The 288,358-nt window shown below is 41.2% G+C and overlaps 2 protein-coding genes across 2 annotated transcripts; both read right to left on the bottom strand.

Annotated features, from left to right (window-relative positions):
* Positions 1-61,807: 61,807 nt before the first annotated feature.
* Positions 61,808-184,062, bottom strand: LOC124804804 (DNA topoisomerase 3-beta-1). The gene is made up of 15 exons (XM_047265142.1): positions 183,871-184,062; positions 183,647-183,786; positions 174,560-174,757; positions 162,995-163,162; positions 147,162-147,290; positions 129,602-129,720; positions 123,100-123,300; positions 115,262-115,466; positions 113,080-113,262; positions 110,365-110,574; positions 103,263-103,480; positions 73,552-73,776; positions 63,440-63,595; positions 63,252-63,354; positions 61,808-62,196 (listed from the first exon to the last, which is right to left on the bottom strand). Exons 1-15 carry the CDS (start codon positions 183,959-183,961, stop codon positions 61,987-61,989), a joined length of 2,556 nt encoding a protein of 851 aa, XP_047121098.1. The 5' UTR covers positions 183,962-184,062; the 3' UTR covers positions 61,808-61,986.
* A 75,902-nt stretch (positions 184,063-259,964) lies between these two features.
* LOC124709022 lies at positions 259,965-286,285 on the bottom strand. Its single transcript, XM_047240669.1, has 2 exons — positions 286,031-286,285; positions 259,965-260,378 (listed from the first exon to the last, which is right to left on the bottom strand). The coding sequence occupies exons 1-2, from the start codon at positions 286,283-286,285 to the stop codon at positions 259,965-259,967; spliced, it is 669 nt and encodes a 222-aa protein (XP_047096625.1).
* Between the last annotated feature and the right edge of the window lie 2,073 nt (positions 286,286-288,358).

Below are 288,358 nucleotides of genomic sequence, written 5' to 3'. Positions count from 1 at the left end.
CCCTCAACCACAGTAGACAGAGATGGAAGATCTCTGCCGTAATATTTTTAGACTGTAGCACCATATACGAAACATTTTCATTCACGAGATGCATGTTATAAACTTCGACGAACTGCAGGAGCTCTCGTAAATGTGGTTTTTTTTTCGATTTTATTTTTAAGACCCAAATCGTTGACGTATTATATAGACAAGTGGGCTACTTAATCATTTGGATCTCTAGGAGCGAGTTACAATCACATTATGTGTATCTTCTTATTCTTTGAAACTCTCAGAATCTATTTTTCGGGTGTTTTTATAAATGTATTAGTACAATGTGGTACTACACACTATTCCTAACTCATTTTCCGAACGTAAAATCCAAAACACGATGTCAGTGTGAATGATAATAAGATGACATAATGCTGCATTTACGACAATCTGCAGAATGCAGTTAAATACGCTATCGTTATTATGCATGCATGGAAACATGCGGTCAGAGAAACTGTAAAAATTTTTATGCATTTCAGCTGAGAATCATGGAAATATATATACTGTGCCTGTACTGTTAAGGAGGAGGCAAAGGCAATGAAGGCAGGCACGTCAGCTCGATGGAATGTGGCGTCATCCGTTATGGCAATGTAAACGCAATTTTCGGTACTTGGAAGAATAGCGCGCCTGTGTCGTCTGCTAGCCGCTTTCTGGTCGTGGTGCTGTGTGCGCTGCAGTGCGCATGTGCAGATCTGTGGCCGCTTGCTTTTGATTGGCTTGCGCGACACGAACCGACAACAGCGCTTCGGTTCTCTAGACCCGAACGGTATCGCTACTCAAATGGATACTGAATAATGCAGGGACTCTAATTCGAGTACTAGACCGTTCGGTGCTCTTGAGTACCGAAACGATCGGCACAATGGCGGAAAGATACAGAATAGGCACCCAGCTGCGGGCCATTTGACACGAAAGGTGCCGCACCACACGAGCTAACGCAAGTGTCGTTAGGTGATGTAATGACGCAACCGTGACACATGCTCTGCTCGGCCATGTGTCTGGCAGTCTCTACTGATGACCACATGTTTGCCTCCGTCAGGGGGGAGCGGGGGGGGGTCGGCAGTCAGCAGCTGAAATCTGTATACAATTCTGCTCTCAAGGCGTACTTTGTTGGTCATTACTGGTTTCGAAGGTCAGCGTCTTCCGCCACAGCCCTGTTCTAAGCAAAATATTTTTCGAGGACTGCAGCTGGGACTGGGCGTGTCAGACTTTCCATCTGTCTCAGACTGAACAATGGATGTTTTTCTAAGGCTAACAGCTACATCCAATTTTCGATCCACTTGCAGGCAAACACAGGATGTTGGTCTCAGATTTTTATTTCCTCCCCCCACAGACGTGATACTTTCCTCAAACAGATGCACCAAGCCTGCTTGAAGAAAAAAATACAAGTTATAACTTGCTCGTATGGCACTCTGAGCTCCTATTGGTCCTCTACAAAATAGAGCGTAGAGTCTGAAGCTATATAAAGCTCAACACCCACCACAATCATCATCAGTCTGTGACAGTGTATAGTGTGATTACTACACCATGAAACGCCCAGCCAGCATCGGTGCCAGCGGCAGTGGAGGTGGGAAAGGGCCAAACATGGGTCAATTGCCATGTAAGTGTTTATAAAAAAATAACGAGTTCAAATTGTGACAGTTATGAAATTTCGTAGCAAAGTAATCAAAATTTTTCGAAATTGTGTTACATTTTCGTAACAAGTGATTTTAAAAGTTCTTTTTTCTTACTATTACAGGATTCATTCCCGAAATGCTGTTGGAATTAGAACGCCAGCTGGAGGCTGAAAGTCTCCAGCATGCGGAAGAGGTTGTGCCAGCGTCATGTAAGTACATCTCAACATTCTGTGTGTGATAGTTATATGTTCAGAAAGCGTCTCCTAAAGTGTTCAAATAGTAAAAAGTGTTTATAGCATTTCTACTGTTGTTCTAGCATTAGAGAAGCAGCAACTGGAAACTGAAAGTCCCCATCAAGTGGAAGAGCTTGTGCTAGCATCACACAAGTACATCTCCAAATTCTGTGTCGTAGTTTACATGTTCAGAAACAGCTCTTGATGTATTCAAATAATAAGTGTTAATAAACTTTTGATCTCGCTGTTGCAGCTTTAGAGCAGCAGCCGATGGACATTGAGCTGCTGCTGAAGTCTGAAATGCAGCAAGAAAGAAAGTAGAGTTGTAACGTACTACCATTAGACTTTTTTTATCGTATACAGTTGTGAGGTATATATTCATTGTTGTAGATGTTTCTAATACTCAGGAGGACAATGGGATTCTTGTAGGGGTATTCGTCGAGCAAGAGGACCTGGAGTCATCACTTCCATCTGGTATGAACTTTTTACTTATTTATGTAATTTTTTCGTAGTTATAAACGATATCTCGCTGTAGTCAAATTCAGTAAAATTTTGTTGTTGTTGTTTCTAATAACCAATATCTTTGCCTCACGGGATTAGCCGAGCGGTCTAAGGCGCTGCAGTCATGGACTGTGCAGCTGGTCCCGGCGGAGGTTCGAGTCCTCCCTCGGGCATGGGTGTGTGTGTTTGTCCTTAGGTTAATTTTGGTTAAGTTGTGTGTATGCTTAGGGACTGACGACCTTAGCAGTTCAGTCCCTTAAGATTTCACACACATTTGCGCATTTGAGGAATATCTTGTTTTAGGCGACTTCCGTGAGATGGATCGATGGCTTCACAACAACAACAACAACAATTCCGGCGAGGGTGAGATGCGTGAGTGGGAAAGTGAGATGGTGACTGCTGAAAGACAGTGCGATTCCTCCCTTCTGGAGTGGGGGCTGGATGTATTTGACTGGGTGGGAGAACTGCCAGAAAAATCGACTGAACTGCTCAGTCCTGGGACCCAGAATGTAAGAGATGATTATAATATGACCATCATCATTTAATCATATAATTATCATTCAGGAATGGTGAGTTACTTAATTGACATTGTTTGTTTACAGCATATATTTTTTAAAAATCTTGAGCATTGTGCTGAATTTTCCTCGTTATTCGTATGTTACGGAGGTGACACCAACACCGCCATGACAGGAGATGGCTGTGGCAGGTGCACTTGGAGCAGTGGTTGTGGGGACGGGTCTAACACACACACCCGAGCGGCGTGCACCGCCGTGCCAAGCGCCACTTGTTGTCGCGCGGGAGGTGGTCACGGCTACTGCAGTGCCTACCCCTTGGGTAGTTCAATCAGAGCAACGATCACCCACCTCCCAGGCTGGGGGTGGTGAATGCTCCACTATGCAGGAGCATCAAGGAGCACCCTCGCCGCAGCCTGGATGCGCCCTCAGGAGGTCGCAGCTACAACCTCCTACTCTCGCTCTGACTTCTCGCCTCACCGTCTCATATCCCTGCCCCTTGAAGGCGCCTCATCCCCAGCTTCCTCATCCACTGGCTGGACGTAGTCATCGCCTAGCTGTCGTATTAATGATAATGAACTTGTGGCTAGCGATAGTGCTCTATCCCATCCTGATAGTGAGGGACATAAGATTAGTGGTATCATGACCCCTCTAGAATACTCGGCCTTTGAGGGGTGTATCTCATTTAATGGAATAGATAATCCGGCGGGGGGTAGAGGGTATCGTGACCCAGCCAGGTTTCTAGAACCACGCCTCCCGATGTTAGAAGTGGAGCTCCTGAAAGCCCTAGACGATCTGAGTTATATTGCCATTAAATGTAACGCAATGCTCTGCTGCGAGTTGACTCACCCACCCAAACAGCAGGGTGCTGCTGAGGAGAGAACTTTACATGGCGTTATATCTCGGAGTACATGAGTCGCAGTTGGTATCATGAATCCACCTTGGGTGCTATACTGGCCCGGTTTTCCGAGATGGAAGTAAGAGGGTCAGCTAAAGCACTCATCTAAATACCACATCTCGACATCCAAATTAAAGTCTATGATCCGTTAAATGGAGAGTTCAGTTATATCGACTTCACTGAGGATATTAAGTAGAAGTGGGCTTGCATTAACGTTCAAAATGAAGAAGATAATGCTTGTTTTGCATGGTCTATCCCGGCTTGTGAAATAAAAATTAAACAGCATCCAGAGCACACATCTGGATACGGAATAGGTCTTAACATTTGTGGACGTTATAACTTTGACGGTATCGAGTTTCTCATAAAGATTTAGGACATAGCAAAATTTGAGGCTCAAAATCCCGGCATATTGGTTCGCATTTATGGCCTGAAGAAGAAGCAGAAAAGCAATCCAGATGAGCAGAACAAGCATAATACAGTTTTACCATTCCATTTTTCGAAATACGCAGGTGAGCATGATCTCCATGTAAACATGCAGCTCTTCTCTGAAGGTGATAATCGGCATTACGTATGGATCAGAGACATGTTCTGCCTTCTTTACAGCCAATTGTGGAAACATAAAGATAAGAAACACATTTGCTTCAGGTGTCTAAATAACTTTTCAAAAGAAAAGTATTTAAAAAGGCATCTGGAGGACTGTGAATCCAAGGAACCAGTATGTGTTGTTATGCCTGCAGAAGAAACCAAGTTCATTAAATTCAAGAATGCTCGCCACCAGGAACAATGTCCATTTGTTGTATACGCAGACTTCTAATGCCTTCTTAGCCTCAGATACCACATTCACGTAAAAACGCGTACCGTATGTGGCAGCGCACCAAATTGCATTTCATATTGTCACGCAGAAGACGGAGTAATTAGACGAAGGTTTATTCAGCACTTGCACATACAAGAGTGCAGAGAGAACTGCCTCCAGAGAGAACACCTAAAGTATACATACAGCTACAGAACATTCCAGTACAATGATGTTTGACATTTGTGGACAATTCTAGAATGTATTCGAACCGAATATAGATATTAAAATTTTACACTTCAGGTCAGTTTTGAACTCATGACCCTCCATGCAACAACTTAGTATCATAACCACTACACCACTGTGCTACTGAGTTTTTCCTACCGCACTCCTCCCTCTTTAAATGAACAGAGTCTCGGTGTTACGTCGTCCTAATCGGGGAACATGTCATCGGTCCTGCATACTCCGACACCCGATGACTGATGCTCGCCCTGGCGGTGATCTTAGAACTTCTTTTGCTGCTACGCACTTCGTCACCTTTCTGGTTGTTGCCGGTCGCTAGAGCTTCGAATTTACCCTGGGTTTCAGGATCCTTGTAGGGCTTCATTCGAAGGACATGGACCGTATCTCTGATATTTCGTCGTCTTGGGTTGGGGTCGAAATCTTCAACTTCATAAGTAACGTCAGACGACTGTCTTACATCCTTACAACGCCCAAAGAAGCGCTTGAGGAGCTTCTCAGAGAGACCAATCCTCCGAACAGGAGTGAAGATCCAGACAAGGTCACCAGGCTGGTAAACAACAGAGCGGTGGCTCACGTCATACCTTCGGTGATTGTTTTCTTGAGCCTGCAGCGTGTAGAGTCGAGCTAACTGCCGAGCTTCCTCAGCTCTGGTTAACACCTGGCCGATATAGTCGTCCACGTCATCAGGATGTAACGGAAACTCAATGTCAATCATCGTAGACACCTTACGCCCACGCACCAGAAAAAATGGCGTAAATCCTGTGGTGTCATGTTTGCCGGTGTTGTAGGCAAATGTCACGAAAGGTAGCACCTCATCGAAGTTGCTCTGCTCATCATTGACGAACATTGATAGCATGTTGGCAAAGATCTTATTAAGGAGTTCAGTAAGGCTGTTAGTTTTCGGACTGTAGGCAGTCGTCATGTGATGAGTAATGTTCCACCGACGGTTTACCTCTGTCACAAAATTCAATTGAAAAACTTTCCCCCGATCCGTAATTAACGATCTTGAGGCACCGGGTTTTAATACAATGTCTTCCATGATGAATTTGGCTATCTCGAATGCTTCAGCTATTTTCACGGCCTTTGTAATGGCATAGCGTGTCAGATAATAAAGTGCAAACAATAATCCCTATATTGCCACTAGCAGACTTTGGAATTCGTCCGAGGGGGTCAGTCCCAACACGCTGAAAAGGCGTTTCGGCTGGTGGAATTGGTATGAGTCGGCCATGTGGTTTCTGAGGGACAGCCTTTCTCCTCTGGCTCTCTCGACAGTGCGACACATAGTTACAGTCACTCCTAAATAAACCTGTCCAGAAAAATCTCTTGCGGATTCTATCGTATGTCTTATTAAATCCTAAATGTCTGGCCTCAGGTGTGTCCTGGAATTTCTGTAGAACATCTACGCGCATGTGAGAAGGAATCACAGGTAGCCACCCCTTTCCAAATGGATCAAAGTTTTCTTGCAACTACCTTAAATTGTCCTTTCACATCCTCTGACCGATTTAAGGCAAACATAATTGGAGATATCTTCGCGTCCTTCTTCTGCTCAGCAGAGAGATCCAAGAGTGCAGCGAGACACTCACTCTCTTCATCAATGTCTTGATGGTTTTCCACAGGGTTTCTTCAGAGACAGTCGGCATCTTGGTGTTTTCTTCTACTTTTGTGCACTATGGTAATGTCTTGAAGATGTAGTGCCCACCTGGCGAGTCGTCCTGTTGGATCCTTAAGACCTGTCAACCAACAAAGTGAATGATGGTCTGTAACAACTGTGAATGGCCTTCCATAGAGATACTGTCGAAATTTGCACATCGCCCAGATCACAGCAAGATATTCTCTTTCTATAATTGATTAGTTACTCTCAGCTTTTGTCCTAGAAGCACAGGCTATAACATTCCCTTTTCCATCCGAACTTTGCACCAGAACAGCACCGATCTCATACGCACTGACATCTGTTTGTAGTTCTGTAGGTGCTCTCTCATCATACAGACCAAGTACAGGGTCAGTCGTCAGAGCTTTCCGCAGCACATCGAAAGAAGCTTGTTGAACACCAACCAAAATAAATTTAACACCATATTTTAACGATTCTTGGAGTGGTTTGGCTTTGATACAAAAGTCTTTGATAAAACGACGGTAATAATAGCATAATGCGAGGAAGCTTCTCACATTTCTAATAATATTAAGAACAGAAAATTCCGTTATAGATCTCACCTTTCCTGGGTCTGACCACACACCTTCGTTTGACGCAAGGTGTCCAAGTATTTTGATTTATTTTGCTCCAAAGAGACACTTTCTTGAATTAAGTTTCAGTCTGCCTTGTTGGAGACACGTTTTATATGTTCATCAAATGTCTCTGAGAACACTATAATGTCATCAAAACAATAAAGACACATCGTCCACTTCAGGTGACTTAGAAGAATATCCATCAACCGTTCAAAAGTTGCTGGTGCATTACACAAACCAAACGGCATTATCTTAAACTCATACAGACCCTCAGGGGTGACGGGTGCAGTTTTCTCACGATCAGCCTCATCGTTTTCGATTTGCCAGTAGCCCGAGTACATGTCCATGGTCGAGAAAAGCTTAGCCCCCTTCAGACAATCTAGTGTATCATCAGTTCGAGGAAGAGGGTAAACGTCCTTTTTAGTTATCTGATTAAGCTTCCTGTAATCAACACAAAAGCGCCAACTGCCATCCTTCTTCTTGACAAGGACCCCTGGTGACGACCATGGGCTCTGCAAAGGCTGAATGATGTCATTCTTCATCATTTTCTCTATCTCGTCGCGAATTATTCGACGTTCTGCTGCTGACACACAGTATGCTCTCTGGCTTATTGGTTGATGGTCTCCAGTGCTAATCCATTGCTTCACCATCGATTTGTCTAATTTGCTCTTTACCTGTGGATTGAAGCATTCAGAGAACTCTTGAAGAATGGCAAGTAGCTTCTTCTGTTGTTCCTCAGTGAGATCTGGTGATAGTCGAGCTATAAGATGTTTTCTTGTAGTGGTAGCGCTAATTTCGCCCTCAGACTCGGCATGGGAGGTTTCTATGACGCTCAGCTGTTCTGCAATTAATGGCTCAGCGTTTGCTATGCACATGCGTCTTGGAAGGGCCTGTGGTTCTCGGTGACAGTTAACTATCCACAATTCACCGAATCCGTTCTTAAACGAGACGACAGAGGCTGGGATGACCAAGTTATTCTTCATTAGAATGCTTCTCTCACATTCCACTACAAGATCCATGGGTTGATGTATGGCATTACACTGCTGACTGCAGGAGTGATCACTTCATCCATCGCACATAGTCTCGACACACTCAGATGTGCATCTTCCTGTCCACAGTATCTCATCTCGTCTAACATAATCTTCGAGCGATCACAATCTATAATTGCCTGAGAAGCATTCAAAAATTCCCATCTGAGAATGATGACATGTCTACACTCTTGTAAGACGATGATTCTAAGGGCTGAATGTTACATCTTCCTGTCGGTTTTACATATTTCCTATTAGCCACCTTCAGTAGAGATGTTTTTCTGTCGACGGATACGGTTTTCTGCGACAGTAATTCTCTGAAATGGCTGAATATGATGCTCCAGAGTCCACAGGAGCTTGAGGTGATCAGTCATCCATGAGGATATCGACGTAGTTTCCTATCATTTTTGTAGTGATCGACGGCGGACGGTTTTTCTCTTTGGTGGCCTCACCTCCAAGGAAGGTTGCATCCTTTAGTTCTCCAGGTTGCGGCAGCTAGTGATCGGCTGGAGCTTCTAAACAGCGATGGAGACCTTGCTCGGCGTGTTAGGAGGCGTCCTCTCCAGCGGCTAGCTTGCGGCGATGGTGATCTATGTCGTCCTGCACCCACATCTTCTTGTTCATCTTCATCGTCCCAGAGTTAACGTCGGCTAAGATCGGTCTGCTTTCTTCTGACGCAGGCGTCATCAAATATCCGTCGCCTTTCTCGAAAATAGCCCAACACATCTCCTAACATCAGTATTCCTTGCTGCCCAAACAAGTTCCTCATGGGGCATTGTAGGAACCTAAATTCGCCTGGGTCTCGACTTTTTCACCGTTTTAAATGGAAATGGAGGACGAGAGACTGGGTTCAATGTCTGCTCCACGTCCTTCCTTGTGAGCTCTTGAAGCGTCTCGGTTTTTTGCTCGCCGTGCAATCCAAGTGCCTTCTGAACTTCCTCTCTCACTATCTGACGAAGAACATTTGTGAAATCAGTTTCTTCCTCCATCACAGACATCTACATGACGTTTGGAAGCCGTTCAAACTTCTTGCGTGTAATTCTTTCTTTATGCATTGTCTCGATACACTGGCACCATTTTATGAAGTCATCTGCTGCCGAAACCTCCTTCAGGAGTAGGGCTTGATACATGTCCTCAGCAACACCCTTCATGAGATGTGCAACCCTGAATGTAGGATGCTGTAGTTTCCCCTGGACGCTGTGCTCTGTTCTTTAATTTATCTTCAGCCTTGCACTTCTGTCATTGTGTGTCGCCGAAATACTCGTGCAGTTCCGTCTGGAATACTTCCCAGCTTGTGAACGTCTCCTCGTTGTTCTCATATTATTGCTTGGCAGTGCCTTCCAAGTAGAAAAATACGTTAGCCAAACACATCGTGTCATCCCATTTGTTAAATTTGGCTATACGCTCAAATACCTTCAGCCATTTGTTTGGATCTTGGCCATCGTCACCAGGGAACCCGGAAGGATGTCTCATGTGGTGGCACACCATTGCTGTCATCGTAACATCCTCTTCTTCTTCTGTCTCCGATTAATTCCGATATTTTGAATATCGCTCGAACTCGGGTTTCTCGTCACGTAAACGGCGGCTCTGTCGTGGCCTGAGGGGAGCTACTGTGTCGTCGATAATGTGCGCTATCACAAGTTCTAATACCCAGCGTCTACACAAGGATAATGTCACGCAGAAGACGGTGTAATTAGATGAATGACGAACGTTAACTTCACTTAACAAAGGTTTATTCAGCACTTGCACATACAAGCGTGGAGTGGACTGCCTTTTGGGGAGAACATATATAGTGTTTATACAGCTACGTAACATTATAGTACAATGATGCTTGACATTTGTGGATACTTCTAGAATCTACTCGAACTGAATGTAGAAATTAAAATTGTACAGTCCCTCCATGTGACAGTTTAGTATCATAGCCACTATGCCACGGTGCTACTCAGCTTCTTTTGCGACAAAATGAGTCAAGTCTTAACCGCTATGAATCTTATGTCGGAGATAATCCTGCGGTTTGGTTGCTCACTGATCTTGAAAAACTCCCATGGGATGTTGACAGGCTTTACAGCACCAACATCCCCATGACCGAATCGGAGGAGGATAAAAAATTATACAATGATACAGTTAACTGTCATATTTGTGGGCTGTCATTAGATAGAAAAGCTGAAACTCTATGTAGAGATCATTGTCGTGTTACTGGGAAGTTATGCGGTGCAACACACAATGCATGTAATTTGAAGTATCAGTTACCACGACACATACCCGTTTTCTTCCATAACCTAAGTGGGTATGACGCTCCCTTTCTAGTTGAGCAATTAGTTAATTTCGGTTGGGAGAAAAATCAGGTCAGTGTCATGCCTGAGAGTGTTGAGAAGTATATTTCGTTCTCCAAACGAATGACGCAAAAAATTACGCTCCTCTTCCTTGACACACTAACTTTTATGCAGGCGCCACTCCAGAAACTCGTTGAAACTCTACCTCAAGAGGATATGCATATCACCCGATCTGCTTACCCCTACAAGGAAAAGTTTCAGCTTGTGACTAGGAAAGGAGTTTTCCCTTACGAGTATTGAATAGTAAGGCGAAACTATAAGCAACCAGAATAGCCGATATTTCTGCATTTATGAGTACTCTCACAGGCAATGCCACAACTAGTGCAGATTATGAGCTGGCCGTGATTGTCTGGCGGGAATTCAACATTCCAAATTTGGGTGAATATGCAAGATTATACATCGACACCGAAGTGTGTTTGCTTGCGGATGTTTTTGAAAAGTTCTGGAGTGTATGTATGGCCATGTACTCTCTGGTCCCCGCCTTTTATTACACGACACTGAGTTGTCCTGGGACACAATGTTCAAGAAAACGAGGCTTAGCATCCTACTTTTGACTGATGCCAATATGCTTCTTTTCTTTGAGCACGGGATCCGTGGAGGATTTTGCTAGTGTGTCCATAGACACGCCAAGGCAAATAATCCATGTATGGGTGCGGGCTTTAACACATCTCTCGATTCAAGTTTTATTCTATATTGTGATGTGAATAACTTATATGGGAATGCGATGATGCAGCGACTACCAGTTGGTGGGTTTCAGTGGATGCTCGAAAACGAATTAGAGAGAATAGGTGGACAAATATTGGGTCTGGCAGCTGATTCTGAGGTAGGGTATGTGGTGAAGGCAGACCACATATACCCTGTTAGTTTGCTTGAAGTGACAAGCGACTTGCCGTTAAGTCTAGAGAAACAAGTTCTGTGAGGAAGCACTAATCCTAAACTGATGACTAGTGTTGGGCACAAGCAGAGGTAATCTCCATCAGTGTCTCAGCTTAGGGATGGAGGTAGGCAGAATTACCCAGGCTATCCCCTTCAGTCAGTCCCCCTGGTTGAATGAGTATATTGAATTAAATATCGAAAAGAGGGCGGTCGTGAATAGTGATTTCGAAAAAAACTTTTACAAATTAATGAATAGTTCCATTTTGGGTAAAACCATGCAGAATGTAACAAATGAACGTGATATTTTGAATAGGAGTGAATGGGATTGGCGTTGGGGCGAAAGAAAGTGCATCGCCAGACCAAATTTTAAGCGAGTCACAATTTTCAATGAGAACTTTGTTGCTGTGGAGATGTCCAAGGTTTCAGTAGAGTTTACGAAACCAATCTATTTGGGTATGTGTATACTGCACATCTCCAAACTCTACATGTACCGCTTCCACTATGAAATTGCTTAAACTCATTTTGTGGAACCAAGATAAATTTATATGGATACAGATAGCTTCATCTACTGGGTGAATAACTGCAATCCATATGATGTAATTAGGTGTCATGGTAACGAATTCCATACATCGGGATACCCAGCCAGTAATCCTTATGGTATTGTTCCTCAGAACAAGAAGGTTATCGGCTTAATGAAAGATGAGGTAGGGGATTGCCGATTGTGGAGTTTGTGGGTCTAAGATCCAAAATGTATGCATATCGTACAATAGATGGAGCCACCCAGAGGTGGGCTAAGGGTGTGCGACATGCTGCATCACGCATCCTCATGCACGAAGACTACTTGCAGTGCCTATACGGTGGAGTTCACGGTGCTCCGCCACAACCTCCCACATTTGGTACAGAGAATTAGTATTCGATCGATAGCTCATGAGGTGTACACTGTGCTTCAATCTAAAGTCGGATTGTCACCTCATGACGATAAAAGAGCCATTTGTGATGATGGGATTGAAACCCTCCCATACTCACACTATTTACTTGAAGTGCGAGAGGGGGTGGGGGACTCTCACAGTCTGAATGAGAGAGAGTGAGTGAGTGACTGGCTGAGTGAGAGCTTGTACCTAACAGTATGGCTCTTTTATCATAGTTTAAATATTGTATGTTTGATGTATGGCGTGGCTGAATGTGTGAGTGCTTATGTACATCTGTGTGTATGCTTGTGAGTGCACTTGAGTGTGGATGTCTGTGTAAATATGTATCCCTGTGTGTAAATACCATAATATCTGGGCATGACTACATAAGCGGTATGTGCTGGGAAAAAATTATAAAAAAATTATTAAAAAATCAAAAATGTGCAATGTATATAAAAGGTTCAAGAAATTCAACCAAAATCATCAAAAAAGTTAAAAATGGAAAAGGAAAAAATAGTTTACCGTATTATTTCTTGCTTTGAACTTCATGTGCGTGTGTGAGTGGATGAGTGCATGTGTAAATAGATTAGTTTTTAAGTTTCACCTACAGTTAGCTATCGAAGTCATACTAGTTTTAAGTGTGAGCTCCACCCGTTCATTTTAGTGAAGCTGTTTGGGATGAACCTTTTAGAGCCATCCGCTTCATTGTATTAAATTATTTCAGCTGCTTGAGGTGGAAAATATTTAGAGCCAGCCAGTTTAAAGCATAAATTAAGTCTTCTGTTTGTATGGAACTTCGCAAGTAATAGTATTAGTGTAAGAGAAACTATACCTCTGCAATAGCAGTAACCAGTACTGCAATGTAAAGTACAAAAAAAAATTTTCCAATCGGTACTATTATTTTTAAAAACTATGAACTTTAATAAAAAAATTTCAAACAGTTACAAGAAGTGTGATTTAAAAGGAGTATTACTTCGTGTATGGTAAAAACAAGGTTTGTGGATGTAAAGCTGTATTATTACTGTTAGTATTTATGTCTGAATAAAAAATAGTTATTTGTTACCATACGTCTTTGTTGTTATTTCACAAATCCCTATCCTTACAAATAAATATAAATGTTGTGCAAGATGCACAAGATATTAGTTTAAAGCATGAGGGAGGTGACGTTTAAGATGGATGAAAACAAAATATATGTAATGATTGCATGGAATTTAGCCTATCATGCTGCACATAAATTTTTGGGAACAGGCGGAGCGTTATCGTGTCCGTTTCCAAAGACATACAGCAAACATGGCTGAAATTATATCTCCTGTCCTTGAACAAAGCCACATACATAGGATCTGGGAAAAGCTACGTGCTATGTAAGTAGAAGCTAGGTAGAAAGAAAGAAAAACACAGAATGTGAGGTAAAAAATTAATTTATTTTCGTTAATCCAACTTAATTAATTTCACATTTTCATAAGCAGACACAACACTGTTTTCACACATCTTCTTCTTGAGCTTATGGAAAGCAGGGCACCCGTTGAATTCCAGATCTTGAATAGATGCAAACTTGAAGATTCGCTGCATCCATTCGATCTTCTCCTCGCCTTTGACGTAGACGATGGTCTCAGGATGATCGAATATTCGAAGTGACGTCATCATTTCTTTGTAAGGTATAGCAGGATCGTCCCAGTGCAGTCCATGAAAGAAACTTGTTAGCCACTTTGCACTCCTCCGTGTTTTAGCACAGTTCACATCCTTGAAAGGCCTCTGTGACGCAATTCTTGCTGAGAACGTCTCTATTATACCAGCATCTTCTGTGTATGCTGTGAGTGTAACATGTTTAAACACGAATTGTCTACACCCATTAAACCTTGAATGTCGACAACGCCGTTCAGACTGCAAGTTGTCGTTGTGAAGTACGCTGGGCATGCCACAGCACTTGGTCATTTATACAGCACGCTGCACAATACCAGAAAGTGGGCAATACTAAATCACACAGTCATGTAGAACTAGAGCATATGCTGCAGCGTGTTCTGGGAAATTTGATGAAAATTCAAATTCGATTCGTACACCTATCGGTCCTGATTTAATAATCTCATTCTGCTGAGAACAGTTTATCACAATGATTGGTGCCAGCTCCTTGAATTTCCGTGGACTAAGTAGGCATCATAGCCAGCCGGGGTGGCCGGGCGGTTCTAGGCGCTACTGTCTGGAACCGCGCGACCGCTACGGTCGCAGGTTCGAATCCTGCCTCAATGTGTGTGATGTCCTTAGGTTAGCTAGGTTTAAGTAGTTCTAAGTTCTAGGGGACTGACGACCTCCGAAGTTAAGTCCCATAGTGCTCAGAGCCACTTGAACTTGAGTAGGTATCCTTCCATTTCAACACCTTCATAGTAAGAAGCACGGAATCTTGCATACGTGTCAAATGCTAGACTGTATACATTCCGATCCCACTGTATGACTGTTTTAATAGCCTATGTTTGTCTGCTCGCTGTCGGTAGCACCGGGTACTCAAAAAACCCCCATGAGCTGAAAGTTAATGGCAGATATGTACCGGTAATCAGAACTTTTAAAAGCTTCAAAGGCTCCTTGTCTGTTACAGTGATATGCGGCATTTTCCATATAATTTTCTTGATATTGAGCACTTTGAATGTATGAGTTGGTATCTGTTGCACTCCATACCAGAATAAGGTCCTGTTTAGCATTCATAAAAATTCGATGCATATCCTCAAGGTACCTCATAAGCATTTTTAGAGGTATGCATGCACTAAATCGGCGGTACTCTTCTACTGTTCTGCCCACAGGCTCATCTATGAACCATTCTGCATTTTCTAAGCCATTAAAATCTGAGGGTGACAGTGACAGATAAGTTTTAAGGGTTGATGCTATGCCGACATAACGTGTATGATCAATCTCTACCCCAGTAAGTTCACAACGTATTTCCTGGAACAGGGATGCCAAAGTGTTACGTGGAAGCCTTGATCCCACTGTACGAGTACCATCCTTTTTCTTAAAGGATCCACCCAAATACATGAAACTCTTGCATCGAAGAGTAAAAGCGTCTTGATGCTGGATGACAATTCTAATTTCATCATTCTTGTTAAATGTCGTTGAAGCATAAGGTTTACGCGAGAAGTATTCCTGGCGTATGATTCGTTCATCATATTCCACCAGGTGAGATATATTGAGCGATGACGCCCATATTGTCGTAGATGTAGTCGTACAATGATTTCCTCATCACGAAAGTCAACAAGTTGGTTATTCTGATCCACAATACGCAGCCCCAGATAGTCCAATGTCTGACATGTCACTGGAAGGTATACAGCAGTGGTAGGAGTCTCGACAATCTTATACCCTGTTCCAACTGATGGGAAGAATCCGTAAATTGAATGAACCACTCTATCGTTGAGATATGAGCTCGTTGCAATGTTACACTCAACACGGATTGTACTGTCTTCTTGCTCACCGTCACAGCTCCAGTTGCCTACAACAAAGTCTTGATGCTTGACCCACCCTGCCATGACACCTACTACGTCAGGTACTGTCGTGCAATGGGTTTTTATAGAAAATAGTGAACACTGTGCCCTTTCCATGATACCGACCATTTCAGGTACTGGCGTGCAATGGGCTTTTACGAAGAATTTAGTTAAATGACATAAATTTCTGCTGTTGCATGTTTCCAGTGAAAGAACTGGAGCAATAGCTTTAGTATTTGCAATATAATTAGAAGTAAGAAATAAAAAACACATACATTGTTATATATATATATATATATATATATATATATATATATATATATATATATATATATATTCACACACAGGGTGCACTGCATCAACTGCTTCTTTCTTTATCTTAACGCCAGTACAGAATATAGAAAATAAAGCCTTCTTGTAAGCACAGAATTCAGCATGTATTTCTCTCAAACTTATTGGCAGTGCATTAGTTCCGGCACCATACTGGCCCATTGTTCGATGTCGTCTACATGCACGCTGATCATACTTAGATACTCCGCAATGTCTCTATACACAGCTTTAACACAAGGCAGCCATCTGTTCAGTCTCCCCAACACAATGGATAGCACCATCTATAGATCGAAAAGATTTTTAACGGTGGAGTGCTGTAGATAAAAAGATGTGTCACCTGATTTCAAACGGAGTGCAGAGTCATCGTACACTGTTCTAATGGATAGATATAGAACAGCACGGTAAATGTCCGGAGGAGGACGGCTTGGGTGGAACTCGGCAGTCAACCGCTGCGTGATATACGCTTTTGCACGACAGAGTTCATCCCATTCCAACACCATAAACCGCACTTTAATACTTTTAGATGCATTCTCGATCTCTATCACAATACACCGCTCTCTGTCTATGGCTGCTTGTATACCAACTTGTAAATGTTCTGAACCACTAGCTGTTAAATTATACACTGAAGAGTAGTGGTGCACAATGCTTAACTGCCCTTACGGTATTAGGGCATCCGCGGCCTAGGGAGTCTTTCATTTCCCTCTTTCTGCCTTTCATGGCCCTTGCCCTCTTGCTTCCGATAGCCCATTCTTCGACTGTCGGAGCTCTTTCTCTTCCGATTTCTCTTGAAGTTAGTCAACAGCTTCAACGGCGGACGAGGTCTGGAGACCCAACGGCGAAGCAGGTGGGAGAACCAACTTCAGCAGCATCTGTACTCCATATTAGCAGGGGCTGCATCAGGCGTCTGTTCTCCATGTCAGGAGCAACCTTTTCTCCTACTGGCAGTGGTTCTGTAATGCTTGATGACAGGCTATGTGACGAGCCGACCGTAAAAATTCTGTCATGTTTATGGAAATGTTGTCTACTGGATCCGGTACAAAGGCTAGGGCGTTTCCCGTAGGCGCGTTGTAAGGCCCGGTCAGCGTGACAAATATCCAAGGGTTACCGTCGCACGGGCGGCGACGGCTAAACAACCTAGCCCTCACATCCCATCTTGCAACACTCAACGTCGGCACCATGACTGGACGGTACAACGAACGATCTAACGCACTTGAAATCCGACGCATAGGCATCTTTGCAGTGCAAGAAACATGGTGGAGAGGAAGCAAATCACACGACATTGGATTATCATCCAAGTTTGATGGTTGTTGTTGTTGTTGTTGTTGTTGTTGTCGTCTTCAGTCCTGAGACTTTTTTGATGCAGCTCTCCATGCTACCCTATCCTGTGCAAGCTTCTTCATATCCCAGTACTTACTGCATCCTACATCCTTCTGAATCTGTTTAGTGTATTCATCTCTTGGTCTCCCTCTACGATTTTTACCCTCCACGCTGCCCTCCAATGCTAAATTTGTGATCCCTTGATGCCTCAGAAGATGTCCTACCAAACGGTCCATTCATCTTGTCAAGTTGTGCCACAAACTCCTCTTCTCCCCAATTCTATTCAATACCTCCTCATTAGTTATGTGATCTACCCATCTAATCTTCAGCATTCTTCTGTAGCACCACATTTTGAAAGCTTCTATTCTCTTCTTGTCCAAACTATTTATCGTCCATGTTTCACTTCCATACATGGCTACACTCCATTCAAATACTTTAAGAAACGGCTTCCTGACACTTAAATCTATACTCGATGTTAACAAATTTCTCTTCTTCAGAAACGCTTTCCTTGCCATTGCCAGTCTACATTTTATATCTTCTCTACTTCGACCATCATCAGTTATTTTGCTCCCCAAATAGCAAAACACCTTTACTACTTTCTCTCATTTGCTAATCTAATTCCCTCAGCATCACCCGACTTAATTCGACTATATTCCATTATCCTCGTTTTGCTTTTGTTGATGTTCATCTTATATCCTCCTTTCAAGACACTGTCCATTCCGTTCAACTGCTCTTTCAAGTCCTTTGCTGTCTCTGACAGAATTACAATGTCATCAGCGAACCTCAAATTTTTATTTCTTCTCCATGGATTTTAGTACCTACTCCGAATTTTTCTTTCGTTTCCTTTACTGCTTGCTCAATATACAGATTGAATAACATCAGGGAAAGGCTACAATCTTGTCTCACTCCCTTCTCAACCACTGCTTCACTTTCATGCCCCTCTGCCATCTGGTTTCTGTACAAATTGTAAATAGCCTATCGCTCCCTGTATTTTACCCCTGCCACGTTTAGAATTTGAAAGAGAGTATTCCAGTCAACATTGTCAAAATCTTTCTCTAAGTCTACAAATGCTAGAAACGTAGGTTTGCCTTTCCTTAATCTTTCTTCTAAGATAAGTCGTAAGGTCAGTATTGCCTCACGTGTTCCAATATTTCTACAGAATCCAAACCAATCTTCCCCGAGGTCAGCTTCTGCCAGTTTTTCCATTCATCTGTAAAGATTTCGTGTTAGTATTTTGCAGCTGTGACTTATTAAACTGATAGTTCGATAATTTTCACATCTGTCAACACTTCGGTCTTTCAGTGCTCTGTCAAACTCTTCACGCGGTGTCATATCTCCCATATCATCTTCATCTACATCCTCTTCCATTTGCATAGTATTGTCCTCAAGTACATCACCCCTGTATAGACTCTCTATAAACTCCTTCCACCTTTCTGCTTTACCTTCTTTGCTTAGAACTGGGTTTCCATCTGAGCTCTTGAGATTCATACAAGGGGCTCTCTTCTCTCCAAAGGTCTCTTTAATTTTCCTGTAGGCAGTATCTATCTTACCTCTGGTGAGATAAGCCTCTACATCCTTACATTTATCCTCTAGCCATCCCTGCTTAGCCATTTTGCACTTCCTGTCGATCTGATTTTTGAGACGTTTGTAATTCTTTTTGCCTGCTTCATTTTCTGCATTTTTATATTTTCTCCTTTCATCAATTAAATTCAATATCTCTTCTGTTACCCAAGGATTTCTACTAGCCCTCGTCTTTTTACCTACTTGATCCTCTGCTGCCTTCACTACTTCATCCCTGACAGATACCCATTCTTCTTCAACTGTATTTCTTTCCCCCATTCCTGTCAATTTCTCCCTTATGCTCTCCCTGAAACCCTGTACAACCTCTGGTTTAGTCAGTTTATCCAGGTCCCATCTCCTTAAATTCCCACCTTTTTGCAGTTTCATCAGTTTTAATCTACAGGTCATAACCAATAGATTGTGGTCAGAGTCCACATCTGCCCCTGGAAATGCCTTACAATTTAAAACCTGGTTCCTAAATCTCTGTCTGATTCCTTCTGGTATCTCCAGGAGTCTTTCATGTATACAGCCTTCTTTCATGGTTCTTGAACCAAGTGTTAGCTATGATTAAGTTATGCTTTGTGCAAAATTCTACCAGGCGGCTTCCTCTTTCATTTCTTACCCCCAATCCATATTCACCTACTATATTTCCTTCTCTCCCTTTTCCTACTGTCGAATTCCAGTCACCCATGTCTATTAAATTTTCGTCTCCCTTCACTACCTGAATAATTTCTTTTATCTCATCATACATTTCATCAATTTCATCGTCATCTGCAGAGCTAGTTGGCATATAAACTTGTACTAATGTAGTAGGCGTGGGCTCCCCGTCTATCTTGGCGACAATAATGCGTTCACTATGCTGTTCGTAGTAGCTTACCCACACTCCTATTTTTTTATTCATTATTAAACCTACTCCTGCATTACCCCTATTTGATTTTGTATTTATAACCCTGTATTCAACTGACCAAAAGTCTTGTTCCTCCCGCCACCAAACTTCACTAATTCCCACTATATCTAACTTTAACCTATCCATTTCCCTTTTTAAATTTTCCAACCTACCTGCCCAATTAAGGGATCTGACATTCCATGCTCCGATCCGTAGAGCGCCAGTTTTCTTTCTCCTGATAACGACATCCTCTTGAGCAGTCCCTGTTGTGGCGTAACAAGACAGCTACGCCACACTGAAGTAGCCGAAAGGCACGCGTTAATCTCACATAGGCTAGAGAGAGGTCTGAAACAGGATACGTAATGAATGGTAGCAAGAAAAGTACGTAGCTGCTATAATACTTAACTTTTAATCCATCATTTGTTTACAGCATTCCTTGATGATACAAGTGAGACTCTATCTTAAAATGGTTAATGGCGCCTTGCTAGGTCGTAGCCATTGACTTAGCTGAAGGCTATTCTAACTGTCTCTCGGCAAATGAGAGAAAGGCTTCGTCAGTGTAGTCGCTAGCAAAGTCGTCGTACAACTGGGGCGAGTGCTAGTCCGTATCTCGAGACCTGCCTTGTGGTGGCGCTCGGTCTGCGATCACACAGTGGCGACACGCGGGTCCGACATGTACTAATGGACCGCAGCCGATTTAAAGCTACCACCTAGCAAGTGTGGTGTCTGGCGGTGACACCACATTCCGCCCCCGCAAATCGGCGAACGGTCGTGTTATAAGGCTTCTGCCCGCCGTGGGGAGGACCCCATGCTGACGTATGCGATGAGGTGGGGAGCCTAACAACAGGCAAGGCTGTGCCACCCGCACCCGGCCATTCGGTCCGAGGGGAGCTACGAAACGCCTGAAAACCTAGTCCAGGGTGCACGTCAACATGCGGTGTATGCGCCCGTGAAGAGACAGGAGGGGCCGAAGGGTCGACCTCCATTGCGTCGGGGTATCCGACGCGCGAAAACGCCATGTGGTCCGGAGCGGGCAAGAGTTCCATGGCGGAGGACAGCTGGTCACGGGAAGCGATCGGCGGCGCGTGACCCAGGGAGGCGCTTGGCGGCTGCAGCGAAGCGTCGAATGCGGGCGGCGCCGGCGGGAGAACAGGCGGCGGCGGCGGCGGCTGCGGCGGCGCGTCGCCATGGGGCAAAATGGAAGGCATCGTCGGTAACACCTGGGGATGAGGCGAGCCAGTAGATGGGTCCCCAGGGCGCTGACCGGACGGCACCGTCGCTGAAAGCAGACGGGGAGCGGCAGAACCCGTGCGACGACAGAGGCGCAGCTGATTGAGATGCCGACGCACCTCACCAGAGGCCTCCAAAACCAAATACATCGCGCGGCCGAGGCAGCGAAGAATGCGCCCTGCGAGCCAACCCTGTGAACCTCGATAGTTGCGATAAAATACAACGTCGCCTGGAGCAAAAACAAAAGTCTGCCGCTGCACAGGAACCTGATGCGGCGGATGCAGCAAAGACATCAAGGTTCGATGAGGACGACCATGGAGCAACTCAGCCGGCAAGCGACCCTCTCGGGGCTGAGAGCGATACGAGGACAAAAAGAGCAACAACGCGTCCTCCCGAGAATGTGACTCTTTCAACTTCAACATCTGTGACTTGAAAGTCCGGACCAATCGTTCAGCGGCACCGTTTGACTGAGGCGAAAACGGCGCGGATGTCAGATGTTGAATACCATTGGCCTGGCAGAATGACTGAAATTCTGCGGACATGAATTGTGGTCCATTGTCGGAAACAATAGTCTGCGGAAGACCTTCAATGCAAAAGATAGCAGACAACGCTTGGATGGTGGCGGAGGATGTCGTGGAAGACATCCGAACAACAAAAGGAAAATTACTGAAGGCAATTACCAAGGCAAGAACCAACCATCGAGCATGCCAGAATGGACCAGCAAAATCGATGTGCAAGCGTTGCCAAGGGGAAGTGGCTTTTGGCCATGCAAAGACTTTCCGCAGCGGTGCGGATTGTTGTTCGGCACACGCCATGCAAGAAGAACACATATTCGTAATCGCAGCATCGATTCCGAACCAAGTACAGTGCTGACGAGCAAGTTGTTTCGTTCGCACTATACCCCAATGTCCTTGGTGAAGAAGCCGTAAGACAGAGGACTGTAACGAACGTGGGACCACGACTCTGGACTGATCATTATCAGAACGCAACAACAAAACACCACGTCGAACAAAAAGTCTCTCCTTGTGAGCAAAAAATCGGCGAACCAACGGATCCTCGATCCGAGACTTTGACAAAGGCCATTGCGTAGCAACAAAACGCAAAACGGTAGCAAGGACCGGGTCAGCAGCTGTGGCTGTAGCTACACGACGAAAATCAATCGGAAATGATTCGACCAGTTCACCGGTTTCCGAATCAATGAACATGCAAGCAAATTCGGAAGAATCGAATGCTCTATCCTCAGCAACAGGCAAACGGGACAACGCATCGGCGTTTCCGTGCTTAGCAGTGGACCGATACAAGAGATCGTAGCGGTACTGCGAGAGGAAAATAGAACAGCGAATGAATTTCTGCGCTGTACGTGGAGGTACAGGCTTGTTCAGATGAAAAAGCGATGTCAAAGGTTTGTGGTCTGTGATGATGGTAAAGTGACGACTATACAAGAAATCATGGAACTTAGTAACACCAAACACGAGAGCCAAAGCTTCTTTCTCTATCTGTGAATAATTTCTTTGCGCAGACGAGAGCAATTTGGACGCAAAGGCAATAGGGCGATCATGCGACCCATATTTGTGCGCAAGCACAGCACCGATCCCGAAATCCGATGCATCTACCATCAACAAAAGGGGTTTCTGGGGATCGAATGGCGTAAGGCAAGTATTAGAAAGCAACGCCGATTTCAACTGGCGAAATGCGCGTTCGCATTGCGCACATCCACTCACACCTTGTGAGTCTAAATCGTGTAATGTTCTTGCGACCTCATCACACAATGCGTGAGGAACATTGCGCGCTCTGAAAAATTTCGGTTGCGCGTTGACTTTCAGTTCCAAATGTGCTTCATAGTTCTTAGCGCAACCAAGGCCCGGTGCAAAAATGTCTGCAAATTCTTCACATAGACGAGAAACACTGTCTGAAGACACAGTCTGATTCACTGATAGGACCTGATTTACTATAGACATGTTAAACAATTGAAATAAATCTAAACCAAACAAGTTCACCGCAGTAGAAGAACGAAGAACGTAAAATGACACAAGTTTTGTTTGTCCTTCGTATGCTGCAAGAAGAGTGCACTGTCCTAACACAGGGATCTGCTGTCCTGAATATGTAGTGAGCTTAACAGTCGCGGCACGCAACGGAGGTTTGCCCGGTTGTTTGTACGTGTCGTGATTGAGCAATGAAACTGCAGCTCCGGTATCGAGCTGGAATGGTATGACCTTGCCATTAAAGTCCAAATCTACAAAAAGTTTATTGTCCTGCTGGCGACAAGAGCGACTGTCTCGTGCAATTTGAACTGATACAGGTACAGCATCACTTGCTAATTGACGTGATTTCCGGCGACGTCGATGCACACTTTGTGTGGGACGAACACAGTCACTGTTAGAGACAGTGGCACTGGACGAAGTGGAATTAACTACATGAATGTTCATGGGCGAAGGTTCACGAGCCTGAGTATTCGTGGTTCGATTCCGGCGCGAAGCAAAGGGCCTGGAATGGTTGTGATTGTCTGATCTGAGCTTTTTCTGGCAAACACTTTGAACATGTCCTTTCTTATTACAGAAAAAGCAAATAGCTTGGCGTGACGGCCATTTGTCACGCGAATGTCTAGTTGCACACCACGGGCATGATTTCACTACATTTGTATGTTGGCGCGGCACACCTGGTTTAGAGCATGGCGGCAGCTGCGCGGACGTGCGCGACGGCAGTTTACCGGGCCGTGCAGCGCGCCCGGCGGGCCGGTTAATGTTACACACGGCTGGCGAAGTTGCAAATGATTCCTGAGCAAAGTCAAGCGTGTCTTGTCTATCCAATATGTCTATCACTTGTTGAAGGGAGGGATTAACTAGTTTCAAAATCTGTTCCCGTATGCGAACATCAGAAACGTTCTGTGCTATTGCATCACGTACCATTGTATCTGAATAGGGGAGTCCACATTCACATTCAAAAGCACAATCCCTTGTAAGGCCTTGCAATGTTGCAACCCACTCCCTATTAGTCTGACCGGCCGTACGTTTCGTACGAAAGAAAGTATACCTTTTTGCAACTACATTAACTGTTTCTTTGAAATAGGCGTCCAATGCCGACAAAATTTCGTCGTAGGACAGTGTTGCTACGTCGCGTCGGGGAAACAATTTCACTATCACACGGTACGTTTGCACCCCTACACACGCCAATAAATGAGGCTGCCGCACGTTACCTTGAATTCTGTAGGCGGCGAGATGAAATCCAAACTGGCGTGACCATTCCGTCCAGGATTCTACGTCTGCTTGAAAATTAAGGAATGGCGGTGCAACTGCATGTTGTGGCGGCGGTAGCGATGAAGCGGCGGCGGCCGCATCGTGTTGCAGTGCACGTTGACCCTGGACGAGCTGTCCAAGGGCATCCAATAACGCCTGCGTCTGCTGATTCTGCAAGCGATAAAATTCGGACAGTACATCTGGCGAAGCCATGACACAAGTAAATGTAAGCAATTAGAAAGAACAAGACCCTTTCCGTTTACTCGTCGCCAACTGTTGTGGCGTAACAAGACAGCTACGCCACACTGAAGTAGCCGAAAGGCACGCGTTAATCTCACGTAGGCTAGAGAGAGGTCTGAAACAGGATACGTAATGAATGGTAGCAAGAAAAGTATGTAGCTGCTATAATACTTAACTTTTAATCCATCATTTGTTTACAGCATTCCTTGATGATACAAGTGAGACTCTATCTTAAAATGGTTAATGGCGCCTTGCTAGGTCGTAGCCATTGACTTAGCTGAAGGCTTTTCTAACTGTCTCTCGGCAAATGAGAGAAAGGCTTCGTCAGTGTAGTCGCTAGCAAAGTCGTCGTACAACTGGGGCGAGTGCTAGTCCGTATCTCGAGACCTGCCTCGTGGTGGCGCTCGGTCTGCGATCACACAGTGGCGACACGCGGGTCCGACATGTACTAATGGACCGCGGCCGATTTAAAGCTACCACCTAGCAAGTGTGGTGTCTGGCGGTGACACCACAGTCCCCACCCGGAGATCCAAATGGGGGACTATTTTACCTCCAGAACATGTTGCCCAAGAGGACGCCATCATCATTTACCCACACATTAAAGCTGCATGCCCTCGGGAAAAATTACAGTTGTAGTTTCCCCTTGCTTTCAGCCGTTCGCAGTACGAGCACAGCAAGGCAGTTTTGGTTAGTGTTACAAGGCCAGATCAGTCAATCATCCAGACTGTTGCCCCTGCAACTACTGAAAAGGCCGCTGCCCCTTTTCAGGAACCACACGTTTGTCTGGCCTCTCAACAGATACCCCTCCATTGTGGTTGCACCTACGGTACGGCCATCTGTATCGCTGAGACAGGCAAGCCTCCCCACCAACGGCAAGGTCCATGGTTCTTGGGGGGATGGTAATATCTCTGAAGTGCAAAGATATGATGATCGCCTGTTGAAGATTGTGTACATCAAAAATGTCAGAATAATCCACTTTTTCAGTTCCCACACTCCACGAAATGGCCAAGCAACTTCCATCAAGGACGCATTTTGGAGGATACTTGACGCAAAGACCGCTGAAGTGGCTCCAGAATCGGTGCAGAAAGGAAGAACATATTGCTCACGGTGGGCATGGATTCGGAGAAAAGAATGACGACGGTCAGCGTATCCTCGATTTCTCAGAAGCTCATAACCTGGCAATTCCGAACACATGGTTCAAAAAGCGAGAATCACATCTAATCACGTATTACAGCGGCACTAACGCCACGCAGATCGACTACATCCTCGTGAGACGCCATGACCTCAAAGATGTGCTTGATGCAAATTTCATCCCCTACGAAACAGTTGCAACACAACACGTCCATTGATTTTTAAGCTACGAATCAAGTTGCCAACAAACAAGCACGTAGTTCGCACAGGACCTGGGACAATCAAATAGTGCAAATTCAAGGATAAGGAAGCCGGCATCATAGCCCGAATTACCTTGCCACCAATTACCACAATTGATGAAAGCTGGGAGAAACTTAAAGAGTCTGCTCACGAAGCTACACATCCAACTCTTGGGACAACAAAACCAGGACGATGGAGGGTCGATAGAGATACGTGGCTTTGGAATGACACTTTCAAAGACGCGGTACACACAAAGAAAAAAATTTATCATGAGTTTCTCGCCGTCAAAACACCGGAGCAATGGAATGCATACAGAACAGCCTGAAGAGATGCAAAATAGGCTACAGCAGCAACCAAATCCTCACATTATGCTGCTCTATACGCAAAACTTGACACACGAAGGGGAGAGGGGCTTATATCGACTGGCTAAAGCAAGACATCACAATTCAGAACATGTTCATCGGTTCTACGGAGTCAAGGATGAGACTGGTAATCGGCTAGCTGACGGAAAGGAGGCCAGAGAACGATGGTGCAGCTACTTCAAGAAGATCTCAATGGAAGAGTTCCCCCATCCACCAATACCCACTGGCCATGCTGTTGAAGGGCCTGTAAGAGAAATTGCAGTCAAACAGGTCAAACTGCTTGGAGGAAAATGAAGCCTGGGAAAGCCACCGGTCCAGATGACCTTCCAGCAGAGTTAAGGTGTTCCCATCACTGGAAGGCAGCCGAATCGTTAACAGGACTCTTCAACAAGATCACTGATGAGGGACAATCCACAACCGATTGGCAGCAGAGCATCAACGTGCCTATCTTTAAAAAGGAAGGGAAATCCCGCCGATTGCATGTACTGCGTCCAATTCGACTTCTCTGCCACGCCATGAAAATCTTTGAGCTTGTTCTAGACCAAAGGATCTATGAGATCACACAGATTTCCAGAAAACAAGCTGGATTTGTGAAGAACTACGACACAACTGATACGATTCAAGCTGCAAGAAACTTAGTCGAGAAACATCATGAGAAAGCCAAACTGCTGCATCTAGCATTCCTGGATCTCGAAAAGACCTTTTATCGGGTGCCACACAGTCTCATCTGGCTAGCACTTCTACAGCATGTTGTGCCAGAGCAGCTTATTAAATGGGTTTAGTTACTTTATCCACAGCCAAGAAGTTATGTCCATACAACCTCAGGACTATCCAAGGACTTCCCCATCACAGTCGGGATCCATGAAGGTTCTGCATTATCACCGCTTCTGTTCATTCCCATAATGGACACGGTGACAGCTAATCTGCACCGGCCATTACCATGGACCCTACTTTATGCTGACGACACGATGCTGGCAGCAGAAAACAAGCTTGATCTGCAGAGCCTAACTCAAGAATGGAGTAACTGGTTGGCGCAACACGGTTTGCGCCTTAATTTGAAGAAAACCGAGTACATGACATCAGACAGACATGAAATGGGAACCATCACGATTAATGGTAAAGATCTGACTAATGTGAGTAAGTTTAAGTACCTTGGTTCCACAGTCACCATTGATGGCAGACTCACCAAAGAGGTCAACACCAGAACTCACACAGCCTGAATGAATGGCGAACAACAACCAGAGTCACTTGCTACTGCAGGATGAAAGATAATTTAAAATCAAAAATCTATTGCACTGTCATCTGACCAGTGGCCTTGAGTGGTGGTGAGTGCTGGCCGACTACAGTTGAGACAGAATGCCGCCAAAGTGTAACGAATCCGAAGATGCTAAGGTGGACAGCAGGCCTCACGTTCATAATGATAGCATTAGGAAACAGTTTGGTGTTGCACCGATCCAAGACAAGATGCGTGAGAGTAGTATTCAATGGTTTGGGCAAGTTTAACTAATGACTATTGCCAAGGTGGTTTACACACTTGAAGTCAGCGACTGTAGAACCAGAGAACGACCTAAGCAACGTTGGGCTGATACGATTCATAAAGACATTAAATGCGTGAACATCCACCCAGATGCAGTCCATGATAGAACAAAATGGAGACCATGGACCCATGTAGCGGACCCCGCAGACACACAGGACAAACGCTCAAGGAAAAGAAGAAGAAGAAGAAGATACTGACATCGCTATTAAACCACAGTGGGTCTTTCCCATCCCTTAAGACCTTGCTGGGAACATACTTGTCTAAAGCCCGGTCCACACACAACGATCTGTCTGCGCAGACATCGGCGCAGATGTCTGTACATGCAAAAGATCGCTGCAAATGTGGTGTGTTCACACGACACAAACCCCAATCTACTACTCGCCCGCCATCTGTCGGTGTAGAAAAGAAATATCAGTGGCAAGCGACTACGCTCTCCGTAAACGTCAAAAATTTAATTCAGTTATTTTGAAATATAGAAATGGAGGAAGTTTTGTTGTGGTCTGTGTTCGCAACTTGTGTTGCAAAAAACATTCAGACCAACCGCAGGAAACAGAGAAAGCGGTAAAAATGGTGTAGACAGTGGCTGCTAAAGCGAAAGCAGTTTTCTCACGTAAATTTACTGCGAGAGTTGCAGGGCGAACCTAACGACTGTCGAAATTATTTGCGGATGGATGTCGAAACTTATAATTATCTCTTAAAGCTTGTAACCCCTCATATTATGAGAAAAAATACTTCATGAGAATGGCAATTTCTCCTCGTGAACGGCTGGCAGTAACGTTAAGATTTGTAGCAACAGGAAGGAGCTACAATGATTTGGAATTTTCAACGGCAATATCGAAACAAGCGTTGAGTGAAATAATAGCCAACACATGTGAAGCTATTTACGCTGTCCTGTAGGATGAGTTCATGAAGGCAAGTCAAGTAAATTAAGTCTGCAAAGTTACAGATAATATTTTTAATGTTGTAGACGTGTTTGAAACACAGTAGGCCTATATTATTAGAGATTATATACCTACATGACCAATGAGCTATGGTTTACTTTGTTTCTGAGTAGGCATTTTCAGTTCGCTACTGTGTAGAAGCAACCTGTTACAAACTTTTGTTACAGGATGCAAAACTCCACTTTGAATTCTAGACAGAGTTCGCAACGAATTTTTTTATTACTGTTTCTCTGTTTGCCGTGGCGGCAACTGCCGGCAATTTTTCAATTACAGCATTGTATGCTGCTGTCTTTTTGTCTCCGTCACTATATTCTTTACTTTTAATCTTCCACAAACATGGGTGGTTTATATATATTTCAATGAATTCACTTACAAACTCTCGAGAACACTGACGAGTATCAGCCATTTTAATGCCCTGTGCGCACAAATACAAACACTAGACTGAGCAAACAGCTGTTTCGCGCCAGATTTGCGGCGATCTGTTGTCCACACGCTCCAACTTGTCTGCGCAGATGTGGTTTGAACCCACAGATTTGAGAGGTTTCGCTCAAACCTCCAACTCCAACTTCCATGTTTGCACACACCTCAGGTTGGTGCAAAGCTCCTGTCCACACGCGACGATCTGTCTGCGCAGATCTGATGTGCGCAGACATTTGCGCAGACAGATCGTTGCGTGTGGACGGGCCTTAAGGCATATTGAATATGCTGTAAGTTCTGACCCTGGCGGTAGAGCGCTTCAGAGAAAAGCATCTGATTACCATTTTTGAGCGGCCTTTGATGCTTAACGTCACTCAGATTAGTTCACATTCGGAACCCGTGATAACCCCACTCGAAATTATCGAATTCTTCAATGGATCGCTACCAGCTTCAACCAACATTTGTTCTTCAGTGCCCAGTCTGGGGGTTATAGCCTTCAATAAGCGATACTAATTCTGGTAACTTCCCTCAGATACTCCTGCAGTTTACTAATATGATATTAACCTTTTTGATATCTGATCTGCGAGGACGAGTATTCTCTGAGAACACTGTGGCTGATGCATCGTCGATTTTTATAGGCAGTTCATCTCTGAGCCCATTGGGGAGTTTCTCAAACCTAAAATTGTTCCAGAGCACACTGGTCAGTGTACATTGTTGTATATGGGACTCCACAGTAGAGGTCCCTATGTTTTCCCGAGATTACCAATGTGCTAAATGTGGTGTAGCCTACAGCCTTCGTCTTACAACGATAGTAATTGTAAGTACACTGAATGTCTTAATTGTATGTATAGTGTTTAAATATATTTAAATTTTGTAATTAATTGTTTAATGTTGCAATAAATAAAAGAAAGTGAAAAAATTATGGTATTAGTGCGAATGAAACTGAAGCCGATTATTAAAAATCAGTGCACATGACCATTTGTCTCCAGCTCCAATATCTCAATTAACTCCTCAAAAATCTTTCATACTCTACACCTGCACAATACAGTACATACATTTTCAAAGAAAAATACTGATCTGGTGCTGTAAGCAACATTATACTCACAGCACTGGATGGGCCGACATCACATCAGAGCATGTGCAGTAGGAAACAGATAGCTGCATCCCCTCTCCGAGTTGATCATCACATGGCTGACCACCATTTCAGCACTCAACCCTGGTTTCTAGCTATCGTGCAGAGTGCGCTCAAAAATATATTTCGTCCATTTTATTTATAAACCATCATACATTCAAAGGCAAATGGTGTAATTTTAGTGTGAATTCCAGCTGATATTCAAAGAGAAATGGCATAATTTTAGTGCTGTAGCACATTATAACTGGCCGCCTTTGATATTGAGTCAATGACATCATCAGTTACGATTGTACTGGGCATGAGATAGTCGAGATTGGACATGAATCAATGGAAACATGTCGTCTGGTTGGATGAACCATGTTTCTTGTTATACCAAGCCATTGGCCATGTCTGGATATGCCCTAATCAGACGAATGCCTGCTCAAAATATGCACCATCTCACATATGCCAGTGGGTGTGGGCAGGTATTATGTTACAGTGGAGATTCATTCAGACTTCAGTGGAACCTGCGGTAGTAGTTGATCCACCATGACTGCTATGGACTACATGAACATTATTGTGGGCCACTAGCCTCCCTTCAGGATAAATATCTGATGGCGATGGTATCTTTCAGCAGGACAACTGTCTCTGTCACAAGTCCAGAATCGTACTACAGTGGTTTGAGGACCTTCATAGCAAACTTATGTTGTAGTTTTGGCCCCCAAATCCACCTGACCTGAACCTGATGGAACACACATGGGATGCTGGTAGGTGACACCTCCTCTCCCACAAACCACCTTCCCGTAATTTACATCAATTGCCTGTCCAGTCCATAGACAATCTGTTGTGGTTCATCATCTTTGGTAGTGGTACATACTCTGTGAATCTAGCAGCAATTACATGCTACAGATTTCATTACTCTGTCGATAAGCTGTAAACACCTGCACAAGGCTGCTGTCCACTACCTCTGAAGAAATTTTTATGTAAATTGTACAGATTTGGTGTTTTTGCAGTTTCTATGTGGGCATATATAGAGATAAATGTGGTACCTTGTTGATTTCAGTCAAGTGCGTCGAATTTTCACCTTCATATCTCTTATCACTATGACTGTCTCCAAACATACATTTATCTTTGACCGTATGTTATCAACACTATTAGAGACACCACTATGCTTATGTTATTAGATGTATCTCAAGTTATTGTGACACGTCAGTATATATGGGTTTCTTCTCTGAAATTTTCATTGACTGCACATATTGTCTAAGTCCAGAATTTGAATCAAGAAAAGCAGCCGATACGAGTAACTTAGAAGTACATATCCTCAGAGTTGTCAAGCAACTTAAATCACACTGTATACCAAATAGGTTGCTTTCAGAGTATGCTGATGTAAAAGCTCCATACCTAACAATCATCTACAGTGTAATGCTTGATGAAAGACCCATACCTAAAGACTGAAAAAGCTGCACAGCCCACACCAATGTTCAAGAAAGGCAATAGGAGTAATCCACTAAATTACAGGCCCACTTAACATCGATATGCAGCAGGATTCTGGAAAAAATATTGTGTTTGAACATTATGAATTACCTCAGAGAGAACAGTCTATTGCCACATAGTCAACGCAGATTTAGAAAACATCATTCTTATGAAACACAACTAGCTCTTTACACACACGCTGTATTGAGTGCTATCAACAAAGGATTTCAAACTGATTGCGTTTTTCTAGTTTTCCAGAAGGCTTTTGACACCATACCTCACAAGCGGGTTGTAATCAAATTGCGTGCTTATGGAATATCATCTCAGTTATGCGACTAGATTTGTAATTTCCTATCAGAGAGGTAACAGTTCATAGTAACTGTTGGAAAGTCATAGATTAAAACAAAAGTGATTTCTGGTGTTCCCCAAGGTAGTGTTATGAGCCCTCTATTGTTCCTTATCCATACAAACAATTTAGGAAACAATCTGAGCAGCCATCTTAGGTTGTTTGTAGATGATGCTGTTGTTTATCGTCTAGTAAAGTCATCAGAAGATCAAAACCAATTACAAACTGATTTATATAAGATATCTGTATGGTGCAAAAATTGGCAATTGATGCCAAATAGTAAATAGTGTAAGATCATTCACATGAGTGCTAAAAGAAATCCGGTAAACTTTGGTTACATCATCGATAAATCAAAATGCCATAAAGTCGACTAAACACCTATGGATTACAGTCATGAACAACTTAAATTGGAAAGAAACCATAGAAAATGTTGTGGGGAAGGGGAACCAAAGACTGTGTTTTATTCGGAAAATGCTTAGTAACTGTAGCATATATACTAAAGAGGCTGCCTACATTATGCTTTTCCCTCCTGTTTTGGAGCACTGCTGTGTGGTCTGGGATCCTTATCAGATAGCATTAATGGAGTACATTGAAAAATTTCAAAGAACAACAGCACGTTTTGTATGACCGCGAAATATGGGAGAGTGTGTGTCACAGACATGATACAGGATTTGGGGTGGACATCATTAAACAAAGGCGATTCTACTGCCATGGGAGCTTCTCAGTAAATTTCAATCACCAATTTTCTCCTCCAAATGCGAAAATATTTTGTTGATACAGACCTACATCAGGAAAAACGATCATCATAATAAAATAAGGACAATCAGAGCTCACACGGAAAGATAAAGGTGTTTGTTTTTTCTGTGCATTGTTTGAGAGTGGAATAAGAGAAAATTACTCTACAGAGCATGTCAAAATAATCACAAATACTTAACTTATTCGAAGAGCTCTGATGATGTCATTTATTAATTAAAATGTCAACCAAACAAGCATTCCAGTGCAATCTGTTTTTACAGACTGCAGTAATAAGAGCTAATTTCAATTTAAATGAACTGTGACAAATATCAAGAGCTCTGCTCATTGCCAACTGTATGGTGAACAAATTTACTTCACTTTTCTCTAAATTCTTCACAGCTGGGAAAAATGTTGTTATGTCTATTACGAAGTTTCAGATATTTCAGATGACATCGAACATTTTTTTCTTTAAAAGCCATACAAACTTTACACATTTCTTGATAATTTTATTTCATTCTTCTCATACAAAACAAACAATATAATGTAAATTATGACTACTTGTAGCCTACATTAAGTTATGTAACAACTGTCCTGACTAACAGCATGACATTGACTGACTCTATATAATTCAAAATTACATGATATCCCTTTTTTTAAAAAAAGAAAAATATCATCACAGTCAGGAGTCGACATGTGAGGCATATTCATCTTACCTGCGGCCATCAACTGGATGGTGAAGTCAATGAGATACCCTTATGGCTGACTGGGTGAGTTAAGACTGCCAGTGTCTTTGATTTCTTTCTGTGTTGCTCAAGTAAAATAGGGGAAAAAGCATCATTTGTAGACAACAGATAAACAAACATCTTATAATGCACAAACAAGAAAGCATTTACCAGCTACGCTTTCCTGTTACAATCTGTCTATTCTTTGCACTGATCAAAAAGGCTGTTGAGGAACCTTCTTGCCCATTATACTGGCTCCCTGCAAGCACACAGATCCTGGATTTGTAGCTCTTAAAGATATTACTATAAACTTAAAAGACGCTATACTTCCTGTACTAGGATTTGCACATTTCTTCACTTTACCGAATATACAGGGTGGCGCAGGGAAACAGGAAATTTCGAAATAACGTCATTTCCATGAATAAATTCATAAAATTAGTAATTTATTAACGAAAGTGAATGTATTCAGTATGCCATTATTCAGTATGTCTTTACAATCAAAATGTCCAAACGTATCTCTTTACTTTTTAAAGATGACATCAGAAAGATGTGCTCCCATTCGGCGTTCATACTCTAACAGCCTGTTATGAAAACTCTGGAATGCATGGTGTAGCAAATCTTGGGGAATGGCAGTGATTTCGTTTTCCATGTTCTCCTTCAGTTCATGGACTGTTGCAGGTCGTGTACGGTACACCTTGCCTTTAAGATATCCCCCAGGAAGAAGTCGCACACACCAAGATCAGGGGATCTTGCAGGCCATGCAATGTCACCGTTACGTGAAATAGTGCGTCTTCCAAACAATTGACGAACTGCTGGCATCGATTGTCGAGCAGTGTGTGACGTGGCTCCGTCCTGCTGAAACCACATGTTTTCGACGTTAAGATTAAGCTCGTACAGTCTCGGTGTAAAGAACATTTGAAGCATTTAAACATATCGAGCGGATGCTACTGTCACTGCACTACCATCCTCACGTTCAAAAAAATAAGGGCCGAGAACACCATGACATGATACAGCACACCATAATGTGACCTTGGCGCTATGTAGTGGTCGCTGGTGAAACTCGCAAGGATTGTCCTGTGCCCAATAACGAAAATTCTGTTTGTTCACGAATCCGTTCAGGTGGAAATGGGCTTCGTCTGATATCCATAAGTTACCAAGGAAATTCGCGTCCTCGTTGATTTTAGCCAATATCTGGCTACTAAACTCCATACGTGACGCTGGGTCTCGTTCATGTAAGTGTTGCACGATCTGCAACTTATAGGGATGGAAGTCTAATTCATGCAGTATTCTATGTAAGCTTCGTCGCTTAATCCCTAGCGAAGATGCATGCTGTCGAATGAAGCGGCGAGGACTTCTCTCGATTGCAGCTCTAGCAGCTGCAATGTTCTCTGGGGTACGTACCGTTGGAATGCCACCTGGAGGTTTCTTTTTCAAGGCAGATCATGTTTCTTCAAAATTACGCACCCATGTTGTAATCGCATGCGCAGATGGGACACGTCCATGACGTCCAAGCTGGTAATGCTGTCGAAATGTTCTCTACGCGGCAGTCGCACTATCACCATTTTTGTAAAACGCTCTCACAGCTACTGCACCCTCCACACCAGTCCAATTCTCCATTATTACTAAATAGCAATGCGTTCACATCAATTGTGCAAAGTTTCAAACATCTGCCGGCGCTACAGTGCTGCCAACTGTAACGTTCAAAATTTCCCGTTCCCCTGCGCCACCCTGTATTATCTAATCTATATAGACGACTACTACTTACTTAGAAATGCCCTTTTTTGACATGAGTTCATCTATGATGAAATGAATTATTCATTTTACCGTATTTGTTTTCGTTAGTTAGGTGATATACGCTATATTGACAGCGTGATGTATCCTGTATTGACATTGGATAATATGTTCATTTACAACAGCAAAGAAAATCCCTTCTTGTACGTAGTCTTTGACTTTGCGTTTCAGACCTAATAAATTATCTCACAGATAATGCCTGACTCCACACATCTCGTTACATAGTGTGTCAGTTACGACAATGGACTTTTCTTACGTTATTATATCAGTTTATCCTTAAGTAAATAATGTTAGGCATTATTCAGTCTCGTGCAGATCATACTTGTGATGTCCAAAAAAGTATGCATAAGAACACAAGACCAGAGAAGGTGGTGAAACAACATCGGTCAATGGTGCGCTGATTAGGACTGCACCACAGCAGGAGCGACATCTGCAAAAAGTAGACATAATCGCCCGCTCCTGCCAGCCTCGGTTGCTCAGATCGGCTCTCTCTCTCTCTCTCTCTCTCTCTCTCTCTCTCTCTCTCTTTGTCATCAGTCTTCTGACTGGTTTGATGCGGCCTGCCACAAGTTCCTCTCCTGTGCTAACCTCTTCATCTCAGAGTAGCACTTGCAACCTATGTCCTCAATTATTTGCTGGATGTATTCCAATCTCGTGTCTTCCTCTACAGTTTTTGCCCTCTACAGCTCCCTCTAGTACCACGGAAGTCATTCTCTCATGTCTTAACCGATGTCCTATCATCCTGTTCCCTCTCCTTATCAGTGTTTTCCACACATTCCTTTCCTCTCTAATTCTGCATAGAACCTCCTCATTCCTTACCTTATCAGTCCACCTAATTTTCACCATTCGTCTGTAGCACCACATCTCAAATGCTTCGATTCTCTTCTGTTTTCCCACAGTCCATGTTTCACTACCATACAATTATGTAATCCAGATGTACATTCATAGAAATTTCTTCCTCAAATTAAGGTCAGTATTTGATATTTATTAGTAGACTCCTATTGGCCAGGAATGCCTTTTTTGCCATAGCTAATCTACTTTGATGTCCTCTTTGCTCCGTCCATCATTGGTTATTTTACTGCCTAGGAGATAGAATTCCTTAACTTCAGCGACTTTATAATTATCAATCCTGATGCTAAGTTTCTCGCTGTTCTCATTTCTACTACTTCTCACTGCCTTTGTCTTTCTTCGATTTACTCTCAGTCCATACTGTGTACTCATTAGACTGTTCATTTCGTTCAGCAGATCATGTAATTCTTCTTCACTTTCACTCAGGATAGCAATGTCATCAGCGAATCGTATCATTGATATCCTTTCATCTTGAATTTTAATTCCACTCCTGAACCTTTCTTTTATTTCCATCATTGCTTCCTCGATATACAGATTGAACAGTAGGGGTGAAAGGCTACATCCTTGTTTTACACCCTTTTCAATAGGAGCACTTCATTCTTGGTTATCCACTCTTATAATTCCCTCCTGGTTGTTGTATATATTGTATATGGCCTGTCTCTCCGTATAGCTTACCCCTACATTTTTCAGAATTTCGAACATCTTGCACCATTTTATATTTTCGAACGCTTTTTCCAGGTCGACAAATCCTATGAACGTGTCTTGATTTTTCTTTTGTCATGTTTCCATTACTAACCACAACGTCAGAACTGCCTCTCTCGTGCCTTTGCTTTTCCTAAGGCCATACTGATCGTCATCTAGTGCATCCTCAATTTTCTTTTCCATTCTTCTGTATATTACTGTCGTAAGCAATTTGGATGCATGAACTGTTAAGCTGATTGTGCGATAACTCTCGCACTTGTCAGGTCTAGCAGTCTTCGGAATTGTGTGATTGATGCTTTTCTGAAAGTCAGATGGTATGTCGCCCGACTCATATATTCTACACACCAAAGTGAATAGTCGTTTTGTTGCCACTTCCCTCAATGATTTTAGAAATTCTGATGGAATGTTATCTATCCCTTCCGCATTATTTGACGTTAAGTCCTCCAAAGCTCTTTTAAATTCTGATTGTAATACTGGATCCCCTGCCTCTCTAAATCGATTCCTGTTTCTTCTTCTGTTATATCAGGCAAAGCTCCCCCCTCATAGAGGCTTTCAATGTATTCATTCCACCCATCCGCTCTCCCCTTGCATTTAACAGTGAAATTCCCACCCTTGCGTTTAATTGGCTCAGTATATGGATTAGTGGAAAGTATTCGCGTAGCATAGCACGGCCTAGCAGAGAGTAGTACAAGCACAGTTGGTAGTGATCCACAAATTGTGTGTGTCAACTTGCAGGAACATTGCATATAGCCAAGGACTCTGAATTATACTGCGTGTCGCCCACCGCTGGCGATAACATTTTGTACATACAAGTTAAGTGTAGTCAAATCTGCTTTATAGAATTAAAACTACTAATGTTATTAGCTTGAATTCCGATAACGCAGCATCCCTTAGGCAACCTCTATACGAGACGAGTGGGCAACACCCAAAACTAATAGTTATTTACACTACAGACTATAGGCCTACTCAGCATTTTACCTTTTGGGTACTATCGACGCTGGCAATGATAAGTAGTACAGACCCGCCACTACTGTGTCTGTCATCCAGAACATTTTTACCAGTTTATGTAAAAGACTACTTCTACATAACGTAAAAATACCCCGTAAGAGGTAACCCACTGCACCAGTTCATATTCAGTGATACACAGAAGAATATATAGTTTTAATCTAAATTTGTCACATTAATTGACATTTACTGTCTAGGACTCTTTTGTCATGATCTCGATATCAAAATAATCATGGTATGTAAACTTTCCAATAATATACTTCGGTAACACAACACCTTACTTCGTATCTGACAACAGTCCTAGGCAAATGAATTGGATTTCGTCCTCTGTGTTACACTATTTCCGACCAACCACAGCATACTACTTCATTATCCTGAGACCTCTAGACGCAACAAGATCGACAATCGTCTCTCTCTCTCTCTCTCTCTCTCCCTCCCTATATATATATATATATATATATATATATATATATATATATATATATATATATATATATATATATATATGCGTGGAATTCTCAATACATTCAATGGGACTTACTACATGACATTCCGGATCGTTTTTTCCACCAACACACTCATACACTGTGCGACAGTTTGGTCGATATATGTGTTGTCATTAAACTACACATCTGGCTTCTTAGGATTGACATGTCGTTCAGGTTATAATTTATATCAATTAAATAAAACGCTATTACAAAAAGATTCTTTATATAGACATTATTGCTATATATTACATTAGAGTTATTAATACCGTCGCAGAAGAAGCTGAGTAGCACAATCACTGTGGTGTTGTGGTTATGATACTAGGCTGCATGGAGGGTCGTGAGTTCAAAACTCACTTGAAATGTATAATTTTAATTTCTATATTCGGTTCGAGTACATTCTAGAAGTATCCACAAATATCAACAATCATTGTACTAGAATGTTCTGTAACTGTATATACACCGTATGTGTTCTGGCCGGAGGAAGCTCACTACGCACTCTTGTATATCCAAGTGCTGAATAAACCTTCGTTAAGTGAAACTAGCGTTCGTCATTCATGTAATTACACCTTCTTCTACGATCTACGTGATATTTCTCTGGTGGAGGTGCTGGGTATTGGAACTTGTGATAGGGCACATTATCCATGACACAGTGGCTCCCATCAAGCCAAAACAGAGCCGCCATATACATGACGAGGAACCCGAGTTCGAGCCATATTCGACAGATTGCAATCTATCGAAAACAGAAGAAGAAGAGGACGTTACGATGACAGCAACTATGTACCACAACATGACACATCCTTCCAGGTTCTCTGGTGATGATGGCCAAAATCCAAACAAGTGGCTGAAGGTATATGAGCGTATAGCCAAATTTAACAAATGGGATGACACCGTGTGTTTGGCTAACGTACACTCCTGGAAATTGAAATAAGAACACCGTGAATTCATTGTCCCAGGAAGGGGAAACTTTATTGACACATTACTGGAGTCAGATACATCACATGATCACACTGACAGAACCACAGGCACATAGACACAGGCAACAGAGCATGCACAATGTCGGCACTAGTACAGTGTATATCTACCTTTCGCAGCAATGCAGGCTGCTATTCTCCCATGGAGACGATCGTAGAGATGCTGGATGTAGTCCTGTGGAACGGCTTGCCATGCCATTTCCACCTGGCGCCTCAGTTGGACCAGCGTTCGTGCTGGACGTGCAGACCGCGTGAGAGGACACTTCATCCAGTCCCAAACATGCTCAATGGGGGACAGATCCGGAGATCTTGCTGGCCAGGGTAGTTGACTTACACCTTCTAGAGCACGTTGGGTGGCACGGGATACATGCGGACGTGCATTGTCCTGTTGGAACAGCAAGTTCCTTTGCCGGTCTAGGAATGGTAGAACGATGGGTTCGATGACGGTTTGGATGTACCGTGCACTATTCAGTGTCCCCTCGACGATCACCAGTGGTGTACGGCCAGTGTAGGAGATCGCTCCCCACACCATGATGCCGGGTGTTGGCCCTGTGTGCCTCGGTCGTATGCAGTCCTGATAGTGGCGCTCACCTGCACGGCGCCAAACACGCATACGACCATCATTGGCACCAAGGCAGAAGCGACTCTCATCGCTGAAGACGACACGTCTCCATCCGTCCCTCCATTCACGCCTGTCGCGACACCACTGGAGGCGGGCTGCACGATGTTGGGGCGTGAGCGGAAGACGGCCTAACGGTGTGCGGGACCGTAGCCCAGCTTCATGGAGATGGTTGTGAATGGTCCTCGCCGATACCCCAGGAGCAACAGTGTCCCTAATTTGCTGGGAAGTGGCGGTGCGGTCCCCTACGGCACTGCGTAGGGTCCTACAGTCTTGGCGTGCATCCGTGCGTCGCTGCGGTCCGGTCCCAGGTCGACGGGCACGTGCATCTTCCGCCGACCACTGGCGACAACATCGATGTACTGTGGAGACCTCACGCCCCACGTGTTGAGCAATTCGGCGGTACGTCCACCCGGCCTCCCGCATGCCCACTATACGCCCTCGCTCAAAGTCCGTCAACTGCACATACGGTTCACGTCCACGCTGTCGCGGCATGCTACCAGTGTTAAAGACTGCGATGGAGCTCCGTATGCCACGGCAAACTGGCTGACACTGACGGCGGCGGTGCACAAATGCTGCGCAGCTAGCGCCATTCGACGGCCAACACCGCGGTTCCTGGTGTGTCCGCTGTGCCGTGCGTGTGATCATTGCTTGTACAGCCCTCTCGCAGTGTCCGGAGCAAGTATGGTGGGTCTGACACACCGGTGTCAATGTGTTCTTTTTTCCATTTCCAGGAGTGTATTTTTCTACTTGGAAGGCACTGCCAAGCAATAATATGAGAACAACGAGGAGAAGTTCACAAGCTGGGAAGTATTCCAGGCGGAACTGCGCAAGTATTTCGGCAACACGCAATGACAGAAGTGCAAGGCTGAAGATTAATTAAAGTGCAGGGCACAGCGTCCAGGAGAACCTACAGCATCCTACATGCAAGATGTCTTGGAGCTGTGTAAAATTGTGGATCCTAGAATGAAGTAATGAGATAAGGCTGTACATCTCATGAAGGGTGTTGCTGAGGACATGTATCAAGCCCTACTCCTGAAGGAGGTTTCGACAGCAGTCGACTTCATAAAATGGTGCCAGTATATCGAGACAATGCATCAAAAAAGAATTACATGCAAGAAGTTTCAACAGCTTCCAAAAGTCATATCGATGTCAGTGATGGAGGAAGAAACTGATTTCGCCAGTGTTCTTCGTCAGATAGTGAGAGAGGAAGTTCAGAAGGCACTTGGATTGCAATGTGACAAAAAAAACGAGCCTCTTCAAGAGGTCGTAAGGGAGGAAGTGGAACAGACATTGAACCCAATCTCTCGTCCTTCATTGCCCTTTAAAACGGTGAAAAAGTTGAGATCCGGGCGAAGTTACGTTCCCTCAATGCCGCATGAGGAACCTGTTTGGGCACCAAGGAAGACTGACGTCTGGAGGACCCAGGATAACCAGCCAGTGTGTTTCCACTGCAGACGACCAGGACATGTGGTGCGCTATTGTCGAGAAAGGCGGCGGATATTTGATGACGACCACGCCAGAAGGCAGCACACCAATCTTAGCCAACTCCAACTCCGGGACGACGAATATGAACAAGAAGCTGTGGGTGCAAGACGACGTAGGTCGACATTATCACAAGCTAGCAGCTGGAGAGGACGCTCCCCAATACGCCAAGCAAGGTCTCCATCGCCGTTTAGAAGCTCCAGCCGATCACCTAGCCGCTGCAACCTGGAAAACTAAAGGGTGTGACCTTCCTTGGAAGTGAGGCCACCAAAGAGAAAAATCCTCCGCCGTCGATCACTACAAATGTGATAGGAAACTACGTCGATATTCTCATGCATGGCTGACAAGCCCAAGCTCTTGTGGACTCTGCAGCATCATATTAAGTCATTTCTGAGAAGTACCGTCGCCATTTACAGAAAACCATATTCATCGCCAACAAAACATCTCTGCTGAAGGTTGCTAATGGGAAGAATTTGGAACCTACAGGAAGATGTGTCATCGTGTGTGTGTAAGTGCCCATACACAGCCATTAGAATTCATCATCTAACAAGAGTGTAGTCACGACGTCATGCTCAGATGGAACTTTTTGAATGCTTCTCAGGCAATTATAGATTGTGGTCGCTCGAAGATCATGCTAGACGAGATGAGATACTGTAGACAGAAAGATGCGCATCCGAGAGTGTGGAGACTACGTGTGCTGGATGAAGTGATCATTCCTGCAGTCAGCGCTAGAAAGGTAACTGTCACGTGTCAGGCCATGCATCAACCCATGGATCTTGTAGTGGAATCTAAGAGAAGCATACCACTGAAGAATAACTTGGTCTTCCCAACCTCTGTCGTCCCATTTAAGAACTGTCGCCGAGAACTGCAGATCCTTCCAAGATACATGTGACTAGCAAACGCTGAGCCGTTATTTGAAGAACAGCTGAGCGTCATAGAAACCTCCCGTGCTGAGTTTATGGGTGAAATTAGCGCTACCACTAAAAGACAAGATCTTCTACTTCGACTATCACCAGATCGCACTAAGGAACAACAGAAGAAACTACCTGCCACTCTTCAAGAGTTCTCTGACTGCTTCAATCCATAGGTGAAGAGCAAATTAGACAAATCGACGGTGAAGCACCAGATTAGCACTGGAGACTATCAACCAATAAGCCAGAGAGCATACCATGTGTCAGCAATAGAATATCAAATAATTCGCGACGAGGTAGAGAAAATGATGAAGAATGACATCATTCAGCCTTCACAGAGCCCATGGTCGTCACCAGTGGTCCTTCTCAGGAAGGAGGATGGCAGTTGGCGCTTTGTGTTGATTACAGGAAACTTAATAAGATAATTAAAATAGGATGTTTACCCTCTTCCACGAATTGACGATACCCTAGATTGTCTGAAGGTGGCTAAGTTTTTCTCAACCAAGGACGTGTACTCGGGATACTGGCAAATCGAAGTAGATGAGGCTGATCGTGAGAAAACTGCATTCATCACCACTGAGGGCCTGTATGAGTTTATGGTAATGCCGTTTGGTTTGTGTAATGCACCAGCAGCTTTTGAATGGTTAATGGATATTCTTCTACGTCACCTGAAGTGGACGATGTGTCTTTGTTATTTAGATGACATTATAGTATTCTCAGAGACATTTGATGAACACACAAAAAGACTGAGAGCCGCTCTTAAGTGTCTCCAACATGGCGGACTGAAACTTAAACCTGGAAAGTGTCTCTTTGGAGCAAAAGAAATCGAAATACTTCGACACCTCGTGTCAAACGACGATGTGCGGCCAGATCCAGGAAAGGTGAGATCTATAACGGAATTTCCTATTCCTAAAAGTATTAGTGATGTGAAAAGCTTCCTCTGATTATGTTTTTACTACCATCGTTTTATCAAACACTTTTGTATCAAAGCCAGGCCACTCCAACAGTTGTTAAAATGCTAAATTTAGGTGGGGTGGTGCTCAACATGATTCTTTTGATGTGCTGCGAAAAGCTCTGACAACTGACCCTGTACTTGGTCTGTATGATGAGAGAGCACCTACAGAACAGATACCAGTGGGTATGGGATTGGTGCTGTTCTGGTGCAAATTTCGAATGGAGAAGAGAAGGTTATAGCCTCTGCTTCTAGGACACTTACAAAAGCCGAGAAAAACTACTCAACTACAGAGAATGTCTTGCTGTGATTTGGGCCATGTACAAACTTCGACAGTATCTCTATGGAAGGCCATTCACAGTTGCTACAAACTATCATTCCTTTGTTGGCTAACAAGTTTTAAGGATCCAACAGGACGACTCGCCAGGTGGGCACTACGTCTTCAAGAGTACGACATGACCATAGTGTACAAAAGAAGATGCTGACTGTTACTAAAGAAACCCTGTGCAAGACCATCAAGTCTTTGATGAAGATAGTGACTGTGTCGCTGCACTCCAGGATCTCTCTGCTGAGCAGAAGGACGCCAAGATCTCAAGTTATGCTTGCCTTAAATCGGTCAGAGGATGTGAAAGGACAATTTAAGGTAGTTAATGGATTACTTTCCAAGAAAATCTTTGATCCATTTGGAAAGAGATGGCTACCAGTGATTCCTAACCACATGCACTTAGATGTTCTACAAAATTCCATGACACATCTGAGGCCGGACATTTAGAATTTATTAAGACATGCAATAGGATCCGCAAGAGATTTTTCTGGTCAGGTTTATTTAGGAGTGTCCATCACTATGCGTCGCATTGTCGGAAGTGCCAGAGGAGAAGGGCAGTTCCTCAGAAACCGTCTGGCCGACTCATACCAATTCCACCAGCCGAATCGCCTTTCCAGCGTGTTGGAATTGACCTCCACGGACGATTTCCAATGTCTGCTAGTGGTAATAGATGTACTGATTATCTGACATGCTATGCCATTACAAAAGCCGTGAAAACGGCCGAAGCATTTGAGGTAGCCAAATTCATCGTGGAAGACATTGTATTAAAACACGGTGTCCTAAGGTCGTTAATTACGGATCGAGGGAAAGTTTTTCAGTCGAATCTTGTGACAGAGGTAAACTGTCGGTGCAACATTACTCATCACATGGCTACTGTCTACCATTCGCAAACTAACGGGCTTACTGAACGCCTTAATAAGACTTTGGCTGACATGCTATCAAATTTCGTCAATGTTGAGCAGAGAAACTGGTATGAGGTGCCACTTTTCGTGACACATGCCTGCAACATCGCAAAACAAGACACCACAGGATTTACGCCATTTTTCCTGGTGTATGAGCGTGTCGTAGTCATGACGCTGGACACTGTGTTTCCATTACATCCTGATGACTTGGACAACGACTACATTGGCCAGGTGTTAACCAGAGCTGAGGAAGCTCTGCAGTTAGCTCGACTCCACATGATGCAGGCTCAAGAAAACGATCGCCGAAGGTATGGCGTGATCCACCGCCCTGTTGTCTACCAGCCTGGTGACCTCGTCTGGATCTTCACTCCTCTTTGGAAGGTTGGTCTCTCTGAGAAGCTCCTCAGGCGCTACTTTGGACCTTATATGGTTATAAAACAGTTGTCTGATGTTACTTATGAAGTTGAAGATTTCGACCCCAACACAAGATAACAAAAGATTAAGGATAAGGTCCACATCCATCGAATGAAGCCCTATAAGGATCCTTCAACCCAGGGTAATTTCGAAGCTCCAGCAACAGGCAACAAGCGGAAAGGTAACGAAGAGTGTGGCGGCAAAGGAAGTTCTAAGAAGATCACTGCCAGAGTGAACATCAGTCATTGGGGATTGGAGTATGCAGGGCCAATGACTCGTTCCCGGACTAGGAGGACGTAACACCAAAACGCTGTTCTCTTAAGGAGGGAGCAATGTTGCAGAAGAAGCTGACTAGCATAGTCACCATGGTGTAGAGGTTATGATACGAGACATGGAGGGTCATGAGTTCAAAACTCACCTGAACTGTAACATTTTAATTTCTATATTCGATTCGACTACATTCTAGAAGTATCCACAAATGGTAAGAAGCATTGTAATGAAATGTCCTGTAACTGTATGTATACCATATGTTTCTGTCCAGAGGCAGTTTGCTCCGCACTATTGTATGTGCAAATGCTGGATAAACCTTCTTAAGTGAAGTTAGTGTTCTTCATTTATCTAATTACATCTTCTTCTATGAGACAATATTCCTTGGAGCTGCACACAGCACAGCAGTCTCTTCACTACTTGCGACGATGTCAAACACAGCACTAAGTTCTTATCTTCATGTGAAGTCCATTAGGAATACCTCAAGCAAATAAACAGGACAATCATGACACGACACGCTCCATAGTAAATAATCATACATAATAAAGATAAGATAGTTCTAACTATCAAAATGCCTTTTCTAGTCAACTTCGCCAAATCGTGCAACTATATACACTTGTTCACTTATGTGTGATGTTTTCCTATTAATCAAATTGTTTGATTTTTTACATTCTTACCAATAAAATAGTGGGAAATCTTGTACCCTCTCAATGTTAGAATTTGTAATATTGGCCCTGACCAACAAGATGTCTCCTTTTTAATTGACACTTAATTTCCTTTGTCTTACTCTGTCCTGTCTCCATCATCCAAAGGTTTGCTTACAGGAAATTAACACATTTAAAACTATCCAAACCATTAATTTTACTAAAGCTGTGCCACACAATATCATATGAAACCTAAATTTTAAGTCTTTAGCTACTGATTTTACTCTCTATATTTGACATTTCTTAGATGTTGCCCAAACCCTTAGATTCTCCAGTCTACGGTTACTGCCTTCTTGTGCATTATATCTGCTGTTTTCCACAGACCATGGTTCTTACAGCAAAACTTCTTTGTTCTTGCTTAGGTCTCAAACTTCGTTCATGTGCTCTTACCCTGTCCTAGTCACTGACATGAAATTCTGGTAAACTTGCTACCTGATTACATAACCTTTTCATTGCGTTTTCTCTCAATCACTCTCCGACCTCATCGTGAATAACAATTACTTCTTGGTCACACTGAGGAGGCCATTTCTATTTCTGTATTAGTGGCTATCCTGTGATGTAACTAACAATTACTTCCAATGGTACCTATAGTGTCATGCAGCAATTCATTAGCAACATCTCAAATTCTTTGTGATGCTGACTGAGCCCCCCTCCAACTTAAACAGAAAAGTTAAATTCCTGAAGAAACTGTACACATTGTTTCAGCCTTTCTGATAATAACTTACTATTCATTAGAAGCGATAAGGCCTTACGATCTGTGTAAATTACGGTTTGGTTTCCTGAGAGCACATAGTAGAATCTATGGAAACCCCAGACAATTGCTAGGGCCTCCTTTTCAGTCACAGAGTAATTTAACTCATGTTTATTACACGTTCTGCTAGTGAAGGCAATACTTCTGAGGTTATCCAGGTCATCAGATTTACCTTGGAAGATTTGGGACGAAATTCCATAAAATGAGGTGTCAGACGCCATTTTAAAACTCTCATGGAGTTTAGGGTTATGTAGTATCTTTGCCTGTACTAGTGCATTTTTTCATTCCATTTACTATTTTGCTTTAATAAGTTCCAACAGTTCTGGATTTATGACACTAAACCTTGATATATGTCTATAAAAATCTATGAGGCCTTTAAAAGATTTTAGTTGCCTTTTCGATGTAGGGTGTAGGCAATATGTGATGACCTCAATCCTCTTTGGATGTGGTTTAGTCCCGTCCCTACTAACACTGTGGCTTAATTACTTCACTTTCTGTTCTCCAAAGGAAGGTTTCCTAGATTTTATCACTATCCTCTTTTTCCTAAAAATGTCTAGAACTCATTCTAGAATCTCATTATGTTCTTTCTATGATCTTGCGATAATGAAATCATTATCCACATATATCAACAATTTCTGCAGCAATTGTGGTCCCAAAGCCTAGTCAGGCACTCACACGAAAACACTTACTGGGATATTTAAACTGAGTGGTAAAACTGTAAACTGATAAGACCATCCTTCAAAGAGAAATGTAGTAACTGGTCTTGAGCTGTGGTGTACCTTGACTTGCCAGAAGCCAAAATTTAAGTCTATCTACCTAATATGTATGATCCCCACCAATCTGAGCAAAATTTCTCCTTTAGGGGGAGGTCTGTCTCTCTACTTCTACATGTCGGTTATGGATCTGAGCATTAAGCATCAGTCTGACATTCCCACACAGCCTTTTGACAACAAGGAGGACACTATTGTTGGGGATCCCTGATCTTTTGATTACTCCTTGATCTAGTGTTTTATTGATTTCCCTCCTGGCAGGTCCCTTTAAAACCATGGGAATTGCATATGGTTTCACATAGAAGGGCTTTAAATCTCTAATTTTTAGTCTACATTCGTAATCATGTATCATCCCTGTCTGATCGGAAAATACTGAACTGTATTTGTGCAATATTGTAAGGTCATCCATTTCTTGTCTGTTTAACAAATTGCTGCTCTGTACTGTATCTATGAGCAACTGATTCATCTCCCTATCAATATTATTTGTGTCTTTTCGTACAGAGCTAACATCTAATGTATTACCTTCACCAGGAATTTTTTAAAAAAAACAGGTACTTATCTTCTCTCTCTCTCTTATTACACAGACTACTACAGTTGAATGGTATTATATTCTCATGGTCTGGCATTCTTAAAATTAGACATTTCTCTACAAAATCTAGGACCATTCCTTATTTTCACAACTAAACCAGACCTAACAAAACAGATACATTTAATCAAGGAACTAGCAAAAAGTTATGGTCACTTCGCAGAGTGCAGACCAATAATGGCAGCAATGCTTTTTCTTTAATTGGCTTCCCCCTCATATCTGTAATTCCAGTAACCCTTACTCTGCTAACAAGGTAAGCTGGACAGCCTTGGTTATGGCTTATCTGCTGAATAATTTCTTTATTCACCACACTTGTGCCACTTCCTGAGTCTAATACAATGTTCATCATAACTTTACCTACTTCTCCTAAGATTATGTCATGTATTCGTAATATGACTTGCTTTCCCATTCTTCTAAAAGTTCCTCCCATAATTATCTTTCTCATTTCCAAGTTTGAAAACTTATCCTCTAGGGCATTTGTTTCATTATTCTTGGTCCCACAGAAAGACCCATACTGAAGGACCTGCTTCATTTTCCACTTAAGTTATTTCAGTAATTAATGGGTACTGATTTTTATACCAGCCAGAGGAGGAGGAGGAGGAGGAGATTAGTGTTTAACGTCCCGGCGACAACGAGGTCATTAGGGACGGAGCACAAGCTCGCGTGAGGGAAGGATGGGGAAGGAAATCGGCCGTGCCCTTTCAAAGGAACCATCCCGGCATTTGCCTGAAATGAGTTAGGGAAATCACGGAAAACCTAAATCAGGATGGCCGGAGACGGGATTGAACCGATGTCTTCCCGAATGCGAGTCCAGTGTGCTAACCACTGCGCCACCTCGCTCGGTATACCAGCCAGAAGTACAAATTTCATGTACATTGTCAATGTTCTGACTTTAATTTTCCCTACTGTCATTCACTTTATTACCTTAGGTTTTGCAATATTAGCTATTAATGACCTCTCCTCCTCGTTTTTTTGGTTTGCCCGTTAGCTGAAAAACCCCTGCAACTTTTTCTGCTCCATTCCTCCTACTCTTGCAACAAGTGAAGTTGAGCAAGGTATCACAGCAACCTGTTTTCCTTGCTACAACCTGTAGCAAGCAACTTTGACTATACTGACACAGGTAAACAATTGGTTAACACATGAAGTAATAGCTCTTCATTTGCCAGCTTGTCAAGGAACTTAGCTCCATTCAAGTGAAATTTAAAATAGCACTTGTGGCCTCCCCACCTACACCCTTGTGACTTGGGATCTGCTAATTCTAATGGAAGTTTTTCTTTTTCACCTGTATTCAGTATTCTTTCCTTAAATAACTTGACAAAATTCACACTGCTTTCTTGTGCTCCTCCTCTTAATTTACTCATTGGGAAGTTGATCGTTGCTCCAGGATGAAGGTAGTCTGCTCACAAAGAATTTAAAAACAGAATAGTGTGGACACCATTTTCCAGTTTAAAGGAAGAGATCTTTCTCATCCACCCATTTTCACTCTCAAACCCCCTATCCTTATAAAAATTCATTGCCAGATCCAGACAATTCTTCCATTGGTAGCCTAAGTGCTACTTTTTTCATCATATTTATCATTAATGGAAGTCCCTCCAGAGCTAGGTACATATAAATTTACTCCTGCATATTGTTCCTTTATGCAAATGGTCTCTGTCATGAATATGGGCCTCTGCATTTCAGATTTACAAGCCTAAACCATTTACTTGATTTCTTACGCATTCTAAGTCAACTCTATCACTTTCACCTGGTAACTGGATAATGTGACATTTGCCTGTAAGGTGTCAATGGTTTCATTAAATTTTTTAAGTTCATAATATTGAATCTGTGCCTATTTGACTTTAAATGAGTCCAAACCTCTATTGATTACTTCCTTTATATCTTGGACTTTGTTTATGAAACCTTGTTGGACATCTTCAATCTTTTTCTTTAAAATCAGCCATATAGACAATTTTAAAATAATCAGCTCTTTGGCCAATTTGTCTATCCTGGAATTTATGGCAACATTCTCAGATATGTGCTTGTAACTTCTCATTCATTGTGACTGGCCAACTTTTTCTAATTGTTCACCCAGGGCCATTTCTATCATTAATTAAGCTAGTATAGGCTACTGCCTAGGGCAGCTAATTTTAGGGGCAACGAAGGATGAAAAATTAATTTCAAATGAAACAGTGAAAAAATTGAGCAAATGAGGGGGAAAAAATCGAAAACAGAAAAAATGAAAACAGTGAACTGTTCTCAGAAATATATGGAATACTTGCAAGTCTTCACTTACTTTGGCAACATTAAACACATTGCCTCCACCTACCTCAAAACTACAGCAGGTAAGAAATGGAAACAACCATTCTTGTAATTAAGTAAAATAAGTAACTGATGCAAAATTTTGTTCCACTGATATATTCAGTTCAGTACTAGTTGAAAATTTCAGCACATTCTTCCTATTTCAATTATTTCAAGAAATTTCAAAAACTGAGGAAAAAATAAGATATTGAGGTTATTTGTTGTCCTCAGTCAGTTTTAAACCAACTGAGGACAAAGCATGAAAACCGAGAACTGTCCTCAGAAAATGAGGACATCTAGTCACCTTAATTTAATGATAAAAAGTATAATAGGAGATTTGCTTTGTTGTGACACTGTATGCTGCTCGTGGTGGACCAGACAGCAATATCATGGAGTCTGATGGTAGAATGAAAGAAGGGATGTCATTTTTCTATTCCCACTTAGGGTGACAGAACACTTATCAATGTCCCTTGCATTCACCCACTCTTTTAAACAATTTTCTGCTTCATCATTACAAAGAACTAAATTATCATTTACTCCCTACAATCCGGAATTTATCGTGTTACTACTCATTTGTTGTAAACCTACGTCTATCTTTATTATTACATAGACCCAGATTATCATTGTTTTAAACCAGTATCCATGTTTCAGTTTACTTTTCTTAGCTCCACAATTAACATTTCTATAAGTTCTGTCACCACATGTGAATAGTCAACAAAACGACATTTACTTGCCGTAATGATAATTTATATATACTGGAAATAATCAGTTAAATTAATCTCTACCGCCAGGCTTTCTTAGGGCAGATAAATTAGTTCCAAAATGTGTCTGTACATGGTTACTCACTCCAGCACTTGGATTTCATGACTGCTAGTAAAACACATCCACTCATAAATTTTCTCATCTCAACAAGTTCTCACACTCACCCAGACTACCAAACTAGTGCAGCAGACGCTGATACTGAACACAGCCACTCGCCATGGTCTGAGATTGCCAACTCTGTATTGCTATAGCTGTGCAGTGTTCATCTTGATCAACTTCCTTCTTACATCTTGATATTGACTTCGCTCATCCGAGCAAAACCATGTACTGAAACTTCCTGGCAGATTAAAACTCTGTGCTGGACTGAGAATCGAACTCGGGACCTTTGCCTTTTGCGGGTAAGTGCTTTACCATCTGAGCTACCCAAGCACGACCCACGCCCCTTTGCGAAAGGCAAAGGTCCTGAGTTCAAGTCTCGGTCCGGCACATAGTTTTAATTTGCCGGGAAGTTTCATATCAACACACACTCCACTGCAAAGTGAAAATCTCATTTTGAAAACCATGTACTGCACTTTTTTCCAAGTTTCCATACTCTGGGCTTCTCTACGCTCACACTGCTCATTTACAGGTGCCACTGTATTGGTACAACCTCTTCTGTAGCAGTATGTGCTCTGTAAATCTAGCAGCAGTTAACGCAATGTATTTCAATACTCTTTCGATAGCAGTACACACCCACACAAGGCTGCTGCCCGGTAGCTCTGAAGAAATTTTTATTTAAATTATACAGATTTCATGTTTTCGCAGTTTCAACATGGTCAAATAAAGATGAATGTACCAGCTTAATACAGCAATATTAATTTCATTCACGTGTGTTGAATTTTCATCTTTGTATCTGTCATTGCTATGACTACCTCCAAACCTATATTTATCTCGACATCAAGTTATACATACTATTAGCGAAATCCATATGCATGCATTATTAGACATCCCAAGTTACTGTGGCCCATCAGTACATATGGGTTGCTTCTCCTTAATTTTCATGCACTGTACATGTCATCTAAGTCTATCTGAGTTAATTAATATCCCATTTCCACACACGTTTTCATGAGGTCACTTTGCTAGATATTCTCTTCCTAAGTGAATCAGTGGATTACATTATCAGAAAATGTAAAAATTATCACGTATGGGTAACCCCTCTAAATACACTTACAGTGCCACTTCCAAATAAAAATGTCAATCATATTCGTATTACAGCACAACCAACTTTCACACACTGCAGTAACAATAGATAATTTCACTTTAAATGAACTGTGATCAATATCAAAGATGCTGCTTATTGCCAAGTGCATGACAAACAAACTGACTTTATGTGGTGTCACCGCCAGACACCACACTTGCTAGGTGGTAGCCTTTAAATCGGCCGCGGCCCATTAGTATACGTCGGACCCGCGTGTCGCCACTATCAGTGATTGCACACCGAGTGCCGCCACACGGCACATCTAGCACTCGCCCCAGTTGTACAGCCGACTTTGCAAGCGATGGTTCACTGTCTACATACGCTCTCATTTGCCGAGACGACAGTTTGGCATAGCCTTCACCTACGTCATTTGCTACGATTTAGCAAGGCGCCATATTCAGTTACTAGGAATGTATTCTGAACAGATAATATTGTGAATCATGTACTGTCAAGAGCGACGTTCATCATTAATGGATTCAAGTTAAGTATCAAACTAATAACTTCCACTTTCTGAATTCTAATTCCTTGTCATGTTCCAGACCTCACGTCAGTATAGTTCTTCCCTCCTCACGCCAGCCTGTGTGAGCTAAAACGCGTGCACTTCAGCCTCCACTAGTAACACGGTGTTGGCTCTTATGCCAACACAACACTTTACTTGTCTATATATTCTTCACAATTAGAAAAAATCTTGTTACCTCTTAACAGCCTGAATATTTCAGACAACATCAAACTTTTTTTTCTTTAAAAGCAAGTCAAATCATAGAAACTTTACACTTATCTTGAAAATTTCATTTAATTCTCCTCAAACAATATAAACCACATAATGTAAGTAATGACTACAATGACTGCTCATGCCATTTATTACACTATATTACAACTGTCTTGACTGACAGCTTTTTTTTTTTAATTCATCACAGTTGGGAGTGGGCACATGGGCACATGAGGTATCTTCTCCTTCCTCATGTCATCGACTGGATGGTGAAGTCGACCAGATACTCTTATCACTGACTGGGTGAATGAAGACTGCTATAGTCGTAGATTCCTTCCTGTGTCACTCATGTAACACAGGAAAAAAACATCGTTTATAGATGCGAGATAAAGAAACATTATACTTGGCACAAACATGAAAATATTTAACTGTTACACTTACCTGTTACAGTCCTCATATACTTTGTGCTGTCCAAGAAAGTTACAGAAGAAACTTGTTGTCCCATTACACACATTAGTGCATGATAGCCAGCTACTACTGACACTGACCCAGCGACATCATCAATTAGGATTGCAATGGGCTTGGGACAGCCCAGGCTGGACATGGGTCAATGGAAATGAATTGGCAGTTGGATTTGGATGAATCATGTTTCTTGCCATACCTAGCTGATGGCTGTGTCCCAATATACCCCTTCAGGTGAATGGCTGCTGGTAGTAATTGAAAGCACCACGATTGCTGTGGATTACATGAGCATTATTGTGGACCATCTGTCTCCCTTCATGCTAAATATCTTCCCCAACGGCAATGTCCTAGAATCATACTACAGTTGTCTGAGGAGCATGATAGTGTACCCATGTTGTTGTTGTCCCCACCATCAAATTCACCTGACCAGACACTGATGGAACACATGTGGGATGGTGCCAGGAGCCAGCTCCTCTCCAAGCCACATGCCTCCAGAAAACTACCAAGAACAAAGCAAGAAGCAGACTTTCATTTACAGGAATTCTGAATGTATACAAGGAATGACAGCATGAGTGGTGAAATGGATTTTTTTTTAATCCATAGGAGAGCGTCACGGAAATAGAGAAAAAACTGAACAACCAGATGCTTTAATTCAGACCCAGCACATCACAAAAGCCTACTTACAAAATTTCAAGAAATATTATTAAGTAAGGAATCTAGCAATATACTACAGCCCCATTTTCCTACTAAACAGAATGCTTGCTAATTGAACAAAAAGAGGTTGATGCGGTAGTAAGGCACAGATAAAAGGTTGGTTTCTGGAACAAGCATGCGAGAGGGGGTCACAGTTTCTTACTTTCTCTTTCCCTGAACGGCCAATTCCAAATACAATTTGCTGTCATTCTTATTTTTAATACACTGCAGTTGCCTGGGATTTAATAACAAGAACTTGCTTACACTAATGCTTAGTACATTGCTTTAGCATAATTTACACAAATAATAATAAACACGACATAAAATCAAAGTGTTCACTCAAAATTATCAGTATTTTCACTCCATACTACATCTGTTAACATAGGTCGGCAAACTGCAGCTACGCGAGCATTAAATGAGAGGAATGCTGCTCCTACAGCCATTTCTGACTACAGTCAAGAAAGTCGGGGAGAGAGAGAGAGAGAGAGAGAGAGAGAGAGAGAGAGAGAGAGAGAGAGAGAGAGTGAGAGAGAGAGTGTGTGTTTAGTGGGTGTGCCCTTTTTTCTTGTCTTACTCAACCTCCTGCAGTTACCAGTTTTACCTGTGGACTCAAGAACCATGTTGGATTTGTTGTTGGCAGCAGGCATGGCCAGACCAGGAATGTTCTCTGCAGCCGGTTAAGCTGTGAGTGCATCCATGTGAGCTGGCCCACAAGTGAGCAAATGGAAAGAGTCCTAACTTGGGAATTTAGATATATAAAAATTTAAACAGTTTTAGTACAATACTTTTGGGGAGTGGTGGGCAGGGAAGGAGGGCGGGGGGGGGGGGGGGATGATGGAATGGAAAGGGGGCAGGGAGGGTTGGGAAGTCATGATACCAATGATGACCCTCTCCCACCTGCCTCGGGTCTGTACCCAGTGATGGGTGGGTCATTTGTGAAACAATGTGAGGAGAAAAGGAAGTGATTATTTTGCATCTCCAACCAAGTGCAAGGAAAGATGGAAGAAATTAATGTACCCGCTGGTAAAAGTGTTTCTGTAAAAGATTTTTAATATTTTGCACCTGATGATTCAAATGGTTCAAATGGCTCTGAGCACTATGCGACTCAACTGCTGAGGTCATCAGTCGCCTAGAACTTAGAATTAATTAAACCTAACTAACCTAAGGACAGCATACAACACCCAGCCATCACGAGGCAGAGAAAATCCCTGACCCCGCCGGGAATCGAACCCGGGAACCCGGGCGTGGGAAGCGAGAACGCTACCGCACGACCACGAGATGCGGGCGCACCTGATGAGTAACCCCTTCTCCAATGCCCATGGAAAAAACTTACATGCCCAAGTTCCAAGCTGTAGGAGGCCAAGGCTTCACTTAAGTGAGCAGGTTTGAATGGATGTAGGTTGCAGCAGTTACACAGAGATGAACAGGGTTGCACAGAATGCACTACAGTGGAGAGTTCTTTTGCATAACAAAACAGTCTCAAACACATCTTTATGCAGCTGGGACTGTTTCTCTGTATATAAAAAAATTAATAGAACTGCTGACTTCCAATAGAAACAACATAAAATGTTTCAAAAAAATTTAAAATACAGTGAAGAGCTCCATCAAACCAATCTTAGAACTGTAGACCACAACAACAGCACGTATGATCAAATGTTATTATGTAGAACACACATGAAGTAAGTAGCATAAAAAAGTCAAATGTATTCAAAAGTATTCTGAACAGCTTGGCTCATTGCTGAGAGGAACAGAATAACAAGCCACTCTGAGAAACATCTAATTAGAATCTATATCAGTTTTTGCACATTCAATTCATTGTTTTCTAAACTCAAGAGTAGGTCACCAAACAAGGTAATTTTTGTCTGTTTTCCTGAATACAAGTCACAGTCAGTCAAGGTATGATACACTGTAAGTAGCGTGCCACAAATACTGCGAATTGGAGCACCCTATCTCTGTAGGCAATGGCCTTATATCACTTGGCAATGTTGTTAGTCTTAGCATTGTCAGTCCTACTTCTTTTCATCCTTGTGGCTGAAATGACGATTGCTAGGGCTGTATACTGGGTTAATCTGGTGTAGCTTACTGGTTGTTTTGTACTGCCTGGGGGCAAGCTGTGTAAATAGCATTAAAAATACAGTTATCATTCAAAAGTCCAGAAAATTCTTGTCTAAAAACAATCATGAGTATCAGATTTCCAGTACTCTGTTAGATTAAAATACAGCCTAAGACTTTGCAATAGCCATGGGGATTAACTACATCAGTCCAATGTTTGCAAGGTGCTCCTTTGCCCAGATCTATAACAATCTTACTGCTGCCATATGATATAAGAAAATGCATCCAGATAATACTCACACAATTGAATTAAATAACGTTGACTAATGAGCTGACTTGAATCAATAAGCAGGTTGTACCATAAGTAGCTTTGGAGAGTGATGGCTCCACCACATTGCCACATATGCTATGTGTGGGACTTGTTCAAAAGGCATCTGTAGCTAGCCAGTAACCCACTCTAACATTCATAGGTAAGATCTTCCTGCTCATCGTCCATACACAGGCACAGTCCAGCCACAGATGTACAAACACTTTAGGGAGAGGTGCTGGGGATGAGCTTCCCGTACCTCAAGCCCTATGAAGCAATACAAAAGCCTTTAAAGTTCTAGATTTAAGAACTTTTACGTGAGGCAGAGAGCCTCTCATCAAATATGAGGCCAAGTGTCGTATAATGACGACTTAATGAATTTAATGTTGTTATGCTTAAGGCTGTTGGGAGACATCAAGAGCACTCAAAGACAGGAAATCAGAGACACAATGCAGAGAGTAAGCAAAAGTGGCAGTGTTTAGATTACCAGAGATGAATCATAACACTAGACCACTGCAAATTGCAGATGCCCTGAGCATCTGTCCCAAAGGGAGAAGTTTCACTTCAGAGAATTAACTGGTAACTCCATGCAACGCCTAGACACTGTTGTAAGGCATCACTGTAAAAGAATGCCATGAAAAGGCGTGTCTTAGCAGAGGCAGCACGCTTGATACTTGCTCCTGAGAACTGCAATATCAGTGAGTTTACATGGGTTAGAGTGCTTCTACAACAGTCCCCACCCACAGGAGGACAGAGGCCGGGGCCAAGTTACTTTAAAAACTGTTGTTGATGGCCATAACAGAAGTGGCAGTGATGTTTAGCTTTCAGTTGAATGCTGCTGATACCAAACTTGGAGTCTGTTAATAGAAATCCAGAAGTTCCCTATCTACCGAATAGCAGTAGAGCAATAATCTAAATGTGGTTGGCCAGAGGCATCCTGGAAGAGTATAGTGACTCACCAGATTGGCTGAAGCTTGTTATGTGCTGGTGGATTGACTATAAGAAGGGAGGAATGGTGCACCACCATGATCCTTTAAAACCCATGTTTCGTATTCGGGGGAGTTCTCGGTCAGATCGATGGGGTGCCAACACCGTGTCACATGTGGTCAGCCTCAGTAAGCACCGACAAATCTGTTTTTCTCACTTGGAGTGCTGCTCTCAGGTTTGAACTAAACATGCTACTAGTGTTCGCTATTTCTGTTAGGACCCATCCCCATGGCTTCAGACACTGACTTCTGTTGTGCAACCAATTGTCTCAATTGCTTTTTCTGATGTTTAGAATTAGCCTTCAGTTTATTAGTTAGTCTGATCGCAAATAAATAGTGTTAATCAGACCTATGAGTTCAATGAGTCTCCTGCACCAAGCATACTGTTGAATCAAAGAATCCACATCTCTCATAGGTGCTCTGTGACAGTGTTTTACACTGATCCAAGTCATCAACCTACCTTCACTGGGAATTTGTCTTTTTGCATTTGCTCCTCACCCACTCAGAAAATGTAAACTGACCTCAAATGCCCTGAAAAATTCTCAGTGAAGGCAGGCTGATGACTTGAATCAGCTCCAAATACTGTCACAGGGCACCTACGAGAGATGCGGATTATGGGACTCGACAGAATGCTTGCTGCGGGAGACTCGTGGAATTCATGGGCCTGATTAACATTATTTATTTGCGATCAGACTAGCTAATACACTAAAGGCTAATTCTTAACATCAGAAAAATTAATGGAGGCAACTGGTTGCTCAACAGAACAACAGAAGCCAGTGTTTGAAGCCATGTGGGCAGGTGCTAACAGAAGTAGCAAACTCTAGCATCACATGAAGTATGAGGGTAATCCCAAAAGTAAGGTCTCCTATTTCTTTATAAGTACATATACCTGTTTATTTCTACAATGGTTTACGTCAGTTTACAGCTTGAACATTTAGCTATTTTTCAACATCATCACCATTTCTGTAGACGCTGTGGCAGTTTTTGTATGCCCATGTCATACCAGATCATCGCCACACTGTTCAGAAAGCTATGAACCTCTTCTTTCATCTTGTCATCGGAGCTGAATAGCTTTCCGGCCAAATGTTCTTTTAACTTATGGAACAGATGATAGTCACTGAGCGCCAAGTCAGGACTATAGGGTGGGTGGGTGATTATGTTCCACTGAAACTGTTGCAGGAGAGGAATGGTTTGCCGAGCGATGTGTGGGTGAGCGTTGTCACGGAGAATGTATAGGTCCTTGCTCAACATTTCTCTTCTACAGTTCTGAATTGCCTGTTTGAGTTTTTTCAGAGTCTCACAGTACCTTTCAGCATTAATTGTGGTCCAGTGGGCATAAAGCCGACCAACAATACCCCCTTCCGATCCCAAAAAACAGTTGTCATGACTTTACCGGCAGTCCATGTTTGTTTGAATTTCCGCGGCTTTGGCGAAGAAGGATCCCGTCACTGGCGTGATTGTTGCTTGATCTCAGGTGTAGAGTGGTATGCCCAGGTTTCGTCACCCATGACCATTGAGTCTAGAAAGTTGTCCTGTTCGGCTGCAAGGTGGTGAAGAAATGCGCGGGAAGCATCAACTCGTTGCTGCATGTGGTCCTCAGTCAGCATGCGTGGCACCCATCTTGCGCACACCTTCCGGTAGTTCAATGTTTCCGTTAAAATTCTGTGAGTGGTGCTTTGGGAAACCTCGGAAACCAACATGCAGAGATCATCCAGGATGACCCGCCGATCTTACGCATGGTTTCCTCAACCTTCAACACTGTCTCCTTAGAAATTGACGGTCTCCCACTCCTTTGTTCATCGTGAATTTCGGTCCAACCAGCTGCAAACTCTCTACACCATTTACAAACACTTTCGACATCCATGCACGACTCACCATACACTTCTGTCAATTGGCAATGGATTTCAATCGGTGCAGTGCCCTTTGTGTTCAAAAGCTGAATAACTGTGCGCAATTCGCACTTGGCGATAACATCTAACGGGAGCTCCATTCTCAACGGCTGCCAAGCCAAGACTGAGTGCCTCAGCGCAGCGTACACATGTTTACACACAGCGCATGAAGCACTATTCATAACAGGATGACCAACTGCCACACAAACTGAGTTCTGTACTTATAAAACAACAGGAGACCTTACTTTTGGGATTATCTTCATACAAACTTGAGAGCAGCACTCCAAGTGACGAAAACAGGCATGTCAGAGCTTACTGAGACTGGCCACAAGCAACACAGAGTCAGTGCCCCAGTGGTCTGACTGAGAACTCCCCCGAATACAAAAGCATGGTTTTTCATGGATCATGGTGATGCACCATTTCTCCCTTCCTATTGTCGACCCACCAATCCACCGGCACTTAACATGCTTTGGCCAATCTGGTAAGTTGCTCTGCACCTCCAGCACGCCCCTAGCCAACCACATTTAGATTCCTGCCCTACTCCTACTCGATAGGTAGGGATACTTCTGGATTTTATATTAACAAACTCCAAGTTTGGTATCACCAACATTCAACTGAAAGCTAAACATCACTGCCACTTCTATTATGTCCAGCAAGAACAGTTTTTAATGTCACTTAGCCCCGCCCTCCATCCTTCTGTGGGTGGAGACTGCTGTACTGGCGCTCTAACCTGTGTAAACCGACCGATGTTGCAGCTCTCAGGAGCAAGTATCAAGCTTTGTGCCTCCGCTAAGATCCACCTTTGCGTGGCAATCTTTTACAGTGATGACTTACAACAGTGTCTAGGTGGTGGATGGAGTTACCAGTTAATTCTCTAAGCAGAACTTCTCCCCTGGGGCAGCTGCCCAGAGCATCTGCAATTTGCAGGGCTCTAGTGTTACTATTTAACTCCAGTAACCTAAAAACTACAATTTTTGCCTACTCTCTGCACTGTGTCTCTGATTTCCTACCCTGGAGTGCCCTTGATGGCTCCCAACTTAATTTTTTAAAGAACTGAAAATTATGAATTTTTCTTTGGTTTTACATACTTGAAATACTTACACAAAAAGAGTATACTGAGAGAAGATAACATTTTTATACAAATAATGATCTGTGTAAGGTCTGTTCAAAAAATTGCAGGACATTCATACTTTCACACCTATGGTGTGTTGGAGCAAAACGCAGTTGACATTCCCACACATGCCTGTGTCTAATGTGCAACTTCCAGAAGTTTCATAGTTGTATGTCTGTTAGTTATTGTCCAGTGCTGTATTCAGTAGAACATTGTGTTCCACAGTTTCCAAATTTCGAGATGGCACAGTTTGAAGAGCAACACCTCTGAATTAAATTTTGCGTGAAACTCAAGAAAACCAATTGAAAGGATAAAGATTAGAAAGGATAAAGATTAGAAAGGATAAACAAGATAAAAGAAAATTCGCTGACTGTGCTTTGCAAGATCCAGCTACAGGCATACCAAGACAGCTTCCAGAAGTGGAAAGGGGGCGACGGGCAGACAGTGTATCAATTGTGGAGAAGAGTATTTTGAAGGAGACCATGCACAATAAGTAAAAGAAAAGCATAGAAAAAATGTGTGGACAAAGTTCCAGAATTTTTTGAACAGCCTTTGTATTATCATGGCATATTGTTCAGCAGTGACCAATATGCTGGCCACTGCCGTACCACATTGTACGTTTCATACAGGAACAAATCTATATATAATAAGTTATTTACACATACTGAAACTTCTTCTAAAATACATTTTTTTAAAAGTCAGTGATATCTGACTTCCTGAAAAACTGCTTCTATTAAATATCACAGTACACTATTTGTGTATGTCTATAAATAATATGTATTTGCACAGTTGATGTTATCTATCCATTATAACAAAACACTGACTCCAAAATGAGGTTTTCACTCTACAGCAGAGTGTGCGCTGATATGAAACTTCCTGGAAGATTAAAACTGTGTGCCAGACCGAGATAAGAACTCAGGACCTTTGCCTTTCGTAGGCAAGTGCTCTACCACTTGCCTGTGAAAGGCAAAGGTCCCGAGTTCAAGTCTCGGTGTGGCACACAGTTTTAATCTGCCAGGAAGTTTCAAAACACTGAGTGATACACTGTGCAAGTTGTTCAGTCAACATGTAGATAAAGATGAATGTGGGGTCCATCATCTTTGATACAACATATGCACTAATATTCAGATGGATAACTGAGTGCAAACAGAATTTCAAACAGTGGTCACCTTCACAGCAACAGTTTTTTCTGACCTCAAATATCATCGCTCTGTTGGGGGTTGTATCAACAAACATAGTAGAAATATTAACTGAAGACAAAGTACAAGATTGCAGTGGAGTGAGCTCACCATACACACATATATACAAAATTTCCTTTAGTATATCACGGCCAACCCCAGGAAAATCTTGGGGAAAAAAATCATATAAAACCAAGATAAAAACAATAAATATATTATTTACATCACTCTGATGAAGAATATTACAAAAAGAGAGCTCTTCATACAATAATAGCATAATAAAAGATTTCCACTTTTTGCTTAGCTGCGAAGTATAAAGTTATTACACACAGGTTACAGTTCTTTCTCTTGTTAAATAAATATAACAAAAAATAGTGTTAAACAAAATATGCAGCAAGTTGTGCCATTTTGTCTCTTGGGGCTCGTGGTCGGCCCCGACTTTTTCCTTTACCCCCTCTTCCCCGAGGAGCCCGACTGCCGGCAGGCCTGGAAACAGCACGGTGCTTCTCCACAAGTGCTGTGAAATGTGGCGAGCAGAAAACGCAACCTGTCATTTCCGTTGCCTCACCTGGAAGCCGTGTCTTCTCCTACAACAAAAGGCAGATAACTGTATCACTTGCTGCACAGCTGTAAAGAAGCTACATATGTTTTTCACATGTGGTACAAAATAAGTTCCACACAACAAATTTTCTTTATGAATCATCAATGATAATCTTTACATACTTCATCTTTTTTTCTCTACATTTTGTAAATGAAATAATCGCACAAATTGACTCATCTAGGAAATGCAAACAGCATATAATACTGACTTATGTACATAACAAAAAAAAAAAAAAAAAATTAATGAAGTAGTAGCTATATAATGAAATAGTAATCATATCATGAAATAGTAATTATATATTGTCAAAATAAAAACAAAAGCACCATTAATTAAAGCATGCAACATTCCACAATAGAAAATGTCTCAAAAGGCCCATAACAAATGCTTCATGCACAAACAGTATTAGCTCCAAAAAATTAATGGTTACTACACTACCAAGGAACAAAACCATGAAGCCATGACTTACCTTCATTCATTAAATTAACATATTGGTGCAAACGTACCCTTAATAAATTAAACTGTGGTGCTGAGAACCACAGGGGCCTAAAGTATACTACTGTTGATCTTGAGACTGCATCATGTATGCATGCTCCTGACATCTGCTAATCTAATGGTGAGCCAGGTTTATCTGTGCTGTAGTCCCACGTGACATATATGAACATCACAAAAAACTGTCTCACCAATTTCACTGATATTTACTTCCGTATGGGTCTGGCAATGGTGTGCTTTAGACCATTATGGTTCTCAGTGCCTCAGCTGTTCCTTCTTCTCTAATGCTCTAGTTGGCATCAACATGAAGTTCCCGAGAGTTGTTGTTCTCTAATGCTTTAGCTGGCATCAAGATAAGATTTCAGACCGTTAAATGCGACAACACTATATTACAAATGTCGCTGCCAACATCACTTTTAACCAGCAAGTCCTACACATCCTGCCTTACATCTATCTACTATTGATCATGTACTACATTTCTCATAATTTTTTTTTATTGGGAACAGGCAACAATTTCATCTCTACAATAATGTATAGTGTAGGTTAACCTACCGGTTTGTACTCAACACTTATCAGCTGTGCTCCACACTCACATACTGCATCCTCAACTAATACTTTATGTGCATCCTCAAATAAATGTATGATGACATCACATCTGTAATGAATAAACATCATTATTAGTTTACCTATAATGTTAGAAAAGGAGTGTTCACTATTGACAACTTTATATTACTACTCACTTGTTGCAACCAAGTTTCCATTTTGGTCCAGATGATGGATCTAATACTAAAATACCTCCCTCACATTCAACACAACTTGACATGCCAGTACTATTCAGACTGTGAGGGCAAGTTGGGTGTGTACAAGCATTACAACCACTTCCTTTCTTCATTTGTCTATAACATACAGAAATTCTCATTACAATTTTTATGATTGGTGTTTCTGAATTTTAATATTTTCTTGTAAAGTTTCACTACATCAAATCAAAAATTTTGCATTTAGTAATGTAAGTCAAGAGGATACAGAAAAAGTGGATTCAGGGCAAGAGAGAGGAAAGTGTGAGTGGGTAGGGGGGAATGACACAGAAGCATCAAGGAAAAATAAAATAACAAATCAACAGAAGATAAAGCCAACTATTATCTGAAAGCATTTTGTTGTTCTCATTCATGTCTTTCTGTAGCACAAAACTTCCCTGTACAAAGTGTTTAACATAAGAGACATGTTTAGTTACAAATATTCATATTTTTAACTTTGCAATAGGTCTTATAAATGATAAGAACTAAAGAAAATTCAACAAAATGTATAATATGCTCAGTTAGAGACAAACTGAGAAAGGGAGGTGCCATGACCAGTATAACAAACAATAAGCTGGACCTGGTGTCTGATCGACCTATTGCTACATTCTAACTTTCCCCAAACTAACACTCTTTCCTCCCTGAAGAAGAAATAGTTGAAAGCTAGGACAGCATTTTCTACTTTTATATTTGTCTACCAGCAGTATTTACAATTTTGTCCTCTGAAGATAAGAACCAGATTTTTCTTTTTCTTTTTTTTTCCCCCTCTTTGCAAGTATTTGCAACACACAAACACAACATGACCTATGGCACTCCAGGTTACTCATATCATTACTAACAACACCCTCCTCCAACCTCAGATGAGGAAAGTGTTTTTATGAGATGCAGTTCCAATCTTACAAAGTTTGTTGCCGAGATGTGTTATGAATCTGTTATAAAACTGTTTCAGTAAGAAGATGCTTGGCTTGTCAAACAAGAAGTAAAAAATACTATACACCCCCTCTATGAAGACTCTTAGTGAAATGGTTGATGGTAGTGGCTGAATTTAAAGAAGCTGATACAGTTTGTGTTGACTGATTTCTTTTCATTACCAGCTGTGACAAGCAGACAACTGACAACACTGGCTTAGTTCATATTTGTCTATGAAATCATAAGAGGTGTTCACAAGTTAATGATCACTGTCAAGTTATGAGTAATAGGATTTGAAATCTACTTATTCATAGGCATATTATGCAGACTAAACACAGTACCACTTTACTTCCATCCGCCGCCATACAGAAAGACTCCACAGAGAGAGTGTACAAGGTGTGTTCAAAAAGTAAGGTGACTTTATATTTTTATGAAAAAAATATTTATTTATTCATCAATATTCATGTTGTCTCATTCAAAGTAATCCCCTCAGATACAATATATTTGTGCCAACGCTTCTTCCAACCTTCAAAGCACTTCTTACAAGCACTTTGTGGTACAACCTTCAGTACTTCCAACGATGCAGTTTTGATTTCTTCAATCGTTCAAAATCTTCATCCTTTCATAGGTCTTTTCAGGTTTGAGGAACAAGAAAAAGTTGCAGGGGGCCAAATTCGGTAAATATGATGGCTGAGGCATGACTGTCATGTTGTTTTTGGCCAAAAAATCTCTCATATACAATGATGAATGAGCAAGTGCATTGTCATGATGCAAAAGCCATGAATTGTTTTTCCACAATTCCGGACTTTTTTTTTGCATATTGCTTCTTGCAAACAGTGCATAATGTCAAGGTAATACTCCTTATTGACTGTACGACCTTGAAGCAAAAGTACATGATGCACTATGCCACAGTTATTGAAAAAAAAAAAGTGAGCAAAACTTGGACATTTGATCGAAGTTGGCATGCTTTTTTTGGTCTTGGTTCTCTGGGATGCACCCAAAATGTCGTAACCGTAAACCCCATGTTTCATCACAACTTATGACCCTTTTGAGCAAATCAGGATCATCGCTGACATCATTCAAGAACTCCTGAGTGATGCTCATGCGTCAGTTCTTCTGATCAAAATTGAGAAATTTTGGAACAAACTTCGCGGACACACGTCTCATGCCCAAAACGACTGGAAAAATTGAATGACGTGAGCCGACCGATATGCCAACATCCTCAGCAACTTCTCTTATGGTAATTTGATGGTTTTTTAAACAATTTTCTTCACAGCTTTGATGTTATCATCTGTTGTTGATGTGCTGGGGTGTCCAGAGAGGGATTCGTCATTGGCATCTTCCCGGCCATCTGAGCTTGTACACTTGTAAACATTTTTTTTTTTTTTCTTTTAGAGCAGACTCACCGTACGCCACTGTCAACATTTCAAGTGTTTTAGAGCACTTGATTCCATTTTTCACACAAAATTTGATGCAAATTCTTTGCTCCATTTTTTTTGTAATAATCGAAAGTCTGCCAAGCACACTAAAACACATCTAACCTTTCTATCTGTCAAAAACAAACGAAGCATACTGTACACTTGAAACTGCGTTGAACAGCCCTCGTATGGTAGCATGGCTCATTCTGGGTCTTCCATATCTTAGGAATAATAAAAGCTTGCCACAAATGAACTGAGCACTAACAATGAAGAAATGCAAATGTGGCACAGACCTTTCAGCAAAAAAAAGTATTTTGACAACTTACAGTGGAAGGAAAAGGTACTGAGATCAGGAAAAATGTCCATTTCATCAAATTCAAGTGTACATTTTACCCTCAGCAATAATTGTGATGAGTCAGCATATTATTTTTGAAATTTCTCATAGATATGTTTTTGTTATTGAAGACATGACTAAAATTTATGAGAAGTATTCAGGGACATGAAAATTTTGTTCACAAAATAAGGCAAGGGAAAAACATGAAAATATGCCATAAATATAAGTTTAGTTCAATAAATAAACAGTGTCAGTTTCAGGCTGTTCGAGAATATGCAAGAGCAAGCACTTTTTTCTTTGCATCTCTGTAAACTAGTTCTGAATCAACATTATTCGACAAATATCAAACTGCTGTTGTTTTGTCTCCTGTGGATACTGCCCTTTGTTATACACAATATTATGTGCAATAGCAATCTAGCAGGCACTGCTAAATGCTGGTTTCCATTTTCACTGGTATGTAATGTTTCATCAAAAGCATCATTATTGAACAAACCAAAACATAAGGTGATATCGTAAAATATTTCAGTATTTGTTACCTCCACGTTATATCTCTGCTGTCCGCCCCCCCCCCCCCCCCCCCCGCCTCCGGTAGCTGAGTGGTCAGCGTGACAAAATGTCAATCCTAAAGGCCCGGGTTTGATTCCTGGCCAGGTCAGAGATTTTCTCCACTCAGGGACTGGGTGTCGTGTTGTCCTAATCATCATCATTTCATCCCCATCGATGTGAAAGTTATCGAAGTGGCGTCAAATCGAAAGACTTGCACCCGGCGAACGGTCTACCCAATGGGAGGCCCTAGTCACACGACATTTATATATCTGCTTTGTTAGACCCTTGATATGAATCACAGAGTATACAGCACTTTCTTTCATAATCAGCAACTAGCATTCAAAAATTCAGAAACTACAGTGCAGTTGTTTCAAATAGATGTCCAAAGAGTACAAGGCCATCATGTTTCCTCAAAAAATCTAACTACAACAAACCTGATCCCTACTCCAAACTCAGGCAAGAAGATGTGGATTTAAGTACTATTCAAACTTGTGAAAATACATTGAAATTTGAAGTTAAAACAGTGCCATTTTGCAACAGTGCAACAGCAGAATTTTATGGGATTGGAAAGACACTGTTTCAAGAGATGTGTTAGATGAATGCACAACAAAACAGACCCAGGCTCTCCAGTATCCTGATGAAGGGCAGTCTTCAATTAGAAATAGAAAAAATATATGACACAGTGCGTATCTGACTTTGGCAACCATGGAAATATTTTTTGAAGGCATACATTCTGCTCCACAAATTGCAAAATGAGAATTTTTGGCAGTGGGTAAAGAAATTTGTTGATGATGAGACGTGTTTAAATGATAGTTAAGAGGACAAAAATCAGATTATTAAAGTTTCAACTTTAAAGAATAGAGTAATAATTTGAAACCACTGTAAGTTCTAGTTTCTTTTTAACTTATGAGACAGACTGAATTATGTTTTTGCTTTATTAATGAAGCACCAATGGCCCTGCCATGTTGGAAACACCTGCCCTCATCTGATGACCAAAGTTAAGCACTGTTGGACTCAATTACTAGATGGATGGGTAACTGTTGATGACTGTCTGGATAGGCCTGGTACCTCTGCCTCAGGGTAATGCAAGACTCTGTAGTGGCATCTCACTGAAAGACTTGCACAAATCTGTTGGTCATGTGACATTATTATTATTTACTAATGAAGACTACTGATGCATTAAAAGAACAAAAACACTCTTTAAATGTTTCTTCGCACAGTCAATTTAACATAGGATGCTCGTGTAATAATAAGTGCTCTACAAGAATGTAATAAACAATATGACATAGAAATGGTATAGAGGAAAAGTGTGAACTAATTAAAAAAAAAATTATTGAAGTTACATTATACTCTGAGTTGGTGACACTAGTTCAATTTGACAAATGCTTACTTAAGGAACTTTTGAAGCTGAGCACTGAACTAAGTAACTCAAAGATGGCCTTTGTGAACAATATAAACATGATACTCTAGTTTCTGAAGGAAATGAGAATCAATTTATTTTTCTCTTCAGGTGCTAATATTATGGATTTATGACTTTCTATACCCACTTACATGGTATAATATTTTGAAGCAATGAAGGAAAAGCTTCCACAGTGATGACATGTGGAGACTATGATACGCCAACATTGAATATGCAAATTACTTTCAAATGACAACACAAATTAAACTTTTGTGGGGGCCATGTTTGTTACAAAGCAGGCTAGGTATTTAATTAACATGACTATAATGTGATTCTTCAGTTTTTTCTTAGGGTATTTGTCAATCGAACAGTCCATGGGTGGGTGTACTGTCAGTTAATACTGTCGAAATGGTACTGACAAATCGACCTCCTGCGAGCGCATAACTGATTACTGACTTATATCCCCCCCCAAGACCAATTCTCTATGCAGCCCAGGTTGTGTTAGTGTGGATGCAGTTATTCCATCTGCACTGGATGCCAGAATGTTTTGTTTGCTGAATACATTCTTAATTAGACCCAGTGCTGATTCTGAAGCCTTGCTGAGATTATAGCCAGAGTCCTGGTTGATGAAACTTTCCCTTGTGCACATTTCAGTGGTGTCTCTAATGACATTGCTCTACTATTTTAAAGTTTGTGCTATAATCCTGGTACAATTGAATTCTATTGAATGAGTCTTGGCTAAACATTGCTTTGTGAGAACAGACTACGGATACCTTAGTCTCTGTACTGCTGGTGTTTTCAGCGTTGATGTTAGATGGTGTGCATTGATTGTCTGAAATGACTTGCCATATCTGCACAGAGTATGATATAAATCCACTGTTCCTTAAACACAGGTTACTTTGACACTCTCAAGTATTGCCCATGCTTTACTGGGCAAGTAGAAGACAGTTCTCACTCAATGCTTTGTCAGTATGCGCCTAACATTTCCCAGCAGTGCACAAGTTTATGGTAAAATGGCAGTGGCTGCCTCTTTCTCTGTGTTTTCATCCATCTCCACAGGTCATCCTGTAGTGGTAGGTCATAGAGCATGCCCAACCTGCAACTCTGAGGAACCATTTCTTTTGAAACACAGTTCTGAGGTGTTCGAGTTCCCAGGGAAGACTCTCTCCAACCGAAATGGTGCGTGCTCTATGTACTGGTGTTTTTACTGTCCCCTTCCTTTAAGCAGGGTGGTGGCAGCTGTCTGCATGCAACTGCAAGTCAGTGTAAGTTTTCTTCCGATGCACACAATGGCCTACGGTGCCATCGGCTTTTCTGTTGACTATGATGTCAAAATGTCCAGAAATGGTAGTCTTCTTTCTGTGTCAAGCCCCATAGAGAACTGAATTTATGCATAATAGTTCAGATGTGCACAGAAGTCACAGAATTTGACCCTTCCATGGGGCCAGATGATGAACATGACATCCATATAATGGAAAAAGCAAGTAGGCTTCCCTTCGGAAGTCTTCAGAGGTTCTTCCTCAAAGTGCTCCATACACAATTTGCAATCAAAGGCAAGAGTGGGCTGTGCATTATGACTCCTTCCATTTGTTTACAAAATATTCCATTAAATACAAAACATTTCAAGATCAGGGCATGCCAGAAACAGTTGGTGGTCGTCAAGTGCTCCTCTGTTTAAAGAATGCCAATGTGGTAAAACAGACAGTTCGCACCACCAAAGATCGATGCCAAGAACAAAAGATGAATGCCAAGAACACCAGAGGCACACTCGACTAATGTATCGCAATAAATTGGTGGTTGCAGAGCTCTGTTTGTCTGAGGCAACTGTACCAGGATTTTAGAACAACCTTAGAAATACTTGGACAGCATCATTAGAGAGGCCATCAGAACATACACCAGGGACAGTCTATCAACTGTAACTCTGACTATAATCTCAGTAAGGCTTTGAGAACCAGCACTGGGTCTAATTAAGAAGACACTCAGCACACACAATGTTTTGTCAATCTGTGCAAATGGAGTGGCAGTACATTGCATGGATTGCTACCACAACTGATGCACACTGCCGCACATTGCCGCTCACAGATGCCAGCGCAATCGCATCCTTGGGCATTGATACATGTGCTCCCAAGCAGGGCAGTTTGTCAGCATATCTGATGCGATGATATGTCTGATCACCAAAATATTGTGCCCATTGGTCACTAGGAACTGGTAAAGCACCCGTGGATTGTTTGATCAATATGAATTTAGCATGTTCAAATTGTTGTACTTCATACAAATTGTATTCCAAGCTATAAAATTGCTTGAAGATGTCTTCACTGTTGCATAAATAGGAATTTTTGGTGATGAAACAATTTGACTCACTTAAAGCATACACAAATCCAGTAGAGTTTTTGAAAATTATGCCTATGCTCATGTTTCAAGAACTTCCAGCAGTATGTAGTTGAAGAGCTATTTGCTCTGAATTGTTATCTTTTTCTTTAATATGACTGATGCACTTTCGAAAATAAAAGGCATTTTCATTTTCAACATAACAACAAAATATGTAGTAAGGTAAAAATAGAGTACAAACATCAAAAATAAGTCCTCAGGAACCAACATCATCATGGACAAAAAGTAACACCAAAGTTCCTATCCCTCAAAAACAATAAATAAATAAATTAATTAATTAATAAAGTAAAATAAAATAAATTAATTGAGATGTCAAGACGGTCTGAGGTACCTTGCCACAGTTCGCACAGTTCTCCCCCCATTAGAGGTTCAAGTCCTCCCTCGGGCAAGTTAGTTTATGATCGATTAAGTAGTGTGTAAGCCTTCGGACCGATGACCTCAGCAGTTTGGTCCCTTAGGAACTTACCACAAATTTCCAAATATTATTCCAAGCACTAAACTTTGTGACAACAATGCTGCTACATAAGGTGATAGACTATATAAATTGAGGTCAACTGTCTTTTACACTAAAGAAAAATTCACATCCTTTAAAAGCTTTTGCACTGAAGAAAGCTTTCCCCTTTTCAAATTATGCCTGGTCTTCAAACTGCACAATCGATAAAGTAAACTTCAAAATAAACACATTTGTTATTTATGACTCTGAATTTATATGTTATTCTTTAGTTCATGTAGTCTAGTACAACATTACCCTGTGGGCAATAGATATCTCTCTTTTCAGCATCATGGAGTTAGTTAATTACTTCCTGATGGATTAAGTGTACAATGTATTAAGTCTCTTTCAGTCTCGTCATGAATGGAGGTCTTTGCTGACACATTCAATTTACGCATGACAACTGGACACTAAGGGAAATTGTATAAAAAGTTTTACACTAATTCGACACTTCAGCTCAGTCTGAACGTAATACACTTCTACTAAAAATATATGTCATAATGAAAATGTGTTTAGCGCACAGAACTGGAAAATGTTCAGTCAAAAACTAAATTTAAAAAATAATAAATAAAGTACATGGAATAGAATGATGGATATAGTAACTCAGCTTTTCATGCTCATTTAGAATGAACTTCTTGCACATTCTCTTCCATGACTGCACTTTATTGTTAAATTATTAATGTTAGATATGATTGAAAATACAGTCTCTTTCAACAGAAGAGGTTCAATTATATTGGTTACCCATAGTTGTATGGGAATGTTAGAAACACATTCCCGTCATTTTATTAGCTGTTTCTGGAGTTGGCTGAATAATTTTTATTGTCCAATTAACTAAGTTAATTCTCACTATTGTGTGTACATCAGAGCTTCTTAGAAATTTGAGTAGCATTAATTATGAAATGCTTGTTGAAAAGTTTTGCAAAACTACACACATCTGTTACCAACATTTCATTTACTCCCAGGCCCATCTGCTCCTCTTCATGTCTGGTTATACCCATTTCCTCCTTCACTCTATATCATATTGTCTATATTTCGTTATATGGTGCGATTACTTATTTTCTCTTAATGCATTTCCTTCCATGTCCTCATAACTACCTACAATGTTTTGCAAGAAGTTTTGCAATGATCCACAGTATAAACACTAGCAGTGTTTCAGAGTGACAGTTACAGTTTCCTTTTTGTTTTACAAGGTAACTTTATCCATAAGCAATCCATGGCTTCTTTGTACACTTTGGTATAATGCGAGTTAGTTTTTGGAGAAAGCAGTATTCAATTATTCAGTACTCAACTTTTATCAATAAAGTGTTATGTTTTTCATTCATGCCACAAGTATATGATAGAACCCAAGAAAAATGTCTCTGTGGTACATGTACTGAATGGCTTTGTCAGTCTGAGAGGAAGATGGGAGGAACTGTGAGAACTGTATGGAACCTGCGACACATCTGAAGGGAGTGGAATGATCCCCTCAAGTCATTAATATCGGACTGGAAAATGAGTCAGAGTAGCTGTGCATGGGAATAGTTTATAGAATTTGGGGAAGATACTGACCAATAGGCATTTTAAATAAAGATAGAGACAGATGGGTTGCGCGTGTTACCATATTGTTGTACATGAAAACGCATAAAAATGTAATTTGTACATGATTTTAGCCTTCATGTTTTCTGGGTTTATCAAACAATATAATGCTGTTCAGATGAAGAGAAAAGAAAAGAGCAAGCTGTTTCACAGTTCTAGAGTTAAGACACCACACTAAAAGACTGTAAGTAGAGGCTAAGAATTTTCGAGCAGTCCAAAGAACACTGGAAGACACTGAAGTCTTATGAATGACACTGGCACAAGGTCAGTTCACAAAGTAGATCTTGCCCAATAAAGTTAACATACACAAGAATAAAAATGGAAATTCCTGGATGGAGCAATATGTAAAATAACTGAAAGCCAACCTCTGACCTACAGCAGATTGCTGTGTTGAGCACAGAAACATGTAACAGCATTCAATCTAGCTTTTGAGCACTAGCTCTTTTTCTAGCAAAAGGCACACACACGCACACGCACACATGCGCGCGCTCACACACACACACACACACACACACACACACACACACACACACACACACACACACAGAGAGAGAGAGAGAGAGAGAGAGAGAGAGACCCTAATGCACACATGTGTTCCTCTGTCCACACATCAAACTGCTATAGATGAGTGGTTGCCTTTACCTTACTTTTTATATCAACACACAAGAAGCTAATTTTATGTCATCCACATCTGTTGTTCTCTTGTTTTAGCAGTTGTTAAACAGTCGCTACAGTTTTTTACTGTATGTTACAGTGGTATAAAAATTCAAATGAGAGCGTTAATTTTCCCTGTAATTATGAGATAGCCACCTATTTCTAAGCATGACGTCCACTGTCATTACAGTGTAGTGGCAGTTTGAAACTGAGGTAGTATGCACAATTATAATCCACAAATACACAGCTAATTATTTTCATGTTAGAAAATGTATTTTGCATGTATCTGGCACATAAAAACATCATAAACTATATATTTCTGAGGAAAAAATTATACAATCATACCTGAATGGGGGGTTATTGTAGCAGTATGGGCAGAAAGGATAGCTTCTTCCCTTTGTTCCAGCAGACCATGACAGCAACTCAAAGTCATCTAATGGGCACTTGAGTTCTTTATAAATACGTATACAACCATTCTGTGGTACACTGTAAGTTTCATCACAGTGGGAACAATGCATGCGTGAGGGTTTGGCTTGAATATACTTCATGTAACGTCTGCATTTGCCACATCTTTGCAAAAAGAAGAAAAGGAAAAGTTAGTTTTAGCAAGAGGTCAAATTATTCTAAAACATAGATCGTAAGAACCAATAAAAACAACAAAGTAGAACAGAACTTAACCATAGTAATAAGGCCACATAGCTTGCAAATACTAACAGAAAACAATATGGAAAAATGATAGTTACATTAGTTAGGATACGACATTGCAAGACAGTAGCACACAAAGATACTGACTTGCAAACATCAGTATTGTTTGCATTCTAGGTATTAAGATATGTTAGGCAGTTACTCAGCAGCTGTATCCCTGGCTCCCATTAAACCACTGATAATTTTTTTGGACAAAGCTCCCATCAATCTCAGTATCTACTTAGGCTCACTACTGCATTTACACAAAAAGTATCCACTTATGATGCCCAGGTTACAAGATCCAGTACTCACATAGACAACAAATGGAACATCTTACAAGTGAAAACAAAATTTTAGATATTTAGTGTAATATTACGGAAGGATAGCACAGCTGAGAGAGGAAACTAGGAGAAAGTGAAAGTCCAAGGAGACAGAAGGTGTGCAGCAGCACAAAGAGCAGCAGTACGGTATGGTGCAGTGTCTATAAGCTCCGAAGCATGCAACATATTTTCTATTTCATCTTGTGTTCATGCTGTAGTAGGAAGTGTGAGTAGATAGAAACAGTCATTTTAAATTTTTGTTACACAACTCTTATTTTAGAAATAAATAAATTCAGTTTGGTGCCAAGTCATTGCAGAATGAATTTTGATTTCACACAAAACAATGGAACAATGTGCCAACTTAAACCAGGGACAGTTACAGGCATGTGTGACAAATAATTTCAACTGCTGGTGGTGCTTTTAATAAGTGAATTAATATGAACTATTTAGTGCAGCAACATTAGTACAGGTGGTAGTATACAGCAGTATACACGTGGAAACATGGTGGCTGATACAAACTGCAGCACTTGCATCTACGAGGGACATTCAGTACTTAAACAAACACATTGGTGTAGGAAATAAATATTTATATTTTTAGAAAATAAGAGTCGTGTTGCTTCTCAACATCTCACTACTCATTTTACTCATTCCTGAGTGGTGGCGATCTCGTTTCCTCACTCATTCTTACGTAGTTGACTCTTTGGACAGATGTCTCCATCCACAGCGATCTTCGGCCTTTCTTAATATGACGTGAAGAGGCAGGCTGGTAATCTTCTTCGCTTGATCCAACCATCTGTTTGCTGCTCTCCCATGTGGTCTTCTGCCCTCAATTTTTCCCTGCACAATGGTCTTCTCTAAATTATCCCCTTTCCTTCTCAAGATGTGCCCAAGGAACTGAACTTATCTTTGGCTGACACGAGAAGATAAAAGTTCTTGTGATTTTAAGTTGTTCTATTATTGAAACATTTGTTCTTTATTGTGTCCACGGTACACGCAGCATCCTCTACCAACACCACACCTTATCCTATAGTTGGAGCAGCTCTAACTGATCCTTTTTTGTGCAAAGGAATTAGTCCAGTCTGTGGGCCACTCACTCATTTTCCACACCTTATTACATATTAACTGCGCATACCATCTATATAAGAATGCAGGAAACACCAATGCTTCTATCCAGCGCATCTTTGTTGTCTTGGATATTGCCTAATTCTGCCATATCTTAACGAGTTTGACCATTGCGGCTCGGTCAAGAATGATTCGTTGTCTTATTCCTTTATCACAATTTCCTGTGCAACTGATCAGAAAGGCAAGATATAAAGGGTTATTACAAATGATTGAAGCGATTTCACAGCTCTACAATAACTTTATTATTTGAGATATTTTCACAATGCTTTGCACACACATACAAAAACTAAAAAAGTTTTTTTAGGCATTCACAAATGTTCGATATGTGACCCTTTAGTGATTCGGCAGACATCAAGCCGATAATCAAGTTCCTCCCACACTTGGCGCAGCATGTCCCCATCAATGAGTTTGAAAGCATCTTTGACGCGAGCTCGCAGTTCTGGCACGTTTCTTGGTAGAGGTGGTTTAAACACTGAATCTTTCACATAACCCCACAGAAAGAAATCGATAATCAAGTTCCTCCCACACTTGGCGCAGCATGTCCCCATCAATGAGTTTGAAAGCATCTTTGACGCGAGCTCGCAGTTCTGGCACGTTTCTTGGTAGAGGTGGTTTAAACACTGAATCTTTCACATAACCCCACAGAAAGAAATCGCATGGGGTTAAGTCGGGAGAGCGTGGAGGCCATGACATGAATTGCCGATCATGATCTCCACCACGACCGATCCATCGGTTTTCCAATCTCCTGTTTAAGAAATGCCGAACATCATGATGGAAGTGCAGTGGAGCATCATCCTGTTGAAAGATGAAGTCGGTGCTGTCGGTCTCCAGTTGTGGCATGAGCCAATTTTCCAGCATGTCCAGATACACATGTCCTGTAAGGTTTTTTTCGCAGAAGAAAAAGGGGTCGTAAACTTTAAACCGTGAGATTGCACAAAACACGTTAATTTTTAGTGAATTTCGAATTTGCTGCACGAATGCGTGAGGATTCTCTACCGCCCAGATTCGCACATTGTGTCTGTTCACTTCACCATTAAGAAAAAAATGTTGCTTCATCACTGAAAACAAGTTTCGCACTGAACGCATCCTCTTCCATGAGCTGTTGCAACCACGCCGAAAATTCAAAGCGTTTGACTTTGTCATCGGGTGTCAGGGCTTGTAGCAATTGTTAACGGTAAGGCTTCTGCTTTAGCCTTTTCCGTAAGATTTTCCAAACTGTCGGCTGTGGTACATTTAGCTCCCTGCTTGCTTTATTCGTCGACTTCCGCGGGCTACGCGTGAAACTTGCCCGCACGCGTTCAACCGTTTCTTCGCTCACTGCAGGCTGACCCATTGATTTCCCGTTACAGAGGCATCCAGAAGCTTTAAACTGCGCATACCATCGCCGAATGGAGTTAGCAGTTGGTGGATCTTTGTTGAACTTCGTCCTGAAGTGTCGTTGTACTGTTATGACTGACTGATGTGAGTGCATTTCAAGCACGACATATGCTTTCTCGGCTCCTGTCGCCATTTTGTCTCATGCGCTCTCAAGCGCTCTGGCGGCAGAAACCTGAAGTGCGGCTTCAGCCGAACAAAACTTTATGAGTTTTTCTACGTATCTGTAGTGTGTCGTGACCATATGTCAATGAATGGAGCTACAGTGAATTTATGAAATCGCTTCAATCATTTGTAATAGCCCTGTACATAATCACTCACTATCTCCAGGTTCCTTAAGCATCCTATAAGTTGTTTTTGATCAATGCCTTGGCAATTTATAACCGTTAGTTTGGTTTTTTTCATGTTTACCTCTAGGCCAAGGTTTAGATATCTTTCACTCTTGAGAACAGATCACCAAGTGCTTCCACACTTTCTGCTATGAGTGTAGTATCATCTGCGAAGAGTAAATTGTTGATTTTCCTGCCGCCAATTGAAATCCCTCCACCCCAGCCATCCAGCGCTTTCCTGATTACACACTCTACATAGATATTGGAGAGCTGAGGTGATAGTATGCAACCTTGTCTGACACCATTTGTCACATCGAAAAATTAAGAGTATACACCATCTACTTTTATGATTACGGTATGGCTATTATAAAGACCTTTTAGTAAGCATACCAGGTGTTTTGGAATCCCAGACTCGTTGAGCACATGCCACAACTTGTCCCACATGACACACTCAAAAGCCTTTTTATAATCTAGGATGCAAATGTAGGCAGGGACACAGAACTCATAACATTTTTCAATTATCTGCCTTAAATTCAAGACTGCCACCTGAGTACTTTACCTGACACACAACCCGCTTGTTCTGAGGAAATCTGAGACTGCAGAATTTTTTTTAGACATCGATTTATTATATGCAGGAGGACTTCACTAGCATGTGATATTAATGCTACAGTCCTATAGTTGGAGCAGCTCTAACTGATCCTTTTTTGTGCAAAGGAATTAGTCCAGTCTGTGGGCCACTCACTCATTTTCCACACCTTATTACATATTAAATGTAGGTCATGCATGCCTTCCTCTCCCATTGCAGTCAGCATTTCTCTGAAAATATCATCTATACCTGGGGATTTGTTGCTTTTCAGATGCTTGATGGCATTTTTGATGTCACTGTACAGAATATCAGGTTCTTTATTTGATTCCGTACAAATGTTCTCTTCTTGTATGTTGTTTCCTTTGCAATACAATGTTTCACAATATTGTTTCCACTAGGTATTGCTAATTGCTTGTCACTAATAATAGCACCATCTATATCTTCTACCATCCATGTAAGCGGTTTGAACTCTCGGGTGATGCTGTTTATCTTCTTGATTAGGTCATGTATTTCATTTAGTTTTTGATGTTGTTCTATGTCATCAAAAATACTGGTGAGACACTGAATTGTCGATTCGGCAGCTGCGCTATATTTTGCAGCAAAGTTCTTTCTATGCTGCTTCATCTTGAGCTGTTTGTATGCCACGTTTCTTTAGTTTTCTCCATTCTTCGATGAGAAGTAGAGTATTGTTCGAAATTCAGGGATTTTTCATTGAGGGATCTTAGTGACCTGTTCAGGGAGAGATGAGCTGATCATTTCTTTCAACATAATACCACCCAATACTAATATACTTTACTCAACAATGAACTACTTTTTTCATACTGGTGCAAATAAGTCTTTGTCTGTTAGAACCACTTTCCCATGAATTCCTTGAACTCCTCATCGTTGCTGATCTTTTTTCCACATAATGCCTCCACGAGTTGGCCAAACAAATAAAAAACTGAGGGAGCCGAATGTGAACTGTAGGGAGAATGAGGTAATATCTCCCAAACCATTTTTCAAATGGTTTCTTGTGCCAACTGGGCAGAGTGTGTACGGTCCTTGTCATGTAGCAATATCATGCCTTTTTTTTTTTTTTTTTTTTTTTTTTTTTTTTTTTTTTTTTTTTTTTTTTTTTTTTTACCTGTAATGTTTTTCTCTCATTGATGGCTCTATTTTGTTCATCAGGACGTCTGAGCTGTAGGTACTGTTTATCGTATGTTCATTTTACAAATAATCATAGAAGATAATTTTTTGTGACTATTTTGAGATAGTGAGAGACAATATACTGTGTGGCAATAGAGTCAAATTAATATGAGCCTAGAAATTTACAAAATTAATTAAAAACAATTACTCTTCAAATAACAAATAGCCCTGAAATGTTCTCAACAGTAATGCACATAACTTTTATTGGCATTGATATGGTGTGAGAATAATCATAGCAAGTAAAAGGAATTTTGGAAAGACTATCATTGAAACTGAATGACAGAAAAGCAAAACTTCGATATGCAACATAATTTTAGTACTCAGAAATGTGTAGCATTGAACTGAAAATAACTATTTAAGCACTTTTATTTAGGTTGAAAAGCATAAGCGAAAACCAAGACAGACACAAATAAATTTAGCTCAATATAATAGTGACTAACCTCTACAGATACTGGTGCATTGGAAATAAAAATTCATTAAACGGTTTGAGTAAAGCACTATCTTAAAGGATACAAAATACAAAGGAAATAAAGTTAATGAACATTTCTCATGTCTCTTCCACCCATCCAACACTGATAAGCAAAAACAACCATCCAGACCAACATACTTGGTAAACATACCCTTGTTGCCTGAAACATATTTTGCATAATGACAAATATGAGATGAAAGTTACATCAGTTGATAAATATATTTTCTCTGAAGTAGAATAGATCCATAATCATGGGGACAGCAAGACTGAAAGCTAAGCTACAGCATTCAATACTTATGTGCATATGTACTGCTTAGTGCTTCCTCTGTTGTTTGTAATCTGCCCAATCTGTTACATCTTATTAATTTGGAACAGCAAATCAACAATCACAATTCACAAAATCCTTTAAAATGTGTGCACTATGCAGATGAGGTCTTAATCAATACACTGCTAATGATTTATCAGTAAAAATGAAGGAAAGGAGAGAATTAAGAATGTTCTGCAAATTCAATAAAAGCTGCAGAAAAAAATAATTTTAGAAAATATAAAAATAAAATCATAATGCAGTCAACTTACTTATACCATAAAAGAAGTGGAAGAGAACTGGAAACAGAAATATATTTAAAAAGAGAACGAAGTAAAAAGCCATTAGCACAGATTGGTGGAAAAAACACATGCCAAATTCAACATACAGTGGCAGAACAACAACAAAGATGGCAGTATGTATCTACTCTTAAAAATAAAATAGGAACAATAACGGGATTATACATTGGTGCTTGGCAGAGCATGACAATAATTATAACAACTCCTCCTTAATGTTCTGGAACTATATATAGTTGGAGCACATCAAGGAAATGTTTCCATTTTTGTTACAAAACAACCACTTCAACAAATAAATCAAAACATTGTTGCAATGACAGAGCCGATAAACAACATATCAATAAAAGGAGACAACATATCAATAAAAGGAGAGAATGTAATTACACTATCATAAGTAATCATACTATCATAAGTAATCAGAAGTTTATAAAAACACAGTAACACTTCTACATTAACAAATAATCAGAACTTAAACAACATAAACAATACTCACCTTCATTGTACACAAGGAAGCAAAGTTATTAAACTATACTTAATCTAATATGTAAATAAACCAACAATTTTTCTGATTCAGGACCAAACCAATTTAATGTAAGCAATAAAAAAAATACTGATTACATGAAAAAATGCTCACATGCACCCAGAGAAAGGGTGCTTTATAGAAGAATTCTCAAAATGTTTTACTCCATTTTATTGATTTATTACTTTCTTTATTACTTTCTGAAAATGCATATTATAGTTAACTGAGGGTAAATAAAGCAATCAATTATTGCACACTCTTCAGCAGATATAAAGTATGTATTTTTTAAACACATCGATGTCTCATAATATTCATGGGATTTTTGAAACAGGTGTATCCAACATTAAGCAAAGGCATGTGCATATAAGAGAAAGAACAAAGAGAAAGAGAAAACACAAATAATGAGGATGGCACACTGAGTTTATGAAACTAAAACAGTGATGTCTGAGTATATGTGTAGGTTCCAATATGGCATAAGAGAAAGTGTAAAGCTGAAGTGTATTACATATTCAAAAAATGGAAACTCAAGGGTGGAATATCAACAATATTGTTAGGAAAAGGAGAGATTGCTACTCACCGTAAAGATGACCCCTTCAATCGCAGATAGACACAACAAAAACACTGTTACACTTTGTAGTTTCTGGCCAGAATCCGATCAGAGCTGTCGGTGGTAGCAGTCATGTGAGCATGAGGTGTGTTTTCTTGTGCAAATGTGTTAATGGTGGACTTCTGTATATGTAGCCAAATTGTTTCTATTCTATGCACAATATTTTGACAACTGTCCATGTTGTCTTCTTCATGAGCTACGAGTTGCACTGTTATGTGTACTCCCTCCCTGTAATCCAACCAGACTGTGGTTTCAAGTCACTATTTGTAATTGAGTTCAATTCCCGTTGTCCATTACAGCCTTTAATGTTCTTTCATTTCTCAGAGCTTTCACTGATATTCCATGAGACATATGTTACCTCAGCATTTTCTAGTTCTGGTTCACGATATCTGACAGATTCCAGACATCACTTCAAAAGAGCTTCTTCATCCCAACCTTTACATGTCAGCTACACTCTTGGCAGTTTGTTGGGAATGGATTGACAATATAGCATTGTCATATGCAGAATCAATACAGTTCAAAACGTCTGCCTACCAGAAAGTAAAATTTGTTCACTTGCACCAAAAGCCAAGACAAGATATATGGAACCAAACAAAACTTACTCTCACTGATTAACAGCTGGACAGGGACACACTGAAGATCCTTGCTAAAGGACTAGATTTTACACACAGTCAAAAAAGTCACCAACAGTACACTACAGCAGCTTCATGGAGCATGTTCCAGCTTTGCTCCAACAAAAGCAGCAGAAGAGGTTCGCTGCAAAATCTGTAGAGCACTTATCAAGGTACCAATACTAAGATCCAACATCTTCAAGATAGAAAGAGCAGCACTTTGAATTCTGCTGGAGGACAACAAAAATGTAATTCCGGTGACCAACAAGGCCAATGCTATAGTCCTAACATCATGTGTGGACTAAAATAAGATTTTCAATCTTTTGAATGATACTGCCTGCAGACAGCTAGACAGACGGTAATATTGGTGCACCTAGGTATCAGCTGGCACAATACCTGAAATGCATTCTCAATGAATACGGTGGACAGGGCGAACATCACATTCGTAACTCTGCTTTCTTTGTTCACTATCTCTGTCAACTGTGGCTGCAGGATATGGATATTTGTCATTATTCTGTTTGATGAAAAATATTATGAATAAACTGATGGCATGGTGATGAGTAGTCTGTTATCAACTCTTGCCACGGTGAACTTACACATGGAAGATTTTGAAACAAAAGCGCTAGGGTCTGCCGAGAATACACAGAGTGAAAAAACGTGAAGAGTTCCTGAAGCTTTTAAATTCTATTCAACCTAATAAAACATTCATCTTGGAACTTGAAAAAGATGGCTAACTACCTTTTCCTCAGAGTAAAGGACTCTGGTTCATAAAGCAGAACAGATTCAGACAAGGAGAGCTTTGTCAAAAATTCACACCACCTATGAATAGTGTTCTGATGGAATGGGTACTAAGATTTTCAAAGCGAGCAGGCATTGCAGTGAAAATCAAGAGCAGCTGAGAAAGAGGTTGCAAGTGAGAGAGAAAGAGAAAGCAAGATTCACTTATCTACCTTATGCTAGCCTAATATCCACAAGTATCTACATCTACATTTGTACTCTGCAAATTGCCTGTGTAGAGCACTGCAGAAGGTATGTCCCACTGTACCAGTTATTAGAGCTTTATCCTCTTCCATTCATATAGACCAGTAGACTCCTACAGAAACATGGCATCCTGTATTTCATTTCCATCAACAAAGCTAAAAAGTCTTCTTTGTAAAGTTAAAGACAAGCAAGGTCCCCGAAAGCCGGGTATGTACCATATTCAATGTAAATGGGGCATGTCTTAAATGAGGCATACAATCAGAATAGTTGAGGAGAGATGCAAGTAACATAACCGACACATCCAACTAAAGCCACCAAGCAAATAAGCTACCACCGAGCACTGCGTCAAATATAATCTACAACTTCCTCTATGAAATACTCACAAGACACCATACGGTGCATGGCAGAGGGTACCACATATCACTGTTAGTCATCTCTCTTCATGTTCCATTCGCAAGCAGAGTGAAGCAAAAACAACTGTCTGTATGCTTCCATGTTAGCCCTAATTTCATTCAGCTTATCTTTGTGGTCCTATACAAAATGTACGATGAAGCAATAGACTCTGTCTGCAGTTGTTCTCTAAATTTCCACAGTACTGCCTTGTGAAAAGGACATCGTCTTCCCTCCAGGGACTCTCATATGAGTTCATGAACCATCTCCGTAATACTTGGCACACTGATCGAACCTACTGATAACACATCTAGGAAGATGCCTATGAAACGCTTCAATCTCTTCATTTAATCTGATCGTGTGGGGATCAAGACTAGGACACATTAGCAGTCTGCACACCATCTCCATTATAGAAGAGCTACACTTTCCAAAAATTCTTCCAATAAAATGAAGTCTAGCATTCGTTTTCCCTACTAGCAAACCGACGAGCTCATTCCACTTCTTACCATTTTGCAATGTTATACCCCGATATTTACTCGATGTGACTGTGTCAAGTAGCACACTACTAATGCTATATTAGAAAATGGTAGATTTGTTTTGCCTACTCATCAACTTTAATTTACATTTTTCTACATTTATAGAAAGCTGCCATTCATCACAGCAACTAGAAATTGTAACTAAGTCATCTTTTATCAATGCCACAGTTACTCAATGATGAATGACGACACCTTGCCACGCACCACAGAGTCATCAGCAAAAAAACAGTACCGTATTTACTCGAATCTAAGCCGCACTCAAATATAAGCCGCACCTGAAAAATGAGACTCGAAATCAAGGAGAACAAATTTCCCGAATCTAAGCCGCACCTGAAATTTGAGACTCGAAATTCAAGGGAAGAGAAAAGTTTTAGGCCGCACCTCCAAATCGAAACAATGTTGGTCTACTGTGATATGAGACACAATTTAGGTAGAATAAATGATGATACAGCTACAGTAGTTTGGTTCGAGTCGTAAGCTTAGCAGTTAAGCTTTACCAGGTAGCCATTGCTATGCGTCAGGTGTGCTTCGTCTGGTTTGAATGGGTTGCTTATTTTTCTTTGATCTAATAAGTGCCATTCTCTTTGTTATAGGTGTTTACGTCACTCTAGGCTGAAAGTGCATTATTGTACTGTGTCATGTGTTGTTTGTCGCATTCTGATAGTAAGTGTTTACGACCTGTCGCCGCTCGCGGCATGGCTTGCTTAGGTGCACGCTACCGCCGCTTACAATAAAAATAAAGAAAGGAATTGTCTCATTAGCGAAACAATGGCAAGAGACTGCTATTTGTTGTTAATTATACTGGTGTTTTCTTTGATAATGATCAACAAGAACCAAATAATAGACTGCGTATGATAGATGTTCTGAATGACAGTTTAGCTAAAATTTTTCTCCGTCTGAAAATCTTTGCAGACGCCTCTTTTGTACATTACATTCTGCACAGAAATTAGTCATCTTAGATTTAAAAATCTAGTCAATTGCTGTGCTTCATTTCTGACTGTATCACTATTAGGCATCAGAATTATACGAATATAAACATGACATGATATGTATATTCTTCCGCATTTGCTGCTGTCTCACACTAGTTTCGTAGGTTATTAGGCAGACACGATTTAAATGAGATAGCAGCAAACACTAAAGAATACATGGCAAAATGTTTATATCCGTATTATTCTTATGTTGAAGAAAATACTGCATGTGATTCGCAATTCATAAAAGTTCCTATTAGCAACCATCTCTTCTCACAGGTAGGAAAAAATTCAGAACGTAGAGTTGGCCATATTGACAAACATCCCAAATAGTCTTGCCAGTCGGATTTTCGTAGTACATTGAAATGCTGCTACATTCGAAGATGAACAACACGGAATTTGTATTTACTTCGTTGGATAATGTATGAAAATGCAGTGGTCAAAACTCGGGGCGGAGAAAAAAGCTCGTCTTACACCTTTTTTTTAAAAAAATTTATTTTCTGACGCAGAGGTTTTGGCGCCAGTATTTATCTCTGTGCCTGCAAAGCATGCCTGTGTAGCGCTACATATATTCGACGGCAGAAGTTAGTTCTGGCGGCACCTACCAACATTTTTCAGAACTTCCACTTACTTTGCACTCGATTATAAGCCGCAGGCGATTTTTTGGATTACAAAAACCGGAAAAAAAGTGCGGCTTAGATTCGAGTAAATACGGTAAATTGCTGTTCACCCTGTCAGACAGATCACTTGGGTAAATAAAGAATAAGAGCGATCCTATCTCTCATCATCCATGGTTTGTAGGGTAACATGTGAGAAAAGAGCAAGCTGAATTTTGCACAAGCAACAGTTTCTAAATCCATATTGATTTCCCGGCAGAAGCTTTTCTGTCTCAGGGAAATTGATTATACTGAAACTCATAATGTGCTCAATAATTTTGCAGCAAACGAATGTTGAAGATATTAGTCTATTATTATGTGGGTCTGTTCTTTTACCTTTTATGTTTCATGAAATGAAACATGTGATCAGTATCATGGTCCAAATGCCAAGTTCCTGGGACAGTGTAAGTAAAGAAGCTATTGAAATAGAGATGTCATAAAACCTAATAAAAAAGGGACAGATGTTTCTATCTAAACAAGGCTTGGGTTCCAGCACTCAATTTATCAAGATCTCACCAATCACCACATTCAACAGAGCTTGAGGACACTTACATAATGTGTGTTTCATGGAATATCAGTGCAGACTATGAAAAACAAAAGAGCATCAAAGTGTGTCAGGAATCAAACTAAGTTATAGTGACGTTAGAGCAATAATGCTTCACAATCTGGTTGGAGTTCGAGCTGCAAATACATATAACAGTGTAGCTTGCAGCACATGAAGAAAATGACTGTATGGTGATTGAAATATCATCCAGAATATGGAAACAACAGTTCAGCTGGAAACATGGAAGTATGCCACTAATGAATACTCTCCCTCACACTTTTAAGTCAATATGCTGGATTAAATTCTGAACTTCTTTGAAGCATCTCATGGAGTGAGGGCACATGAAACTGTTGATGCTGACCCATCCGTCAGATGGTGCTATTCAAGAGGAGTGCAGTATGCAGTAGTACTAGATTTCTTTCTCTCCCTTCCCTTCCTCCATAACATCACAAACAAAGCTACACTGTATATAACCACTCATCACAATTATCCATACAACAAAGATACACACTTGACTTTTGTATGCGTGGTTAGAAGAAGGGAACAGTAAACCATCTCCACTGGGACCTTGCCCACAATGGCAGCGTGAGATTTTTGCATCTGCCCCCAATGCCCGTTACTAAAGTATGAGACTACCTGACTTCAATGCATATAAAAGAAAATCAGTATCTCAGATAAACATCAGTAACCATCTAAACAGTAACTAAAAATGTAACATGTAATAATGAATATCACACACACAGAAAAATCTAACTAACTGTAGCAACACCCATAGACACAAAAACAGGCAATAGCTAACATAAATTGTGTAAATAGTGATTTCTCAACAACAAGAGAGACAAATGGCTTTGGGGATAATGCGATAAATCGGGAACTAAATAAGAGGGAAAGTCATCCAAGGTTCCAGATCAAGAATATCTCTCTCTCTCTCTCTCTCTCTCTCTCTCTCTCTCTCTCTCTCTCTCTCTCACACACACACACACACACACACACACACACACAGAGAGAGAGACACACACATACACACAACTACAGTCTCCGGCAACTAAAACCACACTGCGAGCAGCAGTCTCAGTGCATGATGGGAGTGGCGACTGGGTGGGGGTAAGGAGGACGCTGCAGCAGGGAGGGGGAGGGATGGTATGGTGGACAATGAAGTGCTGCAGGTTAGACTTAGGGGAGGGGAGAGGTGGGGAGGGGACAGGGTGGGGGAAGTAGTGGGAAAGGTGAGAAATAAAAAGACTGGATGTGATGGTGGAATGACAGTTTTGTAGTACTAGAAAAGGAACAGGAAAAGGGCTGGATGGCTGAGAACACGGACTAATGAAGGTTGAGGCCATGAGGGTTACGGGAACGTAGGATGCATTGCAGGAAAAGTTCTTTCCAGTCTCCCGCCATGTCCCAAAGCCCCACTGTCTGACCACAGTGGAGCATTCCCCTTGTAACTCAGTATCACCCAGGACTGAAGCAACTGAATTACATTCTCTGCCAGAGCTTCGACTACCCCTCATCGTGCCCTGAAATGAGAAATCTCCTGCCCACTATCCTTCCCACTCATCCCACAGTGGTATTCTGCCATCCACTGAACCCACACAAAATACTCGTCCATCCTTACACAACCCCTACTCCCAACCCCTTACCTCATGGCTCATACCCCCATAATAGACCTAGATGCAAGATCTGTCACATACATCCTCCCACCACCACTCACTCCAGTCCGGTCACTAACATCACCTATCCCATCAAAGGCAGGCCTACCTGTGAAACCAGTCATGTGACCTACAAGCTAAGCTGCAACCACTGTGCTGCATTCTATGTGGGCATGACAACCAACAAGCTGTCTATCTGCATGAATGGCCACCGACAAAATGTGTCTAAGAAACGAGTGGACCACCCTCTTGCTGAATATGCTGCCAAACATGACATCCTTCATTTCAATGACTGTTTCATAGCCTGTGCCATATAGATCCTTCTCACTAACACCAGCTTTTCTGACTTGCACAGGTGAGAACTTTCTCTGCAATACATCCTATGTTCACGTAACCCTCCTGGTCTCAACCTTAGTTAGTCACTGTCCTCACCCATCCAGCCCCTTTCCTGTTCCCATTCCAGCACTACACAGCTGTAATTCCACCAACACACCCAATCTTTTTACTTCTCTCCTTTCAAGCTACTTCTCTCCCCCTCCCCAACTCTCCCCTCCTCCCTGTCCAACGTGCAGCACTTCACCGTCCACCATCTTCAACATACTATCCCCACCCGTTGCATTTACGTGTGCACGTGTGTGTTTTGGCTATTGTTGATGAAAGCCTTAACGGCCGAAAGCTTTATTTGTGACAGTCCTTTTGTTGTGCTTATCTGGGACTCACCATTTTCACTATATCATGAGTAGCAACTTTCCTTTTCATAATATTGTTACATCCCATCCTGGATTTTCCATTGTTTGATTTTATCAAGGATAAGTATATTTAAAAAGATAAGAAAATGGAGGCAATAAGCAATGAAAGGAAATTTGTTCCTAGGTCAGTAGTTGGAACCAACAAGGGGCAAGCAACTATCTGTGAAGTCCTGAAGAAAACTGGTGCCGACAGGAAGGATATCTAACTGCCAACCATGCAAGCTGTTATTCCACGGAAGCAAATGATTTCACAGGGAGTAAGGTCATGAGGAAGTGTCAGTAGAAGAGAATAGGAAACACTTTTAGAGATCGCAGTCATAGGACATGAATCAAAAGCCAAGGAAATTGACTAAAGAGTGCATAGTACTTTAGCAGGACACTGCACAGCTCAGCAGAGGAAAAAGAATATCACCTCTGTAGTGAACAATGTAAGAGTATAGGTAATCACTCACCATTCAGATGAAGTATTGATACAGAGATTAGCTAGTGAAGAACTAGCAGAATAAATAACCTGGTTGAGGTGATGTGTGATAATAAGACTGACTAATGTAGATTTCGGATAATGTCATTCCTCAAAATTAACAGGCTAGCACAAAAGGAATTAATCTCATTACTGCAGAACACCTCAACTAAATGGTGTGTGACCTTTATTTGTATCATTTCTAGATTCCGCTCAGAACTTTTCAGTTCTGAATGTTAGGTTCATTATGATGTGGCCATCATTTCATTAATCATCATAGTTATTGGGGTATTTACCTGAAAATAAGACACACTGTGAAATTAGAAAAAGTTTGTGATGAAAAATAGGGGTCGCTATGATTTTGTGTCTGGTGCATATTATATATGAAGTTTAGTATATATATGGAGTTTTTCTTTCGACTTGGTTGGAGATCTCTATCTGTCAGCAATCTCAAGAAAACTGATCTTATGTAACGCACTCATTTGTGATCGCACCACATCAGCAATAGAGCCAAAGTGAAATATACAGAACATTGCTCATGTTTCATAAATGGTTTGAGATACCAAAATGAGATTTTGGCAAATCATAACACACAAAGAGGAGAGTATTTTTCCAAATGGTTATTGTGCAAAACTTCATTATCTGTTATGATATTCCACTGAGTACAGACATTTCTGATGAAAGAATATAATTTTAAGGGCTATTGTTAGCTGGTGAAATGAAAAATGCTATGGGTTTTGGAACAACATAAGTGAAGTCATTACACATTTATTTTATACCGAGGATGTGGTTTTTCATAAAATGCTGACTTTACTTTTCCCCAGTTCATCATATAGTGAACTTAGTAAACCAGTTTTTCACAACTCTCTCGCAAGTATGTCTGCACAACATGTTAGTTAGGTTAGACTGTGTAAACTCAGCTGAGTGTTAGCAAAAGGAGCAAATTTTAATATGGCAATAACACAAATGTGTAGGTTTTACTCAAACTTTCCCACTCATGACTCTTCTCTGAAAGTTACAAATGGTTAATCAACCACGTGAAAATAAATCACTGCATTTTCAGCAGAATTCTTTTTAGGTACTAAACAAAGAAGAGGTGACGGATCTTTCTGAATGGTCACAATGCAAGTGTGGGTGTGGAGAGGCCCCACTTAATATTTACCAAAAATGTGAGTTTAGGCTTCAGTTTAGAACGGCACTTCCCCTCCAGCATTTGGCATTTCCTCTACAGCACTGTGAGTGACCCCCCCCCCCCCCCCCTCCATCAGCTGCTCTCCCCCCATGATTCCCCAGCCAACTGTGCATCTATCGGTTACAGCATTTTGTGCCACTATACCTGATATGTTCTAAAATGCTGCACATAAAAATGGGGTTTTCTGGTGGTCATCCCTTGGATTCTATTGGTGATAAAAATGTAGGGTCAAGTGTTTTGAATATCTCTTGGGCTAGGAATCATTTGTATACTCAACAGAAGGATCATCTTAGTGTCCCCACCGGATCAAAGTACGAATATTACGCACGTCCTCCTGCTTAGTCAAATGGAGCAAATTGGTCGGTTCTTTTTGCATTTGATGTGGTCTACAGTGGATTGATGGAACTTTGGAGGCAAAATTATTTCATGGGCTGTTCCTCCAAAAACCTTGAGAAAATGTGTCACTGTCACTGGTGAACCAAAACCTAGTTGCAGATTTTGAGACGGCTATATGCAGCAAATGGCTGTAATTTTTCAGACGTGTTCCTAACATCACGATCTCGAACAACCTTGAAAATTTTTGCGTGTTTCTGAGACACAGAGGTTCAAAGCTAGCCTCTAGTACACATAAAATAAGCACGTAAAATCCATTGTGAGGTAAAAACATAGTTTATAAAGTGATGTACCACAGAGAAATACACTGTAAAATGTCTTTGTTATCATCTGGAAACCCCATGTTGAAGCACATCAATTTTTTTTTCTCTATTGGAGCACAAATAAGGCAAATATGTTTCTGTTTATTTTAAAAGATTCTGACTGAAAAATGGGGTACCAATTGCCTCATTTTACCTTCCTTATGCTGAGAGAGAAGAAGACTGTGGCAGTGAGACTGAAAAATAATAAATACTGGAAGATAGTCGAGAGTGGTTGCGTTATAGAAAGAGTGCAGCAGACACTGGCAGTGTGAGAGAAAGAGAGCAAAACATAGTTGACAATGACAAAACAGTGCTAGGAAAAGAGTGAAGGAGACAGAACCACAAGGCAAGGGGGGGGGGGGGGGGGAGATAAAGAATAAGAGAAAATGGAAGTGGATGAGAGCCAGTGATAAAGAGAGACAGAGTACATGAAAATGACAAGGAGGGAGAGGGAGGGAGGGAGGGAGGGAGGGAGGGAGGGAGGGAGGGGGGGAGGGAGAGGGAGAGGGAGAGGGAGGGGGAGGGGAGAGAGAGAGAGAGAGAGAGAGAGAGAGAGAGAGAGAGAGAGAGAGAGGCAGTAGGAAGGAAGGAAGGAAGGAAGGAATGAGATATTAGCAGTAAGAGAGAACAAGAGGGAGACAGTGGGAGTGAGACGATCAGTAGTAGTATGACAGAACAAAGGAGATTGTGGCTGTGAGACAGGAGACAGTGACAGAGAGACACAAAGAAATAATGGCAATGAGTTGGGCTGAATGAATGAGTGAGTGAGAAAAGGCAACTGAGAGTGGACGGATATGATCGACTTACAGTGACAGACTAATAAGTGTGAGCGAGTTACAGCTAGGGGAGCTTGTGGGACTTTGAAGTGAGAGTCATGATAAAAGAAGCACGAGTATGTCAGCGTGTCAAGTTTTTGGGAAAGGTGCTGAGGAAGGCAGAATGAGGCAGCTGATACCCCACTTTTCACTTAGAGTCTTTTAAAATAAACATTAATATATTGGCATTTTTTTGTGCTCTAAAAGAGAGGTTTGGCAGAAGTTTCCTCCAGCAAATTCTCACTTTATTACTGATCCTATCAAGCATGTAAATGGATTTAGTCTCCCCAGAAAACTGAGGATAGCTCTGAATCAATTCCATATAGGGCATGAAAGGTGTGGTGCTTGTTTGTATGACTGGGGGTTCAAGGATGCTCTGACATATCACTGTGGGATAATTGTGCAAACTACACAGCACCTGATTGAGGAGTGTTTGTAATAAATTTCCTGGTGGCCTTTAAGGACTGCATTTGGTAACACCAAGATCTGGTTAAGAGACTTAGCTATTCAGCTACAAAATGTGTGTGTGTGTGTGTGTGTGTGTGTGTGTGTGTGTGTGTGTGTGTGTGTGTGTCTGTGTGACTGCGTGTGTGCGCTTTTTTTAAAATATTACGTTTGTTTTTATACTAGGTATATTTAACCATTTATATAAGAAAGTATAAGATAGTAAAATGACAATATAAATGTCCAGCTTGGCAAGGAAAGAATGTGTAACAAGATCACTGGAAACTATTCAGTTCACTGGAGAACTGTTCATGATAGAGAGAGATTAGTGGAATTATGCAGAGCATTCAGCCTGGTTCTAATGCGAGCTGCTTTCAAATGTACCTAGAAAATGTAACAAAACATCCAGAACATTTAAGCTTCTGAGGAATTTCAACCTAGACTCAGATCACAATATTTGAAGATCAAAGTTTGACTAATTCCAAGAAATATCAAGAAGGTTACTCCCAGAAAAAAATTAAGTTTGACAGATACAAGCTAATGAATAATGAGCAACCAAGAAGTCACTCACAAGTTGGAAATCTTAAACCCAGAGAATGAGAACAACTACAAGGGGTTATAGTCAGAGCAGCTAAGGAGGCTGTCCCACTCATCAAATAAAGATGACATTCTCGGCAGAAATGGAATTGCCAGAAAAATGAACTGAACAGGGTCAACTTCCTAAATGCAAGAAAATCACCTACATGTGGGGTAAAGCATGCATTTCATAAGAATCCATTGGTATCCTCTCCAGAACCTACAGTTGAAAGATTCCAAAGGGAAACTACCTCACAGTGACAAAGTTAATTGCCAGATTCTGGCAAGTTATTCTGAAACTATCTTCAACTGTGTGGCTCCAGAGGCTGAATTTCTTTATGAAAATAACCCAAACATCCATCCACATTCATCTCCAACCATGAACGAAGAAAACAGTAAGATCATTATGAAGGATAATGATGCAATGGGTGAAGAACTGATAATTGCTGGACTTTGGAAACATGCAGTGGATAATGCAATTGATAGACTTTTTGCAGTTAGAAATCTGGAAAAGCAGAAAACCAGTGGATGGCCATCTGCCACAATTCATCCACTACATAAGAAAGGTGACAGAACAGATGTGGACAACTACCATGATATCACTTCCCTGGTAGCAACTTACAAGATGCTCTCAAAAGCTCTGCACAGTAGGGCATAACAGCAAATCAATCCACAATCCAGGAATACCAAGGGATTTTTAGGAAGGGATGATCATGTGTTGAGAAGATTATGAATCTGAAGTCCATCCTTTTATATCTGTAACTCACGATCATGGAATTTGTGGTGAGTTACGTTGATTTCACGAAAGTGTAAAACTCTATTGACTGTACCATCTTATTTCAAATACTTGAAGAGTTTGCCTTAGATAAGACAAAAGTGATTATCCAGTAAACCCTGACCAACACTACACCTAAAGTGATGTTCAGAGGAGAGATGTCTGATGCCTTTCAAATCAGGACAGGCGTGAGACAAGGAGATGGAATATCATCTCTGTTTATGTTTCAGAAAAGGTCATCAGATCATGGCATAAAGTAGCATTTGCAGATGATCTAGTCACCTTTTTCGACTCCATAGACACTGCAGCAAAACAGCTTGAACAACTGAAGACACAAGCAGCAATGGCTGGGCTTAAAATATCCTTTGAGGGGGTGCACTCTTTATGACAAATGCAAAATCAGTGCCAAGAGAACTGGAGGTCGGACTACAGAAATTAAGCATGGAGGAAAGTTTAAATATTCAGGTGAATGGACGGAGCCTAACCTATCAGAGAAAGAAGCATTCATGTCATGCAGCAACAAAATAAAGTGGCATAACAACTAATTAAAGGCACCTACAATAATGGAGAAATATTCTTACATGCCAAAATTAGGCCTCTTGCACTGTTATTTGGCTGGAGGCTCTACATGCAGCAGAGACTTACATTGAGCAAGAAAGGTAATGGATAAACTTGAGGCCATAGAAGAAAAAAAAAATTCAGAAAAATCCTGGGCTCCACCACAAAAAACACAAGAGTACAGAAGGCATCACCACCACAAACTACATAACAATGTGGAGGAGATAATGACACAATGCAAATAAGAAGTATTGTCTTTTATGGCCATGTGACACCAATATGTTTGTAAAGGATATCTAAAAGGATATTAATCTACTTTCAAAATAGGAAAACCATAGGGGCATGGTTCACTGAAGTTGATAAAGATCTACAAGAACTGGAAATTTCGCCTACAGATATCCATGAGCATGATCTGCTTGAGGAGAAGCTACAAACACACCAAGGTTTCCTACAATCCTGGAGGTGAATTTTCTTTCCACATCATGAAAATGTGGTGGATCTAAAGGTTAATTTCTTTGCTGTTTTTGAGATTAGTCAGTAGTTGCTGGTTGGCTAAGACTGTAAGGCAACTCCTGCATGTTACCAAGATAGGTGGTATGTTTGTGCAATGAAGGCAATTAACACAACTTTTTTCTCACAATTTATGTAGAATATACTCTGAGTTCAAACACAATTAAGTATGTCAAACAGGATGACAACAATCATGGACCTCAAAAACATCAGCCATGCAAAGCACATCTAGTACTTTTCTCTCACTACATCCTAAAATCCATGGATCAAGGCAGTCAGATGGATGCAATATTTTTTGACTTCTGGAAAGCATTTGATTCAGTACCACACCAACACTTATTAACGAAAGTACCGCCATGTAGGGTACCAGAGTATGGACGTAGATGTAGACTCTTGGATATAGATATGGCGAATTTCACATGTACCATAAAGCAATCTACCATGATTGGCTTTTATGGTCATATATGCTGGGATATGTCACAACAGCTCGAGCACATTTGCTTCTATCAGTACTCAAGAGTAAAGTTCTTATTAGTTTCACATTTTTTTTTTTTTTTTACCATTGGATTACTTCTATTCCTTGTAATTATTGGCTATACTTAAAAAATATTGCAGATATTTGTCTGTTCGTAATGACTTTCACACTGTTTACTTGTCAATCACTACATTGGCACCCCATGTTTAACTATAAATGGGGTACACATTCCTATAAAGTAACTCATAACTGAAAGCATGATAATGTTACGATGTTTTGATGCATTATCATTACAACTGTGTTGTGAAAAACATCACAAAGCACATCAAAAGGTTGCTATATTAATACTTATTCTGCCAATGACAAGATATGTACAATACTCTGTCACAAATTTAATTTTCCAACAAAATGACTGAAATAATATTAGTCTTATTAAATTTCATTCATTGTGAAATTAATGAAAGAGTATATGAGTATTTCTACCACTCTAGATAATAAAAATGCTTTAGTTGTTACCTGCAGATGCATAGATCCACTGTGGCATGTAGCTTACATTCTAAATATTATTCAACAATTTTGTTATTTATGGCAGTATACATAAGAATTCATACTTTGTAAAAGTTGTCTGTAAGTAGGTATTGCATTTTCTACATTACCTTAGACATCTGGATGATCACACGCTATAAGGACAGAGAACTTTAGTAATGGTGTTTTTATTTTATTTTAAAATGTATTTATAAGCACTGCTATGAAAATACACTTTTAGTAACTGTTATAAAAATACATCACTGTACATATCATAGAAAATGTACTAATGTTTGTGAAAATTGTGGTGCCATAAAGAATAGTCAAAATAAATCCAACCTCCAAAGACATACAGAACAGCGTAACAACAATAAATGATTACGGTTGTAGACAAAACGTACACCTTTATCCGGCAGTGTGTTCTCTTGTGAGTGGAAAAACTGGTGCACACCAAGCTTATTCAGAGGAGGGGAATGTGAATATGTCCCACTTTGGACAAAGAGCATAACATTAACAAGCGAGTTTGAATGGGGGCATAATGGTCAGCCTTCAGGAATTGGCTACATTAAATAATGACATTTGAATCTGTACAGGAAATACTGCTATGAACCTTATGGCTGTATGCATCCAATTGATGCATGTAAGTCATACACAGCAATGAGGATGAACTAGAACACACGAGTCCCAAAGTAAGACAACCACAACCCTGGCTGGACACATAGCCGTAATAGACTCTATAGCTTAATTGCAGTCAGTGGCATGTTAATAAGGGCACTGTGGAGCTGGAGCACCCCCTATTTCCCCTTGATACTACTGAAATGAAATGACAGAGTGTCATTCCTCCTTTAATTCTTTCTTTATATTTGTTGAAGGTACAATTCTTAAGCTTAACCTGTTAGTAGACATCAGTTTACGAAGTTTACAAAGTTCAAATGTGAACTGTATACTTCAAAGAATATTGCTCCATGATGAATTTAACTTGTCATGTAAATGCAAATACGTCCACAAACATAGTTCAACATTTAACAAGTGTCTGTGGAATGTTATTTGTATGGACACCCCTAGTTACACAAGGTGCTGTTTAACTGTATTGTTTTTATTAACAAACCTGTATGGAATGTGCACATAATATCCACTATGCACTCAACAAGGACATGTGATACAGTCGTAATGGAACAGGACATATAACAACAAGATTTTTTTGAAGATGCGATGATATCAGTCTTAACTGTTGAAACTGGCCATTAGGAATAAAGAGTACTGAATGAATCCTTGGTTATTAAATGTTTCTTCTAAGCAAATATAGATTGCTCCTTCTGATCTCTAATTATGAGAAATTTCAAACATTTGTCTCTGACATTATCCCAATGTTCTTCTCAAGGTCACCACAATATGCCCACTCTCAAGAAGCATATGGAGTCAGCACTCCACATCCATTTCCACAAGTGGAACTTCAACATTTGGACCATTAACACAGCTCTAGAAAATTTCCAGCCTTTAAAAAGCAGCCTTACTGAAATTCAGTGGCTGTCTAATGCAGGTTGAACCACTGCAAAGGTAACAGCAGTTTTTTAATTACAATAATTCCAAAATTTGGTTAGAGCTTTTACAGAAGATTGATGCATCATTTTCAAAATTAGAGTGTTTAAGGGGAGTTAGAACGGGGAAATTTTTTTTCACTTTTTTGGATTTTTGTCTCACTATAAAATTTGCAATTTTCACAATAAAATGATTATATATATATATACTCACATGGGAAATATTTTATTTCATTTTTTGAAATATAATCTACACCGGTTAAAAAAATTAGAAGTTTTACGTGCATTACTTCAAGATCTAACGAAATCAGTAATTTAAAAAGAAAGATGATGAAACTTACCAAACAAAAGCGCTGGCAGGTCGATAGACACACAAACAAACACAAACATACACACAAAATTCCAGCTTTCGCAACCAATGGTTGCCTCGTCAGTTCTCCTTCCCTCTTTCCTGACGAGGCAACCATTGGTTGCGAAAGCTGGAATTTTGTGTGTATGTTTGTGTTTGTTTGTGTGTCTATCGACCTGCCAGCGCTTTTGTTTGGTAAGTTTCATCATCTTTCTTTTTAGATATATTTTTCCCACGTGGAATGTTTCCCTCTATTATATTGAAATCAGTAATTTTTTATATAGAAGGCTATCAGTTGCTGTGCTACAAAGGTTAAATTATGTGTTTGTATTGGTAGCACTGTCAGAAACAGTATCGTATCATTTCATAGTATGAATACACATTGCATGTCCAAGTGCTTACATTTTCCCGAGGAAAGGCAACAAATACATTGGTAAATGTCTCAAAAAGTAAAGAATGACACCAAAATGAAGTTTTTTTAAGAAATGTGGTTTTCGTGGTAATAGATTTTTGAGTAAAGGGATACATTGTGTTCAGCAAGTGGCGTGTGAAGTTACAGACAATGAAATACACGCAAACTCTTCAGTATCTAGAGAAACACCCATTAGTACTTCAGAGATTAAAATAAAATGTGATACACAGTTTTCTCAAAATGAAAGTTATGTAAATGGTAGGTTAGGTTATATTCTGATAGATTTACACATCCTAACAAGGATGTTAGGTGAATGAGTGTGTTGTAAAATATGTGGAGGGCCAAAGTTTACAAGAAGACAGTGAGGTATCAAATGGACTAGCCAGGAAACTTATCATTAATTGTGCCAGTTGTAAATATGCTAATTCATTTTGGAATGCTGATAAGTGTAAAGATAATTAATTTGAATCAAATGTTAGTTGGTTTTATGAATTGAGAGCTATTGACAAAGGACACAGTGCAGCAGAAACAATGTGTGCCGTGATGAACATGCCATGCCCACATTGTAAAATCAATAAGTATGCAGGATTTATTGGAGTTGCTGTGGAATCTGTTGCATGTTAGTCAATGAAGGGTGCTGCAAATGAAGCTGTTGGAATAAATGATGGTATGACTGACATACCAGTAGCTTTTGATGCATTTGGCAGAAGTGCAGCTACAGTTCTATGAATTCTGTTGCTACGGTGACCAGTGTAGATACCAGAAAGACAACAGATTTCCAGATTTTAACCAAACATTGTTATAAGTATAAATCACTGAATGAAAAATGGCATATCTGTGACAGAAAATTATGAAGGAACACGTGGTGGTATGGAGGCCTCTACAGCTATTGAAATTTTTAGTCTATCTTTGAATGGAAGTGGAGTGTGTTACACCAAGTTCTTTGGTGATGGAGACTCAAAAGCAAATAACAGTGTAGTGGTCGCTCAGCCTTATGGTTTGAAGATTATCACAAAACTGGAATGTGTTGGTCATGTCCAGAAGAGGATGGGCACCAGGTTGAGAAAGTTGAAACAAAGTCTGAGAGACAAGAAACTTTCTGATGGTAAAACCGTAAGAGGTAGGCTGACAGACAAAATGATGTATGAACTACAGCAGTATTATAGGATGGCCATTAGAAATGATACTGAGAATTTGCTGAAAATGAAGCAGGCAGTATGTGCTAACTTCTTCCACAGACTATCAACTGATGAAAAACCAGTACACCCTTTGCCCTCCTAGACCTGATTCATAGTGCAATTACTGCAATGCCCAGTACTCAAACAGTTCATACTGCCATAAACATTTCACCCCAGCAGCAGTCATGGATATCTTAAAATCTATTTACAGAGACCTGGCAAATCCTGAATTACTGAAGAAGTGTCTGCATGGTCAGACTCAAAATCCCAATAAGTCGTTCAATAATCTTATATGGACTTGCTTACCAAAAAATATTTTTGTTGGAATGAAGACACCGAAGTGGGGGGGTCAGTGATGCTGTTATTGCTTTTAATGATGGTAAGATTGGCAGAGTGAAAGTGCTACAGCGTATGGGAATTAATCCTGGAGCAAATTGCATCAGAGAACTTGAACAGGTGGACAAGGTTCGCATTGATAAAGCAGAGTATGCAGCACAGTTGGCCACTAAGAAGTCCAGAAACAAGAAAAAACTTTGAAAAAGATCAAGAGGGTGATATACAGTATGGCACAGGGTGCTTCTGAGTGACTAAAAATCAAAAGTTGAGCATATATTAAGTGAGTTACAGTCTTTTGAAACTTCAGAACCCGTTCCCGAAATTTTACATTTTCTGTTGCATTTTTCCCTGATTCTCAGAAACCACTTCAAGTAGAGTATTCAAATTTTCAGGGAGTAATAACATACATATCCTCAGTCTACTGAACTAAAAGAAGAACATAATGTTATGTATAATTAAAATTATTTAGGATAACATACAAAAAAGTACACAAAATTTTAACCATGTAATTAAAAAATTGTATTTCGGAAAGCAGTGGCTGAAATGCAATTATTAATTATTCCAGTTCAGCAGACTCAGAAGGTACAGATTAATGTCCTGTAAAAGTTTCATGTCAATGGCTATAGTGGTTCCTGAATTAACGGGAACCCAAGTCACTAAATTTAACATTGTCAGGATAATGCATTCCAACTCTCCTTAAAGTTAATTTCTATATATAAAGGCAATGTCCTGACTGAGTGAATGACTCATCAACACCCAGCCCAAACCGATAAGGACAGAAACTTGAAATTTGGAGAAGGTGTGGAACTTACATTGTAGGCATTTTTTAAAAAAATGAATTTTCAAAATTCTGACCCTTAGGGGGTGAAATAGGGAATGAAGAGTTTTTTTGAAAAATGTCACTATTAAGGCAATTTTGAAGCTAGGCCTATGAAAATTGGTATTTGGTTTCTCAGTGAGAAATAAAAAAATATGTGTTCCAGTGTTTTCACAAATTTAACCCTATGGGGGTTAAATAGTGGGTGAAAGCTCTTTTTGAAAATGTATTATTATTAAAGAACTACCGAAGTATTTTGAAAGCCACATCTATGAACGCTGGTCACTGACCTCTCGCTTACAAATACAAAAATCAGTGTTTTTGGACACTGAACCCCTAAAGGGGTGAAATAGGGGATGAGATTTTTTTATCAAAATATTTTATTATGAAAGCATTTTTAGCTGAATCTATGGAAATTTAAATTTGGAGTCTCAGTTAGAAACAAAAGATACATGTTTAACAGTTGGGGGTTGTACATTTTCTTGTACAAATGAAAACAAGAATGGATTTCCTTTTTAAATGAATAGATCAAGCTCGCATTGTAACAATTTAGGTACAGTAAGGAAAAGAATGTCTGATTTTGTTCTGTTAGAGTTTTATCAATTTTCTCAATAAGCTTTCTTTTACACGTTTTTGTTTCCTTTTACACATCCTTAAACCACAGGGTAAAAATTTTCTGGATCAGTTCCACCACTGGTTTCAAGTATGAGCTGCCACTACCTGCAGCAATGGTTCAACAATGGAGCACTGTAATAGGTGTGTCATAAACTAATAGCTTGCATGGTAACACACAAACTTCCCTCGTCCAAAAACTACAAATGTCCCAGACTGCTGAAGTGAAAGCTGTCATTGATTTGATGAGTGGCTGAATGTATTGTTGCCAATTAACAATTCACCCTCAATGAAGTATCAGTTCATCCTTGTTCACAACAGCAGTCATATACAAGTTCAATCCTACAGTGGACCACAATCCAGCAAGTCTGCATAGTTAGACAGCACAACAGAAAAATGTCAAATATAGTGGTCTCAAATGCCACTAGATATAAAATGTTGACTATATATACTGAAGAGAAACATGAACAGCAACAGCCATATCAGGCAGGTTTTGGGGTTCAAAGCACTGTCTCTACTTTACACAACTTTAAAGGTCATATTACAAAGGGCACTTTTAATCATCTACAGCAAAAATATACCTTCCACTCCCAGGTGGTTCATATCTCCCAAATACATCTTTGTAGAGATTGCTGAATAGTAAGAGCATGGACCATGAACATAAGGAGTAAAAGGCAGAAGTGTGTACTGTCATCCCCCACAGAGCAGCATGTCCAACTGATGAACAATGAAAGTCTCCCTCAAATTGCCTTAAAGGGTTGATGTTCTTTGCGTGTATGCCTTACCCTCTAGTTACAGAATGCAGGTTACTTTGAGCAATTGAGAAAGTAATTAAGAAATAGAACTTACTTTCTAGTGGCATAGTACATATTGTATAGGTAAGTGCATTTGGGTACCAGTCATACAGCTTACAGATGTTAGCGAATCTGTAGGCTGAGACAAAAATGTCAGTAACAGTGGACTAAACTTACATCAGCAGTTACCATTAAAAAAGATAGTGAATTAGTTTGGTTCAAGCTATTATCCTAACACTTCCTGGCCCCATTTGGAAAGAAAAAGGCACGTATTTCACAAAGATGATAGATGGCAATGCTTCTCTGGTCTACATGTTCACTTAACCATGTCCCCACAAAATGGGGCTGAAATGTGTTCAATTGGCAACTTGTTTGTCACAGTCCTCCAGAAAAAGTTTTTAATTCTCTGCAGATCTTAATACAAACCGTGTGAAGAGAGGTTCTCCAGAAGCATATTGAAAGACACTTTGGCTCCATGTCGTGGCAATGAAAGACTGATTGTATCATGAATTTTTCAAAGCAGAGATCATACGCATTCTATTATTCCTACAATATAACAGAAGGAAAGTTGCTACTCACCATACAGCAGAGATGCTGAGTCGCAATAGGCACAAAAAGAAGATTCATATAATTATAGCTTTTGGCCTTACACACACACACACACACACACACACATAAACGCAACTTGCACACACGTCTGTAGTCTCAGAGAGCTGAAATCACACTGCCTCTCTGAGACTGCAGACGTGTGTGCAAGTTGCGTTTGCATGAATGTGTGTGTGTGCGCGCGCGCATGTGCGTATGTGTGTCTACTGCTGACAAAGGCCTTAATGGCCAAAAGCTATAATTGTGTGAATCTTTTTGTTGCGCATATTGTGACTCAGCATCTCCGCCATATGCTGAGTAGCAACTTTCCTTCTGTGGTATTACATTCCATCCTGGATTTTCCATTGTTTGATTCTATTATTCCTACATTTTTGTGCTGTTTTGTATGTAATATACTATTTAATATAAGGGGTAATCACAAAGTTTCCCTTTGGGAGCCTTACTATAACATGTATGCAATCAGCGAAACTCCAATGTGGATATATAAACACCGACATGTAGGGAAGGGATTAGTGGGCTGTTTATGCCTTTCTGATATGCATGCGGTAAATGCGAAAATGTGAACTATGGTGACATTATTACCAAATGCAACAAAACAGAACCAAAATGCTGTCATTCTTTTCATGGCTACAGCAGGACAAACAGTGGCAGACATCCACTGGAGAGTGGAAAATGTATGTGCAGCACGTATGTCGAAAACCACCATTGTGGAATGGTGCGACAAGGAGTGCTGCTGCTTCATTGTAAAGCTTGTCCCCATATAGCAAATGTCACAAAACAGAAGATGCGCCAACTCCAGTGGGAGACACTCGAGCAGCCGCACTATAGTCAGATCTTCCCCCATGCAGTTATCACTCCTTCCGTCCCTTAAAAAAGGTTTTGCAGCATCAACAACCCCCTTCAGATGAGGATGTGCAGCAACAGGACATGGTGCTTTGCCAAACGTGTATTTTCAACCTGGTGCATCGGCAGGATGATTGCCTCAATGCTCACAGCAATTATGCCTGATTAACACACCAATTTGGGATTGTACAACTTTCAAACAGAAACTTTTTGATCGCCTCTTATATTAAGTCACATGTATGACACATCACTGTTTGCAATTTTCACAAACTTTAGTGTAACAAAGTAACTGATAGCCTCATAATTTAGTATAAATTGTGAAAAGCACACAACAGACCTTTAAACAGATATTCTCATGTTAGAAACTTGTTACATTAGCAGTGGCAGAATATGGCACAAAACTGAAGCTGATAAAGCACAAAAATCTGGCACGAACTAAGTAAATGTTGCCAGCTCACACTAATGTACATTTCTAGAAATTGGTAGATTGAAGATAAGCAGTTACAAGAACAAAATTTCAGTTATTACTTGCATGCACAATTATATAGTTCAAGCACAAAATTCAATATCAGTAGCAAAGGTGTGCAGAAATTTGGGTAGGCATGGCCACAAGTAGCAATGTTATTCGCAAAAAGCTGTTCTTCAAAGATTTTAGCAATAAATTACCTGGAGTATGATTTTCCAGAAGAAGCCAAAGGCGAGAATGTCACTTCAAAAAGCTGATCCATTCCTTCAATATTTGTTACAAAATAAAGAAATTTCTGCTTAAATATCTCAACTGTATGAAGAAGAACTGCATTATAATCAGCTTTTCCATGAGCTATAAGATTCAACTGTTCTTCTACAGCAGATCGCATTGTGGGCAAGACCAGCTCCGGATCAATCTAACAAAATGGCAAAAATACAGATAGCTTCAAATATCATACTGTGCTTCAGTTTTGTAATCAGATTTAAAGGCTTCAAAAACAAAAATGCATTCAGCCAACAACAATGAAATACAAACAAATAATATAAAACTGTTAAACACGTAATGTTAAATTCAACATCACATATTGGAGTCCATACAGCCAAAATGAGATGAGACTCCAGTTTAAATGAAACACCACACTTCTCTCTTTTTCTGATACAGGCTGCAAAATGCTTAGACTGCTTTCACAGAATCAATATACCTAAATCACATTCAACAGAATTAATGTTCAGTAAAACACATCACTCTGAGAAATCAGCAATATTAGAACAACATCTGTTGGCTTGCAGCACCTCTCTGCCAAATTTCAAGATGTACATCAAAGTTATTTTAATTTAACAAAACAACAGTCTTTCAGATTTTGATCCCAGATGATAGAAGTTTGAGTTCACAAATCTCTGTTTCCAGTGAGTATTAAATGAGTACACAGTGTCGTTAAATGGCAGTGTACAAAAACAGCTCACAGGAATATCTTTATGGATACTTTAGACCCCCTCCTTTTCTATCCCGCTCTGCAGAAATATAGTACCATTTATGACCATTCACAGCAGAACAAACAAGTGGTTCCTGTGGTCAGTGAACAGATGATCAGAGTGAATAACTGGCTCGGAGCAAAGTCTAGAGAGTAGGAAAAGCTGTTGGAAGTGTGCACAACCAGTCCTCGTAGCAATCTGAATCAGAAAACATAAACATAGACAATGTTGATAACTCTACCATCAATGGCACGTATTGAAGGGTTCAGAGAGTGGTTAGAACTTCTGGATAAGTGCAGCATTCTTGCTTCAGTGGATGGGCTCATGTAACAGGAGAGTGGCGGCATCCTCCACAGGAGCAAGCTGAGGGTGTGATATGAAGCTCGAGTATCTCTGACCTTTCCCACTCAATCAATCAATGCATATGATGACAACACTACCTGTTGCCTGGAATTGAGAGAATTATTTAGTTAACAAGATCTTCTGATCATCCTGGCTGCTATGAAAGTCTTAGCTCATAAAGATATGACAATATATTGAATTGAAATATTATATGACTTAATGACATGCAGTTTTCCTGATGACTGACACTGGAATCTGTGTAGTTGCTTTAAATGAACTATTCATGCCATATTCTTTCAGAAAAAGAGAAATATTTTAAAATGTAACATGAATTTAAGTATTAAACAGTCTTATCTGAAAGTATTTGTCCAGAATGTACCCACATATGAAAATAAAATGTCGATAATGAGTGGCATAGGCAAGAAGAGAGTAGAAGTTGGAAAAATGCTTAAGATTAGAAGGTAGATTGAATAATTAATGAAGAGGTACTGAATTGAATTTGGGAAAAGAATGTTATGGCACAATTTGACTCAAGTAAGGGATCAGTTGATAAAACACTTTCTAAGGCATCAAGGAACAGTCCATTCGGTTATTGATGAAAGAGGGGAGGGGGATAAAAAATGTAGAGGGAGAACAAGTTTTGACTACAGCAAGCATGTACAAGTAGCTATAGATTACAATAAATATGCAGGAATGAATAGGCTTGCAGAGGATATACTGGCATGTAGAACTGAAATCAATCAAAGCCTTTGGACTGAAGACCTCTGCCACAACAATGTACTATACAAAGAAAATCAATCTTTGTCCTCTATTTGAATTATTACTCATGATTTTTTTTTAAATTTTTTATGTTTGCCTTATTGGCTTTACATTTGAAATGAAGATTCATCTTGTTGAGCAGGTATAGGAAAATGGATCAGTTGTGAACAATGAATAAGAGTTTTGACATTTGCACAAGGAATGAAAGGTAACCACAGAAAAATTTGAACTGAAATGTTCAGACAATATTCCAGACATACTCCTGAATGCAGTATCATATTTTTCCTAGTACTGTTTCCTGTTCATTAGGTAAAGGCAAACACGGTCAGGAGGTTGTGAGTAGTTCGTTAATTGTTTTGATAGCACCCATACAAAAAAATCAAAGTTAAAAAAAAAATGTTTACACTATCCACTTATCAACATATGTGTGTGGGTTTAGATGCAGGGGAGGACGAAACTGAGGAATAAGCCTTATGAAACCTTAAACAATAACTCTACTATGACAAGAAATCGAAATTGTAATCAAAATGGCAGTCTGTTCAAAAGTGAACACTGTGAAAGCAAAATCTGCTACTGAGTAATGTTTCATATCATATTGTGTTGATCCTGGCCCCATTCATTGAAACAAGCTCCCATCATCCTCAACATCTTGTCCGCAAGGTGGTTGTGATGTGGCTACCCAAGAGTGTTCCACTCTTCAATAGCAGCCCTCCTGAGGTAATTCACTATATCAGGAAGTATACTGTGAAGACTAATAAGTTTCAACTTGTCCCAAGCATCCTACATGGGTTCATGTCAGCAGGTGCTGTGGGTTGTTCTATTCAGTTGATTTCTTCCTCCTGGAGGAAGGAGTGCACAGTGTGCTCATGCTTTACCATCTTGAAACATTAATCCATTGCAAAAATGCTGACTGCAGGATACTGCACCAACATTTCACAGCCTTCAAATTACTGCCAATAACTGATGAGATGCATTCATGATACTGAACAAAAATATGACCGGCTCACCTCCCTGCTGAACCAGTGGGCCTGCAAAGCTGAAATACGCACTGATCCCTGGCCACCTCCACACTCTTGCACAACAGTCATCGGACATCAGACAAATCCTGCACTTGTCAGTGAAGAGGGTATCACTAATTCAAGTTCCATTTCAGGTGTTGTCTTGCCCACCTCCTTCATGAACCATGGTGTTGGGGCATTTTGTCTCTCATGGCAGTTGTTGAATTTTCAAATAACATCACAAAGCCATGCACTAATTCGACATGCAACTTTCCATGCTGACAACAGTTCTTGTCATAAAGTGACAATGCACATGTGGTCTAAGGTTGAATTGACTCCTCAAGGCTTATAGGAAGACAAGCACTGTACACAGACTGCTTTGTACCATTCACAATTGAAGAGAGAATGCAACCCACCGAACTACTCTGAGAATGCAGGTTGCTTTAATCTCAATAATGCAGGAGTCAGTACATAGTAATTTCCTGTGGTTAAAAGAATATTGAGAAAGCGGTTATCTTTTCTAAACACACACACACCCACACACACTTTATCTACATCAAATCACTCTACACTGAAATAAAGACAACATATATCTGAAAGACCAGTCAATGTACTTAAATTATTTCTGGAAGTTTGACAATAGGATTAACATCCACCCATCTATCAAACTTTTTTAATTAGGAGAAATAACACCATTTCAAATTTACTGAGGCTGTGGAGCCCAGCCAGAAGAAAATGATAGGTGTACACTCGAGCTTTCTTCCCCCCCCCCCCCCCCCCTTTCCTTTAAAAAAAAAAAAAGACCTGAACACTTTGAACAACTAGATATATGACATTCATATTCATAGGACATGTACATTAGTATGCTCTGCAGAAATGATTAGCATTTGAACCATGTCAGAATGCGGGTGCAAGATCAACATTGATTCATGGTGCAACACCACCTACTGGTATAATGTACCTGCACCTTGTTGTGACTCGCCGATCATTCAAAGCGCCGCCGCGCAATTACGCGCGTCCTCTACGTGTGGCACTGTCTGCCAGCCATGTAGCAGCTGCGCCACCAAAGCGGCCAGCCGAGCAGCGGCCGCTAGACTGGGACTCAGTGCTCATTCAAATGCTAACATGTACACATGTCTTGTTTGTCAACTTACACTGTGACTTATATGTGTTGTGTCATTCTGAAATATATTTGTTAAACTTGACGTTATAACACACCTCTCATTGTCGCCATAAACTGAAGGTAATGGATCAGTGTGACTTGAGCAGAGGCACAGGATGCCTCACAGACATAGCACAAACTGTACCTTCAAATCAGTGAGTTTCAAAGAGGGTGCATTATTGGCATGAGAGAATGTGATGCATCCATTCAAGAAATTGCTGCTTGTGTAGGATAAAGCCTTTTGGCAGTGCAACCGGTGTGAGCAGAATGGTTCACGGAAGCTCATAAAACACAACAAGATGGGTCAAGTCACACCACCCAGATAACCCTTTCCTCTGACCTCCCAAGGAGATCGAAACTGCAGGACAAATCTGCATCCTCCTCAGCTCTGGCATAACAAAGGAATAGTGTAACATGTTGTACACTATCAGGAGTGGCAGTCTACCACCATTTACTATGACATGGGTCACGTGCATGTCATCAACTTCTCTGCCTACCACCGAGTGAGGTGGCACAGCGGTTAACACACTGAACTTCCATTCAGGAGGATGACGGTTCAAACCCACGTCTGACCGTCCTGATTTAGTTTTACCGTGATTTCTCTAAATTGCCTCAGGCAAATGCCAGGATGGTTCTTTTAGAGGACACAGCCAACTTCCTTCCCCATCCTTCCCCAATGACGCCGCTGTTTGGTCACCTCTCCCAAATAAACCAACCAACCTCTACCTATCTTTGACAAATGTGAAGAAACATGCTAGATCACAATGGTGTATGGACTGATGTCACAAGGGACAGGAATGGCATTAGATAGTGCTTTCGGATGAATCCAGGTTCTGTTTGTTTGAAAATGTGGGCCACATTTTGGCTTGCCGCAGACAGGGGCAGTGGCATCACAGTGACTGCATTCGCACAAGACCTACATCGCCAACTCAAGGTATTATGGTGTGGAGTGCTATATGGTACATCTTCAAATCACAGATGGTGCAAGCCCAGGGCATCCTTTCTTTACAACACCCCAGATACCATTCTTCAGCAAGACAATGCATCACCAGACTTGTAGCCAATTAAAAATGTGTGGGATATGGTAATATGACAGGTGCCATGCTGTGACACAAAGCAAACCATCACACAAGAATTTTGGAACCAGCTGAACGCAGCATGAATAGCTATACCACAGGATGCCATTCACGCCTTATTCATGTCGATGCCATCATGCATGGAACAAATTATCAGGGCGCATGACGGACCCTGTACTTACTATGCAACAGGAAACATACTGAACTGAGGTGGCTGAAATGCTAATCATTTCTGCAGAACATACTAATGTACATGTCCTATCCCTAGTTGTTCAAAGTGTTCTATATTTTTCTCAACATGATGTACTTAATTCACATTCTCTGTTCAGTTGTCAGTGGTGTTATCCATAGCAATAAGTTATTTTTAATTAATATTCAGTAAATTTTTATTTCTGTTTAAAAATAATGAAGCCTATATCTGCCTCATAAGCAAATACATTAACACGTTAGTACCACACTGGACACAGGTATTTGGCTTGGTTTTACACAGTGGCATTAATTTTTTTTTTCTAAGTAAACTTATTATTTTGGTGTGACTTTGGTTCTTTATGCTCTAACTGCATTACATAGATCTCCCCTCTGACAGTGGATAGTGATTCCAGCTTCTGTGCAGACAAATGGGGGTTGCAAAGTATGATCCAGTCAATGTTCAGATCTGGTAATTATAGGTAACATTCATACAAGTACAGTGTGGTTCAAAAAAACATTTACAAACTGACATGGCACATCTGGCTTACAACAAGGATCAGTAATTACATAAGAACCGGGTGTCACAAATGCCATGATAGGGCACTATAATCACAATACAGTTGGCATCATCAGACAGAAGAGGTTCTGAGAAGTTTGGAAGGTAGGAGACGAGGTACTGGCATAACTGAAGCTGTGAGGACGGGTCATGAGTAGCGCTTGCCTGTGAAAAGCAAAGGTCCCGAGTTCGAGTCTTGGTCTGCACACAGTTTTAATCTGTCAGGAAGTTTCATATCAGCGCACATTCGCTGCAGAGTGAAAATCTCATTCTGGCATCATCGGACACTGCTTAATTGTGCCATACATTCTCTGCATCAGATTTCAGAATGATGGAGCCCCTGCACATTTCAGCAGAGAAATGAGGGTACATCTGCAAGCAAACTTTCCTGGCCACTGGATTGGTCACATTCGGCCAGTCGCATGGGCACCACAATCACACACTCTGTTTCCAATCAATTTTTTCCTGTGGGGGGTATCTGAAGGGCCTTGTGAATGAAACACCTGTTATATCACCGGATGACCTAATGGGCCAGATTGTTGCAGCACCAGCAGCAGCAGTATGTCTTCGAGATACACCAGGTATCTTTGAGAGGGTGTGCTGTTTAATGCAGTGTCGATGTCAGGTGCAACTCGATGTGTCTGCACAAAACTTTGAGTATCTCTTGTAGCGGGCATCAATTGGCAGCACGTGACTTAACAACTGTAATAACATTTAGTAGCCCCAGATGGCCTCTGTGACCTCTGTTTCCTATATGACTACTGATCCTTGCTGTATGCCCAATGTGGTGTGTCAGTTTGTAAATGTTTTTTTGAATCACCATGTATAGGGCTCAATCATATGTTTAGAAGGAAGCTGTCCTTTGGATCGTAACAACACAAGTGATTCAAACTAACAACAAAATGAATATGAAGTTTCAAATGATATTACTATGATGCTACTTGTTACATTGTACATTTTTCTAATGTTTGCAAATGTTCAACAATTTCTGAACAATGTCATGCTGTCCTTATATAAATTATCCACACGTTTGTGCCTGTCATTCTCATTTCAACTGCTACACATATAATGTCCAATTAACACATTTTACTCACACCTAAAATTGAAACACATACACAAAAATAAACATTGAATTTAAAAAATTGTTTCAAAAGGAAGCTGCAAATAAAGAGTTTTTGTACTTATTTCAGGTTTTCTCTTTTTTAAAGTAAACTGAGTGCAGTAGATCAGTAATAGATATACACACCTTCTGATATCCATGTACTAACACAATTCCAAGAGGTGTAGGGATAAGCCTGCGACCAGTTCCCAAAGATACATAATTACGCTGACAAATGTTGTTGATGTGGACAGGAATAGAGGCATCTGTGCCAATCCCATGTTTCTCCATCAGAGTAATTACTTCCGCTTCAGTCAAATAATCAGGTGGGCATGTTTGTCTCTCCACAATTTTTGCCTGAAAAAAGAATAACAGGTTGCACTTAACTAAGAAATTTACAACAGTTAACATCTTTCTAACTCCTCATTTTATGTATTTTCTGTCACTGCTTGGTCACAACACTGATTATCAATATCTTCTCAGTGTACAAATTCCATTACTGTGACTAAATAAAAGGGTGGTTTGGTTGTTTGACACTTTTTTTTTTTTTTAATTTTATTTTTGAAACATGTTCAGTGGTCTATAATATATATTTTGTTGCTTACTATATTAATATATTTCATATATGACAACATTAAAACAAAGAAATTTTTCAGTGTGGTGATAACTCTTAATGAAATTTACTCTCCAGATTTCTCCTCTGAACATGAAAATATTTCGTTGACGCCCACATACATAGGGTGAAACAGTCATCGTAATAAGAGAAATCAGAGCTTGCACAGTAGATTAAAGTGTTCATTTTTCCGCATGCTGTTTGAGAGTGGAACAGTAGAGAAATAGTGAGAAAGTGGTTCGACGAGACCTCTGCAAGGTACTTAAGTGTGAATTGCAGAGTAGTTATGTAAATGTGATGAAACAGTCCTGAACACACTTAAACATACTTTTTTCATTATTTTTAGGCTTAAAACAACTTTTGGTGCAAAAGGTATGTGTTTTAAATAGTTTTTCATTTCACTTGCAATTCTGTGTGGAATAACATAAAAAATATGACATCCTGGACTGTATAGAATATGCACAGTTCCATTGTGGCACTATGTACAAAGGACCACAGAAAATTGAAAGTGGAATAAGGAACTATTAAAAACACAGATAATATGTGCACCCCAAGTAATTAAAAAAAAAAAAACTGTTTTACGCATCATCGTCATCTTCTCTTCAGGTATTAGGCAAGAATTGCCTGTTAGGGTACCCATCTCTGTTGCAGCCTTCCTCTGTCTGTTCTCCCATAGTACTTAAAATTTCTTGCCTTTAAGGGAAGTCTCTCACTCTCCGTCCTTTGTAGATGTTTGTTCCATGTTGTTCTGTAATCTCTAATTTTATCATTGAGGCTAAGGGTTTGCAGTTCTTCTCTAATATCTTGATTTCTTAGCCTGTCTTCTCTTGTGCATCTCTAAGGAATTTCATTTCTTCTGCCTGAATCCAGCTTTCTTGCTTCTTAGTAATCACCCATGTCTCACAAAAAGGCTAAAAACCATGTCATTATGTACTTAATCTATAAATCTAGTAAGAAACAGAATATGTATTAGTAAGTGAGAAACCCGGCACTGCCCGGGTATTTATTTATACCTGTGCCTGATATTTCATATACGTGGGATTTATTTTTGACTTATAATGTTTGTAATAGTCTGACTGGAGACATGAATGAAGGGCTTTTTTTCTTCATTAACAAGGGAGAGAGCCATGTAGAATTGCCTGTGTGAGAAACAATTAACACTATGGTCCATCCCCACAAAATGCAGCATCTATCCTTGCACTTTAGTTATGGTCATGGCATAATATAAGCTCACTAGGAATTGTACATTTCTTGAGCAAAATGGTGAAGAGGTAGGAGGATGCAGGATCGGGGCTATAAAACCTCATTTGCCTGCACAACTTCCTGTTAAAATTTCATCAACTTCTATGATGTCACATTTGAGAGAAGTAACTGCAAATCTCTGAGAGTGAATGGTTCTGAAGATCAGACTTACATCACACCTCGCTTTCTGAAGGAGTTTCAAAAGAGTAAGTTAAAGGCCTGATTGCTCAAGCCACAGTAAATCCCACCTCACAATCTTCATTGGATTCTTGAGACCACACAGTTCTCAGCCTTTTAACTGTTCTGGTGCATTCACAAAGATGTAACCATTTTCTAAGCATTTTTATTTGTAAACAAAACAAAATAAAAATGTAACAAGTAGGAAACGTAACAAGTAGGCACCCAAATCGCATAGCCAACTTATTAAGTTCATTTTTCCTGGAAAATAGTGTAAATAAAACCTATCCAAAGAAGCAAATCAATGTTGTTAAGTTTTTAACACAAAAAGCAAAATCAGCAAATCCATAAATCCTAGCAGAGTAAATTAGCTGCTATTTTGAATTTTAAAGATAAGATTGTTCAGCTTAATTGTGTCACTGACATAAACTTTGGAAAATACACCTGTCAGTGAGTTAAAAAAACACTAATAATGCCATGTACTGGTTCTTCAGTGTATTACACAGTGATGATTAAACATTTGAACTACCAAGCTAAGCACACAATTTTAGAAAAAATGTAAATTTACGATTTTTTAACATGTTTCAATTTTGATGAAACAAATTCTATATTTTGCACTTTTACAATTTTATTATTAGAGTAGATAAGCCACCAAAGATACTTGAAATGCAACCAGCAATCAAACAAACAACATTATTTAGTCACAGCGACAGAATTTATTCACATAGAAGATATTAACAGTTCTTGTAACTGCCAATTAATTTCTAAACTGCTCCAATTTTCTATGTGGAAGAAAAGTACCTCAATAGTAAATGGATACAAAGTCTTACATCATGTATTGCAGCTTCTTCACCAACAGTAAAGTCAGGGATAATTTCATCCTTTCCCAAAGCCTGCCAGTGCATAATAGTTGTGTAACCAGGATCCAACAATGTTTTCCCAGTGCAGGTGAAAATTTCTGTGCCAATAGAAAATGCCACTGTTGTGCTTAGATATTTGCAGTCACGTGAAACCTGAAAGATATATTTCATTAAAAAATAAAAATTAGCAGTAGCTGTAGGTATCAGGACTTGCATACAAATTGTGTGTGTGCACATGTGTGCATTTATTTCAGACCATTACAGTAACAGGAAGTATTTAAGGCAGCAATATTTAATGAAATCCTCCTGGGCTAACCATGAAAAAGTGTTGGATATCATTATCATTGCAGACACAGCCATTATCCAGCTAGAAGAGTATGTCACTTTGACATCAATAAAATGCGCAAAGAAATGGACTGGTAGACATTCAGTAGGTATGTTCTGTTCTGTGTTAACTCAATGGATATCACACGTAAACAATCATAATAAGCTCTGGCTTGTGACATAGCAATCTGAATAGGTTCTGTTTGTCACTGCCAAAGCCAATCTGGAACTTGTCACTGTCCCAGTCAACATGAAACTCAGACTACCATCACTAACGCTAAAATGAAATCTGTTACAATAGTTGAACACAACTGCATGCCATTTGTGCGTCCAATTTCTTCTTTCATTACAGCATAAGAGATAGGCTGCATAGTGACACAGAGTGGCACCCAGCAACCATCAAATGATTCCCAATAGTCCTCTCTGGCCATCTGGATGCAGCAGTGATCCTAATTTGTACTGTGGTCACCATGTGATTAGTCTCGTGACACGTGTCGGGTGTGATTCTTTATACTGTTGCCATCCAAAAACAGTACCACAAGTACGAGCACCACCTACATCTATTCTGTTCTATAGTTGTAACTCTTATCCAGTGTGTTCTTCTTTCTTTATTGAATCATCCACCTTCTCACAGACCCACAACACACTTTCGGTAAAATTCAGTTAACGACACTACATTTGCTTGTTGACACAGTCCTGGCATGTCCACAACATTTTACACCTCTGTGACTCAGTGCACTAGATCACTACTACAGAATATCAAATACAGCTGTTACAGCTTCAGTTTTTTTTGTGTTCTGTAAGAGGTTCCTGCCCCACTCATACAATGGTACTGCCTTTATCAGTGACTTGTGCAAATATTGTTTTTCTATGCCACATATTTAAGATAATCCACTTTATCAAAGTAGGATTGGAGGTACTTTATATACAGCAAGAAGAGGAGAGAAACCAGTATCAAACGATAGGGCATCGAACACCTGAATCTTACTTTAGCAGTGTCCTTTTGAGCGGCATTTGTGTCCCACTGCATAAGGCAAGAAAGTATAAAGTGAGATAGATGCCAGAGAGTAACTAATCCTGCAATGTTGCAGGCAAATGTGACAGGCTTAAACTGAATTTAAAAATGCTGTCCTCTAATCCAACCACCAAATAAGCGATAACTGAACGCATGGCTCTGTCATCAAAGGAAATATTTAGCACGATAATGGAAATTATAGAATGATAACAACAACTGACGTGTGTGCATTTATGTGCAGGTGTACACACAGGGAAGGGATGGTTGCGTGCTGGTGGTGAGGGAGGGCGGATGTGGAGAGAGGAGGGGGTGTGCATGTGTGTGCACAAGTGCATGTCTGAGTTACAGCTGTTATGTACAAGCACATCCCCACATCTATCTGCAAACACATCACACTGGACACTTTGCACTGGATTTCCAATCCAGTACAACTTTAATGTTCTTCAGCACCTTCCACATAAACCTGATCTTACCTTGTAATTCAACTTCATTTCTACAAATTAAAGTTTAGATGAAAATAACTGATTTCCTACAAAGGACAATCTGCTGCAGACAATGTAAAATGTACAACTTCCAGGTAATATGCAGGGAAAAGAATGGACTTCCTTAGAAAGGTAACATGATGAACATGTATATTGGAAACCATTTTACAAGAAGCAATATCAATCAGGCTGTACTATAAAATTTTATCATCATCTTTTGTGGCTAGGTTGGTTTTATAAGTTTTTTGTGGAAAATAATAAGCAGAACATGCAACATAATACATACATTCTTATATAAAAGTAAGTAAACAAAGTTATAAGGCTAACTTACAGTAGCAATGAAGTGCCTTGTTATGTAATCATAAAGTCTCCACGCATCATTGTCCAAGTCGCCCTTGTTAGCCAGTTTCATGGGTGTTATTGGGGGATGGTCACCAGCATCATGGCCTTTACGAGGTTTGTTTATGCCATCCGCCAGTATTTCACGAACCTCAGCTCCCCACACTGAGCTGTGTTGTTGTTGCTTCAGCACTCCCCTGGTTTGTAAAGATATACACGTAGCGTTTCAATATTGCTTCCACTGAGTTATAAGACAAAGTTGGCAGATAACATGCTTATACAACAATTTTTTTATTACTGTTGTTAAAGTTATAAAATTATGTTTGGGGGCATATCTAAAGGAAGCTGGTGCCGTTTAATGCCACTCACAACTCTGTACTAAATTTAACAAATAAATATATTCAGATCTTACTGCTAACAGTGAATATTCCAGATTGAGACATTTGAGGCTGCACTGGAGAGCTTACTGAAATGAACATCTGTGTCAGGTTCAAAGTATGTCTTGGTGTGGGACTTAAACATGCAAGTAATGATCTGCCAACTGAGAACTTGGCACACTTCACATATTGAGACAGTTCCATCCTATCATTAAATTTCTCCTGCTGCTGTTTCTTCTATAATAATCTACCGTTTTATTTGTAGCCCTCAGATATATCATTCTGAAATTAATTATTGGTGTGTGGTTAAGATATCTGCCATCATACTATCTGTTCTAATACTAGACTTGCAAGATTCACAGAAATAGTTATGTGGAATTTGGAAGAACAGATGAGAGTTGGTACCAGATTGAAACTTTGATTAATCTAAGTTTTATACCCATAGACTAAATGGGCCCATGAAAGGCACCAGTTATAATTCATGTCAAACAATTTTAAACGATCAAAAAGACTTGAAGTAAAGTGTTGTTGCATCTTTGCCAACAATCAAGTTTTGTAGAGGGGGAGTAGTGACAGTAAAATATTCAAACACTAGTTATATATTCACTTGATAAAACATTCTCTCTGATGCTGTACTGACTCAGTACAAAAGTTAGTTCTGAAATTTGTTAACAGAAGACAAAAGAAATGCCACCTGCCAAATAAGCTATGCTCCTAAGGGTTTGTCCCCTAGTAACCATAATCATCAACAAAGTAGCATGTGAATATTCTGCAATCTACTTCATTTACAAAGAACTTAATCTTCTTCTCACTTCTTCAAAAGAACCACAGTGTTGAACCTATTTCCCAGAAGTGTACTTACACATTTATTACACCCTCTACGTAGTGAATAGAAGAGAAAGTGTGCTGGCTCCCCTAGTTCACTGGAGCCACCATGATATTTTAGTAACACTTATGGCATTGTGCAACTCTTATTGCTTGATGAACCACATAACCTGCCTCAAGATAAATCAACTTTAATTTGCTGAGTCCATTTCTAGAAGCTTTGGCACATGTTGCTAATCTGACTGAGCTTCTGTGGGGATATGTAGAGCAAACAGTATTTGCTTATAGTTGCTAGTTACAAAACTCTGTCTGTGTTATTTTGCTCCAAATTTCTAGCATTTGGTTTATGTATGTTAACAAGCATTCACTTTTAAGGCCCGTTCACATGCAACGATCTATCTGCGCAAATGTCTGCGCACATCACATCTGCGCAGACAGATCGTTGCGTGTGGAAAGAAGATTTGCACCAACCTGGGGTGTGTGCAAACCTGGAAGTTGGAGTTGGAGGTTTGAGCGAAACCTCTCAAATCTGTGGGTTCAAACCACATCTGCGCAGACAAGTTGGAGCGTGTGGACAGGAGATCGCCGCAAATCCGGTGCGAAACAGCTGTTTGCTCAGTCTAGTGTTTGAATTTGTGCGCACAGGGCATTAAAATGGCTGATAACTCGTCAGTGTTCTTGAGAGTTTGTTAGTGAATTCATTGAAATATATAGAAACCACCCATGTTTGTGGTAGATTAAAGTAAAGAATATAGTGACTGACACAAAAAGACAGCACCATACAATGCTCTAATTGAAAAATTGCGCGCAGTTGACGCCTCGGCAAACAGAGAAACAGTAATAAAAACAAAAAAATTCGTTGCGAACTGTTTACCGAAAAGAGTTATCCAAAGTTCAGAAATCTAGAAGATCTGGTGTAGGAGTAGATCAAATATACCAGTTAACGTTATAGTATTTTGATCTGCTTGGCTTTCTTAAGGTTCGCCCTGCAAATCTCGCAGTAAATTTACGTGAGAAAACTGCTTTCGCTTTAGCAGCCACTGTCTACACCATTTTGACTGCTTTCTCTGTTTCCTGCGGTTGGTCTGAATGTTTTTTGCAACACAAGTTGCGAACACAGACCACAACAGAACTTCCTCCATTTCTATATTTCAAAATAACTGAATTAAATTTTTGACGTTTACGGGGAGCGTAGTCGCTTGCCACTAATTTCTTTTCTACACCGACAGATGGCGGGCGAGTACTAGATTGGGGTTTGTGTCGTGTGAACACACCACATTTGCAGCGATCTTTTGCATGTACAGACATCTGCGCCAATGTCTGCGCAGACAGATCATTGCGTGTGGACCGGGCTTTATATTCACAGTTTTTACCAGATGACAACAACAGTTTTACAGGCTTATAAACACATGTAACTTGTGCAAACCAAGGGCATTTATTACTGATGGAGGATTGTTGCAACTCAGAGAACTCACGATGTTGAAATCTCATTCAAATGGTTCCAATTGAAGTTTAACTTTTCTTGTTCGAAAAATTCAGCCTGCCTGAGCATTTGTATTTTGTTGTTCCCAAAAATAGTTGCCATCTACCTTCACAGCATTTGTATTGATTCCACAAGGGTACCTGATACCCTTTACTAAATTTATGAGGTGTGTTTATAACAGAATAGCAATAATTTATATTTGAGATAATGTTCATATCTCTTTGAGCAACTTAATTTTTAGGAGTATGCTGTAGGTAAGAAACTCATTATAATACAGCATTCACTTATTATGGTATAACTGGCATCTACTTAACATTGTGTCAACTGTGAATGTCTGTTTTTATTAAGTTTAGGACATCTAGGTCAAGGAGATCTGAACAAGCAATCTTTCGTTAAACCCTATCGTGTTGAGTTTCAAATAACGCAGCTGCTCATAGTTCATTTGATTCACGCACTAATATTTGTTTATACAAAATGGATGGCACCTCGTGTATCCTCTGTGACTGTCACAGACTGAATCGATTTTATTTTGCTGTTTTTGCTCTTTTTTATTTAATGCTTTTTGTTAATCTTAAAATAATCTGTATATGTCAAAACTGAAAATATTTAATAATATTTAAATGATAACATTCTGAAAGAATGAGAGTTTAAATATGTATAGATGAGTAGCAGGTTTCAAAGCAATGCCAGTTACGGAAAGATGGTTGTGGCTGGTGGATGGCATAGAAGGAAGGAAAATTTGGATATAACATACCATCGACATGAAGGTAATTAAGAAACTCTGTGCAAGCTCAGACTTTTCCAGGAATATGGAACAAAATTGGGTGTGTACTTGCAAAGGAACCATCTCATCATTTGCCTGAAGCGATTTAGGATAGTCAATGCAGATTTCAACTGTTATCCTCCGGAATGAGAGTTCAGTGTACCAACAACTGTACTGCCTTATTCAGTATGTGCATAGCTGGTGAATTTGTAACCATGGTCATACAGACTGTTTTCCAGTGTATTGTGGACTGTAAAAATAATGGGCAAGGTGCATTTAAATGAACATACCTTGGATTAATTTTCTAAGCAATATTATAAAGACTGTGATATTGGAATAGTGCAAAGAGATATGTCTATTAATGAGACTGTTTTCAAGGGACTCTTTTTGTGAACTAATGAACTGTAGAGCAATGTGAAAGCAGTGACTAAAAGCAGAGGTCTAGCAAGTGAACTGATTTTAATACTGAGCACATACTGTGAACTGTGCACCATATGCAAAAGCTACACCGTTCCAGCAATAGTCACAAGTGTTTATTGCATGCAGTGATGTTGGCAAACATTACATCTTTCAAGACAGACTGCATTTGCTCTGCATTGCTGACCACCAGTGCTTAAAACAACATGTAAATGGTGAGTTCTTTTTACTGGAGCTTCAATCTATCACTTTCAAGATGAAGGCTGCATTGGCATTGTTTAACAAGGCTCACAGTTACTGGAATATGTTTGCGGGCCATCAGTGTGCAATAATTAATCACCATTCCTCATTGTTGTTAACCACTTCATATAACATAACAACAAAAGTGTATAAATAATTTTTCCAAGAACTGCAATAAAACTGAATTCACTGTGTAAAACATTTCACAGCAAAATGTAAATGCAAGTAGTATCTGTTTGCGTTACATTCTTTTAGCACTTACATGCATAGCATATTCTTAATTCTTGAAGTAATACGAAGCATTTTCTTTAATTTTGCTGTTATGATTTATTACATGTAAATTGATAATACTACTGTTTATACAACTGCTCTTTTTTCTGTAGATTTGGAGACACACTGCAGTACATTATACAGTATTTTATTCAAAGTGGTAGTAAAATGTGAGCATTTAAAGTGTTCACCATCAAGCCAGTCAACTCTGACCAGTCGGAGCAGAGTAGGTAGACTTTCAGTACTAGACCATTTATACAGGGGGCAAGCTTTACATCTGACAGTGGTGTGTGAGTAAAGTCTGTTTACACATAAAAACTGTTATGTTATTGTATACCAGAACACTGGAACAACTTTTCTGCTTGTGGGTGAGTATTACTGATTATTCTACTACAAGTGAGAGTATTATTTGGTTCATTCTGGAACAGTCAAATTTTAGAAAATGTTTTAGTTATTCAAAAATTAAATGCAATGGATATTTTTACTAATTTCATTGGTGGGTGATCAAGCTTCTTTGTTTTTATTTAACATTGTTCACCAGATTTCACTTTTATTTAACAGTTTGATTAAATTTTGTTGAATTTTTGCTCAAACACTATCAGTACTGCCAGGGGTATTAATTAAGAAAAAGGGGAGGGGGGCACAATCTTGTTTTTGCTGCATGTCCTATGCTGCCTGTGTTAACACCCAGCAAGTCAGCAAACTTCCTCTCTTCTACACACCACACCATGTATCACTACAAACAGTGACACCTAGGTTTTTGAGATATATCACTGACTCTAATCATTTACAATTGTTACTGTACTTAAATTCCACACAGTATTTCTAACTGATGATAAGCACTAAAATATATTGCATTTAGGCAATGACATTGATTTGATGCTTTTGATTGCCCTGAGTATCAATTTGGTGTAAATATTCTGGAATTTCATACAAGTTCTCATGATGTGACACCACGCAATAAAAGACAATGTAACCTGTGTAGAGTCTTAACCCTCTAGCAGGCGTGCCAATTTTCATAACGTGTGTGTGTGTGTGTGTGTGTGTGTGTGTGTGTGTGTGTGTGTGTGTGTGTGTGTATGTGTGGTGTACTTTGTACACATGTAAGGAATTACTGTCTTTATGTTACAAAGGTAAACATATATGAGCAAAATCACAGTTTAATGAAACAACAATAAACTAAGCTTAGATCATGTGAGCTAAAGCCCTGTTTAAATAAGGAATAATAAAGTAAATTTTCATTATATCACCCTGTTGCCACAGACAGGTGTTACCCCACACTAATGACCGACCTGAAGCATTAAAAAGTGTAGTCGCATCAGATCCTAGCCAGCCACTTATTCGACTACTAATTATCTTATAGACAATTGCCTCATTGTGGGAGTGTGCTCCTAGCTAATAATTTCATGCAGAAACCATAAGTTTTTTCTTGCCCAACTCACTGTTTATTTGCTGCTCACTTGTGAGCAGGACAACACAATTTACCACTGTATTAGCTGAAAGTAGTAATGAAGGAATAGGTATGGGTTCGCAATTGTGAAACAACAATGATATGGTGCAAAATAATTTTATTTGTGGTTGGCGTACTTTATAAATAGGTGTGCCTGTTTGAGGGTTAATGAATCACTTCCAAGTTCCGATTTTCCTTCTGCCTATCTCACTGGAATAGAACTTGAATAGAGACTCTCCCTTCTGCATTCAGTCCAACTGTTTGGGCATTTAGTTTCCATAAGTGAGTCTTTACATTTTACCTTTAATTATTTATCTCCTCCTTGTTGACTCTCACAGAACTCACATCTGACTTGTCCCCTGTACTCATTTTACCATTTGAATCAATGTGTTTGCCATTATGAGCTGTAGCACACTCACTGATACTGATACTTTTCCTCATCTTGACTTACGTTTCCATGCTTTCACTCTGCTCCCAATTATTTATTTTTGCTGCACCTCTCTCACCATCAAATATTAATGAAGTGAGAAAGAAAGAAAGAAAGAGAGAGAGAGAGAGAGAGAGAGAGAGGTGTGTGTGTGTGTGTGTGTGTGTGGGCGCGCTACTAGCATTATCAAAATAGTTTCCCTGCTTGGTAACACAGGCAAAAACTAATTTTACCACATTTTTGAGGTCACTCCACACAACACATTACCCTTAAGTTATTAATCTCCATTATGTTAATCTTTACTTGAGCCAGTGTGTGCAGCATGTTTTTATAGACATTCCCTTTCAGACAGCCCCACAGGAACAAGTCTGGAGATGCTAAATCAGGAGAATTTGGTGGCCATAATCCTTCAGAGATGATTTAATAATCCAAAAAATTCACACGTGAAATGAATCGTTTCAGTAGATATGTGACAAGTTACACAATCTTGCTGCAGCCAACAATGATTTTCATCTACTTCAAGAAATGAAAAACTGCATAATGTTATCTTGTTTCACAACACTGTTCACAGTAGTATCAAAGAAAATATGGCACACTATCCAACAGTGCAGTATGGCACACCACATTCCAATTTGCTGATGATGCAAGGCATTATCACAAAAGACACATGGATTTTCAGTTGATCACATTCTTGTTTTGACTATTCACATGCCCACTACAGTGAAGAAAGTAATGTATAGTTCTGTGAGTCCATGGATGTCAACAAATGATAAAAATCATGTTCAGTACACTAGACGCTTCTTTTATCTAATGGCTTCAATTCCTGCACACAACAGATGTGATATGCATCACTATCTAAGCAATACCATACAGACTCTGAGACTGTATAGATAGTCGCTCGAACATTTTGGAGGCGAACACAGCAACAAGTCACTCACCTCAGAAATTTTATCATCTGTCAAAATATGTATTTTCAATCTTGTTTTCTCCTGGATCTGATGCCTGATGGCGTGTCTTCTTTACCAGTTCTGACTATGGACTATCTCACCATCTCACCTCTCCCTCCAACCTCAAGCTCAGCATTCCTCCTGATAAGGCTTTCACAATTTAACTGCTATTTAATTTCTTCTGGATACACTATTGCAATTTCAGATATGTAACCATTGTCAAGCAAATCTACAGTTAACATATGCATTTCAGAATTACTACATAATTATAACATGACTATTTACACTATAAAAAGTCGTACTGAGTATAATGTCAACATAAAATGCAAAATCAAACTTTCAATAGTGTTCCCAGAAGAAATAAATAAATAAAATAGTGAAAGCATTATGATTTAAGATAATTCTACATGACTGTGACTCTTTTCAGCTTCAAACAAAGGGATATGCAAGTTCAAGATGGTATACTGTCCATTGCTAAAAATGCAAATTGTATCTCTGTAAACCAACTGCTTAATCCTGCTCAATTTTCCTAAAATAAATATTGCACATAGTTTTTGTAAAGGGAACTGAAGTAAGTATTCTGGTGTCATAAACCTTAAACTGGTTGCCCTTACCATATACATATACTTACACAAGGTCAAAATTCTCTGGGTACTGTGTAGTCTCTGTTCGAGGATAACTTATGTACCCTTGAGTGTATAATTTCTCAGCAATCTGCATAGCATGATGAGGCCCAAGACCAAGCCCAGAGCTAGCTACTCTCATAAGTTCCACAGTGTTGAGTGCCTGTGGTCGAGCCTTAACCTTCTCCTTCTTTGTGATACTTGTTACTCTAGAATGAATCACAAAATTCATATCGTAAAACACTGCTCCTACAAACAAGAATCTGGGGCAGTTTCTACATCTAACTTGGACAAAACAAATAATTTACCTATATTAATGAATATAATCTATTACAAGAATTGTAAACAATTTTTCTGGAAATACAGTAGTATCTTTCATTTTACAGTTAATGTGGTAAAACATGAAAAAAGTGGTGAAAGCATTTTCAAATACTGTGTACCTTCTCAGTTTTTTATATTAAATTTCTTGCAATAATGAAATAAGAAGAAATACTGACTCACTGAAAGACCAAACAGTTTCTTAAATGGTGTTACACACAGTAGACATGAATACAATATAATCAATATACGTAACTGACATATCTATAAACACCTCAATTAACAGTGAAAAACACATATTGTCATTTATTTGCCATAATTACTCTTTCTCCTAATCTTCCTTGTCTCATTTATTTTCCTTTACTACAATATGAATTAGAGAGGTGGTGTTGAATGGTAGAAACGCACAAAAGTGTACTTTTATATGTGGTCATCAACTACTCAATGACTGCGTTATGTGGTGAGTGAAAATCTGTCCTTATTCATATTGTTGTTATTCCATCCCAGATTTGTTTTCCATTTCTGCAAAAGAAGTATCTACTGTCACTTGAGTAGTAGTAACATATCAATATTATCTGTGCTTCCTGACTTCTAACTTGCAGAATCTTGCAATTGTCTGAGTTCAGAAATAATCGAAACTTTAAGTTTTCCAGTCAGTTTGTATTTACTCAAGTTGTCTCAGAAAAGAAAAGAAAAAAGAAAATGGTACATATAGTTTTCAGGCGGAAGCCCACAGCATACAAGTTTACATTGATACTACTGGTTTGGATGTTTCAGCCAATATCCTCTATTACATAAATTAATCATACAACTATGTATTATATTTTATAATCATTTGAAGCTGGCCAATCATACCTGAAAGTTTGTTATGAGGGGCAGTCAAATGAAAATCACTCTACACATTCTTCTAGCATGGCACCACAATAAATGTGCAGTGCTTTAAAAATACTTTGCAGACATTGCAATGTGCCATAATGTCGAAACACCCAGGAATGCTGTCCAAAAGAATCATCGTGTTGCAAGATGACACCCACCCCCACACAACCAATCAGACAAAGGCTTTGCTTCAGCAATTTGGTTGGGAAACACTGCAAAAACCTCCATACAGCCCAGATCCTTCAACAGGTGATTTTCACATCTTTGGCAACCTGAAGAAAACCATGCAAGGACATTGGTTTCAATCAGGTGAGGAAGTGCAGAAGTGGGTGCGGTTGTGGATCTGTCAGCAACTGACCATGTTCTATGAAACAGAAACTGGTCGCCTCATCTCTCAGTGGAATAAATGTCTTAATTTGTATGAAGATTACTTTTGAGTGGAACCATTCCATGGTCCCACTATGGTGGATGTGCAGTTCTCACTCAACTGCCTCTTATAATACGAAGCATTTTACTATGAGTACATAAGGTTTGGCATGAAGATAATTACCGATGAGTCATTAACTCATGTTGTATAAGACGGAGAAAGAAATCAGCTGTCCCCTTGTACAAAGAACCATCAAGACCTCAGCTTTCCGTCATTTAGCAAAACAACATAGAACCTACATCAGTATAGATGTAACATATCTTTTCCTCGGCACTATGTGTTCACTATTCAGTCTCCTTGGCCAGTTCCTGGCTTCTGGGGGAAGGGATTATTATTATTATTCCCCCCCCCCCCCCCCTATATGTAGATGGTAGTCCAGTCTTTCCATAATCTCCTAAATGTGTTGTGGGTGGAACTTAACAAGGCTGGCTTACAGATATGTGATTTCCCATGAGGACCAGCACTTTCTGATACCTATTACAGAGAAAGTTGTAACAGTCCTGACAAGTAGCAGCACCTCACAGAAGCCTTATTAGTGGTAGACGGAAGTGGCCAATGAGAATGCCTACATTCTGCTGTCAATTATAATTGGCTAAAAATGCCTCATGGTTAAATAATTTTATAGTGCAGTCTGGAGATTATGAAATCGAGGAGTTGACCTGCAATCATTGCGGAGTGCAGAAGTGCCCTCTGGGTCAGAGGTGGGGTTTCCATATCTCAAAAGTCAGAAGAAGGTGATCCTTTGTGACCAACCAAGTTATTTTTTGCAGAGTGGAAACTGAGAGATTCTGAAAGTGCTACTTCATGTGCAGTCATCGATTTTGAATTCAACCATTCCAATTTTTTAAGCGAGTATTGCCATTTTGTGAATGTGCAGTTGCTCCATAGGTACAGACACTAAAATAAGTAGTGTAGCCAAGTAGCTACGTGCATGGTGATGCTTTAGTGAACGAGGCACATTTGTCGAGGTTTTAACAGAAAACAATTCCCTTTTGTTTGTTTGGTTGGTTGGTTGGATGAGTAAAAAGACCAAACTACTAGGTAACCATTCCCTTTTTCCTTGAACAGACAGGTCTACATGACTGTACAGCAGAGATGATCTACCATGCAAAACCCAGAGGAAGAAAATCCCAAGGTCTGCCAAAGGTCAATGAAGGCTAGATAAGGGACAAAAAAGCAAAAATGGAAAAGTAGGGAGAAAGGCAGGTGAGATGCCCCACCTAGGGAGATGCTGGAAGCCCCCGAAAGGTGGTAAAAGGCCCCCTCATGAATAAAACGTAAACGAAGTTCGCCACTGAGGCATCGTCTCCTAACACAAGGGGTAGCAAGTCAGGGAAATTACGAGTCCGAGGCAGGGCGGCGAGGTTGGGACAGTTCAGTAAAATGTTGACCACTGTCAAACAGGAACCAGAATGACAGTGGGGTGGGTTCTCACAATGCAGGAGAGTCCTTGTGGGAGGACTGCATGGAAGACCTCCGCAGATTTGTAGTCTCCTGTATCGTCTGTGGTTGTTTGATGAAGCCAGAGTGAGCCATTCCATATCTAGATCCCTAAAACCTGATGACATAATATCAATGAGACGGCTGTTTCCATAATAGCAATATCAAGAGTTGACTTACTTGGCCAGGCTATCAGCAGGTTCACTCCCCATGATACTAACGTGGCCTAGGCTCCAGACAAAGGTCACTGAATGTCCACATTGTTCAATGGCATACAGGGAATCCTGGACAGTCATTTCCACAGGATGACAAGTGTAACACTGGTCAAGAGCTTGCACACTGCTCATTGAGCTGCTGCAGATGAGAAAGGACTCACCCGTGCAGGAAAGAATATGCTCAAGAGCATGAGAGATGGCTAACAATGTCACAGTGAAAACAATACAGCAATCTGCACTGGCAAGGACTGCAGTTCTCTATGTCCCACTTGAGTATAAGCACAGCCTACGTGACCTACTGAGCCATCGTGCATACTACTTCTGTACTCTGGGATGTGCCAAGGATGGAGAAAAAATGGTGGGGAGAGCCTCAGGATGAACGGGATCTTTCAGGCACAGGGTAAATTCAAGATCAAGTTTTTGGCAGGAGATGCACCAATAAGGTGTGAGTGGACCCATAGGAGAGGCTGTAGAGGAAACAACTAGCGCTAAGAGAGAAGGAACCATCATGGATTGAGTTTGTAATCCTTGGTCTGAGCCACTGTTGTGGGATATGGATTTCCATGTTTGGAAAGAGGAGACTGTAGTTTGGATGCTTGGGAGAGCTGCAAATGTGTGTAGCTTAACTGACAAGTTGTTGTTGGTGCCTGATCTGCAATGGAGGGACCCCACCCTGTGAGTAAACTGTTCACAGGGCTAGTCTGAAAGGATCCTATCAAAAGCGAACACTGCAGTGGTGTGTTGGATCGAGTATCTACAATGCTGAGGGCAATGATAAACCACATGCCAGACTCCCATAATCAAGACGGGATTGTATCAAGGTGTTGGAAAGTTGAAGAACAGTAGTGCAATCTGCATCCCAGCTCGTGTTACTCAGGCAACAAAGTGTATTTAGGTGCAACCAGCACTTTCATTTCAACAGGCAAACATGGGGAATCCACATCAACCAAGCATCGAAAACCAATCCTAAAGAGCACCAAGTCTCTGCCACATTGAGTAGCTGGTCATCAATGTAAAGTTCTGGTTGAGGGCAAATGGTACAACATCAACTGAAGTGCAAGACACAAGTCTTAGCAGCTGAATACGGAAAGCCATGGGTGACGAACTGTGCCTGCACCTTCCGTATGGTGCCTTGCTGTCGATGTTCTGCAACACCCACACTAGAGGAGCAATAGTAGAGGCAAAAGTCTTTAGCATAAAACGAAGATGATACTGAAAACACCACAGCTGCTGTGGACCATTGATGATTACTAGAAAGAGGAGGACACTCAGTACAGAGCCCTGCGAGACGTCATTCTCTTGGATATCAGGAGAACTGTGGCAGGCACCAACTTGAACCTGGAAAATACAATGAGACATGAAGTTCTGGATACAAATTGGAAGCAGATCCCAGAAACCTAACTCGTGTCAGGTAGTGAGGATATGGCGTTGCCATGTGGTGTCAATGAGCCTTGCATGTCAAAGAAGACAGCTAGCTATAAAGCATTGACATCAGACAAAAGCTGTTCGGATGGCACGTTCCAGCTAAATCAGATTATCAGTAGTGGAACAGCCTTGGCAAAAACTACCCTGGGATGGTGCCAGAAAACCCCGGACTCAAGGAGCCATCACAGTTGCCTGCTGACCATGTGTTCAAGCAACTTACAGAGAACACGGGTGGGACTAATTTGGTAATAAATGTCCATCTCTAGGGGGTGCTTACCCGGTTTATGTACTGGGTTAATCATGCTTTCTCGTCATTGTGATGGGAACTTGCCCTCACTCCGGATGCGGTTAAAAACCCCATTTGTTTCCATGGAACTTTGAGTGCTGCATTTCTATGAGACTTTTCAATGTGTTGACTTTCAACTATTTTCCTTCTTTGTTGGTGAGGTAATTACTGGTGGGAGTTGCTAGTAAACAGTTGGAGGCAACATACTAAACAGTTAGTGGTGCCTATCCCAGACCAGTGGTCAGATCTGAAATCTTGTCTGCGAGTAGTTGGACTGCAAGGGGGCATTAATTATTTGACTATGGAGTAGTCCTAAAACATACGTTAATGCAAATGAGCAGGAAAAACATAATGTTTGATTACAGCATTGATAGGGTACTGTCATGTCGATTACTCAGACGTCAACAATGCAAAGCAGTCTGAAATGGAATGAGCATGTAAGGATGGTAGTAGCACAAGTGAATGGTCCCGCAAAATGATGGATGGGTCCTGTACAAAATGTCACCACTTCTTTCTCTAAGCTAGTCGCAGGCTGTATTCTAAAAATGAACAACTTAGAGAAAAAAAAGTGGTGATACTTTCTGCTGGACTCGCCTATCATTTTGCCCGACAATGTTCGGGCGCATATAGTGGAAGTTGTGACTGATTTGTATGAAATGGGGCTAGAAAGTGCTGTAGCACCCACCACATTCCCCAAACTTAGGCCCTTGTTACTTAAACTTGATTCCTAAGTTGAAGGAAGCACTTTATGGCATTTGCTTCAGAGGTGGTGCAGAGACTTGTCGGGCAACTGACAGCTCCAGTCAAACCATCAATACAACTAGCACTGCTAAGGGTATCTTATGACTTCCACATCACTGACAATGGGTACACAACATTGGTAACTACTTTGAAGGACAATAAAACTTTGAAACACATATTTATTTTTTGTACATTGTAAATAATTGTTGTTGTTATTAAAGTTCCAACACACATAGTACCAATGTTTACAGCAACAAATTCACTACTAAACTTGTCACCCTCTGTCCGCAAAGAGACCAGGAAAGAGTATTATACTTCTATCATCAGATAAGAATGGACAACATGTCAGTAGAGAGTACTTGACCTGCTCGCATTCAAAAACTTAGTTATAATGGGAGGTCAGTACACCATAACACCGCAGACAGTGAAGCTACTCATCAGAGTATGAAGGATTATGTTACCATGTGATGAGATATGCAGAAATATGTAATTAATTGAATGAATACTACTATGGCTGCTGAAAAATGGCCGTTCAGACAAACTTATTATTCTCTGTCACTGCTTATAAAGAACTTGAAGTGTCATGTTAATACTATACAAAAAGTAGCGAATTTCCAAAATTTTTGGAAATAGAATCTCACCAGAGTTATTCAAACTCATAGTCCAGAAAAGCAGATAAGTTTAAAAAGGTATCAAGGATGAGAATTTAAGATATCTAAATAAGTAGCCTACAAATAATTAAACTATGAATCTTATTAGACCACATGTAATTAAAAACTTACAGGGCTTCCTTAAACTCTTTGACTTGTGACAGGAAAATGTTAGCTATCTCCCTCTCAAAGCATCGAACTCTCTCCCAGTCCAAAGTATATTCCCGTCCATCTGCTCCTTTTACTATAACCTATAAAAACATAGCAAGTTAATTTAAATAATAAAATAAATATTTTTTGCATTCAAGCTCATAGCAAAATGTTGTGCCAGACATATTGCACAACACACCAACTGTAAACCGAACATTTTCAAACTGTCCTCCTCTGATGAGAACCCAGAATACAATTGCTGTTACTGATAGCAGAACAACATCTTGGAATCACTACAAATACAGAAGCAATGACTTCTTGGGTACCCATTCACATACTTAGCAACTATTAACATTACTTCAATGAATAGCACAGCAAAACATCAAAGCAACTGCATCATCTGTAAACTCAAAAAGACTGTTACATCAGAACATACAGCATAATCTCTTTCAATACAACACAGAACTCATTTGTTTGCAACATCTGTTTCACTCTTTTTTGTCAGGTAACAATTTATTCTATCGTAAACGTGTTTTCAAGGCACTGCAGGCTCACCATCATGTTTATGGTAGAATAAATCGTATCAAAAAACTAAAAAAGTGACTAGTTACATATTTATAACCAGATACATCGCCAAAGACATTCACTTTTCTCTGGGTGCTGTCACTGCCAGCTATCGAATGCACCACTGCAATAAAGCTGCATCACCCACTGTTGGTTAATTGCATTAAGTCAAGAGTATTTTGCCATGCTCCATTTGATTTAAAAACGAATGGTCCATGATACGGTTCATCAGATTCACTTTCCAAAGCCAAAACATAAAAGGAGGTATATAATTTGCAGCAGCAGCACGAAAGGACACAAAATTTATTATTAGACTGCTACAGCAAAGAGATGGGGAAAAAAGGCTTACTCCAATCCATTACACAGTCTAAATTAAAAACTGCTACCACATAGGAAAACACATGCCCCGTCTTTTTAAGGCTGAGCAGTTTTTCCTGATCTCACCCATAGGAATCACTTGGAACACTTAGGAAGAACAGGTTGTATCTTGTTATAATCTATTTTTTGTAAATGTTGTGGATTGGCAGGAGAGCCAACCCAGGAATATTAGAGGAAGCCGAAAGGCATGCGTTTTAGCTCATGCAGGCTGGCGTGAGGTCTGGAACAGGACAAGGAAATTAGACTTTAGAAAAAACGGACCTAGCTGGTGGAATACTTAACTTTAATCCATTAATGGTGAACGTCGGTCTGACAGTACGTGATTAACAAGATCAATAGCAACTGATAATGGCGCCTTGCTAGGTCGTAGCAAATGACGTAGCTGAAGGCTATGCTAACTATCGTCTTGGCAAATGAGAGAGTATTTTGTCAGCGAACCATCGCTAGCAAAGTCGGTTGTACAACTGGGGCGAGTGCTAGGAAGTCTCTCTAGACCTGCCGTGTGGTGGCGCTCGGTCTGCAATCACTGATAGTGGCGACATGCGGGTCCGACGTATACTAACGGATCGGGGCCGATTTAAAGGCTACCACCTAGCAAGTGTGGTGTCTGGCGGTGACATCACAGTAAATATTCATTAGTTCTTTGAAATGAATGTGTATTAGCTCCCAAGTGCTTTGAAACACTGATCGAGCATGTTGCTGCCAATTTGCAATTAGTAAAGACTACTTATACCCCCCACAGCAAAAAAAATAGCACATCACACCAGGGCTACTGGAAGCAAATATATAGGATTTTTCTGTTTTCCACCCCCAGCACACCTCGTGCAAAGTGCCAAACTGCAGTGCACACAAACTAACATTAAATCTACACCTACATCATACTCTGCAAGCCATCTAATCGTGTATGGCGGAGGGTACTTTTGGTACCACTATCTGATCCCCCCCAACCCTATTCCACTCATGAATAGTACGTGGGAAGAATGATTGTCGGTAAGCCTCTGTATTAGCTCTAATCTCTCAAATTTTCTCCTCGCGGTCAATATGCGAGATGTATGTGGAGGGAAGAAATTTGTTGCCTGACTCCTCCTGAAAAGTGCTGTCCCAAAATTTCAACAGCAAATCTCTCCATGATGCACAACGCTTCTTTTGTACATCTGCCAGTAGAGTTTGTTAGCATCTTCATAATGTTCTCTCATCAGCTAAATGATCCCGTGACGAAACGTGCCGCTCTTTGTTGGATCTTCTCTATCTCCTATCTGATAGGGATCCAAGATATATGAACAATACTCAAGAATCAGGTGAACAAGTACCTTATATCCAATTCTTACGTGAATGAGTTACATTTTCTTAAGATTCTTCCGATGAATCTAAGTCTTGTGTCTGCTTTTCCCACTATCTGTTTTATTTGGTCATTCCACTTAAGGTTGCTCTGGATAGTTACGCCTAGATATTTTAGGGCAGATGCTGTCTCCAGCTGTTTGTCATCAATAGTGCAGGTATACAGTAGTGGATTTCTTTTCCTATGTATGTGAAATATGTCATATTTATTTATGTTCAGGGTCAACTGCCAGAGTCCGCACCATTCATCAATTCTCTGCAGCAGGTTATTCTGCAAATTCTTACCATCTTCTGGCATTGCTACTTTGATACAGACAACTAAGCCTTAAAGAGCATCTGACACTTTCTACTAGATCATTTATATATATTGTAAATAGCAACGGTCCTATCACACTTCCCTGTGGTACTCCAGATATTACCTTTCCACCTGTCAATTTTGTTTCCTTAAGAGTGATGTCTTGAGTTCTATCTGCAAGAAAGTCTTGAATCCAATCGCAGGTCTGCTCCGACACTCTATAAGATTGTATTTTTTTCATCCACTGTGCTGTGGATCTCATGGAGGAACAGAGCGAGCTGAGTTTTGCAGGATCTCTGTTTGTGGAATTCATTTTTCTTTTTATGGAGGAAATGTTCATTCTCAAAAACCTCATAATTCTTGAGCATAAAACATGTTCCATAATTCTACAACAGACTAACGTCAATGATATAGTTCTATAATTGTGTGGGTCTTATCTTACGGCCTTTCTTAAAAACAGGAATGACCTGCACTTTTTCCAGTTGTTAGGTACCTTCCGTTGCTCAAGCAATCTACGATAAATTACTGCTAGAAGGGGAGCAAATTCTTTACGATAATCTTTATAGAATCTTATAGGTATCTCATGTGGTCCTGATGCCTTTCCACTACTAAGCGATTATAGCTGCTTTTCGATTCCGCAATCGGTTATCTCAATATCTGCCATTTCAATGTTCATACAACTATGGAAAGGAGGAACAGCATTATGTTCTTCCATGGTGAAACAACTTCGGGAGACCAAATTCCGTATTTCGACCTTCTCTCTGTTATCTTCCGTTTCAGTGCCGGTGTGGTCGCTGAGAGAACGAATAGATGATTTTGTACCACTTACTGATTTTACATACGACCAAAATCTCTTAGGGTTTTTAGGGTTGGGTTGTTTGGGGAAGGAGACCAGACAGCGAGGTCATCGGTCTCATCGGATTAGGGAAGGATGGGGAAGGAAGTCGGCGGTGCCTTTTCAAAGGAACCATCCCGGCATTTGCCTGGAGTGATTTAGGGAAATCATGGAAAACCTAAATCAGGATGGCCGGACGCGGGATTGAACCATCGTCCTCCCGAATGCGAGTCCAGTGTGCTAACCACTCTTAGGGTTTTTACTATGGTTGGTTGAAAATATCTTACTTTCACAATCTTTGAATGCTTCTCTCATTGCTCTTCTTACACTTATTTTCGCTTAGTTCAGCTTTTGTTTGTCAGAAGTACTCTGTGTACATAGTGCTTTTCTAACATGGCTATTAAACCACAGTGGATCTTTCCCGTCACTCAAAACCTCACTCGGAACATACTTGTCTAGGGCATAAGGAATTATGCCTTTGAATTTTTTCCATTTGTTCTCCACATCTACGTCCTCATCATCAAATATTTGATGTCGACTGCTGAGATATTCTGAAATTTTTATTCTGTCACCCTTGCTGAGCAAATATATCTTCCTACATTTCTTAACATTCCCTGTAGGACCCGTCGTCATAGCTGCTGTCACAGCTTTATGATCACTGATACCTTCTTCTATGTTAATTGATTCGGTACGATCATTGCTTTGTTGACAGGAGGACTAAGAAGTTACCCTCATGAGTTGGTTATCTAACCATCTGCTGAAGGTAATTTTCGGACAAGACATCCAGAACAATGCCACACGATTCCCTGTCTCTGGCACCAGTATTGATGGCATAATACTCCCAATTCCTACCTGGCAAGTTGAAGTCACCCTCTATTACAATGGCATGATCAAGAAAATTGCTAACGATATTCTGCAAGTTCTGTCTGAAGTGCTCTACAACTACAGATCCTGACCCTGGTGGTCTATAAAAGCATCCAATCACCATTTTTGACCGTTCTTTGATACTCAATTTCACCCAGGTTAATTCACATCCAGAATCCGTGATAACTCCGCAAGATTTTATCAAATTTTTTACTGCAATAAATGTGCCACCACCATTGGAGACTATCCTATCCTTACGATAATCATTCCATCTGAATGTAGGATTTCATTGTCATTGACATCTGGTTTAACCAGCTTTCTGTTCCCAATACCATCTGTGCATTATAACCTTCAGTACGTGATACTAATTCTGGGACCTTTCCTCGGATGCTCCTGCAGTTTACTAAAATCATATTAATCTTTTCTATCTCTGATCTACGAGGACCAAGATTCTCTGAGGTCACTGTGGCTGATTTTAAAGGCAAATTGTCTTTGCTCCCAAGGGAGGGGTTCTCTAACCTAAACAAGCCCCATGTGCATGCCACACATGATCCGATCCCTAGTAGCCACACCCTGCATGTAGTGCACACCTGACATATTAAGGGGAACCCTACAATTCTGCACCCGATAGCGGAAGTCAAGAAATTCACATCTGATACCATTGCAGAATCATCTGAGCCTCTAGTTTACACCTTCCACTCTGCTCCAAACCACAGGGCCGTGATCAACCCGGGGTACAATGCAACAAATAGACAGCTTAGCCAGCACCCCGCGTGCGTTGCCAATTGCCTTCACCAAATCAGCCAGCCACCAAAAGGAGCTGAGGATGGCCTCAGAACCGAAGTGGCAGGCAACATTCATGACGAAATATGCCACTACATGCAGACGGTTGCATCCTGTGATGAAGCAAGCTGGGACAGTTTTAATTCCCACCTTGGTTTGCCATAACCTTCAACACGTGATACTAATTCTGGGACCTTTCCTCGTTATGGAGCTACCATCAGCTTGCACAGTGCCTTGTTGACAATTTGGGTTCATGGCTTTATGGGGTCTGCACCACACTTGAACCCTACCATCAGTTCTTACCAACCGAAATCGGGGCTCATCTGACCAGTTTACGCTTTTCCATTTGTCTAGGGTTCAACTGATCTGCTACCGAAACTCATTAATGCTAAATTTTGCCACAATGTCTCAACGCATACATTCATCTTACATTCCACGTTGATGTCTGCAGTTACTTCACACAGAGCTGCTCATCTGTTAGCACTGTCACCTCTACGCAAATGCTGCTGATCTTGGTCATGAAGTGAGGCTGTCAGCCACTGCATTGTCCATGGTGAGAGTTAACGCCTGAAATTTTGTATTCTTGGCACACCCTTGACACACATGACTTGAGTGGGAATGACCTTTGTTGGTCATTCGGTCAGTTGTCTCAACAGACGACGTGTATTTGGTCACCGACGGCTTCCGGGTTTTCTGTGTGTGTCGACTTGTAATTCCTCCAAGTTGTTCCACAGTGACTGGTTTTAGTATTGTTCGAGTTGTTTGTGGAAGTGTTTTGCGGAACTGTGTGTAGCTTGAGTGGTTTTGACTGAGGAATTATTTTAATGCTGTCTGCGCACTGGATTGAGTCAGTCGCGAGGCCAGGCCAGAACTGCTGGTGGCGTGCACGCGCTGTCAAATCATGAGGCGCTAGCTGCGAGAGCGACAAAGTTCATTGCCCACCGAACCTGGACGCTGAAGATGAGTGATCAGTTACCTGTTATGAAACCTCAACTATTGTGACATTTCTTCGTTCATTTGCAGGTTGTTGCTCTCTGGGCCGTTCGGGCTAGTAGCAACATATGATGTGCTGGAGTCGGCAAAATCTTGCAGCAGTCTCCCTATATGGTGATTAATTATTAAATTGACTGTTACTTGCCAGTGAAGTGCGCCAGCGGTATTTTCTGCCCTGTTGCCGTTAACGCCCCAGTTACCTACCCTGGTCGCTAGCGTACTTTTCTGGCAGTGTGCCTTTCCTCGTCGTGTTAATGCTGTCCGGCACGGCGTGTAGTTCGACAGCTTTTTAAGTTGTTTAGTTCATATTTGCTTAGAGTGGTTATTGTTCCCTTGGCTGGTTTTAAACGTCAATTTCTGAAGACGTAGTGCTGTTCGTATCCTAGTCCTTGGCCCATATTTTCCATCGTTGTGCAATTGGTTAAATTGATGGTCAGCCCTTGGGCCATCCCTAGTTTGGGTTGCCATCCGATAATTCAACTTCAATTCTTGGCTGCCTGTCTCACCTCAACTTACGTTTGAGCTACCTTCTCAGGTCAACCCCTGGAACACTTCTGAGCACCACTTGTTCTGTTTGTTTCAGAGTGTGATTTTCATTTTCGTTTCCATGTGTATTCTTTAAAGGAAAATTTTTTTATAAGAAGGAAGGGGTTTATTTTAAATTGTTTGTCTGACTTGTTGTTCAGGCCTTCAGCTGTTGTTTCAAATTTGTTTATGGCCTTCAGGCGTGCAATAAGTTAATATTTCTTTAATTCCGCTTTCGGCCATTCTGTTGTAAGTTTAAAAAGAAATTTCTTGCTTAAGAAAATTGTTTATTAATGTGTTTTAATTATAATTGTACTTCAGACATGTAGTGTAGGCCTTCAGCCGCTAATTGTTTTCAATGGCAATTTTTTTAAAGGAAAAAAAATTACCTTCTATTTTAATTGCTTTTTATTTCTAAGCCAGGCCTTCAGCCGTTCTTGTTTTTGGTGTGGTTTTGGGCCTTCAGCCCAGAATACATCAAGTTCTTAACTAGGGTTTCAGCCATATTGTTTTGTTGTTATCTTTTAAAGCAATGTGTAAACGAGAGGTTCTTAGAAAAAAACATTGTGTGTCTGATTGTGCAACTCTCAGTAACTGTTTACGGCTCCATCCACAATCATAACCTTATCCAGTGCGCGCTCTGAGTATCTGCCAACCAGGTTGTTAACAATGAAATTAAAGTACTATGAAACACAACTATACAACTGTGCACCTGTCAGCTACATAATTTGCAGTAGTCAGTGTCGGAATCCACAACCCATTTTCTCAGCCTGTATAGCAATGCGGAACGACGATACCGAGGGCAATCGACAATCAAAACAGGAAGAATAAGAAGCAGAATGGACCGCTACAATCCACTGTGCTCGACAGCCGTCAGCAGGGCCTCCTCCACAGCACGAATGAGACCACCCAGCAAACATACCGAATGCACACTGGAATTCTTTCCCGCCTTGCCTGCTATCTCCCTGAGGGTATCCATCACCCACCTAGCATTGGAGTTCCCAATGACTAGCATACCCACCCTCTGTACTTGTTTGGACTGGGCAGGAAAATCGACCGCTGGCCCAACAGGAGAGGCATCCCATGCTGGCTCAGAGTTATCATCAACACTGGGTAGCACCTCGTACCTGTTGCTCAGACATAGGGAGCCAGCCACACAGCCTGCTCTCTCTTTGGTCTTCCGCCCAGTGACACGCGAACCCACCACTGTCTGCCACCCACTCTGGAGTGAGGACGGACCGGTCAGATGTTGTGTATCAGAAGTCGCAGCGATGTGCAGGTCACCAGGGGATTCCAGTGGCACCAAAGGTGTCGCAGGTCTCATCACAGGTGCCTCGATGTCACAACAACTTCGAGCATTAGCTAGAAGCTTGTATCTTTAAACAGATACAAGTGATGTGAGCAAAACGGAATTTCATTTTAAGAAGCACAGTGGTACAGGGGACATGACATGAAAACTCCTCAGAATCCTGGTGATGCTTCCTTTCTGTCAGCAACTTTAGAGGTCTGGGAAGGACACTGCAAACAAGTGCAACAGTTGAGAAGAGAACTGGGAGTAGATGGGGTCATGACAGCTGCTATGAAGGAACTTTTTTCACTGTGGTTTGAACTGACAACTCTCTGGACACCTAAACATCGACACCAGTGAACTTCGAGCAATCATCCTACACCTATTTTCATTTTATATTGTTGTCAATAAATTTTATGTGATTTGCAGCTTTAAGTCTCCTAACTGAATATGTCAGTTCATAGGGATAATTCAGTTTCTCTTTTTAAAATTCAGTCTTGATCACACCACGTATGTTACAAGAACACATCACATGACCATCATCAGACCCATGGCATCCTTCGAGGATGGTAGGTGGAGCTCTCTTCTCAGCTGCTGTGATGTCAACTGATTTTTTATCACTGTTCTGAAAATGTTTATTAAAATATTTCAATTTCCATTACATAGAACATTTTGACAAACTATACTTCCACATGTCATGTCTGCTCACGTAAAGGCACAAAACACAGGTAAAGATGCCAACACTGTGAGAAGAAGTTGGCACATCCCCCCTCTGCTTCTCTTCCTGCGACAGTCTATGAATATGTGGATCAGGCATCCTTCCTTTCAGTCCCGACAGCAACCATGCAATGTGTCTTCCTACTATTGACAAACACAAGTAGCTGACAGATCCAGAGAGATACTGAACATCTCTGCCTCACCATAAATTTAATGAATCATGAGATGGAATTGTTGGCCAGATTATACCTTCAGGAGGCAAACTGTGTAGTACTGCTGACAGCCTTCTGAACTAATACACTCAAGACAAAAAAGAATGAGGCACCACGAAGGAATTATCACAGTGGGATGGAAACTGATACATGTGATGAACATGTTCAGACATACAGTTTATTCAAGAGAACATGCTTCATAAATTGAGCAAGTCAATAACACGTTGGTCCACCTCTGACCCTTATGTAAGCAGTTATTCGGCTTACCATTGATTGATAAGACTTACTGGATGTCTTCTTGAGGAATATCATGCCAAATTCTATCCAACTGGAAAGTTAGATCATCAAAAATCCCAAGCTGGTTGGAAGGCCCTGCCCATAATGCTCCAAATGTTCACAATTGGGGAGAGATCCAATGACCTTGCAGACCAAGGTAGGTTTTGGCAAGCACAAAGACAAGCAGCGAAATCTCTCGCCATGTGCAGGCAGGCATTATCTTGCTGAAATGTAAGCCCAGGATGGCTTGCCAAGAAGGACAGCAAAATGGGGCATATCTTTGCTTGTCATCAGGCCTCAATTCAAACCAGAACTCACTGTGAAGAGAATTCTACTCCAGTCAATGAGATTCCAGGCTGAAGACATGTCTGGAGATGCCCCAGGCAACTGTGGAATACCAAACTGAATGGACCCACCATATGGGCTGATGACCAGGAGTGATGGCCTGGATTGCTATTTCTTTTTGTTGCAGGAACCCTTTGGCTGTTATCCACAGTACCCTCAGAGTAAAGCAGTACATCAATGATATTTTACACCCCACTTTGTTGCCCTTCATGGTAAGCCATCCTGGGCTTACATTTCAGCAAGATAACGCCCACCCGCACATGGCTAGAGTTACTACTGTTTGTCTTTTTGCTTGTCAGGCCCTACCTTGGCCAGTGTGGTTGCTGGATCTCTCTCCAACTGAGAAGATTTGGAGCTTTGACAGGCCTTCCAACCAGCTTGCAAAGTTGATGATCTAATGCAACAACTGGACAGAATTTGGTATGATACCTCTCAAGAGGTCATCCAACAACCCTATAATCAATATCAAGCCAAATAATTACTTGCAAAAGGTCCAGAGGAGGAGCAACACTTTACCAACTTGCTCAATTTGTGAAGCTCTTTCTCTGGACTAAATCATCCAGTTTTTCTAACATTTTAATTATTTGTTTGTATGTACATGTACATCACATTTACTGATTTCCATCCTATTAGAATAATTCCTTGGTGGTGGTTTCTTGTCTTACGGTATAGTATTTTCATCAGGAAGGAAATAGAGGCTGGAAAGTTTACTCTTTCAAAATCCATTTTCTGCAGTACTACTCCAAATATGCAGCTTCAAAGATTTTGTACATAGTATTTCTGAATGGTGGAACTGCAGTGTACATGGAAAATATAAGGTAACAAATGACAATACAAAAAGAAACAAAACATTTCATGTGCCATTCATGTTTGAGGCACAGTGATTTGCTGGTAGTGTTGCACAACACTCCAAAAGCAAAGTGAGCAGTTTCAAAGCTATGTTTCTTCAGTTACAGCACTGGCTACACCTATTGTTAACTATTCGTTAATTCCAAAACAAAAGCATTTACAGACTGTGTTACTTGCCCAAAATTCAATGAACAATTACAAAAGAAGAAATTAAATGAATATGAAGTCAGTTCTCATCGAATGCACATGAAGATTGGTTCTAAACTTACTTCCTTCAACACCATTCATCATCCTTCACTGCTGGTATGTGTGTTCTGACTTCTTTGTTTATTATTATTTCTTACCCCCATTACTTTCCTCTGATTTTGCATTAGATTAGGTTGTTCATAAGTTTATAGCATTTTTCCATAAGTTTAATAAACACAACAGCTACACATAACAGAAACTTTAATCATTAATCATATATACTCCTTCACTATTTGTAACAGTCTGCCAGTGCTGGGTAAACTTTTTAATTCTGAAACTGTAAAAATCACATCGTTTTGAGGTGAAGAATGCATCAAGCTGTGTTCAGGGCGCATTTTCATATGGAAAGGAAGTTCCTTGAAGGTTGTTCGATAGAGAGCACAAAGGGTACAAGATTAGGTGAATAAGCTGGGTGTAGAATGACTCTTCAACCCAAATCCTGTACAATGATTTTTGTTAAACTATCAGAATGTGGGCGGCATTATCATGGAGTAGCATCTCTTCACACATCCTTCCTAGTCATTGTTCTTTGACTGCATATGCAAGATGTTTCAGTTGTTGACAATAAATGTCAACAGTGGCAGTTATGCCTTCGGGAAGCAATTTGTTGTACACCACACAGTCGCTGTTCCACCATTTGCATAACATTATCTTCTGTGGATGCACATAGGTCTTTGTACAGGGAGTTGCTGCTATGTTTGGGCTGAACCATTCCTTTCTTCCCTTATGTTAGCATAAAGGCACCATTTCTCAGCACCAGTAATGGTTGGTGTTGTTCAAGAGCCAACTGATGAGCAAGTAGAGATGCACATATGGTCACCTGCTCATTTTTGTGATTTTGGCTAACAGCATGTGGTACCCAGACACCTGATTTTTGAACCTTCCCCACTACATGCAAATGTCACATGATGGTGGATTGATCACAGTTCATCACATCTGTCAGTTCTCAAATACACTGACATGAATTATTGTGGATTAATCCACTTGAATGATCTTTTCCAAGCCATGAAGGTCTTCCTGAATGGCGAAAGTCACCAATGTCAAAACAATCCTCCTTAAAACAAGAAAAAAATTTCTTTCCATGCTCTGTCCAATGGCATTACCCCCACACACAGCACAAATGTTTCTTGCTGTCTCAACTGCTGTCACCCATCTAGTGAACGTAAACAGAAGCATATGACATAAACATTCCGATTTCTCCATTTGGCAATCCATTTTCTAGTGTCGACAACTCCACTCACTATCTTCAAATGATAAAACAACAATATGTAAACTCAAATAGCTGCAGTGAACCACAAATAAAAATTGACAAACCCATAGCAACCAGAATACCAACATGCAAAACAAAAATGCTATGAATTTATGAACCAGCACAATAGATGTAAACCCATTTTTGTTCCTTCACTTGATTTCGGGTCATGCTTCCACTTCTTACAGATATAACAATGCACGGATCTTGTACTATAAGCCTTTATGATGATTCTTCAACAACCACAAACTAAATAAGGAAGGAAAGATGGTTTCCATGACATTATTGTCACAAGGGTTCCATGTAATACCAGCTATTTACACAAAACACAGTTGCATTAAACATCCAGGTCAAACTGCTGATTCCAGAGTAATTTTACAGTAATCTTAACATTTCTGCACACTTCTGTAAGTAAATACGAATACCTGACTATAAGATATCCCCTATACAATCTTCCAAAAATGTACTTAAAAACATGAACAGTAAATTGTAAAACAAGATAAATGTTTGCTTCCTAGGAGTGACTGTAAAACCTCTATCACAGATGACGAAAAAAAGTTTAATCCCTAGGTATTGCAATGTTTTTAGATTGCCATGAACAAGAGATCCAAAAAAAAATGAAAAAATGGAATGGCATATGCACAACTGCTGAAGCAAAGGGGAAATAACTGCTAAATCAGCAGGTGCAGTGCACAATTCAGCAGCTGAGCATTTTACCCTCTTTCTCCTCATGCAGTATATGATGCTGTTGTTGTCTTCAATCCAAAGATTGGTTTGATACAGGTCTCTGAGCTGATCTGTCCTGTGCTAGGCTCTTCATCTCTGCATAACAACCATGCACTACAGCCATTCAAATCTGCATACTGTATTAAAGCCTTGGTCTCTTTCTCCATAATTTCTGCCTCCCATTATCACACTTCCCTCAATTACCAAAATGACTATCCACTGATGTGTCAGGATGTTTCCTATCAACAAATCCTTTCTATTAGTCAAGACATACCATAAATTTATTTTGTCCTCATTTTGTTTCGGTATCTTTAATTAGTTGTCCTATCTATTCATCTAATTTTCAGCATTCTTCTGTAACACCACATTTCATATGCTTTTCTTTTCTTCTTGTCTGAACTGCTTATTGTCCACATTTCAACTCCACACAGTGCTACACTCGAGACAAATACCTTCAGAAAAAGAGTCCCTAACACTTAAATTTATATCAGACGTTAACAAATTCCTTCTTATTAGAAATGATTTTTGTGCTATAGCCAGTCCACATTTTACATCTTCCCTACTTTGGCCATCAGCAGTTATTTTGTTGCCCAACAAAACTCATCTACTGCTTTTAATGTTGCATTTCCTAATCTAATTACCTCAGAATTGTCTGAGTTAATTCCAATACATTACATTACCCTTGTTTTTTTTTTATCCATGTTCATCTTATAATCTCTTTTCAAGACAATCTATCCCTTTTCACCGACTTTCTTAGACCCTACCTAATCTACATCTAACTGAATTACAATGTCATTGGAAAAATGAAAAGTTTTTATTTCTCCTCCCTGAACTGTAATAGCCTTTCAAAATTTCTCCTTGGTTTCCTTCATAATTTGTTCAATGTACAAACTGGGTAACATCAAGGATATACAACAACAGTGTTTCGCTCCCTTCTCAACTATGGCTCCCCTTTCATGCTTTCAACTCTTGTAGCTGCAATCTGATTTCTGTAAAAATTGTAAATAACCACTTGGCCCCTGTATTTTATTCCTACCAACTCAAAATTTCAGAGTGTGGTCCACTCCACATTGTCAAAAACTTTCTCTAACTCTACAAATGCTAGAAAAATAGGTTTGCTTTTCTTCAACATATCTTTTAGGTGCTACTGACAAAGGATTTAAAATTGATTCTGTATTTCTAGACTTACACAAAGCTTTTGACACTGCACCACACACGCAGCTTGTAGTGAAATTGCGTGCTTATAGAATATCGTCTCAGTTATGTGACGGAATTCGTGACTTCCTGTCAGAGAGGTCACAGTTCGTAGTAACTGATGGAAAGGCATCAAGTAAAATAGAAGTGATTTCTGACATTCCCTGAGGTAGTGTTATAAGTCCTCTGCTATTCCATATATATATAAACGATATAGGAGGCGATCTGAGCAGCCATCTTAGGTTGTTTGCAGATGATGCTGTCATTTATTGTCTAGTAAAGTCATCAGACGATCAACATAAATTGCAAAACAGTTTAGGAAATATATCCGTATCGTGCAAAAATTGGCAATCAATCCTAAATAATGAAAAGTGTGAGGTCATCCACATGGGTGCTAAAAGGAATCTGTTGAACATAGGTTAAATGATAAATCAGTCAAATCTAAAGGCCGTAAATTCAACTGAATACCTAGAAACTACAATTATGAACAACTTAAATTGGAAAGAACACACAGAAAATGTTGTGGGAAAGGCAAAGAAAGACTGTGTTTTATAAACAGAATACTTAGAAGATGTAACAGATCTACTTAAGAGACTGCCTGCACTATACTTGTCCATCCTCTTTTAGAGTACTGTGGCGATGTGGGATCCTTACAAGACAGGATTAATGGAGTACACAGAGAAAGTTCTAAGAAGGGCAGCACATTTTGTATTATCATGAAATAGGGGACAGAGGGTCACTGAAATGATACAGGATTTGGGGTGGATATAATTAAAACAAAGGCGTTTTTCGTTTCAGCAGAATCTTCTAACGAAATTTCAATCACCAACTTTCCCCTCCGAATGAAAAAATATTTTGTTGATGTTGACCTAGGCTACATTGGGAGAAATGGCCATCGTAATAAAATAAGGGAAAACATAGCTCAGATGGAAAGATATAGGAGTTCGTTTCTTCCACGCACTGTCTGAGATTACAATAATAGAGAATTATTGTGAAGATGGTTCGATGAACCTCTGCCAGATACTTAACTGTCAGTATTACCTGGTGTATTGCTACATTTCTCAAACACTGAACTCATCTCTGCCAATTTTGGACTCTATCAGCTTTTTCCACTCTTCTGTAAACAATTCAGGTAAATATTTTGAAACCATGACTTATTAGACTGATGGTTCAGTAGTATTCATACCTGTCATGAATTTGAATTATTACATTCTTCCTGATGTCTGAAGGTACTTTGCCTGTCTTGTATCTTGTTAACTGGGTGGGATAATTTTGTCATGGTTGGCTCTCCCGAGGATCTCAATTATACCTTGTTTTCACTCACATCTTCAAGTGCTCTGTCAATTTCTTCACACAGTATCGTATCTCATATCCTATCTTCATCTACTTCTTCTTCTCATTGTATAATATTGCCCTCAGATGTGTTCTCCTTTATGAAGGTGCTCCTAAATATTTGTTCTAACGTTCAGCTTTCCCTTCTTTGTTTAGTACTGGCTGGCCAAATGAGTTCTTGATATTCTGTTTTCCCAACAGGTCTCTCTAATTTTCCTACAAGCAGCATCAATCCTTCCCTCTAGTTATGTATCCTTCTACAGCCCTGCATTTTTCCCCTACCCTTTCCTGTTTAGACATTTTGCTCTTTCTCTCAGTTTCGTGTCTGTATTCCCTTCTGCCTGCTTCATTTGTTGCCTTTTTCTTTTCATCAGTTTATACTGGGCCTTGTCTGTTTACTTATGTGACCTCCTGCTACCTTCCTTATTTCATCTCTTAAAGCTACTCATTTGTTTTCTGTTCCATTCCTTACTTGTTTCAGCCCAATACTGCATATCAATCCCTCTCAAACACTCAACAACTTATGTTTCCTTGAATTTTTCCAGGTCTCATTTCCTTAAATTCCTACCTTTTCACAATTTCTTCAGTTTCAGTTTGCAATTCACAATCAATAAATTCTGTTCACAGTACACCATAGCCACTGCAAAAGTCACATTTTAAAATGTGATCTCAAAATCACTGTCTTAGCATTACATAATCAATTTGAAACCTTCCAGTGTCCCTAGGTCTCCTTCAAGTATACAACCATCTTTCATGATTCTTATAGCAAATGTTAACAATGATTAAATTGTGCTTTGTGCAGAATTCTACCAGGTGGCTTGCTCTTACATTCTGTTCCCCCAGCCCATGCTTCCCTCCCATTTTTCCCTCTCTTCATTTCCCCACCCTTCACAATGAAGTTTTCACCTCCTTCAAGTCTCTGAGTAGCTTCCTTTATCTCACCATACATTCCTTCAATCTCTTCATCACCTGCAGAGCTATTTGGCATATCAACTTTTATGGGTGTTGCCTTCACTTCTATCTTGGCCATGATAATGCATTCACTATGCTGTTCATAGCAGGATATCATATTCCTATTTTCTTATTCATTATTAAGCTTACTACTGCATTACCCCTATCTGATTCTGTGCTGATAACAAGTTACAACTTATCCACTTTCTTTTTTTTTAAATTATCTAACATACCTATCAGATTTACGGATCTAACATTCTGTACTCTGAAAAGTATAATTATAGTCTTGTTTTTCCCGATGATGACATGCTCCTGAGGAGGCCCCAACCAGAGATTCAAAGGAGTGACTATTTTACCTTCGGAATATTTTACTCAAGAGGACGCTTTCATCATTAAGCCATACGGCAGAGCTGTTTGCCCTGCTTTCAGATGTTTATATTACCGGCGCAGCAACAACATGTTGATTAATGTTACATGGCCAGAGCAGTCAGTCATCCCGCAGCCATTGAGAAGGCTGTTGCCTCTCTTCAGGAACCACGGGTTAGTCTGGCCTCTCCTCGTAACATGGCTACCTGTATCATTGAGGCACACAAACCACCTCACATCAGCAAGGTCCATGGTTCATTAGGGGGAGGTGACCACGCAGCATGTATGGCTCTGAAGTAGTCAAATATGTAGCTTTCTGTGGCGTCACCGCCAGACACCACACTTTCTAGGCGGTAGCCTTTAAATCGGCCGCGGTCCGTTAGTATAAGTCGGACCCGCGTGTCGCCACTGTCAGTGATTGCAGACCGAGCGCCGCCACACGGCAGGTCTAGAGAGACATCCTAGCACTCGCCCCAGTTGTACAGACGACTTTGCTAGTGATGCTACACTGACAAATACGCTCTCATTTGCTGAGACGATAGTTAGCATAGCCTTCAGCTACGTCATTTGCTATGACCTAGCAAGGCGCCATTACCAGTTTATATTGAGATTGTAATTATGTATCATCAAGAGCGATGTTCTCCAATTATGGATTAAAGTTAAGTATTCCAGAAGCTATGTACTATTTTTGGCTACTATAATTACTTTACCTTGTTCCAGACCTCACGCCAGTCTGCGTGAGCTTAAACGCGTGCATTTCGGCCTCCTCTTGCAACGCGGTGTTCGCTCTTCTGCCAACACATCACTTTCATGCAGTATATGACTCTTGAAAGCTACATATTTTCAAGTATATAAAGTTGTCTGTTTGTCAACATTGCTTCAGTTAACTATTCCAGCAATGATGTAGTGAACTTCTATCATGAATGTTGCCAGTATTTTCTGATTATTTCTACAAAAATAAGAACGAAGTCATTTTATGGTTAACCTACCCTCCCTCTCATACCCCCCCCCCCTCTCTCTCTCTCTCTCTCTCTCTCTCTCTCTCTCTCACACACACACACACACACACACACACACACACACACACACACACACACACAGTCAGTCACTGTCTGACAGATATTAAGTTAGAGACCACCATTAACAAAAGCTACATTTACATCCTCAGAAATTTAGCCCAAAGTTTATAGATAATAAACAGAAATTCATAGCTTACCACAAGCACCCAATACGGTTCTGGTTTAAATGTTTGGATTTCATCATGCCTCTGAACACAGAATCCTAATGTAGGTGTTTGGCAAGGACCATAGGAAATAGTAGAAGCATCTAGGTCACCATACTTTCCCTGTGAAAAACAAAAACATAAAAATATCCAATTTGTCATAAACAAATAGTAAATACTACTGTGCCCTAACAAAATCCAATGCAGTGAGAATATATAGGCAATGAACACAAATGACATGTTCTGCCCTACTCTTTATAACTAGAACACAGTTGATGATCACTTAGGCAGGTGATAATACAGAGAGCAGTGAAACAAACAGGCAGTTCCTGAGGTCCATAACAGTAGACCCCATAAAGTGACTGGCTAGCCAGAAAAAGGTCCAGAGCATAACAAAAGCCATCATAAGCACACAAACAGTCCAGGGAACAATCCAAATCAAAAACATAATACAGGCTATGTCAAGCACTATACTAACCTATGGTATGTGTCTAAGGCTTCAATGAACTAGTGAGACGAACTGGCAACTTCAGAGTGGCAATATGTACAGGCACTCTCATGCCAGTGGACAGTCCCATGTGATATGCTTCCATCTGCAGCGGTACATCATGCAGGAGCAAGCTGTGGCCAGAGTATATACCCCAAGTATCTCTGGCCTGTCCTCCATATCAAGAGTTGGGCTAGGTGGGGAATCCAAATCACTGTCAAAATGGTTCAAATGGCTCTGAGCACTATGGGACTTAACATCTATGGTCATCAGTCCCCTAGAACTTAGAACTACTTAAACCTAACTAACCTAAGGACAGCACACAACACCCAGTCATCACGAGGCAGAGAAAATCCCTGACCCCGCCGGGAATCGAATCCGCAAATCACTGTCAGATACTGAATATCCCCCGTGTCAGAAATTGCTTGTCCTGAGCTGACTTCATCATGGAAGGGGACAGAGATGTAGAAACCCCAAAAAAGGCTGCCGCAGTAATTTCTCAACATGATCGATCAGTTCTGTGGTGCAGGGGAGTGGGTGCCAGCCACGTTGGCAATGGCGATGATAGTTCAGCCTCCACAGGCACACTTCTTTAGTTTGAAAATGTTTCCACACAGATAATTACGAGGTTACAGGGTCACTGGTGTTAGTGAGAGCTGGAACTGGTTTAGAGGTTTGACTTGGCTTCCATCACTCATCATTGTCAACCCTCTGTTGATGTGTGATGTGTAACACAAGGGTGGAGGCTTCAGCACTAATAGGCAGGCTATTAAGCAGCCTTGGCCTTGGCTTTGTTGCCCAGCCGATAGCCGAGGGGGATGAGGGGTGGGGCTTGTACGTATCATTGCAGTCACAGCCAATTTCAATGCATGATTAGATGCTCCTGGCTGGCCACAGCCTCAAATATTTGCCACCCACTACTGCTGACATCTACATCTTGGGTCCACCCAGCGTCCCAGCTGGAAGTGTGAGCCCAAAGTGGGAGCCCATGGGTAATGTATGTGGGTGGTGTGTCCACTGAGTCAGGCATTCAGGCATAGCAGAGGTCTGAGCAACCTTCATTCATAGGGGATGAGCCCATTATGTGGCAAGGAATCCTGTGAGTGCTTCCCAAGAATCAGCTGCCGTCGTTACCTAGTGCAACTGCCGTCGTTACCTATTACATCTGTGTTTTGAAGGTCCTGAACATCTGCTCAGCTTCTGAATTGGACAAGAGACAGAAAGGAGTAGTGGTCAGGTGCTCCAAACTGCTGCACTGAAAAAAATTCTGAAATGCAGATGCTGTTAACTACGAACTGGTGTGAAAACCAGGTTCGGAGGTACCCCCTCTATTGCAAATGTAATGGAGAGGGCACAGATGGTAACTGCTGCGGGGGTCGTAGCCAACCTTGCCCCATATGGGAAGTCAGAGAGGGTATCAACAACTAGCAATTGCACTGCACTTGGACGTGATCCAGAGAAACTAACATGCACTCTTTGCCAGGGTTAGTCAGGGTGTGGCCAAGGATTGAGAAATTGTGCAGGAGCAGATTGACTGTAGGTGCACACGAGGCAGTTCTAGATGTAATATTGTAGGGTTGCATCAACAACAGGCCAGTACATGGGGTGTCCCACTATTACCTTCATTCAGCACATTCCCCAATGTGCAGAGTGGAGGAGCTTCAGTATGCATGGTGGAGCATGGTAGAAACTACCACACAGCATTGAGAATCATCCATAGCTAACAATATGACACCATCAGTGACAAAAGCCTGTATCATTATGAAAAACAGGTGGGCCACACATGGTCAGTGCCCTTAGGCAAGTGCTCTGGCCAACCCTGCCATGCAGCAGACAACACTCTGCAGAGCAGCGCACTAGGTCGTTTCTGTTGCTACCATAAACAGGAATTCGTCAAGGGTGTGACGCTGATTTGCATCTAAGACAACACAATACTTTATGCTTGTCAAACTCTACATCTGGGCCTCACTGCATGTCACTGCATTTGAGTACTGCATGGTAGGTCAATGACAGATATCATAGGTGTAGTAATTTTGGAACAATGTCCACTGTTGCAGCCACTGAGCCATATTACCAGGAAGTTTTGAATGGGTACCAAGTAGCAAAATGATGGGCTTGTGACTGGTGATCAGATGAAACTCTGTATCACAGAGATATAGGTGAAACTTCTTGATGAATATGATTGCCGACATCTATTCCTCAATTTGCAAATAATTTCTCTGTGTCATATTTCATGTTTTTGATGCCAAAGCAATGGGCTGTTCTGTGCCACTGACATATCTGTGGGACACCACTGTACCTAAGTCATAAACCACTACAGCAGTGGCAAGTGTTAAGTGTCTGCCTGTATGGAATATTGCTAAACAATGGGCTGACCTGAGGCAGTTTTTAATTTGCAAGGAAGTTTCCTGACATGGTGCTGACTGCAAAGGAATGCCTGTAGTTCTTTGAGGTTCTTGGGACATGTTATATTAGTGATTCATGTTGGTATGAGCCCTTCTTTACCTAATATACACCCCAGGTACTTTACACTTGGCTCCAAGAAACTACATTTGTCAAGCCAACAACAAAAACCACGGGTTTCAAGCCTCTCAAACAAAATCTGTAGAACATACAGGTGCTGCTCCACATGGGCCCAGTAATTAATGTGCCATCTAAGTAAATAAAACCAATGGAAATACCTTTAATGAGCTGTTCAAAGTATCTGAAATATCATGGAAGTGCCTGCAACCCCTAATGACAAATGGCATGAACTGTTTTGTCCGGTCATCTACAGGTAACTGAAAGCAGGCATCAGTGAGAGCTCTCTCTGGAAAACAATGGCTCCCAACCAATTTAATCAACAATTCCTCCAGCCTAGCAACTGGATGCAGGTCAACATTTGTTTTTGTTTGTGCATTAACAATATACCACAAATTGTATGTTATCCATTTGATTTATCAGCTATGACCCCAGGCATTGCCCACCGGCTAAACATTACCAGTGATATTACTCCCATACTTTGCAGTCCATGTCATTCGATTTTAACTCAACTGTGCATGCCGAAAGACACTGGATGCGCTCAAAGATCTTAGGCAATGCTGATTGCTTTGAGGATACATGGGCTTGGAAACCTGTTGAACAACCTACTTTAGGTTCAAACAACTGCTTATATTGCACATATAACTAGGTTCATGAAAGGGGCATGAAAGGGAAGCAGTGGTTGGGAAAGGAGTGAGACAGGGTTGTAGCCTCTCCCCGATGTTATTCAATCTGTATATTGAGCAAGCAGTAAAGGAAACAAAACAAAATATCCGAGTAGGTATTAAAATTCATGGAGAAGAAGTAAAAACTTTGAGGTTCGCCGATGACATTGTAATTCTGTCAGAGACAGCAAAGGACTTGGAAGAGCAGTTGAACGGAATGGACAGTGTCTTGAAAGGAGGATATAAGATGAACATCAACAAAAGCAAAACGAGGATAATGGAATGTAGTCAAATTAAATCGGGTGATGCTGAGGGAATTAGATTAGGAAATGAGACACTTAAAGTAGTAAAGGAGTTTTGCTATTTAGGGAGTAAAATAACTGATGATGGTCGAAGTAGAGAAGATATAAAATGTAGACTGGCAATGGCAAGGAAATCATTTCTGAAGAAGAGAAATTTGTTAACATCGAGTATAGATTTAAGTGTCAGGAAGTCATTTCTGAAAGTATTTGTATGGAGTGTAGCCATGTATGGAAGTGAAACATGGACGATAACTAGTAAGGACAAGAAGAGAATAGAAGCTTTCGAAATGTGGTGCTACAGAAGAATGCTGAAGATAAGGTGGGTAGATCACATAACTAATGAGGAGGTATTGAATAGGATTGGGGAGAAGAGAAGTTTGTGGCACAACTTGACTAGAAGAAGGGATCGGTTGGTAGGACATGTTTTGAGGCATCAAGGGATCACAAATTTAGCATTGGAGGGCAGCGTGGAGGGTAAAAATCATAGAGGGAGACCAAGAGATGAATACACTAAGCAGATTCAGAAGGATGTAGGTTGCAGTAGGTACTGGGATATGAAGAAGCTTGCACAGGATAGAGTAGCATGGAGAGCTGCATCAAACCAGTCTCAGGACTGAAGACCACAACAACAACAACTAGGTTCAAACAGTTGCTTGTATTTCAAAAGCATCTATGCCACAAATTTTAGGTGTTGTCCAAGTGTTGACTAATAGCAGGATTGTCAAGCTACATTGTTATACTTCGCGTGGATTGTGATCAGACCCCACAACAAAATCAATTGTCTATTTTATGCCACCACTCTGTACTGACGGCACTGCAGCGGCAGGAAGCCGATGTGCCAACACATACCCACATTAATCAGATACATGGCTGTGCCTGTGAACAACTGCAAATCTGATACTGATCCATTAACTCCCAGCTGCAACATGAGCTTCTGCATCCTATCTAGTACCATTATAGGAACTGGCCAGATAAAGTGCAGCACACTGAGAGCCTTTGTTGCCATACACTGGCTGAGGCAGACACTAGATGCCCTGGTTTGCAGCATGCAAAACAGGTGATGTCACGGAAATGGCAATGACAATTATGCTGTGAGCCACACACTGGACATGATTCGATAGCACAAACTTTTCTGGGACTCTTCGACAATCCTGGGGAGAAATCTGTTGTTGGAGCTTCCACTCAATTTGGGACATGCAGATGGCAAATAAAGCTATTACTTCATGAGTTTTGGAAATTTTTTGCCCATTGCTCAGGAATGGGTCAGATGACTAAAGCCTTCACACTAACTGCTCTGTCAGGAGAGACATGTATAATGACATCATGGATTAATAATTCTGCACTTGATGTGGCACACTATTTACAGTAAAAATCACACTTGCATACCAAGCCTTAAAAGTCGACAGCCCACGTGGCATAGGACTGCATACATGCTTAACATATTTATTAAATTTGAGCCAAACTGCAACTATGTGGGTTTGGTGACCGTAACAGTCATTCAGCAACCAACAAATATCAGAAACACTACTGGGGTCCGATAGTGCCATACTTTCTGCACCTTCATACACTATATTACTTTACGACCATAATGGTGCATGCTAATGTTCTGGGTGAATTAAGTAACTTGCTTGACAGTGAAGTACAAAATGATGTAAACAGGCCTCCCAACTCACATTTGCCTCATCAAAGCAAATGAGTGGTGGAGTGAGAGATGAAGATACAGCAGCAGATTACTGTTGGTTTTGCAGTAGTTGTAACAGCAATTTCTCCTGTCACTTTTGCAATTTCCACAGCTGTTCATGCCACTGCTGCTGTCGCTGTTGCTGCTGCTGAAATTCCCACTGCTTTTCTTTCGGTTGCTGTTGCTGCAGGTGTTGTTGCTGTTGCAGCTGCAATTACTGTTGTCACAACTTTACAAACTCAGGATCCATGCTCCACTGAAATAGTTGCATGGCCATAAAAGTCCTAGTTGCCACTATTCACTCCTATACTGCATAGTTAGAACACAGTTTATGATCACTCACACTGGCGGCAATGCAAATAATGGTTAAATAAATGAGTGGTTCCTGAGGTTGATGGCATCAGAGTTCACGAACTGAGCAGGTAGCCAGAAATGAATTTCAGTCATAAGCTAACCACAAAGTCCAGGGAACAATCCAAATCAAAAATGTAACACAGGCAAAGTCAACCATCCTGCCAACCTATGGCACATACCTCGATAAACTACTGAGACTAAATGGCAACTATGAGGCCACAGTATTTAAAGGGCACATTTGAAAGTGCAGCGGCCCCTCATTTGGGAGCGAGCTGCAGCCAGAGTCCATGGCCCGAGTATCTCTGAACTGTCTTCCACATCAATACTTGGCCTGGGCAGGGAATTTGAATCACTGCCTGATAATAAGTAGCCTACTATCTTCCACAAGATTTTCATTCTTCAGTGAAATTTCCAAACACAAAGATGATTAAATTAAAGGAATAGCTTTAATATATAGTTGAGTTATTAATTCCTTACGAAGACTAAAATTCTTGATTACAATTTAGAAACAAAAAATCATTGGACGAAACTCAAAACGTGCATCTTTACTGTGAAACAGGTATCAGATACACTGAAAGCTAGATGTTTCTTTCCATTTAAACTACTGTCCTGAAGAGTATTAAGCCAAAATATTAATTTTCAGGAATGAAAGCATTTTGAAGCGGATTTCAAATTTTTTTTTAACAAATATCAAGAAAAGTATCCACCAGAGCTGAAAGTAGAGAAATATACTCATACATACAAACAAGGATAATAAATAAGAAAACTTCTTAATTATGGTAACAACTAACAAGAGAACAAAGATGAGGCAGTTTAGAACATTCGTCAGACTTCAGTGGCCAGAGACAGTGGTCGCACGCACGCGGGTGTGTGTGTCTGTGTGTGTGTGTGTGTGTGTGTGTGTGTGTGTGTGTGTGTGTGTGTGTGTGTTTTCAACTTTAGAAGAAGGTCTTTTATTGGAGTTATTACAACCTGGATTTTCCATTGTTCATCAAAAATAAAAGCTACACAGAACAATACACACACAAATTAAATTTTAAAATCTGGAAACAAATAGATTGTTTATCGCATCACTTCAAAAAAAAAAAAAAATCAGAAAAGATTCTACAATTTGTCATAGTTGTGTTATGGTCTTCTGTCCAAAAACTGGCTTCATGATGTAACTCTCCACACTATCCTATCCTGAGCAAGTCTCTCCATCTCATATCTCAGTGCAACTGCTGTAACTTGCATCCATTTGGACCTCTTTCTGAATTATAGGTTCCAAGGATTGTCATTTTTGTCTCTGTCACTTCATGACAGTTCAGAATAAAGATATGATTACATTATCCTGAACATAAAGTAACTGAAGTGAAATTTATACAGGTAATGGTCGAAATTATTTTGTAAAGAAAAACTATGGAAGAATACAGCATTATAAAGAAATAGGCAATATTGTTTACATAGGAGTGAAATCAATCTAATGTGTACAGTAGCAAAAGAAGTGAGCAGAAAAGAGAAAACATAAATAAAAACACGGAAAAGTTGAAGCACACAAAAAGTTCACATGAAAGATATGTAGTGAATAGGGGTTAAACTGTCACAGTACCCTGAGATACGCCGGATGCTACCTCTGATTCTGATAAAGTCTCCTGCTAAGAATGATATACTGACTTCTGTTTGCTAGGAAAACTTCAGACCGATTGTGCATTTGTTCCAGTATTCTGTCAGTCTGTATTCTGTTCATTAGGCAATGGTGTGAAACAAATGCTGTTTCCTGTTACATGTCACTGTGCACCACAAATCAGTCCACAATAGGTAAGTGGTTGCTTTTCCCTTATTTTATGTATTGCTCCATACAGGAATATCAACTGCTGTTACTTATTAGATTCTGGAATTCAAGAAACATGGCATCAACCTGAGTACTGTGTCATGCCTTCTGGATCTCATTAATGAACAAAGCAAGTTTGGTATCACACAATCTGTGCTTGTGGGAATCATGTTTGGCACAAGGAAAGGAATTATTTGGTCTTCATGGCAATCATCAAATGTGACTACAATAAAATTTTCACAATTCCTTGAAAAATTTAAGTCAAGGAGATAGGTCTATTGAGCTTCCTTCTATCATCATGTCTCCCTCTCTGGGGGACACCAACTTCACAAAGCACTGTCCGTGCAGGTGGAGAGGCTTGTGTACCCATGTGAAGCTGAGGGCTATGCCGAAGGTGGAGGACCTACTGCCGGAAAGGCCTCAGCCGATGGATCAGACTAAGACTGTCCCATTGTCCCTATCCACTCCTGTCCTACTCAACTCCACGACCCAACCCAAGGTGTGATGCAATCTATGCCATGGGGTGCAAGGCACATGGGAAGATGTGTCGCAAATGGAGACTCAGGGATACCAGGCAACCTCCCTGAGTAAGTATCCTTACACCGAGCGGTGTATTGGTGGTGTGGACCTTGTAGATCCCCAAACCTTGTGGGACCAATATGGCACGACTAAAGGAAACAAAGAAAAACAAACTGAGGGGCAAATTGAGACCTCAAATATCCAAACATCGGGGTCAGTACCAATGGAAGGCATTCCCACTACTGAATCAGGGTCTAGACCTGAGCCAGAAGTGGCAACTGTAACCAAGAAGCTAGACCAGATTAAGATCAAAGGCTTGTCTGGGACCCAGAGGAGGAAACTACTCAGGGATCAGAGGAAAAAGGAAGGGAAAGAATGGCTTCCTAAGACAAGTGGAAGGAATTAAAGGGATTGAACCTAAGACCCCCCAGGAAGAAACTATCTCAGGTTGAAGGGGTTACGCAGACCCCCACTGCGTCAAAGACAGGTAGCAAGCGGATAAGGGAGGAATCAAAGACTCCCTCCTCCCTGGATAAGCAAGTCCAGAAAAAACCGAGGCAAGAAACAGGGAAACAGACCTATAATACTGCAGTCTCGGTTTTTAGGATGGCAGTTATCCAGGGAGGCTATCCACTGGTGGCCACCACTTCGCAGCAGGAGAAACTAGTACAGATGGCCCTCTTTGAAAAGATTTGGAGGAGGGGGATGCTGGCCCAGGAACCAAATTCAGGACGGTCTATCTAGATCGTGGTGCCCTCATTTTTGTCTGTGAGGGGGTGCACATGGTGGAATGGCTCAAGGACAAGGTGCCCATGATACCCCCATGGGAAGAAGCAAAGCTGCTGGTTAAGACGGCAGCGAAGCTTCTTAAGAGCGCAAAGATATCAATATTGGTACCAAAGATTCTTAAGGAAGTCTCTCCTAAGACTCTATTCAGGAAAATAGGGGACCAGAACCCAAAGTCTCAACAGAAGATTGGAGAGTGATCCACCAGAAGGTTGCACCAGAAGGACGAACCCTGGTAGTGGACGGAGAGAAGTCCTTGAAGGCGATGAGTGAGCAGGACCTGAAATTGTTTTTAGGGTTCTTGCAGGTCACCGTCAGGGTTCTCAAAGACGGCAGCAAGCTGGAGACTCGAGATGCTGCAGATTAATCTGCAGTACAGTAAAGGAGCCTCTGCTGTCCTGAGTTGCTGCCTGGAGAGGCAGGAAGTGGATGTGGTCCTGATACAAGAACCCTATTTCTTTAAAGGGGGTGTATCGGGCCTCGGTGGCACTGGAGGTAAGCTGATTTATGCTAGAAATCTAAGAAACTCCAGAACATTCATCTATGTAAGAAATGGAATTTCTATCATGCCAATGATGGATTTCTGCTCTATGGATGTAATGACCATTAAAATGCAGCAGTGTGAGGAAGATATCACAAGTGAAATTGTTTTGGCCTCAGCATACCTTCCTTACGAAGACAGCTCACCTCCTGGTAGAGACTTGCCGTCAGCAAGGTGACCAACTGCTGGTGGGATGCGACGCCAATGCCCACAACCTAGCGTAGGGCAGCAAGGACACCAACAGTAGAGATGAGTACCTTCTTGAATTTCTTTTAGCTAACAACTTAGAGGGCCTAAATAGGTGCAATGAACCTACATTCAGGAATAGCAGAAGGGAAGAAGTAATTGACATAACCTTTAGTTCCATGATGATGGGCAGATATGTCAAACAGTGGCATGTGGTGTTAGAGCCATCTTCATGGGACACATGTACTTTAAATTCAAGGTTGAAATGGGAATCAGACAGACTACAATCTACAGGAATTCCAGGAAAACAGACTGGGAGACATATAGGAGAACCCTTGATTTAGGCTTATCGGAAATTAAAACCATAATAAGGAATCCAGTAGAATTTGAAGAAATAGCAGAGGCTGTTACCTCTGCCATAGTGACCACATATCAGGACAACTGCACAATCACCAAGCAGTGCACAAATAGGAGTATGCCTTGGTGGAATAACAACTTGGAAATGCAAAGAAAATAGGTACAGAGACTGTTTAATGTTGCAAGATGTAAAGGACAATGGGCTGAATATCGTGAGGCCCTTGTCAACTACAATCTTGCAATCAGACAAGCAAAGAAGGCATCCTGGAAGACATTCTGTGAGGAAGTGGAGAGCACAGCTGCACAAGCCAGACTTCACATGATACTGGAGTACCAACCAATCCAGGAGGTACGTTGAGGAAGGAGGATGGGGCATATACAAAGACAGCACATGAGATGCTGGAACTGCTCCTCAAAACTCACTTTCCTCAATATGCTCTGCCTGACAACAAAGACCAGAATGTGATCCAGAAGAGACATCGGTTCTCAGGCACTCGAAGAGAGGAATGGGAATCGGCCAAGGAGTGTGTGAACTTTAATAAAATCCAATGGACGGTGGGAACATTACAACCGTTCAAGTCACCTGGCCCAGATGGAATTTTTCCAGCTCTCCTGCAACAGGCAGGAGAGAAGCTCATAAGAGTCCTATGCAGGCTATTCAGGGTTAGCCTAGCTGTAGGAATCATTCCAAATGATTGGAGGGCAGTGAAGGTTGTCTTCATTCCAAAGCTGGGGAGAACTGATCATACCAAGGCTAAGGATATGAGACCAATCAGTCTGTCCTCCTCCATTCTCAAAATGTTGGAAAAACTGGTTAATGTATATGTTGGGAAGAGGAGGCTAAGTAGGGCTCCTCTACATTCAAACCAACACGCATATCAACCAGGTAAATCATGTGAGACAGCTCTCCACCAACTCATTGGGAAGGTGGAGAAAGCACTTCACTTCCAAGAAATAGCCCTCTGCATCTTCCTGGATATCGATGGGGCCTTCAGTAACACAACCTTCGATTCCATGGTAAGGGCAGCAAAGGTGCCGGACCTGGGGACCACTATATGCAGGTGAACCAGGGCCATGCTTAGTGGAAGGAAGGTGGAGGATACCATGATGAATGAAAAGATGGTAATTAACACCACTAGAGGCAGCCCACAAGGAGAAGTTCTGTCCCCTCTATCGTGGAATCTAGTGGTGAACGAACTCATTGAGGAATTTAATTCCAGACAATGCTCCTGCCAAGGATATGCAAATGACCTTGTCATAGTAATACTTGGCAAATTTACTGACACAGTTAGAAATATGGCACAGGAAGGTTTGGACATTGTGCACAATTGGTGTGTTAAACAGGATCTGAGGGTTAATCCTAAGAATATTGTTGTGGTGTCATTAACGAAGAGACATATTCAACACTCAAGTTGGAATCTAAAGCTCTTCAATGAAACTCTACCTGTGAAGGGGATAGTGAAATATCTAGGGGTAACCTTATATGAGAAGCTAACTTGGAGCCCTCACATTAAGAGTAATTCTCCATGGCAAAAAGTACTCTAGTGAGTACTAGAAGGGCTTGTGGCAAAAACTGGGGCCTAATCCCCAGGGGTATGCACTGGATATACACCACAGTAGTCAGACCTAGGATTTCCTATTGGTTGCAGCTAAGGATCTTGCTAAGGTGCAGATTGGCCTGCTTAGCCGTAACAGGCAGAATTAGCAGCACACCAACTGCTGGAAAGGAAGCCATGCTAGACATGCCTCCACTACACCTTTGGGTCAAGATGGAGGCAGCAGCTGGGGCAAACAGACTTAAAACTGGCAAAAACTGGGTCTCATTCGGATAACCAGAATCACACACTAACATAGTGAGTGAGGTAAATGTAGGAATGGCTGGGGAAATGCCTGCCAACTATATAATAACCCCCAACTGCTTTGAAAAGCCTTACAATATAATAATTGGAAGCAGGGAGCAGTGGGAAAAAACAGTTCGAGACCGTACGGGGGACATCGTTTCGTTCACTGAGGGGTCAAAAATAGACCACGGCGATGGGGCACGGGTGTATGGGGTTCAGCCAAGACTGGAGGGCATCATCTTTTTCAGAAAACTGGCCTCTGTATTCCAAGCTGAAATTACTGCTATCAGGGCATGTGTGGAGGAGAATATGCGTAGGTGGTACAAGCATCATAGCATCTACGTCTACTCAGACAGTCAGGTAGCCCTGAAATCATTGGCAGTTCCTGCAACAAGAGCTAAGATTGTTGCAGAATGCCAATGGGCTCTGGTGGGGCTAGGAGAAAGCAAAAGGGTAAACCTAGTGTGGGTCCCTTGCCACTCAGGGATCTGTGGCAATGAACAAGCCAACAGATTGGCTAGGGTGGGGGCAACAACTCCATTTATTGGACCGGAACCTGTCCTGACAATCACCAAGGCTATGATCAAATTAGAAGTATGGAACTGGCTTAGGAAACAGCATGTAGGATATTGGACCAAGGTCTGTAAACAAAAACATGGTAAGGTAATGATGGCCAAGCCATGTTTTAAAAGCTATGTAATCCTGGGATTGAACAGGAAAGAGATCAGACTCATAACTGGACTGATGACTGGCCATGAGAATTTCAAAAAAAACCTACACACAATGGGTATAGCGGAAAAGGAACTGTAGGATCTGTAATGAGGGTGAAGAAACTGCATCACACTTAGTCTTCAAATGCATGGCATTGGAGAGTAAAAGATACAGAATCTTCAGGACAACTAGACCTGAAGAAATTGTGTCTAACAAAAAACTGGTAGAGGGTCTCCTTAAACTATTTAAGGGCATTTGTTGGCTTTACTAGATATACAGGGAGCGGTACAGCAAAATAAACTTAGTTTCGGTGTGGGCAGTGGTGAGTTAGACTTATACTGTTTTAGCTTCCCTGTTCAAATCAAATCAAATCAAATCAATCATTTGTCTCAGTACCATAACACTCAAGATGCAACTGGACTGGCACATTCATTATATCAACTGATTATACATAAAATCAATATGTTTTAATGTTTTTTACACCTCAGTACATAAGATCTTGCTTTAAACACACTAAATATTTCTCACAAAATTGTCTTTATGCTTGTTTCAACTTTGTTCAGTTTTTACCTGTCAGTAATAGCTCAGCTTAAATTGATTCTGATATGCAACACTCTATGCTTTCCTAGTAGTCTCCTAATATTAGTTACTGGGCTGTGATTTGTCCCTCCCATCACATAAGCTCTCCTCACATAGAACATTGTTTCTCATCATAAAGTACAAATGTGGTTCCTATCATGGTCGGCGCGCACTCAGAAATGAGTTGGTACATCACATGGGATGTGCTGACCGTAATTTGCAACTGCAGTGCTTTCTAGTGGCTGGCACACACACTACACTGTTTGTTTACAAAAATTTACTCGTGTAAAATTGCCAGTTTAATGTTGTTGTTGTTGTTGTTGTTGTTCTGGCCTTACTCTGAAGACTGGTTTGATGCAGCTTGCCATGCTGCTCTATCCTGTGGGAGTGTCTTCATCTCTGAATAACTACTACAACCTACATCTTTCTGATTCTGCTTAGTGTTTTCATCTCTTGGTCTCCCTTTAAGATTTTTACCCTCTGCACTTCCCTCCAATACTAAATTGATGATCTCTTGATGCCTCAGAACAAGTCCTACCAACCAATCCCTTCCGCTAGTCAAGTTGAGCCACAAATTCCTTTTCTCCCCAATTCTATTCAGTACTTCCTCTTACTTACATGACTCACCCATCTAATCTTCAGCATTCTTCTGTAGCATCACATTTCAAAAACTTCTATTCTCTTTCCATCTAAACTGTTTATCATCCATGTTTCACTTCCATACATGGCTACACTCCATACAAATACTTTCAGAAATGTCTTCCTGACACTTAAATCGTTACTTGATGTTAAAAAATATATCTTCTTCAGAAACACTTTTCTTGCCATTGCCAGTATACATTTTATATCCTCTCTACTTTGGCCATCATCAGTTGTTTTGCTGCCTAAGTAGCAAACCTCATCTACTACTTTAAGTGTCTTGTTTCCTAATCTGATTTCCTTAGCATCACCTGATTTAATTTGACTACACTCCATTATCCTCATTTTGTTTTTGTTGATGTTCATCTTATATCCTCCTTCCAAGTCCTTTGCTGTCTCTGACAGAATTACAATGTCATCAGCAAACCTCAAAGTTTTTATTTCTTCTCCCTGAGCTTTAAATCCTATTCCATTATTTTTTTATGTTACATTAACTCCAGTGAAATACACTCTTGCTGCCTTGTCTATATGCTATGCATGTTGTTCTGCCTGTAGTACACATTATAAACATTATTTAGTCATTACTGGGGGGTTGCATATGTCCACACACACATTTGCATATACAATCTTCATAAAGGACTGAAATCTGGAAACATGTTTGAATGAATGAATGAATGAATAAATACATAAATACTGGCCTGAGAGTAAATCAGGAAGTACTATACACAGCAATCCTGCAGTTCAGTGACTTCACTGGTGCATGTTTCCTGGTATGTTCAGACTATCGAACTCGCTCGCTCTTATACTTTCAGAACATCAAATATTCCAGAGCATATTTGTATTAATTAGATAAGAAAGTTCCAGAATCTTTTATAAAATATGAAAGTGGATAAAAAATGTACACAGAAAGCAAAACATGAATGCGTAACCTTTTGCACCACAGTCCAGGACTCCATCCACTACATTACAATTAACAGACACCAGTTTCAAAACTATGTCTTTCATCTTACCACTTCCTCAAGGCTTAAACTGTCATTATGTCATTAACTGACATGTAATTATAACAAATCATACCAAAAATGAAGCATTTTGGATAAATATTTGCTGCACTGGTGCCTAGAATCAGTATATTTTTGTAGCTCTCAAGTTATAGTTCTAAAAGCACTAAATATGAAAAGCCATTAAACACCAACATGTTTTTTCCTGTCATTTTATTATAACAAATTGTACTGAAACTGATGTGTTCAACAGATCCTCAATCTGAACTTTCAATTCACCACCACTGATAAACGACCATGTAGCAACAGCCTTACAGTCACTGATTCCTATCTCGTGTTCCTAGACCCCATCATTGAACCAAACTTCCAGGTATTGTGCATAACTGATAGAAATCTTCCCGCAGTGTACAGTGAAATAAAATATGTGAATCTGTAGTGTAAGTAGGATGGAAAATGAGAAATTAACAAAGGAATATACCAAATAATACAATTAGAAATATCAAAAAGGCAGTAATTATTTGAAAATGGAAATGAAGAATATAGTAACTGATATAAAAGTATTGGACAAATAGTGTTTTACACAAGTAAAACATAAAAGCTGTTCAAAACATATAAAATATCAAAAGTAGACTAGCTTACACAAAGAAATGTTCATTCAAAAATAAATCTGTAGTTGTTACATAAAAACTTGAAAATACAAACAAACAAAATTTTTGGACAAAAGCACTACATGGAAAGGCAATGGAAAACAAAAGGAAAGATGGGGTTGAAAACCAGTTCATAACATCACATCCTGTGCCAGATATCTCTCTGTGCATTCATTTCATAAGATATGTTGAGTGGAGCATCACCTGAAAAAATTTTGTTTGAAATCTTGTGAACGAACATCCTATTCTGAGATCCAGTTCTTGCCTTGCATCCACACTCTTTGCCTCATTTTCATTTGGTTTTCCCAAATTTGACATTGCTGCTTTGATGTCCTTTTCTGTTATAGCTGAAAAATGTGCTCTGTACACCACCTGAAAAATAAAAGTAGAAATAACTTGACAAGGTTACAATTAAAATCTGTTGCCATGGAATATCCGTTTTCTTGCCTAATAACTATAAAGAATGTTAATACTTGAAATTCTCTCTCTCTCTCTCTCTCTCTCTCTCTCTCTCTCTCTCTCTCACACACACACACACACACACACACACACACACACACACACACACACACTGGGAGGAAAGGGGGGGGGGCTGGGAGGGGGGAGAGAGCATTTATGCATTGCACTAGAGAAAAAACGCAAAACTGAGTTATTTAAGTTAAACCTCTTGCTTAGGGGCCTATTTACTGCTCCTTGCTTCCACAGCCTAATGACAGGTTGACTTAACAATTTTTCACATTCTATCTGTAATTTTCCAATATCTTATTAATCTAATACTTAAGCATCTGAGCAATTATGACAAACAGTAATATACATTTACCTGTGTGTTTTACAATTCACAATGCTTTCTTTTGCACACTGTGAAAGTACTAGGTGTAAAATAAAAGTACTAGTACAGATTTTAAAACTTCTGTTTACATCAGCACTAAATAAACCTAGTAGTTCTCCAAGCAGTCCCCTGGGATGTCCAAATGTGGCATCCAATGTTGCTACCTCTCTCTTTAACAGCACTGGAAGGCACTCTGACATGACTGTGGCTTCCTAAAATCATGCCTGAAATGAGGTCCGTTCTGTCCAACATTTCGCCCACCACAGCTAGAATAGCCTTTTGCTGTCCTCCCAATCTCCAAATTATCTTTGTCCAGCCCTATCTTCTTCAGCACCCACATCCTTACCCAATGGCTCCTATCCATGTGACTGTCTCCACTAGTACTATCAAAAGGAGAGCCACCAGTGAAGCAACACAAGTCATGTATCAACTGTTATATAAACACTGTACAGCCCTTTACATTGGCAAGACTACTACCAAGTTATCAGTTAGGATGAATGGGCTTGGGCTGAGAGTGTATACTCGCAACACACAATATATGATTACAGAATATGATCTACAACATGATAGTCATGACCTCAGTGCCTGTTTCACAACATGTACCATCGGGATTCTTTCCCCAGACACCAGCTTCTCAGATCTCCGCAGGTGGGAACTGGAGTCACAACATGTCCTTCATTCTTGCCACCCAACTGGTCTTAATTTACGTTACTTTCAACAGTCTGAGCATATCTTCTCACTATTTCTTTCTTCATTACCTTTTACTTTCCTACAGTGAAGTAACAGAAGTCATGGCATAGTGATGTGCTCACATACAGATGGCAGTAGTATCACGTAAACAAGATATAAAAGGGCAGTGCATTGGCAAAGCTATCATTTGTACTCAGGTGATTCATGTGAAAAGGTTACCTGCATGACTATGGCTGCACGATGGGAATTAAAAGACTCAGAATGTGGAAAGATAGGTGGACATGAGACAGTCCAACTCGGATATCGCTATGAAACTCCGAGATCCACGTAGTCAAGAGTGTGCCAAGAATACAAAATTTCAGGCATTAACTCTCACCATGGACAATGCAGTGGCTGACAGCCTCACTTCATGACAAAGATCAGCAGCATTTGCGTAGACGTGACAGTGCTAACAGATGAGCAGCTCTGTGTGAAGTAACTGCAGATATCAATGTGGAATGTAAGATGAATGTATGCGTTGAGACATTGCGGCAAAATTTAGCATTAATGAGTTTCGGTAGCAGATCAGTTGAACCCTAGACAAATGGAAAAGCGTAAACTGGTCAGATGAGTCCCGATTTCAGTTGGTAAGAACTGATGGTAGGGTTCAAATGTGGTGCAGACCCCATAAAGCCATGAACCCAAATTGTCAACAAGGCACTGTGCAAGCTGATGGTGGCTCCATAACTATGTGGGCTGTGTTTACATGGAATGGACTGGGTTCTCTGGTCCAACTGAACCAATAATTGACTAGAAATAATTACGTTTGGTTTCTTGGACACCATCTGCACCCATTCATGAACTTCATGTTCCCAAACAACAAGGGAATTTTTATGGATGACAATAAACCACATTACTGGCCACAATTGTTTGTGATAGATTTGAACAACTTTCTGGACAATTCGAGTGAATGGTTTGGAGATACAGATCGCCCGACATGAATCCCATTGAACATTTGTGGGACATAATCAAGACGTCAGTTTGTGCACAAAATCCTGCACCAGCAACATTTTCGTAATTATGGATGGCTATAGAGGCTCACGGCTCAGTATTTCGCAGGGAGCTTCCAATGACTTGCTGACTTCATTTCATATCAAGATGCTGCACTACACTGAGCAAAAGGTGGTCCAATACAATATCAGCAGGTATACCATGACTTTTTTCACCTCATATCTACTATTTTTTGACCTATCTTATTTTCCCAGCCCCCCACCTCTACACACACAACGCACTTAACCTTCTGCTCATATTAAGTCATGCAAAATGTTTTGTCAGTACCCTTTGTCTTGTGGAGTACTCTATCCTCCACCTTTAAACTCTCATGTTTTCAAATCTTTCAGTGTGGTCCCCAACAATCAATTGTTCTTTCTCACCCCATCCAGTAAGTCTGCCCTGACTCCGGGTTTTGGACAACTTTTACAAACTCAACCTGTTTCCTACACCTCAGTAGTCCTTTTCCTTCACCCCTATTTCTCCCCTTTCAACCATTCTGCCAGGAGGAGCCACTGGCTCCAAAAGTTTGCAGATTTCAGTATCTTTATATGTGTGTTTTCTTGCCACCGTTTTGTGAGTAGATCTTTATTATATTTTCAGAAACTGATTTTTTTTCAGATACTATTTTTTTATTCAGATACTATATAACACAATCATCAGACCAGTCCTAGCATAAGCTGCAGAAACATGGAGTTCAACCGAAAGGGAAGAATACCAATTACAAGTATTAGAAAACTAAGTTTATAGAAAAATCTTTGACCCATACTATGATAATGAACTGTAAAGCTGGATGAGAAGACACAAGACAGAGCTCCACATGCTATCACAACAAGCTACAATAATGAGCATAATAAATTCCAGAAAACTTCAATGGGTAGGCCATCTGCTGAGAATGAAAGAGGATCAAGGGGTTTCAAGAACACTCATGGAGAAGTCAGGTGGTAAGAGACCAAAGGGGCATACCTAGGAGTACATGGGTAAATGAAATTAAAACAATATGCAACAATATGGACATAAATATTTGGCAGCAAACAGCGCAACACAGAAGCATTTGGAGGCAACAAGTGAGATTGGCAGGGGAGCTATGAGCCCCTTAGAAGTCAAGAAGAAGAAGAATATTTAATACACAAAATGCATATTACAGCATACGAAACAATCAGTACATGTGTTTGTCTGAGCAGTAAACCACCTGGAGAGAAGTTTCAAAGACATGTGTTCAGAATACTTTTACAATTCTCATAGCCACACTCAAGTATTTTTTTAAGGTATGGACTTGAAGCTAAAATTTTGTTTTTAGTTTGCTTTTATTTTATATTTATTTTCCAATGCATTTCACAGAAATGTCAGCATTTCTTCTCCATGTGACCAATTTTGAAATAGGGTGCAACATCTCCTATTCGTATTTCATTTTCCAGCACTATTATATCTCGCAACTAATGTATGTGCGTGCTGAGTGTGGTGTTGCCACACATGCATGTTTGAATTGGCTACCAACTGTAACAGTGGGGACCAGTTGGTGGAGGCCGCCTAAGGGAGGCATGTGCGCACTGATGTCTCCACCCTGCTGTCTACCAGTGACTCGTGCACATATATGCACAGAGCAGCGCTAACTGGCCTCTCTTGTGTGTCTTTCCAGTCTGCCATTCACATCAGAGAGTCCATATTCCATTTTAGTTGAGTGCTGCATGACTAAAGTCATATTTTGGTTGCTCTGGACTGGTCTCATGTACTACGAAGTTACAACATAATTGGAAATGATTTTGGAATGGTTTCTGCATATGTAATCTTCACATGTAGTTTCTTCAGGTTTATTCATTATGGACGCTGAGCTGCAGGCCTTGACTGAACAGTTTACTTTAGCTGTGATCACCTTGTTCCCTTCTATTAATAACCAGGGTATCATTCCATCGGTCCATCCACCTGCTTTCCCTCCACATGATGATTCAGCCCAGCATTGGGACGCTTACGAAAAAAAACTCAAGACAGCACTTTTTGGCCTTCAGTGTGACAGACTCGAATTTGTTCAAAGCCTTCTTCCTCTAGTGGATTCCACCTAAGGTGTATCATTTACTGTGTCAACTTGCCCCTCTACAAGAACTGGCAGCTCTTACTTTTGATCATATGTGCAATTTATGGTCCAACTACCATCGCAAATGAATATGTGTCATAGCGGCACAAGCTGAGTTCTACTGATGCCAATAGCTGGGGAGCCAAACTTCATAGCCTTAGCCATAAATGTCAGTTCGTTACTAGCCCATAACGACGTTTGCACTGACTCTGCAGCGTACGACACAATTATCTGTTTACTCCAGACAAAGAAGTGTGCCAAAAGGCTCTACTCTGTGAAAAATCACAGTTGGCACAAGTTGTGCAAATAGCACAATATTTTGAAGTTTCTCAGACAGCGGGTGACCAAATTCAAGCTTGGGGTGATGTGGCAGGAGTGTCACAAGATGTACCCACTAGGATGACAGATAACTTGCACAAGGAAGCAGCACTGGTGGCAGTAAACATGCGGGCTCAGCACTCAGCAGACCAAGGCTGGCACAAGTAGCCGCGACCACCATGCCGATATCAGAGTTCTATGTTTCAATCTTGTCCTTCCTGTTTTGTCCAGCACAAATATTTGGAGTGCCCTACATGCCGGGCTATTTGTAATGCTTGCTGAAAGAAAGAACACATTGCCTCCCCAATTTGTTCACTGAAGGTTGCTCAGGATAAAGACATGGCAGTGAACTGTAAGATTCCAATGCTTGTGACTTCTCCCAAGTAAGCGTTTTTCACCCAAGTGATTTGGCTACAGGTGGACATAATTGAATTCTCAAACCTATGTGAGTTTAGGCTCGTCGCTGTTGACTCCAGTCAGGGAGAAGATGGTCAATTATAACAAATAGAAAATTGCACTCTTGGGACAATTTATGGCATCTGCCTTTTACAAGTCAGTGGTTCGCTCCATTGTATTTTTGGCGGTTCTTGATGCCAGTGTCGAGAGATTTTTCGAGATGGATGAATTTCTACAGTTGGATTTTCTATCACTGACTCAGTTCACCTTGTGTCTGACCACGTACAGTAGTCTCAGTGAGAAATACTGTGTGCAGGTTTTTCGGACTTATTTTTGGGAAGGTATAGAGGGTGCTACAAATTTCTCTGCTCATATTTCTTTGAAGTCCACAGCTCAGTTTTGCTGTTGTCATGTGCATCATATTCCTGTCACCGTGAAAGATCAAGTGACAGCAGAATTAGATGGACTCCAATCTCTAGGGGTGGTGCAACATGTTATGGCTAGTGAATAGTCATCTCTGCTGGTTGCAGTTCAGAAACCGGCGGGGAAACTTAGACCCTGCAATGACTTCAGTACTACTGTCAATGCACAGTTGATCATGGATAAGTATCTTCTCCCATGCCAGGAGAAACTGTTGTTGAAATTATCTAGTGGCTTATAATTTTTGAAAAGTGATTTTTTGAAGGGTATTTGCAGGTTCCTGTAGTAGGCAAAGTCTCTCATCAGTGAGTTCTGGTTTTGAATACTCCTTTTGGTCTCTATCAACATTTGTTCCTTCCTTTTGGCGTGACTAGCACCTCTGCTATTTTCCATTGACTTTTAGAGCAATTGACAATGCCTGTCCCAGGTTGATTTAATTATCTACACGATATCATCATGGGCTCGTCCACCGCCGATCACTTGTAAAATTTGCACATTTTGTTTTCTGTCTTCTAGTCCATGGGCTTACAGTACAACCTTGCAAAATCTCTTCCCCCCCCCCCCCCCCCCAGCCTTCTATTGTTTATTTGGCATTCAAGGTCTCACAGGATTCACTCTCCACTGTATCATCTCCACTGTTACGTCTATGCCTCACCCGTCATCTATGGAGGAGCTTCAGGCCTTCCTCGGGAAGATAGCCAACTACCATAAATTTCTGCTGAGGGTGGCCTCCTTGGTCCACCCATTGCATGCCTTGTTACAACAGGAATGTACCTTTTTGCTGGATTCCGAAATGTGAACATGCTTGTCAAATGAAATCCAAACTACTCTCGGCGCCTTGTTTAGCTACATTCTCTCCGGGCCAGTACATAGTTTTGGCGAGTGACACTTCACAGTAATGCCCTCATACACCGGTAGGCTGATGGCTCTGAATGACCTGTTGCATTTGCCTCTACACCTCTCACTTCAGCCTGGCAGTGTTACTTTTAGGTGACAAAAGAGGCTCTTGCCATAGTCTATGCTCTCCGGAAATCTTATGGTTTTTATTTTTTGGTATGGCTGCACGCTTCACCTTATTAATGACCATAAACTCTCAGTTTCCTTGTTTAACCCTCACATTTCCTTGCCTTGATAAGTCACACTGCCTACAATGCTGGCCACTGCTCTTGTCTCACTACAATTACAAAATCCATTTTTGGCCCAAATTCAAACGTGCTAATCTGGGTGCTTTCTTCTGTCTTTCTTTGGGTCCTGAACCTGACTTTGATTGTGAAGAATAGTTTTGCTTTCATTTTGATAATGAAACACAGGCTGCAGTTGAGGGTTTCCCAATTACGAGCTCAAGCATAGCAACTGTCATTGCTGCTGACCTAGTTATCTGCCAGGTGGTTTGGTTTGTCAAACAGGGCTGTCCAGATAAACCACTGAGTTGGGCTTCAGACCCTCTGCGCAACTAGTTTTTCTTATGGTATCACCTCTCTGTTTTTGACAGTGTTTCACTGTTGTCCACAGAAAACCTCTCTCCCAGAGTAGTCATCACCGCACCATGGCACTAGGTTCTGTGCCTTCTCCACCAGGACCATTGGGGAATTTTGCACACTAAAGTGTTAGGTAGGAGACATGTTCCTTGGCCAGGGATCGATGGTGAAATTGTCCATTTTGTAGTGGCTTGTGACCTGTGTGCCTGACAACAAGCAGCTCCTAGGGTGTCTCTGTTCCTCTGGTCTACTTCAAGTCAGCCATGGGAACGCATTCATGAACATTTTGCAGGTCCCTTCTTCAATTCCTTTTGGCTCTTGGTTGTGGATACATATTCCCCGTTTCCTTACATTCTCCAAAGTGCATCCAGACAACAGTATGTCATCATATCTGAGGAATCAATCCCACCCACGTATTTATTATAATGAAATATGACAGCAAGTTTCTTCAAAGGTTGTCGTTTGCGAATACTTCTCTCTGACACTGTTTCAGTAGAGGAGGATCTGATCAACATAACTGGATTTTTCTGTGACTTCTTTTGCCTGGAGCCACAGAGAAGCACAAGGCCTTTCTAAGGAATTTGACCTGCCCAATGTCAAATTTGGAAAGAAGATTAGGTGGGAGAAATTTTCTGTTCCTCCGTATTGTGCCAGTGAGGAAGGTTCCCATGGAATACAGTTTTTCCACTACTGGGATTGACGTGAAAAAATTGTCACAGAAAATGTGGTACCTCCTGTTCCTGTAATTACCAAGAGCAAGTAATTTGTATTAACTACTAGCCTAATCCGTGCTCTTTTACCTCCATTCTGTCAGCTTCACACCTTGCACCACGGTGCACATAAAATGCAAGGCAGTAGTTCACCACAGAATCACATAGCATCCAGAACTTTACATCCGATCTGTGGTGATGTTTATTAGGGAGGTACTGGACAAGTTGAGAATTACTTTTAGAGCCAACAAGACTTTAGTCAACACTCAGCTGTTGATGAGGCGTATAATGGTGATGAAACACATTATTGGCAATATTCAGCATAATATCAAACTTTGCAGTGGGGTCATATGCTGGATGCCCAGGAGGGTACAATTTTGTATTGTCTGTCAAGTGGAAAAATTTTAGGAGCAACTGAAATCTATTTCGCGAAAACATTCGGGAAAACCGTGGAGTTGCCATGTTTTTGTCTGTCGACCAGTGACTAAAAATTGTCGGTTTCTTTACGAATCCCATATTTAGTATTACCGCCACAAAAACCCTCATTTCCAGCACTGAGGTAGGATACCACTTTCTCACATGAGAGTTCACTGATAAGTTTACGTTTGCTTCGAGAAATTGCCAAGCATATCTGTTTGTTTCCGCTTCTGTTTCCATTATCATAAACAGTTGACTGAAAAAAAAAGAAATTTAAATCAATTAGTGTAGCATTTTTTGGTACATGTTTGGGGCCTAGTAATTCCGAAAATGTGAAGCAGTGAGGAGCAGGATTGTCCAACTCATCAGTTCCAATTTTAACAAACGTGTCGCTGGCTGCAGTCAATTCTTCAACATCGTCTTCATCGCTTCTGGGTGCAGATTCGGCTATTGATAACTCACATGATGAGATATCACCACTAGACCACTCATAGATCGATCTACTGTCCGAAAAACCTGCAAAATAGTTCTCACTTTCACTACTTCCGTGGTATACATTGCACTCAAACAAGACTTCTTCCTTGGCAGCGCCATTGTACCTTTGAAACGAACGAAAAACAACCTTGTGTTTGGCATTATTGATTATTGGCATTGACAATCGAAACTAAGTATCTGACGACTATCTTTAGACAACATCGATATACCATGATCTGTGCCTTAGTTCGAAAATAAAGTGCATGAAAACGGCAGTACAATTAGATAGTACGTGGCACTTTTCGTGCGTACCGTGCGATCTGATTAGATCGTATTTGGCATTAAAAGGGTTAAAGCCCCAAATGAAAAAGTTTGTTGTGGAGTCTTTGCCAGAAGATGCCCTTCTCCATTTTCTGAGCACTATTGCTTCATGCCCATGGGGGGAGAGGAGCCCGACTGAGTTGCTTAACAAACGGCAGCCACACATGCTGCACCACCTTCTGAGGCCTGCGCCGCACCTGCAATGGTTTGGTTCGTACGGCTGCTTCACACTGGGATTGGTGGTGTGGAAGCAAGGGTTTGGTCGCCAGCCGATACTGGCTACTGTCGTTTGCTGCTGGGGAAGCCGTCTGTGTGACATCTGTATGGCCAACGGGCTGGCGGCATGCCACCTGGATCAGCTGCACCCATATTGCTGCCAGAAACCACTAGTTCATGTGTGTGGCCCCCGTTGCCACAGCCCGACCCACTACCCTCCACCTCAAGCCCATCACTGCCTCATCCAATTGGCTGTCTTCTCTAAATGTGGCGTATATGAGTTCCAGCCTCCCAGCACTCAGTGCCGGTCCATCTCTGGCCTCGGGTCCATTGCTAAGGCCTGGTGTTCCAGATGGGCCACCTCCACTATCCCCCTTCCCTCATTAAATCAGCCATTGTCACCAGTATCCAGCCACACTGCCCCCATACTGGGACCTCCCTGCTGATCACGATGTTGAGACGGTGATGGTATCCTCCGCTCTGGTGCTGTCATCAGGCACCACACGGGCCCACTGCCCTCAGATGAGCCCGTGTCCCCACACATTCCGACCGTATGCTCTGGTGCCCAACCAGCACATTATCCTGTCCCTCCATCAGCACTGACTGCTGTCACTCCAGACCTGATTAATTTGTCTCTCGCCAGAATGCCGGCATCTCCTCCGTTGCCTGGGTGTCCAAGCACAAGGCAAAGGTGTGTTACATCCCACAACTAGTGTGTGTGTGGTTGTGTAAGTGTGCGCGCGCGTGCTAGCTGGCCTCTCTCGTGTGTCTTTCCAGAGTGCCATTCACATCAATGTACTGCGTATTGTTACATGGAGATTCACAGGAGTCCGTATTCCCTTTTAGTTGAGTGCTTCATGAATAAAGCCATATTTGGGTTACACTGGACCAGTCTCATGTACTACGTAGTTACAACAGACACATTTTCTGTTATGAGTTAACTACATTTCTATGCATTATAAGAGCTTTCTTCGATTGTTCATTTATTGTATCATTGGGAAAATATGTCTTAATCAATAAAAGCATGCTTGTCATCAGAGAACCTCCTTCTGCCAGTTTGCCATCTCTTTGTTCCAAAGATTTCTACAAATTTTATTCCCAGAGTCAGATGAAGATTTGCTACTGAAATCTTTCGTCAATTAACACCTCTGCAAAGAGCACGAGCACTTAGAAAGCACAGGACCAGGACATGAAAAATAAATATTTATATCTTTCACAGTCTTCAGCACTTATACATCTGAGCAAGTGAAGAGCACCCAACTGCACCAATACTTTATTAGTAAATTACACTACATTGTAGTTTCCTGATAGGTTTGCTCACTTTCCTGTTAGTCTCGTCCACATAAAGTATTTCTGTGGTTTTATGAGTGGTTAAAAATCCATTTTTTCCCTAAATAACACCATTTGCTGCTAATCATCAAATCAACTGACATAAATGGCATATATCCTCCTATCATTAACTTTTGTAGCTTTGGTTTGGTGCACTCGGTCCTACTATTAATACCAGGTGCTGATGTTCTGTGGTTCACAGGTCAGAGTAACAATTAGGAGTATGGATACTGGTTGGCTACATGTGTCATCTCCCTGTTCCAAATAGGTCTTACGAGTATTCCTCATGTTGCCAAACCTAATTTTGAGTGTTGTGATCAAATAGATACTAAAAACCAAGAAATTACAACTCTGGCGGTTGCACAGAATGTGTTACAAATGTGTTATCTCAAAACTACTTGATTTTCATAGAATAATTTGTTCAGAAGATAAAGGCATAAATGGCCTTAGAACAAAATTAAGCTTTTACAAATACTATTCAATCTGTTTTGATTTCTGGACAAAGTCTTTTGTTAGGTTTTGCCAGAGGAAATCACTTTAGCAAAGGGTGTGCACTAACAAAATAGTAACTAGCAAATCTGGAGAATGTGCTGTAATACCTTACCACAAATACTTAAACTATGATAAAAATCAGATGTATGAATTTAACAGTGAAAATAGAATAACAGGGAATGTGTGGATTGTTTGTCCCCATATTGGCCACATAATCAGATCTGTTGATTTACGTAACCGGAAGGAGAAAACAAAAAAAGTGTTGTTCTACAGGGTTCAATTCTTACAGCTAAACAGTCAAGCTGCCAAAAACAATTATGACAGGTTTGAAGTTTCTATGGCAAAGAATCCCACTATCCTAGGCCTAAAAAAAGGAGGAGGAAGAAGAAGAAAGAGGGACTACTGTGATTTCCCACTATACACATATCTCATCATTTAGGAAACAATTAAGATAGAGTAGATTTACATGTTGCACAGAAAACTTCATTCTGATATTTACCCAAACATGACACACATATTTGTGAGCTATTTTATTTGCAAATTCTTAATGTGTAAGAAAGTGTAAAATATCATACTTACATCAGGATTATGAATACTTCTTTTCATTGAGTTCTGCACAGCTGAAATCACTTCAAAACATATATTTTCACCTTCTTTATCACAATCTAGCCACAAGATGAGGTAGTCACATCCCTTAGCTTCATGTGCCAGAAATGCTGGCATCTTTAATTTTGGTGTTGCTTCTTTCTTCTCAGTAGGGCATGAAAATAACTCAACCTGCAAATCAGTAACTAAATGATTCCATACTTTAAAAAAATATCAATACAAGTTTTTGGTTTCGTAATTATAAAACATAGGGGAATCATAAATAACATATGCATGCTGGAAAATTAAATACTATGTGTATGATGTACAAAGCATAATAAATAATAATAATAATAATAATAATAATAATAAAGAAATAATGAGATGAATAAGGTTTAAAACTAAAAATACAATGAGTTTTCTATGCACCCCATACTGATGATCAGAGGAATCGTCAAAGAAGGAGGCATAGGATGGGTGGCCACGAATGTCAGACAAATGGCATGCATACCCGCTGAGGAGAAAGTCATGGCATTAAGACAGTGGTAGTTCAGCAGCTTCAGCACACAGGCTCTCAACCGTGCTAGTGTAAAAGGTGCCCGTGGCCAAACAGTTGTCATGATGGTGGATAGTGTTGAGACACCGTAAGATGGATGGAGTGCAGACGCATAAACAAAGCACCCATAGTCGAGTTTCGAACGGACAAGGGACCAGTACAAATGGAGGAGGGTGGTTCGATCGGCACCCCAGGAAGTACCACTGAGGACACATAGGACATTGAGAGACCGCATACAGTGGGCTGCCAGGTAAGACACATGGGAGGACCAAGAGAATTTCCTATCAAGCATGAACCCCAGGATTTTTGTAGTTTCAATGAATGGAAGGGCAACAGGCCCAAGACATAATAATGGTGGGAAAAACCACTTGTGTTGCCAGAAATCCATACAGATGGTTTTGTCAGTGGAAAAGCGAAAGCTATTGTCAATGCTCCAGGAGTAAAGACGATCAAGACATTGTTGAAGATGCCGCACCATGAGACAGGTCCATGGAGAACTGCAATAGATGGCAAAATCATCAACAAGAAGGCAGCCGGAGACGCCCGGTGGAAGACAGGCCATTATAGGGTTAATGGTGATGGCAAAGAGGACGACACTCTGGACAGAACCCTGAGGCACACCGTTTTCCTAGATAAAGATGTCCAACAAGGCAGAAAACTTGATATTTTAAAAATTCCTGAAGGAAACAGGGCAGGCAGGCAGCCACAGAAGCCCCATGTGTAAAGTGTATGGAAAATACCAGTTCTCCAGCAGATGTTGCAGGCCTTCTCTAAATCAAAAAACACGGCCACAGTCTGTGATTCCACAGAAAACCATTCATGACATGGTGAACAAAGTAGCGAGATGGTCAACTGCAGAATGCCACACTCGAAATCCACACTGTGTTTTCGTCAGTAAATTGCAAGACTTGAGCCACCATACCAGTGGGGCATGAATCATACGTTGCATAACCTTGCAAACGCAGCTGGTAAGAGAGTTGGGGCAGTATCTAGAAGGGAGGTTTTTGTCCTTACCAGGCTTAGGTATGGGTATGGCAGTGGCTTTATGCCAGTGTCCGTGAAATGTGCCCTCTGCCCAGATGCGGTTGTATGTGTTAAGCAGAATATGTTTGCCTGCAAGAGAAAGGTGCTGCAACATCTGAATGTGGATGGCATTTGGCCCTAGGGCAGAGGATCGTGATGAACTAAGAGCATGATCTAGCTCTCTCATAGTAAATGTGGCATTGTAGCGCTCATGATTCAGAGAAGGGAAGGGTATCACCCGAGCAGCCTCCACTCATTTCCGATGGAGGAAGGCAGGGTGATAGTGGGAAGAGCTTGAAACTTCCAAAAAATGATGGCCCAAGGTGTTGCAGATAGCAATAGGGTCCATGATAACATTGTCCGCTACTGTCAGGCTGGAAATTGGGGAATGGATCTTGGTCCCAGAGAGCTGTCGGAGGTTGGCCCACACAACAGAGGAAAGGATGGAATTGTTAAAAGAATAGTGAGTGAAATGCAGCTAGCTCTTTTGCTATCCTGAAGAATGCTACGACACTTTGCATGCATCTGTTTATAATGAATGAAGTTTGCCATCATAGGATAATGTTTAAAAACCCAGAGAGCACGTGTCCGTGCGCGATTTGCATTGCATGGTAAAGAGGAAGTGCGAGGAATGGAATGTTCTGCAGCAGGGCTAGTATAATGGCCATCAATTCAACAGTGAAGACACTGCAGCCATGTGAGGCAGAGGGTGGAGTTCACTGGGCCATGCATGTGTGTATGCAAAGCCTGTTCATCCATCAACTGCTGACCCATCGGTGAATACCACTTCTGAACCGTTATGTCTCAAGGGCAGCCAATAACAGGTGGTGAAAAATCATGGGGTCAGTGGAATCTTCTGGACCAAAGAATATTTTGAGTCAAAGCCAAGGTTGAGGCACAAGCCATGGGGCAGACGCAATGTCTCCCTGACCAGAGGTGACAGTGGAGGAAGTTTCAGTTCCGAACAGAGACACTGTAGTTGTGCACCAATTGTAAACACAGTTCTGGGTTGCTGTTGTGGGAGGTGGAGTTCCCTTCCAGGTAAAAGGATACAGTTGTTGGGTTGTTCAGGGAAGCTACTTATGCATGTAGCATAATTCAGCAGCTGCTGTAAGTGCCTGGTAGGTAATGGAGGGACTCCAGCCTTGTCTAGCTGGCTGTTCAGAGGGCTAGTTCAGAAGGCTCCTGTAACAAGTCAGACCCCACAATGATGGATAGAGTCCAGTATCCACAATGCTGAGGGTGATGCTGAACCATTGCAAGCTTTGTAGAGCCACAAAAGGGTAGAGAAGTATGCACTTCAGCTAGTGTTACTGAGGCAGCAAAATGTATTAAGGTGCGCCAGCACTTTCATTTAAGTTGGCGAAGGTGGGGAAGTCATGTCAACCAGGAATTGAAGACTAGTCCCAAAAAGCGGTGCATCTCAACTACAAGAAGTGATTTATCAGCTAAATAAAGCTCGGGGTGTGGGTGGGCAGTATGACGGTGACGGAAGTTCATGAGTCTTTGGCGGCTGAAAACGGAAAGCCATGGGTGAGAGCCCATGGCTGTGCCTTTCATATGGCGTCCTGTAGGCAATGCTCAGCAACACCCATACTGGAGGGACAATAATAAAAGCAAAAATCGCCAGCATATAAGGAGAATGATACCAAAGACCCCACAGCCACAGCTAGACCATTGATGACCGCCAGAAAGAGAGGGACACTCAGTACAGAGCCCTGCAGGATCCCATTCTCTTGAATATGAGAGGTACTGAATGAAGCATCCGCTTGAACCTAGAACATTGATTGACAAAAATCAGGAGTGGATCCCAGAGACACCACTCATGAAATGTAGAAAGGATGTGGTGACGCCATGTCATGTCATAAGCCTTCTGGAGGTTGAAAAAGACAACAACGACATGCTGACAATATGCAAAGGATAGTGGACGCCAAGTGAAACAAATTATCAGCAGTGGGGCAACGTTTGTGAGTACCTCCCTAAGAGGCAGCTAAAAGGCCCCAAGACTCAAGGAGCCAACACAGCCACTTATTCATCATACATTACAGGGAACGTTGGTAAGACTGACTGTGCAATAACTGTCCATCTCCGGGGCATTCTTACCCGCTTTCAGTACCAGAACTATTGCACTTCTCGCCACTGAAATGGGAACTCACCCTCATTCCAGGTACGGTTAAAGAGGGCAAAGACATGACACTGACAATCCACTGAGAGATGTTTCAGCATTTGGTTGTGCATACGGTCTGGCCCTCGGGCCACATCTGGCAATGGGCTGAGGCACTGGAGTGTACTCATTCACCAAATGGAGTATATTATGGCTCCAGGTAACAGGTAGTAAAAGATAAGCAAATTCCCTCCACCCACTATTTTATGACCCGAAAGGTGGGGTTGTAGTTATCAGACACAGATAAGTGAGCATAATGCTCAGAAAAGTGTTTGGCAACTGCTTCTCAATCAGTATAAACAGCTCCAGCTAAGGAAATACTTGGTACACCTGCAGGAAACTGAAAGCCACAGAGACGTCTCATGTTTGTCCACACCTGTGATGGAGAGGTACGTGACCCAATGATGGAAACATACAGTTCCCAGGATTCTTGCTTTTGTCGTTTTATGAGGTAGCGGACAGTGGCACAGAGCCATTTAAAGGCAATGAGGTGCTACAGTGAAGGGTCCTGCTTCTGGTGTCAGAGCCCGCCTACAATCTCTAATGGCCGCAGTGATCTCCGGGATCCCAAGGAAGAGGGGACAGCTTGAATGGCTGTCATTCTATACTGAAGAGCTGCATCGATACTGCCTTGCGGTGAAGAGCTAAGGGCGACAGCAGAGGTGAACCCATCCAGTCAGCATTACGGAGAACCCAACTGGGCAAGCAACACTGAGGGAAGGACAGGAAGATCAGGAAGTGGTCACTACCTTACAGGTCTTTGTGGAATCTCCAGTAGACAGATGGCAGAAGACCACGGCTGCAAAAGGAGAATCAATAGCCGAATGAGTTGTGTGTGCCACACTGAAGTGTGTGGGGGCACCAGAGCTCAAGAGGCAAAGATTGAGCTGTCTCAGGAGGGTTTTGATATCTTCACCATGGCCAGTGATCAGTGTCCAACTCCACAAGGGTTATGAGCAATTAAGTCATCTAAGACTAGGAAAGGGATGGGGGAGCTGCGAAAGTAATACAGACAGTACATCCTGGGACATGACATCATCGGGAGGTAGGCAGATTACAGATGTGCCCTGAGCAGCCACAGCCTCCAAAGATATATCAAAAGGCACAAGGTCACTATATATACAGTCCAGAACGTACATACAAACTCCACCTGATACCATAGTTAGTATGATTCTTAAAATAACCTTGGCGGCCACAAAGGGCTCGGATCCAAGCTGCTGCAAACCACATTTCTGGGACGGCAATACACAGTGCAGGGTAAGTACTTAAAAGCTGCTGTAGCTCGGCCAAGTGTGGAAAAATCTGTTACAATTCAACTGGAGGACCAGAGTGTCCTTCTTCCCCTCTTCCTCCTTCGAAGACAACAACTGGGAAGGGGGTGTCCCTGAATTGTTTTCAGGGATAGAGGAAGAACGAGAAGTCCGACAGCCAACAGTCTTTGGTTCCTTCAGTCACTGAGTGGCACCTGGCTGTGGATCAGCAGCAACCGTGGAGGGATAGTCCCAAGTGACTTCTTCCTAGCTAGAAAAGCTGGAGGAGGATGAGGTGCCTCCAGCTGCGGAATGGAGACTGGTGTCCCCGGCAGATGGGGAACCAATGCTTCTGAAGTGGGTATAAGTGCAAAAGGTCCCCCAACCTACTGGTGGAGGATGGAGCGAGGGGAGGGGTGGGGGGCAGTGGCATTAGTGGGCGGATCTGAGGACTCATTGTAAGAGGCCCAATAGAGGAAGGCACCATCGACAGTGAAGGCGACGATGTTGCAGCTGTAGCATAAGACTGTCATCTGTAAGGGATTAAAACACTCATACTTTTTTCTGGCCTCTTGTTATGTGAGCTTGTCCAAGGTCTTATGCACCTGGACTTTCAACTCAAGCTTAAGAATGGAGCAATCTGGGAAGCAGGGGGGGATGGAGCTCTTTTCAGTTTACAGAGATGGAGCCAGGGGCACAAGGAATCTTTCCATGCAACGGACAACCAAAATCTCTGCAGACATGCAGGGTTTTGGGTGAACTATAACAACAAGAAGGAATGGTGCCAGGGAGGAAGGGCAGAGAGGCGGAGCATACACCACAGCAGGTGACCTTCCCTGCACAACACGCACTTCTGTAAAATTGGGACAAGACGTTAGGTGAAACCCAATAATGGTGACCATATAATCATTAGTAGAAGGTAAAGACTGCACTGGGAGCAAAACTGGAAATCAAGACCAAAATCATGAAACAAATCCAAGCAGCGTCTGCACCAAACAGGCCATCCAACGGAAAGTCAGAGGAGAGAAGAGATAGTTGAAGTGTAGGTTTGCAGCACAGAAAGAGAAAGTAGTGCTGCAAAGGCTAGACCCTGTGGTAGCCAAGCATGTACTCACTGAACTGTTGTGAGCCCACTGGGAGGCAAGATGTCAGTCCCAGACATTCTCATGTCACATTTTTGAAAATGGTTAATTCAGTAACATAAATGTGACATTTAAAACCATGCAGGAGGCAGACAATTCTTATTATAATAATCAGTATTCTACAGTCAAAACGACTGGGTCCCAAAGATAAAAGTCAAACATAAGGCAAGGAATGACTTTATTGCTCATGTGATTTGTTTTGGAATTTGTCCATCAACAGATATCCAAAAGTGATTACGGCAAGCAGCCATGACATTTCAAGTTGTACACGAAACAAACACTCACAGACTACTCTGTGAATATTTGTTTTAAATGCAACTTGAAATGCCATATCTACATGCAGTAATCACTCGTGGATGTCTGATGATGGATAACTTTCATAAAGAGTCGTATGAACAATAACATTATTTCTTGCCTTATGTTTGACTTTCACCATTGCAACCCAGTTACCCTGAATGCAGAACTACTGATCGTTTCAACTTCAAGTTTGGCGTTGAATAACAAATAACAAAAAAAAAATTCTGTGTGACATAAATACAAATTTACAGTTCCTGTATTTTTTCCTTTGGTTGTCGTATGAAACCTTGCTTCTTGCCAAATTTCATGATCCTAGGCCAATGGGAAGTACCCTACATGTTTGGATGAGTGATGTTGCAAGAATCAAAATATGTGGCCTAAATGGCTGTAGCTTTTGCTTCAATGACTTAGAAGCTTACATTTATTAAACCACCTAAGGCCTATAGATCTTAGAATGTTGCATAAATTTCAACTTGATATGTCTACCTGTTCCTGAGAAAAAGGGGTCTTAACAGATAAACGAACAGCTAGAGAGTCCAACACTAAATGACAAAAAAAAACCTGCGATGTGATATAATTACAAATTTACAGTTTTGAATTTTTTTCTTTTGGTTGTACTGTGAAAGCCTTCTTTTTGCCAAATTTCATTATTCTAGGCCAACAGGAAGTACTCTGTAGGTTCTGATGAAGGAGTTGTGAGTCTCAAGGCATGCGACATAAATGACCATATATTTTGATTGCATTGACTTAGAAGCTTCAGTTTATTGCACCACCAAGGGACTGTAGAGCTCTGTAAGTGACATAAATTTCAACTTGATATGTCAACCTCATCCTGAGAAAAAGAGTCTTTAACAATTGGACAGACAGATGAACAACAGAGCTATCCTATAAGAGTTCTGTTTTTGCTGATTGAGGCAAGGAATCCAAAAATGTGCTTTCGTTTGTAGGTGTTTGCATATAATTACATTATCAGTGGAAATATGTCTCCTTTGTTGTTGTGGATGAGGGACAGTAGGCCTACTCCTGCATCTGATTTCATATAGGACCACTTAAAACGAAGTTCAGTATTCCTGTTTCTGCTTTCCCACCTTAAATGTCACTTCCTGCCTCTTTCACGAATGCCTAAACACTAACTACCTTGCCACTTAAAGCCTTTACATATGGCAACAATATCTTTCGGTTTGTTCATGTTTGCCATGTTACTGGCAGTGAGAAGCAGTAAGCACATTACTTTTGAACAGTAAAGTTTATTACAGTCAAATGCTGACCCAAGTTCTTTACTGGCTAAAACTGTTTTTCAGTAACTGACAGATACCTCTTGGCAGATGCTATGTTGTTACAAGTGAGGACTCAATATCTATAGGCTACTGGTCTCCTATTAGAAGCTTGGCTGAGTCACAACTTGTGGGAACTCAATGTTGGGTTCTTAATAGAAGTCATCCACTAGGAGCCTGGCATAAATACTGACTTCCATCATGTTCTCACACAATGATGGATGACAAAGGACCTATCTGCAATTGAAAACTGTGTAACACTACAAACCGTTCTGACTGTTAAAAATTACATGAGTATTTGACTGCAATGAACTTAACTGTTCTTCGGATTTTGTGAGATGTCTTTCAATAACATTCTACTAGGCTCGCTTTTGAGGGTGTCACACATTGTAATTTTCAGAACAAAATGCATTTGATTTTTCATGTCTGTATGTAGAGTCCTCTGATTTGTTTTACTTGTATTATGTAACCATTTCTATACAGTGTCTGCATGTAATGTACTAGATACATATCAAACAGTATCTCTCAGGAGGAATGGAAAGTATTCAGGGATATGACAGAAATGAACATTCAAAGCAAAAAAATCTAGTCAATGTGGGTCTACAATGTATACTGTAAGAGCTATGGACACTTCTTCGATCTTCGAGTCTATGAAACAAATATTTTCTACCGCAAGCATTTTACTTTTCATATTTTGGGAGAAGGTAGTATGAACCAAAAGAAGAAAAAATTGTCTAGAAAACATGGATGATAAAATGCACATCTTTAAGAGCTATGGGCACCTGTTCAGTAGGAGAGAAGGTGAACAAATGCTCATAGGTCTTACGGTATGCATTTTGGAGTCCATGATTACTAGACTTTTTTTGCTTCAAATAATAGTTTCTGTCACGTCTCTGAATATTGACCATTCCTCCTGAAACACCCTGTCTACAGTGCTTGGTCACCTTTCTCCTGAACTTGAGCAACATTCCTCCACATTCTTCTGACCAGAGTTAAAAGCTATAAGTTCCTGCTTGAAGTATAACACAAATGCCTCTTTATCCAGTTTACTGAACATATGAGCCTAACTCTTCCTATATAATGTAGTTGCCCCTTCTAAATAGTGATTATTAATGCTAAAACTGTCTCTTGTTCACTGATTAATAACTTTGCAATATATGCGTACTTATAGAGGTCAGGGCTATTAACTGCCATTATAAATAACAGATGTCTGTCACAAGTTGACTTCCCAGAGACTTGTTCTAAGCAGTTCAGTTCCGTTTATTAAGATCGTAAAGATACAAAAGCTCTGTAAAACAGTCGTCAAATGTTTCTCGCAGTTGGAACTATAGCTGCAGAGTGAAAAGGGGATAAGAAGAAACAGAAACAAAATTACCGGGTCCACTCGATCCCAGTTATTGTACTTTCCACAGAAGTCCAAAGTCATAACGTGGCCACATACGGATGTCATTCGGAAAAGAACGGTCTCGTTCTGAAACTGCCCGGTCCACTCGTGCACTGCGCACGCTTCTGATCCTGAAAAGAAGGAAACAGCACACGCTTGTTTTTTTGGGTTCTGGAGGCGACTGCAAAACAGTAATCGAAAGAAGAAATACAGACCTCTTCTAGAGTTGCTTTTCCCATTACTTAGTATGCTCGCCAATGACGCAGCCAAAGAAGGCTTTTCTGCTACCATTAACGCCACTTTCATGTTTTTTAATTTACAGTAGTGCCCCTAACCATAAACAAACTTCACACACCTCCACAACGCTGCACAGTTTACATTTGCACCAACGATGTTACCCGGTAGTGTTCATGTTTACCACTCGTAGCTCTCAGCAGAGTTAATATTAATGTTGATGACTGGAACGATGATAGAGACTCTATGATCGAAGAGTGAATGTTATAATAAAATTCGCTTTTTGGTTATGGAAAGTAGTAACTTCATTTATATATTCGCCCAAAAATCTATTAAGTTGTTTGTGGAATACATCATTCATTTGCAAATATTGCTAACGAAGTACGGTACTCGGGATAGTAGTTACGTATAAGAACAACAACTAAAGGGTCATACGACTCTGTGGCGACGTCAATTATCCACTGCGCCAAAAACAGCGGGTGAAAGCTGCAGCTGATAGATATTTATCTTTGCTGTAGTCGGCTTCATTACGAGTTGTTTATTCTTGTTAGTTTTTGATCTGTGCTTGGAAAATAAAACGTTTTCTCATCTCATGAAAAAGCTGTTACTTCATAAAATATAAAGGCTCCCACAGTGGTGACCCCGAAAAATCGTAGCAGAAGCATAAAGAAAATATATATACCGACGAGAATAATGAATTCAGAGACAAAAGCATGGGGCAGTGGAATCAATATTGAAGACTACAGTCTGTTCGACCAAGGATCGCGGTCCACGCCCTTTGATTCGCCACAAAACGGAACGACAGATGTTAACGCAAAAGATGGGAGTACCTACGCGCGACACGGGAATGTTAAGCTTTCCGCGTTCTGGCCGACGCGCCCCCAGCTTTGGTCTACGCAGGCTGAATGCATATTTCGGCATTGACAAATTTAATATAGTGGTTTCACATCTAAATTTAGAAGTGATAGAGCAAGTAGAAGAAACCTTGTCGCAACAAAATTACTTTGTGCTAAAGGAAGCTCTCATACAGCATTATACGTTGTCACCAGATTTGCGACTACAAAAAATTTTCGCATACGAAGATTTGGGCGACAAGACTCCGCCACAAGTACTCAAAGCCTTACGTACATTAGCCGGCCCGGAACTCCTATCTGAAGAGTCTTTACGTCTAATATGGCTTCGTAAACTTCCTGCCAACATCCGTGCCGTCATTGCAGCAGAAACAGACTTACCATTGCAAGTCTTGGCAAAAAAGGCAGACACCATCGCAAACACCTTAACTGCGTGTTCCGAATTCAACTACAGCCAGGATAGAGGCCCAAGAACGTGTAGTGTGATGGAATCTGACGTCAGTGAGCCAGGAACATGCAATAATACTTCCCAACATCAGTGCTCATCGACCGAACCCAACATACAGCAACTGGCAGCACAAGTGGCAAAACTCAACGTGCAAGTAACTTCACACCAGCAGCAGCTACGAAGTCGCAGTTGGAAAAGACGAAGAAATGCTATCCAACAGGATTTGACAGATCAGTGATGCTGGTACCACAGACGCTTCGGTAACACTGCCCGTCAATGTATTCAACCCTGCAGCTACCCAAACTTAAAAGGCGGGCGGTAAAGGGCGCTAACGTTCGTCAACAACAACATAGGCGCCCGAGTCATAGCGTGATTCAAAGAGGTGAAAACGCCACGGTATCTGCAGTCAACCAATCACACCAATTGTTCGTGTTGGACCTCTCTTCAGGTGAGAAGTTTCTGATTGACACAGGTTCAGAAATCAGTGTTTATCCAAGAAAGAGAGGTGATATACTCACGACAACAACGCAACATGTGCTGACTGCGGCAAACAATTCCAGAATATCTACCTATGGTGAGAAACAGTTGGCATTACATCTGAATTCCAACTTCCATCCAAAATGGACTTTTGTGGTTGCTGATGTGCCGAGTCCTATAATTGGAGCGGACTTTTTACGGAACTACCGACTTATGCCCGACCTGGTTAACCGTCGTTTGGTGACAGTTCCCACAGAAGGGATATTGCCTACTGCGTCTTCCGCGTCGGTTCAAGTGCAGGTCGATGTGCCCGTGTCTTTCCGCACGTAGATTTCCGGCTCCTCTACCGCATCATCCGCGTCGGGATATTGTGATACGGTTTCGTACCCGCAACTAAGCGGGGCGCACACGTGTGCGTCACGCAAGAAGACACCCGACAGTCGTAACGATTTGTAGGCAATATCAGAGCACTGTCGTAGGAATCACTTTTTCGTAAACTGCTTCAAGACTTTCCAGCACTTACCGAACCCGTCAACGCAACCAGGAAATGCAGACACAATACTCAACACCACATCAGCGCGACACAAGGTCAACCCGTTGCCTTCCGCCCGCGGCGTCTGCCTCCAGAGAAACTGCTCGCGGCGCGAGCTGAGTTCGACAGACTTCTAAAAACGGGTATTGTAAGTAGGTCTGATAGTTCATGGGCATCTTCAATTCACATGGTCCGTAAAAAAGACAATTCATGGAGAGTATGTGGAGACTACAGGGCGCTCAATGCCCGCGCAATTCCCGACCGCTACCCAGTACCCAATGTGACTGATTTTAACAGTACGATTAGCAATGCCAAAATATTTAGTGTGATTGATTGCGCCAAAGCATTTTCCCAGGTTCCCATGGCTCCATCTGACATTAAAAAAACAGCAGTTATCACACCATTCGGTTTGTTTGAGTACAATTTTATGCCATTTGGCCTCAGAAACGCTGCCCAAACATGGCAAAGATTCATGCATGAGGTGCTTCGAGAATTACCATTCGTATTTTGTTATATGGACGACATTTTAGTATTCTCTGGTTCTGTATATCAGCATGTCGAACATCTGCGGCAGCTTTTCCGCCGTCTGACAGAGTATGGCATAATTATTTACGAAACAAAGTGCACGTTTGGAAAACGCGAGGTTAAGTTTCTGGGGTATTTGGTTTCAGCAGCAGGCCTGTCACCTTTGCCTGAGCGGGTTGAAGCAGTACAACAGATGCCCCTTCCCACAACTTACAAAGGACTTCGCAGATTTTTAGGCATGCTCAACTATTACAGACGTCACTTACCTAAATTAGCTGCCGCCCAAGAGCCACTCACAACGTTACTTGCAGGTAAAAATACAACAGGAAATCGTAAAATTCCATGGAGTCCAGATGCTGAAGCAGCTTTCCATGACTTAAAGAAATGTCTTTCTCGGGCAACACTACTGGGACATCCAAGATTGAGCGCTCCTTTAGCGCTCATGGTTGATGCGAGCCAAATGGCAGTGGGTGCAGCGCTACAGCAAGAAGTTGATGGCAGATGGCAGCCGCTCACATTTTTCTCTAAAATCCTGACTCGACAGCAGCAAAAATGGAGTGCTATTGACCGTGAGTTGCTTGCTATTTACTTAGCCATAAACCATTTTCGCACGTCTGTCGAAGGGAGGCACTTTGCAATTTTTACCGATCACAAGCCGTTAGTAGCTATATTTCAACGAGACACAGAGCCCAATTCACCACGTCAGTGCAGGCAAGTCGAGTACATTGCACAGTTCACAACTGACGTGCGTCACATTTCAGGAAAAGACAACCTGGTCGCAGATTGCCTGTCTAGGAATTGTGCCAGTTTAAATTCAATTCGTTGGACCGAGTTAGCGTCTAAACAACGAGAAGATCCTTTCTTGCGCCGTCTAATAGAGGAACAGAGAACTGCGCTGCAGCTCAGACGTGTGTCTGTCCCAAATGTTCCAGACGGAATTTGCTGTGATATAGCAAAAGGAAAGGTGCGAGCTTACATACCAGAACAATATCGTCGCGAGATTTATAGTGCACTACATAACCTATCACATCCAGGAGTACGAGCTACAGCCAAGTTAGTTTCCTCCAAAGTAGTGTGGCCTGGAATACAAAAAGATTGTCGTGCATGGGCGCGTGCATGCCTAACATGCCAGCGTAATAAAATCAGCAGACATGTCTTTGCACCTATTGCTGACTTCCCGACGCCATCTGCAAGATTTTCACATATACATGTGTACATTGTGGGCCCGCTATCATGCTCTTCAGAACAACGCTATTTGCTCACAATCATTGATCGTTATACCAGGTGGCCAGAAATAGTTGTAATACAAGACATTTCTGCGGAGTCGGTTGCAAAAGCACTGTTGCATTCATGGTTCTCCAGGTTTGGCGTTCCGCAAAACATAACAACAGATCGCGGAAGGCAGTTTGAAAGCCAACTTTTCAATGAACTTTTACTACTGTGCGGGTGCAACCACCTACGCACCACAAGCTATCATCCATCTAGTAATGGAATGGTGGAACGACTACACCGCACGCTCAAAGCTGCATTAATGTGTAGTTCCACTTCATGGCCTGAAGCACTACCGCTGGTCCTACTCGGATTGAGAACGCCCGTGAAGGAGGACTTACAATGCTCTTCCGCAGAATTGGTTTATTGCGAGCAATTGAGGGTTCCTGGAGAATTTATCGTTCCAGCATCTACACAGCCGTTCGCCCCTGAGCTATGCACGCAATTCGCGAGACAACTCAGCGTTAGAATAAGGAACATCAAACCCACTAACCCTGTCAGACATGGAGACTGGAGAGTGTTTGTATATAAAGACCTGCAAGCAACGTCCCACGTGTGGCTTAGGGATGTTACGGTGCGCCCGCCGCTTGTTTCGCCTTACTCTGGACCATACAGGGTAATCACAAGAGGAAGCCACAGCTTCAAAATCGATAAGGATGGTAAAGAAGAGACAGTCTCAATTGAGCGGCTTAAACCTGCTTACACCGAAGAGGGTACACTCCTTCCTCGGTCTGCAAAATCACCCTCAAACGTGGAGGCCAAAGAAACAGCAGAGAGTCTCGCCGAGCCCTCGGTTTCAGAAGAGGACAACGAAGCAGCAAGTGCACAACAGGAGCAGCCATTGCCTGCACCAGATGTTTTCACGAGAGCTGGTAGAAAAATCAAGTGCAAGTTTCCCCACATACCTGGTGCACCCAGTTTCAAAAGGAGGGGGGCTGATGTGGTGACGTCATTTATCCACTGCGCCAAAAACAGCGGGTGAAAGCTGCAGCTGATAGATATTTATCTTTGCTGTAGTCGGCTTCGTTATGAGTTGTTTATTCTTGTTAGTTTTTGATCTGTGCCTGGAAAATAAAATGTTTTCTCATCTCATGAAAAAGCTGTTACTTCATAAAATATAAAGGCTCCCACAACTCCATACAAATACATTTTATTGTTCTACTAGGTGCAAAGCATGTTGTCACAAGCATCGTTTATAGCAAAGTTGAAAGTAGCAAACTAACTGCAGGTCCAGAGAAGTTACTTGAGCTACCTCAGAGTAGCGATATTGTTCTGGGCGACTCCACACACACACACACACACACACACACACACACACACACACAGAGAGAGCAATAATATCAGGTTGTTCTTCTTGGAGTTCCAGAAGCTTCGAAAGAGTACCTGCATACCACTGTATCGATTTTTTTGACAGTAACAAAATGAAAACACTCTGAAATCGAGTGAAGTATAGCAGCAGTTATTCCATGATAACTACGACATAATGCTGGTGTTTCGAAATACAGCCACCATGGACGCAGTCTAATGATGCTGTTGCTATTCAGTTGTGGCAGAATCCCAGTTGTGTCACAAAATACAACAGAGTTGCACTATAAGTGACATGGCAAAAGTTGTGCTTCTTGGGCGACGTCACTGAAAACCGGAAGTTCACACATGCAACTGTAGTATGCCTCTAACTGTGGTGTCATTGTAGTTGTGTGAATGAACATGGTTTAAGTTACGCTGATAGTGAACTAATGTGCTATGTGAATGCTTCATTTTAATATTGGGCTACCAATCGTGTTTATTTCGTGATGCTGCAACTTAAACATAACTGAGTGATGTAATTCTGTGAGTGAGATACTTGAAATGTTGCAGTCGATCGATTGTCATAAGAGATTATCGATTCTTTCTATGTGTTTGATTCACTAAATGTCATGGGTCTTATGTCCAAAAAGTGGATGCAAAATAAATGTACCATCATTCAAATAAAAGAAATCCAATTTTGGAGATAAATGTGAATATTCTTGTACTGGTATTGAAAATGGATGGAATTCAGTGTGGTAATTCAGTTATAATTTTACAGGCGTTCATATTTCATATCAACCTTATAAGACGTAATCAATCAATCTCCACCAGTTATTACTGTTATTCATCTTCTTGTTCAGTTTTTAGGCCACTGAAATGTCCTTGATTGACTGTGTGAATGAAAGCGAGCAAATCAGGCTCATCCTTTTTCTTCTTTGCTTGGACTTTTCTTGTTTGTAGATACACTAGAGAAATTGGGATCACACCACATGCTTCAAACCTTCTTCTTCCATGTTTTGGGGCAATATGTAGAAGATATAAATTAATATCATCATTCACAGTTTCTTTGTACAACATTTTGTAAGGCTTCTGTCTCTAGAATCTCATCCATTTGATTTTGATCCAGTTACACTCACTATTGTTTTCATTTTTCTTCTTCCTTACTATTGCATTTTGTAATTCATTGAGTGCTAAGAAGCCATAATGCTCCATAAGAATTTATTTTTCCTGCACATATTTTGTGGCGATTAAAGTTCTTCTTATTTAAATTCTATTTTATAAGATCGAAGTCTCTGTCATTAGGTAGCTAGGACTGACCTGACAGCAGGAACTTTAAATTAAATCTGTCTAGATTTGAATCAGGATCCTGTGTCACATTCATTTTATATTCGTGTTTTGGCCACCATATGTGTCACTGTAAGTAACTACATGTTTCTCAGCTAAGTAAATGATTCATGTATATATTTTGGCAAACAGGTACTAATTTCTGTTTGATCAAAAAAATTATGTACGTGACAATCTGTTGCATTGTGCCATTCAGAGTTATTTGTGCTGGGCAGGAAATACTCGCATTTGAATGTGCTCGAGATTTCCTGTACACTGCAGAAAATTTAAAATGGGAAGTGGGTAGGTTAAAGTCAGATATAGTGGGAATTAGCGAAGTTTGGTGACAGGAGGAATAAGACTTCTGGTCAGGTGAATACAGGGTTATAAATACAAAATCAAATAGGTAGTTTTAAAAATGAATAAAAATAATAGGAGCACAAGTAAGCTACTAAGAACAGCATAGTGAATGCATTATTGTAGCAAAGATAGACACGATGCCCATGCTTACCACACTAGTACAAGTTTATATGGCAACTAGCTCTGCGGATGATGAAGAGATTCAAGAAATGTGTGATGAGATAAAAGAAATTATTCAGAGAATGAAGAGAGACGAAAATTTAATTGTCATGGGGGACTGGAATTCGATAGCAGGAAAAGGAAGAGAAGGAAAAGTAGTAGGTGAATATGGAATGGGGTAAGGAATGAAAGAGGAAGCACAGAGAATAAATTAATCATAGTTAACACTTGGTTTAAAAACCATGAAAGAGGCTGTATGCGTGGAAGAGGCCTGGAGACACTGGAAGGTTTAAGATAGATTATATAAAGGTAAGACAGAGACTTAGGAACCAGGTTTTAAATTGTAATACATTTCCAGGGGACTCTGACCACAATCTATTGGTTATGAACTGTAGATGACAACTGAAGAAACTGCAGAAAGGAGATGGAACCCGGGAAAAACTGAAAGAACCAGAGGTTAGAGAGAGTTTCAGAGAGAGCATTATGGAACGATTGAAAATAATGGGAGAAAGAAATAAAGTAGAAGAAGAATGGGTAGCTTTGAGAGATGAAATAGTAAAGGCAGCAGAGGATCAAGTAGGTGAAAATACGAGGGCTAGTAGAAATCCTTGGGTAACAGAAGGGATATTTAATTTATGAAAGCAGAAAACATAAAAATGAAGTAAATGAAGCATGCAAAAAGGAATACAAATGTCTCAAAAATGAGATCGACAGGAAGTGCAAAATGGCTAAGCAAGGATGGCTACATTACAAATGTAAGGATGTAGAGGCATATATCACTAGGGGTAAGATAGATACTGCATACAGGGAAATTAAAGAGACCTTTGGAGAAAAGAGAACCACCTATATGAATATCATAAGCTCAGATGGAAAACCTGTCCTAAGCACAGACGGGAAAGCAGAAAGTGGAAAGAGTATATAGAGGATCTATACAAGGACGATGTATTGAGGACAATATTATGGAAATGGAAGAGGACGCAGGGGAAGATGAAATGGGAGTTGTGATACTGTGTGAAGAGTTTGACAGAGCACTGAAAGACCTAAGTCGAAACAAGGACCCGGGAGTAGACAACATCCCATCAGAACTACTCATAGCCTTGGGAGAAACAGCAGAGGACAAAACTCTACCATCTGGTGAGCAGGATGTATGAGACAGGGGAAATATCCTCTGACTTCAAGTCGACTATAATAATTCCAATCACAAAGAAAGTAACTGTTGACAGGTGTAAAAATTACCGAACTATCAGTTTAATAAGTCATGGCTGCAAAATACTAACACATATTCTTCACAGAGAATGGAAAACCTGGTAGAAGCCAACCTCGGGGAAGATCAGTTTGGATTCAATAGAAATGTTGGAACATCTCAGGCAATACTGTCCCTATGACTTATGTTAGAAGATAGAGTAAGGAAAGACAAACCTATATTTCTAGCATTTATAGACTTGAGAGAAAACTTTTGACAGTGTTGACTGGAATACTCTCTTTCAAATTCTGAAGGTAGCAGGGGTAAAATACAGGGAGCAAAAGGCTATTTACAATTTGTACAGAAACAGGATGGCAGTTATCAGAGTCGAGGGGCGTGGAAAGGAAGCAGTGGTTGAAAAAGGAGAGAGATAAGGATGTAGCCTATCACTGATATTATTCAGTCAGTATATTGAGCAAGCAGTAACGGAAACAAAAGAAAAATTTGGAGTAGGAATTAAAATCGATGGAGAAGGAATAAAAACTTTAAAATTTGCCAATGACATTGTAATTCTGTCAGAGACAGCAAAGGACCTGGAAGAGCAGTTGAACGGAATGGACAGTGTCTTGAAAGGAGGATATAAAATGAACCACAACAAAGACAAAACGTGGATAATGGAATGTAGTCGAATTAAATCAGTTGATGCTGAGGAAATTAGATTAGAAAATGAGGCACTTAAAGTAGTAGATGAGTTTTGCTATTTGGGGAGTCAAAATAACTGATGATGGTCTAAGTAGAGAGGATATAAAATGTAGACTGGGAATGGCACAGAAAACTTATCTGAAGAAGAGAAGTTTGTTAACATCGAGTATAGGTTCAAGTGTTAGGAAGTTTTTTCTGAAAGTATTTGTACAGAGTGTAGCCATGCTTTGAAGTGAAACATGGACGATAAATAGTTTAGACAAGAAGAGAATGGTGCTACAGAAGAATGCTGATGATTAGGCGGGTAGATCACGTGACTAATGAGGAGGTATTGAATAGAATTGGGGAGAAGAGGAATTTGTGGCACAACGTGACTAGAAGAAGGGATTGATTGGTAGGACACGTTCTGAGGCATCAGGGGATCACCAATTTAGTATTGGAGGGAAGTCCAGACAGTAAAAATCGTAGAGGGAGATCAAGACATCAATACACTAAAGAGATTCAGGAGGATGTAGGCTGTAGTAGCTACTCAGAGATGAAGAAGCTTGCACAGGATAGAGTAGCATGGAGAGTTGCATCAAACTAGTATTTGGACTGAAGACCACAACAACATGTTTTTCTTAAAGTCCTGGTGAGGGTATAGTACCTCAATATTGTTTGACTTAACGTTGGCTAGTAAGTAGCTCACTTCATGAGGTATACTAGTGAATGTAAGTGGACCTGACTACATCAGTTGCCATTTCTGTTTTTTTTATTTTTAAGGGGATTGTTTCAGATGTGACCCTAAAAACATTTGATCCCCCACTTGGAATTCTTGGATATGTGTTAACTCTCTATCAGTACTCTGATTACATTTGCTTTGTGATCAAAATATCAGTGAATTGAGAAGTACGGACCAGCTGCCATCCAATCATAGTTCTTTCTCTAGCACCAGATGCTCACTGTGTTGGTTGTTTTGTTGATATATGCAGCGCCTTCTGAAGTGTAGCTGGCTGGTGGTAACACTGCCCCCACAACTTCAATCTGCCAACCACAAAGCAATTTTAATTGGTACGTAAATTTTCGGAAATTTGTGGTAAGTCCTATGGGACCAAACTACTGAGGTCATCGGTCCCTAAGCTTACACGCTACTTACTCTAACATAAACTAACTTACGCTAAGGTCAACGCACACACACCCATATCCGAGGGACGACTCGAACCTCCGACAGGGGGAGCCGCACAAACTGTCAAGGTGCCTTAGACCGCGCGGCTACCCCACGCGGCAATTGGAGTGCACAATGCTTTACTTAGGTGAATATTTTCCGCTAATTTAATCAGTGTTTGTCTGATTTTCTCTCCTCAGGAGCTTCCTTTCCTCAGGATTTGGCGAACTGGATCTGTCAGCTCATTCATTTCTCACCCTCAAAGCATGAATTCAGCTGGTGTCTATTGGATAAAGGTGTGTGACAGATTATTGACTATTTGTTTGAAAGGTCAAAGCTACTCAGCCCAATGTGTTTACTGATTAGCAGGGTGAGTACAGATGGATCGTTTAAATTCCCTGCAAACTCTTCCTATGAGATTTGTGTCAGGATGAAATCTTGAAATTAAAATCTGTTTAATCTGATGTCCCCACAGGAATGCTTTTCACTTTGCACTAGTGAAAGTTAGAAGCACTATCTGGCAGTAATGTACCCTGCAGACGAATCCTTGGTATATAGTCATCTTTTATCACTTTACTAATAGGTACTGCTGTGGTAGTTTTCATTGCATACAACCTTACATTTTTAGAAAATATATCATGAAGTGCAAGTAGTAGTTTACCCCAGCACAAACTTGCGGCAGGGGGCCCTGATTTGTACCGATTTAGTTGGCAATTTTGAATGTAGCTCTGGTCGACAGCACTTGTCAATCGTTTGGTCTTTTGACACAGCACGCAAGTTCTTAAAAGTTTTTGCACATTTGGAAAGTATCAGTAAAGATTAATTTTCTTTGAACAATCTTCAGTCATGAATTGCCTCCATACATGATGTATATGTCATATTAGGCTAGCTTTACATGCTGTGGGAATAAACACACACCAAGAGTCAAATTATGTGTTACAGCCACTGAATAATACTTTATTATGGATTGTATAGTATCATTACAGTTTACCAGTGGATTTTTGTAGCAATAACTGTTTAACCTTCTTCCATCTGTGGTGTATATTTTGGAGAATCTCCATACACTTACACATGTCTGTATCCTTTATAAGCAAGTTTCAGTGGGCTGAAGCTTATTCAATTAATTCTGAGAGTCTGGAAGTCATTGGAAAGTAGGAGATAAGGCATTTGCTTCTACATTACTTTTTCCAGTAACATGAATTATTTCAATGTCATATTTCAGCAAAAAGAAAGACCAGTGCACTATGTGGAAAGGTAAGAGTCTGCAGCTTAAAAGAAAACTCAGAGCCTAATGAACACAAAAACTTTTTCACATGATTACTATAAATATATTAAAGGAATGTTTTAAAGACAAAACAATGGCTAAAGTCTCTAACTTGGTAGCAGAATATGCTCTTTCACACTCAGAACTTATAAGGTTTGCATACGTTATGATGCAAGTACTAAGTTTCTCCTTATCTTCATTGATTAGGAATAAGCAATTTGAATTGGAATAAACAACCTTCCAAGCCACAGCAGGAAGTGTCTGTCACAAGACATATAAGGATGGTGCAATAGTTAAGAATTCACCAAGGCTCAGTTAATAGACTAAGAAGCTATTTGACATTCTTTTGACCAAAACCAATGTGTATTTTATCTCAGTAAATTCAGGAGTGCTTTGATAATCAGTGATTGAATTGGTACAAAACACCTAGAAAACAAAGCTGTGCCTAGGAATGCTTTGAGCTGATTCTTCAATCTAGGTGTAGAAAAACCTTTTACTGCAGTCATTGTATCACCATCTGGAACTATTCCCATAGGTGAAATTACATGTCAAAATAATCTTATTTTATCCTTACCAAAGTTCAAGTTTTGGAGATCTGTTGTAGCTCCTACCTATAAAAACGTATGTATTACTCTTTCTATAAAATTAATGTGTTTATTGCAGGTGGGTTTCACGATGAACAAATCGTCCACATACAGAGTTACTTTATCTAACAGTTGAGGTGCCACAACAATTCCTACAGCAGTAATAAAGACACTTGAACTGACATTTAAACCAAAGGACAGAGCACAATACTGTTATCTTCTACCTGCAATTATGAATTCTGTATATTTGTGAGATTCCTCTATTAAGAGGATGTGCCTATAGGTGAGTCTTAGATCAAAGGTTGTAAAAAATTTTGCAGCATGAAATTTTTGTAACTGTTCATCCAGATTGTCAGACCTAATCCAGGCACGAACAATGAGTTGACTAATAGCTCTAGCATCAATCATAAGTGGAACATTACTGTAGTGTTGGCAGAAGAGCCAACACCGTGTTACTAGAGGAGACCGAAATGCACGTGTTTTAGCTCATGCAGGCTGGTGTGAAGAGGGAAGAACTATACTGACGTGAGGTCTGGAACATGACAAGGAATTAGAATTCAGAAAGCGGACGTAATTAGTTTCATACTTAACTTTAATCCATTAATGATGAACGTCGCTCTTGACGGTACATGATTCACAAAGTATCTGTTCAGAAGACTTAGAAACTGAATACGGCGCCTTGCTAGGTCGTAGCAAATGACGCAGCTGAAGGCTATGCTAAACTATCGTCTCTGCAAATGAGAGCGTATGTAGTCAGTGAACCATCGCTAGCAAAGTCGGCTGTACAACTGGGGCGAGTGCTAGGGAGTCTCTGTAGACCAGACCTGTCGTGTGGCGGCGCTCGGTCTGCAATTCACTGATAGTGGCGACACGCGGGTCCGACGTATACTAACGGACCGCGGCCGATTTTTTGCTAACACCTAGCAAGAGGTTTAAGTAAAGCTAACAGTGGACTATCATATGGTGATAACAAAGCCTCAGTGATCTTCCAGGATAGCAGTTTATGTATTTCTTTAGTGACAGCCTCTTACTTGGACCAGAGGATAGAGTACAACAAACAACAGAAGGTTCTGTGACAAATTACCTCCATTCGGTATTCATAATCATGGAAGATTTCTTGTTTCTCTGCAAATATTTCTATGTTCTTTAATAGCAGTTTAACTAGTTCAGCTTGTTGCTGAGAATTAAGATACTTGGATTCCAACTTTTGTTACTTATATGATCCTCATTATAGTTCATACCCAAGTACTGAGACTACTGATATACAGCAATTTTATTTTAATATATTTGACCTTTCTATGTTGCCACTACTTACCATGTTTTGTTTTTGTTTTTAATAAATATTTAGTAGTACTCTTTCCATAAATACAGGGGTAGCATTTACCCTCAGAGAGGTATAATATACGATTAAACTGCTGAAATTAGGAACATGCATCTAATGTCTTCATTTCCTGGGATTACAGGCACTTGTGTTTGCACCTTGACGTTGCATGATCTAGTATCAACCGTATGAACAATTTTACAGTTCTAAACCAGCAAGGTAGTCCCTTTTGTAAACTTATTAATTTCAGTGAATAAGTTAGTGGACATCACATTGGCAGTAGCTCCAATTACTAGTACAGTTATAACTGGTACATATCCACAGCATCTTGAGCTAGGTTTTCATGTTGCTCATCATCCGTGTTAATATCAGAACACTGCTCATCTCTAACATCGTTTGCAGCATTACATTGTAACAGGTTAACAGTATTGGCATCATTGTCCTCACCCCATCCCACAACTGACATTGGAGGGCATAATGTGGTAGGTTTTAGCTTGTTTAAATTGGCTTAGTGGGGTGACCGACTTACGCCACATTAGCCACACTAACTGATGGATCCTGAGTGTGTCAATTCGTTTTAGCAGTTCGGTTTTGCTCTTCATTATTTGCATGGTGAATATTTTTTACATTTGATTGACCATGATTTCTTATATTAGGCTTCCACCAATCGTGATTAGTATTATGCCCTCATTTCCTTCTTTACCAAAGTGTACAGCATTGTATCAACTGCCTTATCATCTGCTTTTACTTGCGTCTGATAGACTCAGATTTCCATGTGTATGGTTATTCATCTGAGGTCCTGCTGTCAGCGCTGCACGGCTGTCATGGCAATAGTTCGTTCTAATTTGATTGTCAAAATAATTACCCAGCAGAATGGAATGGTCAGTGCCATTGACATTATTCGTTTCAAAATCCTCATGTATCAAGTCAGTCGAGTCCAACACAGACATTTATAAATTTTTCTCTGATAGTTAGTGATAGTTTATTTTGAATAATCCACGACACATCTCAGTGTGAGAATAGTTCAGCCCAGTATAACGTTCTGTTCAAATAATTTTCAAAGTATTTACATAAACTAACTTGTCAGCTGTGAACAGACTCTGGATTAAAAACTTTTTTCCCTAGCCTTCCCTGTAAATAGGTAGACCAGTATTTGGAAAAGAAAGCCTTTTAAAATTGTTCTTGAATGACAACAATTGGCAGTTTCTGTTGTCTCTGTATATATTGACACCAGTCTTCTAACTGGTCTGATGCAGCCCACCACAAATTCCTAGCCAGTGCCATCCTTTTCGTCTTAGAATAGTAATTGCAACCGACATCCTCAATTATCTGCTGGATGTATTCAAAGCTCTGTCTTCCTCTACAGTTCTTACCCTCTACAGCTCCCTCTAGTACCAAGGAAGCTATTCCCTGGTATCTTAACAGATGTCCTATCATCCTGTCCATCCTTCTTTTCAGTGTTTTCCTTGTGTTCCTTTCCTCACCGATCCTCCAGAGATCCTCTTCATTCCTTACCTTATCAGTTCATATACTTTTCAACATCCTTCTGTAGCACTACATCTCAAATGCTCTGATTCTCTTCTGTTCTGGTTTTTCCACACTTCAAATATCTCTACCACACAACGCTGTGGTATAGATGTTCAGTCTCAAGAGTTTCTTTCTCAACTTAAGACCTGTATTTGATACTAGTATAGTTCTTATGGCCAGGAATTTCCTTCTTGCCAGTGCTAGTCTGCTTTTTATGTCCTCCTCGCTCTGCCTATCATGAGTTATTTAGCTGCCTGTTAAGGTTCTGGCTGTTCTCTCTCAGTCCATACTCTGTACTCATTAGACTGTTCGTTCCATTTAACAGATCCTGTAATTCTTCTTCACTTTCATTGAGGACAGCAGTCATCAGCGAATCTTATCACGGATATCCTTTCACCCTGAATTTTAATCCCTCTCTTGAACCTTTCTTTAATTTCCCTGATTGCTTCTTCGACGTATAAATTGAACAGTAGGGGCGACCCTACATCCCAACCTTACGCCCCTTTTTAATCAGAGCACGTTTTCTTGGTCTTTCAGTCATATTGTTCCCTCTTAGTTCTTGTATACATTATATATTATCGTCTTTCCCTATACCTTACCCATATGTTTCAGGATTTCGAACATATTGCACCATTTTACATTGTCGATCGCTTTCTCCAGGTCGACAAATCCTATGACCGTGTCTAAATTTTTTCCATTATCGACCGCGTCAGAACTGTCTCTCTGGTGCTTGTACATTTCCTAAATCCAAACTTACCGTCATCTAACAGATCCTCAGTTTCCTTTTCCACTCTTCTGTATATTATTCTTGTCAGTGACTTGGATGCACGAGCTGGTAATCTGATTGTGAGGTGATTCTCGCACTTGTCGGCTCTTCTAATCTTGGGAATTGTGTGGATGACGTTTGTTGGAAAGTCTGCTAGTATACTGCCTGTCTCAGACATTCTACACATCAATGTCAATAACTGTTTTGTTGGCACTTCCCCGTATGATTTTAGAAATTCCGATGGAATGTTATCTATAACTTCTGCCTTATTTGATTTTAAGTCTTCTAGCGCTCTTCTAAATTCTGATTCTAATACTGGATCCCCTATCTCTTCCCTGTTGACATTTGTTTCTTCTTCTATCGCATCATCAGATAAGTGCCCCCCCCCCCCCTCAGAGGCCCTCAATGTATTCTTTTCACATATACGTTCTCTCCTCTGAATTTAGCAGCGGAATTCTCAATGCACTCTTAATGTTACCACCCTTTCTTTTCATTTCACTGATAGTTGTTTTGACTTTTCTATGTGCCGAGTCTGTCCTTCCGACAATCATTTCTTATTCGATTTCTTCACATTTTTCACGTAGCCATTTCACCTTAGCTTCCCTGCACTTACTGTTTATTTCATTCCTAGGTGACTCATATTTCTGTACTCCTGAATTTCCCTGAAAATTGTTGTACTTATTTCTTTCGTCAATCAATTAAAATATTTCTTCCGTTACCCACTGTTTCTTCAGAGTTATCTTCTCTGTACCTACGTTTTTCTTTCCAGCTTCTGTGATGGTTTCTTTTTAGAGATGTTCAATTGAACTGCCTACTGAGCTGTTCCTTATTGTAGAATCTATAGCCTCAGAGAACTTCAAGTGTATCTCTTCATTCCTTAGTACTTTCGTGTCCCACTTTTTGTGCCTTGATTCTTCCTGACTAATCTCTTAAGCTTCAGCCTACTTTTCATCACTACTAAATTGTGATCTGAGCCTATATCGCTCCTGGGTATACCTGAACCATTATTGCCAGTGATGGTTTGTCCACAGAAACACACTCTCTGCCCTACCTTCCTATTCATAACGAATCCTACATCCATTATACCATTTTCTGCTGCTGTCGATATTACCCTATACTCATTTGACCAGAAATCTCTCTCTTCTTTCTATTTCACTTCACTGATCCTTACTATATCAAGACTGAGCCTTTGCAGTTCTCTTTTCAAGCTTCTGACGTTCCACACCCCAATCGTAGGACGTTATCGTTCCATTGGTTGTTCAGTCTTTTTCTCATGGTGACCTCCACCTTGGCATTCCCTTTCCGGAGATCCGAATGGGGGCTATTCTTGAATCTTTCGCCATTGGAGAGATCATGATGACACTTTTTCGATTACAGATGACATGTCCTGCAGTGGTTTCCATTGTCTTCTGCATCCTCATGCTGTTGATTACTGCTGATTTTTCCGCATTTAGGGGCAGTTTCTCACCCCAAGGACAAGAGACTGCCCTGGACCTCTGTAAGCTCTTCCATCCTCTTTGACAAGGCCGTTGGTAGAATGAGGGTGACTTCCTATGCCATGAAGTTTTCGGCCGCCAACGCTGATTATTAATCAAAATGCAAGCTGTGGTGGGTTTCATGCCCAGAACGAAAAACGTTCTGTTTCCTGATGAAAGACACTACCCCTAAACGACAGGTGCAGATGTATCACACACTCTTTCTTTAAAAGTGAAAAAGTCCCTCCTCATATCATTAATATGTGCAAAAACATTGTTATGCAACTCAAAGAGGTCACTAGTTACTGTAGTTTTAATTTGACACAACGTAGATTGAATTATATCCCTGAAGCATCTGCGTCTGATGATGCTCCAGCACTAGACTGTTGTATAGCAACTAATCTGTACCTCTTTCTCAGATATCCATTTTTTAAATTCTCGAAAAAATTCCAGCTCTGTGCATCAAATTCTTTTCATTTTACCTCTTGTGCAGCAGCTAAACTACTTACTTTCTCAGCTGCTGAACAGTTCCTTTTAGATTGGATTGTTCTGATAGTACTGAAGCAACTTCGTCTGTTAGTCCTTTTATAACGTCAGGAGTGCCTTCATAAGCATCAATCAGTTCCGAGATTTCGGATCATAGTGCACCCTATGTGGACTGAAAAGCGTCCTGTTTGAATTGAGTGGCGCAAAGTTTGGACTTTAAGGTGTTTTGAGTGGACTGAAAGGTATACTGTTTTAATGATAAGCAATCGAAATGTGTATTCATCTGTGGCCCTTTTCTTTTTATACAGCCCTACAAATGGGACTACATTGTGGCTAGTTTGTGGTATAAACTCCCCAGTTTCAGGTTGTGATTACATCACGCCAGTTGGAGATTCTACATTATCAAATGATGGTCAGCAAATTCGCTGCCATTGGCATGTGGTTTGTAATCACTGTTTTCTACAGATTCCATATTTTTGATTTTACCAATTTTTACCATAACACAGATGCCTGAAATTTTTTTGACAACTTTCGTAAATCCATTTTAAATAGCAACACACAAGTAATATCGACTCAAAGCATAAATTGTCAACAAGAAACTATCGATCTGCAGAAACAAGATAGCAGTGCTGTTCCCTAATGTCTATGTTGTTCACAAAATCAGCCATCTTGCTGACATTAATTTATTGAATGATGTAAGTAACAAACAATTTTCCATACCAGTTGATGTAAATTATTGGCCATTTAACTATTCATCCAACTGAGAAAATTTGATAACACACATAGACGTAAGGATAAAGGATGATTTTAGACAGTAGGCAAAAACATGTCTATCAGAAAATTTTATTTAGGATATTTTATGATCTTTTTACTTTCTGCTTTTTATATTTATTGCTTATTTATTTCCGTTTTCTGCATCAGGATATGTCATTGGACACATACATAAAATATGAAAATGGTAAAGGTATCATTTGTAGTTGCATGATAACAAATTTCGTAAATACTGGAAGATCAACAAAATAAAATTGAGACCCAGATAAACATTCATCACTTGGAGTGCTTCCTTCGATATAAACTGATTAATTGTCCAAATTATAAGTACAATGAAGTTTCAAGCAAAAGGATCATTTCAAAGATGATAAAAAAGGAGGAAGAGCAATTATTCTTATTTGTAATTGGAACTACTGTAAATGCTGATTATTTTTACTTTAAATGAAATTATGTTCCAGTGATTTTAACATGGTGAATAAAAATGAGCTTTAGGCCAAAACATCATTGTTGGTTAATGACTTGCTTGCTGTCAATTGGCCATGTATGTAGTTAATTTTCAAGCAAAGACGATTTTTTGTAAAAGAAATGGATTTAGAATTGAGATGCAGTTTCCACTTTTTAATACTAAAATAACTAATGTCTGCATGCTTATAGAACTCCACTGCTGTGTCACCAAGTAAGCAGCTTCCAACTTATTTTAAATGGCCAGAAATTAATTGCATATTTCAATTGGAACAGGAGAACTGAGAGGTTTGTCCTTTTATAAAATGAAAACAAGTTTGAAATATAATGATCTAATTATCATTATTGGCAAAATGGTACATCATGTATAGTTACATCCTTATTGTCTTGATGCCACAAAAAGAACAAAGAAACAGTAGTGTCTCATTTTTCTCAGAACAATTACAATTATTGTAGAACAAAGATTGATATAATATTAGTAGTTTATAGATATTAATTTTTCTAAGATTTTGGTTTTTCATAAGTACAACCAAAAGAAATAGTGTGTAACTACCCATGCAATGGAACTGGTATAAACTTAGAAACACTGTAACTGAAATAAAAGTAACTGCTAGTGTCAGTCTACAAGCAGGAATACTACTTGGCATTATCTTTATCATATTCCTTCGGGACTATTCAATCAGGCATAAGGCTTCACACTTGTGGCCTTATTAAAATATGTATTGTAAGCTGAGGTCGCGACAAGTTGAAACTCTGTCTGCAGTAACCTTTCTTAGACGAAAAAATTTATTTTAGTAATAAACCAATCGTCATGTAATGTTTCAAAGCACTTACATCTTGTTGTTTCTGTGGGACGTGAGAGTTCCATGGTTTTATTGCTTGCTAAACTTCCGGAACTCCTCAAGGTCTCCACGAGCAGTGCGTGTCTGAATCGGAATCCTCGTTTTGGCACAAGAATTTTCATAGTGTCTTTTCAAGTTGTAGCACAACAAACTACAGGTTTTAGATATCTCCATGTGTTGTTAACAATAACGCTTAGTGCCGATTTCGGTTCCCAGTGAGACGTGGAACGTTTCATCATATCATTTCAGGCTCTAACATGCCACTCCTAGTTAGTGGGAAAAAAGAATTCAATAAAAATGTAAATATCATATGACTAGGGCCTCCCATCGAGTAGGCTGTTCACCAGGTGCAAGTCTTTCGATTTGACGGCACTTTGGCGACTTGCGCGTCGATGGGGATGAAATGATGGTTATTAGGACAACACAACATCCAGTCCCTGAGAGGAGAAAATTTCCGACGCAGCTGAGAATCCAACCCGGGCCCTTAGGATTGACATTCTGTCACTCTGACCACTCAGCTATCGGGGGCGGACGAAGAATTCAATAGTGAACTTCTATTCGTGTAGTCAATGATGATTATATATGCAGGACTCGACTCCTAGTGAACACAGAACATTTCGTCGTACTGTATCCAGTTCAGACATGTGTACATCTTGTTACTAGCGAAATAAGGGGATATTGACATCTTTCATGTCTAGGAAACAACGATGATGCTAACGGATTCGTATCCCTGTAAGGCAAAGCTTTTTCGCCTCGTCATTTCAGTTTCAGTGATCTCGCTACTGGTGAAAAATTTCGGTATCTAACATGTGACTGGGCTTAGCTAACAATCCGGCCACATACTGGGATCACTCATCCAACACAAAACTTTGCGCCATGGCGTTTCAGGTTTAAACATGTGCAGTTGCTGCTACTTGTGATCGAAGCAATATTTAAAACTGAATTTTTGGGTGCTAGTCCAGCACTAAAATTTTCGTCATGTAATTTCAAGCTGACCCTTGATTTTTGAAGTGTCCGTCACTACAATAAATTTAAGTTTACAAGCATTAAAGATTGTGTTATTTTTAACAACTTGTTTTGTAATAGTTCCGTTATCATGCTAGTAATTTGCATCTGGACTGATAGCTGCACAGAGCAGTTTTCTGTAATGTTCTATTGTACTAACCATTTTTTTTGTAGTGAAACAACTGTACCGAAAAGAAATCAGAGAACCTGCAAGACAGTTATCTTATGTGTGTTGCATACAAATCAGGTGGAACGCAATTGAGATCGTCCGGATACTTTTGACCATGGTAGTACAGTGAAAGTGTCATCGTATTCACATGGTATGGTGACGTTCTTGTTGATTTACAAATTCAGACAGCGTATCATGTGCTATCGTTTATATCTGCATCAACATCACATATGTGGGGGAAAGTAATGTTGTCCGACACGTACAGAAAGTGCTCTCTCGCAATTTCAAAAATAAACCTCTCCGTGATGCACAACGCCTCACTGGAAATTGTTGAGTGTGTCTGTAACGCTCTCTTGTAGACTAAACGAACCAGTGACAAACTGTGCCGGTCTTCATTGGATCTTTTCTATTACTGCTATCATTCTTGCCAGGTAAACGTCCAAGATTGATGAAAATTAGTCAAGAATAGATCAAACAAGCGCCTTGTAATCCATTTATTTAGTGGATGAAACACACTTCCTTAAGATTTATCCTATGATACTCAGTCTGGCATCTCCTTTTCCTATTCCCCAGGCCTAAAAATTAATGGCCAACAAACAGCCACTGACGGAGACGAAAAAAAAAATCTGATGATTTCGATGTCACTCTTTCTAAGATCTCTCTCGATTCGTCTTCAGAATCGATGGACCTTGATATTGGCTTGAGGTATTCATCTCGCCCCAAGACTGAACCTCCACCCATTGCAGGCTTCCCACGCTGGCGGAAATATAGGGTGAAAGTGCTACCCCCATACTACAGTGGAACATTAATGGATTCAGCACACACGTGGAGGAATTAAAACTTCTATCGCACAAACGTCCCCTGTGCTTGTATTTGCAGGGAAAGCGTTTTAAAACGTTTGATGCTCCTGGACTACATGGATGACCTGACTGAGGACATGGCCAAGGGAGAGGTCGCTGCCTTTGTCAATATGGTCCTCTGTCATCTCCCTGGCCACTAACCTACAAGCAGTTGGAGTTAAAATTTAAGTGCATCAGAGGAGAGCAGTTTGTTCGCTGTATTTATGTCTACAAGTTGTGATAGGCTCTGAGGTTCTCATAGATCCCCCAACCATTTTTCCTACTGAGACTCTTAAATGACCATTATGTTTTGTGAGGCTCGACCTCTACTTGTCCTCAATGTCGGATTTTGGAAAGTCTCATGACGTCCCAGGAGCTGTGCATCCTCAACTTGGGCACACCCATAAACTTTTGTGCTGCTGCTAGGTCATCCTCAGCCATCTACTTCTCTTTTCGCTGTCCAGCCTATGTGGACTCTGTCAGTGAGAAGTCACTGATGACCTTCATCCTAGTGACCACTTCCGACTCCAGATTCACCTAATGGATGGTGCTCTCCCAGAAAGATCGCAGCCATGATGGATGATCATCAGAGCCAACTGAACACAGATCAGCTGCGTGACTATGTTCGAATGTCACGACAGCGTGTAGATGTAGATGAACCACGTGACTTAAGTGATCCACTACACTGCTGACAGTTCCATCCCAAAGTCTTGTGGTCATCTTCGTAGGCAGCCTGTTCGGTGCACTGATGAGTGCCGTTCAGTCAGTAATCCGGGTCAAGAATGCGGCTCTGCGACAGTTTAAGGCCACCCAGCAGTGGAGAACCTCGCAGCTCTTGGAGTGGTGAGGGCAAAGCCTCGATGCATCATTGACGAGAGCGTTCCTGGACTCTAACCACTATTCCACTTGTTCTACAACAGTATGGGTAGCCATCAGGCGGTTTTACAGTAAAGGCAGCCGGTTACCTATAGTAGCTTTGTTGAAAAATAGGTGTTCACCTGAAGACATTGCGCATACAATGGCATAGCATTTGCTTGACTATTGCTTCTGTCAGGCAGGATACAGTACATGGGGTCTTGCACCTCATCGCTAGTAGGATGCCTACGGGATGGAGCATTCTCGGAATGATATACACCAATTTCAAACAAATAACATTGGTTGTTTTATTTCCAGAAAGATAACTGACACTACTTAACTTTCTTTACAGCAAATATTGCTAGTGAGAGGCGACATGAAAACAGTACAGTCCGTGCTATACAGCGAGTTCAAGGAAACACTTGATAAGGATCACAGCGTAGCACTAATCACGTTGCAGACTCGAGGCGATCTAAGTGGCTGAGGTTAACAGGAGCTGCGTTTAGAAGCACTTGTTGCAGGGGGCGCGCCTGGCGCGGAGCGGTCCGATTCCGCGTACAATTGGCTGCCGTTTCCTCACAACCTTCTCTGCTCTTGCATTTCGCCTCTTCGTTCCGGCGTTTGTGGTTACGCCAGAACACCGTGTTCCGTCGTTACCATGCCACAGACGGGAGGGCTGAGTTGGACTTCTGGTCCACCAAATCAGAGCTTTGCAACTGCCCATCCTCCATGTGGGTGGTGGATTTCTTGCTGTCTGCTACTCGTGATACGGCGCCCGGTCACGACCAAATCCGGTACAGCGTGCTACAGTACTTGCAAACGGTGTTAATGGATATCCTATTACCACGTTTTAATTCGACATGGTTGACTGTCCAGTTTCCTGACTCGTGGCGAGAGGCAATTTTAACACTTCTTCTCAAAACAGGAATGACCAAACGTGTCCCAGCAGTTGTTGGAGGGTCGCTTTAATGACCTGTGTAGGAAAGACCCTAGAACGCATGGTCAGCCGTCGTATGGTCTGGATGTTAGAAGCCAGGTAGTGCCTTAGCTCTCAGTGTGGATGCAGGATATGTTGGTCAACTTTTGACAGCCAGCCCCTGCGAGAGGTGGAAATTCAACATTCTTTCCTACATAAAAATCATTGCCAAGATGTGTTCTTTGACATCAATAAGGAGTACAACACTAATTGGAGGCACAATATTCTCAGTCAACTACTCCAATGAGGCTTTCATGGCCACTTTCCCATCTTCATTCGATCATTCCATCATCATCATCATCATCATCATCATTTAAGACTGATTATGCCTTTCAGCGTTCAGTCTGGAGCATAGCCCCCCTTATAAAATTCCTCCATGATCCCCTATTCAGTGCTAACATTGATGCCTCTTCTGATGTTAAACCTATTACTTCAAAATCATTCTAAACCGAATCCAGGTACCTTCTCCTTGGTCTGCCCCGACTCCTCCTACCCTCTACTGCTGAACCCATGAGTCTCTTGGGTAACCTTGCTTCTCCCATGCGTGTAACATGACCCCACCATCTAAGCCTGTTCACCCTGACTGCTACATCTATAGAGTTCATTCCCAGTTTTTCTTTGATTTCCTCATTGTGGACACCCTCCTGCCATTGTTCCCATCTACTAGTACCTGCAATCATCCTAGCTACTTTTAGATTAGATTAGATTAGATTTACTTTCATTCCAATTGATCCGTAGTGAGGAGGTCCTCCAGGATGTGGAACATGTCAGAAAAACAACAATACATGACAAATATTTACAACTAAAACAAATAAGCTAATGTACCATTCCACAGGTCCCAAGTGGAATGATCGTCATTTTTTAATGAACACTAAGAGTCATTTTACAAATACTATTGCACTGAATTTAAAATAAAAAAGTTTTTTATTTATTTATAAGGTAAGAAACATGTAATACAACTACTGTAATACTTATTTACAATGAACACATTACTGCACTGAAATGGTGCAGAAGTTAGATTATACTTACACACTTACACACACACAAGCACACACACACACACACACACACACACACACACACACACACACACACACACAAATTTTCAGTGAACACATTACTGCACTGAAATTGTGCAGAAGTTATGTTGTACTTATATACAAATCAGTTGGTTTTCCTAAGAAATTCATCAATGGAGTAGAAGGAGTTGGCCACCAATAAATCCTTTAGGCTTCTCTTAAACTGAATTTCATTGGTTGTTAAGCTTTTTATGGCTGCTGGCAAGTTATTGAAAATGTGTGTTCCTGAATAATGCACACCTTTTTGTACAAGACTAAGTGACTTTAAATCCTTGTGAAGATTATTCTTATTTCTAGTATTGATTCCATGAATTGAGCTGTTGGTTTGAAAAAGTGATATATTTTTAATGACAAATTTCATTAAGGAATAAATATATTGGGAAGCTGTAGTTAGTATCCCTAGTTCCCTAAACAGGCTTCTGCAGGATGTTCTTGAGTTCACACCACATATAATTCTTACTGCACGTTTTTGTGCTCGGAAAACTTTAGCTTGGCTTGATGAATTACCCCAGAAAATAATCCCATATGACATTATGGAATGAAAGTAAGCATAGTATGCCAGCTTTTTCATTTTTATATCCCCTATGTCTGACAAAATTCGCATTGCAAACAGAGATTTGTTAAGACGCTTCAGCAGTTCTGTGGTGTGCTCCTCCCAGTTGAATTTATTATCAAGCTGTAATCCCAAGAATTTAACACCGTCCACTTCTTCTATCTTCTTGTCATCATATGTTAGACATATACTCTTGGGACACCCCTTACAAGTTCTGAACTGCATGTAGTGTGTTTTTTCAAAGTTTAGTGACAAAGAATTGGCTAGGAACCAGTGATTAATGTCCACAAATATTTTATTGGCTGATCTTTCTAAGACTACACTTGATTTGCTATTTATTGCAATGTTTGTATCATCAGCAAACAAAACAAACTTGGCATCTGGTAATGTTACTGATGACAGGTCATTGATATACACAAGAAAAAGTAAGGGCCCCAAAATGGAACCTTGTGGGACCCCACATGTAATTAGTTCCCAGTTGGATGATGCCTGATAGCTTGATACATGTCTCTTTCCTAATAACACCCTTTGTTTCCTGCCAGAGATATAAGATTTGAACCATTTTGCAGCATTTCCTGTTACACTATAATATTCTAGTTTACTTAAAAGGATATTGTGATTTACACAGTCAAATGCCTTTGACAGATCACAAAATATACCAGTTGCCTGCAATTTTTTGTCTAATGAATTAAGTACATTTTCACTGTAAGTGTAGATAGCCTTCTCAATATCAGAACCTTTTAGAAATCCAAACTGTGACTTTGACAGTATGTTATTTGAGATAAGATGGTTATAAAGACGACTGTACATTACTTTTTCGAAAATTTTTGAGAATGCTGGCAACAGTGAAATTGGACGGAAATTTGATGCTATTTCTTTATCTCCCTTCTTAAACAGTGGCTTAACTTCAGCATATTTCAGCCATTCGGGAAATATTCCACTGATAAACGACTGGTTACACAGATAGCTTAATATGTTCCTTAGCTCAGAATCACATTCTTTAATTAACTTTGTTGATATTTCATCATACCCACTAGATGTTTTTGATTTTAAAGATTTTATGATGGACGTTATTTCTGTTGGGGTAGTGAGGGTCAAATTCATATTATGGAAGTTACTTGAAATGTCTGGTCTAAGGTAATCCATAGCAGCATCTACCGAACCTGACAACCCCATCTTTTCAGTAACAGTTATAAAATGTTTGTTAAAAAGTTCTGCAACACTATACACATCTGTCACCAATGCATCATTTACTCTTAATGCTATTTGTTCCTCTTCATGTCTGGTTCTACCGGTCTCCTCCTTCACTATATCCCATATTGTCTTTATTTTGTTATCTGATATGACTATCTTTTCCTTGTAATATATTTGCTTTGACATCCGTATTACAGTCTTTAATATTTTGCAGTATTTCTTATAATGTGCTATAGCATCAACATTGGAAATGTTTCGGATTGACAGATACAGTTTTCTTTTTGTTTTACAAGATACCCCTATTCCTCGAGTAATCCATGGCTTCTTTGTAGACTTTGCTCTAACCTTGGTAAGTTTTGGGGGAAAGCAGTGTTCAAATAAGGTAAGCACTTTATTAGCAAAAATGTTATATTTTTCATTCATGCCATGAGCACTGTAAACATCAGTCCAGTGAATGTCTCTGAGGAGTGTCCTAAAATAATCAATTTTTGGTTTACTGATTACCCTCTTGAGCTCAGATTTAACAGATTTTATATCCTGTTCAGTATTAACATTTAACAGAAGGAACTGCATGTCATGGTCTGAGAGGCCATTGACTATTGGTTTTGTAATATAATTTTGTTCATTTGACTTTTCTATAAAGATATTATCAATGGCTGTTTGTGAGCAAGTGGTTATCCTAGTGGGGAACTTTACTGTGGGAATTAAGTTGAATGATAGTGTTACTAACTCAAATAGGTTCTTATTGGGAGATGCTTTCATATCCGTAACCTCAACCTTATTGATAAGGTAACCTGAATCCACCCAGCTTTCGCTCCCATACAACAAAGTTGGTCGAAAGATTGAACGGTGCACAGATAACTTAGTCTTGGTACTTTCTTCCTTCTTGCAGAAGAGAGTAGATCGTAGCTGAGCGCTCACTGCATTAGCTTTGCTACACCTCGCTTCCAGTTCTTTCACTATGTTGCCATCCTGTGAGAATATGCATCCTAAGTACTTGAAACCGTCCACCTGTTCTAACTTTGTTCCTCCTATTTGGCACTCAATCCGTTTATATTTCTTTCCCACTGACATTACTTTCGTTTTGGAGATGCTAATCTTCATACCATAGTCCTTACATTTCTGATCTAGCTCTGAAATATTACTCTGCAAACTTTCAATCGAATCTGCCATCACAACTAAGTCATCCGCATATGCAAGACTGCTTATTTTGTGTTCACATATCTTAATCTCACCCAGCCAGTCTATTGTTTTCAACATATGATCCATAAATAATATATATAATCGATCATTCCTCTGAAGTTCATTTTTTAGATAAAGAGTCAGTGACATGCTGTCAGATAGTTTTGTGTAGGAGAATGGTCTTCCACATGAAGCTGCTTTAAGTGTCGCTGTCTTTGCCACAGCCATTAACCGTATCACGTCCACAATACACAGTCCTGTACAGTGTTCCTTATTTCTGCACAGTTTTGCGGTCTTCTTCCTCCGGCACCACAGCAGTGAATCGTCAGCTGCATCTTACACTGAAGAAGTTGGAGAAGTGGACTGCAAGGACTGGTTTTACATTTTCTGGAGAGAAGTGTGTGTGTGTTCATTTTAATCGTTCTCGTCGCGTCTTTAATTTACCTGAATTGCATACGTGGGACGCTATTCTTCCTTTTAAAAACTCTTTGAAGTTTATGGGCCTCATTTTAGACTCTAAACGGTCGTGGTTATCACATCTAAAGGAACTGAATTCAAGGGTCCAGAAGGCACTGAACATCTTGAACTGACTTAGTCACAGGTCCTGGGGAGTGGATAGGGCGTGTTTGCTCCAGTTTTAAAGGGCCTTTGTGCGATCGCAGCTAGACTATTGGTGCACAGTATATGGGTTAGCGAGGCCTTCTTACCTGGATGTGATTGAAGCTATACACCATAAAGGGAAAGGCTGGTCACGGGCACTTACAGGACCAGCTCCAGAGCCAGTCTCTGTGCTGAGGATGGTGAACCGCCGCTTACCATCCGGAGCCAACTCCATATGGTGCGTCAGGAGTGTAAGATCCTTGCTACTACCACTTCACCAGAATGCCATACCGTTGCTCGTCCAGCTACGGAACGCCTCTTTACCAGTCTTCTACGGGCAGTGAGACTGTTAGGGATCTGTGTGACGTGCGTGCTGGAGTCCCTGATCTGGGCTCATATCCGGGTTTTAATCGACTGCTACTCTGGTTACTGCAGAGGTTCCGAGTGATTTTAAATTTAGTGGAGCGCAGGAGAGATTGCACTCCTCCTTATGCTTTTAATGCGATATTTTCCGACATTTAAAATGAGCATCACAACTATATACTTGTACTCACTGAAGGGTCTAAACAGTAGTATTTCGTTGACTGCTCTGTCCTTTTCCTTGATCATGTCCTCAAGATTTTGTTGCCTCCAGACTTCACTGTCTTCGATGGAAAATTATTCGCGATCTTGAGGGCACTGGAGTAAATGAGATGTTCCGTGCGTGCTAAATTGCTCGTCTCTTTGTAACCTCCCCCTTCGTAATTCGCTTACTGAATTGCGATATAAGTTTACAATTAATAAGGCCATCGATGAAAATAATACCGGTTATTGGGAGGAAAGTCTACAACAGATAATTCTGAAGGAAGAATTTATTCTAGACCTAATGTAAATACCGGTAATTTTGAAAAGGTGCAATATAATGCAATCGCTCACGAATCACACAGAGGGAAAAAGGATACCACGTCATATTTAATACAAAAAAATACTGGTTAGTAAAAAGGGGATAATTAAACGGTCGTCAGCCCACTAGCACAATGAATATCCCGAATCCTAAGAAAGATAATGGCTAAGAAAATTCAGCAACAGAAGGTTGTCATGCTCTTCCACAACGCAACAGTTCACGAGAAAATAAATGAATCAGACAGCACTGAGTTCGGAGTTCCTTATTCCGAAATACTACATTCTGAAAGCACAGGTAAATGAAGTTCCTGGTAAAATAAATGACTGACTGTAACTGAAAATTTGTCATACAACAAAAAGACTTTCAGTAACCTCAGTACAACGTAGTACAAAATTTGGAAAAAGGAAAACAATTTACATTTAATTATGAAAGATTGAATTGAATGTACTTTAAGCAAATGTGCAACTGATTTACGTTTAACATAAGAACGATAAAAAAACATACCAAGCCAACAGAAGTCACATGAGAAGATAATATGGAATAAATGAAATTGCGCACTCTTAATTTGTTCTGTAACTTTAGTTATTAGTTTTGTCAATGAAATTTTATGTTGCTTTAAGTGAGTAAAATTAATACTCAGAATTGCAAATTATCTAAGCCTCTGTTATGCAATACAAGAATGACCAGTTACTGAGGCAATAAAATTTAGATTGGAACTGAGCATTAGTAAACAAACAAATCTGGCAGTAAATACTTAACCAATTTTCATATTTTTACGACGCTTGGTGACTGGATGGAAAGCAAGGGAAGACCGATTGGTAATAATGTATGAGGACAATGACAACACAGGTGCCCTATACGTTTTTAAGTATTGCAGCTTGTTATTCAAGAAAGTTAGTCATTAAAGTTCATTAAAGAAATGCCACAGGGTAATGCCTTTACAATATTAGTTATACTTCGTCAGTTAACAGTCTCACTATGTTGTACCTATGCGGACGACGAAGAATATAGCCGACAACCATGCTGAGACGCTGCTGGTTGCGAAACACGAGTTGTTTCCAGAGCCATGGATAATTCAAATGGTTCAAATGGCTCTGAGCACTATGGGACTTAACATCTGTGGTCATCAGTCACCTAGAACTTAGAACTACTTAAACCTAACTAAGGACATCACACACATCCATGCCCGAGGCAGGATTCGAACCTGCGACCGTAGCAGTCGCGCGGTTCCGGACTGAGCGCCTAGAACCGCTAGACCACCGCGGCCGGCTGCCATGGATAATTATGGGAAAGGAACAGAATTGCAGTTTTCTCCGCCTGTTCACTCCTACCGTGCTCTTAATACTCGTGGGTTAACAAAGTAGGTGCTCCTACACTGGCGCGATCAGATCTGGACACCGTGTCTGCGGGAGCGCCCGACAAACCCTCGCGCACCCTCAAGACTGAAGCTGCTCTCTCTCCTCTCTGCTTGCAGCGCTATAGAGACTCTCCATTTGCAAAGATAAACACCGGCACAGCCACTGCCATTTAGTCGTTGCTATTGATACATTTGAAAACAGTTCCCTTGGAGGCTACCCCGCTATTTACAAGATTTACATTATAATTACAATCAATTATGTACATTCACAAATAAATACACTACTACATCCATTAAATATTAAATATAGTTTTTGTAATGAAGCTTACAGATTCAGAATTTTCAGCGTATTACAATTTATCACCAGATATTAAACGGCGAAAAATTTTGGATGGTGCAGAAGGTATTTTTATCTGCATTGTGTATGTTACATGTACCGGCTCTATGAGTGGCCTTCGGTCTCTGCAACGCATGCATCCAGCCGATAAAGTAGTCCAGATGCCCAGGTCGCCCTTCTTCACTTACAAACACTGGGGATGGTTGTAGCTTCCTGCTATGTACCTGAGCACATGGATATTGCTGGGAACGGAAGGCCGGATGTAGCAGGGAAGGGGACATGTAATCCTCAGTTAGTTCAGTGTGGAATCTCGCACATGCCTTCGCCTCGCTATTGAAGTACAGAGTCATGTGCCAATGGGAAGAAGAGCTGCTGGAAGTGACAGACAGTAAGCTGTCCCTAGTAAAGTCCGGTCTTGGCGTACCTCCTTCCAGCACGCTGGCGGGATGAAGCCCTGCTTACTTCGTCTTCGTGTAGGCCACAGCACTACGACGCTTGGCTTCTTGCTCCAGCGAGACGATCCTCCAATGTGTGATGCCTGTGGTGTACAGAACACTGTGCGCCACATTTTACTAGACTGCGTTTTATTTTCAGACCAGAGGGCGGCGGCAGGTTTGCCGTCAGATCTGTCCTCATTTTTTAAGTCACTCTCAAACGAATTTGGTTAGAATTTTACAGTTTTATGATATGTCCAACTTGTTTCCTAAAATTTTAGGGATATGTTGTTGATGTATTAACAGAGTGACGGGCTCACCTACGTTTTCTGTAAGTGGTCAGTCAGTCACATTTCAGTCTGATGTTATTGTTGCTCCTACGTCGTGTTTTAACCCTAGGTTTTCTACGTTTCACCCTTTCTTCGCTGTCTTATAATGTGTGAGATGGAGTGATTGTGTGTGCCAACGCGAGTGAGTTAGGAGAGGAGTGACAGTGTGACAACGTTTTCAGCTCCATTATCCACATTCGTGTCTTTTAATATTTATAAGGGCGCTGACAAACTCGCCGTTGACAGCCCATAAACTATAAACACTCACGTACTCTCTCTCTCTCTCTCTCTCTCTCTCTCTCTCTCTCTCTCTCTCTCTCTCTCTCTCTGTCACTCCCATTTAGTTTTAAAGCCTTGTAACGATAGATTGTTAGACTGGGTTTTTTGTGCAAACAACCTCTGGACAAAAGTGAACGTCCTTCGTGCCACGAACAAATAACTAAAGTTAAACTGCGCTGATACCACTATTCTGACGAACTGAAGAGAACTGCGCCGACCGAAAAACGTTACACCGCAATACTAAATCAAATGTTGCGCTATTCAGCGTACTTCCGAGAAAGACCAAGCAAAACCGGGTCGGTCCGCACGACCGACTGGAGTGTGGATTAGCATGCCATGACGAGCCTTGGTATACGCAAACGGAAAACTCACCCGACGCGAAGCCGCTGCGTGGAACACAGTCGTTAAAAATGTATTTCCCAATGTGCGGCATCAAGGCACAGTTTCCGTACCTTATTAATTACTTTAATCAAAAATTAGGCAAAATGGCATGTTTTAGTATTCGATAGTCAGCCACTGAAGAGTGTGGTCGAACATTCAACTAACAGCGGTTACCGTATCCAAGAACTGTGAATTTCGTGCGTGTCAAGTTCCTCCATTTGTCACAATGAAAATTCTTTTTCTAAATTAAAGCTAGTGAAACAAGTGCTTCTTGTCACGTTATCGCGAGGTATACGGCACACTATAACCTTGATTAGTATTAAATACGGTATCCATATTGAGATTAGTGATACTGTCAAGGATTTTACAAACACTAAACCTTGCAAAGTATTTTTATTATTTTTAAAATCGAATGACTAGCTATATGATACAGTGTAATAATAAATGAAGTTCACAATATACGTGCAACTTGTAAAACAATATTAATATCCCAACATATTTCCTGAATGCTACTTTCAGATTAGGTGATCAACCAAACTTCAACATCAGCTGTGACGTCAACTTAGTACACCAACCTCACTGAGAAATAGGCTAGCCTCATCTCTGTCAGAAAATATTAATTACAGGCTGTCTTCAAATACATATTGAATTTATCACAAACATCAGTACTTAAAACATAAAACTCTTGAAAATAAGAACAGTGTTCTACTTCTAGATAGGAAGCTGAAGTAATAAATGCTTGTAAGTGCAAAGAAATTCTGTATTTTCCAACATATGCTTGCTTGTGTTTTTTTTTTATTTCACATTGTGTTAGTAACAATTAAGAAGTTAAACGATAAATTTACTATACAGCTTCGAGCAAAAGCTTTCATTAGGAGATATTTGAAGCATAATAAAAGATAACATTTCGGCACCCTGATACCAAGTATAGGAGAGGAGTCGAGTAATTCTCCTACTAACAAAAATTTGTGCGTTGTCGTCTCCCTCATAAGCTAATAATCTTGGCAATGGAGTCATAAATACAGACTAATCTTAAGCACTTATTTACACAGAGGTCACCGTATAAGGGCCTCTGTTCTTCATCAGCAAATTTTATGTAGCACTATTTTTTATGTTCAGTAAACAACTGTCAATGGCTATGGGCACATATGTCCTCTAATGTATTCTTTACCATTCATAGAATTCATATAGACAATTTTTGCTACTCAACAAATGTGTTTACAGATCTTTTAACAGGCAACTATTCTCAGTGCCCATTCAGTCAAAGCTAATGTTAAATGTGTGCTAGCACTATTAGATCTGAGAGACACTAAGTGATGACTGGAGAGACTTATTGTTTATACAGATGTGTCATTTTTTTCCAAACTTGTACAAAACGGTGGAAATCCTTGCGTTGAGATGTAGGCTGAGTTTCTGATGCCAATGTAGAAAAATGGGACGTTATTTGCTACTTTGGGATCCATAAAGCATGTTGAACATCGCATACGATCCATTTAACACCTGTGGAAAAATTCACATCCAAGTATTTTTAAATGTTTGGAATTTTTAATCATGTTCATGCTAATATATAGTATAACAATATCTGAAAGCGTAAGTCGTTAATAAGGAACTCTGAACGAAAAGACAAATCATTAATACAAGCATAATATTAACGTAGCTCTCTATTGTTATTGATAAATACTTGATATACACTAGTAATTACAAGGCCCAGTCGCGTCAATGTGATCACCACCTGTATTCCATGTGAACGAGCAATAACCACTCACAGACAGCAGGCGGCAGCACTAGCGGTGGAGGGTACATAAAGCACGTTGGGGGGACACTGAAAACAGGCAGCCGTTGTCGTAATGCAGAAACAGAGCGATTTATCTGACGTCCAAAAGGGCATGATCATTAGCTTTCGGGCCAAGGGTGGAAGCATTTCCGAAACGACTAAGTTTGTAAACAGTTTGCGTGTCGCCTTGGTTAAAGAATACAGTTATTGGAAAAATACAGATCGAGGCTGTTTCTGTTTCCGAACACTTCTCTTACTATGATTGACTAGTTACATCTAATGAAGTATTCACTCTCCACATGGCTGTTAAGATTATCGAGAGAACTAATGACAACCAAATTATTGCAGCTCGTTTGTAGAATACATGTCAGGTGAAATGTCTTCACGAAAAACGTAATAACAATAACAAAGAAAGTAGGTGCTGAATTATGGGACTGTTTCAGAGACGTTAGTTTGTCATATCATGGTCTCACAATATTGATACGAATTTTCTACAGAAGAATGGGCGCAGATAAGGGACAACACCAGTTTTCATGTCGGAGAAATGTGAGAACACGCGAGACAATACTGACCTAGAAATTTAACTTAGAAAGTACATTGAAGAAAGACAACCCTCATTTAAAGCATTTCTAGATTTAGAAACAGCTTTTGGCAGTGTTGACTAGGATATAGTCTTTGAAATTCTGAGGTTATAACGGATAAAATACAAGGAGCGAAAAGCTATCTAAAAATTGTACGAAAACAGGCTGCAGTTGTAAGAGACGATGTAAGTGGAAGTGAGGCCATAGTGATTGAGAAGAGAATGAAGCAGGGTGTAGCCTGTCTCCCGTGTTATTCAATCTGGACACTGAACCAACAGCAGAGGACAGAAAGAAGAAATTTGGAAAAGAAATAAATGTTCAGGTCGAAGAAATAAAATGTTTGTTGTTCACAGATATAGTGTAATCCCACCAGGGACTACAAAGGACTGGGAAGCTCAGTTTAACGGAATGGATAGTGTCCTGTAAAGAGGTGATATGGTGAATATCAACAAAATTAAAGAGCGTTGGGGAATAGCCAAGTAAATTCAGGCGATGTTGAGGCACTTCCAGAGGGTGTTCTACAAAGTGGTTTAAACTGTTTGAACTTTAATAACTGAGAAGATATTAATGGTAATCTGATCCACTTGATTATTTTGGTTCTCTCATGACTAGTGAGTGAAGACATTCATCTGTTTTTCCTTTTGTTTATTTTAAGTTGCTTATAACTACACGTAAATAACAAGATGGTTTGAAACTTGACCTCGCAGTATAGAAAGTGGATTTTGAAGTGTTATTGGAAATGTGAAACCATTAGCGGTTCATTGAACCCTCTGCCAGGCACTTTATTGTGAATAGCAGAGTAATCACATAGATGTAGATGTAGATGAAAGAAGTGGAGAGATGATGACGGACAGAGTTTGATACTGAGCCGTCATCACGTGTAACAAAACGTATTGATTATAGCTTTCACAGGGTCCCTAAAGAAGTCCATACGCAAGCTGCACGGGGATTAGGTGTACGCAGATTAAGTGTTAACCGCATTTGAAAGTAAGCAAAATGGAAACCCTAAATTCCCAGGTCGAGATGGGCCTCTCGAATTTTGTGAATGGATTTGTGATACTGAACTATTGACTGATGTCATTGTTTGTTCCGATGAGGCGGCCCTTAAACTGAATGGAGCTATCAGTCGTCGTAAGTGTGTACACAGAGCAAGAGATAATCCCCATGTTACGGAAGTACGAGCTGTTAATCTCCCTCGGTCATCAGCGTAGTGTGACATTTTTGTCAGAGGACTTGAGGCCATTCGTTTTTGAAGGGAAACTGCAGGCGTAAAGTACGTTCCAATGTTGTTGGATCGAATTGTACAAGCTGTTCACCAACTGTACCGAGATGAAGACGGCGCACTGTCACATTGCCAACGGACATGCGGCAGTTCGTGGATGAGACATCTGTTGAGAGGTGGACAGGCCGACGAGCAAACCACGATTCAATGCCGTTAGATCTCTTTCCACGCCACAAAGCACCGTACATTGGACGCCATAGAGAGGCGACTGTGGCTGCCTGTGAATTCGTACCAACGGCAACTGTAACACATGTTTGTCGATCTGCTCCGCACCTTTGCACACGCTGTGTTGCTGCCGATGGAGGACAATTTGAACATATTCAACAGCAAAATGCCATCAGCAATGTCGTGACCATCTATGTGACGTAAAAATTCACGGTTTTTATTATTATTTTCCGAGTTATTAAAGTTCAGACAGCTAAAACGCCATTGTGCGGCGCCACATATTAGGAAATGGGGCATGAACTGTAGTAAATGAGTTACGCTGTTTCTGCGGTATAATAACTGACGATGTCCAAAGTAGAGACGGTGTAAAATGCCGACTGGCAAAAGCGAAAAATGTTTTATGAACAATAAATGTTTAACGTCGAATATAAATTGCAGTGTTAGTTAGTCTTTTCTAAACGTACCAGTAACAGCCATCTCCTATCAACAGTTCTTCAAAGACTCGAAATCCCATGTAGAAAATAGCTTCAAAAGTCTGATTGCTTTACAAATAGGTTAATATTTTAAATATTTTACGTTAAGGATATAAAACTTCTGCCGTCGAAGATGCAAAACCCTAATTACTAGTTGCCCATTATTCACGCACAGACTAACGAAAAAGTCAGGACCAAAACAAAACGAGTACTGTTTGGATAATTTGCGCTCCGTTTTAAGAAAATCCAGTTTTTTACGAATCTTAATGTTCATAGTGTCGCATGTCTTGAATTATGTGCCGTACTGTGGTATAATTTTGTAGCCACACTCACTGGTATGTGTGGATAATGTAGCAATGAAGTAATAAATTAAAATGTGATTCCTGATGCTAAGGTTTTAGTACATGAACAACGAAAATATAGTATGCGAAAAATATTTTTCCTTTCATTATTTTGTAGGGGATGTCAATGAAAACAAGTTTCGAAAATGTCTGAAATTGTGCGTAAAATTTGTTGGAAGTCGGTAAGCGCTCTCGTTCTCAAATACTGTATGAATATAATCTGGGTAATTTGCTCACTATGAGTACCACTGCCTCAACACATTTACACAGTTTTTAACTGTATACTTACTGTGTTAAACCTTCGATGTAACATTATGTCTTTCATTGAGTAGATTGACAGAATTTAATTTTTTAAAATTTGGTCAAAAATTATATGAAGTACTGAAAATCAAAGTTTTGTTGCTTGCGGAAGCAATTAGACAGGCAATCCGCCACTGGAACGGTTGACCATTTTAGCTATTTAGTAGGGGAACTGGTAGACATTATCAGTAGTGGCACTATGGTCAATTGCTGTTATTTCGTTACACTGCCTTTAAGATACGCCACCGACAAAGGAGGTTGCTGAGAACAATACCGTCTCTTTCCACGAACTTCTCAGTCTAGTTAAATATTCGAGATAGGAAGGGCAGGCATTTTTGCCTGCTCTAGTTATTTGGTTGTGTACTCCAAGGCAACGCTCTTACTAAGCAAGTAAGAAGTAAGTACAACGATTGAAGTCCATATATTGATTAATTTAACAGTATATATGGCGATAAATCTTTAAAACGTATTCGCAAACGAACTAAAATAATTTCAGCAAGGCGATGGGGCAAAGTGGCCACCCTAAATAGGGGAAGATCGGCCCATGAGGCAACCTCTTCTTTCGCCTTATATAAGTATTTTAATAGGTACAACGTAATCAAAGTCTGGATCATATCAAGTAGAAAGTATTGTCCTGCACTGATTTTAAAACTGTAACATCAATGTGATATTTGATTTTTTTTTCTTCCAAAACCCATAACTTACGTTGAAGTATTCAACTAAAACGATTGTAATATAAATTTGAAATTATTACTTACGGGACATGGCAGAACACACATTTCAGAGTATATTTATCAAATCTACATGTATCTCCGATTGTAGTCTTGTTTTTCTCATCGTCACTCAGCCCTTTTGTTTTTAGGGTGGTTGGAAATTATAAAAAGAAAACTGATAGAGGCGATGTTTTTAAGCAACTATGACATTAGCGGTGATAAAAGCAACACGCCGAGAAACATCACGTAGGGAAATGAGCAAAGCGTTTAACATTCCAAGAAAAAGTTTAGGGGAGTACTGCAACAAATTGAAAAGACTTAGAACCTTCTGAAACGGCAATAGAATTTTTTGGTAGACTTGGCCCCACAAAAACATTTCTGATAACATATTTCTTTGTTTTGTGGTGTTGTACTTAATATTTTCGCTATTTTGATGATAACACCGAATACAATGGAAATAATATACAGGGTGATTCAGATGCCATTACCTGTAGGATTTATGCAACCTGTAACGCCTTCAAAAACCACATGTGAGATTTTCATGTTCTCTCGCTCTGTACGTGCAGACTGTTAGTCATACAGAAAAAATAAATAGTCCTTTTTGTAGGAATTTTAGTATAGATAAATTTCGTACTTGGATACATTTTCGCTGATGGTCTTGGTTTTCGACTTACTCAAGGAAACCGTGTTTTAAGGTCACTTTGGTACATTTTCCTTGGATAATTCTAAAACTATGGTCTGTTGCGAAAAACCTACCCCGGTACAAAATTTAACCACACTGAATTTTCTGCAAACAGGTCCTGTTTATCTTTTCGATACGACTAATAGTTTGCAAGAACCCAGCGAGAGAATATGAAAATCTTGCACATGGTATTTCAAGGTGTTGCAGGTTGCCTAAAACTGGTGGGTAGGGGCATCTGAATCACCTGTATAAAACTAAGTTCGCTAATAGCTTCCTGAAAGCACTATTTATTCTAAGAATATTTAAATACATAGCGGAGATGAACTCATTTTTCCACATGTCTGAACCTCAAAAGGAAAATTTGCTTGAAGAGTGCTTTACTAAAGTTACTGACATATTTTCGTCTTTCACCAAAAGAAGATAGGTGGTTTGCTTACAATTATGCCGTTGCCTGTCAGCGTAAAATATGCCAATCTTGGAGTGGTTTTGGAATGGCGGGACCTTGTTCGTTTTCAGGAGATCTGAAATGCCACTCAGCACGCTCCATTCGATTCCTCAGGTAAATAGTTAGGCACGATGTACTCGCTCCAACAAATGCAATATAACCTTGTTTTTTGACAGCCTGAAGGCTGTTTAGACAAGAATGAAACTGAACGCTATGGACATGTGGAATATAGATGAAGCTGCTATCACTGCAGTACAAAGGTCTGATAGATTATTCACTGGAAGGCGGTTACATCAAATAAGGGTGGGTAACATGGATCTCTTATCGCTATGGCTTCAGCTTTTAGTGCAACTGGGAATAGCGTTTCTCTATTATTTATATTTCCTAGGGCTGACTTCGAGGGCCATTCTATCACAGGCGCTCATGTTGGGAGCAATAATAGTTTGGACGACAGAAACTAACTCCTTGAAATAGATGCAGCGTATCACATGCCCTTGCTTGGTACTAATTGACACTCTTAACTTCCATTTAATCACTTAAGTCTTAGATTTTTGCCAAATAAATGGTGTCATAGTTTTGCCTTTTCCAGATGATGATGATTGTGATGATGACGATTATGATATTTGGTTTGTGGGGCGCTCAACTGAGTGGTTATCAGCGTCCCTTCAAAGTCCCAATCTCTACACAGTCCAGTCTCGCCACTTATCCCAAATGATGATAAAATGAAGAGAACAACACAAACATGTAGTCCCCAGGTGGAGAAAATCCCGCACCCAGCCGCGAATCGATTCCGGGACCCCGTGATCCAGAGGCAGCAACGCTAGCCACTGGACCACGAGCTGCAGTCTGCCTTTTCCAGTTCAGTGCAGCGAAAAACCAGAGTCCGTAGACGGAAGAATTTACGGCCCCATAAAGAGTTTGTAAACTCAGGTGCGAAGCAGACAAATGACAAATGATGACATACGACCTCCTGGGCAGTGTGAACACTGAATTACCGAAGGCAATTACTCCCAGAAATATAACGGCTGGGTTCAAACTTATAGGAAACTCACCCTTAAACTGGAACAATTTACACCGCTAGTGCATAACACACTTGATCCTTATTTTGTTGACAGTCGTTTAACTGCTGAAGCTGGGCCTTCAACTGCTCACGTACACATTGGTAGGCCTATGGTTTTAGTAGGTTGAAAGTCACATCACCTGACCATCCATGCCACACGATGCCTGAAGAAGTCAGGCCAATTGAGAAATGGCAACCAAGAGAAAAAGATACCAAACAAACAAAAAAAACTTCAGTAATACTGACAGACACTACAGTGAAAGTCGCATTAGTGCTCGAACAACAGAAAACCTCCACAGACGTGAAAGGAAACACTTTAAAGAAAATAAGGATGTTCTTTGCAAAAACCCATTTAAAAAAAACATTACCGTGGCGAAGCTTAATCATATGATAAAACTCCTCAAATAAAGTGTAAAAAAAGTAGGCACTGCAAAGAAGGTCCTTCAGGATGAAAGATGTGTGTGGGGATGCCCTATGTGTTATGTTACTTAAACCATTTTCTGACAGCAATACAGGTGATGAATGATTTCAGTGCATAAGCTATAAGCGGTGGACACATCTGCCGTGTGTTAAAAATGATGCGAAAAGACTTTTTATGGGTGTTTGGGCTGTATAGATACTATCGAGGATTCAGACGAAGACTGATAAAAACTTAGGACATACTTGTATGACAAACTGTTATCATCAAACGATAATCTGGATTATGATTTTTGTGTTTGTCATAAATCTGTAGGAATTTGTATTAAATAAACAATGAGTATTAAAGTCGATATATTTTCAGTTAAATAAAGAAGGGATCGGTTGACAGGACACATCCTGAGACATTAAAGATAAGTCAGTTTAATACTGGGTGGAAGTACGGGCGGGAGAGGGGTGGGGGGAGGGGTGGGAATTGTGAAGGGAGGCCTAGGTGTGAATACATTAAGGAGGTTTAAATAGAGTAGTTTATGTAGAGATGATTAGATTTATATGGGACAGACTACCCTGAAGAAAATTATCTGTAAATAATTCAGATGTAGCTACATAGTTACTTGCCTCGATATAAGTGCTGTTCAAATATCAAATTAGTGTTAGATTTCGGGAACTTTTGGGTAGCATCTCGAAGCTGAAATAAAATGACCTGGGTGTCTGGGCGTCCTAATTATTATGTCTAGCGGCTGGCCGTCTAGACTAAGTTTCTTTCCTTGGTGTGCGATTATGCAACGACAGAATTACACAGGTGAGAAACAGGTATGTGAAATGAACATTGAGGTTCATCGATGAGTATGCTATATTCACATAAGAACGTAGGACACTAAGGCGTGCAAACCAAGACGTGCCTTTGAGATCATAACAATGCTTCCAGTCATCTGTACGCCGATTGGATAAAGTGCTGTTGAGATGGTACTTCAGATACATTGTAGAATCTGGAGAGATTAAATCTCGCTGGAGGAACATAGAGTTCCCCTTCACCAACGTAGTATCTTATATTGTCCAAACATATTTTCCATACAACTAATAAAAAAGAAAGTGGTCGCGAACCAAGAACGAAACAAACTTTAGAGTATAGAGTGTGATCTGCCTCGGGCTGTAATCAGCATAGAGCAAATACTAATTTGAGCTTACATGCTTTTCCGGAATATTAACCTTCCTCCTGGTAGACATTGAAGGAAGCTACAACACTCACTTCAGCTCACCTGCAAAAATGTCTCTTTGTTCAACGTGTACATCTTTCCCACTTTGACTTTCAGAGGCTGCCCGACCACCATTGAAAAGGTGAGCAGGCTGCGTCTGGATCGAGCGTCGAAGTCCACCCACGCACTGCTGTATGCTGAGTCCATCAGCCTCTCGCTCTATAACTCATGTAATAGTTAAAATAATCGATTAATGATTTACATAGAAATAATATTATGTATCTAACTAGATCATTGGGCTCATTATAGGACATTATTTCCATTTAAATCCAGAAAGATGACTGAATGAAAATGGAAATTTGTTGTACTTCAGAGAGATAATGTCTTAGAGTAACGAGAGGGAGCGAGATTGCAACAAAGATAAGTCGTAAAGTCAAGAGCGAGGCGTTGAGTTCCGTGCATACCGTCATGAAATGGTTGCTGTTTGAAAACTGCTTCATTTTTCCCCCATTTGCATGGCTGCTGATCCCATAGCTCTTAGCACAATTTTCCTCTTTTCTGATGACAGCGGTACCATAGTCACTGAGGAACGAGAGTAATCCTTGCAGAGAAAGCAAATGAAACCATGAAAGAATTTTACAATTGGTCAATACGAAAAAAAGTCATTTGACATAAATAAAATAAATTCTATGAATTTCAGTTTGAGTAGGGAAAACGACACTGTCAGATTAAATGTATATGACACCTCTATACACTGATCGACCAAAACATTATGAACACCTACCTAATATATTTTTTTAAAGACATCATGTTTACGCCAGTGACTGTTAAACTTTTTATTTACACTATTGCAATTTCGGCCTTAGGCCATTATCAAGTGCAGATGTTTTGGCTTTAAGCCATGTCAACTTTCTACACGGTTGCAGATTTATATGTCGTTGTCATTTGCTGTTATATACATGACAACGTCGTATGAATGTGTCATTTGCTGTTATATACATAACAACGACATATAAATGTGTCATCGTGTACAAAGTTGACATGGCTTAAAGCCAAAACATCTGCGCTTGATAATGGCCTAAGGTCGAAATTGCAATAGTGGAAATAAAAAGTTTAACAGTCACTGGAGTAAACATGATGTCTTTCAAAAAATTTTACATGACTGCGAATCCCAGTTATGAAAAGTTACCTACCGAATAGTCGCTATGTCCACCTTTGGCACGGATAACAGCTGCGACGCTTCATGGCTTGGAGGCAATGAGGCCTTGGTAGGTCGCTGGAGACAGATTGCACCACATCTGCACACACGTCACCAAATTCCCGTAAATTCCGAGGAGGAGGGTTATGAGCTCTGACGCCACGTTCAGTCACATCCCATATGTTTCCAATCGCGTTCAGATCTGGCGAGCTGGGAGAGCAGCACATTGATTGGAACTCACTTTCTTCCTCGAACCACTCCATCACACTCCTGGCCTTGTGACATGGCGCATTATCTTGCTGAAAAATCCACTTCAGTCGGGAAACACGGCCCACATGAAGGCATGTACGCGATCTGCAACCAGTGTGCGACACTCTTTGGCCATTATGGTGTCTTACATGAGTTCCACTGGACCCATGGATGCCCACGTGAATGGTCCCCATAGCATAATGGAGCCGCCGCCAGCTTGCCTCCGTTCCGCAGTACAGGAATCAGGGAGCTGTTCCCCTGGAAGACGACGGATCAGTGACGTCCCATCGGCGTGATGAAGAAGGCATCGGGATTCATCAGACTACACAACGCTCTGCCAACGCGTCAACGGCCAGTCCCGATGGTCGCGTTCCCATTTCATTCTGAGTTGCTGACGTCGTGGTGTTAACGTTGGCACATACTTGGGTACTCGGCTGCGGAGGCCCATCGTCAAGAGTGTTCGCTGCAGTGTGTGTTCAGACACACTTGTACTCTGCCCAGTATTAAGGTCTGCTTGCTGTTAGTTCCGCCATAGTTCGCCCCCCGTCCTGTTTGCCAGTCTGTCCACCCAACGACTTCCGACGTCTGTAGTGAGCGGTGGCCGACCAACCCCACGAGGTCTGGACGTGGTTTCAACTTGTTTTCGCCACGTGTTGAAGACTCACCACAGAAATTTTCGAACAGCCGACAAGTCGCGCAGTTTCCGAAGTGCTCGTACCAAGCCTCTGCGCCATCATTATCTGCACTCGGTGAAACTCAAACAGATCGCGCGTCTTCCCCTTTCTACTCACAGACAGCACGTTCGCTGATACCACAAGCACCGTGCCTGTTCTGGCATTCGTCGCCAGGTGTCGCTGCTATCACCTAGACGGGTTTATATCGATAGTAAGTCGGTGGTTATACTGTTCTGGCTGATCAATTTTTATTGTGTAACAAACACCAAATTTCCTGGAATGAGTGTCGATTCTTGGCTGAAGTAGTGAGAACACACAGGACACTTGCTAATAGAACGTCATCAGGTGCAAATAACCAAAGCAATAGTAGAGGTCGTTGTGAAAATCTGTTCAAAACACTGGAGACCTTAACCATACTGTGTGGGTACATTTACCAGTCAGTTGTACTCATTTAAAGGTGTTGTGTTAAAAAAGCAGTGAACTACTACTATCAGAACCTTAAAGCTATGCAATAAGTATAATTCTTATACCCAGAAATAATTTAGAAACGAAGTCTGACTCTTAATGTCCAATAGAAATAGTCTCACTCAGTCACACACACACACACATACATACACACGCACAGGGAGAGAGAGAGAGGCAGACAGAGAGAGAGAGGGTGGGAGGGAGGGAGAAAGGAAGAGGTACTTTCATGATACAGTGCTCCCGAAAAACGGATTTGCACATGATGAATAACTGAACAAGAGTAAACTTTGTGATTATAGCGTCCGGTTATGCTGAAGAGATGTTTTCTCAGTTTTGTAAAGGTCAAAGGAGTAAGTAATCCATCAGATTAAACACATAAATTATAAATGTTATTGCCACCTAATAGTACAGTAATATGGAAGAATATCTCACAGGAGGTGTAGCAAGCAGCGAAAGTCTAATCAGCATTCGTCGACCCACCTTGTGTGCATCTGGAACCTAATAGCATGCAAAGATAAACTACTTAACACTAATGCTGTGACTGCGACTCACGTGGTTTCCGAGACAATAGAATATTTATGAATCGTAAACTGAATCCACGATAGATAGCAAGATAGTGGCCATGCAAACGTGCCGCTGTCGTACATAAACAACGAAGAATGATTCGGTTTGGACCGAAATAATTCAAGAAGTATTATGTGTATTGATAACAAATGAAAGGAATTGTTTTACAAGCGGACATAGATCCTCAAAGCAGCAGATATAATATTCAACTTCACATTATATACTGGTGATACTATGTTCCTAGTACACGTCTTGAAACAAAGGAATAACTCCTTTACAATGTAGAGAGGGTGATAACTTTTAAGCTTATCGCACGATGGTTTGAAAAAAGAAGGTACGTCTCTATAATCTTCTTCTGTTTAACCAAGTTTGAGTTTCCACTTTACGCTGCGGAGGAATACTATCGTATACCTAATCGCAGAATAATCGCCCCCAAATGACGCAGAAATTTAGCTGGCAATCCTGTAATTAACCTAATCGCTTCGTTTAAAATTCACCATAGCAAACAACTGAAAAATGAACTCATTCAATATTTTAACCACTGTAGAATCCCCACATCAGCACAAACCCTCTCCAGACAAAACCTGTCTTTCTCCAGAATCGGAACAGTAAACAGACTTCTTCTAAGTGCAACATCAGGAAGCAGAATCCTCAACAGCAGAACACGGAATGGCTAACGCTATTTCATAGAAAGACGACCTCGCGGCTTCTAAACGACAGAGCCTTCCCACTGGTTGAAAGACAAACTGTATCACCAAAGATGCGAAATAGGCTGAGCGATAATGCGAAGAGTTTGCTCAAGGAGCTTATATAGATCAGTCGAAGTTGAGTGTAGCAGATACGTGAAGAAAAGTATTGCGAAGGTAGCTGTCATGATCTACTAAAAGCAACATGTAATGGAAAGAAATGAAATGACCAAACAGGCAACTTTCAACATCAAAAATATAGATAATTACTGCACAGACAGATCTGTCAATGAAACTTCCTGGCACATGAAAATTGTTTGTCGGAGCGAGACTAGAACTCGGGATAACCCATCCTTACAGCTTTACTTACGACAGTACCTCATCTCCTGTCTTCCAAACTTCACAGAAGCTCTCCTGCGAAACTTGCAGAATTAGCACTCCTACCAGAAAGCTTCATATTAGCGCACACTGAAACACCCCCAGCTTGTGGCTAAGCCGTCTCCACAACTCCACAATATCATGTTTTCCAGAAATGGTTATCCAGCAATGCCTGGATAACTCAGTCGGTGAGCACTTGCCCGCTTAATGCAAAGGTCGTGAGTTCGAGTTTCGGTCCGGCATGGAATTTTAATTTGTCAGGAAGTTTCGTATCAGAGCACACTCCGCTGCAGCATCAAAATTTCTTTCTGGAGCTCTACCCATGACCATGGTACAAGATCTAGACTACACTTACATTTACCAAGAAATAATGCATGAAAATCAAAACAGAATTTTCTATACATTTCCTAAGGAGATTAAATAATTACTAAATGAAACTTATTAAAAAAGTAAGTTAAAGTGTATCTGTTGAGCAATACATTGTACACTGTGCGGGGTTACCTAGAAATCATAGAACAGGGTTTTGGCTCTGAGCACTATGGGACTTAACTTCTGAGGTCATCGGTCCCCTAGAACGTAGAACTACTCAAACCTAACTAACCTAAGGACATCACACACATCCATGCCCGAGGCAGGATTCGAACCTGCGACCGTAGCGGTCGCGCGGTTCCAGACTGTAGCGACTAGAACCACTCGGCCCCCCCCCCCCCCCCCCCCCCCGGCCGGCGAACAGAGTTTTGGTAAAAGATATAAAACAAATAAGTAAAGAAACTTATTTTCTTACCTTATCCTATTTTTGAGGTCAACATCTCACACATTAAAGATGGAAGCTGACTCAGCTGTTCGGGCTAACAAATGGGAAGTTGCGGCACACAAAATGGAAACCAAACATCGTCTCTATGGCCCTGTCGTCATCTGGCAGTGTGTCCAGCGTTGTATTAGGAAACAAGATGTTTCTAATGTGTGCTGTGTGCGCGGTGACGGAGAGTTTTTCTAAACAGTGTCCGAATGAACAGTCATTACTTCCTTTCTGTCTTGAGTGTAGCATTGGCCAATTACATTATTTAATAAATACTTTGCAAAACACTATTTTACACCACGGATACACGGATTGAGGTAGCACTTTCTTTAAAGCAGAATGGCCTTATATTTGCAAGGGTGAAGGCTCCAATCTTCAACTGATCGTCCTGATTTAGGTTTTCCATTATTTCCCTAAATTACTTCAGACAAAATGGCGGCATGCTTCCTACCATAATGTCTCAAGCAACTGCCTGTTCCATGCATTTCAAACTAGACCTATAAGTATGTAAATGCCTGTACGTATGAATCATGTTTTATTTTTATTTTTCTTAAATAAATACCAAGTCATGTCCAGTATCTATGTAAAAGAGGTTTACAGATGAATGAAACTATTTCTGCCACAACTTCTACTTCTTATTTTTCGTATTTGTTCGTGATGAAAGGCTAGCAGTAGTAACTAAACGGACATTAATAAGATAAAACACTGAAGCGCCAAAGAAACTGGTATAGGCATGCATGTCCAAATACCGACATACGTAAACAGGCAGAATACAGCGCTGCGATCGGCAAAGCCTTTATAGGACAAGTGTCTGGCGCAGTTAGATCGGTTACTGTCGCTACAATTTGAGTTTGAACGTGGAGTTATAGTCGGCGCACTAGTGATGGGATACAGCATCTCCGAGGCAGTGATGAAGTGGGGATTTTTCCGTGCGACTATGTCACGAATGTACCATGAATATCAGGAATCCTGTGAAACATCAAATTTCCGACATCGCTATGGCCGGAAAAAGATCCTGCCAGGAACCAACAACAACTGAAGAGAATCGTTGCAAAGGCTAGAAGTGCAACTCTTCCACAAATTGCTGCAGATTTCAGTGCTGAGCCATCAACAAGTGTCAGCGTGCGAACCATTCAACACAACATCGTCGATATGAGCTTTCGAAACCGAAGGGCCGCTCGTGTACCCTTGATGACTGCACGACACAAAGCTTTATGCTTCGCCTGGGCTCGTCAACGGCGACATTGGACTGATGATGACTGGAAAGATGTTGCCTGGTCGGACGAGTCTCGTTTCACATTGTGTCGAGTGGATGGACGTGAATAGGTATGGAGACAACCTCATGAATTTATGGAACCTGCATGTCAGAAAGGGACAGTTCAGGCTTGTAGAGGCTCTGTAATGGGCGTGTGCAGTTGGAGTGGTATGGGACCCCTGATACGTCTAGATACGGCCCTGACAGGTGACACGTACGTAAGCATCCTGTCTGATCACCTACGAGTATATTCATTCATGTCCATAGTGCATTCCGACGGACTTGAGCAATTCCAGCAAGACAATGCGATACACCACATGTCCAGAATTGCTGCAGAGTGGCTCCAGGAACACTCTTCTGAGTTTGAACACTCGCTGGCCACCAAACTCCCTAGACATGAATATTATTGAGCATGTCTAGGATGCCTTGCAACGTGCTATTCAGAAGATATCTCCACATCCTCGTACTCTTACGGATTTATGGACAGCCCTGCAGGATTCATGGTGTCAATTACCTCCAGCACTACTCCAGACATTAGTCGGGTCCATGCCACGCCGTGTTGCGGTACTTCTGCGTGCTCGCGGGGGGGGGGACTACACGATATTAGGCTGGTGTACCAGTTTCCTTGGCTCTTCACTGTGGAAGTAGTTTGCGGTTTCCCCAACACATTTGAACGACTTTGCTTGCGACTGAGGTAGCCAAGGTAGGAGTGGTCGCTGGTAGTTAAGCAGATGCAGACTTACCTGGTCATTTACCATCTGACCGAAGATACAGTACATCGCGACGTTATACAGGAGGACGGGTAATGTGAGAATCGACTTCAGTGCTCTTGTCTGTCCTCCAACAGTCTGTAAAAACTATTTGTGCACAAACATTATAACGTGATTTTATTATTACTATGAAATATCGATTTAAGCATTATTCTAGAATGTATTTGTGCCAGCAACAGACATACTGACTTACGTTAAAGATCGTGATTGTCTGCCTAGTTCTTTACTCATCCCAATCACATATTATACGTAATACATAATAATGCTCAAAGCGTTACAGAGTTAAATCGAAACCCTCCCTAACATCATCCTCAACCCCAGGGTCAAAATGCTATCAGAGCTGTCACAAATAATCCCTATTTAGACCGAAAAAGTTTATATTCAATACTAATGTAATTAATTTTCGATCATTCCTAGCACGTGGTACACTTCACACTCACATCCCATCTCTAAGGGTGATAGTGGTATCTTATACCCACAGCATTATTCCCAGATAGTAAATCAAATATGCACCAAGTACGATTTAAATTGCTCTAGGTGTTCCAAAGTTTACATGTTACTGATCTGCCACACCCACACACAGGGATGCTAGATGTGTCTTCATTCATGGTAGATTTCTCCTGATGCTACGTCATTTGTGTAGACCTACGAAGTTGGGTTGAAATAAGTACAGGCGTTCCAAGGCAGAGCTGAAACACACACACACACACACACACACACACACACACACACACACACACACACACATATTTTTATATATACAGATGATGACGAACTTTAAGGAAATATCAAAGTACATTCCAGGTATCTCTCAGATAAAGTATTAGTATTTAGCGGTCGGTGTACGATAGTGCACGGTACCAATACGTTGCAAAAAGCAGCGTGCGAAAATGCGACTTTTGATAGGGTCCTATTGGTCACAGAGATAAGGGGACAAGTGTTTTAGATCGCCATTGGCCTACCGATCACTCGTGTACCTATCGGAAGAACGGGCTATTGTAGCTGTCCTGCAGTACATGGACAGTTTTTAAGTATTGGTCCCTTCCTCCAACCCACGCAAATTGACCAAATCGGCTTTACATTGGTTGAGGTCTAGGGCGGACCTTATTCAGGTTATAAAAGCACCATTTTTTCATGGATGGTTCCTGAGAAAACCTACAAAAACCAAGAGTTCTGGGTACGAAAAATACAAATTGTGGGGATGGCCATTCCTATAATTTCTATTCATGTTAGATAGAAATTTATGCCATATGTTTTTAAGATGATACTTCCGGGAAATTTCGAAACTTTTTTTGATGTTCTTATTCATTATCGAGATACAGAGGTTAAAAGGTACAGAACGTACGCACAAAATGACAAAATCCACTTTTTAGTCATTTTTGCACATTGGGACGCAATTATGTAAATAAGTAATCATTGCAGATGGCTCTTTAAACATTTATCTAGGATGCGACTTTTCCGTTTACGAAAATCTTTATCCGTTATAAAGTTGCAACCGAAAAACTATGTTTTTGGACACAAAAAGTATAAATTGGAGGGATGGCTACATCTAATATTTCTATTCATGCCAAATAATCCAAATTTTGACTGGATGTTCTTAAGATCGCCTAGATCCTCGTGCTAAAGATTCCCGGTCTAGGGGTCAAAACCCCGAGAAAATTATCCCGAATTGCATGTGTGGAGATGAGACACTGGTGTTTGAAGAGACAGACAGCAGAATGAAAGCAAGAAATGAAGACATATCGGACATGTGAGACAGAACAGATACCACATACGTCTAATTAAGGTGAGGACGACTAGTTTATCACGTAAGTGCCGATGCACACGACTCTCAACTCTTACGGGAATCAGCGATATGCCGTGAGTAACGAGGGGAATGGGGAAGGGGCACTACAGGTACCTCACTAGTGTGTGGATAAACTGAGTGTTTGGGTCTGAAAGAAAGCTTGCTAGGGGAGACCGTGCAGTTGCTATGGCCACTATGCCTGGACTGCGCAATGGACAGCGCATCTGCCTGGTAAGGAGACCTGGGTCCGAATCCTGGTCCAGTACAAATTTTCAACTTTCCCAATTGATTTAAGTCGATCAATGTCATTAATTCTTTTGTGTCTAGAGAAAGAAAGAGACAGTGGCAACTGGAGAGAAAAAGAATGGGAGAGAGACAATGGCAGTGGGACAGAGAGACAGTGAAAGTAGCAGAGAAGGAAACACTTAAGAATAGCAAGAGAAAAGGATGAAGACAGTGACAGTGTGAGAGACAGACAGGAGAAAGTACCAATGGGATAAAAAGGAGACAGTCAGGGGGAGATGTATATAGACAGCGGTAGTGAAATGGAGATGCTGAGAATGGAGACTTAACTACAAAACGAGATTGCGCGAAAGAATTTAAAATGTTCTTTGTTAAAACGGTGCTAATATGTTCACACGCCCAAATTTTTGGTTACGAAGGCGGATTGAGGATTGAGGCAGCTGGTTCTTCACCTTTCTGTCAGAGACTTTTAAAGAGGAACACATTCGCCTTTTTGTGCTGCTACAGGAGCGTTTTTCAGCTGTTCATTATTGTTTAAATTTGAGTGTCAGAAGTTATTATTTATACCTGAATATAGCTGACACATGACAGTGCGCGATATCGATGGTATGTCTTATTTTGTCCTTACGTAACTCGTGAGGACGTGCTTGTCCTCAGCGCCCAAAGGGGACATCCGACGCTACGGCGACTAACGCATATCCTGAATTTGAACTTGAGCTGCCTTTGTCCCAAAACCAGTAACATTGGAACATAGTTCTATCTCAACGTTCTCGGCGTACAGTGCTAGAATTGGAGGAGATAGTGGCGCCTCCTTAGGAACAAGAAAGGATATTTCTTGTGTCTCGTTCCAGGAAAATTTGGCGTCTCTCTCCAGTAGCTCTTGCAAAGGAGGTGCCTTTGTGATATAGCCGGTGGTACAAACACATTCCAAAGAAACTTCTCACATCAGGAATGTGTGACTCTGGATCAGGACACACGCCATTGCCATTCGCTAGATGCCCCAAGACTTTTATTTCTTGGGTGGCAAATAAACAAATTTAGAAATTCAGATGAAGGCCTGCAGTCTAAACATGTTTCAGCACGGTTTTTTGGCGGCTTAGATGTTCTTCAAATGTTTATTAAACGACGTTTTCAAAACACCATGAGCTGTACTTGACATGTTTATTTGCCATATCAGTATTCAGGTGTATAACCAATGGTCAGTAGTATCTGATACATAAGAACAAAAACTGTATGTACGTCGATTTCTACAACATGACAACTGTTTATACTGTTTATATAAATGCATAAATAGAAGTCTACCTATATAGCAATGACATTTGTGTCAGTTAACACGACGGGCTGTGACATCCGTCCTATCACATAGTATACAGGCTGTTGTGTATGTGACTCCTGTCAGATCTTAGATAGTGACAATTATAGATGAATACAATAGGACATGAAATCCGTCCTATCACATAGTACACAGGCTATTGTGTATGTTACTGATGCTAGACAGTGACAATTATTGATGACTCCGACATAACTGCCATTTAGTGTAAACATGTTACTTCTAAGATCTGTGACATTTATTCACATATGTAGAATACAATCTTAGGACAGTTGATCTATGGAGGTGGTTTATACATTAGACATAAATGGCAAGATAATATAATGTACCACGTCGAATTAAACAATTCAGGATATGGAGAGACTCGAAATCGAACTTATTCGGTTAAAACTCGGTAGGAATTTTGTAGACTTTTGTATGGACATCTTATTACGTACCTCTGTTTGTTCATTAAGTATGTTGTCTGTTTGTTCAATCATATGGGTGTAAATTTCAATTTCTTCTAGAATATTTAATAATCTCAATTTTTCTGCCTTATGAAAAATGGTGATGTTTTTATTGACATCATTACCAAAATGCTTGTATTCTCTTAAACGACCACCGAGTGAAGAGTGATTGGCTTCACTAACATTAATATATTCTCTAAACCTCGTTTTAAAGTTTCTCCATGTTTGCCCGACATAAAATTTATCATATTCACTACATGTTATTTTATATACAGTTGACGTGTCATATTTTTGGCTCTTATCCATACTGTGTATAAGATTTAATCTTACATTGTTCTCTGTCCTGAAGCTAATTTGCAGACTAGTTTTTCGAAACAACGACTTAATGTGTAGGGAACGTGACGCCAGTATGGTAAGGTCATAAACTTATCTTTTTTTACTTGCTTGTTCTTTTCTAATGCGATCTGCTTTCTATTCTTAGTATGTTCTTTTTGTTTTTTTGTGTATAATTTCGTAACTGGTTTTGCAGGATTGTATTTTTCATCCTGCAACTTCGCAACAAAATCGCGCGGAATTTTCGACGTAAGTACCATAACCACTTAACCTCACATATTTATTTACTCTGTATTTCATCGTTTGGAGGTTAGTTATTTTCACAAAGGGCGCTTCTAACACTGTTTTCTACCGTAGGGCACCAACACACCAAAAATATTTCGCCACAGTGGAAGAATAAAAATCGAAAACTGCCGATAATGTACAGTGTATCTTGCAAATCATGTGAACAGCCGCCTGACGATGAACTTGCCAGTTCGAAACCGGTAACGGCGCTATTTACGTAAATAAATAGCTGTATTAATAGTTGCTACGGTCGCAGGTTCGAATCCTGCCTCGGGCATGGATGTGTGTGATGTCCTTAGGTTAGTTAGGTTTAAGTAGTTCTAAGTTCTAGGGGACTGATGACCACAGCTGTTAAGTCCCATAGTGCTCAGAGCCATTTGAACCATTTTTTCTGTATTAATAGTGGCTGGTTGCTGTCTTCTTCTTGGTAAGAATTAACCTACATTTATTTTCATTAATTACTGCCACGTTACTGTATATCACTGTTAACGTATAAGCAACACAGCCGGAGTAGCAAACCCGAGACAGGACCGTGCAGTACTGGATGCAAGCAAAGGTCCAAGAGTAAAGCACGCGTTACTGTTGTCTACAGCAAGAACCGTGAGCGAATGGAACAAGTTTGTTTCCAAAAAAAGACACACACTTCATACTGTTAACATTTGCACTCTTGTGCAGATATTTTCGGTAAAGGAGATAAGAAATCAAAGAAATGTAATTCGCCTGTAACGAAGCATCGGAGACCACGTGTCCCGTATGTCAAAATACCAAGAAAATATTCTTGAACGTGCTCCGAAGTTTTGTCGGTGGAGTTATGGTTCACTGATTCACCATCTGGAGGCAATAACAAACTAGTTTGTGTTATGTAAGAAGCAAGAATTCCATGTCACTGGAGTCAGTACTAGACTCGAGCGATTTAGGGGCGATTCGCAAAAACTCAGTACAGTGTGGGCGGAAACGTATCACAAGGCATCTTCTGGCTCCAAGGTTGTTCTCTACAGAATCGCCCCGTCCCAAACAATAGCAGCAGTCTTGCAACGCGTTGAATCTTGTAGCCCTTATGTGTTATTTCCAGAATTTGCTTTGTCCTATCTTGTACAAAATTCGATATAACTCGAGAATGAACAGAGCTATGCGCAAATCGGAGGCACCTTTTTGAGTAAGCCTCTATCTCTTTCATATATCACATGACACCTTTCCATTTCAAAGTTACGACTGTTTTAAAAATGATCGCCCTGAAGGTCAAGAGCCTCTCAGGTTTTTCTTCTGCTACCGTATACTACCTGACTAAAAGTTCTGTTTATCCATCTGTTTCCGATGGGTGGTGCTTCATTTATGGACCACCCTGTACAAGGTTGCTACTTGATAGTCTCCTAGCACATTCATATGAAATTGCTGCTGCAGTATCACGTGTAACCTCATATAATTTCTGCCACTTAACGTACAATGTATGAAACAGACAAAGCAACAAATGCAAAATGTATAATAATTTCTATAACAGACCATCGAAGCAAATTTGGCACTGAGGTTAAAGTTTCCTCATACGATCAGACTTATATGTAAAATTTATCTGAAGCTTGTATGTGTAGCGCTCATGATTTTTGCAATCTACATTAACAATTGAAAAATGTAATGTCAGAAATATATTAAACTTCACAAAACTTCCGTTTTTGATCTCCGCTATTGAAATACATAAAAAATTCTAAACATTATACAACGTACGTTATATTCCTAGATGTAAACTGAATGTATTTTATTTTTCGCGGCTATGAAAACTTGGTGCATTGTGTCTGATACCAATTGACGAAAATGATAATTCAGAATGATAGTGTAAGGTGAGGGGTTTGGTGCAGAAACGGTGCATCTCACAAATACTCATTTTTTATATTTTTGTGTTTTTTTGTTACTTCATTACATTGTTTTTACAGACTGGCATTTTTCTACTTCGTTCAGGTGGCAGTCAGGAGTAAAAAACTAGAGGTTTAACGTGTAGACAACTATTTTGAAATTAATTGAGTGCAAAATTGGTGTAACCCACTACGGATTCATTTAGTGAAGAAGATCTGAGTGATTCTGGTTCTGATGAGGAATATGTTCCAAATACTTCTTCATACGAAAATGACTCTGATTACGAAACAACCAAAAGGAAGCTTAAAAAGAGAAATGTGAAAAGACAAGTCAGTATTGAAACAGCAAGACTACAAGCATCTGCCGTGTCAGCACTTATAAATGATCCACAACGTAAAAGAGGTCACCCTACTCTCACAGATCCTGGGAATGATGGACAAATGTCAAGTACCTCAACTAAAACAACAGTTGCTGTCGTTGAAGGAGATGAAATTGCCGATCTGGATGCGAATGGAAACTTTATTGATGCTGAAGATGACCTTCCGGGCATTAAAAAAAAAAAAAAAAGGGCAGAAAGAGAACAAGGAATCCTTATTTGTGGAAACGAACTGTAAAGAAGATGGGACGTGTTACTAACAGCTACAAGAAGTTTAGTTTCTATTATTGCAATTATCCTAAAAACTGTGTGGTTAATGTTCCTGAAGAAGTCAGGTGGTGCAGTTTTGAAAGGTTCTATTTCTTTGGCAAAGAAGGTGAATTATCTCAAAAAGGTTTTGTCTCTTGATTGGTGCAACAGACAACGAAGAAGCGGTCATATAGTACAACAGAATCACGTCGTGCATTCACTCGTACACACACCTTAAAGAAACAGGATAGTACTAATGTTAATGTGTGCAGACTTGCTTTCCAAAACACCTTTCAAATTTCGTCTGGTTGGCTAGATCCTGCTTTTACTTCTTACAAAAAAAAAAAAGAAAGAAGTCGCTTCAGATAATCGTGGTAAATGTGAACATGCAAACAAAACTCCTGCAGAGGTCAAACGTCAAGTTAAGGAGCAAATAGAATCATTGCCAGGATACCACTCACACTATTCCAGAAAGGAAAATCCAAATCGGGAATACCTTAATCCCGAACTGAACATTGTCAAACTGCATCGTTTGTATTTAGATTGGTGTAAAGAACGAGATTACACCCCAGTAAAGGAATCTTTTTACCTTCAGGTATTTACTTCAGATTTCAATCTTTCATTTCATCCACCACATTCTGATACATGTAAAAGTTGTGAAATGAAGAAAACAGAAATAGCAGCTTCAACTGAGAAAATGAAAAGAAAATGCTGGAACTGTCACATCAACCACACCTGAGCGGAAGCTGAACTGGCGAGGTCCCAAATGAAGGAAGACGTAGAACTGGCCAGATCTGATCCTCAGATGTGTGTTATAGCATTTGATCTGCAGAGTGTTCTTTCATTCCTAGTGTCTGAGATATGCTATCTACAACAGTTAATCTGATTCAATTGCTGTATCCACAATCAATTGGAAGACAAAGCTTCAATGTATTTCTGAACAGAAGCACAAGCAGGTAGAGGATCGCAAGAAGTTGCTTCATGTACGTTTCATTACGTGAAAAATCTTCCCTTGCATGTAAAGAAATTGGTCTGCTATGGTGATAGTTGTGGGGGACAAAATCGAAATTTCAAACTGTCTTTTATGTTGCTGTATATTGTCACGAATCCAGAGATTAGTGTTGAGACAATTGAGCTGAAATTTTTTGTATCAGGACACTCTTTCATAGCCTGTGACCAGGATATTTCATTTATAGATAATGTGATGAAGAAAGAACAATATATTTTTGGTGCTGCAAGTCTTATTAGAATTATAGGGGCGGCAAAGAAGAAAGGAAGCAAATTTCAAGTCGTTCATCCACAGGAAGGCGATTTTAAAAGCATCAAACCTTTGAAAGATATATCTGTTAAGAAGAAAATATGTATAGATAGTAACAAAATCAACTTGCTGAAGATACAGTAGCTGAAATTTCACAAGCACAAACCTTTGTAAATCGATTTCTCTGAAACAGTAAATCAAGATATGCCATACAGGTCCATGAATTTCAAGAAAACCAGAAAAGTACTTCAAATACATCAACCATGTGTGTCACGCTTTTGAAATTGTCTGAGGTGAAAAAACCTACAATAACACACACTAAAGTTAAAGATTTAAGGCAGCTGATGAAATGTGTTCATCCTCTCCATTACAGCTTTTATGAAGATGTTATTGATTTACAGGCTACACTTCCAGAGTCTGATCCAGAGATATATTTGAGTGAAGAAGACGAAAATGAGTGATTGCTTCTTTACTGGGAGAAATGTCAAGACGTTTTTGTAATATTACCTTAAAAAGTTATATTATTTTGATTACTAATGTCAGTAAAGAAAGAAGTTGTACTTTGCATCCCATGTTCATAGCAAAATGTGAAATAAGTGTTGTTTATTTTCTTCAATACATATTGCTTATTTAATGTAAATAGTGTTATATCCCTCATTTTTCTTAAAACTATGATAACGTAGGCAGTAAATACAAATTTTGTTCGTAGAGAGCATCAATGTTGTATAAAAGTACAAAAATGTGTAATACACCAATAAAGTTTCAAATTTTTCTTGGAGGTAAAAATGATGTAACCCACAATTTTGTCACTGAAAATGCAATTTTTAAGTTCATGTAGAGAGCAAATACTTATATTTAAACATATAAATCCAAGTACAAAGAACAATTTTTGTGGCAGTAATAGTTAATTTATACAGTTTCTTTAAGTTTCACTCCTTTTTTTGAAAAACAGGAAACTCGTGGGTCACACCATTTCTGCAGCAAACCCCTCATGTGTGGCATATAGTCACACAAGAGGTCTGTGACCATTTTTTGAAATTATAAACTTTGAACACGGCTATGATGGTAGCTAGAGAAAAAATTTTTAGTAGCTTGATATTGCTTGATACTCAGCAACTCAGTTCTATTTAAGTTTTTCGAGTAAACTCATCCTCAGAATATCAAAGGAGGTAAAGTGCTTCATATACCACTTACGGTGCCATGAGTGAGTCACCAATTTCATATTAGAAGTGTAATACAGTATTACAACTGCAGTATGAAATTCGTGACTCAAGCATGTCATCATACAGGGTGCACGAAGCAGGTTCCCTCCTTTCATATTCTGAAGATAAGTTTACTCGAAGAGCTTACATAAAACTCAGTTGCTGAACATCAAGTGACTAAACATTTTGTCTCCAGCGACCATCACAGCAGTGTTTAAAATTTATAATTTCAGGATGATAGTATATGGCAGCTCGCTCCACACAATCTGAAGCACAAACGAGGAAAGCCGTTACCGAAGAAGGGACTGATTAGTGGATGAGTCACGAAGGCATTCAAGAAGGATTCACCTGGCGCGGGAAGTAACGAGACGTAATGGAATGTGATTTTGTTGGAGTAGAAGAATATTGGAACATGCAAAGCAGGTTTTCGAAGGTTTTCATTATAGTACGTATGAGCAGATGAAAATATTAGCACAAGATAGTCACTGAGAATACCATTACACTAATCGAAAGACTGACATCCCAAAATAATCGTCATACTCTTATACTGAAGGAAATGTCAAGTGAACTTACCACTGCAGCAGCGAAGATGTCAGCGCATATTCCGATCATCATGGCCAGGAACAGAACGAAGATTGCTGTACTCATTCCGTCCTCTAGCAAGGCGACGGACCTGGAGTCAAAGAAACTACACTTCTCTATTTGTCATAACAGCATGGTTGCAGTTACCAAACTGTCAACTAAGGTCAATTAAGAAAACATGGAATGCGTCCGGCAGATTAATGGGCCGTCGGAAGATTATCACAGAATGCTAAAAGAGTCCAACCAGGTGTTTAAGCTCGTTAGTTTGCTCCTTTAATCCCCGTTTGTTGGACTTCTTTCAAAGTTTACTTTCTAAAAGAGAAACTGTTAGTAATTTCGCGCTTTTGTATTCCATATGGTTGTTAGAGAGCCCAAAATGTTTCGTTTTATCTGGTGGAAATCAGCAACAGCAAAATTCATGGGAATTAGGTGGTAGGAGTGATGTTTTATCTGGTAACTTAAGTTACAGCTATTTTAATTGTGTAAAAACAAGGCCTACATGTTAAGTGTACGTAGAATTGGAACCGAAATGGTCGTGTTGTTGTGTTATTTGTATATTATGATCTGGGAATTCCTTATGCTAATTCGTTCCTTATTTAAAGACACAACTTCAAATTTTGGGTAGTGATTTTCCTTATCCCTGATAACATTAATCCAGGAAGAACTGTGTTGTAATCTGAAGAACACACCAGCATTCAGTTTAACATATTATGAGCACGAATTTTGCCGCATCCAAATAATGCACCCTTTATTCTCCTCCTCATGTGTTTGCTAACCTATAATCATCTGCTGCACAGTTGTTCATTACATGAGGCCTGTGTCTACAGGCTATATAGATACTCCATAAGCCACTATAGGGCACGTAGCGAAGAATATCCTGTGCCACTACTGGTTGTTTCCTTTCTTGTTCCACTCGAAAATAGAGCGAGGGAAAAACGACTGTCCATATGCCTCCATATAAGCCCTAATTTCTGCTATCTTGTCTTCATAGCCTTTATGCGCAATTTATGTTGGCGGCAGCAGAATCGTTCGGATCAGTTTGAGATGCCAGTTCTCTAAATTTTCTCAATAGTGTTCCTCAAAAAAAAAAAAAAAAAAAAAAAAAAAAAAAAAAAAAAAAAAAAAAAAAAAAAGCGACCTTCCCTCTAGGAATTCCTATTTGAGTTCCTGAAGCATCTCCGCAACACTTCAGTTTTGTTAGACCGTAGTGGTAACAGACCTCCCACTCAACCCCTGAATTGCTCCGTTGTCTTACTTTAATTTGATTGGTTCAAATGGCTCTGAGCACTATGGGAATTAACTTCTGAGGCCATCAGTTCCGTAGAACTTAGAACTACTTAAACCTAACTAACCTAAGGACATCACACCCATCCATGCCCGAGGCAGGATTCGAACCTGCGACCGTAGCAGCAGCGCGGTTCCGGACTGAAATGTCTTCCTTTAATTTGACCTTGTACGGATCCCAAACACTCGAGCAGTACTCATGAAAAGGTCGCACCAGCGACCTATATACGGTCTACTTTACAGATAAACACTTTCTTAAAATTCTTCCAACAAACCAAAGTCGACCATTTGCCTTCCCTTCCACAGTCCTCACATGCTCGTTCCATTTCATATCGCTTTGCAACGTTACGTCCTGCTATTTAAACGACGTGACTGTGTCAAGCAGGAAACTGCTAACGCTGTGTCCAAACAATAAGGGTTTGTTTTTCCTAATCATCCGCATTAACTTACATTTTTCGACATTTAGAGCTAGGCGCCATTCATCACACCAACTAGAAATTTTGTCTAAGCCATCTTGCATTCTCCTACAGTCACTCAACTTCGACACCATACTGGACACCACAGTATCATCAGCAAACACCTGCAGTTTGGTGTCCACCCTGTTCACCAAATCATTTATGTATATAGAGAACAATAGCGGTCCTATCACACTGCCCTGGGGCACTCATGACGATGCCATTGCCTATGATGAACACCCTACGGCTTTGATTGCCTTTGTTTATTAAAACAGGCGTCCGGCCGAATATCATATAAGAGGCGATCAAAAAGTTTCTGTTTGAGCGTATATACATCGTAGTACGACTCCGATACCGGTATATAAGCATCGACAAGTAGGCAAGGGATTATGTGGCATTCGTGTCTGCGATAAAAGCAGAAAAGAGAGCTTTGGCGACGTTATTACCAAATGTATCCAAACAGGACTATGTGCTGTTATTTATTTACTGGCTGTCGAAGGAGAAAGAGCAGTAGACAACCATCGGAGAATGAAGAATGTGTATGGGGCTGCATGTCTGTCGAAAACCACCGTTGTGCAATGGTACAGCAAGTACCGTGCTGGTCATGATTCGATACAAGAGGCTAGTCGCTCTTGGGCGGGGCGGAGGGGGGGGGGGGAGGGGGGGGCAATCACTAACGGAAACTCAAGTGGGAGCCACTCTAGCACCCGCCCTACAGTCCTGATCTGTCCCCACACGATTATCACACCTTCGGTCCCTTTAAAAAGGGCTTGAAGGGTCGACGATTACTGTCGGAGGAGGATGTGCAGCAGGCAGCCAAAGCAGCAGGACATGCTGTGTTACCAAACGGATATCTTGAACCTGGTGCATCGGTAAGATGAAGGCAACAATTCTCACGGCAGTTTTGCCAGATTGGTAACTTTTTGATCGTCCCTTATACTATTATGTCCAGAGATTTTAGAAAGGATGATTTCAATTAGAAGATGTACAAGTTTTAGTAACCATGTGATTATGACCAAGTTATTCCTTTGCACTACCACTGGCTGCAAAGTGTAGAACAATATTGGTCTGTTCATTTGTTACTGTTTGTTAGGTTGAGGGTCACAGGTGAGTGGTAACTGTAAGCGAATTCCGCAGGCATGTCAAAATATCTAAAGTGTATTAAGTGCAGTACAATAGGGCAGATCTTAGGGTTGTCTCCGATGAAGACAGAAACATCTGTGTGGGCACTTACATTTTAATAACATAAATTACTTGCTTTCTACTTAAATATTCGTTATAGTCATATGTACATTCATTAGGGTCAGATTCGTATTCATTATCAAACTGCTGAGTATACTGTGTGATGTGGAGAACCTTATATAGTCTTACAACGCAAAATGCCTGACACAGACCTACTAGTTCGTTTATTAATTAATTTCTGCTAGAGGTCACGTGTTCTTTATGATCAACTTTTAAGGCTAAAAACTTATTTTAGAGTAACGCTATATTAAGTGCAGAAATGATAACAGTCGCAATTAATCACATGCCGTATCACATCACAATTCAAACGAAAATTTATGTGGTACTTTTAATTACATAAGGGACGATCTAAAAGTTACCGTTCGAAGACCAGACAGTTCGCAATTGGTATGTCAGTCAGGTACAATCACAGAGAGGATTGAGGCAATCAACCCACAGATGCACTAGGACGAAAAGAATCGTTTGGTAAAACAGCATGTTCTGCTGCGTGAAAAAGTTCGTAATTGCCTCGTTCCGACAGGAATCTTCGATCATTCAAGGTCTTTTCTAAGAAACCGAAGGCATGATAATCGTATAGAGAGAGATTAGGATTTTAGGGCGAGTGTTGGAGTGTCTCCCACTTCAATCGGCTTTAACTTCTGCGTTACATTTGCGATATGGGTACGTGCGTTATCATGAAGCAGCATCACGCTTTCTTGCAGTTTTCTCTGACGTTTCGCCTTAACTGACGCCGTAATTTCTGCAGCGTTGCGCAGTACCGTTCACCAGTTATGGAGAGACTAGGTTGTGAGATTGTCCGCACATCGTATCTCTACAGCGAGTGGACTAACGTGTGCAAACTTAGCTTACCACTTAGAGCACCAATGGACAAAATCTGAACTGTCTTCTCAAGCCCAGGGTGTTAAACAGACAGCCGGCCGCGATGGCCTAGCGGTTCTAAGCGCTTCAGTTCGGAGCCGCGCGACTGCTACGGTCGCAGGTTCGAATCCTGCCTCGGGCATGGATGTGTGTGATGTCCTTAGGTTAGTTAGGTTTAAGTAGTTCTAAGTTCTAGGGGACTAATGACCTCAGATGTTAAGTCCCATAGTGCTCAGAGCCATTTTTTGTTAAACGGACATTCTATACAAATATGAAACTGGCCCACTAAATCAGTTAATATCATGTGTGGATCGTAACAAAACCATTAGAAATGGTGATATGACTTAACTAGAATGCATTAATTAATAAAAGTGAAAGTTTGGGGTCTATTCTAAAAACACAGAACAGCTATTCCCATTTTTAGTCTACAAATAATTTATCAACTGTGCTTTCAGGGGTCAAGTGATACACAACAATCATGTTCAGTTACTTTCAACACTCAATAACAAAGTATTAAACTCTTGGACATACTGGACTGATGGTTATTAAAATCGTTATTTCTACATATGAAAAATTTCTTATCATTGGAAAGAAATTAGAAATCTTCATCAGCTAACTTACATCTATGATGGCATAGCTGGTCAATGCACTGAGTAGGTGGAGAATAAATTTACTCTATAAACCAATGAAAAAATTCTCATGCATTCAATGTGAGGGTAGGTTAGTATCCTAGCTTTTGATATTCAGTGGTCACGGCGTACTCAAGTTGGAATGAGCAAAATCTCAACTCAACATTTACTGTGGCCTAATGTGCGATGGTGCTTTACCAAGCGGCGTCTACAATGGTGTTGTCTCCATGCTGGGTCTGAAACGCTAATTCCCTACTCTGGCCTTGACTGAATTCAGTCAGTCTCAACTTTTCTGTGTTCCGTAGAAGGTTAATTTTTCCCTAGTCGAAATAATGCCTATTGCGCACTCGCTAAGGATTCGAGTGTCATGCACAATTTCTTTGCCCACAAAAATTCCCGCAGGAATAATTAACTACCTCTCAGCTATCTGTCGCCACGATATATGAAGGATATCCTCCACACTTCACAGAAAGCAAAGCTTTCAACATCTTCGGTATTTTCCACACACTTGTGCGGTCCGCCGCGAGACGAGAGGGATATCTAGAAATTTTAGTTCTCAAAATGCTTTTATATAATGCGGATCTCCCCATCGCGTCTGCGTTGCCCAGTATGGCTTCACCCAATCGCCGTCTTGTTAGAGGTGAATTTTATTATTCTTGCCGGGTCGTAGCCTAGCCCTGTTAAAGCCGTCCAGCCACTTACCCTCAGTCCCGGACGTATTTACGTTAAAAGGAATAATGTATTGTTCTGGCCTTATCCCTTTCTGCACTGAAGCTCGCCATTCTCTTGTGAAGAGGGGTTTTCCGATGCCATTAACCACCTGCTCAGTTCGTCTCCAAAATGCGTTCCACTGTAACTTGTTTATTCATGCCCCTGTCCATATATTGATAGATACTGTTTTGTTACTTTTCGGTACATGAGATTAATTGCAATTGCCTTTTGCTGATATAGTATAGTTATTATTTTCTGAGGATGTCGTACTGTATCGTACTGTTGTTATGGATCAAGCTTATGTAAGATCCGTAAAATCCGGAAACCTTAAAAGGTTCCTTGTAAACAATAAGCAATGTGCTCTAATGAAAGAACAGGATGAGCATCAGCTTTCCAGCAGATAGGTGGTCATTGAACTTCTTGGGACAAGGGGACGATGAATGACACCGCTGCATTGTCGACGCTTCCTACTCTGTGTCCCAGTGGTGGCACCAGCTCCCGTTGCCTGCAGCAATGTGCTCAAGGAATATGTCACCTTCAACGTTAAAATGAATGAGATGCTTCAGACAAACAGCGATCTAATTAGCTTTTTGTTCAGTATTCAACACTCGGGGTGTCCACTGACTGCAGAATTTACAGTAGCTTAACTCCTGTCGGATAATGTGTTGCAGGCTGTCGAAGCTGATGTCGAAAATCTTTGCTAGCTCACAAATGGTTATGTGCTGATCGCTTCTAATCGCATTATCATCCGTCTGATTATTGTGGAGGAGGCTGGCCAGTACGGAACTTGGCGGACGATTCCACTACGATGGTTTTCGACAGAGATGCTTCCTCATACACATTCTTCATTCTCCAATTGATGTCTACCGCTGTTTTTCCTTTCGGCAGCCAAGAATAGAATAACAACACATTATTGCGATCTGGGCGCATTTGATAATAACATCGCCATCGTTCACATTCTGCACATTTATCGCACGAATGTCGCACTAATCCCTTGCCTATTTGTCGGTGCTTATAAAGCTGTATTGAGGTCGCCCGAAGCTGCACATACGCTGCAGCGACTTCCTTATGCGGAAATTTTTTGATCGCTCCTTGTAATTATCAAAGCCGTTCGATACTATTAAAGTCTTTTATAGCGCTGATAACAAACATGTTGGGTGCCCTAAACAAACTAACAATAACTAAACTATGAAGTGGAATAGTGTGGTATATGTTTCATTCAATTTCCATGAGCACTTCATAATTTCTTTTATGACAGACTTCCGATGATAAAGCAACAGAAAGCACCGGACAAACAATTAGACTGCCGCAGATGACATCACAGTAATATCGAGCAACAACGAATCTAGCCGTGATAATGACCTAAATTCGGCACGGAGCGGGATCCACAACTGCCTAGAGCTACGTCGTAGCCGGCTGAACCCATCCGTTGATCATTAGATCCTGTAGAACTACCAAACTGCTAGTATGTTGGCTGCTGCGTCTCATCCATTCTCTACAGTAGACCCAGACATTTTGTATGGCGGCCAAAGGCTGTTGTGGTCCGAAGCGATCTGACTGCCGTCTGAGTTCAGAGTGTTGAAACCTATAGAAAAGCCTCTGCTCTTTGTTATAGCTCTATCGTCAAATCCATGTCTACGAAGGCGAAAGATGCGTTGCTCCCGGACAGTGCACACCTATTATAAAACCAATGGGAAGCGCTGAAAGGCGAGACCACCTTGCCTTAAAATTGGGGCTTATAGGCTGCGAGGGAAAACGCTGACAGAAAATCTGAAAGATCGTGTAGCGTAAAGGTGGGAGTACCACCACTTTGTAGGCCTACCCCCATAGGGCGGAAAAAATCAACTCGAAATTTTCGCAAAAATAATGGAGGTAGATTTGGATTTCTATGACCATGACCCGACCATACCAAAGACAAGAGATTAGAAGTTTCAGTACGACAGCATTAACAACATGGACTGTGCAACGATTGTGACGAGATGAAGAGAAAGTGAACAGGAAATTAAAAGAAAGAAATGTGAATATAGGTGTCGTAGCTTAAACAAAAGAAAGTACAAAAGAATTGAATGAGTACATAATATATTTGAATAAATAAATAACCGCAACATCTGCCATTAGAAGATTTCTTGATCTGCTATTGATCAACAACTGGTTTCGTGACTGTAAAGTCACATCTTCAGGTGCCAAGCAAAACAACTTTGGACTAGTACACGGAAAAATGGGTATACACGGAAATATGGTCCAAAACTGTTTTTTGCCAACTGTGAATTTACAACCAAATCTTGAGCTGGCGTTCTACATTTTTGTGTTTGGGCGCGACTAATTGTTGCTCCCACAAGAGAAGCTGCTGACCACCATAAGAAAGCACTTGGCACTGATAGTGCTATAAGTGGGGCATCCCAGATGGTGACAAGCATCTAAATTGGTTACATTTGCTGAGGTCTCTGTGTCTAAATGAAACTTCTTGCAACACTCGCCAATCTGCAAGTCTGCAGTGTGGCTTTTGGTCCGTTGACGTGATCACAGGCTTGGTAGCGAACAAGAGAACGTTGTGCTGTGGTGCTATTGCCGTCATTTTCTGCACACAGCTGCTAAATGTGCTGGCGTAAATTGGGCTCGACTAGCTGAAAATAAATAGGGGAATTGGCTCCCCTCGTGTAATGAACAATAATCTGGCCAGGAATGAAAGCCGGGGGGGCGGGGGGGGGGGGGGGGGGGCGGGCAGGTCAGACGCCTGCAAGGCTTTGAACTCGGCGGGTGACTGACTAGAAACCCCTTGAGTGCGAGGTGCATCTTTAGTAAGGCTGTTTTGAAAGTGTTGTGTTAACAACTACGACAGGAAAAACACTAGCTGCTAATGACTCACTATGAGCATCACGAGGGCGACAGAAAATGAGTGTTCGGGAGGTGCAGAGATCAACCTTCTATGGGATGCATGTATTAACTTCACAAAGTCGACATCGTCAACATCCAAGAAATGTTCATAGACAACCACTATCTTGCACCATGAACACCCCAAGTGAAGAACGGCACGTCGCAGTGATTAGGAGTTTGGCACCATCAAGATCGAAAGCAGACTCCTTGGGAGTTACAAAACCGTGCACGACATTCAGCTAAGCATCCACCCTAAAAGAATGCATATAGAATAATATTGATGTAATGGGGTGATGGGAACTGATGGAATATGATGGCTTGCAAGTGAATGCGAAACAGTCTGTCGTGAAGCTTATCGTTAAACTGGTTACTCTTTGAGAAGAAGCTGCAGATAGTGCGCTAATACGTTTTATAGGAATGGAAAAAACAAACACCCAGAGGCTGAATTTGTCCAGTGGCTCCACGTGGTATGAACTGCAATGTCCCGCATTTTTCAGGAGGTATAGTTTGCTCTGAAGGGGTATAATTTTTATACGCAGAGCAGGAATCAAACAAAAGCTAATTATTTTGACCAGCTGTTAACAAAAGTAGTGCTCATACCGTAGTTGAAGTTCTCATATGCACATTTTCCCACTGTTGCTTGCTGTGACGTAAATATTCCCTATTGCCCTTGCAAGATCATGCACACGAGGAAGAATCGTAATGGATAGATCACAACCAACTTCTCGCAACCCCATTAATAACTTTCCAGCCAATTTACCGTCCATATTAACAATCGGCATAATGGTATACGAATGCGTTAAGGACTGATGTTAGTTCGTCTTGATACAATTGTCTTGGTACCTCTGATATCCAAGGTTCCTTTCATATGCATTTCTTTTTGAAATCCAGATTGGTTGGAGCTGAAAACAAATTCCTTACTGAATGATCGGATAAGTTTGTTTATCTCATCTACAATTTTCGGGACGATACCGCAGTTTGTTGCGGATCGTTAAATTGAAGTTTTGCTTTAAATTTGTCTTACGCCTCCCAATGCTGTAGCACTGTTTGAAGTTATGTAACCATCTACTGCCTCGTTTGAAGTCACTGTAATCTATGTCACGAGCAATTTGATGTGCATGACGTAGTAGGTCACTATCATGCACATCGTGTAAACTATGTATATCGGGCATCCTTGAAACTCGCAAACCCCAGTTTTTGTAGCAAGTGGGCCCTGTTCTCACCTGAACATCCGTAGTTTTTCTTATTCACTATAAGCTCATATTGCCGCGGGCTTATTCCAAATCTGTCCACAATTTTCTTTTACTGTGCTGCTGGGGATCTTCCTTGTATGTAATTATGTTTAGTAGCCGCTCCATGGACAACGATTGTTCCTTACTGCGTTTCAGTGGAGTCGGGCATTGTGGCTCTCTGTTCCACAAGGATGATGAACTACATGGCTCGATATCTCATTGAATATCACTTCCGCTTTTTAAGCATGTATCGTCATCGTTGTACTCCTCATATAGTTTTTCCGCACAGTCGAGCGAATACGACACTACACATTCCACTGACTCATCTTGCATAACCGCTAATATTTTATCTGCCGCTTCTTTCTCACTCTGTGAAATTCGTTGTTTTCCTTACTAACGGCATGCCAACTTCGGGAATTGTTGTTGTAGATATAGTGCAATGTTTGCTTCGTTTATCGTTGCCATTGCTCTGATTTGTGTCAAATGGTACAAATGGCTCTAAGCACTATGGGACTTAACATCTGAGGTCATCAGTCCCCTAGACTTAGAATTACTTAAACTTAACTAACCTAAGGACATAACACACATCCATGACCGAGGCAGGATTCGAACCTGCGACCGTAGATGCAGCGCGCTTCCGGACTGAAGAGCTTAGAACCGCTCGGTCACAGCGGCCGGTGATTTGTATCAACACCACTAGCACTGCATCGCTATTGTCAGTTATTCGTCGATTAAGCAGTTCAACAACGCTTCATAACCTCATATTGTGCTCACCATTGAATTCCTTCAGTTCCTCGTTAGTATTGTACACAATTCTGCAAATTTTGCATTTTCAGGAATCGTAAAGCTCTACAATTTCTGCACCACGTGATACAAACTACTAGTACATAATACAAACAAAGCGGTCAGTTCTACTTCACCACAGATGCGCCTTACTTATTAGCACAGTTTAAAATGGCGTAGACAATTTTCCCAAACTGCCGTTGTCGCACCAAAACCAGCAGACTGGGTCAGCATCAGCGGCGGTGGCCGGTGCTCAGCTACCGGCTCCATGGCCAACAAATGGACGAGCTCTTGGATTTCCTACTGCTGATGTTGGTGTTGCTGTTGTTACAACTGCTGTTCCTGCTGTTGCACCTGTTGTTGTTGTTGTTGCTGCTCCTGCTCTTTCAGCTGCTCTTCCTGCAACTGCATTTGTTGTCTCCAGTACTTCAAAAACGTTGGGTCCATAATGGGCACAATATACACCAACACGAAACCGAACATATATGCGGGAGCAAGTTCTCGTCGCCAGTTATTATATGTCACCCAGCGAGATGATAGCATCGACGTAAAACGTTCAGAATAAGCGACACATAGGGGAAACACCGGTGTCAACCTAACCGGCGCGCAGAGCGTCTGAAGGCACTGATACGTGGCCGACCGGAGTGGCCGAGCGGTTCTAAGCGCTACAGTCCGGAACCCCGAGACCACTACGGTCGCAGGTTCGAATCCTGCCTCGGGCATGGATGTGTTCAAAAATGTTCAAATGTGTGTGAAATCCTATGGGACTTAACTGCTAAGGTCATCAGTCCGTAAGCTTACACACTACTTAACCTAAATTATCCTAAGAACAAACACACACAGCCGTGCCCGAGGGAGGACTCGAACCTCCGCCGGGATCAGCCGCGCAGGCCATGACTGCAGCGCCTTAGACGGCATGGATGTGTGTGGTGTCCTTCGGTTAGTTCGGTTTAAGTAGTTCTAAGTTCTAGGGGACTGATGACCTCAGCAGTTATGTCCCATAGTGCTCAGAGCCATTTGAACCATTTTTGAACCACAGATACATTCGTATCGATAGGGTGCCACCCTGCATCGCTGGTGCGGGGTGGTGATTCCTGCTAACGTGCGACTGGGTGCGCGCCGCTGCAATAAACGATTTGAAGGGGGTGCTCATGTGCAATTGAGGCAGTTGGTGGTTGGAGGACGTTGAGCAAGGAAGCCTGAGGGGAACCGTAGCCACGTGAGCGCTGCCACGCCAAATGTTGACGTTGACAGGTATGGACACGCAGCGAGGCTAACAGTCTGGCACCGGCGAGATGTGTGTACAAGCTACACGGAAGGACGCGGCGTGGTGTTACTGGCCCGGTAGGTCGTGATGAGGGCAAGCAAGTACCGCATCGCGCTGCGCACACGTCCTGGTTACCTTCATCCTCTCAATCTTCCAGCTGCTTTAAGTGGAGCTACGTTATGCTGAGCTCAATGGCAGTTCATTGATGGTGGATCAGCTTAAGAGCGATTGTTCATGGAAGCTTATTCTTTAACTGACAGACTGTATTGTAGAATTTGAGCTTTGGTGTTACCTTGCGGAATTACATGTCATTGTTTGCTCTTCTAATGTACTGCTGAGTGGGTTTGTGTACTGTGAATATTGAATTCTAGGCAAATACCCTGTCACGTTCGTATTTTAGTGTGAGCAGGCCAACATGACAGAGTTTTCTGTTAACTGTTTATCATTCTGCAGTCAGTTGTGTGGAGTTTATTAACGACTGATTTACTTGAATGTTCATATGCAGTTAATAGATTGTCACATGCATGATTGCTTTTCCATGCCACTGCGTGTGTATTTATACTTGTTTCTTTTGTTATAGGTATCTGAGCTGTTGTTTGATTACACTAAATTAAGCTGGCAAGGGACCTGCGTGGACCAGTGGATTTTCTACCAGCTGCTGTTCCCGAATATCTTGTATCCGTCAGGCGCTCCTATTGTAAACAAATTGCCGGGAAACAATTTGCTTTTGCCAGTTGTTAAAAGTCTGCTAGTATAAGAAATGATGTTAAACTAAATTTTTTATGTTCGAGACAGATTTTGACTATAGTGCTTCTGTAACAGATTGCTGTTATAACTTTTTTACCGTCTTAGTTGTATTTAAATTGTCAAGTGTTGTACAGTTTAGCAAAATCTGGCTGAGAGTAGTTAAAGAAATTTAGGCCAGTGACCGTGTACTGTTCTTCTTGAATATTACGTAGGGTGGTATACCAATCGTTGCTCAAGTAAACTCTAAGAATTCAGTAACACGTGCCGATCTCCTTTGTTTCTTGTAAATTTTTATGGGACTTTTATTCAAGTTCTTTAGTTCAAATGGTTCAAATGGCTCTGAGCACTATGGGACTTAACATCTATGATCATCAGTCCCCTAGAACTTAGAACTACTTAAACCTAACTAACCTAAGGACGTCACACAACACCCAGTCATCACGAGGCAGAGAAAATCCCTCACCCCGCCGGGAATCGAACCCGGGAACCCGGGCGTGGGAAGCGAGAACGCTACCGCACAACCACGAGCTGCGGACCAAGTTCTTTAGTTACATAAACTATCTATTCCTCTAAAGACATATTGCTGCCACCTGTGTTCAGATTGCGTAAGTAACTATTTTCTTTTTGTGGCGGAAGAGCCTTTGACTGTTCTTCAAACCTAATTATATAACTCAGTAAATGTGTAAAAGCTGTCAGTCGTTGTTTAAATTATACCTTTATAGCTGACTTTTTTTATTTGTGGTTAAGTTTTAAAGGGTAGTGGCAGTTGCTGTCTTGAATATTTTAATCATAAAATGTCAGTTTACGGTATTTGGTTTTGTGCTCAAAGTACCATTGTGTGGTGTATGTGGAAATGTTATTAGTAAATAAAACTCTTTAACGTCATTTGATGAGTCCAGCCCACAAGCTTTCCTTGTGTACTACCCGTATGTCTCATTGAAAAGATCAATCATTTCAGGCACTCTCAGGCACAAACATGGAAACTGTAAGAGCCCAACAGCATGAAACTTATGCAACCGAGTGGAGGCTGAGAGAACCAGATCCAGACTCCCGCCAACATGTGACTAACTTGAGGAGTCCGTGAGGTCGAATCAAGAGAATTACGACTCAAGAGGCACTGCCTAACGTATGTGACACTCATGTGGTCACGGATCACACCGACTCTTGACTGTGAACAGCATATCACCTGATATGCATGAGTCTGGTGGAAATAGCAAAAGACGCAGAGTAAAAGATTCATTATTAAAACAGCGCCTAGTCAGCGTCTAAGACATTTCTCCCCGAAATTCTACCTTCAAGGAGTACTAGGTAGCAAGATTTGCTGTTGACCTACTGTTGTGTTTGGAAAGTAGGAACAGGCTCATGACAGAATGACCCATGCATCTGCTAAATTCATTTTGCCCTTTGACTGTTGTTGTTGTTGTTGTTAGAGGTTATTATTTTTATCAGAATCTAAATGAACCTGAATGCTGAAATAATGTAATGAAATGATGGCCACGTCATTATTACAATCAATTATTGGTAGTTGATTAATGTCAACGTGGGATTGATCTTTTATAAAAAAAATTATGGCAAAAGTTTATTGGTCATAAAACAGAACAAACAATACAAGTTAAGCTTGATGACAAATAAATTATGAACTGTTGGCAACACAGATAGGCGCAACAAATAAGTAGCACTCGACTGGATGGCGACTGGTGGGCAAAGACTAAGACTCTGACTCAACACATGGAAATCACCTGACGCTGAATAGACTTCGATGGATTTATTCTACACAGAATTATATTATATTGGTGCAGCTGTAACAAGTGGCGAGACTGTGAGTCTGTTTGCCCCAACAAGCTGCAGCTCCAATACTGTACCCGTTTCTCGATGTGTAGCACTGTCTCAGGTGATGTTCATGGTGCAAGCAGCTGCAGAGTAGCGCGCCTGTGTAGTGGCCGGCGACCTGGTAGGCGGACCGCAATTACTCTCTAAAAGAGCTCTGAAATCTCGGCAGATTGCAGCATGCGACACTCCCGTTCACCGTTCATAGCATGGACCAGTTTGACTCACTTATAGGGCAGTTCGCACAAGGAGATCGAATGTCAAGGTGGCAGACCTGACACAAATAAGATTGCCCTTAACACAGCCAGTTGTCCGAGATGACTGAAGTCTAAACTGTCAGTACAGCTAAGTCCTCACCACAGGCTCCCCATTCAAGAGCAATGCCAGAGTGAAGTCATGCTCAGAACGAGTGTCCGAAGTGTAACAAGAATCAAGACCGGAATCCTCTCCAGACCAGAGTCCGAATCAAAAGATCCAGGTTCTCCGCTCCTCCTTTTCCACCAAACCTCAGTAACCTCCGCAAAAGCACTCACACAACTGCTCTCACACAATGATTTCGTACCAATCACAAATTCCACGAGCTCCATGTCTCCTCTCTAATTCATCTGCTCTACCCATCAGCCAATCCTAATCATACTTAACAATGTTTTCCCCTTTTCTGGAGAAGCAGCCAATTCCTGATTTGTAAGTTTTTTGCACAGAGAGGATATGGCATTGAGCTCCCGAATTGTTTTTTTTTTCTCGTGGCCATGTAGGCAGCGTGTTTTGAGTTTCCGTTTAGCCCTAAAGTGAACAACACAACTGGATTGGCAGAATGTTATAGTGTGTCTGACCCGGTGACTCGGCTGAACAATGAGAAGCGCTTTTGTGTCCCAACAGGAACCATTTCAGAGTCGCCATAAATGTTGTGTTCCATTCTAAAAGTAGTTTGAAGGCCTGAGGGTTCCCAAAAAACTCGGCAGGCTGAGGGATGACACCACTTGAAGGCTCCCTTGATAATGTTCAGTCCAAAGTGAACATGGAAACTTGTGAATTTTTATGGCTGTCATCGCCAGCCGCTGTGGCCCAGCGGTTCTAGGCGCTTCAGTCCGGAACCACGCGGCTGCAACGGTCGCAGGTTCGAATCCTGCCTCGGGCATGGATGTGTGTGGTGTGCTTAGGTTAGTTAGGTTTACGTAGTTCTAAATCTAGGGGACTGATGACCTCAGATGCTAAGTCCAATAGTGCTTGGAGCCATTTGAACCATTTATGGCTGTCATCCCTGTTAAAAAAGCGCGTTTACGACACTGTCGAAACGCCTCGGCTGGGCAACCTAAATTCCTCCTGCGCCCCTGAACCTGCCAGGGCTAGAGGCTAGAGGTAGTCCGAGGCAGTCAGTTTTTTCGTCTCTTTGGCCGAAATCATTGACTGCACACTTGTCCAAGAAATTCTTGGGACCAGCGTTCTGTTTCTGGTAAGTGCTTCAAGATGTTTCTTTTCCTAATAGCTGCACGTGGCTACCAAGTCCCCAACGTCCACTGCAAGATTTATTGTCAAATGACCAAACTGCATGTTCTTCTGACTCCGGAAAAAACTATTTGAAGGAGAGCCACCATAAAGATCCCGCAGGCATTAACAAATTAACAACGTACATGCTTCCATCAGTGTCTGCTCATGTTGATTAACTACCTCTCTCAAACTCAGTTGGTAAGAGCACTGTTTGCTAAAGGAAAGTTTCAGAGTTTTAGCAGTGGCTCTGAACAAGGGTTAAAAGTGCGAAGAATTCTGAAAACAACCAACCTCTGCAGCGGAATGAAAGTTTCTTCCTGGTCAAAATAATCGATATATTTTAATCCAAAATGACTTTTACACACAGGAACGCCTGTCTTGCTTAGAGTGTGCGGTTCGACATTCATTAGTGACTGGGAACATAGTGCAGTTAACTGTTGTTCCGCTTTGATTATCTGAACTAAAATTTTGTAATCCCATAACTTTTAACAATTATTATGCGTGTTACATATCCATAAGTTTGTAAACCATCCGATTTTGAAATTACTAAACGAGTTTTTACCACTTCATACACACTATGCGCAAATATTTACTTATATTATGAGGCTCTAAATCCGTACAGGGGTCGACTGCATCAAATGGGTTTCATCTTTCCCAAGAATATTACTGTGACGTGATGCAGAGAAAGGCTCATCATTTTAACCTTACTATAATCGCTAACCGTGCTGGTATGTTACACCATTCACTGGTACTGTCATTACGACACAACGGAGGAATAACGTGAAGTTCCCATCGACTTCCACTTCAATTTGCTGGTGTTCACTGTCCAGTTGTCATCCTCTTTGTCCTTCAGAAAAATTATATTTTCTCCACTATTGCAACACATATACCATCAATACAGTATCGATAGGAAAAACATTAGACTCACTTATTCTTCTCTTGAAAACAGTCTACAAAATTGTTAAAGAAAAACGTTCAAACGTGTGGGAAATCTTATGGGACTTAACTGCTAAGGTCATCAGTCCCTAAGCCTAGACACTACTTAACCTAAATTATCCTAAGGACAAACACACACACCCATGCCCGAGGGAGGATTCGAACCTCCGCCGGGACGAGCCGCACTACAAAACTGTCATCATCCCGCTGGGCTGAAATGGAGATTAGCTCATCTACAAAATTTATTTGTAAACAAATATGAGAACAAGAGAACATTTTAAAACACTGCTTATCGCATATAAGGGACAACCAAAAAGTTTCCATTGGAAGGCCGTAGTCCATAACCGGTATGTCAATCAAGCAGAATTGCTATGAGTATTGAGGCAATCATCCTACTGATGCATCTGGTTGAAGATACCTGTTTGGTAAAGCACCGTGTTCTGCTGCGTGAAGAATGCCATAACTGTCGACAACACTTCCTTGTCCGGCAGGAATCATCGACCCTTTAATTCCTTTTTTTTTTTTTTTTTTTTTTTTTTTTTTTTTAAGGGACCGAAGGCGTGTCAATCGTATGGAGAGAGAACAGGACTATAGGGCGAGGGCTCGAGCGTCACGCACTTGAGTTGGAGTAACTTATGCGCTACATCATTAGCGATATGGGACGGTCATGTGTCGAATCGCGACCGACATGGAACATGGCGCATCATTCCACACCGATGGTCTTCGACAGACATGCTGGCCCACTGAACACATTCTTAATTCTCTGATGGATGTCTGCTGGTGTTTGTCCTTCGGCAGCCAAGAAAAAGGTAACAACACGTTGGTCCTGTTTGGACGCATTTGGTAATAACGTGGTCCCAGTTCACGTCCGCGCATTTGCCGCACACCAGTCATTTGACTACATTTTGGTGATTATATATCCTCATCGGAGTCGCGCTGCCTTGCATATATGCTACAGTAACGACCTCAAAGGGAAACTTTTTGATCACCCCTTATACTTTGTCTTACAACACCAGTTTATGGTGAGCTCTGAATTGCCACTGGATTGAGTTTAGTTGTGTCTTGAGCACCATCCCAATGACAATACAACGTTAACCAACAAAAATCACGAAATTGAACAAAATTTCGGATTATACAAACCTAAGAATTGCCTGGTGGTGCTTGACATTCTTCGAAAGCTGTAGATGCACCTCAAAATCGGAGGCCAAACTGCTTGACATGTACTCGTTGGATTTTGCTGAAACTTTCATTTTACGCAAACTAGAAATGTTGTCGTTCAGAATCTCTAACTCGGCAGCAACCCTCAGCATCAGGTCAATAAAGACGCAGTCAGAGGATACAGTGGCTACAGACGGGACTATTAGGCACAGAACTTGCATCATGTAGAGTAGCTCATATGTGGGAGATGCGTAGATGTCCAGTGGTAACCAGGCAGGCAGCGGCAGTGGCCGAGGATTTCCGGAAGAGACCTCAGTGTCCATGTTGACGACCAGATGAACCAGCGGGGAAGCCACCCAAATAACCGCTGTTACGCTCGTGATCCCCTGAAAAGTACAGCAAGTGTGAGCCTTCAGAACAACAGTATCAAGGTAATATACGAAGAAAGCAACTGGAATGAAATTTTCACTCTGCAGCGGAGTGTGCGCTGATATGAAACTTCCTGGCAGATTAAAACTGTGTGCCCGACCGAGACTCGAACTCGGGACCATTGCCTTTCACGGGTAAGTGCTCTACCATCTGAGCTACCGAAGCACGACTCACGCCCGGTCTCACAGCTCTACTTCTGCCAGTATCTCGTCTCCTACGTTCCAAACTTTACAGAAGCTCTCCTGCGAACCTTGCAGAACTAGCACTCCTGAAAGAAAGGATACTGCGGAGACATGGCTTAGCCACAGCCTGGGGGATGTTTCCAGAATGAGATTTTCACTCTGCAGCGGAGTGTGCGCTGATATGAAACTTCCTGGCAGATCAAAACTGTGTGCCCGACCGAGACTCGAACTCGGGACCTTTGCCTTTCGTGAGCAAGTGCTCTACCATCGATGGAGTAGAAAGAGTTTGCCACCGGCTCAATCTTTAGTCTCCTCTTAAACTGAAATTTATTACTAATTAAACTATTTATGACTCCAGGATAAATTTTCACTCTGCAACAGAGTGTGCGCTGATATGAAACTTCCTGGCATATTAAAACTGTTTGCCGGTCCAGGACACGAACCTGGGAAATTTGCCTTTCGCGGTAAAGCACTCTATCGTCTGAGCTACCCAAGAACGATTTATGATTCGCCCTCACGGCTTTCCTTGCGCTAGTACCTCGTCACCTACCTTCCAAACGTCACAGAACTTCTCCTGCGTAAGTTGTAAGAGTTGCAAGAGCAACACTCCTGGAAGAAATGATATTGTGGAGACATGGTCTAGCCACAGCAAATGTCCCAATTTCGAGTTCTGGTCAGGCACACAGTTTTTTGTGGATACGGGCAAGTTACTGAAAATCTGTGTTTCCGAATAACGGACACCTATCTGAACTAAAACAAATGACTTTATGTGGAGATTATTCTTATCTCTAGCATTGATTCCACGAAATGAGCTTTTGGTCTGAAAAAGGATATATTTTAATGACAAGTTTCCTTATAGAATAAATATATTAGGAAGCAGTTTCCTAAACAGGCCTCTGCAGATTGTTCTTGAGTTCATACAACAACTACTTCTTATTGCATGTTTTTGGGCTTTACAAACTTTAGCTTGACTTGATGAGTTACTGCTAAAAAATAATCCCATATGACACTGTGGAATGAAAGTAAGCAAGCACAGTAGGCCAGACATTTTTATCAAACTTTAATACCAAGAGGTTAACACTGTCAACTTCTTCTGTCTGCTTGTCATCAGACTTTAAGAATGTATTGGGGGAAGGAAAGCCCTTACAAATTTTGAAATGCATGTAGTGTGTTTTCCAAAGATAAGCTGCGAAGCACCTATTAATGTCCATGAAAATTTCATTAACGGTCATTTGAGGCTGACTGCACTGCCGCCAACGCACATTCCGCGTAAGGACCATGAAGATAAGATTAGAGAGGTTACAGATCGCTCTGTTTGCCAGTGGAACAGAGAAGGAAATGACTAGTAGTGATACACGGTATTCTCCAGCAGGCATTATAGTGATGCTAGCGGAGTATCTATGTAGATGCAGATGTTTCTAAGGCTAAATTTGATTTGCTACTTATTTAAATTTTTGTATCTGCTGCAAACAAAACAAACTTGGCATCTGGTATTGTTATAGATCAAAGGTCTAACGTTTACACAGGATAAAGGAAGGACCCTAAGACTGGATCATGTGGGATACAACACATAATTAGTTCCCAATTGGACAATGCCTGATAGCTCAATACAGGTTTCTTTTCTATTGACACCCTTTGTTTAGTGTCAGAGACATAGGATTTCAACCAGTTGCAGTATTTCCTGTTTCACTCTAACCTTCTATCTTACTTAAAAAGATATTGTGATTTAGACAGTAAAATGCCTTAGACAGATCACAAAATACATCAGTAGCCTGTAATATATTGTCTGCTTAATTAAGTACGGCGCCGGAGTATGTGTGGATAGCCTTCTCAGTTTCGAAACCCCTCAGAAATCCGAAACTGTGTCTTTGTAAATATATTGTTAGATGGTTAAGAAAGCCGGTTACTTTTCTAAAATTTTCGAGAATGCTAACAGTAGTGAAATTAGGTGGAAATCTGACAGTAGTTCGATAACTCCTTTCTTAAGCGAAACGCTTAACTTAAGCATATTTCTACGATAGAGGGAATATTCTACTGATAAATGACTGGCTACACAGATTATTTAAAACGTTACCAAACTTTGAAAGCACATTCTTTCATTAATTTTACTGATATTTTATGATAACCACTAGAATTTTTTGATTTTAAAGTTTTTATGGTGGACATTAGTTATACTGATGTGCTGAAGATAATATTCATACTGCTGAAGTTATTTGTAATGACTGATCTGACACAATCCATAGCAGCATCTACTGAACCTGACAATACCATCTTTTCAGTAACAGCTATGAAATGTTTGTGAAGATGTTTTGCAACACTGCACATTTCTGTTATCAGTGTATCACTTACTTTTAATGCTCTCTGCTTCTCTTCATGTCTGGTTCCACCAGTCTCCTCCTTCATATTGTCTTTATGTTATTATCTAACGTGATTATTTTTTATTGTAATGCATTTGCTTTAATTTCCGTATTACAGTTTTTAATATTCTGCAGTATGTATTGTACTTGTTATGAGCTATTGCGTCGACGCAGCTGTTTCGGACTGACAAGCACGTTTCCTTGTTGTTTTACAAAATACCTTTGTTCTATGGGTAATCCATGACTTTTCTGTAGATTTTGGTCTAATCTGGTTTAGTTTTGGGCGTAAACATTGTTCAAATAAGGTAAGAACTCTATTAATGATCGTGTTGTTTCTCGTCTACGCTGTGAGAACTGTACACATCACTCCACTTTATATCTTCGACAAATGTCCTATCAATTTTTGCTCTTGAACTCAGATTTATTAGATTTTATATCCTGTCAATACAAATGTTTAACGAAACAAACTGCATGTTATGGTCTGGTAGGTCACAGACTGTTGGTTTTGTAATATAATTTTCTTTGTTAGATCTTTCTATATAGATATTATCAACGGATATTTGTGAGCGATTATCTACTCTAGTTTTTCAGTTGAAATTAAGTTGAAAGACAGTGTCACTGACTGTAATTAAATCTTACTAGAAGAGTTTTTTAAAGAAAATCTACATTAACAGAAATAACTTTTCCTTTTTTTGCTGTTCAACAGGCCACTGGAACTTCAAGGTGATTTATGAGCAGCCCGAAACTACCTGCAGGTGCTCAGTATAGGCTTACTATTGTTTTTGCTGTTGTTGTTGTGGTGCTCAGTCCAGAGACTGGTTTGATGCAGCTCTCCACGCTAGTCTATCCTGTGCAAACTTCTTCATCTCTAAGTACCTACTTCATCCTCATGAATCTGTTTAGCGTATATATCTCTTTTCTCCCTCTACGATTTTTACCCTCCACGCTGCCCTCCAATACTAAATTGGTGATCCGTTGATGCCCCAGAACATGTACTACCAACCGACCCCTTTTTCTAGTCAAGTTGTGAGGCTTATTATTATAAAGGATTTAATATGAAGGTATACTTCTGCTGCACGTGTTTAGATATGCTTATCTAGGCAAATGTTATGAATTTAAGTGTTCTTACATTTATGACAATTGTCGATGAATGTGCCAACTCTTCCTTTTTGCATTTCTGATCTACAAAAGTGACCTAACTTAAATCCTGTAATACTCAATAGGTCTATACCAAAGGTCGTGTCATGTTCAGAGAGGCAGATTATATCAACTGGATTCGATGACTAATGCATAAATGCAGATTTTATTTATCAGCCCTGGAATATTCTGATGCTTTGAAGATAGCTGCAATTTTACACAGAACGAGATGAAATTACACAGAAATAAAATTTTTTCTGATATCCGAAAATTTTTAACCAACAATTGTTAGTGCAGATGCAATATGCCAGCATTATGTTGTTTAGTTTCTTTCTCAACATAAAGATTTGTTTCAATCCTAAGTTCTCTTGAAACTTTGTCTTTCTGTCTTTTCTATTTTAAAAAAGATGCTGCTCTGACACCTGCAAGCAGGGATATTTTACAAGTCATAATAGTACTCCCCCCTCCGCTCCTCACTTAACATTATCTGTTGGTAGTCCAGGCAATTTAACCGTCCCTCTCCTGTTGAGGTGCAAACAATGCCATCTGTCAGTAGATCGGATTATAATTAATCCCATCTTCTGACGGAATCAAGAGGAACTATGCCAATATGTGACCCTGCACACAACGTAAGCAGCAATTCCACCCCCAAATTAGCTCTCCTGACTGAAGAAGCGGAATGAGGTCGGTTATGACTTCTGAGAGCGGATGCAAACTCAACATTAGTGTTTCTCGATGCTGATTAAATCTTTGCCAGATCACTTTTCCTCTACCCAGGATTTCCGTCAAAATATTACCTGACCCAGACAGTTAAAGTGTCTTCCTTGCTGAAGTCTTTGCAAATGGCTCTGAGCACTATGGGACTTAACATCTGTGGTCATCAGTCCCCTAGAAATTAGAACTACTTAAACCTAACTAACCTAAGGACATCACAAACATCCATGCCCGAGGCAGGATTCGAACCTGCGACCGTAGCGGTCACGCGGTTCCAGACTGAAGCGCCTAGAACCGCACGGCCACACCGGCCGGCAAGTCTTTGCAAAGTGATCGAAAATTCTCTGTCATCTGTTCCAGATAAGCACTAGCTTTACAAATAATTTGTGACCTGGTATTCTGATCCTAGTTCATACTGCAAAAGTTTGGAAATAACTCTAGCACGAGAACTACCTTCCTTAGTTTGTAACAGAGGTAAAAGATCAAACTTATGTTTCACATTCATCACAAAGTTATTAGAAGAAATTCTCATGTTCTTCCTTCCGCTACATGTTGTTAAATTCAACAAATGATACTGCTAGTTTTAATACTTCTGTCACTTGGGTCCGCGCTCAAGTTATTTATAAATGTTTTTGTGCTTTTTCTAAACGAGGAAATAAGTAGCATGAAATTCAGTATTCCTTAGACCAACATGTTTTAGAAATAACCGAAACTGTTGATATCCTCTGGTTGAGCACGTATGGTACTCTTCGTGCTATGCTCCTATGCTACTAGTCCATTATGATGCCATATGAACCTTTTCCCCAGGCCGGTGCGGATTTAGCTAGGGTGGCCGAGCGGTTCTAGGCGCTACAGTTTGGACCGCGCGGCCGCTACGGTCGGTGGTTCGAATCCTGCCTCGGGCATGGATGTGTGTGATGTCCTTAGGTTAGTTAGGTTTAAGTAGTTCTAAGTTCTAGGGGACTGATGACCTCAGCAGTTAAGTCCCATAGTGGTCAGAGCCATTTGAACCATCTTAGCTAGTTTGACAGAAGAAATCTTGTTAGAAATGATGAGTTAAATATTTATTGCAAGTTTAATGATTCTGGATGATACATTAATTGCCATCTCAAACTGAAGTAAAGTTTTGTAAAAACATTCAATCAAAATTTCACTGCTCCCTGAACTTGTTCCTAGAATGGTGGTACATATTTTAAGAAGTATCACTTACCATTGCGAGTGTGATGACGATAGCGGCAGGAAGTTAAATATTAAATTAAACTAAAAACTAAAAGTGGGCGCAAGAGCAGTTAAAAGTGTGCTGTTGACAGAGAAGAAGAAATAAATTATGAAAAACGTAAGGAAATTTCTGGAAAGTATGAGTAATGAAAACGAGCAACGGGTCATTGACAAGGCTGTAAAACTGACAAAGCTAAGTGAATATATAGAAAGTTTTAAGACATTTAAAGAATATAGTGATAGTGAATGTACAAAACTGTGCTCGATGTTGGGACTCGAAAATTTAGAAGCTGTTATTGCGAACATTTCGTTCGCACTTTCAAATCTCAGATGACCAAATTTCGCGATTACGAGTTGAGGTAGAATGTACTGTTATTGCTTCTCAGAGCCTTTCACACTCTACCTTTTCTCAAGACTTCGCCGGGAGAACTGTTATCATGATCATCGTCACCTCTTTTTGGTGCATCTATTTCACCCTCGACATCCTGCTTCAGATGATAACATGGTAACGAAGTTCCACACGAAGGAAAAAGTTTTTTATCGCGTCTCTAACAAGCCTCACACCTGGGAATCCGGCACTGTCTTTCAGACGACTGGATGATCTCATTATCACACCACACACGGCGAAACAGGCACCCATCGATGGTATCAAAACAGCCTTCGCTTTTGTGATTATTGTGATCCTGCCGTAGATTTTCGTTTTTTAGAAATGTTGGCTGCACCCCAGACTTCTGACTTTTCCACTGCCTGAAGTTCGGGCGCACGGGGCAACAGAGTTCGGCCGCTGCCAGCCTACACAGCCGCACACACGGCCACTGCACCCGTTGACGTTCACAGAGACGTGAGCAACGGACATAGCGTCTGCACCAGGTTTACAGTATTCTGCGTCCTCAGAAACGCCGCATCTAAATTCACCTGTACCATTAGATGGAGATGCTAGCAAATGTCACCCGTAAAAATTCCGTCGTTGTTTGGGAACATGAAGTCTATGAATGACTACAAATGGTCTCCAAGTAGCCGAACATAGCCACGTCCCAGTCCATTCCATGTAAACACAGTCCACACCGTTATGGAGTCACCACCAGCAGTGTCTTGTTGACGACTTGGCACCATGGTTTCGTGGGGTCTACGCCACACTGGAGTCCTACCACCAACTGCAATCGGGACTCAGCTGACCAGCCCACGGTTTTTCAGTCGTCTAGGGACCAGCCGACATGGTCATGAGCAGGTGATGTCATGCTATTAGCAAAGGCACTCGCGTCGGTCGTCTGCTACCATAGCCCATTAATGGCAGATTTCTTCGCATTGTCCTAACGGATACGTTTGTCGTACGTCCCACGTTGATTTCTGCGGTTATTTCACTCAGTGTTGCTTGTCTGTTAGAACTGACAACTCTACACAAACGCCGCTGCTCTCGGTCGTTAAGTGAAGGCCATCGGCGACTGCGTTGCCAGTGGTGAGAGGAAATGTCTGAAATTTGGTTTCTTGGCACACTCTTGATACTGTGGATCTCGGAATATTGAATGCCATAACGATTCGCGTAATGGAATATCCCATCCGTCTAGCTCCAAAACCGTTGTGCATTCAAAGTACGTTAATTCCCATCATGCGGCCATAATCACGTCAGAAACCTATTCACATGAATAACCTGGCTGCAAATGACAGCTCCCCCACTGCACTGCCGTTTTATACCTTGTGTGCGCGATATTACCGCCATCTGTATATGTGCATATTGTTATCCCGTGACTTTCGTCAACACAATCTGTAGCAGAATGTGCTTTCTCATTGCAAAATAATTGCAATACAAATTCAATGGTGGTTTAATCATCGCAATTCTCTTCAAAACACTTTGTATTCCGGGCATTCGTCACACACATTAAATGGTCAAACTGGAGACATCGCAATCTTCTTGCAAATTTCGACTGTCTAATAGTGTTACTTATTTCTATTCATATTTGTACTATTACAGTGTTGTGCTTTCGCCTCATTTCCTATTTACTTTTGTTTTCTCCCATTTACATTTGGTTCTCTCCTCTTTCCCTATTATCCAGTCACTTTTCTATTTTCCTTCACCCCCTCTCTTTTTGAGATCACCTTTGCATTTCTCGTTTTATTTAAGTAAAAGTTATCATCGCTATTCTAAGTCGATGATTATGTGTTGCATTTAATGTCTTTTATTTTCTGTCAAGATTATTTTACTTTCCAGGTTTCATTATATCTCGCCATCTTTGTGTTAATCAGCTATGGAAGGACGCCACCCAATTTTCTCTGCCCCGTTCATTCGTAGCAATTATTGCGTCTGTCGTGTTCACCGAGCAAAGTGGCGCAATGGTTTGCACACTGGACCCGCATTCTGGAGGATGACGGTTCAAATCCCCGTCCAGCCATCCAGATTTAGGTTTTCCTTGATTTTACTAAATGTCTGCAGGCAAATACCGGGATGGTTCCTTTGAAAAGAGCAAGGCCAATTTCCTTCACAACCTTCCGTAATCCGAGCTTCTGCTTTGTCTCTAATGACTTCACTATCGATGGTACGATGGTTCCTTTCAAAAGAGCAAGGCCGATTTCCTTCCCAACCTTCCGTAATCCGAGCTTCTGCTTTGTCTCTAATGACCTCACTATCGATGGTACATTAAACTCTAATCGCCCTCCGTACCTGTCGTGTTCACATGGTGTCGCTTATCACGTAGTCTGTGGGCGCAGGTCTTTCTGGACATTTCCTTGTCCCCGCGCGCTCCGTGTTCCAACAGCTCTCCCGTGTATTCGTTCCGGTTGCGTATCTACCGAGTTTCACGTTCTGGGTTTCTATTGTACCATGGTTTTTATCAGATCTGTTTTTCTGCCTGCAAACCACCTTATGCTAATGCCACACGAGTCTACTCCGCATCATGTTGTTCTCCCAACGCCTAATTTCTCTAATTATTTTTCCATATTATTAATTACTGTATTGTCCGCCCCTGGTAGCTGAGTGGCCAGCGCAATAGAATGTCATACCTAACAGCCCGGGTTCGATTCCCGGCTGGTTCGAAGATTTTCTCCGCTCAGGGACTGGGTGTTGTGTTGTCCTTATCATCATCATTTCATCCTCATCGAAACGCAAGTCGCCGAAGTGGTGTCAACTCGAAAGATTTGCAACAGGCCAACGGTCTACCCGACGGGAGGCCGTAGCCACACGGCATTTCCAATTACTGTATTTTAATTCCATTTTTTCAAAGGCTTAGACCCTATCAGTCGTCTTGAAGTTTTTTCACTGTAGGATCCCTTGCATTCTGAGATGGTCCACTCTATTTTATGACCTGACTGCCGTGCCTTCGACGGACACTTTATTTTAATTTGAATGAGAATGCTGGGTCGCCCATTGAACTCTGGTCTGAGTTTTATATGAATTTATCCGTTATTTTCGAAGTATTTTTTAACTTTTGGTATGGACAGTACTGTTTATTTTATTTTTCCTCAATTTTTCTACAACAGATGTGTACCTGAAGATGACGCTATAAGGAGCGAAACTGGTCGTTTAAATAAAGGATCACTTAACAGCTGTTGTGGATCTTCATTTATCAATAATACTTTGTAATTCTACCAATCGTATATCCAGGTGGACTCCAAGCTCGTCTCCAGAACTGCAGTCACACATTTTTATGGTTTTCCAACTTTATTTCTTCAGAAGAGCAGTCATTAATATAAGGACACATATTTATCTTTCTGCTAATCTCTGCTGTAGTGGAAATCAGGCTCTGACCTTCTTTTCCAACATAAAAAACTGGTTTTTGTACACTCCTGGAAATGGAAAAAAGAACACATTGACACCGGTGTGTCAGACCCACCATACTTGCTCCGGACACTGCGAGAGGGCTGTACAAGCAATGATCACACGCACGGCACATCGGACACACCAGGAACCGCGGTGTTGGCCGTCGAATGGCGCTAGCTGCGCAGCATTTGTGCACCGCCGCCGTCAGTGTCAGCCAGTTTGCCGTGGCATCCGGAGCTCCATCGCAGTCTTTAACACTGGTAGCATGCCGCGACAGCGTGGACGTGAACCGTATGTGCAGTTGACGGACTTTGAGCGAGGGCGTATAGTGGGCATGTGGGAGGCCGGGTGGACGTACCGCCGAATTGCTCAACACGTGGGGCGTGAGGTCTCCACAGTACGTCGATGTTGTCGCCAGTGGTCGGCAGAAGGTGCACGTGCCCGTCGACCTGGGACCGGACCGCAGCGACGCACAGATGCACGCCAAGACCGTAGGATCCTACGCAGTGCCGTAGGGGACCGCACCGCCACTTCCCAGCAAATTAGGGACACTATTGCTGCTGGGGTATCGGCGAGGACCATTCGCAACAGTGGTGTCGCGACAGGCGTGAATGGAGGGACGAATGGAGACGTGTCGTCTTCAGCGATGAGAGTCTCTTCTGCCTTGGTGCCAATGATGGTCGTATGCGTGTTTGGCGCCGTGCAGGTGAGCGCCACAATCAGGACTGCATACGACCGAGGCACACAGGGCCAACACCCGGCATCATGGTGTGGGGAGCGATCTCCTACACTGGCCGTACACCACTGGTGATCGTCGAGGGGACACTGAATAGTGCACGGTACATCCAAACCGTCATCGAACCCATCGTTCTACCATTCCTAGAGCGGCAAGGGAACTTGCTGTTCCAACAGGACAATGCACGTCCGCATGTATCTCGTGCCACCCAACGTGCTCTAGAAGGTGTAAGTCAACTACCCTGGCCAGCAAGATCTCCGGATCTGTCCCCCATTGAGCATGTTTGGGACTGGATGAAGCGTCGTCTCACGCGGTCTGCACGTCCAGCACGAACGCTGGTCCAACTGAGGCGCCAGGTGGAAATGGCATGGCAAGCCGTTCCACAGGACTACATCCAGCATCTCTACGATCGTCTCCATGGGAGAATAGCAGCCTGCATTGCTGCGAAAGGTGGATATACACTGTACTAGTGCCGACATTGAGCATGCTCTGTTGCCTGTGTCTATGTGCCTGTGGTTCTGTCAGTGTGATCGTGTGATGTATCGGACCCCAGGAATGTGTCAATAAAGTTTCCCCTTCCTGGGACAATGAATTCACGGTGTTCTTATTTCAATTTCCAGGAGAGTATCAATGAAATAGACCTGATCGGGCCAAGGATACTGGGTTTGGGAAGCCAGCATATAGGGCTAATCGTAAGTTACGTCTAGACACGTTGTCCTGCTTACCACAAGAGCCAGGAACAGGCGGTCTCCGAGTCTTCGGTAGCGACGCCGAATGTCCTCACTGCGTTCACTGCTGCTGTTGGCCTTCCAAATTTCGGACAGCAGTTGCACTAGCTCACGCAAGGTTGGCCCTTGCACAACGAAGCACAACAACTGTACGGACAGAGAAAAGTGTTGGTGAAACACAGGTTCTAGTCAGATTCTTCGGACAGGGGAAGAGGTGGGGGAGTCGCCTTGCTGAGGAAGCTGTTACTTCTGTGGTGCCTTCTTCCTAGCTCTGTATACAGTTAGTGCCTGCGTCAGCTGTGCGTGTGTGGACTTTTTATAGCAACGTCACTGTAGGTAGCGGTTAGCTAGCCTCTTCCCAACACACTGCTACATGTCCTTGTGGAGTCTAATGCCGTGACTTGGGCCATTTATCAATGAACCTGGTGTATTAAAGACAGCTCCTTACAGTTAGATAGTTGTCAACATAATTGTAGAACTAAATCTACAGCTACATTTGTATTTACATATTTAGCCCATTAAGCCCTGTTATGATGTTTGGCAGAGTACTTATAGTGCCACTGCTCTCCCCCGTCCTCTACCCCTTTCCTGTTATAGTCTCGAACTGTGGGCGGGAAGAACGATTTTTGATATTCCTCTGTGTGTGCTGGAGTTTTCTAATTTTACCTCTATAGTCTTTTCATATAAGGCTCCAATGACTTGGACCTCATGGGAGTCTTTTTATTCGTGAGCGGGTACCGACTGTTATCAGCCATCCACACATGAACGTACAAGGGTTATCCAGAAAGTAAGTTCCGATCGCTCACGAAATGGACATCATAGTGAAAACCCGATGAAGCTTTGCATAGATGTGTTGGGTAGTGTCTCTAGTATGACCGTCGATCGCATCAAGACGCTGTTTTCAGTTGTGAGTGCACTGTGGGTGAGTAAAGGTGCCTAGAACAACAATGTCTCCCGCTAAGTAGGAGGGCCCATTGAGAGGCTTCGCCTTACTGAATGCAGCCCACGTAACACAACTGCCACGCACTTCCTTCTTTATGGCAATTCTCGGCCGCACTCTGCAGGGGCAGTGAGGACGCTCCTGCAGCCTTTTCGATGGGAAGTGTTCGATCACCCACATCACAGCCCTAATTGGGTCGTTCTGAGTATCATCTCTGTTCACATGAAACGCTGGGTACGAAGACAACACTTGGGCGCAGGCTACGCGCTATAGACCAGCGTAGAGATTTGTTGGAAAGCACAGGCGGCTGCTTTCTATGACGATGGTGTTGGAAATTTGGTATAACACTCCGACAAATGTGTAAGTTGGAGCGGCGACTATGTAGAGAAGTATCTGGAAAGTGTAGCTAACTCCTGCAAATAAAATGTTTCTGATTTTCACTGTGGTTTCCAGTTAGCGAACGATCGGAACTTACTTTCTGGGCAACCCTCGTATTTCTTTCAGTCGATGTGGTTGCTATTGGTTTGCTAAGTACTAGAAAGTGCTGAAAAGTAACGCCTCCGAATATTTTATTCTGTTCTCAATATCGCTTGAGGGATTGCATGTCATCCATATTGCTCGATCGACTTTCCCCACTTTGCTGACGCAAGTTGCAAGCATTTGCCGCTAGAGGACTCCGAATTGTAACTTGTCACATGGCGGTGTGCAACGTAGCTATGTCGGTGCATGAGAAACAGCGTGCTGTAATGGACTTTCTAACCACGGAAGAGTTCGTCCACACATGAAGCACTTGAATAACAAAGGAATAAAGCAAATGACTAAAATTAGAAAAATATCTTTCCATCCTTTTCTTGATGCTTTTTGGTCCTCTTGGGTCCTATGTCCTCCACCCTTCTTAGTTTTGAGGGGGAGAACGGGACATCTTGGCCAGACTTCAGATTGCGGCCCTCACCTACTTCGCCCCAGACTCTTCCTTAGCAATGACTGAAACGAAAAAGAAAGAAGAAAATGGTCAAGTGCAACCCACCGGCAGTTTGTCAGCTAGGGATCGATTCCTCCAGTTACTATCTTTTTTTATTCCTTGTAATGTTTAACGAGTAATTATAAGCTTTAAATGTATTTAAACAGCTCAATTTATGGATGCAAAATTAATTTATTTAATTTAGTTACGAATTATACCCTTGTAAATCAAAAGGCTATAGGTCACCACTTTGTAGCACATTGCTATAATTTTGCACCAGCCGCGGCTAGTTTTTCAACATACGTTTTGCGTTTCATACAGTTTAATCATCTCCGATCACAGCAGTCGGCTCATAGTTTGCTGTTGCATGTTTATTCTTCTTCCAGTTTCTGGAAAAGATGTACACTACTGCCCATTAAAATTGCTACACCACGAAGATGACGTGCTACAGACGCGAAATTTAACCATGCTGTGATTTGTAAATAATTAGCTTTTCAGAACATTCACACAAGGTTGGCGCCGGTGGCGACACATACAACGTGCTGACATGAGGAAAGTTTCCAACCGATTTTTCATACACAAACAGCAGTTGACCGGCGTTGCCTGGTGAAACGTTGTTGTGATGCCTCGAGTAAGGAGGAAAATGCGTACCATCACGTTTCCGACTTTGATAAAGGTCGGATTGTAGCCTATCGCGATTGCGGTTTATCGTATGGCGACATTGCTACTCGCGTTGGTCGAGATCCAATGACTGTTAGCAGAATATGGAATCGGTAGGTTCAGGAGGGTAATACAGAACGCCGTGCTGGATCCCTCGTATCACTAGCAGTCGAGATGACAGGCATCTTATCCGCATGGCTGTAACGGGTCGTGCAGCCACGTCTCGATCCCTGAGTCAACAAATGGGGACGTTTGCAAGACAACAACCATGTGCACGAGCAGTTCAACGAAGTTTGCAGGTCCGCAGCTCGTGGTCGTGCGGTAGCGTTCTCGCTTCCCACGCCCGAGTTCCCGGGTTCGATTCCCGGCGGGGTCAGGGATTTTCTCTGCCTCGTGATGACTGGGTGTCGTGTGTTGTCCTTAGGTTAGTTAGGTTTAAGTAGTTCTAAGTTCTAGGGGACTGATGACCATAAATGTTAAGTCCCATAGTGCTCAGAGCCATTTGAACCATTTTTTTGAAGTTTGCAGCAGCATAGACTATCAGCTCGGAGACCATGGCTGCGGTTACCCTTGACGCTGAATCACAGACAGGAGCGCCTGCGATGGTGTACTCAACGACGAACCTGGGTGCACGAATGGCAACACGCCATTTTTTCGGATGAATCCAGGTTCTGTTTACAGCATCATATTGGTCGCATCCGTGTTTGGCGACATCGCGGTGAACGCACATTGGAAGCGTGTATTCGTCTTCGCCATAGTGGCGTATCAGCCGGCGTGATGGTATGGGGTGCCATTGGTTACACGTCTCGGTTCGTACTGATGGCACTTCGAACAGTGGACGTTACATTTGAGATGTGATACGACCCGAGGCTCTACCCTTCATTCGATCCCTGCGAAACCGTACATTTCAGGTTTATAATGCACGACCACATGTTGCAGGTTCTGGATACAGAAAATGTTAGACTGCTGCAGCACATTCTCCAGATCTCTCACCAATTGGAAACGTCTAGTCAATGGTGGCCGAGCAACTGGCTCGTCTCACAATACGCCAGTCACTACTCTTGATGAACTGTGGTATCGTGTTGAAGCTGCATGGGCAGCTGTACCTGTACACGCCATCCGAGCTCTGTTTGTCTCAATGCCCAGGAGTATCAAGGCCAGAGGTGGTTCTTCTGGGTACTGATTTCTCAGGATCTATGCACCCAAATTGCGTGAAAATGTAATCACATGTCAGTTCTAGTATAATATATTGTCCAATGAATACCCGTTCATCATCTGCATTCCTTCTTGGTGTATCAATTTTAATGGCCAGTAGTGTAAAATTCCTCTTCCACCTGATTTTCCGGTTAAGTGCAACTTGTCAACATAACTGTCCACTAGTCGCTTCGGAGCTTTGTAGATAGTGTGGAACTAGTACCAGGTGATCTTGTGACCTTTCACGGCTAAGGTCAAACATGGGAATGACATGATCTGTTCCAGTCGGTTGTGTGGAATCAGGTAGTTAAGACGCGTTGAAGCGGAGCCATTACAAAATGGCTCATAGAGTTTATCGTATTTGGAGGTGCCCATTACCATATTGTGAACGACCTTGCTCGATATTTTAGTAAATCAGGGTGGACTGCCTAAGGTGTGTACTAGGAATGATGTATCACTCGCATTCACCTCGCACATTGTGAGGGCAGTGCTTGTGAGGTCATTCTAACCAACAGGGAGACGAGTGTCACGTGTTCCAATGACAACTGGCTTCACACCCACTGGGAATTGCTCCTGTTGGTGAACCCAGGTGCAACTGTGTCACTTTTACAGTGAACAATGCGGAAGGAACCGCAATGCAATGAGAGGAATTCTATGTCTTGCAGTGGCACATGAAGCTGCACCGTCAATGGACCACACAACATGGTAACTGTCTGCGGACGCGTAGTATGCTTTGCTTCTTTCCACATGATGCAAGGCATCGAATGCACCGACTGTCTGTAACACTTATGTCAATTAGAAGTAGGTTCATACTATGTAACTCCGTATCTGCAATTATGAAGTGTGTATTCAGTGTTATTTAAACTCCTTGACCTGTGGCAAGAAAATTAGAGTTTTGTAATGCATATATGAAAAAACCAAAAGGATATGCTAAAATGATAAATTATTGTAATATGTGTATGTTCGTAAAAAGAAAATGTTTATTGAAAGCTGGTTCATGCTTAGGGCACCTGTATTTGTAACATGTAAAAGCTGTTGGGAATTTCCTCGTAACGGAAGTGGCATGGCGCGAAGTAAAAGGTGGTTTTGGCGGTCGAACTGAGCGTCCCCTTTGTGTGAACGGCACGCAGTGTGTGCTAGCCGTAGCACCGTACATTTCTACGGTGCTAAGAGAGGAAATTGGAGACTGCTTTATAAAGGATTTGCTTCGGATGTAGATCTGGCTATTATTTGGTATTCTGAGCATAAAGGAAAGGTTCTAATATGTTGAAAATCCGACGCCAATAAGAGATTTTATAGAGCATTTGAACATCAAGAGCCGTGACTACAGTTAGCCGCCATTGTCGCTTGCCACCAATCTTCGCCATTGATTCACAAATTTCAAACATTCAGTAATGTATATGGACATGGTCCAGTTAATTTTTGTGTTTCAATAATACTCACAAAACATAAATTCGTGTCCAGAACCATATTTTCTATCCTGATCACGAACCTATGCTGGGTCCTCACCTAAGTGCTACTAAAACCGAGTATCCTGATTTAAATGAACAATTCGTGCATTCAAGTTTTAAAAGTGATTTTTTTGTCTAATGTAAAAGGATTAGTAAAAGTTAAAGTGAAAACCACAAAAGCGAAGTTCGATAGGATTTTGCTAAAGTATCCTTAGTTTATTACAAAATATAGTTTTGTAGGATTACAGTGCAAACGTGTGTAAATATTATTGTCTAAAATACCTGCTTCACAGGTGATAAAAAGGCAAGTTAAGCTCATTTTCAAAATTAGTGTGGTTTTTATTCCTATCATGAATGGTTCCTTTTTTGAAGGTGAGTGTTGTGTATTATTGACTTACAAAGTAAATTATGAACTACGGCAAGTGAACTGAATGATTAGTTTTTTGGATTGGTCTTTTCTACTGTAATAAACAAAGAGCGTTGACTAGTGGAACTATACTAGTTTATGGGTCCCCATCGTATTCTCCAACTATTAGAAAAAAATTGAAATATTACTGTTGCTAAGGAAAACTGATATATGTACAGGAACTTAAGGGGCTCCGGAAAGGCTCAAAATCATGAAAAGTTCAATTTTTACTTTTTTGCGTTTTCTGAATCTGCAGACTATTACCTTTTAATAGATATATAATTTATTCAATTCTGAATAACAACTATTTTTAAATTTTTTTTGAAATGTGTTCTACACGGGCGTGACCCACTGTGGCGCTGTTAAACTGCTGTCAAATGGTGTTATTATTAACGTCCGTGTTCATCAGGTACATTTTAGTGATGTGAGATAAAGTATGTGTTGTGGCTAACCTGTGATGATTCAATATATATCGCTGGTGTGATTGTCGATTGTTTCATGTTTATTTACTATGTCGTTATCTCGAAAATATACGTAATTAATTCTGTTTCTTGAGTCTCTGTTTTGTTGAAGTATAATAATGAGTAAAAGTAAAGTTATTAGAAATCCTCTGAAGGCTTTTAAGAAAAGTAGAAATGTTGGAAAGCCAAAGGTATGTGTTATTACTGTAAACAATAAAGACGATAACCAAGTGAGTGAACCTAACCTCTCAAGTACACCTGCCCATAGCAGTCAAAGTGGGAAAGAAAATACTTCACAGAAGAAGCTTGGTTCAATGAGTGAAAACTATGAATGTTTTATGGGCGAATCGGATGTGAATGAAGTATTTGATATGTCGGTTCTCAAAGGAATTTTTTCAAACTGTGTAAGATGTATTCATTGTAGTGAAGTTGGTCCTGAACTCTCCATAATAAAGCACGTAGGACTAGTGAAATACAACTGAAATGAGATAAGTGTTCATACATGACCACCTTTTGGAACAGTGTTGCAGTAACTGCAACTGAAGAAAATGGTAGCAAAATCTACAAACACTACAACGAGCGATGCTTGCTTTAGACAAGGAACGCCTTCTGGCTGCAGACAGGGCTGTAAAGAGTCTAGAAATACAAGCAAGAGTAAACAGGAGGAGGAACAAGAGGAAGCTGGAGGAGGAGTTTGCAGAGGATGAAGATAATCCATCCTATGGACCTGGAATGCGCTAAAAAGTTAAATCAATCTTTGTCGCTCGATTCCCAAAACTTTTATTTTCTCATACTAATTACATGTTTTCTAAGTATCTTCCAAACATATTTGTTTCAAACTTTCAGTAAATGTTACACAGTACCTTCTGCATAATTTAACACAGCCTTTTTCCAAAAAACTGTATATTTTTGAATATATAAATAAAAAATTGCAAAAAGATGTTGTGAATTTTCATTACAATTGAAAAAAAATCATCTTTAATAACTGAACTAAAATTTTGTAAAATCCCTGTGTTAAGTTGTAGCCCATATTCCAATAAATAATTTGTAAAAAGTTCAACTTCCTACCTCAAATACTTTGTGAGGAAAGATGTAATTTATAAGCGTTATTTTAACATTGCAAGTATAGGGCATTCCGGAGCCCCTTAAGCAGTGTATTTATGATATTATTCATCTTTATGTATTTATTTTCTTTTTCAAGTTAGTTAAGTTGGAAATTTGTGGTAAGGATTAGGGGACCAAACTGCAGAGTCATCGGTCCCTAGGCTTACGCACTACTTAATCTAACTTACGCCAAGGACAACACACACACACACACACACACACACACACACACACACACACACACACACACGTGCCCGAGGGAGGACTCAAACCTCCGTGGGGGGGGGGGGGGGGCGGGATCCGCGCGAACAGTGACAAGACGCCTTGACAGCACGGCTACCCCGCCCGGTTCAGTTAAGATAATAGCCCCTCATGCCCAAATTTAGTTCTGTCCTTCATACAGTAACATTTCAGTAATTGATTAAGTAATGCTCTTGAGTGTAGCTGTCATTAGTATGAGCTTGGTACAAATTTGCTTCCTATAATTTACTGGTGTGAGTGTTATTGGTAACTGCTGCTACACACAATTCAGAGTGCACTGTGTCAGTTTGTATCCTGTTCACTATTCAAAGGGAAATCTCAACGAAAGTAACTTCAATAACCAATAGTCAATTTCCTCAAATAGGTATTTCCAAATTAATGTGCCTAATTGGGCTGGGGTCCGTTCATTTTTTTTCATTCTTTTATGATTTTATCTCTTTCATTAACTCCCAAGGTTAGAGTCCATTTAGTTTTTCTGTTAATTTCACTAAATTCAAAATTATTGTCCGATACCTTTGTCCATTGCGGTCAAACTTCAAAATCGCCGCGTGGGATTAGCCGAGCGGTCTTGGGCGCTGCAGTCATGGACTGTGCGGCTGGTCTCAGCGGAGGTTCGAGTCCTCCCTCGGGTATGGGTGTGTGTGTTTGTCCTTAGGATAATTTAGGTTAAGTAGTGTGTAAGCTTAGGGACTGATGACCTTAGCAGTTAAGTCCCATAATATTTCACACACATTTGAACATTTGAACTGAAACGTCCCCTTTGAACAATTTTTATATGAGACTGTGCTTAACCTGACACACAATATTTTGTTAGCGCAACGCAATCTGACTTTCAAAATTCCCTACAAAAGAATGGCCCTGACTAGCATTAAACTATACCTTTTACAAATCACTTACCTCACAAAATCTTCGCTGCTCAAGCTACTGCAATACAGCGAGCGCCACTACTGCCAGCTAAATAAAAGATTCAAACTACTGAAGGCACTAACTACTGATAGGGATAGTTAGCAAATGAAAGATATTAATAGAGAACAAACAATGTATTTACCTTGATATCATCATATATAAATATACCAGTTCATGAAAAATTACAAAACTCCGCCATCTCTCTCCACACATCCACCACTGCTGGCGGCTCACCTCCAACTGCGCAACGCTACGCGCTGTTCACAGCCAGCTGCCTAACACTACAATGGCGAGTATTACAACAATGCAAAGCAGCCACAGACTGCACACAGCACAGCCAGTGATTTTCATACAGAGGTGGTGTTACCAATAAGAAATCCTAAACAGCCTACTTACATAAGAACCTCAACAGCCTACTTACATAAAGATAACATAAACAGCCTACTTACAGAACAAACTTCGAAATCCTCTCCGCGGGTAACATTAGCGTGTTTCACGACAAGTCCAATCAGGCGCTTAACTCGCAGCGTGTGCAGAATGTAGTTTAGTCCAGAGATCGTCGTGTGATATTTTGTGCGACTTTTTCGTACCACGATTTGAGCTCTCTCATTCAGGTGACAATAGACTTTGAGACAGCACATGCCGAAAACGGTGACAACAAACTTGAAAAACAGCCATGCACGCACGTCCTGTTGTGAAGTTAGGAGTAGGCGTGCCCGAACCGGGCGCGTGTTTTGGCAGCTGAGGAGGCCGACATATGCAGGTCGTAGAAGCCGAAGTCTAGCGCTGTCATCAATAGCTGATGATGATGATGATGTTCAGTGCAGTGTGTGGGGCGCTCAACTGCGCGGTCATCAGAGCCCGTACGAAGTCTCAATTTTATACACAGTCCAATTTTTCCACTCTCACGAATGATATTGATGATGATGAAATGATGAGGACTACACAAACACCCAGTCCCCGGGCAGAGAAAATCCCTACTCTGGCCGGTAATCGAACCCGGGACTCCGTGATCCAGAGGCAGCAAAGCTAGCCACCAGAGTCATCAATAGATGGCGTTACGTTTTGGGGTGCTGTGGTTGGCAGACTCCCAAAGTATGAGAATTTTAGACCGCAAGTGAGGCAGGCGCCGGCTCTGGCCACGTGCTCGGAAAAACCGGGCGGTTAGCGCGAAACAAGGAACGATAACTGCAATGGCCGACATGATTGGCCAGAACATATATTAAAAAGACTAAATATATCTAAAGCTAAACCCAACTAGCGATGAGAAGCCAATGACATGGTTACAAAAACAAAATTAATATGAGTCAGTGGATGGAGATGCGCCCTCAGTAAGAAGTGTAGTTTTTAGGTTATTTAATGTTAAATGTTTTAGGTATATATAATAATCTCTATAATGCCTGAAGTAGTGTCTATGGATAGGTGTAAGTGAGCACTAGCGAACTGTCATAGTAGACTTTTTTGGTAAGTATCATTTATTTTGAATTGCAAACTTCTCCTTTCATCATTTGTGACTTATTTATCTCTCCAGTTGCTTATGCTGATCTCATATAGAGATTATTACAGAGAAAATTTCATTTTTCTATCGATATACTCACAACAGGAACTACCTTATTCGTTTCAGCATTATCAGTGAATAAGTGTTGCCCTTATTCAACATCTTCATGCTGAGTTCGCATTCTGAGATGACAATAGCCACTCTCACAGAGCTGCTTGTTCCTCAGATAACTTTCTGCAGTTCAACTGTCTCGCTAAACCACCAGATATTAATGCCACAAAAATGTATGGAAATATATTAAACACCAGGTGAACTGCAGGAACTAGTGTCCTTGCAATTTATTAGCTCAACTATATGTAATCATTATCTAGATATGACATGCCTGACGAATCTTGTGGACTCTCTTCCTCTCCTGGTAATCAAGGCTAGGGGTTGTGTTTATACTATCATGGTGTCTCCTGAGTGTGCCTAAAATGTCGTCTGGCGTACTTGAAAGAGGTTTGTACAAAGTTTTAGCTATAACTTCGAAAAATTAAAGTTATATAATTAATCTTTTGTTTATTGGGAACTGCATTTCTGCAGTACTGACACATACAGAAATCCCTACGACACAATACCGTAACACGCCGGCAGATGACCCAAAACAAAACGGTGCAGACCATCGATAAAATGGAGATGAGCCACATTATTTTGTTTTGGATCATTTAGCAGAAATCTGCGATACTATGGAATGGGGACTCAGTGTGTGTAAGACCTGCAGACATGAACTTGTATCAAAGAAAAATCGGACCCTTCAGTGTTGCCGGCAAATACACTCCTGGAAATGGAAAAAAGAACACATTGACACCGGTGTGTCAGACCCACCATACTTGCTCCGGACACGGCGAGAGGGCTGTACAAGCAATGATCACACGCACGGCACAGCGGACACACCAGGAACCGCGGTGTTGGCCGTCGAATGGCGCTAGCTGCGCAGCATTTGTGCACCGCCGCCGTCAGTGTCAGCCAGTTTGCCGTGGCATACGGAGCTCCATCGCAGTCTTTAACACTGGTAGCATGCCGCGACAGCGTGGACGTGAACCGTATGTGCAGTTGACGGACTTTGAGCGAGGGCGTATAGTGGGCATGCGGGAGGCCGGGTGGACGTATCGCCGAATTGCTCAACACGTGGGGCGTGAGGTCTCCACAGTACATCGATGTTGTCGCCAGTGGTCGGCGGAAGGTGCACGTGCCCGTCGACCTGGGACCGGACCGCAGCGACGCACGGATGCAGCCAAGACCGTAGGATCCTACGCAGTGCCGTAGGGGACCGCACCGCCACTTCCCAGCAAATTAGGGACACTGTTGCTCCTGGGGTATCGGCGAGGACCATTCGCAACAGTCTCCATGAAGCTGGGCTACGGTCCCGCACACCGTTAGGCCGTCTTCCGCTCACGCCCCAACATCGTGCAGCCCGCCTCCAGTGGTGTCGCGACAGGCGTGAATGGAGGGACGAATGGAGACGTGTCGTCTTCAGCGATGAGAGTCGCTTCTGCCTTGGTGCCAATGATGATCGTATGCGTGTTTGGCGCCGTGCAGGTGAGCGCCACAATCAGGACTGCATACGACCGAGGCACAAAGGGCCAACACCCGGCATCATGGTGTGGGGAGCGATCTCATACACTGGCCGTACACCACTGGTGATCGTCGAGAGGACACTGAATAGTGCACGGTACATCCAAACCGTCATCGAACCCATCGTTCTACCATTCCTAGACCGGCATGTATCCCGTGCCACCCAACGTGCTCTAGAAGGTGTAAGTCTACTACCCTGGCCAGCAAGATCTCCGGATCTGTCCCCCATTGAGCATGTTTGGGACAGGATGAAGCGTCGTCTCACGCGGTCTGCACGTCCAGCACGAACGCTGGTCCAACTGAGGCGCCAGGTGGAAATGGCATGGCAAGCCGTTCCACAGGACTACATCCAGCATCTCTACGATCGTCTCCATGGGAGAATAGCAGCCTGCATTGCTGCGAAAGGTGGATATACACTGTACTAGTGCCGACATTGTGCATGCTCTGTTGCCTGTGTCTATGTGCCTGTGGTTCTGTCAGTGTGATCATGTGATGTATCTGACCCCAGGAATGTGTCAATAAAGTTTCCCCTTCCTGGGACAATGAATTCACGGTGTTCTTATTTCAATTTCCAGGAGTGTATGTTCAGTATATGGTTCTTGGCGCTATTGCAACAAGCACTGCTTCTAAGTTTGGAATGATGTATATTGGCCAGATTTGTACAGTGCAAGACGAATATGAGAAACACCACAGTCATACACATCTGGGCCAACCGGATAAATCTACAACAGCAGACCAGTGCCTTAGTACAGAACACCGCGTGATGTACAAAAAAACAAAAATTTTATACGTAGTTTCGTCTTTCTGGGACTGTGTGGTAAAGGAGGCAATACTCATTTGCGTAGTGTATGGCCTAATAAATAGGACTTCAGTATTCCAATTACGTACAGCTTGCAACCCTGGGCTTGTAGCCATTGCATATTTTCAACGGCAGTTACTACGCCTCATATTGGAGGTTCCGTGTAGCAAATATTTCAATTTGGCCCCTAGCCACAACAACGTTTGGTGGCAGCACCTGTCACCTGTTGCATGTCCAGAAGGCTCTCAACACGCTACTGTCACTGTCTCCAAGCATCCAAGCAACTCAATCGTGCATGTGTGAGTTTCAAATGATGACTTCATACAGTCATAAATGCGGACACTGGTAAGTGCTAAATAGCAAGCAGTAACAACCAGCCAAGACCAGTCGATGTCAGTTGCCTCGAGAAATACTGTGGGCAGACTTGAGAGCCACATACAAGGTTGTTATAGATGACTGAAGCGATTTTCTAATTCACTGTATCTATATCAATTGACAGACTGACACAAAACTCAACACTCAAAGTTTTTGTACCGTTGTAGCCACACATCAGATTCCTGCCATGAGAGTGCAGCAGTGAACAGTTAGGATCAGTCTGCTGTAACAGTGCAACGACACTTCAGTACGAAGTTCAATGAAGGTCCACCAACTGCCAAATCTATTCGGCAATGGTTTTGCGCAGTATAAGCTCAGGATGCCTCTGCAAGGGGAAATCAACAGGTCAGCCCGTACTGAATGAAGAAACTGTTGACTACGTGTGGGCCGCGCGGGATTAGCGGCTGGTCCCGGCGGAGGTTCGAGTCCTCCCTCGGGCATGGGTGTGTGTGTTTGTCCTTAGGATAATTTAGGTTAAGTAGTGTGTAAGCTTAGGGACTGATGACCTTAGCAGTTAAGTTCCATAAGATTTCACACACATTTTTTTGACTACGTATGGGCGAGTTTCCCATGCAGCTCTCAGAAGACGATGAACAGACCAACCACAGAGCTGAACAAACCCCAACCGACTATTCCGAAGATAGTAAGGGAACGACTGTAACTGAAGCCTCACCACTTGCTATTGTTATGAGCCCTAACTCCCGAAGGCAAAGTCAGACACTTTGAACTTTCTACACAGTTGAAACAGCTAATGGTAGAGGATGGATTTTGTGAGAAACTCATCTTCAGTAATGAAGCAACATTGTTTGTGAATGGCACCGTGACGTCAGTCTGGAACCGCGCGACCGCTACGGTCGCAGGTTCGAATCCTGCCTCGGGCATGGATGTGTGTGATGTCCTTTGGTTAGTTAGGCTTAAGTGGCTCTAAGTTCTAGGGGACTGATGACCTCAGATGTTAATTTCCATAGCGCTCAGAGCCATTTGAACCATTTTTTTGGCACCGTGAATAAGGACAATGTGCGAATCTGGAGGACAGAAAATCTCCACGCTATCCTGCAGGACATTCGAGAGTCATTAAAAGTTAATGTGTTCTGTGCAGTCTCAAGATTTAAAGTTTATAGTTCCTTTCTCTTCCGTGACAGACCATTACGGGACACACGTATCTGGATGTACTGCAAAAATTGGCTCATGCCACAACTGGAGAGGGGCAGTGTGGATTTCATCAGCCACCCTCTTCCATCATGATGTTTGTGAATTCTTAAACACGAAATTGAGAAACCTATGGTCGGTCATGAACGGATGGACACTCAGCGATTCAAATCATGGGCTCTGTGCTCTAACACACTGTTTTCTTTTTTTGTGTGAAGTTATGTGAAAGATTCAGTGTTTACTCCTTCTCTATCTGCGAGCTTCTCTAACTGCGAACTCACATCAACAGTGCTTTTGTACAGATTGATAGGGACATTCTGCGAGAACCGTGAGAGGAAGTCCATTATTGACTTTATATCTGCAGAACCAGTAGGCCAGCGGGGGGAGTACATATAATGCAGTTGTGATATGTCAAAAAAACTTTTAGTGTTTTTGTATGTGTGAAAAGCCCTCTGACAATATGTCAAATAAAGTAGCTACAGCAGATCTGTGAACTCGCTTAAATCATTTATAATAGCCTAGTGCTAAAGAGAAAAATTTTTATGGAATAATGCGCCTGTTCTTAGAGGAACATACACATAATAAAAAACTTAATATACAGTATTAATGTTCCACAATAATAATTAATTAACAGTTCGCTATGAACCGGCGTCCGGCTTCTTAGGCCATCGTCGGCTGCCTGTGACTCATAATTGAGCTACATTAGCACATTTGATAATATTCGTGAAATATTCCGTCGGCTTTTGGAGGAACGGAAACATATTAAAAACTTGAATACAATGTATTAATGTTCCATAGTAATATTTATTTATTTATTGTGGAACGTTAATACTGTGAATTCAATTTAAAAAAATTATCTAGTATCATTTTTTCGTGGTGATGATTAAAAATTAATGACAACCCCTCGGTATTCCGATAACAAAACTGTACGCTCGTAAACAAGAAAACCTTTTGGGGATAGTGAATAACTTAATGAAGGTTGTTAGAAGAGGATCGGAATTGCTTACCTTGATCAACATTTCGCCGTGCATTGTCACATTGAAGATGCATGCGACTAGCTCCTCGAGTTCTCGTGGACGATCCATCAGTAGCTTGAGGAGGGACATGGTGACCAGCCCGCACGTGAGTGCCAGCGAGACAGCGGCAGCGAAGGCGGTGGCAGCGGTGCGGCCGCCCCCTGGTGGGGTCCAGAGGCCTTGCAATCGCAGCAGCGTGGCGCTGGGGCCCAACACCGCCCCCACGTCTGGGTCGCGGCTCGCCATGCAGTGAAGTACAGCGCAGCGCTCCACGTCACCCCAGCTGCTGCACTTCTGGAACACATCAGTGGCTACAGAGCGCGTTGTACTCGGATTCTACCCGGCAGACCCTACCGTGACCTAGTCAGCTGTGGCATGTCAGCTGACCATCCATAACACGGATTCCTACAGCTTCTACCCCTCCGCCGGTGTGCACCAAGGTTCCGTCCTCTCCCCTCTTCTATACCTTTGGAATAAGGCGGACATGCCGCCAACTTCACTCCCCATCCACCTTCTCCAGTACGCCGATGACACCGCCTTCCTTGCTCTCACCCCCAACCTGCAACGCTCCCAACAACTTCTCCAATCCCATCTTGACCGGTTCACCCCTTGGTGCAACAAGTGCTTGCTCAAGGTCAATCCTTCTAAGACCCAGGCGATCATTGTAGGCAAAACCACCCCTTCCTTCAGTCTCCTCGACTTCTATGTCACCATTTATAGCCGTCCTATCGCCCTCGCCCCCACCCTTAAATGCCTTGGCGTCACTCTTGACCGTCGCCTCTCCTGGACCCCCCATCTACGGATAATACAATCCAAGGCACACTCCAGACTCCGTCTCCTCAAGCTCCTTTCTGGCTGCACATGGGTTCTGGACCCCTCCACCATCCTCCACACATATAAATCCCTCATCCGCCCTATCCTCTGCTACACCCACCCTGCCTGGATCTCCGCCCCTCCTACCTTTTACAAATCCCTTCAAATCCTAGAATTCTATGCTCTCTGCCTCATCTATTGCATCCATCTCCCCTCCCCCACATGGATCCTGTACAATCTTATTCCGTTCCCACACCTCCTCCTTTTCCTCGAACAGATACAGATCCTCTACACCTCCCGTAAACTTGATCCCCCTCACCCACTTGTCTCTCCCATCCTCCCCTACCCCCATCCACTGCCACGCCTGTATTCCCATGGCCTGCCTGCTCTCCATCTCTCCACTCTCCATACCCTCTCCCAAGGTGGCTTCCACCAGCTCGCCCTCGCTGATGATGCCCTCACCCCCTCCATCTACCCCTCCTATCAACTTTGATCCTCCTCTTCCACTTCCTGTGTTTTTTCCTTAGGGCATCCCCTCTCCCTTCTATCCCTCCTTCCTTCCTCCCCCCACCCCCGGGCTTCCCCTACTCCCCATACCTTCTTCCCTCCCCCCCATCTCCTCTGCCACTGGCATCTCCACACTCCCCTCTCCCTCCTCCCCCACCTTTTTACCCTTTTGGCAGGTCCCCGGACTCGCACACGTCACGTGAACATTAGTGCGCCGGACATCATTGCCATCGGTTTTGCGTGTGTGCCGTCGTATTCGTGTTTCAGTGATTTTCGCTGCCCACGATCCATAGTTCACGTGTGTCATCTCCATCATCAGTGTTCGTGTACAGTGCTGACGGTTTTTTTGTTTTTCTTCGCATGTGAACAGCTTTGTGTTTTTGGATTACTGTGTCTACTGTTTTTTGTCCACTGTCATGTTATGTTAATTCTGTGTCTCCATTGTTTTCTCTTTACACTACCTGTGGCCGAAGAGCGGCCCACCTTGTGTAAGGTGTAAACTGAGAATAAAGAAAATAAAACATGTCAGCTGAAATCGAGGATGCTTAACAATGTTGTTGTTGTTGTGGTCTTCAGTCCTGAGACTGGTTTTATGCAGCTGTCCATGCTACTCTATGCTGTGCAAGCTGCTTCATCTCACAGTATGTACTGCAGCCTACATCCTTCTGAACCTGCTTAGTGTATTCATCTCTTGGTCTCCCTCTACGATTTTTACCCTCCACGCTGCCCTCCAATACTAAATTGGTGATCCCTTGATGCCTCAGAACATGTCCTACCAACCGATCCCTTCTTCTAGTCAAGTTGTGCTAGTAACTCCCCTTTCTCCAATTCTATTCAATACCTCCTCATTAGTTATGTGATCTACCCATCTAATCTTCAGCATTCTTCTGTAGCACCACATTTCGAAAGCTTCTATTCTCTTCTTGTCCAAACTAAATATCGTCCGTGTTTCACTTCCATTCATGGCTACACTCCATACAAATACTTCCAGAAACAACT

This window comes from Schistocerca piceifrons, chromosome 7, assembly GCF_021461385.2.
Source record: "Schistocerca piceifrons isolate TAMUIC-IGC-003096 chromosome 7, iqSchPice1.1, whole genome shotgun sequence".
NCBI classification, from domain to species: Eukaryota; Metazoa; Arthropoda; class Insecta; order Orthoptera; family Acrididae; genus Schistocerca; species Schistocerca piceifrons.
The sequence above is the reverse complement of the archived record's forward strand: the minus strand, read 5'-3'. Positions and strand labels throughout refer to the sequence as shown.

Excerpts from the sequence above, each read along its gene's own strand:
- LOC124804804 (XM_047265142.1), bottom strand. The coding sequence starts at position 183,961 with ATGAAAGTGGCGTTAATGGTAGCAGAAAAGCCTTCTTTGGCTGCGTCA. Across the intron at positions 73,777-103,262 it reads TCTGGAAAATCATACTCCAG|ATGTGGCAAATGCAGACGTT; the intron begins GTAATTTATTGC and ends CTTTTTGCAAAG. Across the intron at positions 63,355-63,439 it reads TGGAAACTTGGTTGCAACAA|ATGTGATGTCATCATACATT; the intron begins GTGAGTAGTAAT and ends TATTCATTACAG.
- LOC124709022 (XM_047240669.1), bottom strand. The coding sequence starts at position 286,285 with ATGGCGAGCCGCGACCCAGACGTGGGGGCGGTGTTGGGCCCCAGCGCC. Across the intron at positions 260,379-286,030 it reads ACGGCGAAATGTTGATCAAG|GGGATCACGAGCGTAACAGC; the intron begins GTAAGCAATTCC and ends TGTACTTTTCAG.